This window comes from Archocentrus centrarchus, chromosome 15 (assembly GCF_007364275.1).
Source record: "Archocentrus centrarchus isolate MPI-CPG fArcCen1 chromosome 15, fArcCen1, whole genome shotgun sequence".
NCBI lineage: Eukaryota > Metazoa > Chordata > Actinopteri > Cichliformes > Cichlidae > Archocentrus > Archocentrus centrarchus.
Window position 1 is genome coordinate 4,824,920 of NC_044360.1, and position 288,358 is coordinate 5,113,277.

A 288,358-nucleotide genomic window follows, 5' to 3' on the forward strand; every position below is an offset into this window, starting at 1 on the left:
GATCATCTTTAGCTTATGCTCCCATCACAGGACTTAAGGGGTCACTGAAAGGTTGTTAAAATTATATGAATTGTTTTCCTCACCAGATCTCTCCCTTAAGAACAGAGTGAGGAGGGTCAGTTGAGGTAATTCAGGTATCTGACTAGGATGCCCGAGGCATCTCCCAGGCACCTCCTAGGCTGGGTATTTTGAGTATGTCGGACTGAATGGAGGTCCCAGGGCAGACTCGGGTCATGCTGGAGAGATAGTTTGGCTTGGGAATGCCTCTGTGTCTCACATGAATAACTGGAGGAAGTTTTTGGACAGAAGGAGATAAACAGCAGAAAATTGATGGAATTATATACTGAGTGTCTAATATATGAATTATATAATATGCCCTTCACAGTCACCAGATGTAAACCCAAAAGGAGATTTTGGACTTACACATACTATGTGGACAAAAGTGCTGGCCCCACACTTCTTAATATCTGAATTCAGGTGTTTTCAGTCCCTTTGCCAGAGGTCTATAAAATCAAGCACCTGGCCATGCAGTCTGTCCTAACAAGCATTTGTTTGGGGGGGGGGGGGGGGGGGGGGGGGGGGGGGGTGACACTCTGAAGAGCTTACTGAATTCAAGCATGGTGCTCTAATTGGATGTCATCGTTGCAACAAGTCAGTTTGTAAAAATTCTTCCCTCCTAGATATTCCATGATCAACTGGAAGTGGTATTATTGCAGAGTGGAAGCATTTAGGACCCTCAGCCATGACGTGGCAGACCACATGAAGCTACAGAGCGAGGTCAGCGAGTGCTTAAAGTCACCAATGCTCTGCGGACTCAAAACCTCCTCCGGCATTACAATCAGCACAAAAACTGAATGACACAATGCCATGGGTTTCCATGGCCAAGCAGCTCGTCTGGGTGTAATGTGCTGGTATCCAGGTACTTTTGTCCATATAATGTACAAAACTGTGCTCTGCACCACCATCAAAACTATGACGATAAGAGTCAATATCTACCAGAAGGATGAACATCATTCTTTTAAATGAGCTCCAGATACTTGAGAAATTATTTAATTAATTAGCCTCTCTGTTTTGTTTCCATTTCTGTTTATTTTTTAAAACTGCTGACTCTCCCTGTGTGTTTGCATAGAAATGTTAGTTATTAATATTTCTAGAAAGATTTCTTTTATATTTTGATATCTTACCATAAACTAACTATCTGGCTTTGTTGCATCTGACTTTAAATGCAACATCAAGACACCCTTTTTCCACCACCACAGTTACTAAGAGCCTTTTGATGACAGTCTGGTCTACTTTCCTGTTATATGGAAAGCTTCTTTCAAAGCTTTAGCTACACCTTTGTTGTTGTGCTTGATGTTGTTGTGTTGCACTGTGACGCATATCCTCTATTTCACTTGGAGAGACTAAGAGAGCAAAACAAACAGGCCAAAACTGGCACAGAAAGGCAATTATAGACTTAGTGTCTCCCCACATTATGGCTTCCCAGGTGAGAGCGATTCTGTCACTTTCAGGTTTTGATGAAATCACAAAACTTTCTCTTCTTCTTCTTGGGTCAGAAGAGACAAGTGCAACAGAAAAGTCTGTTCAGCTTCCATTAAGAGATATAAGAGCTAAACTTATATAGCAATGACTGCAGTAGCTGGTGGTTATATATACACTATTGCACTTATGAAAATAAATCAGCAGGCTGTACTCAAAATGCTTGGAGTATAAACTTTGTTTTGCACTTCACTGTCTGCCGTTGGTGCACATGTAAGATAAACCAGCCATCAAGAGTGAGGCGCAGATCTAACAATGCAACCAGCAAACTCTCAGACTTCCATACAACTCTAGCTGACCACTACAAAGAAAGCAGGTTTGGGAGCTTCCATATCGCCCTCATCTTTTCCATAAAGTCTATGGGACAATCTGATTGACAAGCTGAATATGTACTTAAACAACTATTACCAAACACAAATGCACGGCGTATTTCTGTTGCATTTATTTAGCTCAGTGTTTTTCCATATTCCAAATCACTAATGATAATAGAATTGGTCCCAGTCAGTCATTAAAGCAATGGAAGCTGATGGCAGAGGCAAGTGTTATGCCAGCACATCCTGATGGCTTATCAGTCAAAATGCATTCGACTTTTAATGTTTTTTACGTCTTCCTTCCTTTGAATGAAGACAGGAACCCAAACTTTTTGGCCACACAAATGCATACATGTGGGTGATTCAGAAAGGACTGCAGGTAAACAACACACACACACACACACACACACACACACACACACACACACACACACACACACACACACACACACACACACACACACACACGTCTTGGATCCCTTTGTTCCATGCTGATTCAGAGTGTTTTGTTTCCTTCAGGTAGGGAGCCAGGAAAACATGGTGGAGGTAAAAATGGGAGGAACCGGCGACGCACACCGACCAGCTTCCTTTTGTTTCAGGTTTCTGAAGAAAGTCTTTATTCAAGGTCTTCTGCGGAACAATTCATATGGCACCAAATCTTTCCAGAATCATACAAACCTCCATACTTAGAGGCAACCATCTACAACTGCCTAACATATTGGAATTAATCTTGCTTTTGTTTTGTTTTTTTAATTATTATACTGTTGTTACAAGTCAGCTGAATAGAATTTGGAGCCTGTGAAATACACAGGATTTATTCTAATTACTTATAATACAGGAAATATCAGTCTATTTATCCATCATGATGTACTTTGTAGCTGTACGTTTATGTTATTCAATGCAAAATGATTTTCTTTTTTTTTTTAGATTTTGGTAGTGTACTCTGTCTCCATAAACTTACATGTAAAATTTTTCCACTTTCCAGCAGAAAGCCTGTTACCAAAAATTGTTTCTGTCTCTGGAGCCAAATGTCCCCTTCAAATATGCATAACGTTACAGGGGTTGCATTTTTCTTTATAACTCACCCACGTAAACTGTACTGCTGATTAAAGTTGCATTACTACGTTATTGCAGATGTGGTTGTTTTAACTAACAGCTGGATGCTAACACAAGCAGTGTGGCCAACAGGTGTTTTGAAGACTTTAAATCAGCTGATTTAGGTCAGTGACTTAAAGAGTGTTTGTGGCATCTTTGGGAGCATTTCTTAAGGAACCATCCAATTTGATGTAATGATAGGCTACAAAGCCGTGATGATTACTGGTGAAGCAAATGGAAATTTCATGCTGCTTCACAATAACAGTTTTCATTATCTAACCCGGATGAGGCTTTTATTTTGAAGAACCTGTGCAGGATATTTATCACCACATTAGCAGAATGTAACTACCTTTCAACAAAAATAGGTATACAATAAAGACATGGCGATGTCTCAGTAATTAGTTTGTAAATCTATTTTCAAATACCGTTGTAGCACAAGTAGAAACAAGTGAGCAGCAGATGAGAGACACATGAGGAAGCACAAATGACAGGCACTTGTTCTGACAAACCACATTTCCAACACAATCAACAAGGCCCTTTATCTACGCCACCGCACCTTTGAGGGCTGCAGCTTTTCCTGCACGCATCAAAAACAGCTTCAGTAAAAGCTGCATGCCATGCTTTTTTTGGCAGTGAACATGCCTGGATCACCATGGGAAATGAAAAACACCAACCAACTTGACTCCGAGGCTGCGGAAAGGTGTGATCTGAAGAGGTGAATCACCACCTGCCAGGTTTGCTGAAAGCCAGGAGAATGCTCCTTGAAAAGCTACTACTGGCTGTTCATCAGTTCCAGTGAAGTGAGGATTTACTCCAGTACCAAATTACTGAAATGATCCTATTTTCCCGAGCAAGGTTACCAACTATGGGCCACTGAAGGCCAGCTCACCTAAGCTTTCCATTGTGTATAATTATTTTCCTTGGGTGTTAACTTCATGGCACCTTACAAAAGCCTAAACCTCAACTCCAAATAATTTTGGTTAATTACACTTGGAGATAAAGTTGTATCCTTTTTGCAGCTGTTTAGATTTTTTTCCTGGACTGGGTTGAAAATTGTGCTGAACATAAAGAGAAAAGAAAGCTTCAGATTACCCTCAAAAAACACGTTTTACTAATAAGTAGTACCACCAGAACAGCTGACAGAAAAAGCCTCTCTCATATTAGCCCCTACAGTGGAGATTCAGCATGTTTAAGGACAGTTTTCCAACAAGCTGATCCGGTGAGAGTTTGTTTATTGCGATCCAATCCCAAGACACTGCGCTGCTTCAACTGGGACCGACCCCCAAGAGCAGCTCAAGTCACACAGTAAACAAACAGGCAGTTTCCCATGTTAGAATCAGAGAGTGCTTACATTTAGATTATAATATGAGAGACAGAAAGAGATCCTTTTCAATCTCGGTACACGGTACATGTCGCTTTGACGCCCAAGTCACTGGATCATGACAGCAGTTAAAATTAATCTTCTCATTAAATATTCCTCTCAAAGATGCTAAAAGTAAACAAAACAAAAACAACTTTTGCCACATTTAGCTCAGCATTCCCCTGGTAACAATGTAATGGCAGGAATTACAGATGATCTACTGCTTTAAGACAGTCAGTACTTGGGAATTGCTCTCTGCCAATTCCCAAGTAAAAATTCTCAAAGATGGCAAAAAGTACTTAAAAAGCACTTAGTGCCTTCAGGAGAAGTTGGGTGTGCAAAGGTTCTGATTCACCTTCTGCTTGAATCACAAACAGCCCACGTTCCAACAGGCTGAACTTAATATTGCATTACTAACATACAATGAGGTGATTTCTGTGGGAAGAAAGTCATAGCAGGTAGAATATGTAGGCCACTGATGCCCACAGTTCCTTTGGCTTTTGGCCCAGACATTATTGGTGCCTGGCCAGTGACAGTTTTTTTTCGCCCCCATCAGCATCAGTCTGTGTGGTGGGAAAAATAAGGAATCTAGATTGAGTACAGTGTTATTGGAAAAAAGTGGTATAAGTGAGAATCCCCATTATAAGCAGTGACTTAACTACTAGGCTAAAATTCCAGACAATTGTGTCGCAGCACAGAAACGCTGGCCAAAGACTGCAGACCGAGAATCCTGGCTGCGCACAAGAACAGCCGAGCAATAACACAATCAAGAACAACTGGACTTCCCAAAGTTTCCAGTGTTTATCTCAAGTTTATAATCTGCAAATATCTCTCAAAACAGTCTGAAAAATAGTTTATTGAACACTTTCTCATACATAAACTTCCACTAAACATTTATTTTACCCCAAATCCTAATCCAACAAACCTCTCAGCTATGAGGGGGAAAACCCCCCTCCTCAGCGCAGCCACACACACCTGGGGGGAAACCTGGCCGGTCAGCCAGCGAAATTTGACCCCCTTAGTGATGCTGGCCTGTGGTGATAACGTTGTGTGGACTGTCATCAACTGGCTGTCATTTGCAAAGCTAAGGTTTAATCATTTACAAATACACTGTGCTGCTTTAGCTTTTATTTAGGTTAGTTTTTACAAGTTTCTGTGATAGAGTAAATAATCATCACTGGCATTTCATGAGTTTCAGAGACTTATTGGCAAATAAAAGTGAGCATTTACATTGTTGCAGTTCTCTGCAGCATGCTCGCTATCAGCTGCTCGATGGTTATCCATTCCTGCCTCATCAGTGCTCACAGTTGATCTGCTTGTCCACATGTTTTTTTAAAAGGCCTGACCACACTAAAAACAATCTGAATTTTTCAGCAGGATAAAGCCTCGCGTCACAAGGCTACAGTGATAACCAAATGGCTCGAAGATCACCAGATTCTGTGGTCAATCCTGACTCTATGCATTCATTTGATTTATTTGCTAATGAACGTCTTTGAAACCACATAAAAAAATAAATAAATAAAAACTGAAGCAGCAAAGTGAAACAAAATTTGTGACATGGCCAAAACCTTTTGTCTGGTGAGTAAAAACAACAGAAAACAGGGCAACAGCGGATATGTGATGACTAAGAAGCTCTTTATGCATCTGTCAGTGAAAATTAGCAATGTGGGCTACACTGGAACCCGACTGTTTTAACAGTGACACAGTAACACAATAGCTATCTGACATCGCATAAGTACTGACAATCTTATTGTCCTGTGTCTGGGTTCACTCTTTGTTTTCTGTGGGAATACAATCACTCAGCATTCATACAATGCTTGGCCAAATCAAACCATTTCCACTTTAGAATTGTGTTTTCAGGAACTGTTCTGATCTGGGAAGCACAAAGACAAAGCACTTACGCAATGATTATTTAATCATTCTACTGTTTGACCCCTTCGGAGCCCAGTTTGGCCTGATCAGGAAAGGGGCCAAAAATAAGTCTTTTGATGGGACAGGGTGGCGAAACGGTCAGTGATTATTCACCATTATTAAATATAAAAACAGTGCATTTATAACACGTCCTTCACACATTGTAAACATACAAATTCCTTCCAAATAATAAAAACACAGCAGAGGAACAAAAAAAAATGTTTTTCTTCTGTTTCTTAGTTATGCAAGGACCTCAGACGTAGGAAACAACAGGGTTGAGCTGTGATTTTACAGGGACATGACTGTAAAATGAGACTGCTGTTGAAATGCACGATGTGTTCCATGAAATCTGTTCCATTCACTGAATAATTACAATCAACAAGCTTTAGCCTGTCGCCTTTTCTTTCCCCTCTAATCCTCAAATTTAGCTCATGCTCTTACCACACTTAAGACACCTATATGTTCAACCTGCTGTAAAAGGCTCCAAATGTGATTTATTCTGCTTTTCCTCATTTTTCTGTCACCTGTATCCTTCATATTAGACCTCATCAAAGTTTTAAATACTGAGGTTAGTGCATGCAAAAGTAATCCCAGCAAGCCAGAAGCTCAGGCTTCACTCAGTTTCAGGTGTTATTAATAGCGTTTTCATTTATGGCACACAGCTCTGGCTTTGAGCACAGAAGCCCCACCCACCTGCTATTTAACCCTTCTGTTTGTGAGGGGCAGCCAATCAGAAGAAAGTTGATTTAACGGTATGGAAGCAAAAATGGTTTCTTTCAGGCAGGATGAACTGAGGGGCTACACCATGGCTAAGATAAATAATGATTCATTTTAAAACTGTGACTCATTCAAAACTGCTCTAGTGGAGTCCAAGAATAAAAATATTAAGCTGAGAACTAGTCCGTTTACCATTAAAACGTGATTCGACCTACAGACGCGTGGCTATAAATAAAAGGAAGCCTTGACATTGGAAGTTAATACAAAGTTGTTATGAGTGACCACCTTTATCTTATGATACTTTTCTAACCTGATAGGCAGAAAGGTCACTGAACGGTTTAAAAAAAATGATGTGAATCATATGCAAAAAACCTCAGTGACCACATCTCAAGCAAATTCTACATATATGGGAGATTTTGGAACCACTTGTTAGCAAATGCTCTCCACCACCACTGAAACTCTGTTAGAAGAATGACGTTCATTTTTCCAGCAGAGATCAGCGCCTTCCAGAGACAAACAGTTTCTACCTGTTCCTCATAGAAACGGCTTGTTTTTTAACTGCTGAGTGGTTTATGCTCACCAGTTTTTATAGAACCACATCTGTCTGCTGTTTGCTGCTGGGTTTGAGCAATGAAAACAACTGCCTTTGGATAAAAATGACACCATGACAGCAGACAGTGAAGCAGAATCACAAAGCTGTGGTTTCAATGGCTGAACGAGGAACTCAAACTCACAAAGACAAAGTAAATTGTCACAATTCTAATGCTGATCTCCATCTATACTCAATGTTAATTAAACATCTATTTTCTTTATATTCAGAAATTAAAATTTCCAAGCAAAAAGCCATATATTCCTGCATCATGTCTGACATTCAGTGCATCTATACTTGGATGTAAACAAAACAAAACAAAAAAGTGCAACAATGTAACAAAGTAACAATTATGATCTTCAAGTTATTTTATTGCTTTAAATTTTTACCATATTTGTCTCTTTGACACACTCCAGTGGAAACAAAAATGCAAAAATAAATAAACTGCATTTTAAGACACCGTCTTGCGTTGGGCTACATTTTTTGATTTCTAAGAAATCTTTTGACCTTGTGTCAGTGCGGCTTCATTAACCTCTCAGCGCCCTCGAGGGCACTTCCTGTGTGCAGGGGAAGCACACAGGCGGGGAAACGTTTCATCCTTCAGCACACGTGTTTCAGTGAAAGCCACAGACAGCGCCGGCTGTATAGCTTCCGGAAGGTAAACATCAGCTTTCTCATGAGAACGCGTTTCTCTTTGACTGCTCAGAGCCTTTTCAGGCGTGTATATGTATGCACAATATTTAAAGTTATAAGTAAGTAAGAAATTAATTGCATCCTACATGCAGTTTTTAAATGATAATTTTATTTATTATGAGAAAAAACCCACCTGACCATGAGAAATAAGTAATTTTGGGACAACGAACCACAGTGAGAACTATTATCCACAAATAGAGAAAATCTGGAACTGTGGTGAACCCCCCCAGGAATGACCAGAAATAAGTCATGTAATAATTTCTGTGTCACACTCCAGTACTTTTTACTTCGTGTTTAGTCTGTGATCAGCTGATTTGTGCAGGTACATTTTACTGTACAGACATGCTTGCTCAGTTTTTAACAAACACACATTCAGTGATGCTCACTGGATCTCCAGAGATTTTACCAGTTGAGACTAATGCCCTGCTATTGTATTTTATGTTGCCTTTCTCAGCCTCATCACACACAGCTAAGCTAAGCTTAGATTATTTTGTCACTTGCTGTCCAGAATGAACTGTTGATTTTTCCCCAATGTGGCACTGTGCCGAACCTTTAACTCTACCAATGTTGTCCTTTTGCATGAGTCTTCTTGAGCACTTTTACAATATTGCAGAAACTGTTTACTTTCTTGCAGGTCTCACTGCTGTGTATCAGTCATGCTCATTGCTTTTGGTGTGGGTAGCTGCTTTACACTATTTTCTGCTGAAGTTAACAAAATAATCAAAGTTCATCAGGAGTTTTATCCATTTTCGGCCTTCTTAAGTCTTGTGCTGGTACTTTGACATATGCACAACTTTTCCAGGCTTCCTGATCTTAGTGTGCAGCCTTACTGCGATTTCACTGTGTTAAAACATAAAAACAAATCTGAATAGTGCACAGGGTACTCCGCCATTATGAGATGATAATGATAAATATGGGAAACAAGCACTCTTCCTCATTACTGTTTCAGACTGTGAATCCTGCTGTCACACGCTGAGCTGAATTTGCATTTGTAAGACGAGGCTACACCACCATCTAGAGGCCATCCATGTGACTGCAGTAATGAACACCCAGCATACAAACAAACAACAACAACAACAAAACAGAACTAGTTCAGTCATTAAACACAGACTGTAAATTCAGCTAAAATCTGTGTGAGATTATGGATGATCTTCACAATTTATGCACTTATACATATTTAGGTGCTCTAATATTTAAGGCAAAACACCTTCCACATAGTCGCGGAGCTCAACCTCAAACAGCTCCAGCAGTTAAAAACTATACTACTACTACTACTACTGCTACTACTACTACTACTAATAATAATAATAATAATGTTGGACCTTTTAATGAATACAAGAATAAACATACATTTAAACATCATCCAACTGAAATTTTTGATTTCTAATACTTTTAACTATTTTTTTCAGTTTGGTGGGTCACACTTACATCCCATGTTTTTGAAGTTTACGGGAGTTTTTCTGTCAGTAAAAGCGTGGGCTGATGGCGTTTTGCACGTCAGTCTCAATTTGCACGATAATCAGCAATTACATTTCTCTGTGGTGTGATGGTCTGAAGGAGACGATACAAATTTTGCATTATGGATATGCATGAGCCATTTTCTTGCGTTTTAATTTTTTTTTAATTATTATTATTATTATTATTTTATTGGGCTTTTCTGCTTTATTTAAGCGCATTTTGTTGTAGATTGCGTTTAACGTTGTGGCTACTTTAATTTGGGTATAAACAATATATATCTTATCTGATTCGTCAATGACTTGGTCAAATATGAATGATAATTTAGATTGTTGGGAAATATCTAACGGCATCTATTTGCTCCATGTGACTTGTCAGCAGGGGCGGGCTGGGGTTAAAATTCAGCCCGGGAGTTTGGTTTGGAGAGGCCTTTTATCCGATCTTACAACGGACGAACCATAATTTTAAGAGAAGAGAACTTTATTTGCAGGTGCGGACTGCACCTGTGGCCGCGAGATCTGCAGCGGCGGGTGCTGCTGTGCTTAATTGGGTAAAAAAAAAAAAAATTCTCATCACCGGCCGTTCGGGAAACCTCTCGAACTTCCCGATGGCCACCACGCCCCTGCTTGTCAGTTATCTTTTCCCGGAACAATTAGCCCCTTTTCTCCTCTTTTTTTTTTAAGTAATAAAATGTTTTATGAACTCTATAGAACAGGGTTGTGAGACAACTGACAAACGAAAATTTCTCAGCGGTGAATCATGTGAGGATGCTTCCGTTTGACTCACCTGCGGCTGAAGGATGGACTCTGTCACCCTGCGACGCTCTCCTCCGGTCCCTCCAGGTTTCTCTTCACCGCTATAAAAAAAATGTCTGGACGAGCTCCAAAACGGCCACGGTCCAAACAACGGCGAACCACTCTGGGTAGCACCTCTAAACACCCCCTCTCCCAGGTGTGTTGCACTGATGTCACTTCCGCTTCAAATTAACCAATCTTAAAACGTCTCATAAAACAAAGCCACTGGGGTCACTTTTATTCCTGTGAAAAGAAAACATGCATATAACCTGTGTGGAGTCTTTATTTGCTCTGCTGTCCTTTGCCTCTTTTTTCCCCTCATATGATTATCCTTCAAAGAATATGTGCAAATTTCATGAGGGGCCAAAATATGATTTTAATGTAGGGCAGTTAAGTAAGATATGAACTTTAGCTTACAGTACTGTGCAAAAGTCATGAGCCACCCCTCATTTCTTCAAATTTTGCTATGAAAATGGGAAATTGCAAACATAAAACAATTTTAACGAGTCTGAAAATCAATTTTTGGTGTGACCACAGTCTGAACTCGCTTAGGCAGCTTTCTTGTCATTTGGATGCTGGCTGCCTTATGTTCCATTTTCTGTCATGAAAATAACAATGTGGAGGTGCAGGCTCTGGGGAGGCCAATTCATGACTGAAAGTGTTCCACTGTGTGTTTTCACTGCGTTGGCAGTGTGTTTGGAATCACTGTCATGCAGAAAATGAAGTTGTTGCCAGTCAGATGCTTTCCAGATGGTATTGCATCGTGGATGAAAATGTGATTGTACTTTTCTGCATTCATGATTCCATCAATTTTGCCAAGATCTCCAACACCACCGGCTGAAGTGGAGCTCCACACCATGACAGAGCTTCCACCATGTTTTACAGATCCAGGCTGTAGACACCCACTGTTGTACCTCTCTCCCTGACCGCCGACATATTGACAATGATTTGAAACCAAAATATCAAATTTGGATCCATCACTCTATTCGACTTGTTGCCACAGACTTTCAGTCCAGTTCTTGTGTAATTTGGCATACCTCAGCCTTTTCTCCCTGTTTCCATTCCGTAAGAATGGCTTCTTGACCGCCAGCCTTCCAATGAAGCCATTTCTGATGAGGCTTCAGTGAACCATAGATGGATCAACTGAAGGGTTAGATGCATCTCTCAGGTCCTGTGCCAGGTTTTTGCTTCTGCAGATAGGTTTCTTTTTTTTTTTTTTTAGATCTTCCACTTTGTCCTCCACTTGTTTATTTTTTAAATAACACACTGCACACCATACTGAGATGTGCCAAATTTTCAGCTCAAATTTGGAAGTGTTGCAGTGCTGTACATTGAACAGTTTTGTTGTTTCATCAGTGTGTTTCAGCTTGTGGCCTTTATTTGGGTCATAAACACACACACACACACACACACACACACACAATCTTGTGATCTCAGTGAGCAGCTGGCTGGGAAGCCAGAATGAAAAAGGAGGTCCAATATTAGGATTTTTTATCCTTAAATGGAAACTAGAAGACATTTTTATTCCAGAGGTTTGGATGGTTGCTGCTGGGGAAATGTTGCCCAACCTGACCGATTAAAATCACAGATGTGTGTGACATGTTTTGAACATGAGCAGAACTCTTGCTGACACAAATGTGATCTTCTAAAATACAGTTTTAACGTGCACATTTGGACAGGTTACCTTCCCTCCCAAAAAAGACATGAACATATGTAGCCAAGTGATGAAAACACCATGTATACATGTTGTAATATTCTGGGTAATGATTTTCCCTGTCACAACATCCTGCCTAGACACATGTTGACCTGGCCTGGCAAACTGTGCTCTAAATACATTTAGGTAATGTTTCTTAAGTCTTTTCTATAAAGATATTTTTTCTGATGTTTTACATTGTTTAATACTGAAGAAATGCGAAATATTATCACATGAAGTCACCAGAAACAGATGAAAAGACAAAAGTTTACAATTCATGATTAAAACTTATCTAAACAATGTATAAAGGTGTAAAATGGAAAATGGAACCAAATATCTTGGAAGTGGTAGCAAATCAGCTACTGTAATTGCTACTTCAGCTTGTTGACCAGTGATACCTATGAGCCTTACTGCATTATATTACAGTCATTTTGGCCCTAAACTCATGCAGAAAATATTTAAATTGGTGCAAAAAAAAAAATCTCCAGAATGGATCGAGTGTGTCTGAAGCTCAAAGGTTCCCGGAGGGAGGACTAAGATTAGGAGGTTAAAATGCAACAAACCTTAAAAGGATTATCAGTTGATTGGGTTATCAGTCAGTCTGAGGAATTTACTGTGAATTCTGCATTTTTTTTTTTTGGTTTGAACTGTGAATTTTCTAGACTGGACCCACAAAGAGACCACGAGAAACTGAGATCAGGTAAGAACTCACCATTTCCCAGAGTCGTACTGTTTGTTTTAAGGAGCAGAATGGGAAAACATTACCATGCAAATAAGAAGCAACACGGTCTGGATCATTTTAAGCTGAAATTATTCACATTAGGTACACCTCCCCTCTTCAAAAAGCTCTCATCTACATGCCTACTTACAGGTGACTTTACACAGCTACTCTAATTTTGTTAATTTTGCTTATGAGTAATTATTAATTATTTTTATTTTCTTGCAGGCTGCATCAGTGTGTCCTGTTGATGGTATTTCAGAGCATGTGCAAGTGGCTGGTTAACACATTTCTGAGATAGCAAAACATGTTCATGATATGGGGTATACTGATTTTTATGAATGGAAATGTTACAAACTTATATTCAGATCATTTGTTTGCTCAGTTCTGCAGTTTGCATTAAATCCATGTAGGAGAACAGTTAGGGGGCCAATTGAATACATACTAGCTTCTTCAATACATAACCTATTCAGAAGCTTGCACCTTGAAATATCTTACAACTTTACGATGTCCAAAGGTGAAGCTTAAGTTAATGATCAGGTCTATTTTGAAGACCCACAGCTTAAATCCAGCCCTATAATGTAAAAGGTAACAGGGAACTCAGACTAGAGCAGTGCAGCTTCAGTGCATGCACTCTATGCAGTTTTGCGTGCAGGTGAGTAATCTCAGCCATTGTACTGATTAATATTCATATATTTTACCTCTGACATTTTAAATCAAATCTGAACCTGTTACTTTTAGGGTTACAAGCAGAGTGAAGATGAAGTTTGAGACCATCCTGGAGGAAATAAATGGCTTTGGGCCTTTTCAAATTACCATCCTCGTCCTGCTGTGCACTTCACGGATGGTTCTCCCCTGTCATTTCTTACTAAATAACTTCATTGCTGCTGTGCCCCCTCACCGCTGTGACATTAGCGTGCTGGATGATGGAGAACTCTTCAGAAATTTAACTCAGGAGCAGAAACTGACTGTCAGCATTCCTGTAGGAGAAGATGGGGCTCTGAAATCCTGTGAAATGTTTGCAGAGCCTCAGTTTCAGCTCTTAGCCAACAACTCCAGCAGCACTGAGCTGCCCACAGTTTGGTGTCAGAGGGGATGGGTTTATGACAATTCCACCTTCACTTCCACACTGGCAACAGAGGTACCATAACTGGCTTTTAAAAATAATGTGTGTACTAGAGCTTCATGGCATTTGTGGCATTGGATTTTAGTGAGCAAGAACCTTCTTTTTAGAGTGACTGCTTGATTCAGCTCTTATAGCATTAATGATGACTTTAAAATATGAAAGGAATGAAGATGCAGTGAAGAAAGGATGCAGGAGAATAAAGAGAAATAAGAAAGTTGTAAGTGTAACATAACTGGATCAGAATTTAAAACACAAAATAATGTTTCTTCATCCAATGTTTTCTTTAATAAAGGTAATGAAGAATATAAAATTAAAGTCTTATTATTCTAAAGATAAGTGCGTGCAATAGAAAAAAAAAATATAGATTGTAAGAATTTTCATGTATTACTGAACTGCAATTTTGCAGCACACTTGTGCGTTTCTGGGGCGTTGTGCATGTTTAAAAGAAAGCAATTGTTTAAACAGTGTTTTACCCACCGAGCAAGGAAATTATATAATCTGCAAAACATTTACTTCTTGTTTAATATGTTTCTTATTAGAATGAGTAACCAGTGATGATGATAGTGCACTAACTGTTACACACACACAGACACACACACACACACATATATATATATATATATATATATATATATATATATATATATATATATATATATATATATATATATATATATATATATATATATATATATCTGTGTATGTATGCATGTGGATGACACGCATGTGTTCTCCATCTTCCAACCACAGTCCAAAGACATGCTAGGTTAATCGGTGATCCTAAATTGGTTGTAAGTGAATGTGAGAGTGTGTGGGTGCCTGACTCTCCGTGATGGACTGATGAACAACGCAGGGTGTATCATGCCTCTTTTTTAAAAAGAGAACATCTAAATCTTTTCTCATAAATTCACAACTTTATTTTTTTATTACTTTGTTCAATGCTTTACTGAAATTCTAAATTTATTCTAATAATAATAGCCCTTACATTGGCCCAGATACACTGTTTTTCCACCATATAGGAGAACCAGGTGCAAACAGATCAAATCAAATGGCATTTTCTCTGTGGGTTTCTTTTCCAGTGGGACCTTGTCTGTGATCACAAGAAGCTGACAAAAACCACAGGCACAATATTCTTCTGTGGAGTTATGACGGGGGCCCTGGTTTTTGGATACCTCTGCGATAAGTATAGAAATCCAGCAGTTCACGTTATATTAATTTTAGAAAACTTAGTTTTTCCATGTTTCACTGTGTCTTATAATACATTAATCAAAGCCGTCCTATAAAAAATAACTGTACTTTTACATTTTAAATGTAAAAATGAGAACCCTCTGAGGCCTTTGCAGGAGTCTTCAGCATCACAGATGTACTTCCTGTGCTGTTTCCAGGTACGGGAGGAAAAATCTTCTTTTGGTCTCCTACATCTCATCGTGTGTGCTCGGCTTCTCCAGCGCGTTTGCAAACTCCTACACGCTGTTTGCAGTGCTGCGGTTTTTCACTGGACTTGGACTGACAGGAATCAGCATCATCTCAATAGTTCTCTGTAAACTAATCTTTCCCTCAAAAAAGTGTTGCTATATCACATGTTGTGTTCAGTTTGTTTCAACAAATTCAGTTAAAGCAGGTTTATGATATAAAGAAAATGACTCTTAATTATTTTTGCTACTTTTCACACCTTTCAGCCGTTGAGTGGGTCGACGTAAGTCACAGGTCAGCTATCGGGGTGATTGGCAGCCTGGCCTGGTCTGCAGGTTACATGCTGCTGGCTGGGGTTGCATTTCTGATCAATGACTGGCGGACATTGACTATGGTAGTTACAGCCCCACTAGGATTTGCAGTTTTGACCTGGTGGTAAGTAAAGGACAACAGTGTGACCAAAAAAAAAATGGTTTTCACTCATTACCAGGTTAATTTATAACTTTTTTGGAAGTGTTGTATTTCTCGCATTAAGCTCAAAAATCGTGCAATTAATGGTTAATTATTTTGTATGATTACAATTGCAGGTGGGTTCCTGAATCTGCTCGATGGCTTTTAGCAAATGGTAAAGTGGAAAGGGCTCAGTTTTACCTCGACAAATGTGCAAAGTTCAACAAAAAAGAAAAATTGTCCAAAGAAAAACTAGTGGTAAGTCTATTTTCAGTGTCTAGCAGACACACATAAAGATGAAATATTTTAAGCCTTTTTTGTTTTAATTTTCATGATTATGGCTTTTGGGTTGGGGCTCCTTTGCTATAAATTACTTCTTCCATGTGGCGTGGCATGGAGGTGATCAGCTTGTGGCACTGCTGAGGTGTTATTGGAGCCCTGGCTGCTTGATAGCAGCCTTCAGCTTGTCTGGGGTCAGTGCTCCACAGATTCTCATGTTATTCAGATCAGGTGAGCACAGTGACAAGTAGTTTTGGCACTGTGAGCAGGTGCTAAGTCATGCTGGAAAAGGACTGCAGCATCTCTACAAAGCTTGTGAGGAGACTAAAGCATGAAGTGCTCTAAAATCTCTTGGTAGATAGCTGTGTTAACTTTGGACATGATAAAACACATTGGACCAACCATTTGTTTCATCAGTAGATGAAATAGTACCCCAAATCATCACAGACTGCAGAAGCTTCACACTGGACCTGAAACATCTTGGATTCTGTGCCACGCCACTCTTCCTCTAGACTCTGGAACCTTCATGTCCAAGTGAAATTCAAAATTTACTTACAGTATATAGTGCAGTTGGGGTGCTGCTGACTTCAACTGAGGCTATAGTCGGGTGGTGGAAAGAATACTGCGAGTACCTCCTTAATCCCACTGATGCACCTTCTGTAGTGGAAGCAGAGTCTGGAAACGAGGGGGGCAACTCGCTCATCACTGGGGGTGAGGTCACTGAGGTGCTTAAACATCTCATTGGGAAACTGGAATGGATGAGATTTGTCCTGAGTTCCTGAAGGCTCTGGATGTTGTAGAACTGTCTTTGTTGACACGCCTCTGCAATGTCACATAGAGATCTGGGGCGGTGCCACTGCATTGGCAGACTGGGGTGGTGGTCCCCATCTTCAAGAAGGGGGACCGGAGGGTGTGGTCCAACTATTGGAGGATCACACTCCTCAGCCTCCCTGGTATGGTCTATGCCAGGGTGCTGGAAAGGAGGGTCTGTCTGTTAGTCAAACCTCGGATTCCAGAGGAACAGTGCAGTTTCCATCCTGGTCGCGGGAATGCTGGACCAGCTCTTCATCCTTTCGAGGGTATTCGAGTATGTGTGGGAGTCTGTCCATCCAGTCTACATGTGTGTTGTGGACTTGGAGGAGGCATTCGACCACATTCCTCAGGGGAGGTCCTGCGGGAGTATGGGGTGTCTGGCCCAATTTTAGCCATTCAGTCCCTGTAAAACTGCTGCGTGAGTTTGCAGCAGGGCTGCCCTTTGTCACCAATTCTGTTCATAATTTTTAACGAACAGAATTTCTAAGCGTAGCCATGTGGCGGAAGGCTTCCACCTTGGTGGCATCAGAATCTCATCTCTACTTTTGACTTCATCTTGTGGTGGCCTCCAGCTCGCACTAAAACAGTTCTTAGCCGAGTGTGAAGCCGCTGGTACGAGAATTAGCACCTCAAAGTCTGAGGCCATGGTTCTCAGCTGGAAAAGGATGAGTTGCTGCCCCAAGTGGAAGAGTTTAAGTATCTCAGGGTCTTGTTCACGAGTGAGGGGAGATGGGAGTGGGAGATTAACAGACGGATTGGGACTGTGTCTGCAGTGATGTGAACGCTGCATGACATCTTGGTCGTGGTAAAGAGAGATCTGAGTGTAAAAGCAAAGCTGTCCCTACCATCATCTATTGTCATGAGCTTTGGGTAGTGATCAAAAGAACGAGATTGGAAATTAGCTTGCTCTGAAGGGTGGCTGGCCTCTGCCTTAGAGATAGGGTGAGGAGTGGAGTCATTCGTGAGGGGCCCAGAGTACAGCCGCAACTCTTCCACATGGAAAGAAGCCAGCTGAGGTGGTTCAGGCATCTGACTGGGATGTCTCTTGGGTGCCTCTAGGGCGCCTCTAGGGCGAGGTGTTCCAGGCAAAAGTAGATCATTTCTAGATGCACAGCATCAACACAAATTGTAACCTGATTTTAGCCTTGAACACTATCCACAGTTTTAGCTTTTATTCCTCCAAGCAACAGTAACTTGGTCAGTGGGACATTGGTGAATGATCGAAGTTAGGTTAATTCAAGTCTTTGCCTAAAAAGACAACTTTTCACGTTTCATTCTTTCAACCAAATTTAGACATAAAGGGGAAATCTTTTTAAAGACAGCTGGATTTAACCCAGAAAACAAGATCCATGGATGCCTGGAGCTCAGTAGCGATTAGGAAAGTTGTTTTTAATGAACTACATTGAATCTCTTTCCATGAAATACTTAACTTTATTTCTCTGCTTTTCTACAGACTTTTTCTAAAATAGAAGTCCAGGAAAACCAGGCCAAAAACTACACATACTTCCACCTAATCAAAACCCAGAGGATGAGATGTTTAACTTTATTACTTGGAATTGTGTGGTGGGTATAGGCATGCAAAAAAGAATAAACAAAAGATTACCTTAATCACTAGTTGTATTTTCTCTGTAGCATATACTATAGATTTTATAAATGTATGTTTTGTATTCTGCAGGTATGGAGTTGCCACAACATATTATGGAATCAGCTTAAACATCACTGGATTTGGTTTAAATATGTACCTCACACACTTCATCTATGGAGCCATCGAAGTTCCTGCCAAGCTGACGATTTACTGTTTTCTCAACATCTTTGGACGAAGGAAATGCCAAGCAGTCACGCTCTTACTGACAGGACTCTGCATCGGGATAAACATCTTTATTTCCAAAGGTCAGTGAGAGCTTCATTTAAAAAATCTAACTACACATACTTCATTTAAAAAAAAAACAAACAAAAAAAACATATATATATATATATATATATATATATATATATATATATATATATATATATATATATATATATATATATATATATATATATATATATATACTGTAATATTAATTTAGATGCTAGTTTTGGCATCCAAATTAAAGCTAAATGTACATTGCTTTTTAAGGAGTCAGTGGTTCAAAAATTGAACCACTGACTCCTTAAAATTAGAAGATCAGAAGGTGGTACAAGTGCACACTGATGCTGTAGACCCGTTAATTCCAATGTATTACATACATTATTGTCAGTTTTACTCTAAGTGAGACCTTTAGTTACTAAACATCAGGTGTACTGAAGAAGACTTTAGTGACTGAAACCAGTGTTCAGCAAATTAATAAATCACAAGAAAATTATTTCACAGTCTTCAGTACTACCTGACTTCTTTTTGAAGGCGTAGCCCCCTGCTGACCATTGGAAAGAATGCAGGTTTAAGGCACTTTTTCCTTCAGACGTGAAGCTATTTCCATTTTTTATTTACAGTCTAATATTATATCCTTAAAATACCAGGCCAGGACTTTAAATTCTTAAGTTTTCCTTTTTTGTTTTAGAATAATTGAATGTTTTACAATATAATTTCTTTCTTTCTTTTTTTTTAGATCTGTGGCATGTTCGTGTTGTAGTTGCCGCTCTCGGAAAAGGCCTTTCAGAAGCTTCATTTACAACTGTCTTCCTCTACACGACTGAGCTTTACCCTACAGTGATCAGGTCTGTGATTCACTTACTGAGCAGTAACAGTTACTTTTTGTTTTGATGTGATTATTGTGCAGTGTCCCAACACCGGATGTTAATTATTATTTGAGTAAAAATGACTAAAGGTCCGTAAACCTGCCTTCCTTCTGCAGAGTGAGGGAGATTTCAGTTCCCCTGATTTATGTTATGTCTCACCAGGCAAAACGGTTTGGGCTACACCAGCTTCATAAGTCGTCTGGGAGTGTCAGTGGCTCCGCTCATCCTGCTGCTGGAGGATGTGTGGACTCTTCTTCCTCAGATCATCCTTTGCTCTGTAGCCATTATTTCTGGCCTGGTGGCTCTGATGCTTCCAGAAACACTCAATGTGAGGCTGCCGGAGACAATTGATGACATAGAAAAGCCAAGGTTGGTGAATTTACACATTAAATACATTAAATTAATAAATGTGTAAAATTTGATTGAATCACTTTGGCTCCATCTAATGGTTTTTGTGAGAATGAGGACTGGGACTTAGCAACAAATTCATCTTCTGCTTCTTTATTTATAAGTGAAAAATTGTCTTGACTTTGTCTGGAAACACATGCTGGAAACACCATATACCGCTATATATGCAAATAACAGTATTAGTCGCATGACATACTTACTGTAGCCTAGTATTTCCATTGGGTATTGGATGTAAATAAAAATCAAGGAAATCTCCAATAAATATATTCAATTACATAAAATAAAACCATGTCTGATTTAAACAAAACAAATTAAAGCAAAACATGGACACTTAATTTCTGTACCTCTGGGCTTTTGTTTTGTTTAATATGAGCTACTGATGAGTTGAATGAATTTTTTTTTTATATAAACATAGACTGGGGTATCACATTGGATTGTGTTGTATTGGAAATATTTGAATAATTTCTATATTATTTTCTTTAATTTCAGAAGGAAAGACATCTCCAAGGAATCTTCATCTGTTTTCCTGGAATTAAAGACACAAACTGCTGATTAGGAGAGAAAATCGGGAATGAAACAAGACCACAGATCACTCAGCTTCCTCTTGTTCTTCTTGTTCTTCTAATGCAGACTGCATAACTGAGTACACTATTATCATGCATGGAGCAGCTTATCTTTTATGTAATCTATATAATAAAAACTTAAATGAATAAACTATAAAAAGAAAGAATAAAAGTAATTTATTTATGGGATAAAAAATAAATAAATTACACCAAGACAACTGATGACATAGAACTGATCAACTAAAGTTGGAACTGACACTATTCAGTTACAATTGTATTTGATCTAAAAGATAAAAATATTTTTTGTTGCTATGTAATACAAAATCAACCAACATTGTTATCTACCCTTATAGAGTTTGCATATATGTGGACTTTTCCACCAAGAAAGTTCCTCACAGTCAATCCAGCCAAACCCGATATTTACACAATTTCCGGTGTAAGAACTTGGACAACTTCAACTAAACATCTACCACATGATTACCTGTCACAGCTAAAATAAAGAAGCATTTCCCCTGCATTCCAGGATAACTGTGATAAAACACACACAAACAAAATCACAGTGAAAAAAAAGAAACATTTAGACGCACAAGTGCATTAAAATCTAAGTACAATGAAATTGATCTGTTCAGTAATGTGCATGCTTCATTGAGTTCCGGTTGTTTAGTTATGAATTAGGATTTTAGTTATCGTAGTTTTCTGTTTAGTTGTTTGCGGTTAGTTCCTGTTTCCCTCATGCTGTCTTTCAGGTGTTTGTGTTATCCCTCTGGTGTCAAGTCTGGGTTACGTTTTGCTTCCTGTGTCCTCCTGTTCTGTCATTGTTCCTATGTAAGTTTTGTTCTCATGTCTTAGTCCCATGTCTCATGTCTTGTGTTTAGTTTGACATCCCGGTGTTTCCCTGTGTGTTGTATTTAGGTTTCTGTTGGTCATGTTTAGGTTTCCTCTGTGTCAAGTCTGCGTGTACCTGGTTTGGTTACTTCCTGTTTTATTTTGATAGTCCTTTGTCCTGTGTGCTTGTGTTTAGTTTTGCTTCCCCTTGTCTCCTCAATGTATTTATGGCCAGCTGTGCTCCTCACCTGTTTCCACTCCCCTGGTTATCCCTTTGTGTATTTACTGTCTGCAGTTTCTCTTGGTCAGTGTTGTGTCGTCGTTTGATTTCCTGCTGTGTGCTTTATGCCATGTTCATAGTTATGCTGTTGCCAAGTTTTGCTATTAAAGCTTTGAGTTATAATTAAGGTCCTCGCCTTATGAGTCCTGCGTTGGGGTCCTCTGCCTTGCTTGCCACAGCACCAAACCTGACACAAATATGCTTAAAGATTAACTTATGAACAAAGGGTGTCTAAAAAAACAAATACAAAGCATTTCAGATTTAGAGAGGACACTAGCATCAGCCTCAAGCTGGCACGGATGGGAAGACTTTGTTGGATGTTTTGCCATTAAAATGGATGATGGCGAGTTCACTTTTATGTCCTGGTTTATCATCATCCTTTTTTTGATTGTGCATATGAAGCACATGTGCTGGATGGGGCAGGCATATCCAGGGAGGATTCCAGAGCCAGATTTCTCCATATCCTGTCTTTTAGTGTTGGATTAAAGCCTTTCATTCTGCTCATTACCTGCTTGGCTACCAGCTGACCCACAGCATCCAGTCATATTCAGCCTGACACTTCCCATATTGACACTGCTTGTCACTGCCATTTGCCACCAAATTTCTCTTCCCCTTGCCTCTGATGTGCTTACAGCAGCTTTTAGTGTTGCAGATTTAAAGTAACAGAATCCTTCCTGTGTAAAATGCTGCAGACCGAACATTTGTTTTTGCATCTCTTCCAGAAATCTAACAGGGCCATGAGTTGTCCCACACTAGCCTTGTGAATGTGTCTGTAAATCTGAACTTCCTCCTCAAAGTCTAGTTTCTACCGTTTCAGCCACAGTGTCCACAGTGGGTCTCATGTTCTCTTTCTGACTATACTTTTGACAGCAGGGCAGTGCCTGCAGCACTTCTTTGGGACCTTTACTAATGAATGTATAGAGGAAAGGGTCCACCAGAGGGCTGAGGTACAGCAGGAGGTGAGACACCAGCCCCAGATAGCGCACTGCGTCACTTAAGTGCAGAGTACCTAGAAGGAGGCTGAGGATGAAGGGGACATAGAGGATTGTGTAGTTGGCCCAGATTGCACCAATCCCCACCACTGTCCTTCTCCTCTCTGGTGTTGAAGGATTAGATCTGGAGCAATTCAGGGCCCTCCATGAGTCCACAGCAAAGAAGAGGAGAAAGGGGAAAGGAGCGAGCAGAGCCACAGCAAACCAGAAGGTGTACTGCAGCACAGCGAGAGCCAGGATAGCGAATGGAGCAGCCCACGCCAACAAGGCCACTACAGGATGCCTCCTGATACTGCTGCAGCAGGTTTGACACTGTGGGTAGGCCACCAGGAGATGGTGCTCCTGAGCTATGAACAGCATGAGGGTGATATTGGAGACGACACCAAAATAGAAGATGAAGCTGGTGGCATCGGAGGACAACAGGGTGCTACTCTCTGTTCCCTGAGTCACAGTGGGACGACCAAAGAAAGCGATGATGTCAGAAACCAGGAGGAATGTGACATGTATGGGAACTTTATTCTCACCTGGAAAAAGAACAGACAACTAAAAATTACTGATACTGAACTATTGCCATTTTATCCTACTACACAGGTAATGCTGCAACTCATTATGATGATGACCTGTTGTTACTAACAGGTGCTACTCCTTCATCTGATACTGTAGAAGTGCTGAAGCTACATGCAGAAGTCCCTCCTAATATAGTGCTAATACTGACAATACTACTGACACTTGGACAACCTACACACAAGACAAGTTTATTTTTGATGGACAATTTGTACAAATTTGCAATTCAAAGAGTTTTACAAGCAGATAACAGACACTGAAAAGGGTGAGTAAGCTTAAGTGAACAGAGAGCAAACAAAAACTATGGTTTTGGTCCTAAATTTGCCACAGTTGGAGGATCGTTGATGTAATCAAAAAGTACCAGCACTAAGAAGCATAAAGCTCCTTCACTGTGTTTAGTACCAACAGCAGGTATTATCTACAGATTTCCAGGGAGGTCTCTCAGGTGTGTACTGTACTCCAGAAGCTTATCTGAGCCAGATTCAGGCATTTACAGACAAGCATCAGTGCTTTAAAGTAAATTCTGTGGGATGCAAGATGCATGTGCATGTGTACCTGTGCAACCAATTAAGATGTCAAGGTCTCAAAGTTTACCTAAAGTGTGCTTTAGGTCCTTTTATGTCAAGAAGTATATTTGAGGTTTTGTTCCTATTTAACTAAAGGAAAGGCATCCAGATATTAATTTGATAAATGCAATGAAAAGGAGATTCAGGAGTCATTAAGTGAGAGGGTTAATTAAATGTAAGTGTCTTTAGCATAGTTATAACACTTTTAATGACACAAAGTTAGGAATTTTATTGTGACTCTATTTTTAGAGTCATAGGTCTGTTGTGAATGTTTGGAAGCATGTTAAAGACAAACCATAAAACAAGGCCCTGAAAGGTGGTTTGGGTGTTGGACTTTTGGGATTGGGTCTCAGGCTTGGGAAAAAAAAAAGCAGCCTGCTAACCTCAAGGGGAGTAGGGGTGGTTATAAAAACCCAAAGGAGTTGAGCGTGGATGTTTGTGCGTCTCCCCTAGGTTCAGTACCTGAGAAACTGTCATCAGTCATGGAAGGTGATGATGACAGCTGCAGTGCTACAGAGATAACCGTGTACTCCCCATCTCAGTTTGACTGCTAAGATCCGGGGGAGTTTGACTGGCTTTGCATCTTTTCAGATATGATTTTGTTGTCGTGCTATTGCATGATTTCAAGTGAAGTGTCTGAACACACACCTCTGTTTGACTTTATATTGGTGGTGATTTCTTTGTTTAAAAGGGTTATTTTGTTTCTTTCACTCTGTATAGCTGCAGATTACTTATCAGACAAGGTAACGAAGGGAGAAAAGATTGTTGTCACTTTGATCCTTATGTAGTTGAGATCTTTGCTGTTCTAAGCATGGAGTTTTGAGACATAACTTTCTCTGCAATTTCAGAATATATTCTAATAGTCCATCAAATTTATCCCAATGAAAAAACATGGTCATGTGAAACAAATGCATAAGCTGAGCAGCCTAAACAAAACTGTACCTGTCTGGGAGTGGACATCTGATAACAGTTTACATTCCTGGATGATTCAGTTAACCCTCTGAGGTCTAAGTCAACATCAGCGATGACCCCAGCCCTCACCATAACTTTAATTCTAACACTTGGCAATGAGAATATGCAATTTTTTAAATTTAATTTTTATTGCCCCTTTACAGAACAGATAAAATAACGATTCTGAAATCATCAAAAATTATACACATATTTTCTCCAAATTCAGTTTTGACCGTCTATAAAATTTAGAGTTAGAGCAGGGTTATGATTACCACCTATGAAGACTTATGAAGGTTAACTCTTCCTCTCTAAATGTGTTTTGTGGCATCAATCCATTCTCTTATCCTGTTCAGCGTCGCGGGTGGGGCTTGGAGCCTATCCTAGCTGTCATGGGGTGAGAGGCAGGGTACACCCTGTACGGGTTACCAGCCTGTCGCAGGGCCAACACAGAGAGACAGACAACCATCCACACCTATGGGCAATTTAGAGTGACCAATTAACCTAACCCCAGTAACTGCATGCCTTTAGACTGTGCGAGTAAGTTGGAGTACCCAGAGGAAACCCACGCAGACACAGGGAGAACATGCAAACTTCACACAGAGAGGCCCAGGCCAAGGTGGAATCAAACCCAGGCCTTCTAGATGTTATTCCAGCTGTGTGGCAGCAGTGCTAACCACCATGCCACCGTGCTTCCCTGTCTTGTGCAAAATTTTACAATCATTGGATTTATGTTTTAGCACCACGTCTGAAAGTCTGTTGTCTTCTGCAAAGATGGCAGAACATACTCTGCGTTTCTGAAGACAAATGTCACCATATTCACTTTCCTCATCCCCCTTTGATGAAATGGCACCTTCACCTGTCATGTATGGTTATCCTTCTGCTCAGTGGATTTACAATATTGCCTAAAATACAGATCTGTATCTTCAACATCATCTGGACTTTTCATTGAAATAAGTGTTCAATGGTGAGGAGCGGTTAGAAATAGGGAGCTAAAATGATGCATAGGGACAAAATCCCAACAATGAAAAATAAGAGGCCACACATTGCTACTGCCAAGAAAAAAAAATGCCTTGAAAATGCTTGTTAGAAACATCACCATGAGCTAAGCTAATAATTTGGAGACCAATAGATGTTCCCATGTCTATGTACATTTGATCAGCCAGCTTTACCCCAGCTTTACCCTGAATATTGAACTCAAACCTCTTTAGCTCTGAAATACTGTAGCCTAATCACAATACATTTATCTATATTTAACAATATTGCTTTGTCTTTGACCCCCCAAACAGAGTGAAGACAAACCTTTGGAGAGATTCTTGAGGGTATAGAGAGCGAGTCCGATGGCGGGCAGCCCAAGGCCGAGGGTCAACCAACTGAACACTTTGGCTACCTGGACAGAGGCAGGTGTGGTGGTGTTGCCAGTGACATTGTCAGTGACACTAAAGAGGGCGCTGTCAGCCATAAGAGGCCACGCAGCTGCTGTTCATATGTTTAGATTATCACAGAAGTCCTTGGAGTTTTTCCCTCAGCTGATGCTGTGACTGCTGTAGCGACCATCTCAGCCTAGTATCCAAAAAGCAAGGGCAAAATTATTTTTTTTGTGTGCAAAATAAGCACACCACATTTTTTTTTTTTTAAATAAAATTTTTTTTAATTTTTTTTAAATATTTTTTTTTTTAAATTAAAAAAAATAGATCTATTTTTTGGTTAAGACGTTGAAGCAAAAAAGTTATGTTTCATAGGTTTATTTCTAAATACATGAAATAGAAATGATTGAATTCTTACTATATGTTCATTCGTCAAAATAGTGGAAGCAAAACTCCATTAAGCTTTTGTTAGCCATGCAACATGTGCTGCATTTATATGTTGATGGTCAGAATGTCTGAACATACCAACATGGCAGCAGCAGAAAAGGGAATAAAGTTTAAAGCGACACTTCATCCCATAATCAAATTTGCATCCTTCCGACATGTCTGAGTGTGAGTTGCCCAGTTTGGGAGATATCAGATGACTTTTGGTTATAATGGAACTAAATGGTGCTTTCTTCCTTAATACTTAAATAATGCTGCCAATAATTACATTTGAAAAAGTCAGCTGCAAACGTGTTTACATCCTATCAAGCTGTGACAAGAACAAGCCTGTGGTCATGGGTAGCTGCTTCCCTCTGCACAGTGAAATGACTGACAGCATCCTTCATGTCCTACCTGTGAGAAATGCCAAGTCGACTTCCATCCATCAAAACCACTTCAGTGGTGATCCCAGCTTGTATTCCAGCTTGGATCCAAAAACTGTTCAAATATCTCAGTTCCCTCCAAGAATGCCGGAGGTCATGTGTCTGAGTATCGTCTCTGGTGTGTGTATCTATGGATCATGGTGGATCTATGTATCATTGGAAGTCATTTATTGCTGCAGTGCTGAGCCTCCTTATCTCCACAGAGCTTTGAAAGCTCATTTGAATGAGGTGTGCATGTGCTCAGTGTCCTCTACTGGTGTTTGTGTCCGTGAGGCTGCAGGGTGAGAAAATTTGCATTAAAAACTGATATCAGTATAACCTAACAGCCTTTATGTGAACTTTATTTCTGTATGTTTGTGTGACTGTAAAGTTGATTGCCTTATTTGTTTTTTAAGGGGAGGAACCTGGATTTTATTTTTACCCAGGAAGATTATTTATTTGTTTTGAAGTTCCACTTTGGCCTGTGAGGTGGAAGTCATTGTCAGGCTGGAGGGGTTTAACTGAAACTTCCTGTGAAATGTAGTTTAGGACATTTTTGGAGTTTGACTTTTGCAAAGAAAGTGCAGCTTTTCAAATGTTCTGTTTTAGACACGGCTCATTCGTTAGGCCTCAGGCACATCTGCGATGTATCGGTTGAGGGATGCTGGATGTAGAGAGAGCCGGTTTGTTTGAAATCTCCACAGACTGCCTTTTTCTATCATCTGTGTTGATGGAAACGAACCATAAATTATAAATTATGATCAAATTCTCTGTTTTATCCCAAGTCAACTTATCCCAGGTTGACAAGCTGAGGACATAATTTCTTCATGCAGTATTGAATTAGGTCATATATCACAGTTCAGAAAAGCCATTTTTCCATACATTTATGAAGCCAGAGGAGTCGTCCCCTGTTGGCCATTAGATAGAATGCAGGTTAACCGCACTTTAGCTTCACTTTTCAGATCCTGATGCTACAACCTTTTATCATTTTTTTTGTTTCTCCAACACTGTTTCTGAGAAACATTCATCATGTGTTTATTTTAATTGCAGAAATATCATATAACAATAACTGGTTGATGCTAAATGACAGGACAGCTTCCATATGCTCCATAAAATGTGTTTAAATTCGCCTTAAGCTGCTATTCGTTCAGACTAGTAGTAGAAAGGGATGTCGTTCATGCAGAAGTCGGGCTGCAGGCTCTCAAAGGTGCAGTCGGACGTGTCCATGGCACATCGACCGCAGTGGCAGCTCAGAGCCACGGGGTAGGTGACGGTCGGGTCTACGCCAGGTGGACAGTCGGGAAGCTCAAATGTTTTATAGGACAGGTCCCGGTACGTGCACACATGCTGGTACACGTTACTGAACGGTATCTTGATGACGGGGTCCTGGAGGGAGGAAAAAAACAAAACAATGTGCTCATTACCAAAACATTATGACACTAGACCATGAAATGGATGCAAATCATTCCACAATCAATTGTTTGTTTATTTGTTTGCACAAGAACTTCACATATTGGTGATTTCACAACATTAATCCATAAAATATTAACAACTTTATTGATGCTGCATCAGTTTCATTCTGTTGCAAAAAGCACTGAAAACTTTTCACAGAATCTGATTTTGGTGGTTCTGCCTTCAAGGATTTATGCTGTTTCGTCACTCTGCTGTCTCTCATGCTGTGCTACAGGTTTTATACTTTCTGGGGTAACTAATGCAGAGGTTGCTGCCCGCTTTTCAGAATTTTGAAAAAGAAAAATAGGACACGCTCTCCTGCTTACAGAAATACTGACTACTGAATTAATCTACAGCTGGAAATAATCCCAAACACATGCACTATATTTACATGTTTGTCTTACTTTTACTACAAACAGCAACTGGCAGCATGTTTCTGACTTTATAAAAACTTATTCTTCCTCTTTCTTAGCTTGAAGGGGCAGCAAACGCATTCTTAATAACACATTTTTCCAAACCTCAGACAGGATGTGAAAGCCTGAAAGTTATGCAGGTTACCTTGGTGATGCAGTGTCCACTGCAGATGGTTGTCTCCACTGGGTGACAGCTGGGGCAGCCCTCTTTCTCCAGAGACACTGTCTGGTTGATGAGCTGGCAGGGTGGCAGCTGGAAGGCTGCTGCTGGTGGAATGAGTTTTTAATTTAGTTACAGTAATTACAAACATAAATACTCTGCTTGTTCCTAATTTTAGTATTTGTGATGATTCAGGATGTAATGTAGTCAGATTGACTATCACCAGCCTTTTTCATCAACTCTCCAATTAATATACTGTAAGCTTCTCATAAACTGTAATGATCATACGCTGCTCTCTTACCCGCAGGAGTCAGAATGAAAGTTGAGGCTCCAAGAAACAAACTCAGCATCAGGGAAAACATCATTCTGCTAATCTGTGCCATCATTCTGTGGGGAAAAGTTCTATTAGTTAGTTAATTAAAATTATAATTAGGATTTTCAGCTCAGAAGCACACTAGCTAATGATAGAGGACACTGTGTAAAATGGTTTTCCAAATATATTGGCTGCAATTAAAAGAAATAAAACAGACTGTCCTCTACTTGTGTTCACTTTTCAGATGAAATAAAGAACAAGCCTTTAATGGACAGTTTAACTACTACTTTCTGGAAATTCTGGGTCACTAATACACCTATACATAAGTAAAACACAATATTTGCACACAAATAATTGATAACTCATCTATTAACCATTGATTAAGTCAGCACTCAGACAACCTCGGATTCAGCCTGACTTACCTCTCTGTTGGCTGCAGGCAGTGTGTGAAGGTAAGCTGTCCGGCTTTAAATAGCCACAGGAGTCAGGTATCCAGGATGTCAGTCTTAATCCCGACTACCTGTTTTTGTTTGTTTGTTTTTTCTATCAAACGGATGGAACATTTTACAGTTTGAAACCTTTATTTGCCAAGGATATTTGTGTGTCTGTTACACTCAATTCAAATGTCGACTGTGTGTGCCACAGTGTGTCCCATATGGTCTAGCAGTGAGGATTCCTAGTTTTGACTCCCAGTATGGGAACATGAAACATTTTTCTGTCAGCACTTATGCACAGAGGCTGTTGTCTAGTCTTTAAAAAAAAGTGTATCACCCTTACCTTTAGGAACTCATGAGTGAATCTCTAATGCTTCTATATGAAGGCTACATCTGTAAATAGAAATCATATGATGACATTAAAACTCTGTTCCAAATAGTGTGTCCTATATAGGTGGGTGGGGTCCTGGGAGTTTGGAGGTTCATATCTTCTAGTTCTGACCTACATAACACTGGAGGGTGTATTTAGTCTGCACCAATGGTGGCTGAAAGGTGCTAAAGTAACTCACATTACAAAAGAGAGACATGGCACTCAAAGAATCCACAAACTGAAATCAGAGGCATAACACTCCATACGCCATACTGGTAGAAGTATGAATTTCAGTTTCCATCAGATTTTAGTGGTGATTCTATAACTGCAGTTTTTTTTTTTTCACTTTAACCATTAAAAACTAAAGTCAGTTCAGATAACGCTTCAAATATTGTGCTGACATAACTGGGCCGAGGCAAAAGTCCCCTTCAGTCCCTTTGACAACCGACAACTTTTATAACTTTATATAACTTTTATATTTGAAACTAGTTTTAAGCAAAGCTTTATATTGTTTATCAGACTCCACTTACAAGCTACACTACTCATTTCTTTAATCTTTTTAATTTTTGCAATGCACACTCCGACTCCTGAAGTGATATGATGATATAAAAATAATTTCCACCAAAACAGGATGAAGATTGTCCAGTAATCTACTGTGGATGCAGTGAAATAATCTTGTTTTTAAATGGGGGATCACTGTGACATGCAGACTTCCTGTCTGACATTGTTTGTTGGAAACCTTTATCCACCACATAATTCCTGTGAGGATTAATTTTTGGGGTAGGTTAGGATGACACAGCAGTATGAGTCAGGTTTCCTTGAGTTTTATTTAATTAACTGAATTAACTGATTTTCTTCATCCATTTTCTGTAACATAAAATGGCTCAAATACAGTCTATATTTAGAATATGCTTTTATAACCAAAAGAAAAAAGGATACAAATTGTTTGTCATTGTTATGTTGTCTCAAAATTACTCAGACAGTCGTATGCAGTTGTGGTCAAAAGTTTTGAGAGTTGGTTTTCACAGAGTTTGCTGCTTCACTTGGTGGTTCAGTTGATGATGGCAATTTGCATATACTGCAGAATGTTATGAAGAGTAATCAGATGAGCTGCAAATAATTGCAAACTCCGTTTTTACCATGTACCCCCCCCCCCCCCCCCAAAAAAAACAAACAAAAACAAACAAAAAACTTTTTCCACTTCCCTGCCACAAAAGTACCTGTTGACATCATTTCAGTGATACTCTCATTAACACTGGTTGAGAGTGTTAACGGGGACAATGCTAGAGATCACTCTGTCATGATGATTGAGTTCATATATATATCAGATTGGATGATTTAAAAGGGGGGTTCTTGAAATCATTGTTCTTCCTCTTTTTAACATGGTTAACCTGCAAGGAAACACGTGCAGTCATCACTGCTTTGCATAAAAAGGCTTCACAAATAAATCAACTGTATAATTAGATCATCAAGAACTTCAAGATGAGAGGTTCAATTGTTGTGAAGAAGGCTTCAGAGTAGAATTGGGGCACCACTAGTGCAGAGCTTGCTCAGGAATGGCAGCAGGCATGTGTGAATGCATCAACGTGCACAGTGAGGCAAAGACTTTTGGAGGATGGCGTAATAACAAGAAGGACAGCAAAGAAGCCACTTCTGTCCAGGAAAAGCATCGAGGACAGACTGATATTCTGAAAAAATACAGGGATTTGGACTGCTGAGGACTGGGGTAAAGTCATTTTCTCTGATGAAGCCGCTTTCCGATAGTTTGGGGCATCTGGAAAAACGATCATCTGGAGAGCAAAAGGTGAGTGCTACCATTAGTCCCGTGTCATGCATCCTGACACCCTTCATGGGTGGGGTTGCTTCTCATCCAAGGAGCGGGCCTACTCACAATTTTGCCTAAGAACACGGTCATGAATAAAGAATGGTACCAAAACATCCTCCAAGAGCAACTTCTCCCAACTGTCCAAGAACAGTTTGGTGAAGAACGATGCCTTTTCCAGCTTGGTGGAGCATCGTGTCATAAGGCAAAAGTGATACTTAAGTGGCTCAGGGAACAAAACATTGAAAATTTGGGTCCATGGCCAGGAAAGTCCTCAGACCTTAATCTCATCAAGAACTTGTGGTCCATCCTCAAGAGACGGATTGACAAACAAAAATCCACAAATTTCTACAAACTCCAAGCACTGATTATGCAACAATGGGTTGCTATGAGGCAGAATTTGGCCCAGAAGTGATCGCCAGGGCAAATTGTATAGGTTTTGAACAGGAAGGGCCAACACTGCAAATATTGCCTATTTGCATAAACTTAATGTGATTGCCAATAAAAGCCTTTGAAACTTGTGAAATGCGTGTCATTATACTTCAGTACACTATAGAAACATTTAGCAAAAAGATCTAAAAACACTGAAGCAGCGAACTTTGTGAGAACCAGTACTTCCGCCATCCTCACAACATCTGGCCACAATTTAAATGAAATCATTGTATATAATAGTTCAGTTACATTTTGCATTTTACTTTCATTTTCAATTGTGCATGGGCCTCCAGGGCCAAGGTCCACCCTTTTCAACAAGATAAGATAAGATAAGATAGTGTTTATTTGTCACATGCACAGTTATACACAGTACAATGCACAGTGAAATGTATTTTGTACCTGCAACCATATATACACACACATATAAATAAGAAGAATAAAAATTAAAAAAAAGTAATTCACACTATACACTATACTCTATATACTATACACTATACACACTTTTATAAATTATAATATTTACATTGTGCAATAATGGTCCAGTTAGGGCTCAGAGTTGAGCAGACGGATGGCTTGTGGGTAAAAACTCTGGACAAAACAATGGACCCGTCCTGACTGAGAAGTGGTTCAGAGGTTGTTCAGCAGAAGATAGTTTCCTTAACTTTTTTTTGCATTGTATACTCATTTATTTTCAGTCTCTGTGTGTTTATACATCACCACTGTATTTAATCATTAATGATGATTAAACTGAGACTCTTTCTCACATGTTGTGCCTTTTGTCTTGTTTTTCTCTGCTCTCTTCTCTTCCCCAACCAGTCGCAGCAGACTGCTTTCTCTCACTCTCACTCATCGATGCGACGGTTTATTAATTTATTTATTACACTTTCGCTCTCGGTATTTAAGTGAATGGACAGCCTATATTGGTCTTCACAATCCACAGTAAAAAAATAAATAAGAATGATAGATCAGGTATTGTTTCCTTAGTTTATATACGTACGTGTATTAAACAGATTTATAGTAGTATAAAAGTACTTTAACTTCTATAATTACAGGACCCAGCCTACATTATTCTGGCCCGTCCAAAAGCGGAATCGGAGCGGCGTCTACAAGATCCGGAACCATCCATTTTCCCTACGTTCTAGTCGGCGACTCAGTGGACGGACCATTTCGGCACGCACAGCGCATGCGCACAGATGCAATGGCGTTATGAAAGAGATTGTACAAGATGCTTTTAATATAAATTGAAATTGAACTTTAAAGAAGGAAACACGGTGGCAAAATGGCAGGAGAAGATGAGGAGAGTCAGACCAAGGTGAGAGTTTGAAGTAACTTGACGCTGTTATGGAAAAGCGGTGGAAAAGTGTCGCTGTTTGCAGGTCAATAAGAACATCAACGTTTGATTAAACTTAAGAAAACTCTAAATCAACAGCAAGCTAAATCAGAGTAATGACAACAGATAACCTAATTTAATTAAAGTAATTTCTTTTTAGCTAAACATAATCACGGCATTTCTATGCAGGGGAAACAAATGTTGTAGTTGTACAACATGAACATCTGATTTTTTCCTTACTGACAGTGTTCACACAACATGTGTGAAGAAGTGTTTGGAATGAATTAAGCCTGTTTGTGTGTCTTTTCTGTCGGTTCTCCAGGGTTTGAGGCTGTTGGGGATCCTGGATGTTAAGAACACTCCGTGTGCCAGGGAGGCCATCCTGCACGGAGCTGGAGGCTCAGTAGCTGCCGGCCTGCTTTACTTTCTGGCTACCAGTGAGTCTGACCTGTGTCTGCACTTATTGCGTGATTGTTTTTATGACTGCCACCCAACCATTAAAGTACAGCTCTCTAACAATATCAGACCATTTACTAAAATTTTCTTGTGCACTTCATCATGCAAAACCAAAATCTCTTAGTCTATCTCAGTGTACATTTTTATTACAGTCCCTTTAAACAGAAATACAAGCAAACAGAAGTTTTTTCCAGTTGCTCTTATATTTATGTGCCATGTGTGTCCTCTGAGCTTTCAGCAGCAGTTTTTCTTGTTGTCCGCAGGTCGGGTGAAGAGGTCTTTTGATGTGGGATTTGCAGGGTTTATGTTGACCACACTTGGGTCCTGGTAGGTCTTAAAGACATTTTCCTAGTTCTTGTCTCATTTTTATTTTTAGTATACTCTGAGAAGGCCATGAAATCTCCCACCTTTCCAGCTTGTTTGTTGTTCTCCGCTGTGTAAAAGAAGTATTCGTGTTTCTTCCCACTGTCCAGGTTTTACTGCAGGATGAACAATGCTAAGCTACGTGTGCAGCAGAGGATGATACAAGAAGGCATCAAAAACAAGGTTGTGTATGAAGGAACTGTTCTGGATCCCACAAAAAAAGCCAAAGCAGAAGCACCTTCAGGCCCCTCGTGACCTCTGGCACTGAAACTCCTCTCGGAGGACAAAAAAGAACCCTGTCAGGGTACAAGACTGAACTGACTTCGTCTTTGAAATGATGGAAAAAAAAAAATGTTTTATGGGTGTTTTTTTTTTTTTGTGAGTTGCTGTTTTGTGTTGTTGTTCAGTGGTTCCTATTGTAAAATGAAAACTACTGGTGTGAATCTGAACTGTTGTTTTATTAAACTAACAGTTTCAAAAGGTGGATCACCGATGAAAGTGTGTACTGAAGTCCTTTAGCGGTACTTAAAACAGACTGCAGGTGTTTGTCTGGATTAGGGCTGCAACTGATGATTGAAACGATTAGTCGACTAATCACATGTTTATGAAATGGCACTTATTTAGCTATCAGCTTTTACATTTAGCATTAGGTTATTTAAAAAGTGGTAGTAAACATATGGAAGATGGATACTTCATTCAAACATTTTAATCAGATTTGCTGCTGATATAAATTTAACGGTCCATTTTTCCCAAAAAAAAATAGTACTTTTTCTTCCCTGTAAAACAAAGTTGGCACAGTTTCACCAGTAGCCGCCATGACTGAATATGCCGCTGAATGCTATTGCGCATGTGTGAAGCTCGCCAGAGATAGACGGACAGGAAGACGTCTCACTCTGTTAAAAAAAAAAAAAAATCAATAATAAAAAACGACTATTAACAATTAAATTCGTCATCAACTATTTTTATTGTCGACAATGTCGACTAATCGTTGCAGCCCTAGTCTGGATGTACTGAAAACTTGAAGGTTTTCTCCCACAGACTGCAGAGCAGCAGGATTTGATTCAACCTTTAAATTCACTGTAACCCATAATGTTTGAATTACATGTAACAGTTATATTCTTGGGAAATCAAATGATTAAAATTAAATTTAAAAAAAAGCTTGAAGTAGTTCTAACTTTAATGTTTTGTACTTTAATGAAAGAGCATTGGCTATCCCAGCTGTAGCAGGGTGAGAGGTGGGTACACGTTGCCAGACTGTTCCAGATCCCGTTTTTTGTTCCAAAATATCCACATATAGGGACCAAAATGGTATACTGTTAAGATAGAACTTACAGGTAAAATTGATATCAACTAAATATGATCAGGTGTGTTTTATATAATATAAGCTCCGTTAGTTACAATGAGCCATTATGTATTTACACAGCTCACATCCACAGTAACACTCCCGATATTCAACTAATTTCATTTAGACATTTTAGGGGGGGGTGCACCGTTCCTGGAAATACTGCAATACCAGGTCGATGCGTGGAGTGGACGGAGCAAGCCCCTATTCCATCTCCCTGTTCCAAAAATCAATTTAATATATGGTCCCCGGGTAGGGGACGTATCAGATATTAAACTGATAAGAACAGATACTACACTTGATCTTAGCCAAAAGGCCGAGAAGCGATACTCCAAACTGCTCGGAGGCAACAGGGTGGTTCTCAGCGTTGTGCCTCTGACTCACGGTTGGGAGCTGAACTGCTGAACTTGTCCTCACACATACACATACGCGTAAAATATGTTACTCACACATCATGTACCGTTGGGTTTGTGTTGTTGTGGTAAATAAAACCTACGAGCGTTTTCAACATAAAAGTCATTGTGGCTTCCTGCACACGTGACGGGCTTCGATCCAATAGGAAGGCGAGTACGAACGTCACAAATATTTCCATTATATACACGTTAAACTATATATACTACGTTTATTCGTGCATTTATATAGTCTTTAGACTTAACTTAATGAAGCGAAGTGAAACTGCGGTTGAATAAGATGTTTTTAACCATAGATACGTACGCATGTCTATGGTTTTTACGGTACCGACTCATGATAAATAAATGTCTTGTAGCGCACCCTAGTGGACGGGAGGGGAACTGCACACTTCCAAACCTCACCTAAAAACACTCTTAGCAGCCGGTGTGACTGAATGAAGCCTCACGGCCCGGGCTCCAGTCCTTCGTTATACAGATGCAAATAAAAGCAGGGTGCAAATGATTACAATGAGCCCAGAGACTCTACATGACCGAAGGTGTCAAACAGGAATGCCAAAACACAGCCGCACTGAATTAAAGTGTGTGCAATAAGTTTTGAATTAGCCGGAAATTAACTTATATTTTATAGTCATTTATTACAAGTGTGATATTAAATATGGGGTTTATGATTTTTTTTGTTTGTTTTTTGTCTCTAAAATCTACTCTTTATCTTGTATAAGAACAATTGAAGTCAAAATTAAGTTTTATTATTTCCTATATTAATTATTATTTGAAATTATTATTCAGTCACACCGGCTGCTAAGAGTGTTTTTAGGTGAGGTTTGGAAGTGTGCAGTTCCCCTCCCGTCCACTAGGGTGCGCTACAAGACATTTATTTATCATGAGTCGGTACCGTAAAAACCATAGACATGCGTACGTATCTATGGTTAAAAACATCTTATTCAACAGCAGTTTCACTTCGCTTCATTAAGTTAAGTCTAAAGACTATATAAATGCACGAATAAACGTAGTATATATAGTTTAACGTGTATATAATGGAAATATTTGTGACGTTCGTACTCGCCTTCCTATTGGATCGAAGCCCGTCACGTGTGCAGGAAGCCACAATGACTTTTATGTTGAAAACGCTCGTAGGTTTTATTTACCACAACAACACAAACCCAACGGTACATGATGTGTGAGTAACATGTTTTACGCGTATGTGTATGTGTGAGGACAAGTTCAGCAGTTCAGCTCCCAACCGTGAGTCAGAGGCACAGCGCTGAGAACCACCCTGTTGCCTCCGAGCAGTTTGGAGTATCGCTTCTCGGCCTTTTGGCTAAGATCAAGTGTAGTATCTGTTCTTATCAGTTTAATATCTGATACGTCCCCTACCCGGGGACCATATATTAAATTGATTTTTGGAACAGGGAGATGGAATAGGGGCTTGCTCCGTCCACTCCACGCATCGACCTGGTATTGCAGTATTTCCAGGAACGGTGCACCCCCCCCTAACATGTCTAAATGAAATTAGTTGAATATCGGGAGTGTTACTGTGGATGTGAGCTGTGTAAATACATAATGGCTCATTGTAACTAACGGAGCTTATATTATATAAAACACACCTGATCATATTTAGTTGATATCAATTTTACCTGTAAGTTCTATCTTAACAGTATACCATTTTGGTCCCTATATGTGGATATTTTGGAACAAAAAACGGGATCTGGAACAGTCTGGCAACGTGTACCCACCTCTCACCCTGCTACAGCTGGGATAGCCAATGCTCTTTCATTAAAGTACAAAACATTAAAGTTAGAACTACTTCAAGCTTTTTTTTTAAATTTAATTTTAATCATTTGATTTCCCAAGAATATAACTGTTACATGTAATTCAAACATTATGGGTTACAGTGAATTTAAAGGTTGAATCAAATCCTGCTGCTCTGCAGTCTGTGGGAGAAAACCTTCAAGTTTTCAGTACATCCAGACTAGGGCTGCAACGATTAGTCGACATTGTCCCTGACCTCTACTTGACGTTGGGAAGCTGCTACGTTGCAACTCACTTAAATATCTTGACACAAGAAAAAGGAGATTCAAAGACGAAATTTTTAACTTATGATTTGGGAATGTATCTGAGACAACTGAAAATTTTGCCAAGAGATTTGAAGCGACCAGTAGCGTTTATCATGTCGCCTGCTTATGAAACTATAAAAAGTTTTTAAGGGTTTTTGATTTGGAACAAGAATCAGTTGGAACTTTAAGTAATCATAAAAGTATCATGTCATATGTTAAAACACAGGAAGAAACATGTAAAATAAAGAAACTTGTTAGTAACGATTCGAAAAGTACATGGTCATATATAAATTCTCCGATCCTCTCAAATAGATTAAAGGATTTCATGTGGATGGTTGCCCATGAGATCCTCCCGGTTCGTGCTGTTATGCATGCGAGAGGAATGGCAAAAAGAGATACCTGTCCAAGACCGGGTTGTAATCAACCAGAAACGGCAAGCCATCTGTTATGGGCATGCGAGGCAGCAGCTGACCTGTGGGCTATTGCAGACTCCCAAAAGTTTCCGCACTTACCAGCAAAAGTATTCTTAACCGAACAAATGGTGCTATATGGTTCAGGACTGGAGAAATTCAGTAGAGAAGCACAGAAACAAATATGGCTCACCATTGTAGCTATAAATAGTGCGATATGGACCACAAGAAACCTTTTGGTAAGGTTACAAAGGCAGATCCCCCCCGTGGCATCACTCCAAATTGCCCTAGGCACCAGGCAACGGACGAGTGGATGCCAAAAAGAAGAATCGCCTGGCGTGACTGCGGAGGGAGCAGAACAATGCCACACAGAAAAGGTCACTGATGCTGCAGCCGAGCTCTCCGGGTGAGGAAGGAGGGAAGGAGCGGGAGGGGAGGATCTCAACCCCACGGGCATAATTCATGTAAATAAATAGATAAATAGATAATTGGCCTATGGAAAAATAGTGAAGATTCTTTTTTTTGAGTTTCTTTTTTTTGAGTGCCTTCCTGGGTTTTATCGTTCGTGTGCAATATTTAGTCTCATGTTTAAGAATGTGTAAAAAAAACAAACAAACTATGTTTCTCTTCTCTTTTTTTATTTTATTGGTGTAAATATCTGTATATAAAATGAACAAATAAAAAAAAAAAAAAATCTGTTCTTATCAGTTTAATATCTGATACGTCCCCTATCCGGGGACCATATATTAAATTGATTTTTGGAACAGGGAGATGGAATAGGGGCTTGCTCCGTCCACTCCACGCATCGACCTGGTATTGCAGTATTTCCAGGAACGGTGCACCCCCCCCTAAAATGTCTAAATGAAATTAGTTGAATATCGGGAGTGTTACTGTGGTTGTGAGCTGTGTAAATACATAATGGCTCATTGTAACTAACGGAGCTTATATTATATAAAACACACCTGATCATATTTAGTTTATATTATCAATTTTACCTGTGAGTTAGTTCTATCTAACAGAGTCCATCTTTTATTTACAGGCTATGATCACGACAGCTCATCACAAGCTTCTCTTTAAAACTGTTTGAAACTTCATGATAAAGATTGGAGTTATCTGAAAGCAGCCACTAAGGGCTAAGTTTACTTGTGGTGCTAAATGCATGGGAACAGGGTCTTACTGCCAATGCTATCAAAATGAATATCATTATAAGTGCTTAAAAATGGAACACATGAATAACTTGATTTTTTTGATGACATCATTGGCATGAAATACAAGAAAAGTTTTCTTTCAGGAAGTTCATTTTTTCTTCCTGTTTTGTTTAGTTTCATCTAGCTGCTTGTTATATTTAGGCAACAAAATTGCTCATGAATGCCATCATAGTGGGGATTAAAATTTACAGAAATGCTAAATATATCTTAGAGGGCCTGTCTGACTGAAAACACAGAGGAAAACTTCACCCAAAAGCCCCCAATGGGTGGATGTGTTCAGCCCTGTAAGAAAGATTTGAACTCTTTGGAGGCTGCTGTTCGATTGGGTTTGTGTGTGTGTGTGTGTGTGTGTGTGTGTGTGTGTGTGTGTGTGTGTGTGTGTGTGTGTGTGTGTGGGTATCTATATTTGAGAGCCAGGGGTGGGGTGTAACTTAGTCTGCCACAACTTCCTGCTTCATGACAAACTGAAAAATGTTACATCGCAAATTTTACTGAGTAGATCCAGCCTGAGACAAGTAAGTACAATATTTACACTCATTCACATTATTTCTCGATGAGTAGCCATTTAAGTGTAAACTGCCTCATAATGAGGCCCACTGAAGTCCTGGCACTACCTGCTTTTCATTTGACCTTGTTTTTGAATAAACACAGTGAATGTAAATGTGTGTACTGATAATACACTAACTCTGCTGGATTATGCTGCTTAATAGAGACCTGATGATTAACCACTAATGTGACATTAGAGTTTTAATGTCATTTTTTCCATTAAAAATAGTTGCTATTAAAATAATTATGGACTGTTCTGTTCACTTGCTCGACAGCACGTAAATCTGACCAGAATGAACTGCTATTTCCAATAATGGTTCTTTTTCTGAAGGAAAGAGTGGACACTTCTTCTACTGTAACTCTATCAGAGAACGACAGCGAGAGATGGATCCTGTGGCTTTGTTGATGTGGAACAGCATCTGTGTCTGCCTTTCTTTGACCAGTCTTATCTTCTGTTGGGTGTGTTGTTTGGTACGTAAATCAGTAATCTCTTTGTGCCCATCTGTGTATGTGAACAAGTTCAAGATTCACCCCCCACCCCCAAAGAAAGTGTTAAAAGAACAATCATCAAAATTGAGTTCCCGTTTAAACGAGACTGTTTTCAGTGGAAACGCTGTCATTTTGCAGTTTTAGTTTTCAAAACAATCTCTGTTTACATGGAAACGCAAGATGTTAAAAATGCTGCAGTTCCCATTGCCAGGTCAGAAGTTGGAGGCGTGGATATAGGAGCCGCAGCCATAGTGCGCATGTGCAAGTGTCCCCCCGTTTTCAAAAAGTAGCCTTTTCGCCCATTTACAAGGAAACGGAGACCGGCGTGTTCTCATGAACGGGGGCCTCACACATAATTCAAAGAAACTGGAAAAAAAAGCCATTCCTGTTTCTTTTTTATCTGTACTAAATCATCCAGACATTCTCTTCCACTTATCCTGTTCAGAGGTCACGTGGGGCTGGAGCCTATCCCAGCTGTCATAGGGCGGGAGGCAGGGTACAGTCTGTACAGGTCACCAGTCTGTTGCAGACACAGACAGACAACCATTCACACTCACATTCACACCTATGGGCAATTTAGAATCACCAATTAACTATCTGCATGTCTTTGGACTGTGGGAGGAAACCAGTGGCGGCGCCAGGGGGGCGCTAGAGGGTGCTATGACTTTTCCAGGGGGTGCTATAGCTCCCCCTGGAAAAGTCATAGCAGCAGGGGGGCACTAGGGGGCGTAGCACCCCCAAGGAAATAGCTTGTGTCCTGTGTGTGTTGAGAACTGAAAGAACAAATGATCCTTCAGTAAAATGCTTAGCCCCCCCTTAGCACCTGCAGAAAAATATTTCTGGAGCCGCCACTGGAGGAAACCAGAGTATCACCATGCTGCCCCCTGTGCTAAACCTAAAGTGTAGAAAATAACTTCCATCAAGCGAGTCAACAGGCAACATGGGGGTTACAAAGGAGGTTGAAACCCACGACACACTGTTAATACACAGCTCTGAACACAACATCCTCCATCTTCTGTTCAGAAGTAAAGTCCTTGAAGGTAAGTAGTTCATCTCGACACACAGTACAAGGGCCGCTTCAGGTGAAAATGGATCAGCTTTGAAAAGTACTTTGAAAAAAGTAAAATGTCCATGATTTAAATAAATAGTATGTAAACAAGTAATTCTGCATGTCATCACTGCACTTTTTTGTGATGTGCTTTTTACTCCCCTACACTTGATTCCACTGTGGTAAAGAATGTGAAAGCAAAGCTGTTGATTTACTGGTTGATCTACATTCCTACCCTCACCTGTGGTCACAAGCTTTGGGTAATGACTGAAAGAAGGGGTCTGAGTAGAATTGCTACTCTGTCACAGCAAACGGAGCCAGTTGAGGTGGTTAGGGGATCTGACTAGGATGTCTCCTGGGTGCCTCTTGGGTGAGGTGTTCCAGGCATGTCGTACCAGGATGAGGCCTTGGAGCACACCCAGGACATGCTTTAGAGATTATATCTCTCAGCTGGCCTGGGAATACCTCAGTGTTCTGCCGGATACGTTGGAGGAGGTGGCTGGGGAGATGGATGGATGGATGGATGGATGGATGGGTTTTAGTCTTACTGTTTTTTCTAATGTTTAGAGTTTTTAAATTTATTGTGTAGCCTGGTGTGGTAGGTTGAATTTTGGATTCCTTTTTTGATGTTGTATCACTCTAGTAATGTTGATTGTGATTTTTTATTTTTTCTGGATTATTTAGGTTGTGGTTCATGTTCAGTCTTCTTTAAAGTTGGCTTTACTTTTCTAGTTCTTGGCCCCAGTTCAGCTGCAGGTCGTATTTTCAGTTTTAATTTTTGGGTGGTTTTGGTTTTTACTTCCTGTCTGTCTGACTGTCTTGATTACTTTCACCGGTCACCGTGGACTTTAAATTAAATTAGTTACAGCATTAAAGTTCCCTTTAGTTTAGGTCATTTTGCCTCCATCCTGCTTAATTTTGGTCCACACTTCTACCTTCCAATTTCTAACACAGAAAGTGTTAGAAAATCCAATTTCTAATGGATTAGATTTTAGGAACTTGCAGGGTTAGAGGTAACTTTTTTTTCAAGTAAAGCAAATTGAGTCCTCTGCATGGTCTACTTCTGGTCTGCAGGTTTAGGGCAGGGACATGGAGAGATGTCATGAGACAGTTTAGAAATAATACAGGTACCATTATGAAAACTAAATTTTCCAGTCACTAATGTCTATGCTCACAGCCTATGCCACAGGCAATTCAATACTTAAGTCATGCTCAAAAATATCCTCATTAAAGTAACAGCAGTGAGAGTAAAATTAAACTGATTAGCACATCCCTAAACACTTTAAAAAAGTTTATGATGTGTGTTTCCTTTCATTAATGTGACTTTAACGGTTTATTTGTTGTTGATGGTTTTTTTTCTCTGCAGGTGCAAAGGGGTCAAGCTCCCATCATCTACTACGCAAACCTTCTCTTCTCCAATCTAATCCAGCCCTGCGCCGTCATCGTTATAATGGCAAAAGGAGATGGCCACACAACCTTCACTACTGCTGCTGCTATTAACTACACTGGTGTGCTGGCCAGTCTTTACTTCAAGATGTGGATTGTTCTGGACAGGTACCTGTCTGTCTGTCAGTGTGTGCACTTGCATGTATCTGACCATTACACTGCGCTGTGATGCATCCTTACTATCAGAAATATACCACTGTGTACTGTGATAAACAGAATACCTGTCTGTCTTGTGTTGCAGGTATTTTTATATTGCCTATCCACTGGTGGACTGTATCAGACAAACTAAGGGTTCTGTGCTGGTCTGTGTTCTGGTCTGGGTCCTTTGTGTTATTACTGCCCCTCTTGCCATATTTCTGGATCAGTTTTTATGTATCCTTATTTCTGCCCTCCTCCCTGCCCCCCTGTTCATCTTCAGTCTAGCTGGGACTATCAAAATCCTGCCTGCGGCCACCTCAGTGCCCATTGAGGAAAAACGAAGAATTTTAGGAATGTCGGTTCTGTTGCTGCTGAATTACTTTCTGATGACCCTTCCTGTAATCGTCTGTTACATTTTACATTTTCGTCTCTTTGACACGTTATGGTTTCTGTTTCTGACCTGTCCTCTTATGGACTTAAGTCTGTTTTTTCTCATGGGAAAAGGAGTTTTTGACAAGCTGCTAGCATGTCTGTGTTACCGCGGTATGGACGACGCTGCGGCAGATCATCCTTTTGACTGAAGCTGGCTTCATATCAGCAGAGAAAAAAAAAAAAGGACAGTAAATGGGAGACATACAGAGGAGCTAAAAAGAGTCGGGGGGGAAAGTGAACACCCTCCAACAGCAGATTAGCTTCAGGTATTTTTGAAGTGCTGCTCTCAGCTGGAGCATCTCTGGCTGTCGACCACCTGAAATCCAGTTCACAGTCAGTTTGCATCCAGGAAGCATTATTTTGTTTATCAACCTGATGAAATGTTACATTTTTTTCATATATTCATCTCTGAATACCTCATATATTTAGATAATAAACACAGAAAGAGCATCTTTACTTTCTTTTGACCTTTTAATAGTTTAGCAAGTTTCCCGCTTATATATAATTATTAACAACACTTCATTATATTGCTTTATTTTTGTGTTCAGATAATATAGTCAGTTATATTGAAGTTAAACTCTAAAAATGAATTCTCTGTTTACTCTTGGTCAGTTTAAAGCCATAATTAGACAATTAGAAACCAGGTAGCTTCTGCTGACTCTGTGGACACTGGGTTTGGTCACAGTGAACAGAACATTAAGTCCATTTATTGAATTATGGTCATTCTGCAGGTCAGAAAGGCGAAGAATCCAGGATATGATTATTGGCTAACCTGTCAATTACAACTAATCAATCACCCACCAATTGCTCATCATATTAGGTTTCAAAACACCAGGATGGCGACAGTGAAAACGCTCAGCACAAGGCTTCACAGCTGTACGAACCAGTGAGTGATGTCATGATGGCTACGCCCATCTTTTACACTGTCTATGGTTAATCCTTGCAAGCTCCCATGTTAAAAGGCATTAAAATAATGCAGGCCTTTTTGGATAGTTTCCCCTGCACAATTACCCTACAGGGGGTGAGTTCTTAATATAATGTCTCCACCTGGATACTGGAGTTACAGGCAGCTGAAGCCACAGACTGTATGAATATAATTAGATGTAGCTGACTGCTGTTTTCTAGGCCTCCCATAGGCTAACTGGAGTCACTGAACTGGACCTCTTCACTGTGTTTATATTACTGGTGCTGTCATGGTCCTGGGCCATGTGCCCAGCATTTTGTGTTTAGTTCATTTAGGTTCTGTTTTCATTGAGTTTTTTTTATGTTTCCCAGTTTGCATTTGGTTTTGATTCTTTGTTCGTTACAGTTTCTTGTCCTGTTATTACTTATTATTTGCATATTATTCCTGTTTCCTTGTGTACTTTTCATCCCCGTGTCTCTGTGCTCCAGTGTCTGTGCCGTTGCTCTTTTTTCGTGTGTTTTGTTCCCAATGTTGTGACGAGTCTGCGTCTCTGTCCCTCTGCTTATGTGTTTCCTGTTTTACTTTGTCAGTCTTCGTCACTTATGCTGTGTTTAGTTTTACTTCCTGTCTCTTGTGCTTCCCACCTGTTCCCTGTTCCCTTGTTAATCTTTGTGTATATATATTGTTTGTGTTTTTCCCTGGTCCCTTGTTGTGTCGTTGTCAGTGTTTCCTCGCTGTGTGTAACCCTGCTCCTTTGTTTAGTATTTAGTTCTGGCACCCGTCCACCCCCAGTTTTACTCTTATTGTTTCCTTGTCATTATTTCAATAAATCACTCTAAGATCAGTCCTCGAGAGTCTTGCATTCTGGGTCCAACTTTACCTGCCACACAGCTCACCATGACAGGCGCCTTCTGGAGCATTTTTAATATCTGACAAACAATAAGACCTCCTGTGCGGTACAGACCATCCAAGAGATCTGTGCTACATTAAATGTTTGTATGATTTTATCAGTCTATAAAATTTTAACTCTTACTTAATTCATCAGCTAAAAGAGAGTTTTTTTCTTCAGATCTTAAGCAGAAAAGCAGTTCATATTATGAGTATGTTTTATGCTCTGCATACTACATAGATTTGGCCATTGCGGGCAACCACACAGTTTCCATAGGTGTGATCAACACTCACTGGTTAGTGTCAGGGTTGTAGTTCTCAGCAGATGACAGAAGTTCATTCCCAGTAAAACCACCAAAAATGCTGACCTAGGGGAAAAAATTCATGTGTAAACATTATTTCACCAGCTGGGACCACATCGTCATTTAGATTTGAGAGCAGTTCTAGTAGATAATGGTGTAAACATGAACTGAGGCTGTGTTTTGGGTAACATCTCAGAGGGAACCTGCAGTGGCTCCCAGGAAGGGCAGACACTAATGGGGGGATGAATGAACTGATGTCTTAGTTCTGTAACACTAAAAATAAAATAAACACTAAAAATATTTTCATCAGATTTATCTGCAGTTACTTTGCATGATAATAAGCCAAATGGGGGACATTACAATAAATATCATGATACTGCCATCACCATTTATTTTTTACGCTCTAAAACTTTGGTTTAGGATTACTTCTCATCATCAGTGATGACCTTTTATCACTTGCACAACTGCCCAAGAAGTAACCCTACGAGCTGAAAAGTACATTTACATATTAGTGTGATTTTAGGCAAATGGAAAAAAAATAAAAATAAAAATGAAAATTGCCAAGCCAGGGGAGAGAGGTAATATTCTTAGAAAAAACTCCTGAGATTAAATTAAGAAAAGAAACAGACCCTTTGCTGATGTAAAGTTATAATTTTACACGGAAAAAAAAAGGGTACCAACCAAGAAAAGGATGTCTTTCTCATAAATTTGTGACATTAATCTCAGAAAAATAGCATTTTTAATTAACCCCATTGCCCAGCTCCATAACATTATAAGAAAAAAAAATTTTTTTATTTTTGTCCAATTAGCCCAACAGAGGCACACAGAAAAACAATTTTTCACTGCTCTTCCGTGTTCCAGTGTTTAAATCTGTCACTCCTCTGGGTAAAACTGAAATAGCATCTTCTTTGACTGAAAAAAAAAACTGCACTTGTTCCTCCAGTGGCCACTTGAGGCTGGTTCCCAAAGTGAATCAATCCCCATAGGCTGTATATCCAACCATACAGCATTAAAAACTACGCTTACATATTTACAGCCAGATACAAAACACAAGTTTTAATTTCTATGATTTCTTTGATTTCCCCTTTGATAACTTTATGGTTGGTGAATTTTTATAACTCGTTGTAGCACCAGGACACAATGTTGCTGTTCACTGCACATTTATTCCACACAGCTCTCACACTGTTCACTGTTTTATACACAGTCAGCCCATCCAGCTTTAGTCCACTGCAGCTGCTTCTCTGCTGCCAGCTCCAGTCTCCTTCTCACTCTCTCGTCCCAGTACGCTACTGCACATATACAGGGAGAGACGTAATTAGGTTATGCTGGCCAGCTGAGTCAGCCAGCCTCCCCTGAATCTGCCTCCTGAACCCAATGCACCACCCCATCCCTAGCAACTGTGCCACCAACCCCACCCTGCCACCACACTCATCCATATGGATGGCATCAAGACTTAAAATTGGGGGCACAGACTGAATAGATGCAGGTATAGATGGCAGCTGTGTGCTCCACTCATGGAATCACCCCAAACAATCATGGCATCACTTCCAACCAGCTTTGGCATCACCCTCAAAGGCCCTGGCATTACCTCTAAATATCACCAGCATCACCTGCCAAACTGCCATGGCAGGTGATGACATTACCTCCAAACAACCATGGCATCACCAGGGGTGCCACAATGAATTGCCAATGCCTTGATTTGAGTTAATCCCTGTTGTAGAATCAGGTGCCATCAGGTGGGCATTTTTATCTGGAAGCAAGTGTAAATAATTATCTGACAATTTATTAATGACTAACTGACATGTACCTCCTGCTGCACCCCCACAAGTGAATTACAAACACTTTTTGTATAATGGGATTAACAGGAAGAGGAATGACCCTCCTAGATTAACTCTGTTGTGAACCCTTGAGTTTCACAACAGAGTTGTTCTAGATCCTCATTGCAGTTTTAGCTTTTTGAAGCCAGACATCACAGGTCCAGTGCAGATCTGACTGTGAAACTAAGGGATATAGCCCCCTCGTGATCTAATGCCCTTTCAGGATACTATGGCTCTAAAGTGGTGTCCACAGACAGAAGAGTCTAGCACTGATGTAGCATTCAGGAAAAATGGAAAGTCTTGTAGCCACAACAAGTGAAATAACAATTGGCAACACAAAATGGGTGGGTTTCAAATTAAACTTTGCTCAATTTTGAGGCTAGTGGCTGAAGCAACTACCCATTTGGAGCAAAAGAAGCCCCTGAATAACATATGGCAGTGTGGTAAAGATATTTACTGTTATCTATGAAGCCTTGAATGTCTGTGGGTGACCAACTATCAGCTACAAAGCAAGGTAAGACATGTATGGGGCCTAATGGGGGCCATAATTTATAAAATTAACTTAATGCTATATTTCGCATGACTGGAAAGCAGCAAATGACCTCATAAACTCATCAGGAAAGTATTTATTCAGGTTATAGAGTATGGTCATTTTCCCACAGAATTTTATATAATCAGACTTCTTTTTGCGTCAGACAAGTCACCCCACAGCTGACTATTAGAACACATGGCCATCACCAAGAAGAAACAGTAACTTTATTCCTACACATGTTGGGGTCAACTTGAAAGAAAGGCAGATGTGAAATGCAAGAGTGAGCTCAGAGGTCAAATGTGACATGATATTCAGATGCAAACTATAATGTGAAATTTAGAATCCCCATGTACCATCATTTCCTATTGTTTGCCAATACAAATAAAGGCAGCAGAATTTTAAGCATAGTTTTAACAATAAAAGACATTTTATAACAGTTTGACCTAATTTGACCTTGAAGGAGAGGTCAGAGGTCAAATGTGACATGATGCTTTGTTAGAATCATAGTTTCTAAGTTATGATACTGTAACAGACTGAGTTATAAGTTCTTGATGTGTTAACGTTATAGTGTTCAGAATTCCTATTTAGTTAAGGCAGAGGCACTCTTACACTGCAGCAATAGGATTAACTGAGTGTCCTTAAATGTGTAATGACTTAGAGGCTGCAAAGCTTGTCAATCATTCTAGTTACCTATGATAGAGAGTCTACAAGAGAACATGCTGGTGATTGGCTGAGTGCATGGGGGGTGGGAGTGTGGGCTGGGGCCCGCGTGCGAGAGAGAGAGAGAGAGACGGCTGATGAGCATTGCAGTAGTTCCTAGGAACAGTTCTGTTGTTTTGGCGTTGGCTACGGCCTACAGTAGCCTGTGTTTGGTTCCAAATAAACAGCAAGTAAACTGGCACAAGCTTTCGCTGTGGTCTGTTTGAGGGACGCTACAACTGGTGTCAGAAGTAAACGGAAAGCTCGCCTTTGGATTTTTTTTTCCCTTTTCCCGCCTTTTTCTTACTGTGTGGGCTGCAGAGCTTGGTGGCTAGTAACAACAATGCTTCCAGTAGACTGCTCCAAGATTAAGCGGGAAACTGACACAGATGCACGCAGACATTCCAGCTCAGCTGGGGACTGGATGTTTGCAGAGCACAGAGAGCAGGTGAGGCAAATGACTGCCAATATGGCTAATGAAGCTGGCTTTTCATGCTCTAATCGCTCGGGTGTCCAACGTGCCGCCTGTGGGACAGCTGTTGGGAGTACTGAGAGTGACATGCATGCGCGTGGGAACCCCTTCTGCGCCTCTATGAAGACCCCTAGGTATGATGGCAAGGCCGACTGGGAAGCCTTTCATGCACAGTTTGAATTGTTGGCGCGGGCTGGGAGGTGGTCCACTGAAGAGAAAGCCCTCCAGTTAGCTATGTGCCTTACTGGTGATGCCCTGTCAAGCCTGTTGCTGTTGAGCCCAGAGGATAGGAGTGATTACGAGGCTCTGGTCGGGGCTTTGAAGAGGCGGTTTGGTTCGTGCTCCACTCCAAGCTTGCTCCGCTCTGAACTGTGCAGCCGGCGACGGCAGCCAGGAGAGCAAATTCGAGACCTGGCTAATGATATCGAGGGACTGGTTCACCGGACCTATGCCCATATGCCCCCTGCCATTCAGTGCGAACTAGCCCGGGACCACTTCCTCCAAGCTCTGCAGCCGGACCACCTGCGAACCCAGACACTGTTGGCTCATCCCAGGTCTCTCCAAGAGGCCCTGGAACTAGCCATGGAGAGGGAGCTGTTGTGTGCTGGGAGCAATAATTCCCTAACCGAACTGGGAAGACCATCACCTGCGGGAACCACGAGCGGGATGGGGCCAGGCACTGCTAAACCTGCGTGGGCAGAGGAACTGACCCAGCTGGTGAGGGCTGTCACACTACAGAAAGAACAACGGTCGAGGAGGCGGCCTGGGGTCTGCTGGGGATGCGGACAGCCGGGCCACCTAGCCCGAGACTGCCCCCGCACCCCCAGGGACCAGGGAAATGGGGAAGGGTCCGCATAACCGGGACAATGCGGGACCCTGGAGCTGTGTCCCGGTCCTCCGTGCATGGAGGAACAGCTCAGTATGTGGACTACGGGCGACAATCCGCTGGGGCTAGCGATGGGCTGTCAGAGCAGCTTGTTTCATTAGGCCGGACTTGGGTTGGGAACTGCTGGTATGCCCCAGTTGAGGTTGATGGACTATGCTGCTCAGCCCTAGTGGACACAGGGTCTTCAGCGACCCTGGTGAGACCTGATGTTGTCAGAAATGGAACAACTGTCCTTCCTACTACAGTGAAGCTCCAGACAGTAACAGGGGAGCGGGCCCCCATGTTGGGGGAGGCATTGTTAACCCTGGGTGTTGGGAGGAAGTCAGTCCGCTGCTCGGTGTGGGTAGCAAACCTTGAGGACTGTATTCTGGGACTGGACATTCTTGGGGCACTGGACTGTGTTATTGATACCAATAGAGGAACGCTCTCCTTCCCGGACGGACACATTATCCAGATGTCACGGCGGCCACCTCAACCAGACTGCCCAGCAGCCCATACCATTACTGTGCTGACAGCCAAATCATCACCGGACGCGACCCCCAGCCTTGCCTTCCCCAGCGATCCAGCTGCTCCAACTTCACCTGTAGCCGACATTAATCTCTGCTCATTTTTCCCCCCTGCTAAACAACCTGATCAGGAAGTGAGAGTTTCAGTTGTGAGGGAGGTGTGGAGGAAGAACTGTGATGGACTGACTGCCAGTGAACAGGGCGCTCTATGGCAGCTTTTACTGGACTTTAAAGACTGCTTCTCCCTCTCAGAAGGTGATGTGGGCCGAACTGACCTCATTCAACATGACATCAACACTGGAGATGCACAACCCATTCGGATGAGGCCTAGACGCCTCCCCTTGGCTAGACAGGCTGCAGCAGACAAGGCCCTGCAAGAGATGCAACGGGCTGGGCTCATTGAACCATCCACCAGCTCTTGGGCCTCCCCAGTTGTTATGGTTCCGAAGAAGTCTAAGGATGATTGGCGGTTCTGCATAGATTTCCGACCACTGAATAAAGTGACTAAAAAAGACCCATATCCCCTTCCACGTATTGATGAAACCCTGGACACGGTGGCAGGATCTTCATGGTTCTCATCCTTGGACCTGCGCAGTGGATATTGGCAGGTACCCCTTGCCCTTGAGGCCAAACCAAAGACTGCGTTCATCACCAGTGGGGGCTTATGGCAGTTTAAAGTCCTTCCTTTTGGCCTCTGCAATGCCCCTGCCACATTTGAGAGACTCATGGACAAGGTGCTTACTGGTATCCCACGCAGAGAGTGTGTGGTGTACCTTGACGACATTCTTGTCCACAGTACCTCCTTTCATGGTGCCCTGGGGGCCCTTAGGCAGGTTTTGGAGAGGGTAGCAGCAGCAGGGTTAAAACTCCACCCACAGAAATGCTGCTTCGTGCGTCGTGAAGTCACGTTCCTGGGCCACAAACTGGGAGCCGGGGGGGTTGGCACCATGGACGATAAGATCCAAGCTGTGAGGGACTGGCCCACCCCCAGATCCGTGCAGGACTTAAAGAGCTTCCTGGGCTTGGCATCCTACTATAGAAGGTTTGTGAGGGGCTTCTCCTGCATAGCCGCACCACTGTTCCGCCTGCTCCAAAAAGGTGTGGCTTTCCAGTGGACAGCGGAATGCCAGGCAGCTTTCACCTCACTGCAGAAAGCTCTGGTTGAGGCCCCGGTGCTTTCTCCCCCTGACCCCACGCTGCCTTTTGTCCTCGATACTGATGCCAGCAGTGTTGGATTAGGTGCTGTGCTGGCCCAGGTGACACCAGATGGAGAGAGAGTGGTTGCCTACCACAGCAGGATTTTCAGTAAGGCTGAACGCCGCTACTGCGTCACCAGGAGGGAGTTGCTTGCAGTGGTCTGCGCCATACGGCACTTTAAGTACTACCTCGGGGGCCTCAATTTCACCATCAGGACCGACCATGCTGCCTTGCAGTGGCTTATGTCTTTTAAAGAGCCAGAAGGACAGCTAGCACGCTGGATCGAGGAACTGCAGGCTTATGATTTCGAGGTGGTACACAGACCTGGGGGCCGCCACGGAAATGCAGATGCACTATCCCGCAGACCCTGTGACCCAGATGGATGCCACTACTGTGAGAGAAAGGAGGTTCAGGAGAGGGACCAATCGCAGCCTGACGTAAGGTGTGCAGTGGCAGGTTTGGGGGAACAGTCTTACAGTTGGGGGCTGGTTGCTGTGGATGCAGAAGAGTGGAAGCGCCAACAGGAGGAGGATGCTGACATCAGCCCGGTACTCCAGTGGGTTGAGGAGCAGAAAAAACCCCAGTGGGAGAAGATTGCCATGTTATCACGGGCCACAAAAGGACTCTGGTCCATGTTTGACGCTTTACGGCGGAACGATGGGATGCTGCAAAGGGGCTGGATAGAGCCGGCCACAGGAGAAACGAGGTGGCAATTGGTAGTGCCACGAACACTGCGGGGGACAGTGCTTCAGGCGATGCATGGGGCCCCAGGGTCTGGCCACTTTGGGGTCACCAAGACGCTTCGCCGCCTCCAGCAGGGTTTCTATTGGGGCCAGCATAGGCGTGATGTGGAGGACTACTGCCGCCGCTGCGACAGCTGTACAGCACGAAAAGGCCCAGTGGCCAGGTCTCATGCCCAACTCCAGCAGTTTCCGGCGGGATACCCCATGGAGAGGGTGGGAATTGATGTCCTGGGTCCTTTTCCCCGTACAGAGAGCGGAAACCGCTATGTCCTCACAGCCATGGACTACTTCACAAAGTGGCCAGAGGCATACAGCCTGCCTGACCAGGAAGCTGAGACCATTGTGGATGCACTGGTGGAGGGGATGTTTAGCAGGTTCGGGGCACCAGAAGCAATCCATACGGACCAGGGCAGGAACTTTGAGTCCCGTGTGTTTGCGGCCATGTGTGAGAAATTGGGCTCTCATAAGACGCGTACAACACCCCTCCATCCACAGAGTGATGGACTCGTTGAAAGATTTAACCGCACACTGGCTGAGCAGCTAGCGATAGTAACGGCTAAACACCAGCGTGACTGGGATGCTCACATTCCCCTGGTCCTCATGGCTTATCGCTCAGCAGCCCAAGACTCCACTTCTTGTTCCCCTGCCCTACTGATGTTGGGCAGGGAGATTCGGACTCCTGCAGATATGATGATGGGCAGACCCCCTGACACTGCTGGGGTCCCACCAGGACCCGAGTATGCAAGGAAGCTTCAGGATCGCATGGAGTCTGCACATGACTTTGCAAGGGGGAAACTGTTGAGTGCAGGGGCAAGGCAAAAGAGGAACTATGACATACACGCCAGGGGCCGACATTTCAATGTTAGAGAATTGGTCTGGGTGTATAGTCCCCAGAGGAAGAAGGGTAGGTGCCCCAAACTGGACAGTGATTGGATTGGGCCCTGTAAGATTCTGGAGCGCTTAGGGGAGGTGGTGTACAGGGTCCAATTACCCCCAAGGGGACGGAAGGTTGCCCTACACCGTGACAGACTGGCTCCCTATCAGGGCACAGCTACTTTCCTGGGGCAACTTAGTGGATCACAGGCAGACCCGGAGTCTACAGGTCCTCCCACCAACAATGTGGCCTCGCCTGATTCCCCTGTTTCAAACCCACATTCCGTGAGCCCTGTGTCTCCTGGGCCAGTGGCCCCCTCTGATGCAGCCCTGTTGCCTCGTTGCCTGGGCCCTTCTCCATCCCTGCCTGCTCCTTCCTCTGGATGCTCTCGCCCTAGGAGACTTCACAGTAGGGTTTAATCCCGGGATCCGGGATTCCCGGGAAATGCGATCAGAACCATTTCCCGTTTCCCGGGAAACGTTAGACGGGAAACCGGGAAAAAAGTCGCGCGCGTCGATTTGACTTTCAGAAAGAAAAGAAAGCTTCAGAATGTTAAATTTAAGGAAATATTGAGAGAAGGGTTCGTTTAATGCGAAAAGCATTACTCTTCATTTCAGGCACGTTCAGCCTCCGTTTAAGGCTTCAGCCTTCATCGCAAGCGTTTTAATAGAGGTATTACACAGTTGTACTTTTTTCCTCTTTAATTTGTTAAAATCGTAGGCAATGTGTTTACCCTAAGGTATTTTGTATTATATAATTTTATATTATTATATATTGTTATATTGCATTATATAGCCTATAAAATATGCCTGCCCTGAACAATAAAGAAATATCTGTTTAACTTCGAGTGTTTCTTTTCCTCGTTTGCAGCCGCTTACTAACAACCATGAATTAGGATACGGGCCTAATGGGTGAAGAAATTATCATGAAATAGATTGCTTTAACATATTTCGCTTTTAAAATGGAGTTGAGTAAAATGTATATTTTTTAGGCTATAAGGACTGGCCAGTTTTTCAAAAGACGATTCACAGCGAACCTACTTTAACCCTCAGACACGGTGTTGTAAATTTGCTGTTGCCAGAATGGCAATGACCAAGTCGTAGTGCATTACTCAAGGCCCTGTGTTATGCCATATTATAGTGTAGTACGGTAGTTAACTTTTCAATGACTATTACAGCGTTCCACTGGTGGAGATACAGTGTAACAGATGTCGCCACGACAGCGTGGCTGAGCCATTATCAATGCTGTGGAGATGAACCGTGTTGTTTTGCACCAGCAGTTGTAAAATATCTTGGTATAATTCCATGTACAATGGAGGAATATTTGAATTATATTTGTTAAGGGAGTGTTGAGGAACGATACAACACCGCATAGCTCGAGCACTCAAATGCCGAGATGTAGGTTTTATTGCGTTAATCAAGCCAACGTTGCCCCCTACTGGGCATAACAGGACATAGCTGGAAAGCTACCTCTACAATATCACAATAGGTTAAGGCCGACACAGGCTACAGAAGGCCTAATTAAAATAAATAAATAAATAAACTTTTTCCCGGGATTCCCGGGAAATGGCTCGTCATTTCCCGGGATTTGATTCATGTCATTTTCGGGAAAAATATTAAACCCTACTTCACAGGCTGCCTGGTCATCTGAGAGACTTTATCTGCCCCTCGTGGGCGAGGGACTTTGAGGGGCCGGGGTAGTGTAACAGACTGAGTTATAAGTTCTTGATGTGTTAACGTTATAGTGTTCAGAATTCCTATTTAGTTAAGGCAGAGGCACTCTTACACTGCAGCAATAGGATTAACTGAGTGTCCTTAAATGTGTAATGACTTAGAGGCTGCAAAGCTTGTCAATCATTCTAGTTACCTATGATAGAGAGTCTACAAGAGAACATGCTGGTGATTGGCTGAGTGCATGGGGGGTGGGAGTGTGGGCTGGGGCCCGCGTGCGAGAGAGAGAGAGAGAGACGGCTGATGAGCATTGCAGTAGTTCCTAGGAACAGTTCTGTTGTTTTGGCGTTGGCTACGGCCTACAGTAGCCTGTGTTTGGTTCCAAATAAACAGCAAGTAAACTGGCACAAGCTTTCGCTGTGGTCTGTTTGAGGGACGCTACAATACTTTTTGTCAGTTTCCAACCAACAAATCTTAATTTTAATCTTGGTGGATATAAGGCAAATTTGTTAACATGACTCCACTCTACACCCCTACAAAATTTTATCAAAATTCATTCAAAATTTTTTGAGCTATGTGTTTACAGACAGAATGACACGCACAGCAATGCTACCAAAAACATTACCTCCTTGGTAACAATAAGATTCTCAACAGAAAGCCTGATAAAACAGAAAGGAGTCCACAGACAGCTAAACCTACAACCCCAAAGGCAAAAAACTGACGCTGTTTAAAATGTTAATTAAAAAAAAAGAAAAACAAAGAAAACAGAATGCAGAGATTTGCAAAGATATCAAATGTTCAATGAGCAAATGTACAATTTGAAGAATATTAGCCCATTTTGAATTTGATGGCAGCAACACGTTTTTAAAAAAGTTAGGATGTGGCCGTGTTTGCCACTGTTTTGCACCCCCTCTTCTTTTAACAACAGTCCACAAACGTCCTGAGAGCAGCTGCTGAGGAATGCTGTCCCATCCTTTTCTAGCATTGGATTATAGCTGCTCAACAATGTGGCAAAAAGGGCGAACTCACTATAGATGCGGACCTTGTATGTATGAGATGATGGATATGATGAAAAATGTTAATTAAAAATAGCAAATAACTGTCATTAAACAAATGTAGCAGAGAAAAAAATGATATAATTTCAACTGAAACAGTCATAAAATTGAAATATTTTAGCAAAAACATTTTAAAATTAGAAGTATTTGCACAAAACCAAAGAACATGTTTTTGTATTTTTCTCGCTCGTATCGATTGGGCGCTGCGGGCCTCCGTAGGGAAGCCGCTGGTTTGTTGATATTTTTCTTCATCAGCTGAGTGGCCAGAAGTTAGCTGTCGAGTTTCCGAGCAGCTCGGAACAGATCAACACCGCGGCTTTATTTTTACCCGCTGACGCTGCTATTCAGCACACACAAACCACAAACACTTCACTCATGTTTTACAGAAGCAGCAGCGCCACAGAGATAGCGACAGGTCACGGCCAACGTTAGCTACAAAGCTAGTATTCTGTTCCAGCTAGCCTGGCAAACGAGAAGGCTAGCGACGTTAGCCGATGTGAAGCGAAGACATGGAGGGGATACTTTACAAATGGACGAACTACATGACAGGTGACTCTTCCTAAGAACCGATTTAACCTAACCGTGTTAGTATTGAATAATGACAGCTAATGCTACATATGGTAAAAGCGTCTAAATTAGCAGGTTAGCTAACAGGCTAATATTAAAATCAAATGTACGTGTTACTGTGTGGCTGCTGTTTTTGGTTGTAAGTTGATGTAATATTGGATTTAGTCAGTCAGAATTATACCACTGGTTAGTGTCATGTCAATACTGAAGTAATGTCAGTACTTAAGTACTTCTGGCAAAATGTACTTGAAGCAATCAAAGTCAGGAAAGACTTCTTTGACATCTGTAAGACACCACTGGATTGTAAATACTGGAAAATACTAAAAGTAATTAGACGTGGACAAACACTTAAAAACCTGTTTTTCTAAGTTTTAAAATTTCCAGTTTCCACAATTTTGCAGACATGTGGGCCTTTAGCTGCATGGCAGGTTTATTGGCAAAGATTACAATAATTCAGCTGTTTGTAATCATCAGATTACACATGTGTTTTGAATGTCTTTATTAAACTAATTTCAGATAAGTGGAAGAAGATGGATGGATGGATTTCAAAAGTTTTTGCTGGTGGTGTGTGTGTGTGTTTCCAAATCAAACAAAAGATAATTTTTCAGTACTGACATTCAGTACTTAAGTAGAAGTACAAGTACTTGTGTTAAAAACTACTCTGGTTGGTAAAAGTTGAAGTACTGGTTCAACTTCTGTACTGAAGTAAAAGTAAAAAAGTACAGGCTCTGAAATCTACTCAAAGTAAGAAAGTAAAAGTAGCTCCTCGGAGGACGTTTCTACCTCTTTCTTACATCTTTCTCCATCTGAGTGAAGTTATCACTCATTCTTTGCTCTCCCTTAAAATACAGCAGCTGTTCTTTTAGCTAGCAGACACACTGTGTGACAAACTGCACACACTTTTTTTTTTGTCCTTTACGTTTTCTGTCATTTATTTTCCTCACCGTTCCGGCGTGCAGCCTCTATGTAAAGCGCAACTTCCTCTAGCTTTTTCCGGTCTTTCGAGCGCTGCAGGAGCCTCTCCCTCAACCGTGTGGGTCTGTCTATCAAGAAAAAACCGCTCACAATCAGGAGTCGCCTCCCGCACTGACCGGAAATGCAAACGTTTCTCAGATGCATTAAAAATAAAGTAACGAGCTTGTTTTGAAAATGTAATAAGTAGAAAGTACAGATACTTGTGTAAAAATGTAGGGAGTAAAAGTAAAAAGTTGTCAGAAAAATAAATACTCAAGTAAAGTACAGATACCTGAAAAATCTACTTAAGTACAGTAACGACGTATTTGTACTTCGTTACTGTCCACCACTGTAATTTTAGCACCAGTCTTGGTTCTTTGTAGAGCACCAACCTGCTTCTGGCAGCATTCTTTAGGAAACTCGGCCCGTTCCTCAGAGGCAAAGGTTTGGTTAATATTTCTGAGTTTAGCTTCTGCAGCTTCCTTCTTCAACTGCCACCAGAGATTTTTAAGGGGATTTAAGCAAGCTGACTCTGATGGCCACTCTGGACTTTTTAATGAAACCAAGCATTGGTAGATTTTGGTGTTTGCTTGGGGTCATTGTCCTGTTGGAGGGTTCATCAATGCCCAAGCTTCCTACTGATGGTATGATGTTTTCTTCCAGGACACCATGTAGGTTTCCAGTATCTGTTGAAATGGCCTTAAAGTAACACCATACTTCACTGTGGAATAGACAGGTTATAGGAAAGGTGGGCACATACCCAGGGTCCTGGCACCAATTGCGGCCCTTTAACAACTTGATCAATGATTTTTTTTCTTGAAAGAAAGCTGTCACGACAAAAACAGAGATGCATATAAGTGCCAGTGAGGAGAGCCACACAGCAACTAAGCTCTAAGGGCTTTTGTAGAAGACTGACACACCTGCTCCAGGTGTTGCCAGGGTTGCTGATTAGAAATGTGCCACACAGACAGACTGAAAGGAAGTTAGGGTGGAGTGGGCATCACAAAGCCAGGAGAAAGCTGGTGCTTTGTTCTTAAGATGTTAGAGAGGCAAATCTGAGATGGTTTGGACATGTGGACAGAGACATGTTAGATATGGAGCTGCCAGTTTAGAAGAAAAGAGGGAGGCCACAGAGGAGGTTTGTGGAAGTAGTGAGGGCTGGTGTAACAGAAGCCGATGGTAGGAATAGGGCGATATGGAGACAGATGATCTGCTGTGATGACCCCTAAAGGGAGCAGCCAGAAGAATGAGAACAACAACTTCTTCACATGTTTAATTTAACATTTCAAAATAATGAAAATAAATTCACAGAAAAATATGCTATAGTTGTAAGTTGCCTTGCATTATTGTGCAACCAAACTGTGTGTTTAGGAAGTGCACGTGCACTTTTTGCATGAGTAGGTAGGAAAACCGTGGCAAGCTTGCGTCCAGGGCCCATGGCTGTGATAATCAATCCATTACAGTAGAGGCTGTGTTCTTTTTAGCATAAGCTTCCTTCTTCCTCCTCTAGATATACAGCTCATCCACAGGCAAAACAAAAAAAATGTTCTACGTGGTTCTGCGTGTACTAAAGGTCAGTTTTCTTGCACTTTTGGTTTAGCAGTTGTGTCTATCTAGGACACACCTGGAGCCTTTCAATGTGTATATCAGTTTGTTTATTTTTTTGGTCACCCTTGCTTTCAGGAGTCTGTTGGCAGCCTCCAATAATTTCCTCTCTCTGACACACCCTTTGACTTTTACCCTGCAAAATAGGCTTTAATAGGCTTTGTGTATAGTTTTTTGCTATTTTATTTTATTCTATTGAATTTTAGTTTTAGTTTTTAGTTTAGTTATTTGTTCTTACTCATCCTTTTCATTTTTTTTCTCTGTATTGAGCTGCTGTAATGCACAAATTTCCCCGTCGTGGGATCATTAAAGTTTTATCTTATCTTATCTTATCTTATCTTATCTTATCTTATCTTATCTTATCTTATCTTATCTTATCTTATCTTATCTTAACTGTACCTCTTATGTATCTGTTAATAGAATAATTTTGCCTCCAAGTGTAAATGTAGTGAATGTTTAAAGTAGCAAATAACCTGTACAGGACTTGAGAAAATTTATTGCGCTGACTTATATGTTTCTCAGAGGAGAACTGACGGCCACATACAAGGCACATTATCTGTGATGGAAACCAGCTGCATGGTAACAGGAACTGAAATGATGTTTGACTATAATGATGTCAGCATATCATGTCTATTAACAATAGTGGTAGAGGACAAACTATACACGGCTCATGACCTCAAACACTCCCACTGTCATCTGCTTTCTGTCAGCGGGAAAGTGAATGTCATCAGAACAACATGAAGGGACATTTCCTGAGGATTGAAATTTCTTTTTTCTACATTATTATATGATCCCTTGGCCAAAACAGTTAGTCAAGCTAAGAGGTTAAATCAGTTCATTTTTCAAGTCCAAACTCTTAAATGTTTTCTGCTTCCAGTGTCTGAACGCTGAGCATGTGCTCATATATTTGTTATATTTACTGATAAATTGAATATCTTTTTTTTTTTTTTTTTTTTTTAAGGCTTTAGGAAGCTTTCATGGGTTGTTCAGTATCTTCTAATGTTTTATTTTTTTTTTAGAGGCAAATTAAGGAATTAAAAATAAGAATATCTCCTGCTGGACAATAACTAATTAAAACAAATCATTAGGGATATGCCAGTTATCAAATTCCAATGTTTAAAATAAGAATTTGGCTCATAGCAGATGGAAATACCATTGTTTGTCAGTCTTTTCTTTTCCTTTTTAATTTTTAAATAAAAATAACTGACCTGTTTTTAAGCAGTTTAGCTCATCGTGACACACTTTATAAAAAACCTGCACAAAATTGATACGACACATAAGTAAATGCAGACATCAGCCAGCAGGACCAGTACCGGGTAATATTGAGGTTTCTTGTGTGATGTAATGCACACATTGCTCGAAAGTTGTCTACCATACTGGACATGATAAAACCACCAGTAAGTTAATTACAGCAGGAAAAGGAAGCACATGGGCAAATAGGTACCTCCTTTTTAAAAAGCCAGAATAACAAGTCACATCTTCAAATTGCTTATTTTACTAGAGCAACAGGCTGCTGATTTTTGCATTAATCATGTACGTTTTTTGTCATCAGGGTGGCAGCCTCGCTGGTTCGTCTTAGAGAACGGAGTCATCTCTTATTACGACAGTGAGGATGATGTTGGCAAAGGAAGCAAAGGATCCATCAAGATGTCTGTGTGTGACATTAAAGGTTAGCGTTACTACGCCCTAACCTACATAAGTGGCCGACATCGTTGTCATTTATGCTCGTGCTGGTGCATTATGTGCTAATTACCACGTGGTCGTGTCCCTGTGTTTTATATACAGTGCCAGCTGATAGAAACAAATAGAATGATGGGACTTTTTTCCCTGCTGGGTCCCCACTCTTCTTTGTGGTCAGTTTTTTCTGATGGGCAAACACATTTGTCTTTATACTTTTCTCACTTCTTTGTACATTCTCTCACTTCCATTTCGATAGTTTCAGCAATCTCCTTCCAGAAATTTTGTGACAATTATTGTGTATTGATGCTACGATTATTATTCCTTATACTGAAATGACAGTTGTTATTCTCTCACTGATAAATTTCAAAACTGAGGTGAAAACGTAGCCATAAATGAACAGGAGGAATCACAGTAGTCGCGGGCTCTGTTGACCCAACATGTACTTACGTTTCTAGGGAGGTGCACGTCGGGTTACGCCGTAGGTTATGGCGTAAGGTTCAGAGGGGTTTGCAGTCATGCCGTAGGTCACGGTGCAAATTTGCTGCTGAAGCATAAATCCCCAGAAACACTCCTCATATTTTATGTCTCAGTTCATCCGACAGATGCGACGCGTCTGGAGCTGATAATCCCCGGCGAGCAGCATTTCTACGTGCGAGCTGTGAATGCTGCAGAGAGGCAGCGGTGGCTCGTGGCTTTGGGGTCATCCAAAGCTGGAACGCTGGACAGTCACAAACATAAAGGTAAGTCTGCGATGTGTGCGTCTGCTCGTTTTTCCTCAGAATTGACCTGTGGGAGCCACGGTGACAGTTTAGATGGAATGCCAAAGTAAAAGGATTTTCTCATTCATGTTGGTATAGTAGAGTTGAGTTGATGGTGGACAATGATCTTGGGGATCAGCGATGGTCAGATAGATTTTCAGTAGTCAGTTTTTTACTTTGTTATCCCATTAATGGCTTAAATCAATTTGATTAGATTTGTGTTAACTTCCCTCTGCCAGAGCTGAAAAATATAAACAGGGTATCATGACCGTGTGCCAACGAGCAGCCCAGTCTGTTTAGCCCTATGATATTCTGTGTTTACTTCACCAGCAGCGGGAAAGCTAATTTAGTGTGGAGGAACCTGAGAGGAAATGGTCAGCAGTTTGTAAATATTTCACAGCTGCAATAAAGTGGAAGCTGGTTGGGAAATTTTTATTCCACTTACAGTAAAAACACCCTATAATCAGCTTGTTTAAATATCATTTCAGTTTCGCTGTCTGCCGTCAGCTCTGCAGGTGATGTGTGCGCTTAATGAGGAGGTTCAGAAAAAAGAGAAACTGCAACTGCAGATGACAGCAGGATGCAGAAGCCTAATGACTGACTGACTGACTGACTGAGGACCTCTCATGCCTATGTGGCATATTGGGCGGCAAAAGATCACCACAGGGCTCGGTCTTGTGCCCGTGTTTCAGCTTCTTCCAATGGAAGCCTAATGAGACTAGTGCAAATAAATGAGATTAATAACCCCAGCACATTTTTTATATTTATCTTGGATCTGTCTTTATAAAGTGCCACTGGTAAAAGTAGATGTTACAATGAGGGAATGAAAATATGAAATGGGCATAGTAAAAGCTCCAGAATTTTATCACTATTTAATCAGCATTCCCCAAAAACCTCTGTGAACAAACTGCGAATGTTTTTGCAAAATTATGAAATGCAAGATCTGCCGTTCTGCATCTGAATGCTCTGGAATGGCCTCACATTTCTTTGTAAGACCAGACTCTTTCTAGCTCTTTGCTCATGCTGAGCCACCTGACAGCTGTGTGGTAAGGGCGGATGAGTCCCAGGGGCCGTACAACGCCCAGGTCTGCCTTAAGGCATCTCCTGGGTGAGATGTTCTGGGCATGTCCTTCCAAGAGGAGGCCCTGTGGTAAACCCAGGACACCCTGGAGAGATTACATCTCTCACTGGGAATGCCTCAGCGTTCTCCCAGTTGAACTGGAGAAGGTGGCTGCCCCGTGATCCGGCCAGGGACAGAAGATGGATGGATGGACCTTAACACTGGCATCAGAATGGTACTGATACTGGCAGATACCAGATTCTGAGGTATCAGTACAGAATCCATCCATCCATCCATTTTCTTCCGCTTATCCGGAGCTGGGTCACGGGGGCAGTATGGAATCAGAAATGGAAAAAGTTGCATTGGTGCATCCCCAGTTATGACTTATTATTATAACCATTTAGATGATATATGTTGACTTACGGTCATTAATTACAGGCTTAATCATTTGTTCTTGTATGGTTCTCCTGCTGGTACAGCTTGCATTACTTTTTCTTTATGCTGGATTTGGAAAATAAACTTAACGTTAACATTAAACAGTTAACAGTGCCCGGCTGCGATGGCATTGGCTATTTGTTATCTCACAATGGGATGAGATGGAGAAGCTCGCCCAACTCTGCTGTACATAATCATGGAAATCTAGTTACTATACAGTATTTTAACCTAAAACAGAAGTGATGCAGTTTGTGTTGTGTGAAAAGTGAACATTGGCATTGTTTAGTAGTTTCATACACACGATTTTTCAGACTTAACTGAATGCAACACTTCGTCTGTCAGGTCCGGACTGTTTGAAGACAAAAATGTCTGAACTACGTCTGTACTGCGACCTCCTCGTCCAGCAGGTCCAAACGATCCAATCACAGTACAGTGCTGACTCGGAGACCACGCCCACTTCTGAGGTAAAATTCACATCTTTTTTAGATTTCTTTATTCCTTCAAAGTTAGACTCACAACTATAAGGGTTTTCCTTTCTTTAATTAAGAGATGCACTTAAATGACATTATCCTGCTGTAAAACAGCAGATATGTCAGTGTGTGAAATTAAACAATATGTAAAAAGGAGGAATTTTACCATTTAAAAAAAAAAAAGTAACCTTTAGTACGACCAAAATGCTGTCAGGCAGAAAGAGTACATCTCAAATTGAATAAAAAAAATTTTCTGTTTGCAATTTGAGGCTTTTGTAAACACTTTCCAGTAAGTGATGCAGGTAAAACTTCAGGTGACTGGTAATCTGTCTGTCTGTCTTCAGGCCTCGCTCCTCAGTGCCACATGTGCCACTTTCATCAGGACTTTGGAGGAGTGTATGACCCTGGCCAACCACAGTTTGACTCCTGACCTCCGACCTCCTGAAAGGGTAATTTCACCTTTTGCAGCTAATCAAAATACTGAATGTTAGGTTGTTGATCTGGGACGCTTCAAGGCTGACATGTCGGATTATTTTTCAATTACTTTACTCTGGGTTGTGTGATAACATTCACAGAGTGCTCTGCTGCATAAAAACATGTCAGAGTGAGACGGACAGCCCATACTGCCCTCTTTGTACAGCTAACAGATGCCTCACAGTCATTAGGGCCGCTGTCTGTGATTGGATAGAAATATTGTGTAGTTTCAACTTGGCAAATAACAGCATCCTCTCAGTGTGACATAATTGGTTTACTGTCAATTTTATTTTGTATGTATACACGACGAGAAAACAGTGAAGCAGATGTGACAGGAGATTGAGAATAAAAAAAAAATAAAGTGCTGGTTAAAGGGAATTAACATTAAAATAAAATTAACAGCAAAATTTTATGTTCACTGATTAGTTTACTGTAGATTTATAGTCAAAGAAATCCAACAGAAGAAAACAAAAACGTAACCTGGATCTAGTTTAAACGCTTTCTCATTTAACAGGTCAGCGAGTGGTCAGACATATTTAAGGTCTTGAAATCTTCATCATAGTTTAAAAGAATTTTTTTTTTAACATAAATGTCTGAATGTCTCATTCTGTTCAGATGAAGCGGTCAATCAGTCACCCAGGAACGTACAGCTTTGACAGGTGAGCAAAACACACACAAACCATCACAGAGACGCATCAAGATATGCCACTGATATTTATTATTGTGCCACTGTTATTTGTTATTTGCTGATATTGATTTATCAGCAAATAACCGGAATTTATCTGTTATATCACATCAATTTTGGAAGCTAAATGCTTAAAAACTGTGTTATAAAGAGCTGAAAGGCTTTAAAAACAGGTCAGTTATACTCAGTTATATTCAGTTAAACATCAGTGTTAGCCAACTGGCAAATACAAAAGAAGGCTGGTGACCTGTACAGGATGTACCCTGCCTCTCGCATGACAGCTGGGATAGGCTCCAGCCCCCCTGAACAGGATAAGCAGAAGAGGATGGATGGATGGAATATTGTTCAGAAATTACAGAAATAAAGTCAGTAACAGCAGATATATGCTATAGTGTTAGTATTAAATATTACTCCATACTGTCAGGTTAAATACATAGGTATTTAATTCCTTTTTTTAAAATAAAACATTCACCATTCTGATAATAAAAGCCTGATTCATCCGTTTTTCAGTTGAATGCGTGACTGAATCCCTGCTGAGTTTGGCCTCTAGGAGGCAGCAGTGCAGCATCCTAAATGCTTCAGTCTGAACTGGTGTAAATCAGTTTAGGCTTCACGGCGGTGGGTAATGAAGAGAGCCCACAGTGTGCTGTAGGTTGGAGACTTCACAAAGTGACTGAGAAATTTCTTTCTGATTGTATTACTGTCACATACTGGCAGTTGATTGTCCTTGTGCAGCGCTTTGCACACAGTTCACCTCGCCGCGACAGCGTGTGATTTGAGAGCAGAGAGTAAGCATGTCCGCCTGAGATCTCATTCGCTATAACAAGCTGTTATTTTTAAGTATCACGTCTCCTTGTTGGATTATGAGAACAAGTGACGTCTTGTTTTAATGGTGAAGAGTGCGAGGGGCACGGCGGGACACTTTTTAAGATAAGGGGCTGCGTGTATCTGTTACAGATGTTACACAGATGTTAAAATTGCTGATAACTGCTGCAACCCAGGAGGGTCAGTATGGAAGATTCATCCTTAAACTGTCACATAAAAATGAAATCCATGTTAGAATATATATTGGATTCAACTTTATTTGTTCACTTGAGTAATTTAAAATGCGCAGATGTTAATGGTGAGCATAGACAGCAGGTGTTATTAAAACCTGTTAAACCCTCAAGTGACTTTTAGCTACTAAAATGATATGAATGACTCCATTATATTTTAAACAGGGATCTTTTGATTTTTTCCTAACAGCTTTATGTGAGTTTATCATAACTATACTGTCTACGTTTTCCCCTTACAGACATTCTGAACCCTTCTAATATCATTAATTATTGTTTATCAATAATGTTGTTTGTGCATGAAGGTGTTAACCCCACTAAATGTCAGTTGAGCTGTTTTCATCATGACTTTGGGCCTTAAGTATCTGCTACAAATAAATATTGCTACTCCAGGCCTGTGAGTGACAGTTCACTACAAAACATTACTTCAGATGTGGAAAATTACAATAAAAATCAAAGTCTGCGATTTTAAAAACATGCATAAATGACCCTCACAACTTTCCATGATCACTGCTACACCAATGGGCCAATTCCTGTAAAGACAACTATGAAAACTCCACTCGGTGTTCGTACCGTCACCCTGCTTTAAGACACGTTTGTGAACTAAAAGTGTCTTTCAGTAGCTTTGGTTACATTATGTTTGTAACATTTTGTATTGAGATCATTTGTCCTGACTGCCTCTCAGACCTTTCGACCCTGACGTTGGATTTAAGAGTTGTTACTGTTTCTGCTCCTTTTGTACTCGTGTGTTGGATTTTTTTTGGGAAGCTGTTCACACAACTTGCTCAGCACCAGCTTCGGGCACACCAAACTATTTCTGTGACTTGTCGACCTCCGAATGTTTTCTTTATCTCAAATGTGCTGAATAAAAAGGACGGGGAGGATTTAAAGGTCCTTTCATTTTCGTTGCCGGTACGTTTAACTTTCAGAGGACGTCGTTCTCTGGAGAGAAGACAGAGAGGCAAATGGTGACTTTAACCACCTGATCCTGCAAAAAAACATTTTCTCTAAGGTTTGATGTGCAAATTAGCACACACACGACATCAGGTACTCACTAAATATTTATAGCAAGATGTGCAGGGTGATAACTGATGTGCTGAGTCACATGACTGACAGATTAATGAGAGCGCCTAGTGCAGTAATATTTACAGCAGTAAATATTTACAGCAGCCTGGTTGTCAGAGTGGAACATATACAGTGTTACAAAGATTAAGCATTGCAGTTATTGAATGAGTAACAACAGCATGTTTATGTTCTGGAGTCTCATTGCGTGATCACAGAGACATCCCTGAACCTGTTAGTTGATGAGGAAACGCTCCTGCATCATCACAGATGGAAGCAGGACTCCAGGAGCAGGTTTAGTGGTCAGCGTAAACCCCGGGTCACCTAACCTGCTCACCGTCAGCTTTTCTTAAACAAGCCCTGAATTTTTCTGAGACTCCTCCCTTCATGCTGCACCTGAAGCTGTTGGCCGACTCTCAGCTTCCTTTTCTCATTCATACGCTCGAAATGAAACCTGCAGGAGTTAATGCATTTAAAAAGAGCTTGATGAAGAGTTTGGGTTCTCTCATTGGCTCTCAGGGGCAAATATCTGTAGGCTGAACAGTCAAAAACTCTTGTAACATCTTTGATTGTTGTGTATTATATTACTGTTAAGATATAGCTGAAGTAAGCTCGTGACAGATGTTAGAAAGTTTACTGTTTTTCTCATTCTTTTTTTATTCCTCCTCCTCAGGTCAGGTGTACTAAAGGAGTACGTGAGTGGAGGTCAAAGGTCAACACAGCGCCGAAACCGGACATGCTCTGACAGCTCCGTTTATGATACAGAACGTAAGAGAGAATAACTTTTTATAGTGTTCATAAGTAACACCATCTGCATTTTAAAGAAATATATAATTAGTATAATTAGTTATAGTTACATTCAATATCAATTCTGTAAATATTGGAAAAGTCTTACCAGTATGAGCTGAAAGCTTGTACTCAATACTGAGTATTAAAACTAGGGATGCGCCGATCCGATATTCAGTATCGATATCGGTCCGATACTGGCCTAAATTACTGGATCGGATATCGGAAAGAAATAAAAAATGTAATCCGATACATTATATAATGTTTGGCGCACATTAGCTGCATTACAGTGCTCCGTCGTCTTCTTCTTGTGGATTTGGGGTTGACCAAACCAGCTTAGAGCTGCATTACCACCACCTACTGGAATGGAGTGGATCAGCAAATAACCCCCTCAGTTCTCCGTCGCCCTTTGACACTGAGCGATCATCGCTGACATGTTTTTCCGCCTCCACTGCTCTCTGCCTTGTTTGTGTGTTGTGCTCGCTGTGCTGAGAATCAGCTGTTATTTTTTTTTTTTCTACTTCAGCTCCCGGACATACTGCTAGCGAGCACAGCTATTAGCACTGGTGACCGTCTGGTACCAGAAGAACCCCTTCCCCGTCAAAATATTTTTGATACTTTAATCCCTGATTTGTGACTAAATATAGACCTGCAGTAGAAACGTATTTAGGAGAATTCTTGTGAATATAAAGCATTACAAGATTGCGCTCACACAGCCCCCAGTTTTTCAACATAAACACTGATGATGCAACAGCAGCTATCAGCTGATTTACGTGCAGTCTGTCTGCACAAGCGGAAAGAGGCGGAGCCGGTGAGCTCAGATGGAGCAGAAGGAAATGTTTTTCTAGTGTCTAAAAAAAAAGCCTTTTCGTCCCTGTAACCTCCATTAAACCTTTACTGGGAAACAGCTGGAGGTCCTTCATCAACCACCTGATCAGTAAGTGAAGAAAAGAGAACTTTGTAGCTGCTCCATCCACCCTGTTTGTTTCACACAGGGAAAAACGGCAGTATGGAAGTTAATATATGCAGATGAACTGTTAATATGAAAAAAGTATTTCTTATCCAGTTACTTGGGTAATCAATATAAGTAGAATACACTATTGCTAAAATAATCGATAGTTGCAGCCCTAATGAAATTTGCAACATGCCATAAGCATCACCTTCTCACACAGAAGCAACAGGATTCAGGTGATAGTTATTGTTGTAAGTAAAGTTTATTTATATAGCGTTTTTCACAGACAGAAAGTCACTGTACAATAATTAAAACACAATATCACACCCCCCACCCCACCCCACCCCCAGGAAAACACTATGTTAAAAACATAATAACATTACCATATTAAAAATAAAAAAAAATAAAAATAAAGTCAGAAACCAGAAAGCCTGGTTAAACAGAAAGGTTTTCAACTATTTTTTAAATGATGCCACAGAGACAGCTAAATGGAGCTGAGCTGAGCTGAGTGAAGCTGACACCCCACCCACATGAAAAATTCCAGCAAATAGACTGAGCGGTTAGTGTTTGTTTGTGCCGTTAAAACTAGCGTTTGTGCTGCTTTCGTTTCGGAGATATTAAAAATTATTTTTTAGGTCATCCAAAGGTCACCATCCCCCCATCATGCTCCAAAACAAACCAGAGTGGTTTAATTTTTTAGTGCTTCGTTTGTGCCGTTAAAACTAGCGTTTGTGCTGCTTTCGTTTCGGAGATATGAATTATTTTTTTGGCCGATAATGTCACCCCGACCCCCGGGCAAGGAAATTGGTGCATTACCGTCACCGACTGGTATGGAGTGTGGACCAGAATGTCGCTCAAGGGTTATGTGTTAATGCACCAATTTCCTTGTCCGGGGGTCGGGGTGCACCAGTGGCGGATGCTGGTCTTTCAAGGAGGGGAAGCTCAATTTCGGCCTACATCATAAAATGTGTCAGTTTATTTATACAGCAGCACCCGCTGGACAGAAACTGCGATAGAAGTCAGAAAGAGTGATAGAAGTCAGTCTCCAAACACAAGCAGCTACAAAAAAACCACCAGAAATAGAAGCTCGATTTGTCTCTAGTCATTTTTAACAAAGAAAATGCTGCTAAGCCGATTAGGGAAGTCTCCGGTTCAACTCAGAACAGAATGAAAATTTAAAAATCCTCCCACGGATGTTTACACCAAAAGATCGCTGATTCGCTCATTTCGCTGTCAATCAAAAAGGGATTCAGCCTCAGACAGATCATCCAATCATCATGCAGAAGCTGAGCGTCCGGGCCGGCCGAGGCCAGCCCACTGCCCCATAGACCCCCAGAGACGCTGAGCGTCCGATGGGCGGGACAAAGCCCAGCATTTATCCAATGACTCGTCTTGTTTCGTTTCACTCTTTGCTTTGCTATTGAACTCTGTAGACGCTCAGCGTCCACACTGTTTAAAGCACTGGGAAGCTGCGGGAATGAGTGAGAGGAAAGCCGCGTCGTTACCAGTGATAAGAAGCTGGTTCTGAACAAAAGTTGAGCGCGTTGTAGCGCACATTTAGTCAATGACATGTACACACAACAGTATATGTTTGATCACTTATTTTTTGACATTTTAGGGGAAGCTGAGCTTCCCTTGCAGTCTTAGAGCAATCGCCTCTGGGGTGCACAAACCAGCACAAACGAAGCACTAAAAAAGTAGACCACTCTGGTTTGTTTTGGAGCATGATGGGGGGATGGTGACCTTTGGATGACCTAAAAAATAATTTTTAATATCTCAGAAACGAAAGCAGCACAAACGCTAGTTTTAACGGCACAAACCAGCACAAACGAAGCACTAAAAAAGTAGATCACTCTGGTTTGTTTTGGAGCATGATGGGGGGATGATGACGTCATCGGCCAAAATTATAATTTTTAATAACTCAAAAACAAAAGCAGCACAAACGCTAGTTTTAACGGCACAAACGAAGCACTAAAAAAGTAAACCACTCTAGTTTGTTTTGGAGCATGATGGGGGGATGGTGACCTTTGGATGACCTAAAAAATCATTTTTAATAACTCAACGAAAGCAGCACAAACGCTAGTTTTAACGGCACAAACCAGCACAAACAAAGCACTAACCACTCAGTCTATTTGCTGGAATTTTTCACGTGGGTGGGGTGTCAGCTTCACTCAGCTATGGAGCTGGAGTGGTAAACAGTTCCAGAGCTTTGGTGCCACTGCCTAAAAAAGCTCTGTCCGCCCTGGTCCTTAGTCTTGTATGTGGGACAACTAAAAGACTTTGATTTTGTTGTGTGAGAGACTGTTGACTTTTTTTTTTATTTTAATGTTTTTAAATGCCTGGATCAATTTTAAGTATCGGATTTATATCGGTATCGGCCGATATCCAAATATAAAATATCGGTATCGGACATAAAAAAGTGGTATCGTGCCATCCCTAATTAAAACGCATCAGTGTGAGCCAAAGGGAATTTCAGTCAGTGGTTGAATGTAATTAATTACATTTACTTGAGTGCCTACACGTTAAAGTTTATTTCAGCCTGACATTTTTCCTGTAGTGTTGCTACAGTGTCTCTTTGTAACTTTGCACTCTCCGCAGCATAACTTGATTTTGGGGATCCTGAATGAAAGCCACTCACCTGTGAATGCTGCTTTTTGTTGTGTCTCAGGTTTGCTGCCCACTCTCAACGGTGACTCGTCCTCCATTCCCGAGGAGAGAGCAGGCAGCGTGAGCCCAAAGACCACGCCCACTGACACAGACACCGACCTGTCCATCTGAAGACCCCAAACCCGGATAAACTATGGAGGATGTCAGAAACACAACAAGATCATTATTTGATGAGATACTGACACCATTTCACCAAGGATGAACATTTTCCCTGTAGGAACGTCCTTCATGAGCTTTTTCTCAGCTGATTGCCAAACACGAGCACTTTGGAGTCATTAATCGTTCATTTCTTTAAGTCTTTCAGTTGCATGGTACACACTGGAGAGATGGCATTTCAGTCCTAAGCTCAACTTAAGTTTGAGACATTGTGAGTATATATGAAGCTTTAACGTGATGGGATGAGAGCACTCGATGCTGTTAACCTTTCAGATTTACCCTTGGTTACTTTTATAGTTAAAAGGTAGCTTTTGGGACAGAAGACTGACTTGAAGTCCACAACCTGGAATGAAGGAAAAGTGTCAGTAACCTAAGTTGATCCAGCGAATTTCCTCAGCCGGAACCCGATGATTGTATCAGGCAGCTCCATGACGCAGTGTGAACATAATGAACTGTGAATTCCTGGTTTCTGGAAAGATGAGATGCCAGGGCTGCTTTAAACAGAATGTACTGAGAGTTTGTTGTGTTCTGAGGTTTGTTCGTGCATCCAAAAACTGGCTGCAGAGCCAAAAGTTTTGTTCAGTGGCACTTTGACAGGATGCTGAAATCCAGCAACTGTGACGCAAAAGCATCTATTTTTCTGGCTTTTCCTAAAGAACTCCAGATTGCTTCTTTCCTCCCTTGTCTGCTGTGTTCTTCCTCCAGGCCTCCAGCTGAGCTCATTTGCTGAAAGTAAAGGCAAAGGAAGGGGAAAAAAAAGAAAAAGAAAGGTCTCCATCCTGCTCCCTGCCTGCTTTGAGGGAGTCTGCTTGTGTCTTCAGATGTTTGCCAAAACGTAGTCATCCACATTAAAGCAGCCACCTTTCTTTTTCCAGGCAGCTGAAAGTGGCACTTCTTTGCATTTTCTCCTCATTTTTAGCTGACTTTCACCTGCACTCCTAAGACAGGTGAACAGAAATGCTAAATTACAGCTAAATTAGGCGGGAATGTTGCAAGTTGCTACCTTATAATGTTTCTGAAGTATTTCCTTGCAGATGTGACCCTGACACCACTACCGTCCATATTAAAACACTTTTCATGTCAGACTGAATATGAGAAACAGCTTTTTTTTTTTTTTAAAACCAATCACTGGCATAACTAAACCAGCTCTATAAAGAAATGTCGTGCTGAGCTCAGACCTCACCATATTTGTGTCTGTTATGTGTCAGATTAGGAGATTATAGTTATACATGGTACAAAAGATGGATTAAGCTTCTGGATTTAATGAGGCAGAAGTGCCTTCAACCTGCATTTCTATTATTTGCCAGGAGGGGGTGACACTTTTGGTTGTATAGAAGTCTTTTTGAAACCATTAAGGTCGTTTGAAATTATGGTCGTTACTAAAGACAGAAAGGAGGACCATCCAGGTGTGCTCGTAGGCTGATGACTTCTCAGTTATTCGTCCTCGTTTTCTCAGTCAAATCCATCCTCGCTCATAAAAACCGGTTTCAAAACAACAAAATGGTGGCGATGAAAACACTCAGCTCGAGGGTCTTCACTAACTGGCAACATCACTGTAGCCATCTCCTTATACTCTCATCAAATCTCATCTTTTTGTGACTGAGTCACGACAGAAGTCACACTTGTCATCCAGCCATTTCCAATAAGAGAAATAAAGTGTATGAAAATGGCTTTTCACAGCTCCACGTTTCCTACGCCGGCGACATCGTTTCTGTTTTTCTTCGTCGTGTTCACAGTTGTGCACAGCTGAGTGGCAAAAAGCAAATCAATGGCCGGCATTTGGCACTGTGCTCATTCCAACCAGCCTCGTAGAAGCTGGCGAAGCTTCATGGAAAACCCCGAAAAGGTTCTGGAAACTGAAGGGTAAAAATCAGAAACCTTATCTGAACCTCACTGTGGCCCATCTCCTCTTTAAGGTCATCTTCTTTGGCATGTCTAGCTTCCAATGCAGCTTTTTAAAATTTTTTTTAATTTATTGCTTTTGTTCTGATCACTTTCACCTTTGGACCTCTAACTTGTGCAAAGAGTAAACATCAACTTTTGTTTTAAACTGATCTGAATTTTTTGGATGAGCATCGCCGGTGATGAAAGCTGAGTCACGGAGTCTTCAGCATTTATCAGGTTGTGCATCGTGGATTCGTTCCCCAGTGTGAGACCGTCGATGCAGCGTTCTGCTGTAACATCCTGGGGTGTCAGAGGGAGAACGTTCGGATGCAACGATCTGAGCCAGATTTGCCTCCCTGTGACTGTGCTCACTTCCTGAAAATATAAAATCATGTGACGTATAACTGTTTAGAAACACTGGAGACGATCACGCAGAGGAGCAAGTGAAAGGGGACACAATGAGACTTATGTGGAGTTATATTAAAACTGCAGCCACGCTGCAAATGGGGTAGGAAAAAAAAGTTTAAATTAGGTAATTTTTTTTTATTTCACATGCTGATTCCAAAACTTTAACACCTTAAAAATATAAAAAACCATAATGTATAAAGCAGTGCTATCAGGAGATGATGGATGGTTTGAAAATTGCCGCCTTTGTGAATTTCTTTGTGAGGAGCTGCAGGGGGAAAAAGTGTATTTGTGCCATTTCTAAGTCTGCCTGCAGGAAGTGTCCACAGTGGGTTAAACAGTGTTCATTATCAAATAAATCAAACATAAAATAACAGTATAATTTTCTGGAACAGTCTGAAGGTCAAAGCGACTCAGTGAGAGGACTTTCAAATTTCTGTTCTGTGCTTTGCGTGACAAACGAGCTTGACCCAAATTTGTGTATCTAATTTCCCCCTTCATAAAACACCTTTGAAGCCTGCGTGCTGCTGTGTCATGCCACTCTTGTGTTGCTGTTCAAATAGTGTCATGTGAACACAGAGTAAACAATGACTAATGCTCAATGACTTTCTGTTAAGAATATTAAATTGAGCATTGGCCAAAAAAAAAAAAAAAACCCCACATGCACACATTTGATGCCAGGGTGCGTTTGTGTTTACCTTAACGTCACTCGTGCCTGTGGAATTTTAGATGGACCACATCTGTTGTATCCTAAGCTTCGTGAATTCTGTGGAAACAGGACAGTTTTGTCAGTAGCTCCGTAGTACTTCCCCCTGACATGCAGTTTGTAGATGTGGTGGTTGTGCACTCCAAAGTGTTTTTTGAAAATCTTTGTGCACTATTATAAATGGATTATAGTGGCAAATATACTGTGTGTAGGACACAGTGATGGCTGTGGAAGGAGCTGCAGCAGCCTTAAATGTATGAAATTTTGCTCCTGTGTGTTATTCTACCCAAATGTCTGTTCAGTATCTGTGACAAACGCCCAGAGATGTATTTCCTTCACTTCTTTTGAAATGCTGTGAAGAGTTTTTTAAGTATGTAATCGGAGCTGCACAGAGTTCAAACTTTGGATGTTGGTTTCACGTCTGGCAGATCTATATTTAATCATTACACGTGGGAACATTTTTGTTTTTTTCAGGAGACTTTATTGATGTAGATAAAGTAGGTGAGTTTAGTTAGCCTGCATCTTGCCAAATTTCAGACTTGATAGGAAAATTCTGCCACGTAGGAGGAGTACAATTGCCAATAGAAGCAGCAGAATGATCTTCCAACAAAGGGTGTCCGAGCTAAGCTTCAGGGATGGGGTGAGATTGGTCATTGGGGGGGTGTCAGATTAGACACACTGCTCCTCTGAATTGAAAGCAGCCAGTTGTAGTTCAGGAATCCAGGGGCAGATTCAGTGAGCTGGTGAATGCAGCAGAGAGAACAGAATCCAGTTAAGCTATGTAGAAGGAAGCTTTGTTGTCACTCCACATACATTATCTCTACAATAAATACAGGAAATGTTTAAGTTCATGAATGTTTTCTTGCTGTTCTGGCAGTGTTATGATTTTGAAAAAGCATCATCTGTACACGCACTGCTGTTTCTCCTCCAGATATTAAGATGCCTCCCATATGTTAATAATCTTTGAAGGCCTGGTTATGTGCAGACAGCCCTAAACTAAGCTGATCATCTCCTGGCAGTTTGCAGACATCTTCTCACTTGATTCTTTGCAAAAAAAAAAAAAGTCATTCACATATATTTCCAAAAAAGTTTGCCCTGTCCCTGAGGGCTTCAGTCGACACACAGCTCTGGTGTGGGAGGGACGGGAGCTCAAATATGATATTGCTGAATTATTGTGGAATCTCATTTTCTCTCTCGTGCATTATTTTCTGTTTATTGTGGCCAAACCAGCGGAGAGATTTTCATGCCTTAACCGTATCTGCACAGAGTGACGTAAGTGGTTGTATCAGATCAGATTTTCATTGTCTAAATAAAGAATTCGTTGAAACTGGGTGTGTGTGTGTGTTTCATATTTAATGGGTTATACAGACCTTATCTAACCTGTGTTGATTCAGCTGGTGGGAGGCTGTGGGGGTTCCTGTAGGACGAGCCTGCTGCGTGTTTACAGAAGGTGTGTATACGTGTGTATACGTGTGTGTTTGTGTGTCGGCTCTTTATTGCATTAATTCCTGACAGTGACGAGCTCGGTGGATCCCCTGAACTCAAACAGCATACATTAAGACTCACTCACCTGACGCTCATTTCCACGAACGCACGCAGGTGCGTGAAGCAGAAGTCGGCCGTCGGTCCGCATCCTGGCCCTGAGGGCGAGAACGGGGAAGTATGGGTAAGAGTACTTTCTGATAAATGAATAACTTCTCGGTGTTACGGAGTCTGACAGTGATGCAAACGTTATGTAGAGTTAAGACTGGAAGTTTGATAGGACTGTTTGCCTCATCGATTAATCCGCTCAACCTGTACTGCCAAAAATGGGCAGAACATATTTTATGTGACAAAAAAAAAGCCTAAAACGATTCGGTAATTATCAAAATACTAAAAGATTATTTGTCTCCCGATAGACTGATTAATTTCTTTAATTATCCACCTGTCAGACTCCACCAAACCGGTGTTGTTTGGATGGTGTTCTGGTCCTGGTTTACTTCATATTTAGATCAACATGGCCTCATAAAGCAGGTGTAAATTAAATTTAATCTCAAAGCACTTTAACCCAGATTCACTGCAACTACATTTAATATTTCTCTGGTATACTCTCCGTCTGTGCTCAAATCTGCTGATTTTTAAGAGATTATTAATAGGCTGAGGCTGTAATTTTGAGTGCCTGGATAGGAAAATCTTACCGTGTTACCTGCTGCAAGTGTGTTGAAGGAGTTGATGTGGAATGAGAAACCAGAGGTGGTGCTTTGAACAGATTTCCTCCTGCATCCTGCTGCAGAAATAACCTCCTGTCTTTCTTTTTTGTTATTTATATATTTGTCACTTCATGTTTTCTTCTCTACCTGATTTTTAGACCAGTCTGGAGGACGTCAGTCTGATTCTGGAGGAAACACTGAGGAACAACATGAACGTCGTCCAAAACAGTCAAAGGTGCTGATTTATGTTTTATATGATGACTTGTTTGTATAGATTTATTTTTTTTAAAAGGAACAGTCAAGGGAAGCCTAGATGTTTCTGTAAACCTGCACTTTAATATACAAGGTCTGAAAAGAAGTGGATCTATTTGTGCTGCATATTTTAATTCTTAGATCATACCAGAATAGCTCTGCATGACTTGCAGCTCTAGATAATCCATGTTTATGTCAGATGGGGCCTTGCCGCAGCCCCATCAGTTCATCCTTTGTCCGAACCAACAATTTCAGCCTGTCTGGCATCAAAGTGCCAAAAACTGCTGCTCCTCTAGTGGCCGCCTGAGGCTGGCTCCAAAAGTGAGTCACTCCTCACAGACTCCCATATTAAAATTACAACTTTAAAGCATTATGAAGCAAATTTTACAACCTATAGTTCCCCCTTTAAAGCAATGGTAGCTAATCACTCTGCTAAGCACAGCCTTCACTAATTGGAGTCATCAAATTGGCCCTTTCCACTTTGTTGGTGGTTTTCGTGCTATTTGGAGCATTTTTAATGGAATTATCTGATTGAATAATATGGCCGGCTGTATGAATGCAGCTTGCTAACCAAGCTTGCTAGAGGTTAGCTGGCAGTAATATATAAATATGGTAGCTTCTGGCTAAAAAACAACATGGTTGTAGCCAAAACACTAAAGTGCTTCAAAATACAGTGTCCAACATCATCCATCTTTTATATACAGGCTTCTGTTGATGCACCTGTTAATCAAAGCAACCACTCACCTTACTTTAGGCCTCATCAGTATTCAGTTGGATGAGCCATTAAAAAATATCACCAGGAAAGCTTTTATGAAGTGGAAAACCAAAACTGTTGAAAACTAAAAGTCTTTGGTACCTACCTGTACTGTTAATGTTTTTCAGTCTCATAAAGTTGGGCCTATAAACGTTTGTGGGGATTGACTCACTTTTGGGGCCACTAGAGGAAATGCAGTTTTCTGATTATTTTTAATTCCTGGATGTTTCCACTTGGTCTAAACATGGTCACAAACAAATAGCATGGCAGTAACCAAAATTTCAGTATTGAGGCTAACAGTCCAGGAACCAGTGGATCAACAGTGTGACTGAAAGCCACGTCAAGTCTTTTCTTTTTTCTTCTCTGTAATCTTTGTGTAAATGTGAGGAACTGACAGCAGCCGTATTGTGTCGGTTTTGTAGGAGGATTTGTGGCGTAACATGCCCTCCTGGGCCTGACCTCTTTGTATGTCTTTATCTCCTGATGATTCCAGTCCAAATTGAACCAAGAATTCCCGAATCTCTCTCGCTGCCCTGACTGCTACAACCACAAGGCAAACTTCAGGTCACGGTGGGGGAGCGAGTCCAGCTCATCAGACGGAGACTCTGGACCAGAGGTCAACTTAGATTCAGAAGCAGAGTCCGTTTCCAGCAGCAGCAGCAGTACTGGGCGCCCTGCAGAAGAGACACCTGTGAGGCACTCACCTGTACGTGATGACACTGCTGGAGGACAAGATGGTGACAGGCGACAGGAGGCATCTGAGAGTCCGGGGGATGAGGGAAGGATGAAGGTGATGGTTCAAAGAGCTCAGCTAACCAACTCTCTCTCTTTGCCTGCCTTTGTAACTCCTCAACTCACCCCTCTCTCTCTCCTGCCCCGCCCTCCTCAAGTCACCTCCACCCTTCACCTCCAGGTGTTGCCCCAAAAACACAACAATGACACCTTCTACACCATCCGCCCCCCAGAGCGGCGAGGAGCAGTAATCAACAATCTGCTTCCCTTTGTACCATTTCCATGGCAGCAACAGCCACCATATCATCAACCCGACTATATTCCTCCTCTGTCACCTCAGGGTCAAAGGTTACCACCACCTCTGCACACACTTCCTATGTTACACGCACCTCTTCAGGCTCCAAGTGCACCCTACACACATCTGCATACACTTACTGCACAACCATGCTGGTGTCGTTACTGTATGTACTCACCTTACACACACTGGAGTCATTACAGTAGTACACAGCTGTCCTGATAATAAAGTGCCCTGCAGTATTCTATACAGCCCTTAGACATGTGAAAAATCCAATAAAGTGAATATAAGGCATTGACTTGAATGAATGTTTGTGATTGGAAATAATAAATAATGCACATCCAGTCTGGGGAGAGTGTACTTCATTTCTTAGTAGCAGGAAGTCATCGACTGGTCTCTAGGTCTGTGTGAGTGGGGCCTTTCACCTGTGTTCATCTTGTAGGAGGGGCTTAGAAACAAGAGGGTAGAGTCTCATGAGGATTATTGAATCTTCAGATTCTGATTTTTATTAAATATCACTGTTCTCTTCTGATAAGTCTTATGTCCTTGAGTGAAGATTCAGTCACTAGCAACAAATGGGAGATGAAACAGTATTTCTGTTTCTGTCCTCCTGATGTCATATCTGAGGGGAGGTCACTCAAAGGGCCCTGTGGGATACTTTATTATGAAAGGAAAAAAGAGCTCCTTCTCTCGTCTAAGTGCCACTTTGTATCAGTTGTAGCTGACGGGCCTTTACAAACATCAGGGTTCAGAAAGTACCAGCATGTAACAAAATGGTTCTTTCTTGAGAAGATTCTGGAAGCTACAGTGAGTACCTCTGCATGTTTCACTTGGCAGATGACCTTCAAGATGCAGCCCCCAAGAGATTTGTGTCTCCTCCAGGAATCCTGCAAAGATTTTTGTTAAATATGTCATCAAACACCAAGAATTGAGGGTGGGGCTGCATGCAGCGGTATTTTCTCATGTCTGCTATCGCCACAGTGATACCCTCAGGAAATGCCAAATATTAATTTTTGAGGTCCAAATTTTGTTCTCAGATGTTCATCTTTTGTTGTTGGATTCTAAGAAACCAATAATGTCAACATCAATCAAAGGCATCGTTTTTATTATCCTTGATTCAGATTTTTATGTTGTATTTACATCTACAGTGATCTTGGATATTTATTTGTATTTTATAGCTTGGATATTATTTTGTCTGCCCAGTGACTGCAGATTGAAATTAGTGAATAGCTAAATATGGCATGAGACACTTTTTTTCTTATTAAATTAAATTTTATTTCATTTATATAGCGCCAAATCACAACAGCAGCCACCTCAAGGTGTTTTATATTGTAAAGACCCTACAATAATACAGCAAAAACCCCAACTCTCAGACGCCCCCGTATGAGCAACACTTGGTGACAGTGGGAAGAAAAACCTCCAGTCAAACCAGGCCAGAATATTGAATATTTTTTATTCAGTTTAACTCCATCCAGCACGGTGGCATGGTGGTAAGCACTACTGCCTCAGTTACAATGACATCTAGAAGGTCTAGGTTCGATTTCGCCTGGGCCTCTGTGTGGAGTTTCCTCTGGGTACTCCAGTTTCCTCCCACAGTCCAAAGACATGCAGTTACAGGGGTTGGGTTAATTGGTCACTCTAGATTGCTCGTGAGTGTGAATGGCCCTATGTCAGCCCCCCACGACCCTGAACAAGATAAAAGGATGGATGAATCCATCCAATGGTAATTTAAATATTTCATTGTATACCAAAGGGGGTTAACTGATGGATACTGTATTGCTTAAATGGCTAAAAAGACCAAGATAAGATCAGCTCTTAGCGAACTGTCAGAATTTCTTTCCTTTTGCCTTAATGTATTCCATTATGTTCTCAAGTACTCACTGCAAATCTGGGAGAACGTGTTACCCACAATCTCAAGTCGTGCCCGGCACAGAGGAAGTCGACCATTATGTGGGTAAAATGTAGGTGCTTGTCCTTTTCTCTCACCTTCACAGAGCAGCGATGGATGGGATCCAAGTGCATGAAGAAAAAAAAAAAACAAGAGGCTCTTTGTATGATGTGTGTGTGGTTAGTTCCACCTACAGAAGCCACTAAGTTTCCAGATGTCTTCACTGGGACACATTGTTTCCACTACAGCTGCCAGCACACACGCAAACATGCGCTGATGTCACTGGTGGCGAAGGATGCATGTTTTTCTGAGTTGGGGGTAGAACATGTAAATTAGCCAGATCTGCAGAGAGCCAAAGAGAAATAGGGTGGAAGATGAGGACGATCATTTTCCTTCATCCCTCCCCCCTCTTTCTTCACTCTGTTAATACTTCTACAAAAATTGTTGCATTATGTTTACTGAGTGCTTATTTTTAAATGTATCAAAAAAAAAAAAGAAAAAAGAAAAAGTGATTTCAGTGGAAATTTTTTCAGTTCCTCCTTTGGCCACATGAGGCTGGCTCCAAAAGTGAGTCAAATAAACACATTTCCAGCCTGCTACTAACAACTGTTACGATCTCTATTGCTAATCTCCCGCTTTCTGACAACTGCGTGGGTTGAATTTTCTTTAATCATTTAAACTGTACTAAGGCTCAAAGTTGTACACTGCTACTCTGACTGAGAGCAGTAACTAAAGGGTGGCTACATCCATCCTTTATACAATCAGGGTTTCTCCGGGCTCAGAGTTGGTCTGTGTTGTCTTACTTAAAAATCAGTGCATTTTCCTGCTATTAACCATTTAATTAACTAAACTACTTTAAAAAAAAATTCTGTTGTTGGTGCCAGAATTCTTTGCATGCAGGCAAGTCTTGTTTGCCATGTAAGGCTTCTTTCCTAATTTTTCATGCAGACAGGTGACAAAGAGAAGGAATAATTAGCAAATTTATGGTGCTGTCCAACCACGTGCCACCAGAACAGTATCAGTGCAGCTTGGCACAATTCAACAACTCTATGAAACTCTGTGTAGGGATGAAGCACTGCTCCTCATGGAGATACTGCCTCATTTTGTTTCAGCAATGGTGGCGGTCTAAAATACTGGTTAAAAATCTCCTGTGGAAATTCAGCGGGGTTGTGATCTTGTGACTGTGAAGGCCACGACATATGATTCACACCATTTTCATCCTCATCCTTGTGCCCCATGGATGCCATCCTGGAAGAGACAACTCCCATCAGAGTAGAAATATTTAATTACGGAATAAATGTGATCACTCAGAACAACTTTGTATTGATTTCCAGTGAACGGTCATCCCAGGGCACCCAAACCAAATGCAGCACAGCAGATCCAGCAGATGTCCTCACTGCAGGGGTCAGGCTTTCTGTATCTGTCTGTATAAACATGATAAACAAATACAAACGTTACGGTAAATATTGTACCTGCTTAACCTCCACCATGCCTGAACAGCCTCTCAGAGCACGGCTGCTGACTCTTTACTCATGTTTCTAAATTGAGAAAAAGTCACGATGGAGGGTTGTTGTTGTTGTTGTTGTTGTCATCTTTGGCCACGTGGTCTCTTTCCATCATAAAAATCAATGACATACTCTTATAACGTCCACGCGTAACAGACCTCAAATAGCATTGATCCGGGGCTAAATATGGCTGCTAGTGGTGAAGTGAAAGCTGTAAATTGAAGCAGTTCAAGTGAACATGCGGCATCAGACTGAGCACATCTGCACTCTATGAACAGAGTAATGTCCCCAAATTGAAAGTAATTGAGTAAAAATACTATTTCAGTAAATATCAGATGGTGTTCAGAAAACACTACACTGACTTGGCTACTATTCCCTCTCTCCGCATCTGTCAATTAGTGATAATGGACCCCATCGGCCAAGAGGAGACCACTCCCTCCCTCTCTACGCCCTCCCTTCTTGACAGACACACACACATACACACACACACACACATCTACTGTCTCTCTCTCTTTCTGTCTGTCCTTCTTTCTATTTCTCAGTCAGTAATAATGGAGCCCAGCAGTCCAAAGAAGATCCAGTTCGCTGTGCCTCCGCTGCAGGGACAGCTTGACCCACAGGCCGCCGAACATGTGAGTGTATCTGAGCATGTGTGGACCACAGAGTTCGGTCCACGCGTGTGAGGGCTGAATGGGGCTTTTCTGTCCTGCGAGTGTTGTCGGGAATTTTCGGCGTGTGGGTGCAGAGCAGCATGTGCACGCAAGTCGGCATTATGAAAACCGCTGTTTGTGTATTTGGGCGACAGCGTGTGTATTTAATGGGAACGACGTGTTTGAGCTGCAGTGCATGTGACACTTTCAAGTGTTTTGCATCTGTTGGTGAAGCGTTCATGTGCGTGATATTTATGAGATTGTGAATAAATAATAGCGAGGATTAAAACAAAAACAGACTGAAATACCGTTTAAATAATTTAACACTAAAAAGACACCCCCACGAGAAGCCCATGAGTCATTTATTGTAGTTTCTACAAACATTTATACAGCATATTTACTCCATCTCTTCCAGGAATCAGAAATGTTTTTCCTTGTTTACTTTACAAGTAACTGATGACGGAAATCCAGAGTGGCTAAGTGACATAATTTAAATGTACTCCTGTAATAGGCAGTCATGTTCCCTTCTGAGTTATTCAGGTTCAAAAAGCATTCATGGCAAACCAGGATACCTCTAACTAACTGACCTTAATGTGGAGAAGGCTGACAGAGGGACAGCTGATCCTGAGAAAGCAAGAGCTGCTTTTACATAAAAGCTTAAACATCATATATCAGGGAGTTGCTGCTCTTTGCTTTTTTGCTGACGTCTTTATGGACTGTTTAAGGAAGTTGGTAATGAACAGCGACTGATTAGGGCCCCTCTGTGGCCGCTGGTGGGGGAGTCAGTGCGTTGGAAAAACGTCAGCATTCCCACAAATCACAGATAAATTTCAGAGATGGACGCTGTCGCACCAACCCTTCCCTACAAGATGACAATGACCATGTTCATTCCTATAGTGTGTATTTTTACTGCTGGTTAACAACATTATTCACAGTTTGTTTCCCCTTGCAAAGGCAACTCTCAGTAAGGTTTGTGTAAGTTTTTTTTGGTTTGTTCCATGTGCAGTTGTACAACTGCAGGCTCATTCTGAGCCGGGAAAATCCTGCGATTACCACTCTAAGGGTTAAGATTGTCGCCAAAGTGTCTGCACATTAAATCATTGGGAATATAGGTTAAGAGTTTGATTTTAAAATTAATAATATTTATTTGAAATGTCTCTAATATTGGACACTTTCAAAGAATGAGGTAGAAAAATAAAAAAGAAGTAGCTGGTAGTTTCTGAATTTTTTAGTTTGTCCTTGTTCTTTGTCACAGTGGGGTATGTGGGATCACTCACTGCACTAATAATGGTACACTCCATTAAGTTTACACAACTGCACAGCGGTGTGTTTAATTATGGTGTGATAATTAGGGTCGTTAGTGCCAGCTGCTATTTTTAATGAAGGATTATTTGGACTGAAGTTGGTGTTCCTAAAGCCAAAGAAAGATTTCAAGGGTTAACAATGAAAATGTGTGTGTTTACCTCAGATCCGCCGCAGAAGACCAACTCCTGCCACGCTGCAGATCTACAGACAACCTGGCACAGGTGAGACAGAGGGAAAGAGGAACCAAGAGAGGGCCTCACAGTGAGAGGCAGAGAGGGAGACAGAGTGCTGAAAAGCAGCAGCTGTAATGGAACCTTTATTAGATTACTTTTGGTAAGTGATCTGAGCGTTTAGAGCGGGCTGATGGATGCCTACGGAGCGTGTATTTGTGCTCTAAGCTGTTATAAATCCTTCTACACGGAACCAACTGATTGAATAATCGGCCTGATTCATTCTGTGAGCTCAGCTCGGTGAGGCTGGTTCCAGCACAGCTTTGTTTTTAAGCTGACAGTTTTTCCGTTTCTATAAGAAAACACAAAAATAGAAAAGAAGACAAAACAGAAACAACTTCAGTTTAGAGACAGAAATCTCCTCAGAACAGAAATGAATGCGCAGTAACCGTAATATCAGAATCTCTTCACTATGCTGTCCCAGGACACTCACAAAAATCTCAAGATTTTCTCTGCAGGGTTAAAGAAAGGAACGGTATTTTTTAAACCATGGTTATTGTTCACTTTTTATTTTCCTGGCAAATGACGCTCAAAAGACAAGAGTAAGAAGAAGGACAGAGAATCTGTAACCATAACTGCACAAAAGAGTCCAAAAACCAAAAAATATCATTCTAAATTATTTTATCACGTGTGCTACTAACATGACATAAATTTCATTTAAATTTAAATTTAAATCTCAACATCATCATCATCCAATTCTGACCTAAAAGTGGGTAAAATTAGTAGTTCTTTGTTTTGATTTCTCTCCCATTTTCAGGCAGTGTGCCACTGACAGTCTGTAGGAGGAGAAGCAGCTGGCAGCTGTGAAAGCAAGAAGTGATCTCATGCTCTCAAGTTTGAAACAAATAAGGTCACCAGGGCAGGAACTGCAGACCTCATGTTCTAAATTGGTTAATTATTCTCAATATTTTGCTAGTCTTTGTTTCTGTTTCTGATGTTGACAGACATTTTTACAGTAAGTAAACAGACCTTTACTGACTTCTGTTAGGAAAGTCCTCTTTGATCTTTTTCAAAGTTACATCTTTAATGTAACATCCACACTGAGCTGGGAGGATTTTGGTTTTGAATCTAAGGATGTATTTTGGTTGTGAGATTTTTATCTGATTTAGTGCTCAGTTCAGATAAAATAATTATAGTGGGTGATTTTAACATCCATGTAGACGCTGAAAATGACAGCCTCAACACTATTATTTAATCTATTATTAGATTCAATTGGCTTCTCTCAAAATGTAAATGAACCCACCTACCACTTGAATCATACTCTGGATCTTGGCATAGAAACTGAAGACTTAATATTTCCTGAACCCTCTTTTGTGTGATCACTTCTTAATGTTTAAATTTATAATAATGGATTACATGGCAGTGGAGAGTAAAGATCATTACAATAGAAGTCTTTCTGAAAGTGCTGTAACTAAGTTTAAGGATCTAATTCCTTCATTGTTATGCTCTTCAGTGCCATATGCCAACACAGTGCAGAGCAGCTACTTAAACTCTGCTCCCAGTGAGGTTGATTATCTCATCAATAGTTTTACATCCTCACTGTGTACGACTTTGGATACTGTGGCTCCTCTGAAAAAGAAAGGCTCAAATCAGAAGTGCTTGACTCCGTGGTATAATTCACAAATGAGCCTGGAAAAAGAGTTTGTTGCTCTATAAAAAAGCCCTCCTTAAAGCTAGGACATCTTACTGCTCATCATTAATTGAAGAAAATAAGAACAACCCCAGGTTTGTTTTCAGTGCTGTAGCCAGGCTGACAAAGAGTCAGAGCTCTGTAGAGCCGAGTATGCCTTAAACTTTAACCAGTAGTGACTTCATGGATTTCTTCACAAATAAAATTTTAACCATTATTCATAACCATCTCAAGCTTATAGTTTGGGCTGGATCAGGTGACCCTGAACCACCCTTTAGTTATGCTGCAACAGGCCTAGGCTGCTGGGGTGTTCCCACGATAGTGTTCTTTCTTCACTCACCTCTTTTCACTCTTCGTGTGTTTATACCCCACTCTGCATTTAATCATTAGTTATTATTCATCTCTGTCTCTCTTCCACAGCAGGTCTTTTGTCCTGTCTCTCTCCCCTCACCCCCAACTGGTCGTGGCAGATGACTGCCCCTCCCTGCGCCTGGTTCTGCTGGAGTCCCCCCCCCCTGTTAAAAGGGGAGTTTTTTCCTTCCCACTGTCGCTAAATGCTTGCTCATAGGGGGCTGCTTTAATTGTTGGGGTTTTCTCTGTATTATTGTAGGGTCTTTACCTTACAATATAAAACACCTTGAGGTGACTGTTGTTGTGATTTGGCGTGAATTGAACTGAATTTCAATCCATTGCATTCCTCAGCGCTGGGTCACAAGACCCTTCTTTATCACTAATATACACAAGCACTATAGTTCATGCTGACTTAAACTTACTGACGCTCCAAATGTGTATTAATCCAAAGATTAAAAACATCCCTGACAAATGCACTAGTAACCTGTGTTATTTGCCAAAGATAAAAAGTTTAAATCTCAAAGAAGAGGGAAGTCACAGTTCTGATGTAGATATAAATCTCTTATCTTGCTGACAGAGTTAAAGATATTTGATCCTTTTTCCTCAGCACTGGGCCAAGCAGCTGGTGAGGCACTGGCCAATTGTTCTTTTGTTTAAGATAAGATAATCACCTGCAGGTGTTGACATCAGAGAAAATTTACTGCATGGGTCTATTAAACATGGGCCTGGGGCCCCGAGCCCCTGTTCCAGAGCATCCATTTTAAAAACCTTGTTAAGGCTCCAGCAAGGGTCAGGCTTCAAGCCAAAATGCATTGGTCAAGCCAATAAAGCTGTGCTTTAAGTGTTGCTGGAGTTTCAGCCTCTTCAGACTTTAGGTTCTTCTCCATGCACCTTGGAAGTAGGTGAAGTAGGTGTGCCAGAAACCTCTGCTCTTTTTTTAAAATCACTTTGCTGACTTTCTAACAAATGTTACAGAAACAAACATTCAAAGCAAAAAGACTCCGAGGACTACAAAATGAGACATAAACTTCAAAAACTAGGTAAATGACTAGCACGAGACTCAAAACAGATGAGCAGAAATAAGCCACTTTTCAGAAACCCAAGAAGCTTTGGAAGGAGTCAGTGCATTTCCATCATAGGGACTGGGCTCAAAATTAAATTCTGGAGGAATTATTTAATCCATAAAAAAGGTCTCTGCTCAGGAAGTGTCATTAATACTTTATGAAATTTTAGGAACATTAGGTGTGGCAATGGCAGCACTAAAAATATCTGATTGCTCAAGTAACCTACTTGCACCATTTAAAGTGCAAATAGGCTACCTGAGCCTACTTGCACTTGAACTTAAATTATTACATTACTGCATTCAGTTTTCTGTGTGAATCTAACAGAAGAGGCAGGCGCACAGCCCTGCAGCCCTGCAGCCCTGACAGAGAGCTGAGGAGTGATGGAGACACATGAGATGAAATCCACATGTAAAAACAGCCATCACCGTTTAAGCAGACTAATTTGCACAAACCTTCACAGGCTTTAAGACTGCAGTCGAAACACAAGCAAAGAGTGGTATAAGAACCTTTTGTCTTATCGTAAAAAGGTTCCTGGGCCTAAAAGCTTTTGGTGCTTTGAGTGGAAATATGGCTATTAAAGTAAAACAGACCCAGAAATACAAAAAGCTGTAAAGAGATGCAAAACCACCAAGAAATGCAAATCAACTAAAACAAGATGCACAACATAAAAATAAACACAACAAAAAGACAGCAGAAACAAACAAAAGACCTAAAAAGATGGGAAAAAATGATTAGAGCAAGATTCAAACCAACTGCAGATTTATCCAGAAAGACATACAAACAGATACAAAATGAAAATACCTGCAAAATGCACAATTACTTCAAAAACATGCAAAATAAGGGTTTTACTATATGCCATTATTAACAAATGAAATATATTAGCTGTGGTCTTTTTGTTAAGCTGTTGTACAGCTGTGGTTACAGAGGTTTGCTACTCTTATTTTCAGTTTTGTTTGCCAAAAAAAAGTAAAAAAGTTTTACTGATCTCATAATTAATTAGTTAAAATTTTCTCTACATCGATCATAATGATGTCAACTGTGTAGTGAAAATCTGACACTGTGACAGCTCTGGATACAAACATCCACAAGCAGGTGCAAAAATTACAGAAAAGATATGAAACAAAAACAAAATTAAAAAAATAAATAAATAAAGGCAGAAGGGGACCAAACTGCATTGTTTTGCACCTCCTTCCATGTGGGTGTATTGCTACTGTATAAACAGTGGGTGAGGGGCCTTTTACATGACCAGGGGCCCATTTTCCATTTTCTCATAATCCCTTCATGCCTGTAAGCGTGATCAATACCACAACCAGTGTCAGTGAATGCTGCACTGGGAACTTCATTTTGAACTTACAAACTGAAGCTGGTCTGTTTCGTCTGAAATCTGTTGGATCACAGCGTGGCTTCAGGGCCGAAGAAACCAGATTATTAAACCCCCCCCCCCGACACCTTTAAATGCCAGCACTCTCTCTTCAGGGGCTGGAAACATCTTTACAAAGAGGTGAGCTTATGACAAATCGATTTCAGGATAAAGCGCTCACTTGCTGCTCTTTTATCTCTCCTGCAGATGTTGGAGATCAACACAATGCCAGTGGAGACTCTCAGGTTTGTATACATGGTTGTAAATACACACGGATACAGGGAAAAGAGAAACACATCAACAGGTAGAGTCAGTTTCAACACATGTTTTTGGATCTCTGGAAATAACCTTCACACTACCATCAATTTGTAGCAACATCTTCTCTATAAAAGCAAACCAAATGCTAAAATACTTAAAAACATAGCCCAGATCTAAATGTATGCTCACTCCTGAGAACTGATACACGATAACTCTGCATCTGACATCTAAATGGAGCTGTTCAGCATACACATTGTTAGAGATATGTTTCATTATAAATTGATCAGGTACAGTAGGACACCACAGTTTATCCAGTGGCCCTTTTTTAAATTCAAAAAGCAACAAAACGTCCACTTTATTGCTTTATGTTTTAACCCTGACTAAGCTCAGTCAGTGAGTTTATATATGTTTATCATATCTACAGTCTACATATCTGCAGGACTCTGTGCAGCCCTGTGAAAAAGTAAATACACCCTTACTGCTTCCATAGCAATTAGGAGGGTAAGCAGCAGTGCTACTCAAATCATCAGCAAGTGTGACCACCTCTGTGAACGCAGAGATTTTGGCAGGTTGTTGGTCTGCAGCATTCAGCTGTGCGTTAACATAACACAACAATCTTCCTGAAATGGACATCCCAGCAAATTCACTCCAAGGTCAGGCCGTGCAGCGCTCAGAGAAACTGCCAAAAGAACCACCAGAGCTCCATCTCAGACTCTTTGTTTGGAGCTACGGGACCTGGGCCCCTCACAGTCATTGAGTCATCAGCTCCTCTGGATACCAAAGTATCCTCGAGTCAAATTGAGAGCTACAGCTTGGCTGAAACTGGGCTATGCAACAGGAAAATGATCCCAAGCACAGCCGCAAATCTACAACAGAATGGCTGCAAAAGAAAAGAATCAAGGTGCTGCAACAACCCAGGCAAAGTCCAGATCTCAACCTGACTGAAATCTTGTGTAAGTGTATAAATGAATGCCGGCAAACCTCGAAAAACTGAAGCTGCATCATAAAGGCCCCAAATTCCTCCACAACAATGTTAGTGATGCATAAAGTACTACGAAAACTGATTACTAAGGTATTGCTACTAAAGGTGTTTCTACTAGCTACTGAATCTTGGGGTGTACTTACTTTTTCACGGGGCAACAGAGTCCCATTAAAACTGTCTTTTTACTGTATACTGTTTATGATAGAAATGCTAAAATCTTCTGATTCAAGTTTTCAGTCATTTTTATGCAAAAAGGAATCTAAAAACATTAACTGTACAACTTTGCATTTATTTAGACAATCCTTATTTTCTTTGTTTTGATACATTTAGAAAAAAAAAAATTTGATTGAATTCTGTATTATTTTAACAACACAATATAGACAAACTAGTGACAAATTCTGTATGTTTTTTCATCCTTTGAAACAGAAGCATGGAAGAAAAACTAAATCTGAACAAATATCTTATTTGTAGATATTTGAAATATCTGAACAGAAGTACTAAAAACCAAACGCATACCCCAAAAAACATGTTTCTGACTTCTTTTTGTTAGCCATGGTTCACTGGAAAAATTATAATTTAGTGATTATTAGACGTAAAACATGTGAAATAAAGTCAAAGTCTATAATGGTTAAACAAACCCCCCAAACATACATTTCCACCCAACTTTTTGCTATGCTCACTTCACCAATGAGCCCATTTTTATGATTAAAGATGCACAACAGCACATAAATACATGGTCGGACCCCACATGGTCACTTGAAGAGGGGAGAATTTTTGGGAGTTTTGAACATTTGTCACGATGATGATCATCTTTCCTTTTCATCTGCAGGCTTCAGATTCCTCTCAGAGGAAGCAGAGCACCTATGCCCCGCCCACCATGAAAGGTAAATACACAGCTGGTTTCAGCCTCGTCTCCACTGAGTTTGCAAAAATGCGCACATCTATAAAAAGGCATGAAAACCAAATTTTCCCTTGAGGAGGGGATTATGAGGATTTATGTGGGCCATCACAGTTTTACTCTAATCAAACGCCATTAAGATACAACTAAAATTCCACCAGAAACAACAAAGACACCAGCCTGTGCATCAAAAATACTAACTAAAAACATGGCATCGCTGATAGAAACGTAAAGATGCTGCAGTGTTTGTAGTCACAGAAGCAGAAGAGAAGCCCTGTTCTGTTGATGTCTTCTGAAAATCAGCTTAACATCTTTCACGCTGAAGAACTTGAAGTTCTGGATAATTAGCAACAGACCACTTCTTGTATCTCTTTGGCAACATCAGAATCAATTCAGGACAAGACGAGGACAACAATCAGCGTGTTGTTGGAAAATGTTATCCAGTAAGCAACATGCAATATCAAATACATATTTTCTAGTCATAATAAAAACTAGTAACTTGTCCTTGGCATGTGCTTTTCCTTCGGTTTGTCTACTTTATTTTCTATAAAATTCCAAGATATTTAATCATGACAGCCTATAATGCCTGCGATCTCATTACTTGCAGCTGTGTACACAACAGTCTACTCCCCCCTCTCTCAGGTTTCTTGGTATCTATATGTTCCGCCTTTAGGATGCAAGTTCTGTTTGTTTTGTTTCACATGTCTGCCTCAGTTTTGGTCTTGGGTTTTTCTTTAGCCTCTGGCCCGGGTTTTCCCGGCCTGATTTCCAGCTGGCAGTGTGACAGAGAAAAGACAGTCAGGGTTACTTTTAGGAGCTTGCTTTCTTATATGGAGATTATGCTTGTGCTTTTCCCCATTTGCTCTCATATATCCTGCCATGGTGGTGGATCATGTTAAACATGGACAAAATTTGAAATGAAGAAGTCAGTGTATGTTCATGTATGTGAGGCTTCAGATTGCTCCTAAGGCTTGTTTTCAGACAGCCTTTTCTACTGAATCCTTATTCATCTTGTCATGAACTATTTTGAATCATGGGAGCTGGTTGTACAGGGACCAAATATCTTGTAGCAACAGGCCAGACACCTCATACTGCCAAAGTACCTCCCCCCAGGATCTCCCAGGGGACATGGTCAAATGCCTTCTCCATCCACAAAGCACATGTAGGCTCAAGTGTACCCTCCTCAATAAGATAAAGAGCTGGTCCTCCTCCCCACGACCAGGACAAAAACCACATTGTCCCTTCCTGAGTCTGAAGATCGATTAACAGACAGACTCGCTTCCTCAAAACCCTGGCATAGACTTTGCTGGGAAGCCTGATCAGTGTGATCCCCTTCTAATTACACCCCACCCTTCAGTTCCCCTTCTCAATGATGGGAACCCCCACCCCAATCTGCCAATCCAGAAGCACTGCCCCAGACCTCCACACGACGTTGCAGCAGCATGCCAACCAAGACAGCCCCACAAGAGCCTTCAGGAACTCAGGATGAATTTCATCCATCCCGGGGGCCCTGCCACCAAGGAGTTTTTTTTTAACTGCCTCAGTGACCTCACCCCCAGTGATGGGTGAGCCGCCCCGGTCACACCTGGAGTGCGCTTCTTTTACAAAAGACGTGTCAGTGAGATTGAGGAGATCCTTGAAGCACTCCTTCCACTTCCCGACTAGATCCTCAGTTAAAGCCAGCAGTACTTCACTCCCAATGTACACCATGTGCGTACAACACTGCTTTCTCCTCCTGAGTCACCCGACAGCTTATCAGAATCGCTTTGAGGCTGGCTGAAAGTCTTGTTCCGTGTTTGCTGTGAACAAACTGTAGTTTGAACAGAAGTCCAGCACCACCACTTGGGTTCAGAAGAGGCAGGAGGTTTCCCCCCCAGTCACACTGTTGTTGTCCATGTGAGCAGTGAAGTCCCTATGGGGGGATACTCTCAGCATCCCACCCAATGATTCCAAGAAGGCTGAGTACCCTGAACTGTACCCTGAACAACGGTCAGCTCAACCTTGCACGGCACCTCAGACTCCTTCCCCACCAGAGAGGTGATGTTCCATGTCCCAAAAGCTGGTTTCAATAGTCGGGGATCAGGCCGCCAGGGCTGTTACCCAATAATGTTAATGACCTGTTGCCAATTAACCAAATTAGATACAAAATATTCCTCCAGCTTTTCTTTTTCACCACTTACTTTTCCAGCATTTTGTTCTCCCTTCCCAACTTTTGACACATGTTGCTGCCATCAAATTTAAAATATCAAAAAATTTTCATGAAATTGCCAAATGCCTCAGTTTAAACATTTGATGCACATTTTATGTTCTGTTGTGAAGAAAATATGGGGTTGCAGTCTGTTTTGACTCCCACTTTACACAGTGTCCCAACTTTTTTAGAATGAGGTTACAGTTAGAAGACTTTCAGCTGTTTTTAAACAAGATTTTACAATAAATACCTTTTTAAGAAGACTAAATCCATCAGCCCACTTCTGATTGCCACAGGAGGCGACATACATATTTTGTCAAAGTAGAGTATGGTAAACATTTGCAAAGTGTTGATAATCTAACAATTAGAATGTTCCCCATGTTCAAATATATTTTTATACACGACATGTGAATGTGATCTGATTGGCGCTTTGATCAGAAGCACCAATTAGCAGTGGCTTGTAGTGATTGTCTGAGCAGCTTCATTTGGGAAAAGTTGTCAACTCAGGCAGCATCTCATCTCAGAGCACCTGTGTGATGTCTTATCGCTGCGTGACTTTCCTGCTGCAGCTGTCGTCATTTTGTTATCATCCCTGGAGCTGAATAATTTATGAAACTATTATAGAGCTACTTGGAAAGTAGAAATCAGAGGAAGTGATGCAGCTGCTGCAGAACAGGAGAGGCTGGTTGAGAAAAAACTTTGTATTTTCTATGGTGATTTTTTTTTTTTTTTTTTTGGTATCCAGGTAAGACTGGCCGCTCTGCTTTGAGTATGCAGAAAAAGGTGCAGGTTTTATGATGGAAAGTTGTAAAGAGGGGAAAAAAACCAGCACATATGAGTCTGTGTGCAGAGAGTGCAGCACTGACTTGATTCCGGGAAGTGGAGACCATAAAAGCTTTTCTTTTATTGATCCCGGCTGAGCGTGTGTGTGTGTGTGTGTGTGTGTGTGTGTGTGTGGCTAATAGCCTCTTGAGTAACCCATAGCAAGCATTTCCATTCTGTTGGATAAGGAAAAAAGTTTTATTTAGAATATTTCACAGTGTGCTGTTGCATGTGCTTTTTTCACTCTGTCTTTCTTTTAAAATAATTCATTAAAGCCTCGTCATTTTCACCCGTCCAAGGTATACTTGGAAAAACAATGAAAACTATCCAATATAATAACATTATTTCCAGTTAACTACACATTTTTCCCACACATATTAACCTTGGTTTGTGTGGGTTTATGATGCAGAATTTTGACAAACCTACAAACTAATTAAAGCAGACAAAGCGGCCTTCAGGTGACTGTTGTGATTTGGTGCTATACAATGTTCCTTTTTTATGTTGGTGCAATGTTCTTCTTCTTCTTCATTAAGAGGGTAAGTTTGTACAGTAAAATCAGCAATTTTCCACAAAAACATGCAGCTATGTATCTACAAGTGATATAAATCCACATGGTTTAAACCTGATGTGAGTGAAAGCCCAAACTGTTTTTTCTAGTTTTCTAATCTGCTCAGTTTCTATTTTCAAACTATTATTATAGCTTTGGTTCTACTAATTAATTTTACATTTGTCACCGTGGGCTGTTTCTGCTCTTAAGTGATGTGCCTGTAGTTGGTGTCCCCCCACTAGAGGTGCTCTTCTCTCCTCAGAGCTTCAGCTGGGGGTGGAGCAACACCTTCTGGGGGCGGGGCTCTGTGAGACTGACACCGAGCTGAGCCCAATCACAGCACAGCTCTATGCTACCGCTTCCATGTGGGCTAATCACAATGGGCCAGAGGAAGCCAATGGGAATGAAGCGAGTCTGCTGTTAGCCAATGAGGAGAGAGGAGTGGCAGAGAGCAAAAGTTCAGGGGGTAAAATATATTTAGCTAGAAATGCGTACACGCACACTGGCCTGCAATATACTCCAAAAAACAAACAAACAAACAAAAACAAATCACTTTTTTCTAGAAGTAACACAAATAAAGACTTTACTTACTTTGGTTTTAAGGCCAGTTAGTTTATTGGCTTCCACATCAGCTAAATGTTGGTAAATGCTCCTAAAGAAAAAAATACAATTAAAGACAGAAATCATCAAACATAAATCTAAAAGTTCATTTGTTTAATAAGTGCCACATTATAACCAAAATTTTTGGAGTAAACTGTTGGCCTTACACACACACACACACACACACACACACACACACACACACACACACACACACACACACACACACACTAGTGTTACTTTCAGAGGACTGAATTATGACATAGTGGAGTTATCAGCAGCAAAAGCAAGATTAAGTTGCTCAAGTACTGCAGCTAAAGTGTCAGTTTATACGAAAATATAAATATAAATGAATATAAAGGAAATAAATAAATACAAAGTAGGCGGGGTTATGCTGCAGATACAGTGACAGCCGTAGGCGCCACATATGAGATGTTATTACTGTCATCACCTTTTGGACTACAGGTACGCAACCAACGCAGATGTGCTTCTGTGCAGTCTTTCAAAAAACACTAAATAGCTTAACAACAATGATGCAATGCGAAGGTAGGATGCTAAATGGATGAAAAGTGGGCTCAAACAGAAAAGCAGTAGACAGAAGAAAAAGACGGGCAAGAAGAAATCAAAGATCCAAAGGGCAAATGAGGAGCACTGAGAAACGGCTGCACTGGACAGTTTCCATTGCTAACACTCTGTTTCCCTTCTCTACGAAGAAGTTCTGTGTCTGTTATGACTTCTGTACTTTCAGTAGCAGGTGCTAAGCTAAAGCACCAACAACAGCACAAACATGAGCTCATGTGTAGCCCGCATGGTGACAGAACAGAGCATCACAGTGTGTAGATGATGGTGTGCAACGTTCTGTGTAGGACCAAAGTCCAGCCCTGAAGGTCCTTTGAGTCCACGCGGCCGGATGAAGAAAGTTATATCACTTAAACCCAAGCGGATCTTGCCGTACTTGTACATACAGAAACTATAACATTGGTGTAATGCTTGATTTATAGTAGAGCCAAGCCCCATGTATTCAGGCCTGGCCACCAGACACTTGCAAACAAGCTCCCCTACCAGGTCAGGCTCCAGGAGGGGGTTTTCCGCTTCTGGGCAAAGTTTTTTCTGTTTCATTGAAGTCTTTCCAAATCACCCTTAGTGTGGCCCCTCCACTGAGTAATTATCCTCAGGAGACCCTGCCGGGGGCTTCTGCCACAGACAGCAGGATCACCTCCACCATAAAACGGTGGTTGATTCATGCTGAAAGGAGACATTTGAGGTGGTTTAGCATTTAATAAGAACAGCTCCTGGGTGCCTTCTCTTGGAGGCTTTCTGGTCACATGCAGATGAGTTGACTCAGGTGCAGACCGAGAACCTGCTGGAGAGATTATCTGTCCTGGGAATGCCATGGAATGTCACCATGAGAAAAGTGTTGCTGGTGAGTGAGACATCTAGAGCACAGTGATCAGCCTGCCGCCACAGCAGCCCAACTTTAGATAAGCAGAAGATAATGGATGTATAAATGCAGTGCAAACACAGTCAGCTGATTAGCCCAAGGACAATACCGCCGTGAAACTAATGTAGTAGGATGTAGTTAATAACATAGCTCACATTTTTAGCAGTGCAAAAATACGCCCTTTAGCTTTAATAGAATCTGTTTTGACTCGGTCAGTTCTGTCTTCTCTCCCTCCTGCATATCAGGAAAAGTAGCTGTTCAAGATTTATTAGCTCATTTTCACATCTGATGGCAGAGTTATGCAGACACCCCAGTGTATAAATTCAAACGGCATCGATCACCACAGCGGAGAGCCAGTGCAGTGCCATAAATTAAGCTTTAGCCTGTCAGCTGTTATTGCCTGCGCTGCTCTTATCAGCCACTGCAGGCTAGACCTGATAAAACCACCTGCCAGTAACACACAGCAAACGGAAAGTCAGCGACCAGCTGGTGAGGAAAGCAGAACGTCTACCAGCTTAAGAAGCAGATATTTTTCTCAGCTGACAAAAAGACCCAAACGGAGAGTATTAGAAAAGAACTATGATTGTAAACAGCTGCTGCTTTGACTCCAAACATTTAAGTTTAAAACCCACAATTTCTGTAAAATAATCACTGATACACACACACACGCACTTATCTGCACTCTGTGCTCAAATCATCACACTAATAGTATGTTTTGAAATTTCTTGACCACTAACATCACTCCTGTCTCTCCCTGTCTTATTCTCCTGTGGCTTTGCATGATATTCCACTTTTCCCACTTTCTCCTGCCCTCTTCTCTTCCCGTTTCTCAGATTTGTCGCACGACCACAAAAAGGAAGCGTCCAGTCCCGACTCTGTCTCCCGATAGCTGCCTTTCATCTCTTCGCCCCTCAGTAACCAACTTTCCTCCCCTCATCTTTCTCACTGGTGTTCACCACATTTCACTAACACTCTGCTTCACTCTGCTACACCTGTATGCTGAATGTTTTGAGCAGCTCTCACTCGCTTTCATGCGCGCACACACGCACAGAAAGATTTTAGCTGAATGTACCAACTTTAAAAACTTTGGCTGTAAAAATAAAGATGCATTATATTCCAGCTCTCCTTTGTCCTGCTTCTTCAAAACAGTTTTCAAACATATATTTTAGGCTACAATTTTGTAGTATTTGGGGGTTTGGCTTCATGTCGAGTGTGGTTTGAACACGTTTATGCAAAAGCACGTTTTTATCCTTCCCTGATGTCTTAGTCCTCCTTTAAATGTGAAAGCACACGGGGATAGGGCAGAGCAGAGCGCTGGGAATCCATTAAGAGATTAAAGCATTTAGATCTGCTGTGACCCGACTATTTGGAGATCAACATCTGCGTGTCACTGCATTAACATCTGAAATGTCTCTGTGGGGTTGTGAAGGAGTGTTTGGTTTATGCAACAGGAGTCCTGGTGTTTTAAAATCCCTCGGCCCCGAGAGGGGAAAAAAAAAAAAATCCACAGACAGGATGTGCTGCGAGAAGAAGTGGATTTCCCATTATAAATATTATAAATGGTAAAGTGTTTTCTGGTGTATTTTTGAATCCAGCTTAAAACTATGTTTTCAGATAATAACCTGACGACATCATAATATTTGACATGGACAAGAACCTTCAGAGGCCCTGAGATGTACCTGTGTGTCAACTTCAGTTGCTCAACTCTGTCATAAGATTTTTAGACTACTGGATTAGCTTTTTAAAAAAAAGAAAAGGTGTTAATCACTACGGTGACTACGTTTTAAAAAAAAGTTTTCTTGGTTGATGTTGTGATGCTTTGTCTGGAAAAAGTACTTGCCACAGGTATTTCCGATTCCTTCCAGTTGTAACACATTATCTACAAACTCGTGCTGGCTGTGAGGAAAAATATTATAAATTCATGTCCATGAACACAAAAAATATATATATTTTTTCCCCACTAATTCACATTTTGCTCTGACGGGGGCTGCTTTATTATACACCCCTATTGCAGTGTCATTAACGTTTGCCTGTTCTCTCCTGTAGTTTAGGTTTTATCTCTCTATGCTCAACTTTTCCTCTCTTTCTCCTCACCCTCCAGTCGCAACCGACAGCTGTCCCTCCCTGGTACAGCCAGAGGTCTCCTCCTCTTCTGGAGAAACATTTTAACGTCAGCCATCAGCTGACCAGCTTTTCTCAAAGTTTAGTCTTTGCTGAAAAATAGTTCCAAAATGAAAGTTGTGCTGATGCCAGAGACGTAACCTTACAGCCTGCTGGATAAAACATCGTCCTGTTGGACTTTCTAGCAAGAAGCTGATGTTATTGTTATATCATTATTCTATTGATATTAACGAAATATCCCTAAATGAGAGACGCGTGATAAAGTCAAGAAATAAATATGCCCCAAAAGTGAGAGTGGGGCACCTGGCTTCCTGTTCTGATGTCTCTTTCTAATCTCACTGATCTGACTGAGCCAGACAATGAAACGCTTGCTTCACAGGTCCATAATGCTGACACTGGGGGTGGGGGCGCACTAGTCCAGGCATTTATGCTCATTATATAATAAATGAGCAAGAACCCCACTGAGACCAGAGGAGGAGACACAATGAGGAAACTACTACTATTTGGCTTCGTTATTTGACAATTTTGTTCTCATTTCATTTCTAGCCATCTTTAGCAAAGATGGTGTATAGGTGGGGCTGAGAGAAAGTGTCAGAACAGAAGGTACAAGTAAATATCATGAAACACTTGGACACCCTTGCCTTTTTGACACACTAAAATACAATAATTATTACATCTGAGTATTTGGTCATTAAATTTGTGCTATGTTTTAGTAGCCAGATGCCAGTAAGTTCAAAATTACCCAAAGACATTTGATGGACAATATTAATATTGTCTAGTTGGTTTAATGTGACCACAAATTATTGAGAATAAGTGTTTAGTTACTGTTTGACAAACATAACTGTTCAGTGTTTTGTACTAGTTTTAATAAATACCTTGTGCCATCTCCCTCCCCTCACCCCCAACCGGTCAAAGCAGATGACTGCCCCTCCCTGAGCTTGGTTCTGCTCAAAGTTTCTTCCTGCTAAAAGGGAGTTTTTCCTTCCCACTGTCACCAAGTGCTTCTCATAGGGGTTGTTTTGATTATTGGGTTCTCTCTCTGTGGGTGTGGGAGGAGTTTGGGGAGGTCATGTTATAAGACTTTCAGACGGCCTCGAAGCAATTCTGGCAAACCGTCAGGCGACTCAGGAGGGGTCAGGCACTGCTGACTTCAACTGAGGCTACAGTCGGGCGGTGGAGGGAATGCTTTGAGGGCCTCCTGAATCCCACTGACAAGCCTTCTGTAGTGGATTCAGAGTCTGGGGATGAGGGGGATGACTCGCCCATCACTGGGGGTGAGGTCACTGAGGTGCTTAAACTCTTGGTGGCAGGGCCCCTGGGGTGGATGAGATTCGTCCTGAGTTCCTGAAGGCTCTGGATGCTGTCTAGGTTGACACGCCTCTGCAACATCGCGTGGAGATCTGGGGCGGTGCCGCTGGATTTGCAAACTGGGGGGTGGTCCCCATCTTTAAGAAAGGTGTGCTCCAACTATCGGGGGTCGCACTCCTCAGCCTCCCCGGTAAGGTCTATGCCAGGGTGCTGGAAAGGAGGGTCTATTAGTCAAACCTCGGATTCAAGAGGTTTTCGTCCTGGTCTCAGAACGCTGGACCAGCTCTTTATCCTCTTGAGGATATTCAAGTATGTGTGGGAGTTTGCATGCATTTTGTGGACTTAGAGAAGGTATTTAACCACGTCCCTTGGGGTATCCTGTGGGAGGTGCTGTGGGAGTATGGGGTATCTGGCCAGTTATTGCCAGCCATTCAGTCCTGTACAACCACAGTGAGCGCTTGGTCCGTATTGGTGGCAATAAGTCGGACTCGTTTCCTGTGGGTGTTGGACTTCGCCAGGGCTGCCCTTTGTCACCGATTCTGTTCATAATTTTTATGGACAGAATTTCTAGGCGTAGCCAAGTGGCGGAAGGCTTCCAGCTTGGTGGCCTCAGAGTCTCATCTCTGCTTTTTGCAGATGATGCGGTCCTGTTGGCTTCATTAGATGGTGACCAGCTCTATATTCTCTCTTCTCTGTATTATTGTATCGTCTTTACCTTACAGTATACAGCGCCTTGAGGTGACCAATTTGGCATGTTGTAAATAAAATGGAATTCTTTCAATTACATATAATTTTTTTTTATAATAAAGTGCTACGCCCAGGTTGAATATACAACTTCCATAATGGGTTTGGTACATGTGTGTAAAAACAATGGGTTTTTCTTCTCTTTGTAGGTAACTAAGCGCAAGCTCATGTGCTCAGGTCACATTACACTCATTACACTTGTGTACATTTGTTGTGTGTGTTTTTCCAGGTAAGCTGGAAAGCTCTGTACCAGAGGAAGAGGAGGAGGAGGATGGCAGTGCTCGGGATGACTAATCCAGCAGAGAAACCTAAGCACAAAACAGGCAGCCAATTTATCGTGGATATTCTGGACAAACCCCAGGACGGACTCCAACTCAAGTCTAGCATCTACTGTCCATGTCAGGGCATCGGCTGGTGGGAGTGCTGACCTGTGTCCAGGCTTTATAAAGAGCAGTTAAGGTTTTAATCACAGTAGGTAAAGAAACGTGTTAAACCAGCATCTCCTGCTTCCCTTTAAATAAACTGGAAACGACCAAGCTGACAGTCACCTCACCACAGCTGAAGACAAACTTAGGACTAACATTTGAGTACGATATTATACATATATCCCAGCACAATTAGAATTACCTCAGTTTCAGTTCATAAATAAGGTTGGAAACATTTTTCCCTTAAACAGAAGCAACAAAGTGACAAATAACCTCAAACTGTCACAGCTGACTTTTACACACTTTTGGTGGGAAACTAAACATATCAGGATGAAGGAAATTTGTTCAAAATTTTTATATTTTAAAGTTGTACACTTAAATATTAAGAACAAAGAAATCTAGATACATTGGATTTTATATACAGTCTGCTAGTTTGGCTACTGTAATGTAGCCAAGAAAGCTAGATAGCTAAAGTTAGCAACACTGAGCAGCTAGATAAAACTTAGTGGACACATTTATTCCCCATAATGTAAAAACAAATATGGAATAAAAATGTAAAAAACAGCTAAAATGTTGCTGTCCAACTTCACTTCTACACGACTGATATCAATTTCATTTGTATTTGTAATACTTTCTCACCACAAGTTTTCAAAATGTCCACTGTGTGACTGTTTGCAGGTGTTTGCAAAGCATCCATGAAACACACAGCTACAAACAACCTTCAGAATTTAGCCCAAAGTTGGGCTGATTGTCAGCTCGACCCTGAAGGAACAGATTCTTCAAACCTTTTATTGAACTGGAAAAGCACAAAAAACAGAATAATAATGGCTACACTCAGCTGCAAAGGTCGTTGGTTTTTTCCTTTTCCTGTCTTATTAAATTGCATGCCATGATAAAGATCTGTTGTGTTACACTTTAATTTCTTGTTATTCCTTTGCCGCAGTTTTTGCTGAAATGTCAACTTGTAACTTATCATTTTCAGTTGCTTAACTCAATGAATGGTTTAAAAGAAATCTGCAGTCAAGCACTGAAAATTCTCAATTTAATTTGCTGTAATTATGCATCATCAGACAATCTACAGTTTAAAACTCTTTTTTTAATAAACTGCATTTTTGATGAGAACTATTATACTATTATATTACAATGGGCTGTTTTCCTGAGTCCTGTTTTGCTTTAATTTGTATTTTTGGTTATATGCAATATGTATCATTGACACTTATATGTCAAAATTGACATTATATAGTCTGCACCCTTAGACACCAGGAAATGGTCTTCCCCTTAATAAGCTTTAATGGGATGCCTCCTGGTGGCTTTGCTATGGCACAGCAAGGAAGGATTTAAGTAGAACCTAATTTCTAAAAGCTGTTCTCCAATTGGCTTTTATCCAAAAGCAACATCTTGTTAACACTTCCATTTACATATTTATATCAGTTCAGTTTGCTGTAGAAGCAGGAACAGCCATGATCAGCGTTCGGAGTGATTACCTGTTTAAGGTCCGTACTTACTGGCTTTCAGCTCATTCCAACGCAGGCAGCGGCACACACACGAGTTCAGGTCTGACACAGCCCTAAAGTTTATTTTATTCATGTCATTTAAGTTACAAGTTGGAATCAGAAACACAAAAAGAAAAAAAGAAAAGAAAAAAAAAAAGAAAATGTTAGAAAGTAAAACAGCAACCATTCCACATCAAATGGCAGAATGTGTCCACGGGTCTGTCCTTACATGCTCAGAATGCAAACTACCCACTCACCACAGTCCAGACAAAATACTTTTACTTTTTTTTTTTTTAAACTGTGTTCCTGTAAATATGACTACTTTTCAGCCGCTTCCAGATTTAACTCCAGCTGTGGGTAATAGTGCCAAGCAGTATGCAGAGTGAACTTTCAGACAGACAGAGCCCTGGGGTTAGTATTACATTAGCGAAGGGCTAGCATAAGGTGAGTATGGTTTGTGTCTCATTATGAAGCCCTTGCCATGTTTGAGGAGAAAAAAAAAATATAATATATATATCAGACTGCACTTTGTAAAAGTTGTCCATCTGTCCTTTAAGGTCCTGCACAACCATCGCAAATACTGGTGGATGCCCCTTCAAGCAGTGAATGTCTCACTGATGGTGTATAATAATTTATTTTTAATGTCTTATTGCAGCTCCAGTTTATTATTTTCTCATTAGCGTTATGATTTAATTGCCTTCTGATGGGGAACTAGTTAAAATTACCTTAGTATTAAAGTTAAATATTTATATAACCTGGGATTAGAGGGTCAGCCATCAGCTGCTGCTGCTGCTAAGGTGCCGTTGAAACAAGGTGCCCCCCCCCAGCTGCTTCAGCAGGGCTTCAAAAGAATGCAGAAGAAATGTTCACACCTCAGGCTTTTTCCAGGAGCCACAAGTCGGCTTATTCTGATTAGATCTAATTTTTTAGCTTTACTCCACCGCAGACAATACGCAGCACCCACTGAAGCTGCAGCAGGGGATGTGAGGGTGGGGCTATCTGCAGGTGTACCAAGTGTTTCGTCTGTTCCCGCAGTAAAAGTTTAAGAGAGCTGCCGCAGAGTCGGCGTCGACCACACACACGCCTGAAATGGCATTTCTCACCCAAACACTCCAACACTTCCAAGCCCTGGTACACAATTTTTTTTTTTTAGTGTCAACACATTTGGCAAATCATCATTGTCATCATCATAAAAATAACAAAAAATAAACATTAAAAACAGACAGCTTCACATCAAAGTAGAATACAGATATTATATCTTTACCCACAAAATGCTCATGTTACGACTAGCTAGAAAAAAAGAAAGAAAACATCACCATGTTATACAAGAGTGAGAGTGTGTGTGTGTGTGTCTGTGTGTGTGTATGACATGGTCAAAGATTAGTGTTTGTAACCGTAGATCTGCTCGGGATGTTTGTGTATGCGTGTGTAAACTTACATTAACGAGCAACATGTCTTTCAGTATCAACACAGGAATCCTCACCCTGCCCCCCCCCCCTCGATAAAAGAAATAAAATTATAATAACCCCACGAAAACATCAGAATCATTTGCATTCTCAAAGTAAGCATCCAAAAAATCCGTCACCACATAGTAGTAATCAGCCGGCCACTAAAAATCTCAAAACTTTCATTGCAAAAACAAAAAAAAGAAAGAAAAAAAAAAAAAAAAAAGAATATTTTAGTGTCAACTATATATATACTATATATTTATATTTTTGTTCTTTTATACTAACCAAACATGTATTTTATGTGTTGCTGTGGTCATGGTCCCTGGCAACATCTGGAAAAGGTACAGTGATTAAAATAAAGACACTGATCCCCCAACTTCATCCAGCTCGTGTGTTTGTGTTTCTGTTCACATGTTTTGTGTATGTGTGTTTTAATCTGAGCACTTGTGTTTCATATGCTCTTCTTACATTTTGTGTACCTCTTGTGTATTTTGAACGGACTTGTTTTTAAATGCTACGTGTTTACATGTCGACAGTGTCGCTTTTTTTTTTTTTGTCTGAATATGCTGAGGCTTTGTAGGCATAGATTAGTGTGTTTAGTCTGGATTTAGTGTACTCTGGTAGTGTGTATTTGTTTTGTCTGTGTCCCCATTCAATGGCACACTGTAAGGTATGCCTTCGCTGTGTGGTTAGTGTGCGTCTTTATGCATTAGCGCTGATGCTCTGTTTATAGACGGCGTGGTAGGCGTTTCGCAACAGGACATAAGGGAAACAGGACTCGAGCAGGTCCATGGTCAGGAAGGGAGACTCCTGCACAATCTGAAGCACAAAAGAAATACACAACAACTCTTATTGGAAATACACGTTAATATACTGAAATGTACTGCAATTTAAAAACCAGTTACACACCTCAACTTGACCCCATATTCATAATTTTGTGGGTTTTTTTGTAATTAAACTAATTTAAATCTCACCACCTGGTGGCAGCATGTCACCAGTGGGTGCATTGAGAGGTTTTCCAATCAGTTTACTTTTTGATATTTGTTTTTAGCCACACCCCCAAGAGGCTTCACTGCGTGAAGTTTTCTCACCATGTCCAGCAGCAGGTAGACTGATTCTCTGTTGCGCGTCGTCATCTTGTCCGTTTCCTGACCGATCTTCAGCAGGCTGGATGAGGCCAGCTACACAGAAACGTGTTACAGACCGACATTAAGAGTCTCACTAGTCAAGCATCAATTCATTTAATTAAATTTCAGATTTTTTTTTTTTTTTTTTTTTTTGACAAAAACTGTGACTTAGACGCCATTTTTATCAAAGAAAATGTGACTTGATTACATAATTACTGGAGCAGAACCTCCAATGCATCTAAATGTTTCATGCCTGCTTTGCCACCTTTATGCTTCTTCCCCAAGTTGCTGTAACTGGAGGAAAACTATTTGATATTTGACCCAAAAATCTCCCCGCAGACATTCAGCTGGGCTCACAGCGAATGACTGTCAAGGTCATTTCACAGACATCAAACTGTTCAGTGAGTCCCCATGTCCTAAGGACTGCAGAACTGTCATCCTCAAAGATTCCCAGATGGATAAAAAGGTTTCATCATAGGATAAAGCTGGACCACTTTTAAAGGGGACAAGGGAACCCAAATAATACCCCTAAGCCATACGGTAGTCACCAGACACCTCTATTGTAGGTTTTTCCTTTAATTTTTCTACATCATCCAGACCACAGGATGAAAACACAGTGCCCTGCAGAGGTGCCAAGATAGTTTTTTCTACTTTAGTGTTGTCCTAACTCCAGTCATAATGTAAATTTCTATCAAACATGAAGAAAAGTAAGTCTTACAGCCAGGAACTCTTTGAGGCGGTCCTCTATGCTTCCCTTGTGGATGGTGAAGAGAGCAGCAGCGATCTGGTTGATAGCTTTGGCCAGGCAGTGGATGTTGTTACAGTGGCCTGTAGGAGGCAGCAAACGCACACCGTTAGCTGAAGAACGAGCGGTCGTTAACTGTGGTTTCATTTCTCACATGTGACTTTCACACCAGAGAAAATCTCAGGCATATAAAACCTGGATCTGTCAGTCCTCGGCTTTATTTCCGCATTTCAACCAGACACACATTATGTGAGCATGTGATATGCATGAGAAGTATGTGAATATAAAATGTGCATGTAATGATGAGGTTAGAGAACTGTTAGCGCGGCTGCACCGGTGCCACGTCTTAGGACGTGCTCCTGGAAAAACCAATTGCTGGTTAAGACGCAGTCTGCATACTAACAATGGTGGAGCCCATTACAACTCATTATCCTTTTCAAATGTCCCTTATTAACAATGGCGCCTTTCATTTCAAGGTTGTTATGCGGCAGCGTCTTGATAATTCAAGACCTTGAGTGACGACTCTCTTTGATACCTTATCGAAAAGCCTCGTGTATCTGCAGCAGAGTCCCTCCGTGGAACTAAATATCAAGTCTGTAAAACTGAATAAATCTTTTAAGCAAAATAAATAAAAACACACACACACAGGTCACATGGGGGTAAACAGACATTTAAAACTGATTAATTATTTAAAAAGTACACATAATGAAGATGATAATATGTCTCTGGTGCACACAAATGAATCAATCTCAGGGCACAGGGTCAACATCATTTGCATGCAGAACAGTCCTGCGCCTTGAACGCAGTAAATTATGTTTCCTACAAAGAGGAGTTTTTTTTTTTTTCTCCAGCAATGAGTCATTACTTATTATCCCCTTTATTAACAAATATTAGAGCTAAAACTGAAGGGACAAAATGAGGGAGGGGAAATAATTTGTGTCACAAATATACTTAAAGTACACCATGTATTATCATTTCTGTCTGTAATGACTTGAGTCACAACAAATTTTCCTGCATAGAGTTTTAGCCGGCTCCAAACCAAAATCAATCATCACCAAATGATTAAAAAAAAAAAAAAATGTAAAAACTAGATGAAATCCTTTGGAAACACCTGGAGGGCAGCAGAAAGTACATAAGACATCTTTGACTTCCAGCACATGTTTGGTGATTTTTAGGCTTATAGCAAAGTGAACATGACAAAGATTTGTAATGAAGTTTGAACAAAAAACTCTCTAAAATCCTTTTTTCTGTCACACCAACCCTCTGCATGTCCTCCTTCACTACATCCATGAACTTTCTGTGTGATCTTCTGCTTTTCCTCCTGCCTGGCAGCCCCATATTCAACCACCTTTGTCCAGTATATCCAGTATCTAAACCATCTCAGCGTTTCTCTCCAAACCCCTCAGCCCGAGCTGCCTCTCTGAAACTCATTTCTAATCCTGGTCACTACCAACAAAAGAAAAAAAAATCTGAAATCTTCATCTCTGCTGCTTCCAGCTCAGCCTCCTGTCTTTTTGTCGGCACCACCATCTCCAAACCATACACTATAGCAGGTCTCAGTACCATCTAGTAAACCCTCCCTTTCACTTTTGCTGCTATCCTTCTGTCATAAATCACTCCTGAAACTTGTCTCTACCCACTCTACCCTGCCTGCACTCTCCTCTTGACCTCTGGCCTATGATGCTTTTAGAATAAATAAATAATGAAAGCAAGAGCACCGCTGAGCGGGTGCCAACACTCAGCTGTATGGGATTGGTAACAGCCCCCAAACATAAAATCTGTGTGAGAGTCACTACCTTCTATGGCGGGGCTGTACTGTGACATCACGTTGCTGGCGAGCGTTGGCAAAGAAACAGCCACGAAGACCATGAGCAGACAGGCGATCTTATACTCCTCCTCTGGGCTGATGTTCTCTGCAGACAAACATCAGGACGGTCATGCAGACAAGCTGCGCGGCTCCTGGACCGTGTTCGCGTGTGGCTGTGTTTGTGACTCACCGCTCTTTTGAGAGGAAAGGGCCACCACCAGAGCCGGGTCGATCTCACAGGGCAAACCTGCTGCTGAGGACAGCTCGTAAACGTTCATGGCCACCTGGAAACAGACAAAACGTCCACATAACACAAGGCGGGGGGCACATCCGGAAGCTGATCCGCTTTGACGAGTCTGTCGGTGTGTTTTACCTTCATGTCCGTCTCTCGGGGAATGTGGTCCTTGAAATCCTCCACTGAGCTGACCAGGAAAGGAATGTGACAGGACAAAACCTGGAAAGAGGAAAGCAGAGACAGATCACTAAGAGAGAAGGTGGAGAATCAGTGCTGAAGAGGAAGTATTCCAAAATATTTACAAGTGTGCTTTCCAGCAGTATTCATCTATCAGGGGTTCGGAAAGTTTCAATGACTAAGAGTCAACAAAAGAGAGACGCACACATCAACACCTGTCTTAACAAGTGTCTTAATGTAAAGTATGATTACATTTACTGATATTTTTAGATGTCATTTTGTATTGTTTTGAACTGGTGGCATATCTAAACCAGTGTTAGGAGGGTTAGGTCTGTTAGGAGAGGAGTCAGTTCTCCCTAATAGATTTAGCCGGAATCCTAGAAAATTTTATATTGGATATTTATTTATAATAATTCACCTGTAAACTGAAAGGGACATAATGCAAACTAAAGTGACTGCAGATAGAGTTTAACTGGACTTTTGATGTTGGACCCACAAAAGATGTTGAGGCTCAGAGTTTAATTCTTTTTTTCTTTTTTTTGTACCTTTCAAAATGACAGCTTTTTATGAATGTATGTCCATGTGTGAAAAGATTTCAGTGCAATCAGGACGCATTGAGACTGCCTGCAGCCTGGATTCAAAAACTCACTTTAAACTAAATAATAATAAAGAATTAAATTTAGTCCAGTTTTGCTTTCTGGAACAGGGTCTGCAGCTGCTTTGCCATAAATATAACCCAAAGCTGAATATTAGTACAATTTTATGGATGTGTGTGTGTGTGTGTGTGTCTTACATCTCTCAGAGCCTCCTGAGCGAGCGAGCGGAAGGACAAAATGACCCCAATAATGGTCATTCTCTTCAAAACACTGTCCACAGCTACAAAGATACAAAATAGAGTAAGTCAGTGCACTATGGCAGATGTTATAGTGATAAACGTTCATTCAGAAGTTCAACCAAAAATCAATGAAGAGAAGAAAATACAGACTTTTTTTTTTTTAAATCAACATTAGCATGAAACAAATCCAGACTGCTGATTACAAACACAGTTAAATATCAACTACTGAACACACAAAAAAGGCAGAAACACTCAGATCATGTTTGGATAATCACTTATAACCGCGACTCCTAAATATTTGGCATCAAGTTGAAACTGTAGCTGCCAAAAACTGTGCCAAGTAAGTGTGAGTACATGCATTCATGTGTGTGTTAATGATTACAGGTGAGTTTCTTGAAGAGTGCAGCCATGTGGTCTGGTTTGTCAAAGCTCGTCCTCATCTGAGTCAACACCTCCATGTTTTCTACCACCAGTTTCTGCACAGAGAAAAGCGCACAGACATACAAAGGAACATTTGTAAAAAAATGTATTTAACCCCTGAAAAACGATGTTTGCAATAGATGTGTATTGGTCATAAGCTGAATGTCCAGCCCTCTTCTGACAGAATGTGATGCTTTTACAAAAGCCTGGTTCCAAAAATGGGACCACGGACCAAAAAAGTCAAACGTTCAGGCTTCTAACGGCTCTAAATACTCAATATCAGTCAGTTTTTCCTAATTCCACCACTCTGTGATGTAAGGAGGAAGGGATATCCCCACTATGGTCACCTCGAGTGCACACATCTGACCATGAGCATAGCCCCACCCACCTACTATTGCAAGGGGCAGCCAATCAGAAGCTAAACTCGGCATTAAAGAAGGAGGAGCTCATAATATCAGCCGTCAGAGTGGGTATAATAGTTTCTGTGATGGCATCTTTTTTTCTTTTTTTAATGTGATCTCTGTGATTGTGGGTATGTGGATACCTTCAGCTCAGCAACCTGAGACGAGATGTGCCACATCAGGCTCTCACTGAGAAACTTCATACCGTACGGGCCCAAGAGCTCTGACAGAGAGCGCATCTCTGTGGAAGCAGCAACAAACAAACACTCAGACAAGTGCAGGTCCATTTCTCAACAAGCAAAAGAACACAAAACACAGGTGGGTTCTGTCTCACCTGCATTTCTATGTATGACTATGAATGAGTATTATTTTATGTTGACACACATAACAGCAAGATTAAGATTTCTCTTCCATAGCGGATGTGTTGTTTGTCATCATAAATACTGTGTGAATGAAACTGTTAGCGACTACGTGTTCGCATGAGTAATCTTTGTGTTTGTACCGGAAATATCAGAGTATTCTTCAGCATTGAAAGTCAGTTCGTTCTCGGTGGGCAGGTTGACGAAGGCCTTCATGGCGGGGAAATAGGCGATGTGTCCGTTACTGACCTGGCGCAGCAACGTTTCCAAGTACCTACAAACACACACAGGATGCTTTCTCAGTATGGGTTACATGCTTGGTCCTCAACAGAAAATCAGACCACCTCTGAGGTCTTTGGGGTGTAATAAATAAATTCAACTGTAGCCACTGGGTGTGCAAACCATTAAATGTTTTGTTCTGTTGTGTGCTTGTTTTCGGTCCAGGATTTGCCCTTTATTGGTGTGGATGTGCTCACTCGGCCCTCCATTTAAACAGTGGACCTTCCTGAATTTTAAAACCATAGATTTTACTGCTGATAGGATTTCAGCAACCTTTAGCAACCTATCACAAATAAGCGGAAGCGAAAGGCAGGGCATCCTTAAAAGAAGATAAATTACAATCATTTTTTTTTACTGTGAATTATGCAAAGCTACTCTAGAAGAGCCCAAGAATAAAGATATGGAGCTGGAAATGAGAACAGTAGCTCTGATTTAACACTGTTTATTTTCTTCTGCACACAGTAAAACAACTGTTTTATTAGATGTTGTAAAAAGTTTCTGATAACTGCTAATGTGCCCAATGTCTTTTATGCTTTTATGAAATTTAATGGCCTCACCTAAGTGGGAATTACACTTATGCTCCCCTTTACTATCCCATTTTTTTGGTCATTTCAATAATAATGTTTTTAGCGAATGGAGGACGTGCTAAACATCAACGCACCAGTTTGTGTATAAACTGGTGATGGTGGGCTCCCCGTGGCTGTCCAGGTGTTGCGTCTGCTGCAGGAGGACATTGTTGAAAACTCGTGTGATGTCGATGGTGACGTAATTCTCTATGGACTGCAACACCGTCATGTAGGCTCGGACGCTCGTCAGCAGCTCGCTGGGCTTGGCTATCTCCTGAGTAGCCTGGTTGTACATGGTCATCCCCACTATGGACCTGGACACAGTTAGAGGTCGAGAAAACATACGGTAAGTGGAGGGAAACTCAGTAAGTGCACGGCTATTGTAACGTGTGAAATACAGAAGGAAAGCTACACATTTTCTTGTCACTGGCTGGCTGTACTGCACAGACTAATAAGAATTAACATTCACTGAGTGACAAATGTGACTTTGACCTTGAGGACAATTTCGGTGAAGACTCATTATTTAAATCACTGTGTTTAAGTTTGATTAAATTCTAACCAATAATGTAGGAGGAGAGATTTTTGTGAATCGTAGACAAACTTCAGACACCTCTCCATGAAACGAGCTTATCGGTCCTTCAGCCAAATGAGCTAGAACTCAAAACTTTATGCGTTTTTGAAACACTACTTCCCCTAAAAGTATATTTATACCACCCATTTTTGCCATTTCAAAATTCCCCCATAGATTCCAATTAGGGATTGGTGTCTATTGGCATTTTATTATACATTTCTGGGAAAATTTATCTCTAAAATTTTTTTATCACTCTTGATGTCTAAATCTAAATACTTTCTCACAGAGACACTTAGCCAAGTATTTAATCTTACTGATTTCTTGTCTCTGGCTTCCTGTAACAAATGAATCCTTACCGCTGTACCCTTTCCATAAACGTAATCTTATGATGCATTTGGGGGATGTCTGTAAATTGTAGTTACAAAAAAAAATATATCATGGGTTACACTTCCCCAGCTGACACTGCTTTAATACACAAAAAACAACAAGACTAAAGTATCACAGTGCTGACCCAAAAGCAACTCACTCCCCTGACATCAAAAACCCTCTCCTTTATGGTGGTGCACCTTTCTGCTGTTTTACTCCATTATTTCCTTTCCAGCTATTTACATCTAACACAGTTCAATTAATCTACTTCTAAAAAAACGCTTAAAGCACCACTTCTGATCTGTGCGCTGCTTAATGATTACTGTCTGTGATGACAAGGTGGTAATTTGTCCTTTTTCCTATTCACTGAAAGCTGCATGTGTAGTATTTAATTAACACAGAGGTAGAGAAAAGCTGCATTTGTCGGGCTGCAGGGTCAACAGGGGCAACACTAAATTGGACTAAATTAATCTGCAATCATTCACGGTCTCCGTGTGTGTGTGTGTGTGTGTGTGTGTGTGTGTGCTTATTTACTTGGTAAATCTGATCTCCAGGTGCGAAGTGAGGTACTCCCTCGGTGTGAACGTGTGCTCCCACACAATCAGGTTGGGAACATAGTTGATGGAGAAGCAGAGTTCAGATAAGGCTGTGTGGAGTTTATCCAGACTGGGAGGGAAGGAAAGAAAAAAACAGCACAAAAACAACAGATATGATTAAAACAAACAATCTGAGAAAACAATCAGCAAAAACACCAATGAAACCAATAAAGGGGAGCAAAACTATGATACGTAAAATGAAGGCGGTATAGATACATGTAGGTGAAAATATGAAAAATCAACTGGAAAGCACGGACACATCTGGGAACTGTGATAATAACTTGGTGGAGGGTACAAAATAATAACAGCCAGATTTGATGTGTACAAAATAATATTTCAGCTGTTTATAGCAGAAAGAAACAACTAAATATTACTTATTGTTTTTATTACGTGAACAAAGATGGATACTTTAGGAGTGTCAAACTAATAACAAGGTTATTAATCTAAAAAGAATTATAGATTGCTATAATTATGACAGAATCAATAGTAATGACAGACTGCTGCTCTGTAGATTCTTCAAAAGCAAACAATCAGATCTTCAAATGTTTCTTCTTTTGGAACTAACTTGGTGACCAGCAGTCTGTTCTTCCTCATGCTCTCCACGCCCGGTTTCTCCCTCTCCGGCTCGCCTTTCTTCCCCGTCGCCTTCTTGCTCTTCTTGTTCACGGCTTGGCTGATGGTTTTTGCGCAGTGCTTGGGAAGCAGCTACAAGTAAAAAAAAAAAGATACAATCCATTTAGTAACATATTGTTACCCATTTTACTTTGCTCTACTGGTAAGAGAAACTTTATTGTATTATACTCAGCTTTCTGCATTGTTTCTTTTTTTTAATTAAAATTTTTATTTAATTGAGGTCCTTTACGTATTTCCGTTTTACTGAAATTGTTTCTATTACTTAATTTTTACCTTATAGAGTTATTTTGTTTTGCCTTGGTCTTTTTTATTGAGCTATTCCACGTTAAGCACATTTGTTAAAGGCTGTGGAATATCAGAACTTTTGGGATGAATCAAGTATATTTCATCTTATCTTACAGCTATGGAAAAAAAAAAAAAAAGACAACAAATAAAGAGATGGAGAGAATAACAGAGTGAGGCGTGGTAATCTTCCTTAGCACAGTTCATTAGGACAGTAGTTGATTTCTTATTGTCCGAAAAAGGGATTATTTATGGGTGAACTGAAACGTCGGGGCAAGCAGCAGCTGTTCAAAATCTCAAAACTCGACGTTTTGATGTTAATATTTCAGGTCAGACTTAAAAGAAGAGGTTAACAAAAAAACAAACAAGCTGGGGAAATATTTTACATAGATTGAGACCACTTTGAGATAATATCTCAGATAGGAGCAGCAGCTGTCTGATCCTAGAAGCCTGTAAAACTACAAAATGATGTTTTTACACTTTACAGGGTTTCAGTTGTATATTACAAACCCAGCCAGTGCACCAAAACAACTGTTATTATTATTTTATTTATTTTTTGATTTTAAACTTCTTTAAAAAAAAAAAAAAAAAAAAAAAGAGAGAACAACAAAACTATCAAGATATTAGAAAAAGATGAAAGAACCAGTCAAATGTTATAACTTAACATCTAAAGAGGTATAAAAAGTATTATTCATCCACTTAGAACCACAATGCAAAGCAGGCTAAATCATTTACTCATTCTTGGATAGAATTAATCAAAAGCAACACACACACACACACACACACACACACACACACACACACACACACACACACACACACACACACACACACACACTTTCTTCATACTGGAAGAAGGAAATAAACTCCCGGGTGTGTTTCTCTGTCTCTCCTCTTGTGCACAAATGTAGCCACGCTGTTCTTTCTGAGCCATCTGGCGCACTTTTCTAGTGGAAGTCCTGATTTTAGCTCAAGAACAGATTAAATATGATGAACCAGTCAGTTTATCATTGAACCGACGTTCTTTCCCAATAAACCCTGTCAGAACCCAACCAGCATTCAACAGGAGGAAGCTGAACAGGGGGTGGCTGATGCAGGCTGGTGACCTGCATCAGTGTTTATTTTACTTGTTTATCTTGTAGCCACTGTTCTTCCTGTGTCCAGTCTATGCAGCTCGTCTTACAGTCTCCTGGCTTTACATTGAAGATACAAGTGTCAAACTAGCCCTTTAAATGGCTGGGTTTGTGTTCCTACCTGGTCACTTAGTGTACACTGCTCAGTGCAGATGTCGGTAATCAGGTTTCTGGCCTGTTTGGCCATTTCGTCCAAAAACATGTTGCACAATGACAGGCTTCGATCCCCTATGTGGTGACGCTGAGGAGGAAGGTGGAAAGAGACAAAATGACCCAACGGCAGGCAGAATTCACAATGCTGTTTGATATGACTGACATATTTCCTGTCACAGATATATCACGTCTGATGTCCGGGCTCAGAGGGTAAAGCGGGCTGTCAGTTTGATCCACGGCTCCAGTTCCCAACAGGCCGGCGTGAGTGAGCGAATGAGGAAAAACTATAGTGAAATTTGCAGAACATTTTCCAAAAAGGCCAAAATGTTTACCGTGGGGTGATTGTTGAGACACATCTTAGATGGGTGTACAACCCAAATGTCTGCTGCGTCCAGTAACAACTTTTAGTATTTATTATTTATAGTGTCCTTCTAGTAAGAGAGTTGAGTTAATGAGTCCATTTCCACTGCATGCAAAATGGAATTATTCCTTTTCTTTGTTCTTCACTTTTCTACCAGCTGAACATCCTTGTACTATAAAGCAAATATCTGAGTTTTTCCACATGAAGTGTGGCTTGTCCTTCAATGCCCCACTTTTTTTTTTTTTTTTTTTTTTTTTTAAACTTAAAGCATCTTTGTGTGAAACTGGGAAGTCAAAGATGCTTCTAGTAATCTCTAAAGAAGCAAACTCCATATTTGGGTGAAAATAAGAGACGCAGGAGTTTGTAATCTGATTAAATGGGCATGTGTGAGGTTAGCTACAGCTACATTTTTCTAACCTATATTTGTTTCTGACATTTTGACCAACTGATACCATTAAAATCACACAGAATGAGCTATTAGCTATTTGAAGTGCATCCATGGATGTACAGGAAACTATCCCTAGCTTACTTTTAAACAGAAGAAAACGAGTCTAAGTGGATTTCTGGACTTTTTCCACCTCCTTTCATTACGCCCACCCCCGCGTCTAAGACTTATATATTTCCCTGTCCCCCTATTGTTGACTCTCCCTCTGTGCCTTGTGTTCAACCCACTGACATCCATGCTTGGGAAACTTTCAAATATCCTCATCCCCTACAGGCCACATATTCTAATTTCCCTTTGTTAAAAAGAATATCTTACTGTGTTTTTGTTTGCATGTGTGTATTTACCTCCTCAGGACAGAGTTCATGTGTGCAGGACATGAAATGCGTACAAAGCAGAGGGAAGCAGATGGAGTGCCGGCTCTGGGAGGGAAGCTCCAAGCACTGCTGAAACATCTTTTCAAATGCACGGCTGTAGAAGCTGCACACAAAAACACAGAAGGAGCACAGAGATATTTCAAATCATATCTGAATTATGCACAGGACTTCTCTGAGTTTCACATGAGTGCCTCACCAGAAAATAGACAGGTCTGATGTCTCCACAAGCATCTCCACCAGAGAGTCCACCATCTTGGTGTGGAAGATGATGGTGTTCATCATTTTACCGAGCTCCTTGTGATCGGCTAAACCAAGACTGGCTTTAGAGACACTGGTGTAGGCCTAGAGAGAGGAATAAGAGCACAAGCAGGACATAAAAGACAAATTCAAGTTCTTCACTGTTCCATTTTGCACTGCCCCGAATGACTGAACAGCTGTATTAATATTTAACGGACTGTAATACATTTTGGTAGTCAGGGAAACCACGTTAAGCTCGAAGAACTTATTTCAAAAGAATTTAAGCACTAAAGTTATGGTTATACCTGCAGTCTGAACCAGTCCAGTCTCATGCCTCTGAAGTCAAACACTTCTCCATCCTCCACTGGAACACACAAACCAAAAGTGTACTCAAAAAAATCACACTCAGTATCTTAATAACTTTGGTTCCTCCTAAAATCCACAGCATCTTTACCATAATCAATACTGCCGTGACCTAGTACTACTGCAAAAATTACTCCTTATTCTGTTACTGCTCCCAATCTTCCATTTAGTAAAGACTCACCTTGTTTCACACTGAGAGAAGTCATTGTGTTGACAAATGAAGACATGATTATAGATTCATCCTCTGGACACACAGACAGGTTCTTTGAAATGAAACACAAAGAGGAGGCTGATTAAACAAGTGAGGCAAAATGTCCAAAAAAAAAAAAAAAAAAAAAAAAAAAAAGACTGTATAGATTCTGCTTTTAAATATGACAAAAAAAATTAGAGGCAGGGAGTCATGTATCCTGAAACTGAAGCGGTCTCAGAGGGATGTTGGATGGTGACACCAACTCAGTAACACCACGTTTGTCTTTTCCTGCGTGTTCCCACCTGAACCAGTTCATTCAGCACCACAGCGTCAAACCCAGACAGGTACTGGACATAGTATCGCTGCATCACAGGACCATACTTCCTGACGTGAGCTCGAAGCTCCTCCATGTAGAAGATCAACTCTGCTATGTGTCTGCAAAACACACACACACACACACACACACACACCAGAAACGAAAGAAACATGAGCGGCCGAGTGCACAACAAGCAGGTGTGTTTATACTGACATGTGGCTTGTATACACAAACACACAAAAGACTTGTGCTTACTTATCTATGAAATCATCTGTGCTTTTCTTCTGGATGTTGTCTGCGTGTCGAAGCAGCCAGATGATCTCATCACGGGCGAATGACAGCGCCATGAACACAAAGAGCGCCTAGCAGAACAGAAATTTGGAGGGAAATGGAGAGAGTTTAAGAACAAAAAAAAAAAAACTGTGAAAAACATTCATTACAAAAAGCAGCTACCAGCATCTACTTCTTCACAATCTGAATACAATTTGAATTTCAGCACAGCTATAATGCTACAATGAGAAACTAAAAGCAACTAAACAGGTGATATTTTAATACTTTAGGCAGCTTTTTATGATTAATTAGGTTACAAGAATCCAAGTTTTTCAGCCCCTTTCTTTTGAGATACACTTGTTTTTATGTCATGTTAGCTGCTGCGGCGTAAACCACTGCTGTGCAAAGAACCGCTTCTGAAACCCTGAGCCAAATATGTTCACCATCACAGGGTTTCTGAAACTTCACGAACACCTGGCCAGATGTGACCGAATGCAAATCACAAGGCAGGGCTGCCTTTAATCATGCCCTGTGTTATAATCAGTCATGACAGTAATATGGACCATGAGTTACAACATAAAGATCATGTTATATTCAATAAAACAAGGGATTGAGACCATAAACACATTAGGAATAAGGTCACAGATCAAAGAAATTAGAGGCTATCCCGTGCTGAAAGAAGGTTTAAGGCACTTCTGCACTGGCTTTACTTTATGTTTACAGCTGATTATAGGGTTATTTGTACTGGTATTCTAGATTACCTTTGGACCTAGCAGTCCAGGCTGGTCAGCTAAAACAGTGGCCAACTCTTTCAGAGCTGATCTGAGGAATTTGCGTCTCTCTCTGTGCATGGAGCCTCTGTAGAGAACCAGACAGACGAAGAAATTCAGAACAGTACATCAAAACACCCAAAGCATCACGATTAAATGGTATTCTGACACTTTTAGGACAATCCTGCAGAAGGACAAAAAGTAAGTAGATGATAGTGACAGCAGAAGAATAAGAATGAAGATGAAAGGGGAAGACGGAATAAGTAATGAGGATAAAAGCAGAGATGAGACATGGGGGGGGGGGGGGGGGGGGGCAAGTTGAGGATAAAACTGGGGGAAAAAAATGAAAAAGGATGCAGAGAAAAAAAGGTGATGCTTCACAGTGAGGCTTCCCGGGAGAGGGTAGAAGCAAAAGCTAAGGCGACAGTTAAAATCTTAAAAAGACCAGGAATATAAAATTAATAATACAGAAAATGGGGGCGTTGGCAAAAAAGCAAATCATAAAATTGGAGTATTTTTTACGTTTGTGAGAAGAAAAAGTAAAGAGGATTTGATGAGGGGATATGAAACAAGGTTATACATACGCATGAGACAGAGCCTGTTCTTTGCACTCCCTGATGTCATTGATGCGTTTGTTGTACCTGGAAAACACATAAGAGGAAAAGATGCTTAAAAGAAAAAGAAAGAAAAAGAGCAAAATGGGAACATTAAGAGAAAATGTCCATCAAATCATCAAATTCCTCAATAACCATCCAATCCACTAAGATATTCAACAATCATATGAAAGTGAAAAAAAAAACCTAACGATCACAGTCTGTGTGTTTGTGCATCTGTGTCCACATATAACAATCCTCATACCCTCTGATGTTCACAAACAGGTCCTCGGCAGCCTTGTGGATGTGGAAGACTTCATCTCTGAACAGACAGAGACAGGTGGAGCTCTGCAGAGCCAGCTTCCACAAAGACAGCGCTGCTGCGTCACTGTTGAGCGCCGCGTGGCACAGGATGAAGCCAACTGCAAAGAGAACAGAGACAGATACAGAACGAAGCGCAGACAGGAACCTTTTGATCGGCTGGCACCCGGTTCACATGATCAGACCATCGGGTTTGATGCTGTTTCTACAGTACTTACAAACAATCCACTTTTCCATTGTGTCCAGTGACAGGTATTCACAGGGCATCTAAAGACAGACACACAGTTGAATTTTTTTTTTTTTTTTTTAATTTTCCAGTTGAATCATTTGCACAAAGGAGCTTTGACATGAAAAGCCTGCACAGAACAGGTTAATGGACTCTTGGCAAGCTTTAAATGATCATTTAGATTATACAAAAAAAAAAAAAAAAAGAATCAATTATTTTAAGCCAATTATCATGATACTAACAGTGTCAGACTGAGCAGGATTGAGCATTGTGGAAGGAGCAGAGATGAGAGAGAGTAGCTGGGCGTTCCTCCACTGGTCAGCTGACAGATTCCTCCTGGGATAGACCATCTGAAGGCTGACCAACGCGTCTGACAGGGACTGCAGGAGAGGAGCAGCAGGAAGAAACATTTTCAGTAAAAACTGAGTTTTGAAACGGAATGAGTAGAAGCGTCAGAGCTACTTTACATGAATGTGGACCATCATCCGTCGCTGTGTTGCTTCACTCTGTTATTAAAGTTTATAAAACTGCCTTCTCTTTGTTTTCAATTAAATTGGTATTTCAACTCTCAATTAAAAACTGCTTCTTTGTGGACTGACTAAGGTCTATGTGGCACATGAGATGCAATGGCAACTAAACATTTAAAAAGAATTAAAAAAAATGAATAAATCAAAATAGTGATTATTTTGATCAGTACTGAGATCACAGTTATTTTACAGTCATGATTTGTTATGGATACACTGATTTGTTATGGTGGGGGTGGGAGGGGACAGGAATTAGGCTTAGACTGGACTGCATTTTTGACCATAAAGCCCGCCTTGTTCCTGCTCAGAGGTCCTGTCCGCCACAGACACAGGTGTAAACATATACAGGTATAAACGAGAGCGGAGCAAGACTGAGGTGGTGGTAGAATGCACTGGACACAACCTACATGAATCAGTGGGTTCCCTTACAAAAATGTTCTCCCAACTTTTAGTATAGATCTTGTTGACCAAGGAGGCCTTTTCCCCTCACTTTGGCTTGAGGTGAACTACATTAAACCACAGGTGTAAAGAAATGTGGTGAGCTAAAAAGCATCACTGCAGCAGCACCATAACTGTTTCATCTCAGTCTCATGGCTGTTGGAAGCCACCCACTGGTGGTTCCATGTTTAACTAAACTACCATTTTAATAACACCAGCAAGTTTGCAAAGGAAGAGGAAAATAACTAAAAGCATGCAAACAAACAAACAAAAAAGTAACAACACTGCACAACATTAAAAAGTGAAACCATAAAATGCACAAACAATTCTCTCACCTTTCCATGTGGAACAAACTCCTCCATCATCTTCTTCAAAGGGTTCTCGTAATCCACAATCATCTGGCCCAACCTGGGGTACTCCCGGTCACTGCAGCAACACAGTACCACGCTTACTTACACACCACGGTCACTACGTCTAACAGCTGGAATTTATGATGTGTTGGAATGCCTGCACTCGTGTGCAAGACCTCTCCCATCCATCTAACTGGACTTCTGCACGTCTCTCTCAGTTACCTGGCTCCATGTGTCATCTCGTGGGCATAGTTGTAAAGTCCTATGATGGCTTTCCTCTCCTCTATGCGAGACAGTATTATCATCAGAGTAGTGTATGTTACCACCAGATCCAAGTAGTTTCTAGTCAGGTCAAAGTTCACCGTCTGACAGGAGGGAGAAGAGAAAAAAAAAGAAAACAAAAAAACCCCCACAAGGGTGTCATTACATGAAGCAAAGATCAAGAAAAGCAAAGATTAGACAGAAATAAGAGACTATACACCTCCAATCAAGGCTGAAAATTCCCTCTGAAGCGGGGGAGGCAATTCATTTTCCCAAGAGACTACATGAGAAATCGAACTGTTGTGGAGAGCCGCACCAATAAGCTTATAAAGAGATCAAATTAAATATTGAGCAGAACTGAATTCAGTTTGCTGGAGCGGCTCTCCACATCAGTCCGATTTTCTCACGTGGTCTCTTGGCAAAATGAATTGCTACAACCGCAGTAAAGCATGTGAAAGTTTCTGTTCAATTCGCAAGTGTAAAGAATTCTCCCGAAAATTCCTAAATCCAGATCCGGATCGATTGGTCCAAACCCAACCTGCGGTAAAATTTTCGTGCAAACAGACAAATCATTTAACCTACTTGCTGGAGGTAAAACATTCAAAAATACTTTTGTGGCTCTATAATTATCAAAGAAAGAGGAAGAATGGAAAGAAAAAAAAAAAAAACAGCGGAGACAAAGGAGAGGAGAAAATAGGAATCTTAGGATTCTTCCTGTTGGAAACAATTTCAGAGGGAAATATGAAGCATATTTTAAAGCCATTTATAGTTCTAACAAAAGAAAGCACTAAACTCTACAATACGTTTTTGAAGTCATTAGGAAAAAAATTTAAATCCACAATAACCTTTCAGCCTATTGTTTCAGTCCTCTGAGTGGGAACTAGACTCCCGCTCCTCCTCAGGGCCCACTGTTCAGGCTCTAGCCTGTGAAGGGAGACTTTGGCCCATCACAAAACTTTTCATGAGCAAAAATGGGTTCAGCAGAAGAGCAGGGGACTTTCATCTGTGAGAACTGGGCCTGAATTATATGTGAAGCTGAAAAGTCCGCAGCGAATTAGTTTTTGCTCATGATCACCTGGATGGAGGTGCTCAGAACAGACAGGAGGAGGGCTATTCATTTGCAGGTTCTGGCAGGATATTTTTCCCCTTTTTCTAGGCTTGTTTCTTTGCTTGCTGAAGTTTAAAAAAAAAAAAAGTCCTATTAAAGGTGACATCCTTAAAAAAAGAGTAAGAAAAAATAAAAACACATTTGCTTACAATGTCAAAGAAGACCTGGCAGGCATCAATGGTGTTCAGCAGCTCACACACATGATCCTATTGATGGAGTGAAGAGAAAAGCTTTCATTAGAGTCACCAAAGTAAAATCTGTCTGTATGCTTCACATATGTGCCGCGATGCATTTTTTTCCCCCCACCTTGAATTCCATGACGTCTACAAAGGTAAAATAATAGAGAGCCAGGTTCTTCAGGATCTCTGACTTCTCCTTCTGCAGCTGAGCGAGCTGTTGCTGTAAAACCACATAGAGAACACAAAGTTTATAAGTGCTGCATGAACCTGAGACTCCTGCTGCTTTAATGCTGACGGCCCTTTCCTCTCAGTAGTAGCAGAGACACTCGTGTAGCAACTCGGGGCTTTTTACTCTTTTAAAGTTGGTTTGACATAAGATGAGACTGATGTCCAAAGTCTGAAATCATCTTTTTAAATAAAGTATAACCTCTGGATGGGTTCTATTTAATTCTAGAAATATGATTTTTTTTTTTAAACATTTTTTTTCTTAACTCAGAAGAGAAATATCAGCATATTCCTGTTAAAAAGATGCAATTATCAAGTTTCCCTTCAGAGATCCACAGAGATCATCAGGTCTCGAGTTTCTTCATTTTGAAGTTAATTAATTGAAACTTAATCAACAGCAAAGCGGCAGAAATCACACACTTTCTAAATAATTCAGTTAGTGGAGCTAAACTATTTTTAAAACTATTCTTAAAATGATTTAAAAAAAATAAATTAAATTCCATGTGCATAGATGAGGCTATTTTACTTTGGTGGAAAACTTACTGCATTTAAAGATTTTCTGGCACACTTGGCATACATATACATTCTTCTTCTGCAACTTCTTTGCTGAATAAAGTTCTGAATAACATGTTTTTTGGCATGAAAGTTTCACCAAAGTAAAATCTTACTATCGAAGCAAAGCAAGAACAGTTCACCCAATAGCATTTTAATTATATTTTAATAACAGAAGTGAGATGGAAGACTGAGCCAAAGCATAGAAAGACAAAACCTCTTCCTGTGTTTGTCGATATCCGTCTTAGTTGTGGGTGCAAAGTGTTTTCAAATCCCAGTTCAGCTTTAAAAGATTGTTGAATCAATCTTTTACATCTAAAAATCAATGTGAAGACTTCATCTTTAGCAAGTAAGAAGCAGTTTGTATTTACATGACAGAAGTGACTGAAGCATCCTGTATGTAAATGATTCCAGCTCCAAAGCAACTGGAGGTCGGAACTGCAGCCTAAACCAGAACTGGTCTAATAGGTAGAAGTGGAAAAATGACAAGTGTAGGAAATGTGAAACACTGCTGCTGCACCAAGGAGTTAAAATATGTTATTTGACTCAAAATTAAGTAAAAGTGGAACAATCATTTTCATTTTTAAATCCTAAAACAGTAGGTGATCAGTGGGTTTTTGCTTTTCTTCCATAATTTAGATTATCCACTGTGTAATACTCCTTATTGCAGGCAGTCAGATACTCATTCAAACACCAGCCAATCAGTCTTCAAGCAAATCTAACCAACTAGTGGTGAGCCAGCCGGCAAACCAGGTGGGTAACCAGCCACACAGTCATTCAGAGGATGAAGGAGAGAAAATAAAAATGCTTCCAGAGAAAGCTCAGCAAAGCAAAACACACTCCAAAAAGAGCTTTAAAAATAATAAAAATAAAAAGGTACAAATAAAAATACATTATTACAAAACTTAAATGCTTAAATTAAACTCAAAGTTACAGAAACTTAGATACAAAAACTTACCAAAAAGCACAAGTCCGGATTAAGCCAAGTTTAGCATGCAGAACACAAACAAACACAGAAACAAAGCAGAAAAACAACGTAAGAGACACATTTTTTAAGCACAGTTATACTGAATAAAGCAATTAGCTACACACGCACACACAACACAAACACACACTCACACAAACACAGCTGTTTGCTAAATGGTGCTCTCACATAAACACAAAGGCCATAAGCTAACAAGTAAAGCTAAAAAGAAACATCTGATGAGCAATGGTTTAGTTCACTTGACTGACACACACACACACACACACACACACACACACACACACACACACACACACACACACACACACACACACACACACACACACCTGAAACGGTGGTAAGAGACGCTGGATATTTGATGCTACCATTACAATAGCGCAGATTTCACCTGGGCCAGCCACCAATGAATGTTAACACACACTCATTTATATTCACTAACTAATTTTAGCACTTTTTTAATCAATTTCTTTTTCTTTTAATTAGTCTGAGAAAACAATGCCCACAGTGATCAGTTCATTGGTGGTCAGCCCCCCATGCCCTTATTTTGAAAGGTCAGTTACTGCTAACCAGTTAGCCCTGGCCCTTCCTGTTTCCTGTCTGATTCTTTGGCTGGATCGCTGTAGCGGCCGTCTTTAATTTAACTCAGCTGCTTCTCTAGAAAGGATCTCATCCTGCACTCTACTTTGCTAAATATGGTTCCATTTAGGCAGATATCTCAATGTGGACAAAATATGACTTAGACAATTATACTGTGAGGCTAATGATATGAAACAAACCCAGGTGGTGATGGCGGTGGTTCATTCATAAGGTAAACAAATTTACTTCACGTTTTGCCGAACCCCAGTTTGCTCCACTTAAGTTCACTGAACAGGAAAAACCCTACGTCAGGTTTTCCGGTGGAATCAAATTAAGGACGTTCGGCTGGCATTTCCACAAAAGAAACACAAAGTTTACAACAGTGAGGAAACAAACGAAGGCGGGTAGTCAAGCAGATCAACCAGCTGGATAGACGGCCCAGCCAATTCCCAGATTAATCTCCAATCCGGGAGTCTTGTTTGCCCAGCCGAGCAATCCGACACCAGATTAAACTACACACAGACTGAACGAGGAGAGTAATTTCCCAGGGACAGGCTGTCAGAGAGGACAACTTCAGTCTTGTATTGTACCAGCATCTGGCTGCAGAGTGTGGAGGTAAGCTCAATGGAAAAAACTCACAAACAATATAATTTGGCAATCGCCAGAGTTTATATAAATAAGTTTAGCAAACTACATAAATATATTAATGTGCTTGTCAGAGATGCACACGAATATCTCGCTAAACATTTTATATTTTATCCAGAACTGATTTGGCAAAAGTGCACATGTCAGTTGAGTGTGTAAACTAATGGTTAAATATTTTATTCTGAGGATAATCAATGGGAAAAATAAATAAACTCCAATACAGCTTCCATTGTTTCTGTCAAAGTAAAGCAATAGCAGGGCCGTACTGTGGGCCCTGTGACTGTGATTCTTTGTTACATTAAAACGTTTGATGACTTTATTGAACCATTTTATTTTTTTAATATTACTATTGATTAGCAGCAGCTTTTACATGGTGTACAAATGATTGGAAACACTGTAGCCAATATTTTAACATTTTCTTTTATATTACAATGTAATGTGCCCTTTAATAAGATAAAAATCTATTTTACAAAATGACTGTGAATACATGTCTGATCTCATCACCCCATAACATCCAGACTTTTCTCCAAAGTTACATGATTTGCTAGCTTGACGCCCCATATTTGTAGTGCTGGATGATTCTTTTCCCCCCATATGTTTGATGAACAAAAAAATTTAGGTATAAATGCAACAATAAGAAGATAGGGGGAGCATAAAAATAAAGCTGCAGCCTAGAATATCAATGTGCAGTAACACAAAGTCAAATCAAAATCATCCACACCGTTAAAAGGACACCTTTCATTCCACGTCTCTTTACGTCACAAACATACATGTAGGAATACTTACATTGTTATTCCGCGTTTCCACTGCAGGGAACTTCCTGACGATAAATTTAACCGCAGATTCCAAGTTCTTATCAACGAGATAGGAGGGCTTAGCCTTGGGATCGCCACATGCCTGTTGAGGAAAAGAGAAGAGGACGTGAGGAGAGAGAGAAAAAAAAAAATGCCAATTACAATGCTGATACTGAAACACCCGGCTCTTTACCCTTTTCTTGTTTTCTCATAGCATGGCATGTTAGATTTGTTGTATTCACCGGGATTTAATGCTCATAGTGAAACCTGGTTTATCCCAGGCCTGATATCTGAAGAGGAGTTTGGGTGAATGAAATATCAACACTGCATATTTTCAGTGGTGTTTCCAGACCAGAGGCATATTCAAGACATGAAAACGAACACACACACAAACTTGATGCAGTGGCATGTGCAGTCTAATTTTTCATTTAGATGCACATGCCAACGAGGGGTTGACAGGGTAGATTTCCACCAGGCTGAACAAAGTTTGGAAGTCTGCAGTTTTCGTGTTGGGATAAACCAGGTTCAACTGAGCAAGAGCCTGAACTTATCAGTGGTTCTCAGCTGCTGAGCTGTGCGGAGACATTAACCTTAGTTAATAGTTAATCAAACTTTGGTAATATAATTGATATTATTAACTAATTGGTAATATTTCATATGTTTTAAAGCACATAAGTAGGCAGATGGAGTGATGGTAGCATAATTTGTCTCGTTTTTCCCTTACTGAGAAGTCTGTTTGCGGTTTGGTTATTTTTAGAAAGAAAAAAAAAATCTGTTTTGGGTTAATTACGCCAACTTATGACTGAAACCTGTTTTGCTATTGGTGAGATATGCCTCATGGGACAATGCCAAAGGACAATACTAAAAAATAAATGTCCATTTACCATTTCTTTAAAACTGTTACCAAATAATAATTTTCCGTCACATTTCAACTACACACAACTAGAGCTGCAGTGAGTAGTCACTTAAAAGGGTCCTAGTTTGCTCATTTCCAGTTCCACATTTTTATCCTTGGATTCTGCCGCAGTAGCTTTTCATGATTCACAGATAAAAATAATCTTTACCCTACACTGGGCCTTAGAGCAAACCCTCAGTTTTTCCTGTCTGAAACAAGTCCTTTTAGCTTCCCACCTTTTAAGCAAACTTCATTCTGATTGGCTGCCCCTCGTAAACGAAAAGTTTACATAACAGGTGGGTGGAGCTTCTGTGCTCACAGCCAGAGCTGTGTGCCTGACATGACCGTGTTCCACACTGACACCATACAGAGCCAGGAGTATGGGGAAAAGAATACTAAGAACTAAGTTTTTAGAAAGATATGAAGCATATGCATATTTTTTTGGTCACTACTGAGACCATGAATACTCATGAACACAACTACTCAGATTTTGAAGAAAACAGATGTCCTGAACTTCCTTCCAAGTGGATTTCCTTGAATTTTAATTGTAATTCTACTGAAAATAAATAAAAGGGAAAGACCTGAACTAAATGTGCCTGGCAGGGAGTGAACCTGGGCTTTTTGGAGTGACAAAAGTAAATTTGGTAGGGCTGAAACACAAAACGAGAGCATCAATGCGAAACAGAATGTGGCACAAAAATAATTTTACCTTAATTATCTTAATAATTGTTTGAAGCTAAAACTGTAACTGAAATTAATATTTGATAAATTAAACATCCCTAAAAAGGTCCCCTTTAAGACAGAAAATCAAATAGCAATTTTAATGAGAGAAACAATTTCAGAAAGCGTTTGATGGCAATTTGGCCAGAATGGCACATTACCAGCAGATATTTTATTCACTGTTTTGTGATGGTTTACAAACAATTAATCATGAAAGTTTAGCTTTGACAAAAGTTGTCAACAACAGGAATGAGGCTGAGAACCACTGAGAGTCCCAGGTGACAATGATTTCAGTTTCAAACTGTGTCTCTGAGTGGTTAGTACCACTACATGACAGGCAGAGCAATGAGCAGGTAGAGGGAATGAAACAGGAGAGAGGAATGAAAAGAGGTAGAGAAAGGGAAGGAGGGAGAACTTAAAGGCACATGGAGGCTTCAAGTGAAATTATGGTAGAGTGGGGCATAGAGAGAGAGAGAGAGAGAGAGAGAGATATAAGTGGTCAGAGAGAAAGCCCTTTCTCAGTTGAGTGTTTTCTATCCTAAATGAGCAGAATTAATTCACTGCACCTGCAAAGCTGCATTTTTTTTTCTTATTATTAATATTCTCATCTTTTCCTCTACATGTGTTGAAGTGTCTGCCCTGACTGCCTGGCAGGAAGCAAGAGCACTCATGCATTATGGGTAGTGTAGTAGCAAATGGTGAGGAAGATGTGGTCCATGCATGTGCCATAAACAGAGTGAATGTGTAAAGTTTATTGGCTGCCAACACCGAGGAACGATCCTAGAAGAGGTCAGACCCGTTGACTGTTCTGAGGATTCACTTCCTCACGGTTAATGTTCAAGTTTAGAAGGTGGAAGTGCACATTCAGAGAGGCCATAAAAAGTAACACAAAGTTACCAAAATGAGAACTGCACCACTTAGATATACTATAAAATGCGCTGTTTTCTACACCTGCAGGAACAAATCACAGCTGTTGGCCCATCAGGCTTGCAAACAGCAACACAAGCATAAAACCTGGATTTCAGTTTGCATGGCGCTGAAAGGTTTCCAGCATGAGCCAGTACAAAATGAACCCACAACACAGCAACACATGCTAGTTCACACTGACAACCTCGGTATCAAAACATGATGAAATGCAGGCTGGAGATTTGGGTTTTGTTGACACACCCACAGCACAGTGAGCAGTTGTCCCATTTTAAGCTGGGTTGCGATATACCGCATCACTGACGATGGGTTTGGCCTTAAGACTTTGAAGCCTTTAAAACCATGACAATTAGTGCTCTCTCTCTTTTAGGAATTAAAGTTTAATCACACTTTAAATTTAAAATCTGGCTACAGCTAATACAGAATCACAGCAAAGCTGGTGGCTGGTTTAAGCACAAGTTAAAGAGGAAACACTGATAAGCAGCTGCTGCCACTTTGCATCTGCTACAATTCAACTTAGGATGCAAAATGGTGCAGCTTCAAATAAATTTAATTCCCTACAAATATGACATGAAAAATAAAGTAAAGCCTACCCAGCGAGCATAATCTACTAAAGTCTATGCATTATGCTAGATACAAAGCCAAAACCCAGTTCTGCTCTGCATGCTCAGCTCTTAGTTCTACGTCTGAAACACACTCACTACTGCAGGATCTCAAACACAGAAACACGTGGACACTGTGGAGGGACTGGTCACAGAGAAACACACAACACCAACATGGTTTTAATAGCCATCAATGACAGACTGGACCTCGAGTCTCAGCTTGTTTCCTTATCCTGCTTCTTTCACACCGGGTCAGACAGCAGCCATCAACGCTTAAAGGCTAGATGAAAATCTGCTCAGGTGTGCGAGAGGCAGGCTGGATTTTAATTATGTTAATGACAAGGAATCAAGATGTGACTGTCAAATCCATGCAACTGCAAAAAGCGCAAGCCTGGTTTCGCTAACACAGCACTCCTCTGGTGACAACACCACTAGCTTCACCCAACAGACTAGTCGCTACATCTGCAACCAAAATGTAGTTACCCTCTGACTCACGCCGGGCAACTGCAGAAAAGACATTGTTCAGTTACTATATTGCATTGATACGTCACGTGTAGTGTTTTGTCATGTTTTAGCCCAAATTCAAAACTTAAGTTGATTCATTTTTAGCTGCTGTTGTCGCATTATCTGCAACAAGTCTCTCTCAAATATTAATGTGGTTCACAACTTTAACTGTATCTAAAAACACCACTTATAGATTAACTATGTTTTTTACTACTTTATACATTAATAATATGCTGCTTTTTAAAATTGTATCGAGGTACTCTATGGGTCTGATCATAAAGTTTCAGGATTCAGCCGATTAAAAACAAAAATTCAACACTCATACACAGTATATAAATTTAGCAAACCTCCCCTTCAAGGTTATCTTTTTCTGCAACTCTGGACTGCTTCCACAGGTGCCTTTAAAAATCATCCTGTGGAGGTCTCATTTCTGTCCCCTTGCACTTGTGGCTATACAACGCTCTCTGAATATCCACCATTGGGGGAAAAGCATAAAGAAGGAAAATCTGGAGATTGAGCAAAGATTTCTTTTTGGTGTGGTCTAAAAGCTCTTAACTTTTGGTTCAGGTCATTTCTGTCCAATGTTCTTCCTCACTGACCTCACAAGGTTAGAGTAGAAATGATATTTACAGTCAGACTCTGGGGGCTGATTTCATAGTTATGTTTCTGATCTGATGCACTGTTTTGTGGCTTGGAAACTTAGACCACAGTCTCTGCATTTTATCTGAAGCTCCAGCTGTAATTACAAGAGATGTTTCTCAACATGAAAGTTGGGTCAATTTGACACAGAAGCTGAGATTAAAGCTTTCTGCACAGGTTTGAGGTCTGTGGTGAAACTGTAGACACACAAGTGCAAGTGGGACTTCCTTGAAGTGATCTGAAAATGGCAGCTGTACTGAGAGTGGTCAAGAAGTGTATGGGGAGATGATCTTGAAGAGAAGATTGGCCTAAATTTAAATCAGGTATGATTTTTTTTTTTTTTTTTTAAATAGAGCATACCTCACATAAACTGCATTTACATAAAAGCCAGTGCTGATTCTTTTTGGATTGTTTTGTGCTGTTTGATTGTTTTTAGATGGTCCAGGAAAAGTTATCTTTTTATTATTTAAAAAAAAAAAAAAAACTGACCTACTTTTAAAGTCTTTCACCTCCTCATCACACAATTTTTGAACATTTAGTACATAAAAATTTAATCTGACACAACAGACATCAGTCCCTGATATTGGTAAATGCCACCTTATCACTCAACAGGACTGATATCAGCTGATATTGATATTTGGCCAATCAATCTGCTCTGACCTACTGCTAAGTTCTTGTAATATAGTAACAATTTACCAAAATCGAATTATTTTGTGTTTCTAGTCTGACTTTCCAACTTTAGAGCTGATGAATATGACGCTAAACAGGATTTATACAAAGTTAGATAATAAAAATATTCAAGCCTTTAAAAGCTACAAAAAGGAAAGTTTTTATCAGGAGCCTATTCTCAGAACTGTTTTACCAGTGACAGTGACATAACTTTTACAGAGAGCTAAAGGCAAAAAAAATAAACACACCTAATCTTTTAATATAAATTCCTATTCTTTGAATGATAGTTTGCCATATAGGCAGTTGTAATTAATGGGCTAAAACATGCAAAACCCCCAAAGTAATTATTTTCCAAATTCTATTATACTACATTAAAAAGGTTTCTTTGTAGCTAGTCTCATCATTACAGTGTGTAACCAGCTGATTTGTCTTCAGTTAGGTTAACTCACCAGGTATTACTGACTTCATTTTATATTCAGAAGAACATAATTAGCTAACTAGCAGCTTAGCATCATTGAACAAAGACATGAATACTAGTTAAAATATTTTACAGAGTTTATATGTCATGGCATTGTCTGTTAGTGCTGGTGGTGGCTAGTGCAATAAGCTGGCTGGCTGGGTTTGGGTGGGGTGGGGGCTGATGGTGGTATGGATGGAAGGAGGGGCGCAGTGAATGAAGGGACGGGGCATGGGAATAAGCTGGGAATAAGCTGAGAATCAGCAGTGGTCAGGAAGGAGTAAGGGAGCCGTTGCCTGGATACCAGAACAGACCTCAGTCTCGCCTCCACCATCGTTTCTCCACTCCGGGCAGCAATTAAACAGCTGAGTTTCTCAAAGGGTCCCCACACTGACTGGCATATGGCAGGGGACCCTGGGATACATAGCAGCGGGCCAAGGAAGCACACATCTGAGGACTAATTATGGCTGCTAATTACTGGATGCAATATTTGAACTCTGCTTGGCACCTTCTGAGTGACCCTTCAGAGTCTCTGAAAACCACCTCCTCCCTGAGATGATTTCATTTGTGTCTGTCATTTATCTCAGTGTGAGCTCCTTCATTTTCACAAGAAGGGATTAATTGCTGGGAAAAAGAGACGGAAAAAAAAGTACTCCAAAGAATGGATGGACGGTCTCATGTGATGTGAAACCACTAAAGGAGCACTCCAACCTGCTGTGAGCTGGCTGCCTGCCTGGGCTGCCTGCTGGCACGACTGTTAATCTTTTTCCATTAATGTTGCATTTGTTAACATGATTTCACTTGTTCTCTATCAAAATGCAAATGCAATTCTCTAGCAAAAACAAAAACAAAAAACCCTGATGGGATGGTGCAATTGCAAACTACGCTGCTAAATCAACAAATATATGAAAAGTTAACACTGAATTACACACATTAACAGGTGTAATTAAGGCCTTAGTCACAAAATTCTAGCAAGTGGCCGGCAGCCCACTGGCAAGCACTGGTTGCCATTCCCTGACTGGTTGGCAAGCGGTTTCTGGGAATTGCTGGCTGTTGCTAGGTGAAATCCGTCACAAAGAGGGTGCTGCACCAAAAACCACCTTGTGATTGCTTTGGTTGCTGGCAGATTTCCATGGTAGCTGGTAATTTGCATATGAGATGCCGACTTGTCTGAGAACACTTTGAGAACATTCAGCTTCAGAGTAAAAGCTGTGCCTTACAACTTCAACCAACACATTTCAATAGGTGCAACTTTTACTTTGGAGTCGAACAATCTCCATTTCCAGTTTGCACTGCACTTTTTCCAAGTTTCACGACCGCTCAATGAGTACTTGGAGAATGTTTTCAGTGCAGCACCATATACCACTTTGCAACCGCCAGCAACAAATTGCCATGAGCTTGGGGAATGCAAATTTTTCCTTAGCAACTAAGGGTTGCCAGGTGGTTGCCAACTGATCTCTATGGCTCTGTGACTGGAGCAGGTGGGTTGTGACTACAGATGCACTGATTTACTTTGCCAATTTCAATTTTTATTATTTTTTAAGCATCTGACCTGTAAACCTGGGAGCCACCAGGGTAGAAAAAGTTCTAAAACACTCCTCTTTCTGTCAAACCGATACAAGAGATGCTGTACTGAGGTCATGCATTGCAGTGCACTGCCCAAACAGGCCTCCAGATGGCACTTTGTACTGGTGAGCAGTCTGCTGAACTCAATGAACTGAATTAGATAGCACCTTTAAGCTGTTGCCCTCTACCATTATACCACATAAACAGAAGAAGGCACTCCTAACTACTGGCATTCATCTCTATTTGCAGCTACTAATAAGCAAATATATACGAATTATTATAATATTTAATCTACACAGCTAATATTGAGCATGAAAAATATCCATGACCCACCACAATGTACATTTTAAGCCATTTTTTAAGAAATGCTTCCAGCACGTTGGACTAAACTCTTTTCAAAGTGACTAATTTGGACACCATAGGTGAGGATTAACCACCTGTTAACTATTTTTCCAGCGACAAAAAAAAAAAAAAAAAAAGTGTCAAATCTTGTATTGGCATTGCTTTAAAGTTGATCTATGTGGACAAAAATTAAAAGGCTTTATTTTATGGAAAACAAATGTAGTGGATGTCTGGATGCTTTATCATAAGCAAATGAATAACACACCAAATTAACATTGTGGGTTGGTAAAACTGAGAGGGAATGGAGCCCAGCCTTACTCTCAGCACTACAGATTCAAACATGAAGAGGAGTGAGGCACAAAGGAGAGGACCAACAGATCAGTACAGGTAGCCAGGAGGAAGACGAGGAAAAGGGGAAGAGGAGGAGGAAGAGGAGGGAGCTGAGGAAGGGTGACAGGGGAGGGATTTCATCAGTGGAAGGTGATAAATTTTGCAAACCTTCCAAACTTGTCCTTGCTGCATAGGAGAGGGGGGAAGCATTGGAACGGAGAGAAGAAGAGAAGAAATCAAAACAAAGAGCCCACCCAGACAAACTGCTGGATCACTAATCCATACACTCATAAGCACACACACTCACTCATACACACAGACAGACACACACGTTTTAAAAAAACAAAACAAAACAAAACAAAAAAAACAGCTGAGGTGTTTCCTGCATGTCAGAGACTTTTGTTAAGATAGTCCTTCTGGCATTTCTTTTCAAAACAACACATGAAAACACACAAGTCATGCCGCGCTAACATGTTATCACATTAACACTTGTTTTAACACACTGTCTTGAAAGTAACAGAAAGTGTAGCATCCCTGCCTACGCTCTTCGACACATTGAAAATAGCACGTCCATTTGAAGAGCGTGGAAAGCCTTTCTGTCTCGCACAGAGAAGTGTGAAGTCAAAGTTTGGGCCCTGCTTTTTTATAACGTCGCTCCACATTTCTGCTCCATGGCTGTTGCTTAGTAACTGACGATGCAGTGTTTCCTGACTGCTGAAGCACCGTGCATCTGTGATGCTCCGATACATGTGAGACAATCCACTTATTTCTGGACACCGCTGGCTCTCATATGGTTTTAGCTATAAAAAAAAAAAAAATTCCCTCACCGCAAACTGTGAGGTCATTCATGTTAAAAACCTGACACTGGGTTTAGATACGTTAATGTAAGGATAACATATTGGTTGGTTGTCTGTGTTACCTGTGTATGTTTAATTTTTATATATAATTAAAAAAAAAAAAAAAAAAAACACTACATCTTTGGTGAATTTACCTTTCCACTATCCAACAGTGACATGATTAAGCAGTTCTGAGGTTGACCAGATGTGACAAATACACATTAAATGCAATTTATGTTTAACCAAATGTTTTTTCCAACAATACAAAACAGCTAATCCATGACAACAGGGTGCTAACCCAACTTTTAAAGCCACAAATCTCTGGTACATAGCATTTCCACATATAATACGTTTTTGTTAAATCAAATTACAGGTAAATGAATAGATTTTGTTAAATGCTATGCTAAATAAGGTAAACACACAAAGGCCAGTTCTGATCCAGGAAAAACTGCATTGACCTGTTTGGTATTGTCTGGAAGATAATGTGCAACTAATAAATATCACTAAGTTCAGATGTGAAATCTGTATCATGTCCGTCCATCTTTTCATCATGCTGTCATGTTGTCTTGAGTAGTTATTCACAGGAAAGCAGGGCTGTCACGTACATTAGCCCATAATCGTTTGGTTTGCAGTACGCACCGTGAGCCAAACCTTTAGAGCTCCAGCTCCAAACATTGTTCCAATTTTACACTGCACACGGAGTTTCAGTTTTGACTGGCCTTCCTGCAGCTATACTCTATGACATAGCTAACAACACTGTACAGATCAATCAGCAGGCCACCATGCAGAACTCATGCCAAGACTCCGGGTCTCATTTGTCAATTACAATTTCAATAAAGTTTTGACAAACATGTTTGCCATTTACTCAGTGTTGCCAAGAAGTAAGAGACAGCATTACTCCATGCAACCTTTTAAGCTTAAAGTAATTATTTAAAAAAAAAAACAAAAAAAACAAAAAAAAAAACTCTTAAAACAGAGAGCAAAGAAATCACTATAATTACACGTAATTTTTTTTTCTTTTTATTTTTTTGGCAAGCATGAAATAGAAATTACTTTTATTTGAACCCTTTTCCAATTAATACCCGGCTCTGTTTTTAGCAAATTCAGAGTGCATTTCCAGTAGCCTGTACTACATAAAAGAAATTCCTATATATTCACGGGTGGTCACACTACTTAACTGAGCATGGATTAGGAAAAAGGAATCCCCCCAGCAGACATCTGAGGTCTGCTGCAACAGATATGAAGTTAATGACATGAAGGGGTGAAAGTCAGCAGGTTTTCATCCAAAGCAAACAGGTTGTTTCATTGATTGAGCATAAGTCACCAAAAAGGAGCACCTGAAAACCTGCCGACTCTTCCCTTAATGGCTAACTCACCCTAACCTAATTTAATTCCATTTGATTTGAAGACATAATTTAAAAATATTAAACCTGCCAGCAGTCTGATGAAATTCAGTTTGCACTGCATTTTCTTCAGAGCAACACGCCATTAAAACCATGCAAAATTTATTGAGGTCTTGGGCCTTATCCATCTCATAAAATAGCCTTGAAATTAAAAATGAGTAAAAAATGCCCCCGGTAATCATGTGTGCCCTTCGTTAAATGTCAACCTGCAACTTTTTGCCCCAGTAGTTACTCATTAATGTGTAACTGTCCCCTCTGGGCCACCATACAATAGGTAAGCTAATGGTCAGGCTATTTTCTGTGCTACAAAAGGAAAGCAACCACATTCGGTGAAACCATATGAGTGCAGAGTGTGCAGGAGAAAAAGGGTTTGCACCTCACTGCCAGAACTAGAAAAAAAAATTTAAAATTGATTTCACACAAACCTGTGGATCATTAAAATAAAAGCCAGTCATGTAAGGAAAATAAAAACACTTAGCTATCAACAGTAGGGGAGAGGCTGGTGGGAAAAGACAGGAAGGGGCATTAAGGTTCTGTAAGGCCTACTGATGGTGTCCAGCAGTTGGGGAGAGAAGCGATAAACTGAATTGCACTTTTAAATTAATACAAGCGGTATAAATATTAGATATTTTACCAATATATAATGCAAATATGACTATTTTAATTTAAACAAATTAAGATTCAGGAATCTAGAATGCCTCTCCCCAAAAATTTAACAAAAAAAAAATCTGGATAAGGAATTATGATCGTGGATTTTCTCCCCAAAAACTGCTTAATTTCAGAGAACATTAACTCTACTAAAATAAAATGCAGTGATGCAAAAGCAGTCCAAGAATCACCAAATTAATAAAGTTTTAAAGATGCCGCTTAGCTGGGACTGTCTCACTGATGTGTCGATAACTTACAAGATCGAATTTAAACCAGGGATGCACCGATCCAACTTTTTCCACTTCCAACACAATACAGACACGTTGGTTTTAGGAGCTCTGACAATACCAAGTACCAATCTGATCCCAGTGTTAACCTGTACTCCTCACTGTAGGGAAGTGACTGGGAATCACTCTTTTATGAGCAAGTCTCAACTTAAACAGCTTTCCTGACTTGGTAAAATAAAGAATATAAATTTACTGTACTGGTGTTTATTAGTGACAAGACACACAACATTCCCAAGATAAATTCAATTAAAAATTTAAATGTCTTGGCATTATTTACCTAATTATTTGCACTACTCTGATGTCAGCTCATAGTGAGAGCCATTAGGCTGATCCATACTACTGTTATTTACAGCTGTGCTAGTTTCTCCTTGCACCTCCTCACATACACAGGAGTCAGCTGAAATGAAGGATTAATCAAACTGATGACAACACCTTCCTGTGTTATTAAATCTTTCCAACACGTGGTACACCAAACCAACATCCTTCTAGCTCCTACCTTACATAATATCTCTGAATGAACATAATCAAAAGAAAAGAAAATGAGCAAGTGAGAGAGAAGCCAAAGCATCAATCCTGTCCACGAAGAACAGTGATGAACAGGTCGGCCCACGAGTCAGCCGATCCAGATATCACATTGGTGCATCCCTAATTTAAACCTGACATCTGAAAAGCAGAATGAAAATTAAAGTTTAATCAAAAGAACGCTCCAGAAATGTAAAGACTTTTCTATATATTTTTAGCAGTTAGCCCAGTATTAACTGTAGTCACAATTAATTTAAGGGGCTTCAACTCAGTTTCTCAGACATGGATTAAGTCTAGTCTTGAACTAAAAACATTTTTCCCAAAGGCATGCTTCATTGACTTTTGGGACTAGGCTTAATCCATGGCTGGGAAACTGGCTGAATATGTTTGACACTAGCTTGGGGGTGGGGGAGGGCAGGAGGGGTTAGCTGAGTGTGAGCGGGGTTAAGAAGAAGATACCCTGAAGGTGTAATATGATGTTAGGAGGTCCACTGGCTGAAAGATAAGCACAGCAAAGAAAATCTTTAATGCCAGCTCAGCCAAGAATAATTAAGATTAATTAAGGAAGAGATTTTCAGGTTTTCTGCAGATAGGCAATGGTGTGTGACGTGTGAATGTGCTTAAAATGGATAGGAACATTTCTGTGATCTTAGATGATAACATTCTAACGCTGGTGTGTATGAATTACTCTCTCCCAAAGGTAGAAACCAAACAACAAAACACAAAGACAATTAAGCCTCTCAGCTGATTAAATGTTATAGAAACATTTGATGGGGTTTGCAAGATTAAAGAGCCGAATCAAAAGAAGGAGTCCACAGGTTCTGGGACAGATTTCTGCCCCCTTTCATTTCTAGCTTTGGGATGCAGCTGATATTGGATGCTAGGACGTTTTCTAATATTACGAGGTAAAATAAAGAATTAAAATAACACATGAACGGGAGCTCAGAGTGGATATGTTCAGAGGATTTATGGCAGGGCAGGTTTGGATATAGATAGATATGAAGATGATGGGACAGAAAGACAGAAAAAGGAAGGAAGGAAGAAGGGAGGGAGGAAAGGAAGGGCGTATTAAGAAAAGCAATCAGCAACAAAATCTTAGTGTCTGACTGCTCATACTGTGTTATAATTCCCACAGATGTGCGTTTTAGTTGTGTTACACAGTGAGAGTGCTTTCACTCCAAAATAATACTTTAGAAATTAAATGCTGTCGAAAGTCACCTCAAAACTACACAAGGGAAACAGTATGGGCTTTCAGACAGTTTATCGCTCTACTCTTCACTCATTAAAACTTACTAAGATATGACTGACCTCTTTCACTCTCTCCCTCTTACTCTATTCATCATACATACTCAAGCAACACAGCCTCATCCCACACAAACAGACCCACTACTCTTTCTCCTCCCACACACACACACACACACACACACACACACACACACACACACACACACACACACACACACACACACACACACACACACACACAAAGCATTGGTGTAAAACTTGAGCAAGAGTCAGTTAACAATAGTAAATGTGTCTTATATAACTGTGCCAATTGCAAGAAGCAGATGTATCAATGTGGACACTGTAGTCATTTTTTTCCCCCAATTCAGTTCAGCTTCAGTTAGATTGCGGATGGATTGCTAGTTTTATTTTATTTTTACTGCATAAATATGTTTATTCATCAGCTTGCTAATGGCTCACAATCCTATAGACATTCCAGTCTAAACTTTCCACATACTTTCCTGTACATTTGATTTCTATTTTTTATAGATCATTTAACTAACATGTGGGGGGTTATTTTAGTCTTTTTTTTTTTTTGCTCCAGTCCTAGCTTACTTTTTGGTTTACTTCTAGTCAACTGTAATAACATTAGGGCACAACACACATCACCGAAAGTGTCTTAAAGACATTTTTTGTAATTATCCTCTGCAGAACTTTCACCACAAAGAGGGCAATATTATACCAGCAGGTTGTCTTTTGGATGCTTCTGGATGTGTTCTGCTGTTTAACCTTTAAGCTATGGTCAAATAGGCAAGTTTGCTTAGGCAAGTTTGCAACTGAGTGAAGTGAGCAGGAAGCACCTGCATGGCAGCCATAGAAAAAGCTGGTGAAATTCTCTAAATACTAAGGAAAGGTGCATCAGGGTTTCCTTCATTACCTCCTTTAGCAGAGGATACAGTGGAACATCCTGTATCAAAGGAAAAGAGATGATCCCATGCCATAATTCATAGCAACACACTATCCAAAAATCAGTCAAAAGGACTGACAAGCGACACAGATCATGTAAATGTTAATTAGCAGTTTGTTTTCCTTTTCATTTCATACTTTGGATATTTTCTGAACCTGTAATGAAAGGTTGTGTTACACCGACAGGTAAACTATGAACAGCAGATAAAATCTGCTTCTGAGGAAGCTGTTGCACTGCCTCAAGAAGCTCTATAAATAAAGACTATGAGCATATTCAAATCTTTAAAGTTAATTTAAGGTTTGCATGTGTCATTTTTCACTGCTGTGTTTTCAGCCTCTAGGCTTATCTTTCATTAATATGCATTCAGTAAGATAAAGCTTTAATAAATGCAGGAGTTATACTGGACATTGGATCATCTCTCCAGCAGTGAGAGATAATATGAGTGAACTTTATAAACTATTTATTCCTATATATTGAAAATTACAAAGCAAAGGGGGGAAAAGTATCTCAGATATGCTTCTTGTAATGCCTCTTGTGTCCATCTGATGCACATTTTACTTTCACTTCAGCAGACCACATTATTAAGGAGCGTTTGTAAGTCCAGTCAAATTCTCTCTGCACCACACACGCCTCCTGACATCTTTCAGTTGGGCTCAAGCTAAAGTGATCAGGAAAAGCACATATTTTTGGATTATTTGGCCACTGCTCTGAAATCTCTTCTGAGCTACCCCAGTTTCCCCAAGAGACTGCCTTTTCCCAGGCTGCCATTGTGAAGAAGAATGTTTTTACGACAACTTGCCTGGTTAAATAAAGGTTAGGTGCAAACTGATGGTAAGTCTAAGTCACATCATTACATTATGCATCCGTTTTAGATGTGTTTATTGTTTCTCAATACTCTGTTGATAGCTTTAGTTAACCCCTTCAAACATTAACATTAATCATTGATTGATAATCTCTATAAATATATGAAAACTTGATTTACAGATAAATATATTTAAATAAATTTTTAATCAATGACCAGTAAATGTATATAAATCATACTGAATTCTGATGGTATGATAATACCATAATATAATTATTTACTCGATTACATCTCTAACCAGTTGAAAATAATCGAACGACTGGCTAACCGACCATAAACAGCATTTACTCGTTACTTTCACTTCATTTTCTTGCAATTTAGTGTAGCCAGCTAAATGTAGCTACCAGCCAGCCTGGTCTTAATAAAAGCACCGAGCTCGGCTGTGTACAGATCGGTGAGTGGTGTAAACTAACAGGCTGCCTGCAGCTGGAGTTTGGGGTTTCAGTGCTTCGTGTTTTGGCTCTTGGTGGAGCAGAGACGACGCCCGACTCCTAGCTTCAATAGCGGTGATTAGCTTAGCTAGCAAACGCCGCCATTATAGCAGCCGACGACGGCAGCTAGCTTTCAACACTAACCCAGGCCCGGATGTTTAAGGGGCTCGTTTGGCTGTTTCGCTTCTTTTCTTTTATCGCCCTCCCCATTACAGTCGTCTCCATTTGTGGATAATATAACCGAAAATCAGTTTACGTCGTAAATCCAATGGGCAGCTTTACCGCAAGCTAACGCGACAGCTAGTGGCTAGCTGTGCCCACAACCTGCTTCCACGGATGCCAAAAGGACATATTTAGGATAACGTAAGTGTCGTTTGACGCACATAAACACACACTTTATAAATTAATAATGGCTAATGTCTAAAATAAGAGGTAAAATAATCTAGCTACTCTTGCCGTGACAGTAACAATCAGTGCTAGCTAATCCCACACATCTCCCTGATGTTAATTTGGGATGTCCGCAAAAATAAACCTGTTCACAGCCTTATGCGATCAGTGGGGGGCACAGCTTTGCGTGTGCGTGTGCGAACCTTTTTTATATTGTAAACACGGGTCAGCATCCCGATGCCTCTGTCGTTGAGGATGGTGAGTTTTTCTGCCAGTTTCTGCTGGCTGGGCTGGATCACTCCCCGAGACATCTTCTCCTCGCTGTTCGCCTAAATTTCCAAACCAATCCAGAAAAAAAAAATCCACAAATCGCCGCCGATTCTGGTCCGTAAAAACAAGCAGGGAAAGGAAGCTGTGATTTATGTCGATATTAGATTAAATTTCGCCCATGTTCAACCAGCTTCCTGTACTCCACCCCACCGTCTCCCTGCCTGTTTTTCCTTTTTTTTCGGTCCCTGGATGAGGAGTTGTCCTGGTTTTCACAACGAGGCTGGCAAATGCTGCCTTCACGGTTCCTCGTTAATTCCAAATTCAAACATATTCCACGTATTTAATTTATTCCAGAAGTTGATACATTATTTTGTTAGAACAGTTAGTGTTAAACACAACCTATAACAAAAAGTAAGTAGAATAGGGGTCGCCACAGCGGCTCATCTGCCTCCATTTCTGTTACACCAACCCTCTGCATGTCCTCCTTCACTACATTCATGAACCTCCTCTGAGGTTTTCCCCCTTTCCTCCTGTTTGGCAGCTCCATGTTCAGCATCCTTTGTCTATTATATCGACTATCCCTACTTTTATCTCCAAACCACTCAACTTGAGCTGTCCCTCTGATGTACTCGTTTCCATTCCTGTCTATCCTGTTCACTAACAATGAAAATCTAAGGATCTTCAACTCTGCCACCTCCAACTTAGCCTCCTGTCTTTTTCATCAGCGCCACCAACTCCAAACCATACATCGCATCAGGTCTCACAAGTAAATCTTCCCTTTCACTCCTGTGACAAATCACCCCGACACTCATCTCCTGCCTGCACTCCCGTCCTCACAGCTCTTGTGCACTGTCCCTCGTTTCGGGTGGTTGACCCCAGGTATTTAAACACATCGGCCTGCACTATCTCTGGTCCTTGCAGCTTCATTGTTACATACAAGTAGACTAGTATATGGCTTAATAAAATAAAATAGAATATGACAAATGAAGCAGCTTAATACGATTAAAAATATTTTGAAAAAATTAAATACAGTAAATTAAACTACAAATATTAAGTAGCAATCTAATATATTATTAAGTGAAATACCTCAAGTTCAAATGGAAAAACAGACATTTAAATTATTTCCTGGTAAAAACAGCAATATCATGCCTATTTTTTTTTATTATTATTATAATGTGAGCTAGAGGTTCAGAATAGGTATTAAAAATAACACTTTATGTTTTATACATAATTACACATTCTCACACCACTTCATCACACTATCTATAAACATTTGATACATCAGCTTCCCCACTGTGTTTCTTGTATGAAAAATGGGTCAGGGAATGCATTCAAAACCATACAATGGCAAGAATGCTTAATCCATCAAACTGGACATTTTTCTGAACCGTTTCTGCACTGCTTTTAGCCATCATTACAAAATATGAGAACAGATTGCATGCCGACAAAGCTACACATTTCCTTTTGTTGTGGAATTACTTTGTTGACTTTGTTGTTAACATTTGCAACAAATATTGGCTTAAAATTTGAAGGAAGTGTGGTGATGCTCAAAAGACCAACAACTCCCTGAATTATTGTCAAATTTCCTGATTTAAATTTTTTGAATAACAGTCACAGAGACCCCGTAATCTCCCGGAATTAACTATTTTACTCTGAGTACTTGAACGCATCACATTGCTGACGTAGCTTCCGACTCAGCTGTCAGTTGCAGGAGCTTTCTTTTCTCAAAGATTTCTTTTTCTTTAAATCTTGTATTTAAAAAACAGAGCTGTAATAATGGAATATTCTATTGCAGTGACGATCTAAAGCCTTTTTATTAAAGCAGCAATGATCTAATTCTTTGCGAAATTTTGCTTCAATCCAGAATATTTGGACCAGGTAGGTGCAAAAAGTGAGAAACTAACGTCAGACATTTTCATTTGTTATAGAGCTTATTACCTTCCCCCTTTTAGTTTAAGATTTCGTGTGGCATACACAGTTTAGGCCCGGTTTGTGTAACTGAGCATTACTAATACTTAACAAATGAATTGCAAGCCTAATGCTTCATTTAAATATATTTTCTTTGTTTCAGGTGAGTCCTGTAAACTCTGCTGTGATGCATTCTCTGGCTCAGGAGATCCATGGCTTCTCAAAAGACCGCCTGAAGAAACAGTGCACGCGTGTTACCACAGTGACAGGCAAAAAGCTGCTGGAGAAGAGGACTGATGGAGGAGAGGGCGATGTGGAGCAGATTGAAGACCTGGAAGAGGGAAATGGATGTGGATTTGTTGAAGATAACAGCCTGGACCTCCAACTTGGTGTCATCAGATCGTTCCTCCTGCTGGGTAATCTTTTTTTTTTTTTTTTTTAGTGCTTATGCCACCACAAGAAGCTTACTCCATTCCAGAACCAGACGGATTATATCTGTTGGGCACTGTTTTCAGCTGACATTGGCCTATCAGAGATATATCTGTATCAGCATTATAGATTGTCTGATATGCACCAATATTTTCTCAAACCATAATACAGAAATCCCTGCAGAGTACACATCACAGCTACGTAGCGTAGACAGAGTGAAAACAGTGTCAGCAGCAACGTCTTTCAAATATTAAAACATGCAAACCTATTTTAGTAACCCTCATCACAAAACAGTGAATCTGGAAATATGCACTACACATAGATTTAGATGAAAAAAATGGACATAGCATCCAGGTCTAACAAATGAAACTTGTATTCTCTCTAATGGCCACAGGGGGCAAAAGGAAGTCTTTGGAAAAACAGCCCTACTTTTCACTTATTCTGTCAACTCAGTAAACACTTTCCTGATGGGTTTATGGTCTCAGTGGCTCGTGTCACATCTTACTGATACAACACATAAATAATAGTGTAAATCATGCTCATAATTGGAGTAAAATAAATGTCATGTTATTGTATGAGCATGGAGCATCCCTCAGTTTTCACACATGAACCTCAAACAGGAAAGGAATTTCAGGAAAATAAGAGTTTTCCTTTATCACTTCTAGGATACAGCAGAAAAACAGTCCACTTCAGACACATATGCACTTCTGGAAGTGCTCTGTGTGGTTTATATGAGGAAGCTGCCTGAATTGAGCATCCAGAATGCAGCACACATGTCACCCACTCTCTAATGGTAAATTTACTGGAATATCAGCCATGCTTTTCACACAGTGGTACAACTGGACATCACACAGGCTTATCTAAAAGATCAGCTAATGGCATTTGCATTCTTACAGTCACCTCTGTTGGGTTTCGTTTTTTTTCTAGAAAGATTCAGGTCTGTAGTGCATGTGTGGAAACAGCCTTGCCCCAAAATGAGATTTTAAAAAGCTTTTTTTTACCCCATGGAACTTATACCTCCACAAACATCAGCACTGTTGCTGAATGCTCCCATAGATTTCAATTCTGGATTCTTATATCTCTGTATAAATCCAGTTATTGTGGTAATGACCTAGTGGTGAGCGTGAAGTTAACATATTAATTCCTAGTAATGGATAAATCAATGTTGCTAATTTTTAATTTGTCCAAAGGCAAATGCTCTACCTGGAGGATGCAGCTTTCCACAAGTCGGCATGTATCCATCCTGCTGAAGCGTCCTTGAGCTTGACATTGAATTCCCACCCAGCTCTGAGGTGCTGTTCACATGTGTAACTAACGCTATCGAAGAAAGAGTTTCTCAGCAGGGATCAATAAAACATTACAGCTGTCCGGTTCAACAGAGGTGACTCTCTTCCAAACAGTTTCCGTGTGCTAAAAAGATGAAACTGCTATTCATTCCCCAAAGTATCTCAGTGGTCACATCAACCTGTTATCACACTGTACAGGATGACAGGACACCATACTTCTCTGATATTTTTCTAACTGCCTGTGTAGTTGTGATTGTGAGGTCTCTCTGTTTTTTCATTGGTGCTCTTGTGACAGTTTTTCATAGTATTTTCAGTAAATGCAGTGCAGTATAGCAGTACAGGCTGGAGGCGATTTCCTCTCTGAAGGCTCTGTGCAGACTCCCGCAGTTGTCTTTGGCATGATGCTGTGATATTGCTAATATTTATAATGTGTTGCCATCCTTTGGCTAGAGTCCAGTGACAGTTATATTTTGGCATACACATAAGTACTGCATCTCTACACTGTCTGCTTAAAAAAATGCTTTCTATATTTTGGGTTGTGGAATTGGTAACCCCTCTTAGATGCATTAAATATAACGCTAAAGCCAGGAAAGGGTCAGCTTGATTTACCATGAAGTAAAAGGGGCAGTGTGGCTGGCTCTGTGCTGAAAGGAAAAATAATCTACCTACTAAAAGCCTTTCAAAGCTTTCCAACTTACAAGTGATATCTTTTTAAATTTAATCCACATGTCTGTAGCACTGTAGAAAGTTCTCTTTTTAACGTGGCTAACTGCATCCCTCTGTTTCCAGTCTTTAAGTTAAGCTAAGCTAACTAGCAGGCATGATTTGTGGGTCCACAGTAAAGCCAAAGGTTCTGTGAAGTCTTTGCAGTTTCCTTTTATTTCTGACCAGTTTATAAACAGAAATATACATCAGACTCGGGCTGGCTTAAAACCAACAATCTTTCATATTGCTAGGGAGGAAATTTGGCTCAATCTTCTTTGCAGAATTGTTTTAATTCACCCACATTGGAGGGTGTGAATGAGGCTTTAGCAATTGATTTCAGTGGCAGCCAGCAACCACCTGCCAGCGGGTCAGGGATTACACAGGCCAACTGGCCTCCAGGGCTGTGTGGCTGGGATCTAACTTAAATTTGTCTACATCCCCAGTGCAGTATCTGTTACTTCCTTCTGCAACAGAAATAATTTCAATTAAATTTTATTTATATACCACCAAATCACAACAAACAGTTGCCTCGGGGTGCTTTATATTGTAGGTAAAGAAAATAATTACAGAGAAAACCCAACAGTCAAAACAACCCCTATGAGCAGCACCTGGTGACTGTGAGAAGGAAAAACTCCCTTTTAACAGGAAGAAACCTCCATCAGAACCAGGCTCAGGGAGGGGCAGTCCTCTGCTCTGTTGGGGTGATACAGTACTATGTGGTCTTTAGGATAAGATGGGGCCTGATTATTCAAGATCTTGTATGTGAGGAGAAGGATTTTAAATTAAATTCTGGATTTAACAGGGAGCCAATGAAGAGAAGCCAATATGGGAGAAATCTGCTCTCTCTTTCTAGTCCCTGTCAGTACTCTAGCTGCAGCATTTTGGATCAGCTGAAGGCTTTTCAGGAAGCTGAATTACAATAATCCAGCCTAGAAGTAATAAATGCACCAATTAGCTTTTCAGCATCACTCTGAGATGGGATGTTTCTAATTTTAGAAATAGGCCAAGGTAATGTCATTCAAAGTATCTGGTTAGACACCATATTTCTAAGATTTATGGGGGCAGAGCACAAGAACTTCATGTCTTTAAGGCATTCCTGCAGTTTAACTAATTGGTCTGTGTCATGGGTAGATAAAGTTGGGTATCATCTGCATAACAATGAAAATATATGCAATGTTTTCTAATAATACTGCCTAAGGGAAGCATGTATAGTGTAAATAAAATTGGTCCTATAGCACAGAACCCAGTGGAACGCCATAATTAACCTTAGTGTGTGAAGAAGACTCTCCATTTACATTAATAAATTGTCTAATAGATAAATTTGATTCTAACCACTGCAGCACAGTACCTTTAATATCTATAGCATGCTCTAATCTCTGTAATAAAATGTTATGGTCAACAGTGTCAAAGCTGCACTGAAGTCCAACAGGACAAGAACAGAGATGAGTCCACTGTCAGAGGCTCTAAGAAGATCATTTGTAACCTTCACTAATGCTGTTTCTGTACTGTGATGAATTCTGAAACCTGACTGAAACTCTTCAAATAAACCGTTCCTCTGCAGATGATCAGTTAGCTGTTTTACAACTACTCTTTCAAGAATCTTTGAGAGAAAAGGAAGGTTGGAGATTGGCCTATAATTAGCTAAGACAGCTGGGTCAAGTGATGGCTTTTTAAGCAGAGGTTTAATTACAGCCACCTAAAAGGCCTGTGGTACATAGCCAACTAATAAAGATAGACTGATCATATTTAAGAAGAAGAAAGAAGAAAGAGCTTTATTTGTCACATACATTTACATGCAGTGAAATTCATTCTCTGCATTTAACCCATCACACACATGGAGTATGTAGTACACACAGCACAGCATGGAGCAGGGGGCAGCCAAAGGGCGCCCGGGGAGCAACCTGGGGGGGTGGGCTTGCTCAGGGACCCACAGTGATGCCAGCCCGAGGATTTGAACCAGGGTCCTCTCAGTGACGAACCCTCTTCTTCTCCCCTAGGCCATCACTCCAGATTGAAGCATTAATTATTAAATATAAATATAATATAAATATAAAAAATAATTTTAAAAAAAATCTAAAAATAACAACTGAACACTGTTTTTACTGTTGTTATTTGAAGAGTTTCAGTCAGGTCAGTCAGTTATGCTGCTATAGGCCTAGGCTGCTGGGGGGTTCCCATAATGCACTGTTTCTTTTCATTCACTTTTTTTATACTCCACTCTGCATTTAATCATTAATTGTTATTAATCTCTGGCTCTCTTCCACAGCATCTCTTTTTTTCTCTCCCCTCAGCCCAGCCGGTCACAGCAGATGACCCCCCCTCCCTGAGCCTGGTTCTGCTGGAGGTTTCTTCCTGTTAAAAGGGAGTTTTTCCTTCCCACTGCCACCAAGTGCTGCTCATAGGGGGTCGTTTTGACTGTTGGGTTTTCTCTGTAATTATTGTAGGGTCTTTACCCATAATACAAAGCGCCTTGAGACGACTGCTAGTTGTGATTTGGCGCTATATAAATAAAACTGAATTGAATTGAATTGTTTTTGAACTCTGTCATGTTGGGGAGCTCTCTCCATTACCTTGATGCCCAGTCTTATTTTACTCTCCCACTTCCTGATTCCTTCCCTTTTGACAATCGAACTCTTTTTCTTTTTTTGTCACATTGTGTCCACATTTACTTTGTTGCCACTTTCCACCATTTCAGCTATGTGGGGAAAACTACTGGAAACAAACGTGTTATCCTGTTTTTGGTGGGACAACTGAGTCTTTATTTCTCTGCAATGTTCTGTACTCAGTGACAGACAGAAGTATTAATGAAAGTGAGGGAGACCATGTTAATATTCAATAGCTATTACACTATGCAATAACAATATTTCATAATAAATTAATGCCAAAACATGTCTCCTGCCACTTAAATAACACCAGCACATTGAGCCTATTGATTTTCTAATAACATCTGCCACACGCCACTAAAATATGATGGACATCTGTCTTCTGTTCTTTAACAGACTTGCTGAGCGAGGTCCTCTGTCAGACTCTTATTTAAAAACCACTCTAAAATTCCTGGCATCCTTTCACAGATGTGTCACTCTAAATCTTCTCCTTCTATACTGATGAGACATATGGGCTGGAGGAGGCTTATTTCCAAACACACACTCAACTTTGGCTTTATGTGTGTGTCTCAACACCATGAGTTTGATATTATGTAAAAGTGGATTGGCTAATGCAGAGAGTGCAAATTTTGCTGCTTTGAAGACAATAAGCAGCTGCAGAGAATCCACCCTGGAAAGTCTGGAGCAAGTCCTTCCGTCATATTCTGTTTCCTGCCCATATGTCTCCAGCACGTAATTACCCAGCTCCTGCTACTCAAAACTTCCACTCATTGGATCATTGCTCCCTTAGTGATTTCTTTCTCAGATGAAAAAGGCATTCAGTTTGGCTTGCTGTTGTCCTTTTTTTTTTTTTTTTTTTTTAAACTTTATTTCCTGCAAAATACCAAACATGGTCAAGGACACTGAGGAGAAACAAAACAAATACAAGACTGAATCATTACATGTATATAAGCTTGTGTCCCTCTTGTTTGAGGGGGGTTGCATCAGAAAGAAAAAATGTCAAAACTAATCATTCTTAACACCTCCTTCATGGCTACAAGTAATGATAATCAGCTGGGGGAAGTAGTGTGTTGGTCCCTGCCACTGGCAGAGCGGCAGGGACAGAGCACCGCCTGGGGCTCTTCAACGGCACAGGCGGCAGAATATCTTTTTTAATTAAAGATTATCTTTATTAAAATCATCCCGGTGTGGTTAACACCATATTTTGCACTGCTGTTATTTGTGTGAAGATATTTTAATTTATTCTGTCTGATTTTGGTCCTTTTTTGAATCGACCTCAGAGGTCCGCAGGAAGAGCCCGGCCCAGTGGGTTTGTTCTCTTTCAAAACCAGACTCTGAGGAAGAAGCCAGTTTATTAGGGACAGAATTCTTTTACTGCATTTCAATCCAACTGCTTTTGTTCCCGTAAAGGTTTCTCCCCTGCTGCTGACTGTCTGATTTCTGTTTGCCTTTAGGTTTTATTAGGTAGCGCTACCTTTTAGAAAGACAGCTGTGATTTGTTTCTTGCTTTGGTCTTAGTTCACCCTGGAGTAATTTGCTTTCAGTTATTGTCACATTCTTCTTATCCAAGCCTGATTGAATGATCAATCCCCCTTCCTTAATAATAGACTCTGGTTGGGGACTAGGATGGGGACTCCCTTTTTACTTTTGTTTTGCACTTCTTTATCTCTGGGCGGGGATGTAACACCACATTTGTGTCCATTTCTGTAAGTCTCCAACTGCAACCAAAATCAGTCATGCTTGTGTTCAGAGTTTCAAAAAACCCAACAGCATGCAGTAAGATGGTGCAATGTTGTCGGTCAAATGCTCATTGGTTAAAAGGTTGGCTTGGACTACAAAGGCCAGAACCACTGTAGTGATCACTGCCCCTTTCTCAGCCACAGTTCTGTGTAGTGGGCTGATATCCCACCTTTCCCATCTCCTACTGTTGCTCTGAGAATGGTGAAAAATACCTGCATGGTGATCTGTGACACTCAGGAAACTGCACTGTAAAAATGTGAATGTCTGTATTTCCTCTGGCAGACACAAAGTTGCAACAGCACCGCAAACACAAACAAAGTAGCCCAAATTTCCGGTTGTATCACACACATACGTGCAATTTACAAAGACATGTAAAATAAAAATACTGTACTTTGGGCTTCATACCATTATTTTAAAGCTTTAGGTAATTACTATTTTCCTTATTTTAAACTATAAATCGACTGATATATGATGCTGTATTATTATAGTTGAAGGTTTCCGACAGTATACAAGCAATTTAAATCATCTCCAGCTGCAGCATTAAAGTGATATCCACATTAATGAATCAGTTACTATGATTTATAAATAAAATAATGCATATGGTCAGTTCTTTAATTATATTTGACTGCCAAAACTTTTGTAGTATTCCTTACGTAAAGCATCTAAATATTCATTTTGCCAATTAGCAAAACAGTTTTTCTAAGCTTTTCAATTTTCAGGCTCACTTGTTGTGCTGTTTTGCATGTAATTCCATATGCATGAGGCCACTGGGCTGCTCATAAGCCTACAAATATGCAGCGTTTTCTTAACTAATTTTCTATTTCTGATTTCCTGCGGTCCACCGTGCCTCGTTCTCGGTCCCTCTCTGTGCTGCTCGATTCAAGGACAAGTCCCGGCACCACCTGACCACTTTTATTCATTTTAGACATAATAAGGTGATGTAGGTGGTGACGGCAACAGCAACTATAGTAAAGTAACAATTAAGAAGTGTTGGGAGCAGGAGAGTGAGGGTGAAGGTATCTACTAATTTATGTATATGTGTATCCTCTGCTACATTAGTCTTTCCAAATTTTGCTGTTAGAAGGTTTATTGTCATGAAAATGTCTCTTCTCAAGAAAAAAAAACAATAAAAAAAATCATACACTTCCTTCTCTGCTGTGACAGATAACACTGAATATCTACTGTATTTCAGCAGTTTTTAAGCCTAGTCGAGCGACTGCATACACAAATCATCTGATTCCTCTTAGATTTTTTTCTGTAGCTTTAAGCTGTTTTACTTTTGGTTTCTGCTGACTGATACCTTCCCTGCTCAGTATTGCAGTTGTTCAAAAAGGGTTTTGTATCTGAATGTTTTCCTACCAAGCGATATTGTTGCTGATATCCTTCAGCTTTTGCTTTTCACTGCAAAACTTGGCACCACTTGACTTAAAAAAAAAAAAATCCTCGGTAGGGTCAAAGGTATTCTTTTTATGAGACACTGGCTGTTTCCTGGTCTATTTGAGTCACTTCTGTAGCTCATTCAATCCTAATGTCTGAAAATTCAAGTTTTATCACAAACAGTAGTATCTGCTGTACCGCTGCTGGTGTTATAAATCTGACTTAAATCACACAGGTAGAAATAACAAGGTGTGCTGATATGGATTTAAGCAGTATTTAATCATTTTATGCCTGAGGAATTATCATTGTCCTACAGGAAGCTTCATTTAAACAGACTTGGTAAGCAGAAGCATGCCCATCTGTCTGTCTTCTTATTGAGCTGTTTCTGTCTTTTTAGGCTCTCAGGATACAGCCCACGACATAGACACCCTGCAGAGATATAAGGTCAGTACAGAGGGATCAATGGAGCGGGCATGCCCTTGCTTTGTTGTGATAGCATGTGTAGTGACATGAGATTAGAGGCAGGCGTGTAGCTGAGCTTTGCTGCGGGTCAGCAGCAGCCAGTGAAGAGCACAGAGGAGCTTCATGACTCATGCAGTGACAGTTTAGCACAGTAGAGGGAGTAAATGATTACAGTAAGCCTCAGCGCTGCTCCTCCACATCAGTGAAATGTGACTACTCCTTCTCTGCAGTGGCTGCTCCCAGGCATGAGCATATTGCTGCCTGTGCAGTCTCAGGATGATGAATTGGAGAGATTACGAATACCTTCACTTCCTGTTTCTGGGATGAAATCTTGGGTGTCTAAATTCAGGTTTTCTCAGATAGCTAATAAACTGAGGAGATTTGACAGCCAGCCCGAAGGCACTTTATAAAAAACCTGCTCTTACCAGTGGAACAGTGCCTTTAAACACTGCAGTAGAAGCAGCATTGTGTTGGTAAATCTCACATTGAGACTGGCAGAATGTCAGGTCTACTCAATGTAAACCTGACATATTACAGATATGATGTTTGCAGTGAGTAAAATGTTAATTTCCCCACCTGGCAAAAAAATACTGGGAAGCAGATTTGGTTAAGAAGTGAAAGGTGAAAAGCTGTCTTTTCAGGACATCTCTGCACTGCAGATTCAAACCCAGACCCTTTCAGCTATGAGGCAGCGTCGTAAACCCGCTGCACACGGGTGAGCTTACCATGAGCATCCGGTCAGAAACTTAACTTACATGTTGATTATGTAAATAAATTTTTTTTAAAAAGCCATCTGATAATAGTTTGTCTGGATGCATAAAAAAAACAGTTAAAACCAGAGACACATTCTAAAAGCACAACTTTTCTCTTTTCAACCACATTTTGACATAATGTATTTTTAAAGGTCACGATGCTCCCGGCAGATTTAGCCACAGAAACAGCGTCCAGTGGACGTCTGGTGCTTGCTTGGTTTCCTGTAGTCGTGGTTTTGATAGCGATCAAGTTTCTGGTTGTCTGGATTAGTGCAGGCACTTTTTCTGCTCCTTGAACTCTGCTGCGTTTCCCTCTCTTTTCACTTTAGCTTCTCCATCTACAGAAACTCCCATGACACTCGGCATGCAGACATCATTATATTACTTATTGTCAGTGTGCCATTTATTTTCTATTCCACTGTTAACAGCCACAGTAGCCAGTAACAACAGGAAACAGTTAGCCTTCTGGCTTCTGTCATAAATGCCTTTTGTGTTACATATATGATGAATTAACAAAAGCATTATTATGTACTCTAATCGGGTGTCAGTGACATACAGGGATATTTTAAAAACCTAGTCATAAACAGACTTAATTAGTGATGAATAAAATTGAAAGATGGGAGTTTTTCTATTCTTTTACTGGTTTTGGTTATTTTATTGGATAAAATAATCAAAACCAATTAACATGTGTTGGTATGTTCCTTATTACTTGATGTGGCTTCCTGTCTCCAGCCAGCTGTCTCCCACTGATGATGGGAATCTTTCAAAAGGACTCATTTTGAAATGAAGCTGGCTTTCATTTTTAGCAAACTTTACTTAAACTGGAGGGATGAGTAGCTACACCTATTGGGACTATTTTCAGCTGCAGATTTATACATATTTCCTGTGGAAGTATTTACTCTAGCAGCAGGACAGAAAATAAACCACACCGCTTGTGTGTGCTTGATATGTTTTTAATACTTTTTAGGCAATAAAATATCTTTGTGGCATACCGGAATAAGATTTATCAGACTTTGATACATACACAATACTTCCTAGCAGGATCATTTCACTGTTGGATTTGGCCTTTAATGGGATTTGTTGTCAATAATAAAAAATATAGTGTAACGCCTAACTTGTCTCTTAACGCGGAAGAGGATGTTAGACGATACACGTAGTCTAAAAGCAGAGCACATTAGTGTGACGCTGAGATGTAACGGAGGAGAGAATTTAGCCCTCTGAGGTAAGCTAAATTTAAGTGAGAGTAGACAGATACTGCAAAATGAATTGGAGCCATCTGTCTTCTTCCCTGCCTACACTCTCTCCCTCTCGCTTCCCTCACCCTTTCCTCTCCTTCCCTTCTTTCTTTCTGTGCCTCTGCCCTCTCTCAGTCACATTCAGCTTGTGTCATGTCATCAATATGGCTGACAGAATATCTCTCTTACTCTTCTGTCACGGCAAAAAGAGCTTTTAAAGCAAGTCGGTGCTCAGGGGTCATTTGCTCAAGGTTTTTCATGTCTCTGCACCCTCTCCCTCTGCTCCATCTCCCCTCTGTCAGGTGTCTCATGTGCTAAATGTGGCATATGGAGTTACTAACCTGTTCCCAGATCAGTTGGTCTATAAGACACTCCAGATCCTGGATCTCCCAGACACCAAGATCACTTCATACTTCGAGGAGTGCAGCTTCTTCATAGATCAGGCCAGAGAACAGGTACAAACACACACACACACACACACACACACACACACACACACACACACACACACACACACACACACTGATGGTAGAGTTTAAATTTAAATAAAATAGCAACATGTTTTTGGTAGGCCATCCCAGAGGCTGACATTGCTCCGGTTCAACTGACAAAAAGCTAGTGGAAGTTGTCAATAAACTTTTGGACTATTACAGAAAATAAGCTCTATGAGATATAAAGGTTTTTGACACTTAGACTTTATGTCCAACAAGATAATCTTCACAAATTGACACAACTTTTGATTTTTGAAGCATCAAACGTGATTGCAAGAAGTAAAAGGCCGATGTTAGACTAAAAGCATGACTTTAACGTCACCCCTGCCAAGCTCCTGTGTTCAGTGTGATGATTTTTGACTATCCCCGACAACTTGAGCAGTCTAATTTAGCCAGATGACAGCAAACGCCTCGCTGGGGACATGTAATACCTTGAAAATTTGCATGGGGGGGTATTTACTTATATATTTTCTGCTGTAGAACAAAATGAGAAAATGTCTATAGCATTTATGATCCACAGACCTTATTTCAGACATCTAACCAAAGATTCATTTAGAAAACCACCATAAAGCTGTTTTTTTAATGCAAAATTGTGTTTTTTTCCTTATAAGCATGCACATTTTATTTCTCATAAATGTTCGACTTCAATTTATAAAAATCTGAGTTATTCTTGGAATATTACCCATACTCTTAATTATTGTACTCAGCAGTAGTGGTCCAAGGAGGGATAACTGGTGAACTGGCAACAGGGTCATAGACACAGATACCTGTAGCCAAGTATGACTGCAGACTGGTCTCAGTGCCCATGTTGCTCTTTGTCCATCAGCAAAAATGCCTACAGAGAACAGAAGAGCATCAGAACTGGGACATAGAGTAAAGGAAGAAGGCCCAGTTTTCTTTTAAATTGTAATTTTACCAAACCTCTAACCCACACTGCTCCCTTTAGTGGTCGTCACAGCGGATCATGTGCCTCCATGTCACCCTCTCCCTAGCACCCTCTTCTGTCACACCAACCCTCTGTGTGACCTCCTTCACTACATCCATGAATCTCCCCTCTGGTCTTCCTCTTTTCCTCCTGCTTTGCAGCTCCATGTTTAAAATCCTTTGTCCAATATATCCACTATCCCTCCTCTCCTCCTCCCAATTAGAATATCACAACTCGTTATACACGTGCCTTAATGATGCAGCAGTTCGCCCTTTATAGTTAGTACAAAACACTGCAGCAAAGCTTTCTGCAAACCCATCAAGCCATTCCTCACAGAATTACCTTGGTTTCCCATTCCTACAGAATCCAATTTAGGATTTTATTGATTGCTTTTAAATCACTACATGGTATGGCTCCATTTTATATCTCAGGACTCTTAACCCCCTGTTTCTGCGCCCCAGCCCCTCAGATCAGAGAATCAATTGCTGCTTCAGGTTCCATTGTCCAGGCTTAAAACGAAGGTGGAGCGTGCTGTTTATAGCTCCTCCACTGTGGAACAAGCTTCCTCTTATTATTAGATCAGCTCACTCACTTAAAATCTGGTGTACAAAAGCCTGTCAGTGGATTACAGTGTATTTTGTAATGTTCTAATGCTGCTATTCTTTTGTAAAATCTGTTAAGCACTTTGTAACTTTGGTTTAAAAAGGAGCTACAGAAATAAGGTTAATTATTTTAGTATTATTATTGTCATATGGATGGTCAGTGCATGGGTGTTACTTACCTTACCACCTGCCTGAACAGTGATGCCTGTGTACACCCCTCTCATCACTGCAGCGGCCTCTCTGAGCTTGCTAATGCAGCTATTCTGCAAACCTAATTCAGGAATGATTTGAGGAAAATGACAAGAAGGCCAAGGTGTCGACTTGGCATCCCAATTCCCCAGGTCTCAACCCCGATTGAGGCCCCACCTCGCAACCTAGAGGACTCAAAGGATCTGCTGCTAATGTCTTGATGCTTGACAGCTTCAGAGGTCTGTGGAGTTCATCCTTGACAGGTCAGAGCTGATTTGGCAGGCAGAGGGAGACATGCACAGTATTAAGCAGGTGGTTTTAATATTGTGGCTGATCGGTGCACAAAGAGGACACAGACAAACACACTAGAGCTGTTATGGTTTTCCCAGAATAAATGAAAATGAAAACAACAACAACAAAAAAAAAAAAAGAAAATCAGATCTATTTAAAAACTTCTGTGCCTTCCTTCCCTCAGGAAATTCACACAGCCTGAAAATGCCTTATTTCATATCTGCCTGCTAATTTAACATGTCAGTGTGCACACACAGCTATTCTGCTGCCGCACTGTGATGCATTTGCACTCATCTACAGGAGGCAGTTATCTGCAACTCAGCACAAAGGTGAGGTAGCTGGTGTGATTACCTTTTAAAAGCCTGTGCTGGGGTCATTTAATGTAGCCTACAGAGTAAAAATTTCTGTGCTTTAACTCAATTTTCCCCTCAGTGATTTTACATGTTGTATGAAATACATTTTAAGGGATTATTTCCTGGCACAGGCTAGCATCTCTTTCTGTGTGTGTGTGTGTGTGTGTGTGTGTGTGTGTGTGTGTGTGTGTGTGTGTGTGTGTGTGTGTGTGTGTCTGGAGATTGACCGTAAGCAGAACATAATGTGATGTGAGCACTGATATGAAAACACTCAACTGGAGCGCAATGAAATAACAGCAAAACAAGAAAGTCTGACAAAACCAAATTAAGTCTCTGTGTTTGCAGTGATGGATTATGTAGCTCAGGCAATTTTCAGTCTGCAGAAGTTTTCTGTAGTTTTCTTTTGTAAAGAAGGAAACAAGAGCTAATATGTAACAATGCTGACTGTAGACACCAGCACAGATATTATAAAAGGGCAGATCAACCATTTTGGAAGATGGAAACTTATAAAAGAGTCCCATACAGCACAATACAGATATTGTTCTGCGTGCACTTCAATAAGTTGTATTTTTCCCAGTGGAACTGCTTGATATTGTTAGATTTTAGAAAAGAAAGCACTCTGATAGCATGCCACTTGCAGCAAGATCATTTAAATGTCTTCTCTTTTCTGGGTACTGATGGACAGTAAAATCAAAAACACACTCACACTTTCAGTTCCGCTTAATTTCAGCCTGAAGAGAGACTTCATTCTGCGACGGGAGGCTCCGCGGTGAATAAAAGAGACAAATGTGTCGATACGCTGAGATTCAGAAGTCAGCCATGGGCCTGCATGCATTGTCTAAAGATGTGGCTAGAATTAAAAAATAATAATAATAAAATATTCCCAGCCAGGCACTCTGGGCAATAAAATAATTACATCAACATTAATATTAATCATAGTGCAAATTTTTTGACACACTCTCTCACCATCTCAGACACGGATTTATTCTCTCTCAGCTTGCTCTACATGCTCATCTAATCCTGCTTTCAGAAACATTAAAGAAGTAGAAAATAACAGGTTTTCTTGAAGGAACAAAAATGCTGTGATATTTATATTCACACTGTTAATACATAACGTAAAAACATATTTATTCACTTAACAGGACTGGTATCGAGGAGAAATAACTCACTTCATATGCTAACATTTTGAGAAATCATGAAATTACTTTCACAACTTTTAAGAAAAACTGATGTGAATGGAAGTTTTATTTAAACCAGACAAATTCTGTTTCAAAATCAGGTTTAATAGACAAATTTATTCTTTAGAGAGTTGTCTGTATCAAAACAGGTTGTGAACTTAACCCTGGCACCTGTTCTGGTACATGCTGTTTACTTACCTCCATTTAACTGAAGTGAGCAGAAATCTCAGCCAAAAAAGAAAGTACACCCTCTTTTACTTCTAAGCTTTTACATATCAGGACATAATAAAAAATAATTTGGTTTTAAAATGAGGTAAATACAACCTCAGATGATCAAAACATGTCATATTACACCGTAATGATGAGCTGTAATCACATGCAGAGAGAACGCAATGCTCTGCAGACGTCCGTCGTGTCCACAGAACGAGTTTTCAAAAATTAGGTGCTGCATTATTTTGTCCTGTGGACACAGTGGACAGGAGCGCATGTGATGAGCACTTGTTAATACAGAGAAAACCCAACAGTCAAAACGACCCCCTATGAGCAGCACTTGGTGACAGTGGGAAGGAAAAACTCCCTTTTAAGAGGAAGAAACCTCCAGCAGAACCAGGCTCAGGGAGGGGGGGTCATCTGCTGTGACCGGTTGGGCTGAGGGGAGAGAAAGACATGCTGTGGAAGAGAGCCAGAGATTAATAACAATTAATGATTAAATGCAGAGTGGAGTATAAACAAAGTAAATAAGGTGAATGAAAAGAAACAGTGCATTATGGGACCCCCCAGCAGCCTAGGCCTATAGCAGCATAACTAAGGGAGGGTTCAGGGTCACCTGATCCAGCCCTAACTATAGGCTTGATCAAAAAGGAAAGTTTTAAGCCTAATCTTAAAAATAGAGAGGGTGTCTGTCTCCTGAATCCAAACTGGGAGCTGGTTCCACAGAAGAGGGGCCTGAAAGCTGAAGGCTCTGCCTCCCATTCTACTCTTAAGTATCCTAGGAACCACAAGTAAGCCAGCAGTCTGAGAGCGAAGTGCTCTGTTGGGGTGATATGGTACTATGAGGTCTTTGAGATAAGATGGTGCCTGATTATTCAAGACCTTGTATGTGAGGAGAAGGATTTTAAATTCTATTCTAGATTTAACAGGGAGCCAATGAAGAGAAGCCAATATGGGAGAAATCTGCTCTCTCTTTCTAGTCCCTGTCAGTACTCTAGCTGCAGCATTTTGGATCAGCTGAAGGCTGAAGGCTAAAGGTCTGCTAACAGTCTGCAGTCAGGCTGAAGGTGGTGGATAATTGGTACAGGCATAGGCGTAGGAACCGGGGGGGATGGAGGGGACGTGTCACCCTCAATATTGGAGACAGGCGCATTTGTCCCAACCAAAAATTACACAGCAGAGGAGAAAAATGCTTGATTTTGAAATCTTTAACTCACGTGCTTTTATTTTGAAGGCACTCTGAACGGCTCTGAGTGTTTGGGAGGTGGGGGACAGCGGCAGGAGTCAGAAACTCTTGAATGAAGTAAAACAGTCTGTCGGGATCGTTGCCATGAACAGAGCCAGACTGAGGCATAGGCGACATATGCGGCTACCACCACCAGGGGGCCCCCAAGCTCACATACATTTGTAATGAAACTTTATGCTAGTGCACTGGTAACATTTGTCTATGCACTGGTAACATTTGTCTATGCACTGGTAACAATTATCTGTGCATTGGTAACATTTATCTGTGCACTGGTAACATTTATCTGTGCATTGGTAACATTTATCTGTGCATTGGTAACATTTATCTGTGCACTGGTAACATTTATCTGTGCATTGGTAACATTTATCTGTGCATTGGTAACATTTATCTGTGCACTGGTAACATTTATCTGTGCATTGGTAACAATTATCTGTGCACTGGTAACATTTGTCTGTGCACTGGTAACATTTATCTGTGCATTGGTAACATTTCTCTGTGCACTGGTAACATTTATCTGTGCATTGGTAACAATTATCTGTGCACTGGTAACATTTATCTGTGCATTGGTAACAATTATCTGTGCATTGGTAACATTTATCTGTGAATTGTTAACATTTATCTGTGAATTGGTAACATTTATCTGTGAATTGGTAACATTTATCTGTGCACTGGTAATATTTTGTCCCCTTAGAATTATAAGGTTCTATCTACGTTCTGACCACTTTTGAGATATTGAGCTTTAAAGTTTTTGCACTCTGTATAGCAAAAATTACTCATGGAATAAGTCTTGTTCACACATGATTATGAAACACACCCTTTATGTATTCTAAATCAGTAATATCAAAATCCTATTAAATGTGCAAATGGGGTTTTTTTTATTTTGTTTTTTTTTTTTGAACAAGTATAATGCAGATAGAACCTTCTAATTCTTAAAACTCCTTTTTTGTTTGGAATTATAAGGTTCTATCTGCAAAATGTGATAACTACTACTGATTTTCAAGGAATGAAAAATAGTTAACTTATAGTAAGTTTTAAACCATAAAATTATAGATATAATAGTGTCCACAAGTATGGTTAAATCAAATTGAATGAATTCTGTGACATTTTAAAAAATTTCTTCTTTCATGGCAAACTGTTTTTACGGACACATTTCCCTTCCCTTTACTAGAAGATGATGCTTGACAAAGTTTTATCTTTGAATGTTTCAATGCTACAACATCTCCATCCATCCATTCTCTTCCGCTTATTCTGTTCAGGGTCGTGGGGGGGGGCATGGAGCCTATCACAGCTGACATAGGGTGAGAAGCACAGTACACCCTGTATAGGTCGCCAGCCTGTCGCAGGGCTAACACAGAGAGACAGAAAACCATTCACACCTATGGGCAGTTTAGAGTGACCAATTAACCTAACCCCAGTAACTGCGTGGCTTTGGACTGTGGGAGGAAACCCACACAGACACGGGGAAAACATGCAAACTCCACACAGAGAGACCTGGGCCAAGGTGGAATTGAACCCAGACCTAGATGTCAATCTAGCTGTGAGGCAGTAGTGTTAACCACCATGCTGCCTTGCTGCACAACATCTGTTACACAATTTTTAAATTGTACAATTAAAAAAAAAAAATCAACCTTTTCATTAAACTCATGTTGGCAGACTGAGCCCTCTTTTTTCACATCCTTTATTTTTCCAAAGTTTTCTTAAGATAACTCAACATATAACGATATGAAAACCAACAAGTAAAAATAAAATTTATAATAAATAAATAGAACAAAATAAACATTTGATATAAATTTAGGAGGTGTATACTTTGACATATAAACAAATTCAAATTTCAATAAAATTTTTACACAGAGTCAAATAAATTCTGGATAATTTATCACAATGTTTTTTTTTTCCCATTTAGCCTAGATCTTTTTAAATTTTACAAGCTGCAATCTACCTGAAAAAGCATTCTTTAAAATTCTGGATAAACATTTAGATTCTGAGTCCATGTCCACTGAGTACAAAAATCCAAATAAAAACTCATCCCACTTAAAAGGTATATTTTTTAAACTTGGATCTTTAATTAAAATCATTCTGCTATAAAAATGTCACTGACAATGAACTATTTTCTTTCGGTTGTATTTATTCAGGAAAAATGTAACAGTTTCTTTGCCGTCCCTTTTCTGGTGTTTTTTCTTTTACTTGCTCTTCTGGAGTTTGATGACAGAAATAAAAATAGACAGAGCTCATTAGCATGGTACCACTGCTAGGTCATAGAATATATTAAAATCTGAAGTCATTCTTCAATCAATAATATTTTATACGTGAGGTAACTTATATTATGACCTTACTATTCTCAATATTACCAACTACATTGTTTGTTTTTTTATGTTAGCACTGACCACAGACAAACAATACAAAACTAGTGTTAGCTCACTAGCTTCGTAGCTAACAGTGCAAAGAAACAGCTCAGTGCAATCTAAAAAAAAAGAAATCAAAAGTTAAGAATTTTCCTGCCATTAGTATTTCTGTCTGTTGTCAACTCATTTTTGAAATCCTCAAGCTTTAGATGTCTTGTAAACAGCCCCAGCTTACCATCAAACATTTTCTCTAGCATCTCCTCTGCTCCTTTGCTTGACATTGGGCACCAACATTACAAAAAAAAAGCAGCCTGATTGGCTCTCTTGTGAACATTTCAAGTGCCTATTGGTTCACAGATAGAACCTTATAGTACCAAGTTAAAGCTTGATTTTGCAGATAGAACCTTATTATTTTGTGAATAAAACATCCAAAAAAATATATATATAAAAAAAAAACTCTTACATATTGTTCATAAGTGGTCATCAAATAAGTATATGACAATAACTCAGTTTCGTCAAAAATGTCACAGCCTTATAATTCTAAGGGGACGATTTATCTGTGTATTGGTAACATTTCTCTGTGCACTGGTAACATTTATCTGTGCATTGTTAGCATTTATCTGTGCACTGGTAACATTTATCTGTGCATTGTTAGCATTTATCTGTGCACTGTGCACTGGTAACATTTCTCTGTGCACTGGTAACATTTATCTGTGCATTGTTAGCATTTATCTGTGCACTGGTAACATTTATCTGTGCACTGGTAACATTTATCTGGGCACTGGTAACATTTGTGTGTGCGCTGGTAACATTTATCTGTGCATTGGTAACATTTATCTGTGCATTGGTAACATTTATCTGTGCATTGGTAACATTTATCTGTGCATTGGTAAGTATGCACTGGTAACATTTATCTGTGCATTGGTAACATTTGTGCATTGGTAAGTATGCACTGGTAACATTTATCTGGGCACTGGTAACATTTATCTGTGCATTGGTAACATTTATCTGTGCATTGGTAACATTTGTGCATTGGTAAGTATGCACTGGTAACATTTATCTGGGCACTGGTAACATTTATCTGTGCATTGGTAGCATTTATCTGGGCACTGGTAACATTTGTGTGTGCATTGGTAACATTTATCTGTGCACTGGTAACATTTATGTGTGCATTGGTAACATTTATGTGTGCATTGGTAACATTTATCTGTGCATTGGTAACATTTATGTGTGCGTTGGTAACATTTGTGTGTGCACTGGTAACATTTATCTGTGCATTGGTAACATTTATCTGTGATCAAGCCAGTTTGCCCATGTCCTACGATTATAAAACATATAAATATGTAAATTATACATGCAATCATATAAGTGTACACAACACTATTTTTCCAAGAAACAGTTGAAAAATAAGAAAGTAAAAGATCAAATAGCATTTTTTAATGCTTTTCTCAGAGTATTTATGGATCTGTCAGGTTTCCGATATGTGTCCCCCCAATAGGAAACTCATTCCTACGCCCCTGGGTACAGGCCTTTTTATATCCGTTCCACGATGATCTGTGATGATTTTTGGTGCGGATGAGCAGCGGATGCCATGGTCACTCTGCCACATTCGCTGTCAGTACGTCCTACCAATGCCCACAGTCTGCATTCGCATGTCAACCACCTCTCCGCAGGATTTTCCACGACGTGCACACGACCTGCAGGCATCACACGCCATCTGGTTGCACGTGTACGCGCATTGCACGCTTGCGGTCGCTTGTCCGCAGCCCTCCGCAGGATTCTTTGCATCAGTGTGACAGGGGTCATAGCACCATGTTTGGTGAGACCCAAAGGAGATCGTTGCAGAAGTCTTTGTGTTTGTTCAGATGCAACGTTGCAAACCTACAACATGCTGCCACATTCTTTATAGAGAGAAGAGGCTTCTTCTGGCAAACCTGTCGAATCATATTTGTTCACTCTTTCTCTAATTGTAGTCATGAACTTTAACCTTTAATATGCTAACTGATGCCTGTAGATTATCAGCAGCTGGCTGCTATTTATGCTCTTAATTCCTCTGGAAGCAGTAAAACCAAAGTCTTGAATTGAATTGCTGTGGCGGGACTATAAGAGAGCTGTGCATAATGCCTCCAAACATCAATGAATTGATGAAACGTTGAAAAGAAGAATGGGCCAAAACTCCTCCACAATGATGTGAGAATCTGATAAAGTCATACAGAAAACGACTCATTCTTGCTAAAGATGTTCTTAGTTTTTCACACACTGCTTCTGCATTTTGGCTTCATGTTATATGTTGTTGTTCTTGTTGTATTTATCTACTTTTGAGACATACGTACTTTTTCACATGACTTTAAATGTCTCAGAACTTCAAGAGATAAAAAAATCTATCAAGCAAATATCCTGTAAATGGTTATTATAAAGTGTGACCAGTTTTATTTTTGCAGTGTTATTTTTTCTTGGTAATTTAAGGGCTATCATGAGGAGATTGTGATGAAAGCTGAGACTTTTCTTTATGTTTGACGTGTCTGTTTCTGCTCTTACAGTCTGGTTCTCTTTCCATAGGGCGGTGTGGTGCTGGTTCACTGTAACGCTGGCGTGTCCCGGTCTTCCTCCATCGTGATTGGATATCTGATGCTGAGGGAGGGGCTTTCATTTGATGACGCGTACAGCCAGGTGAAACAGGCGAGGCCATCAATTCGGCCGAACCCCGGCTTTTATCAGCAGTTACAGAACTACAAATCCTAAGAGACTAAAAATCGTTTTTCTGCTTTTAAATCTATAACAACCTAAATCCAAACCATAACTGGAGTACTATGGGGAAGCTTTTGCCCTGTGATTAAATGAGTTCATTAAATTCTTAATAATAAATTGTAATATTAACCAGGACGACATTTCTGGAAAGAGAGCTTGCTGCTGAGTGTTTTAAATCTGTATTTTTGGTGCTTTGAGCACCACATGGTGAGTGCCATTTACTTCCATTATAGTCAAAGAATGCAGACATTTCTACTGGTTGGCTCACACTAAAGCAGCCTGAATGGGGAAATATGTCTACAGGGCAGTTGGAAAACATGTGAATTTGATTTTAGGGTTTGCCTTGAAACTGCAGTTTTGATTCTTATGTAAATTAATTTGCCAATAAATAATCCGCATTTGCATACCTGATGCTAGTAAGTGTATCACTTTTAAAATTCAGCATTCACTCTTTGTAATACAGTTGAAAAAAATATCATTAAATTGCTGCTAAGAAACTGACGTCTTATTTGATTTGTTAATGTTAGACACAACTATTTGCTTTGCAGTATAGATCGTCTCTAATTAAAGACGCACCGGTTTTCCTGAGGTACTACTTGATACCTTTCCCAACTACACAAACAAGTACACCATCAATTATAATGATTGCCCTCACTGCTGCGTTGTCTCTATCAATTTCACAACTTTGCAAAGTTGATGCGCTAACCCCGCTCTCCTGAAATAATTAGCTTGTAATTAGCTTGTTAGATAATGAGGGAGAATCCAGTTGGCTCGCATGCTAATCGACAAATACCGCTGGGGCGAGCTCCTAACACTGCAAACACACAGCACACAAAGGTATTATATCCTAATGTTCACTGAATAGATATAAAGGCCAGATGTGTGTTTGTTGTTCAGCTGGCTGGGAACATTTATTCCTGATTACTGTCACTGATTTATGTCCAGAGTTTTGAAGTTTAAATAGACTCATCAAAGCTTCTGATTTGTAAGACAAAAAATACACAATTTAATCTGCAATGTAACAGTGCGTTTAAAATAGCACAAAAGCAAATGGGCATGCCCAAGTGACTGTTTATCTAGTTAAAAATGACTTTTTGAAGCTGTATTATTAAATTCAGAGGACTGAGGTGGATTGTAGTTCTGAGGATCCTCGGAACGCAGCGTGGTCCAGACTGAAATATTGGATGGATGAGAATGAGACTGCACCCAGAGGAGGAATCCTAATTACCTGAATGCCTCCTTGACTTATTCTCTAGCATCACACTGAGCTTTGCATTTATGGTTTTTTACATAAAATGTTGACAGCTGTTAAGAGTTACAAGTAAAGCCAGTACAACTGTTAGTACGCTCTCTTATCTTTTAATCCAGCACCATCATCAGGTCACAATTTTAATCTGTAAGAGTTAAGATATAATTTATTGATCCCCACAAGGAAACTCATTCACTGCATTTAGCCCTATTAAATTAGGAGCAGTGGGCAGCCATTGTGCAGTGCCTGGGGACCGACTCTGGCTCTAAGTCAGTGCCTTGATCAGGAGCACAGTGACAGAAGAATTAACCTAGCATGTTTTTTATGGTGGGAGAAACCAGAGCTCATGAGAAAAAACCCACACAAGCACGGACAAAAGATGCCAACTCCAAATTGAAGGGCTCCAAATAGGTTTTGTACAGACTCCTAAGATCACTGATCTTGTAACATTTTAACATTTCCTCCAGCAGATCAAAGTCTACACTTTTTATGTGAAACATTTCTACTGGAGGGGTGCAGGTCTTCTTTTTAATTATTATTATTGATTTTGTTTACTGGGGATGATGCAGTTTAACATAGTTCCAGTACAGAACATGAAACTGGTGTGTTGCACAGATTTTATGGTTATTGCTAATTCCCAACACTTTTATATCCACAATACACAAATAAAGGTTTGTGTTTCTAATCTAGAAAATTAATGACTAAAGATGTTCTTGTACTATCGCACCACCACAAGGTCAATCATTCTGTTTTCTAGTGAATGATGTATGGACTACCATATTTTTTTTCTCAAGATAAATTGTAATCATAAATTGTGTATAAAACATGGGTGGAGGTCTTAGAAGTGAAATCAGTGCAGAAATGCCTTAAACCTGCATTCTTTATAATGGTCAGTGGAAATTGTCCCTTGAATTCCTTAATCTGTGATCTCAGTAAACATGATGTGTTTATGGTCTGATATTTTCTGTTCTTAAAGAATTAAATTAAATTCTGTTTTATTTATATAGCACCAAATCACAACAACAGTCACTTCAAGCCATTTTGTGTTGTAGGTAAAGACCCTACAATAGTACAGAGAAAACCCAACAGTCAAACGACTCCTCCATTAGGAGGCACATAGTGACAGTAGGAAGGAAAAACTCCCTTTTAACAGGAAGAAACCTCCAGCAGAACCAGGCTCAGGGAGGGGGGGTCATCTGCTGAGACCGGCTGGGGATGAGCGAAAGGAGACAAGACAAAAGGGAGCCAGATATTATTAAATGCAGAGTGGTGTATAAACACATACAGCATAAAGAGGTGAGTGAAGAAGAAACACTCGGTGCATCATGCCCCCCCTGGATCAGGGTCACCTGATCCAGCCCTAACTATAAGCTTGATCAAAAAGGAAAGTTTTAAGCCTAATCTTAAAAATAGAGAGGGTGTCTGTCTCCTGAATCCAAGCTGGGAGCTGGTTCCACAGAAGAGGGGCCTGAAAGCTGAAGGCTCTGCCTCCCATTCTACTCTTAAGTATCCTAGGAACCACAAGTAAGCCAGCAGGCTGAGAGCGAAGTGCGGGGTGATTGGGGTGATATAGTACTATGAGGTCTTTAAGATAAGATGAGGCCTGATTATTCAAGACCTTGTATGAATGAATGAATGAATGAATGAAGTTTATTGCCATGTGGGTGAACAAGTTCACACATTGGAAATTGCAGTTACAGAACACCATCCAAATACACAAACACAACACACATAGGGGGATATGTGTCCTCGGGTCATGCAGCCGTTAACTTGCAGCGCTACCTTTGGCAGGAGGAGAAAACAACACATCATGGGGAAGTTAGGTTAAAAAAAAAAGTCATCTGGTACAGTGCTCAAAAGAGCACTATGCCAGGGTCCAAAAAAAAAAACACCTTAGCAAAGCATTTGCACATGTAAAGCAAGGACAGCGGCGGTAGGTGAGGTCAGGTCAGGAGGGGATGCAGACGGAGACGAGAGGTGGGGGCATTGTGGAGCCAGATGCCATGATCCAGCCAAAACAGTTTGCTGATAGTGGTGGAATTTCATCAGCGGCCGTGATACACGGCTTGTATGTGATGAGAAGGATTTTAAATTCTATTCTAGATTTAACAGGGAGCCAATGAAGAGAAGCCAATATGGGAGAAATCTGCTCTCTCTTTCTAGTCCCTGTCAGTACTCTAGCTGCAGCATTTTGGATCAGCTGAAGGCTTTTCAGGGAGCTTTTAGGACAGCCTGATAATAACGAATTACAATAGTCCACCCTAGAAGTAATAAATGCATAAATTAGCTTTTTTGAGACATGATGTTTCTAATTTTAGAAATATTGCACAAATGCAAGAAATCAGTCCTACATATTTGTTTAATATGTGCATTGAAGGACAAATCCTGGTCAAATATGACTCCAAGATTCCTCACAGTGGAGGCCAAGGTAATGCCATCCAGAGTAAGTATCTGGTTAGATGCCATGTTTCTAAGGTTTATGCGGCCGAGCACAAGAACTTCAGTTTTATCTGAATTTAGAAGCAGGAAATTAGAGGTCATCCAGTCCTTTATGTCTTTAAGACATTCCTGCAGTTTAACTAATTGATGTGTGTCATCTGGCTTCATGAATAGATAAAGCTGAGTATCATCTGCATAACAATGAAAATGTATGCAATGCTGTCTAATAATACTGCCTAATGGAAATGTGTATAGTGTAAATAGAATTTGCATTAACAAATTGGAGCCTATTAGATAGATATGATTCTAACCATTGCAGTGCAGTACCTTTAATATCTATGGCATGCTATAATCTCTGTAATAAAATGTTATGGTCAACAGTATCAAAACTGCACTGAGGTCCAAGAGTCCACTGTCAGAGGCTGTAAGAAGATCATTGGTAACCTTCACTAATGCTGTTTCTGTACTGTGATGAATTCTGAAACCTGACTGAAACTCTTCAAATACTCCGTTCCTCTGCAGATGATCAGTTAGCTGTTTTACAACTACTCTTTCAAGAATCTTTGAGAGAAAAGGAAGGTTGGAGATTGGCCTATAATTAGCTAAGACAGCTGGGTCAGTGATGGCTTTTTAAGTACTGATTTAATTACTGCCACCTTAAAGGTCCGTGGTATATAACCCATTAATAGAGTAAGATTGATCATATTTAAAATTGAAGCATTAATTAATGCTGAATAATGAATAAAACATAGTCATTTTGTGAATTATGGTCACCAGTGGAGTCAAAAAGGAGGATAAACAAGGGTATGCCTACAATGTGAATAACAAATCTGCTCCAAAATCACCAAAACACTCAATGGCCCTACTATCAGGTCAACATTTGGCTGTTCAAGTTTTTTCTAAAAGTAAAAGTGTGTTTGCACTGTCACGCTGTGCCTATGCTAATATAGTTTTAATTTTAAACTTGGTTATAAAACATCAGTCTCTGTCCACACAAGCATTTAAGCCGCATGTTAAAGTGACCATTTATTTATCTAAAGTGGGCTTGCTGGTATACAGAGGAAGCAGAAGGTTGCTTGCTTATTTGCAGATTCACTGGATATAATGGATCAGTGAAGGACACGTAATGACTGTTAAGTCCCAATATGGACGTGAAACCTTGATGTCTGCGTCAGCATTTCCAGAGGTCTTTTTCTCTTTGTGCACAACTCAGCACTACAGAGTTTCTGTGTATCTTTACAATGAAAGGAGTTTTCCAAAATATCAGTTTTTTTTAATGACCTGAGGTTGTGTTTGTGCTTGGAAAAAGGGGGAATCATACAGAAAAAAGCGTGTGGTGGTGAAGACCTTCAGAAAGATCTGCAGGAGCAAAAAGAAAGAGATGAAATAGTTTATGTATTAAAGTTTCTGTTTGTTATTAGCAGTGTCATTTCAAACTCTGTCAGTTTGATATTTAATGGTGCAAGTATTGATTACTGACAGTCCAAAATGGTAAAACATATAATTTCTTTGCATACTAAAAACAGTGTACTGTCATTAGGATCTAGTTTATTCAATGCTGTTTAGAAAATATCGAGCAAACATGAAGAACACAACTAGTTTTGCCAGTATTTTTCATCCTGACATGATTACTTCTTCAGGGGAAACATCTGCATCAGATTTTTGCTCTCATTAGAAAGTTTATTTGACCCGTTTTCGAGAACACAGCTTGTAGTTTTTGTCAGTTGCAGGCTGCTCAGGGGAAGAGGAGGGGTGGAGGTTGGTTCTGCGCCAGAGACTTGGAGGAGGAGATAAGTTCTGCCAAATTGGTTGCAATTCCTACTGGTCCTATAAAGGTCATAGATTATTTAACACCCCTTTAAAGCTGTGGACTGATTGGAAAGAGCAAGCCCCTGTCACAGTTAATAACTAAATATTTGGTTCTTATGGCTTTGTTGCTCCCAATAAATCCACACATCTGTCCAATAAATACACCATTCTGCTTTTTACAATCTTAAGCTGAAAAGCAGGAGAATAAGATATTGAACCAAAGCCTGACTAATGGCAACAGTGCCAATATGCAGTCTGTGACAGTACTTGAGTGTAGGGCAGTTTGGCCTTTTCTTTGGTGTTGTTCAATGGTGTATCACTGAGGAGTATCAGCTATGAAGCCAACTGGGTTTCCCCTGACATTTTTGTGACATTTTACCGTCTGGATGTGGCGGCCCACAGTATGGCACAAGCTGTCCCATCTGCAGGGTCTCACGGGGTCCAACCACCATCTCAGTCTGTGCAGGCCCAAATATGAGAATATTAGCAGCCAGGCAGAGGTAGCTTACATGCAGGCTGTGGAATAATTTCTCCCGAAGCAGTACAATGTTATCAGGCCTGCAGGCCTGATTAGATTTGATGAAGTGCAGAAGTGAACAATGGTGAATCCTGGTTTGCTTTTTTTCCTTAGTTTCCATGTGCATCTGTCATATGCGTGAAAAACAAATACAGTTAAAAGCAAGGCATAAGCAGGGCAAGAAATTCTAATTATTTTTCATTATTTATAAGAAAGTAATCATGCATGTAAGATTTACTGCATGTGTGCCATCTGCATTTAGTGCATATTATCACATGTAAATCATATGCAGTATGTAAATGTTTAATCCACTTAATTGGAGTGTTTATTATAATTTAGGACCTTTCTTATTTTCTATACTAACTTAAAGTGAAAGATAAAAGTAAAAATTAATAATTTTACTTTTATTTACACTTAGTTTAGCTGTACATAACATTTTGAACAAGTTTCAGTCTAGTTACCACCAGTTGCACTCTGCTGAAACAGCTTCAATTGGTATTTTAGTGCACAGAGATGCAGGTGAACCTTTGGTTCATGTACTGTTGGATCTTTCTGCTGCCTGTGACCCATTTAATCATAGTATTCTGATTGAGGGTCTAAGAATGTGGGTGGGCATGTCTGGGTTAGCTCTGGATTGGCTCTCTACCTGTCTTTCTCACAGGAGTGTGTCCTCTTCTGCTGTTCTATTCTGTGGTGTGCTCCAAGGTTTTGTCCTAAAACCAATCTAGTTTGCTTTATATCTGCTTCCATTACTTCTGAAGACATCAGTCCCATTGTTACACAGATGATATCCAGTTGTACATGTCATTCATACTAGTCTGAAGCCAACTGGGTTTCCCCTGACATTGCAAAAAATTGCAAAGCAAAGGCCCAGTGTTGTGTGACCTGATGCACGTTGTAGTCCCCCCCCCACAGTGGTCACTAAATTAACTTGAAACTGACTAATAAATAAAAAGTTACTAAAACTAACTAACTAACTAATGAAAATCGGACATTGCTTTTGAATTGTGGTTCAACAGAATTATTAAAAAAAAACAAACAAACAAACTGATGAAACTGGCCTGGACAAAAATTATGGTACCCCTAGAAAAGACTGATAATAAGTTGATCACAGGGACATATTAAACTAAGATGTGTCCTGTAATTAGCATCAGAGGTGCCTTCTAACGTTTAATCAGTGAATCTGCCTATTTAAAGGGTGAAAAGTAGTCACTGTGCTGTTTGGTAGCATGGTGTGTACCCAGAGGTGGCAAAAGTACTCACATTCTGTACTTAAGTAGAAGTACAAGTACTTGTGTTAAAAAATACTTTGGTAAAAGTCGAAGTACTGGTTCAACTTCTTTACTTAAGTAAAAGTAAAAAAGTACAGGCTCTGAAATTTACTCAAAGTAAGAAAGTAAAAGTAGCTCTTTGGAGGACGTTTCTACCTGCTATTTTTGTGTAAAGCTAACTGAACCTTATTATATATTATTGTAATAAATAATACATGAGAACACAAACGTTATTCCATCTAAATTTTAATTCTAATGAATGTACTCAGCTTGAATCACAAACTGTGATAGGGAATTTAAACACAGCTCTATTCTGTGTCCTCCATAGCAGAGGGTGACTGTGTCTCCACCTAAACACAAACATGAGGATACTCAGGGGTTACAGTGGGATTCAGAAGCTGGAGGAACCCTAAGATCAGCTGTAGTGGCTCTGCATGGGGAGAAGAATCACAGCTTTCTGTTGTGAGCTGCAGTAAATGATGTTGGTGTGCAGGCTGTGATCAGCTGACTTGCTGCTGCTGCTCTGAGGTTTACTGCTCTGTGTGGATGAACTGAACTCACAAAGATGTAACCCAGTATTTCACAGCTCTCTGAGCTGATCTCCATCCCCTACACTGACAGCATACAGGCTGTAGAAATGTTGGATTCAGTGAATGAACCTCAGCATCAGCAGCTTTGATTCAAACTCATCTCTGCTGCACTGATGTAACCCATAACTCTGACCATGAACACAAAGTGCACCAACACAGAGCTTTACTGTAAATACAGTACAAGATAACCTGTTTATTACGTACTAAACTGCAGTATTTTCATACAATCTTTGAATAACACAAAGTCAGCATACTTCAGTTTATTTTCCACTCCTTACCTTTAATTCTAGCCTCTCTTCTTCCTCTCCTGTCCTTTTTCTCCATTTCTGAGTGAACTTCTCTCTCTTTGCTCTCCCTGAAATACAGCAGCTCTGCTTTTAGCTAGCAGACACACTGTGTGACAAACTGCACACACTTTGTGTGTTTGCTGATATTTGTTGAGCATTTAAAAACGTTGCATTTACCTGCCACACGTTACTCCCTTCATGCTCGCTCCTCTTCAGTAGCGCTAGCTAAGCTGTTTATGTGCCGCGAGCATAACTTACGGACTCGGTCCGGCCCGCTGTGACCCCTGATTATAGCGCTATAAATGAGACATTAATTACATGGGTTTGTGTATTTAATCCCTTTGTACCCGATAAGCCCCGGTGATGGAGGATACGCCAGTACGATTGTCTCTTATATGTTAATATTCCTCCGGCTCAGATCGCTTGATGACTGACGGCGCACTGACCGAAAACGCAAACTTCTCCCTGACGTGTTAAAAAGTAACGAGTCTGTTTTGAAAATGTAAGAAGTAGAAAGTACCGATACGTGTGTAAAAAAGTAGGGAGTAAAAGTAAAAAGTACTCAGAAAAATAAATACTCAAGTAAAGTACAGATACCTAAAAAAATCTAAAGTACAGTAACGAAGTATTTGTACTTCGTTACTTCCCACCTCTGTGTGTACCACACTGAAGGTGGACCACAGAAAGCTGAGGAGAGAGCTGTCTCAGGAGATGAGAAAGACAATTATTGACAAGCATGTCAAAGTTAAAGGCTATAAGAACATCTCCAAGCAGCTTGATGTTCCTGTGATTACAACTGCACATATTATTTGGAAGTTTACGGTCGACAGGACTGTAGCTAACCTCCCTGGATGTGGCCACAAGAGGAAAATTGATGGCAGATTGAAGATACTGATAATATGACTGAGTATGAATCAAAGAGCCCAGAACTTCCAAAGAGATTAGAGGTGAACTCCAAGGCCAAAGTGCATCAGTGTCAAACTGCACCGTTCATCGCTGTTTGAGCCAAAGTGGACTTAATGGAACACGACCGAGGAGGACATTGCTGTTGGATGTAAATCATAAAGAACCGAGGCTGGAATTTGCCAAAATGCATACTGACAAGTCGCAAAGCTTCTGGGAGAACGTCCTTTGGACAGATGAGACAAAACTGGAGCTTTTTGGCAAAACATCAGCTCTGTGTTCACAGATTCAAAAATGAAGCATGTGAAGAAAAGAACACTGTCTTTCTGGACTGACGCTATGCTGTAGTAACGCATCAGTATTGTACATGGCGGCGCGCCTCCAGCTTCCTCCTTGTATTTCCTTAGCTTCAACCTTAGGTTGTGTTGCACCCTCCTCAGTTTGTCGCAATGACAAACAAACAAACAAACAAACAAACAAACAAACATGATTTAAAATTTTGCTGATACCCCCCTTCAAGGTTGTCTCCTTGTGGACCTCTTGTCCACTCCCAGTGCTGCTGCTACGTTTAGATCACTTGAGTGAGTCAAAACAGTGGAGGATTACCCAATCTTGGTCATAGCTGAAAAAAAAAATGGTAAAAAAAAATGGCAAACAAATAAATTCAGGTTTTCTGAACTGCAGAGATTGCCCTCAGTTCAATGTGAGCTTTTTTTGAAATGATAAACATCACAAATGCCCACAAAATTAACCTTTATTATCATAATCTAGAAAGTGCAGACTTGACCCACTTGAGAAAGACTAACGCAGGGCTCTATGGGGCAACAGTCTGTAAGACAAGTTGCTTAAATACGGTGGACATTGCTTTCACAATATGCAACAGTGCACCTGCTATATATTTATGTGACTTTATATTGGCTCTCCATTTAACTTTCCCCTCATCTGCATGCACTGCACACCTCCTCAAACATTACTAATACACTTCCAGAATCATTCACTTTTAAATGTTGCATTTAATCTGCGCCACCAAGAAATATTTTTTCCTTTCTTTTTATTTTGTCTTCTCCCTCTAAAATGTACATATAGCAGAAATTAATTGCCCCACATTAGAGTTTATTTCCTCCTGTGGGTGTGAAAGTGACATATTGTGAAATAAACCAGGCGTGCATTTAATGCACAATATTATTACTGTAAACGTTTTAATGATTTTCTTTTTATTTCCCGAACCCCCAAACAGGCAACCAGCAACCCCCATTATCTCACCACTGAAAAACAAGGAAAAAAATATATATATAATACAGACATAAAACATAATGTGATACAAGGGGAAAATATAAATGTATACATTTATACAAATAAAAGCAAAATGATATGTATATACAAAATAAATCACTGCCCAAACCACAATAAGAATCAGACAGGGAGTTAAAAACTCTGTTTTATTTTTGTATTTGTGTAAAATTAATCTAGTGAAGCCGATGGGAGGATTTTAAGCTTATTTCAGCAATGGATCATGGGACCCAAGGAAGAAGGAAATTTATCAGATAAGCCTCTTACTGTGTACTTTATTTTCTCAAAGCTCAACGACAATATTCGAGGAGAGGGACTCTGGGGGACTTGACAATTTCCTGTTGAGGAAAATCCTTCTGCGAGCCGACACCAATGCAAATGTAGCAATTCAGAGTCATTCAGTAAGAAACAAAAAGAAGGATTTGTTTTTGTTTCTTGTTGAATACAAACTAAGTGAGACACCGAAAACAGGAAATCTCAGCAATGAGTTTCAGTTCAACATGTAGGAGCAGATTAAGATGAGGTTTAAAGAATGCTGTTGTCTATCAGCTTCATTCTAGAAAAAAACACCAAAATAATACTTAAGTTTCTGTCCACAGCGATATTCTGGTATGATAAATCTACAGTATATGATTGTACACTTTAACAGAAAGCTGCAAATTTGTTTCCTGAGGATGTGCAGTGAAGTGCTGCAGGTTAGCGTACTTGCCAAAGGTCGTTAGGTGCACTTTTACTTAATTAGGTCCAGCTGGGATGTGCAATCACCAGGAGGCACATCACTTCAAATATTTTGTGGGGGTTTTTTTGTGTGTGTGTTTTTTTTTTTGCAGGTGCAGGCTGCAGGCTGCAGATTATTCTTCCACTCACACATATGCACACAAGCACACCTTTTTTCACCCACAAACGTAAGCACGTTTAATGTATATTCAAATACACTGTATTATTCTGGTGTACAAATGGCTAAAAATGGGAATGGTTGTTCATTTTTGAATGCCTTTAAGACTAAAAAATCACCTGAAGATGGATTTCTTTATCTTTAGAGTATTTTTTATTTTATTTTTTTTTTAAATATGGCTCATACAGTATAAACCTAAAGAAAGTGACTTAAAAAACTCTGTTGACTGGGCATAGCTTTTGCATGATATGCTAGTAAGCAGTTCACTCCTTTTATGAAAGTGCAAAATATATTGTTTTTAACTGCCCTCCAGGAGGGCAGTTAAAAACATGCTTTGCAATGCAATGCAGCAAATGACAGAAAAAAAACTGTTCTGTATGTTTAATATTGAATTCCTAACATGAATTAAACAAAACTTTACACTGGGATGAAACTGCACAATTTCAAACCCCTTTTGCTGGTTCTGGGAACGTTTTGCAAACATAAAACCTACATGGACTCCGAATCAAACACAAGGTAATAATTGACAGAAAGGTTCTCTGTTCACTGTGCGCTGTACAACACGCAGCTGAGTTAGGAGCTTTTAAGATTTATACAGAAAAGAGGGAAACAGTGGAACACATTGATTGATTTGCAGCCTTCAGTAGTAGAAACAGTCTAATGCTATGAGCAAGCAGCAAGAGCTTGAAATGCAGGATAATGCAGGAGTATCTTCAAGTCAGCTATAACTGAAGGTTACTAAAAATATCTCCAGTCATCTTTCCTCGTTAGGTCAATCATTGCAATAAAGTTAGGTTCACTCCTTCTGATCATTGCTTTAGTGGTCAATTAATTAAGCGGATTAACCCTTAAAAAAAGAGACATTTTGGGGTGGGGTGGGGGTTTAGTAGTGGGAGGGCTGTGACAAGGGGAGGCAGGGCAGGAGGTTCTGATTCAGTTATAATCAATCAACCAATCAGGATTTTTTTTTCAGTGGTAAAAACAAGCTTACTGCTTTTACCTTTGTGGTCTGTCTGGTGTGGCTGGCATGACCGGATGAAAGTGTGTTTATATCACTACAGGAGTTAAGAGATTAAAAAATTATACAGAGAGTGATGCTGCAACAATGTGAAAAGATAAGGCTTTCTGGTGAAAACGTTTTGATTTCTGTGCTTTTTCAACTCCTGTGGTGACTTCACAGTCGGTGCACAACACGACTAATGCAGTGACCATAAATTAGGCTTTACTCCTTGTTATTTGTCAGTGTGGAAGGTAGTGCATTATCCACAAAGAGTTTGTTCTTTGTAAACTTGTTTTAATTAGTGTTCAAATATGGCTTTGTGCTCCAGTTAACTGTGTAAAAATAACGTTTGTAGATTGGTATTCATTTTTTGATAAGAAAATATTTAAAAAGAGAAAAAAAAAAAAAAAAAAGTTAAGATGGTGACCATTTAGAGTGCCACACACAGCTTTTTCACTGTCATGAACATCCAGGTACTTGTAGTGCGATCTTAATGAGTTCTATCACTAGGGTCCCTGAAAAATATGATAAAAATATTGACAACAACAACGATAATAAAAATACATTTCTATTGCATTTATCACATTTATCAAAACCAGCATTACAAATCGCATCCCAGAAACACAGAAGAAAAGAACCAACCAGAAAGAAATTATATAAAACAAACAACAAATCAAGGCCATGCAAGACTAAAATGCAATGTCAAAATTTAAATGTGATTCCAATTGTACTGAATAGCTTAAAATTCACTGAAAAAATGTAAAAGTTAAAACAGTAAGATGAAGTTAAACAAAGAATGTCAAAAGATACAAAATCTATAATTAAAAAAAGCCTTATGATATAAATGAGTCTTTAACAGTGATTCAAAAGAAGACACTGATGAGGTCAGCTGGATTTCCTCAGGCAGGTTATCCCACAACTGAGGAGCCATAACAGCAAACGCCTGATTACCTTTTGTCTTTAAGTGTGAGGTGGGAACAGTTAGCAAGTTTTTTTCTGAGGATCTGAGGCTGTGCACCGGTTGGTACAGGAACAACAGTTCAAGTATTTACGCTGGGGCAAAGAGCTTTGAAGAGCTTTAAAAGTAATAAGTAAAATCTTAAAATCAATTCTAAAAGTAGCAGGCAGTCAGTGTAGAGTCATTAAGACTGGTGTAATATAGTCAGTTTTCTTGGTTCTTGTAAGAAGGCTTGCTGCAACATTTTGCACAATCTGAAGTCAATTTAATGCTTTCTGATTGATACCCATTAAAGACCCATTACAATAATCCAACCGAGAATAAATAAAAGCATGAATAATAGTCTGAATGTCACTAAAGGTTAGTACTGATCATATCCTCATGATATTCCTTAGGTGGTAGTTTCAGGACTGGGTAACCTTGTTCATATGTTTCTCAAAGGTGAGACTAGTATCAGAAATCACACTCAGGATTCTGACAGCTGATTTCATATGAACTGATAAGGGACCAAGGGAGGACTTAATGCTTGAATGCAGCTTTTCTGAACCAATTCTAAAAAAATTCTGTTTTATTTGAGTGTACTTTCAAAAAACTTGCACACATCCATTTCTTAGTACCAATAGACCATCTGTAAGGTTGGAGAGGTTAGGTGAATCAGTGGATTTTACTGGGACTTAGAGCTGTGTGTCATTGGCACAGCAGTGGAATAAAATGCTGTATTTCTGTATAATGTGGCCAAGAGGTTGCATTTATTAACAAAAAAGGATAGGTCCCAGTATAGACCCCTGAGGGACTCCATAATTAAGTGCAGAGTGGGGAGAACTGTGATCACCAATGACCTAAAGCACTGCAGAGGTATCCCAGGTATACCAACCCAGTGCTGCAGTCTCTAATGGTCTACTGTATCAAATGCAGCACTTCAGTCAAGTCTCACAAGAACATTCACCGTTATCAACAGTTCTTAAAATATATATAGTTGTTACCCTAATAAGCGCAGTCTCAGTACTGTGATGCTTTCAAAAACCTGACAGAAATGTTTCAGAGATGTTCTGAATTAATCATAGAAGAAGCTGTAGAGCATCTTCTCCAAAAGTTTTGCTATAAAAGGTAGCGATGCAGCTAAAGGTAGCATAGCAGAAACCTCCATATATGGAACCGAATAGCTGAAGCAAAACTTGTTCCAGGGGTACAAATGTCATTCTCAGGACAATAACCACTCGCCAATGTGTGGTTGAAGGTCCACATCCACAAAAAGCAGTGGATACAAACAAGAATACACATCAACACAATGTACACAGAAGCAAAAAAAAAGGGTACATTTTTTATCATGAACTCTGGAAGCATGAGCTGACTCAGCTCTTCATTCATGCCAGCAGATTCGACTGCACTGAAAGTATAAATCCAATATTCCTCTCTGAGGGAGACTTTTTCTTTCATTCCTCAGCCCTTTAATAAAGCTGCAGCGCCATAGTTCACTTGTGCATAACTTTGTGCCACAGCCTATTCCATATTTTGAGGCAGCAGCAGACTCAAAATGTGCCCTATACTGAGGCCTTTGTGTTTATCCAATATACACCAAACCACAAGAGCATCTCTGCAGTGTGCTGTATGTGTGCTGCTGTAGTTTATGGAAAATTTGACAGCTTTAGATTGGACAAGTGGCCACTGGGGCAAACTGGCAGTGAGAGAGTGTGGCAGCACCATCTCCGGCTCTTTTTAAGTTTGCGTTGGAGTTCCTTTATATGCACACTTTGTAGCTCTGTGATAATTTCACTTAACTTTCTTAACCGTTTTCCTTTGCTGCTGTCACAACAGCTACAAGATGGCTTTATCACTTGAAAATAAAAAAAAAGGTAATTTGATCCTATTTCTCCAACCTAGTCTAAACTTACCCAGTTGTGCTGCGGAAGACCAGAAAAAAAGACGAATCATTTTAGAAGGGAAATCACTTTTGTTGCTGTTAAGATTCAAGGGCATGCTTCATTTATCATTATCAAGTTTTTTTGCTTATTTTTTTCATCAGCAAGTTTAAATTTTGAGAAGTCAGTAAGCCTAATTTTTTTTTATTAAAGTAGCACATGAAGTGTTTTATTTGATTCTATAGAAGGCACAAATCCATAATTCATCTGTATTGCTTTTCATGAATTTTTTCCCCCTGGGGGAAGCTTAAAGTGAGAAAAGTGAGGAATTTGGAAATAGATAAAGGTCCTCAGTGCTTGGAAACACTCCATTAAGATTCAGTGTATGTAATTTCAATTTGAAACCAGTCAGTGATGCTATAAATGAAAGTTTAATCGAGTTATGCTGGGATAAAATTATACGATTGTTCTATTTAACAACACGAGCTTAGAATCAACATTTTCAGAAGAAAAAAAATGCCAACTAAAGTATGAAAAGTATGAAGTATAAAGTATAAAGCATAGAATTAAAGGTGGGATCGATAAGGCAAAGACACAGATTTGATACTGAAAGAGGGACAAGGGATTAAATAAAGACACTGCCTATCTGGTGCTTTATTTTAGTTTATAATAAATGGAATATCTGCAGCCTAAAACTATAATGACCCAACTTTCTTTCTAGACTTCTTATGTAAAATTTGTTTCTTAGTTTTTCTGATTTTCCTTTGATAACTGAATGAAAAAGAAGAGTTTACATTTAGATTAAAAATAACTCACTGGAGGGCAGGGAAATAATAAATAAAGACACTTTCTCTCTCAAAGCCTTTGCAGATCAGAGATTACTGTAGTCTCTCTAACTAACAATAAGAAGAAGAATAAAACTTAATCATTTATTATGAATAAGACACTGACCCATTTCAGCTTCTGAGCTAAACAGTAGGCTATCTGGACAGCTTGAGAAGAAAATACTTCAGGGACATGAAGACTGCTTTACATGCCTTTAATTCGTACCATCTTGATTTTTTTGTGAGACACTGTGTGACTCAGCTCTGTCTCGCCTGTCTGCCCAGCTTTTTTTTTTTTTTGGCACAAAGAAGACACACAATATCTTCCTTCCACTGGCTTCTAAAACATTATTGATGGTAAGTTTCAGGCCCTTTTTTGTTTGTAAAGTCTTACCTTAAATCTCTGTCTTACATCTGCTTTGCAGCCACTGAGTTGTTTTCATCTGTTCCAAGCCCATGATTACTGATGTCATGAGAATGTGACCAAACACTATCAGGAAAACTTAACCCTTCTCCACTACTGTGTATACCCCATTAAGGCAACATATCAACCAGCTTTATATCAGTCATTCTGGCCTAGAGACTGGTCAGCAAACCCCTAGCAACCAGAGGTTGCTGCATATCCCCCTGCTGGTTGGTGAGCAGTTGCTGGAGGTTGCTGGCTAGATGATTTCAGTCACAAAGAGGGTGAAGGACCAAAACCCTCCTTGTGACTGCTTTGGTTGCTTGGAGATTGCTGCCATCACCGACAGTTTGCATGAAAGATTCTGTCTGCAAATACTCACTGAAATGGAAAATCAAAAACCAGAAAACTGAGAATGTTCATCCAAATTAAAAGTTGTGCCTTACCGCTGCAACCAACACATTTGAAAAGGTGCAACCTGTTAGGTTGCCAGGGGGCTGGTGACCGGTTACTACACCTGCATCACCAGGGCTTTAGCAATCAATTTCACAGCTAGTGGCCTCCAGCACCCACTCACCAACTGGAATACACATTTTCCCCCAGCAGTTACCAAGGGGTTGCCAACCGCTCTCTAGGCCTGTGTGACTGGAACCTTACTATAACAGAATCCATAAGTAAAACAATACAGTGGAACATTTAGTAGAAAATAACTCAAACATGTCTACCTAGATGGAGTTAAAAAGACCTCTATATCTGGTTCTTGTCTCTGCTATAGGCTGTGCATAAAGAGATGGACTTAGCTTTCAGATCTGAAAGATGAAATCAATGTGGAAGTGACTTAAATGTGCATTCTTTATAATGGCCAACAGGGGGCACATGCCACTGTTGCAAAGCCACTTCTGGTTGTATAGAAGTCTATGGAAAATTGGCCCTGGGCTCCCTTGCACTATGACCTCAGAAGAAGCCATTTCCTGGTGGATTTGTGGGCTCACAGTCAGAAACACAACACAGTGATAATATCTATTTTTAAAAATGCCACCAAGGGTGAAAATGCAGAGTTCAAGGCTTCACAACTTCTGTAACCAACTATGTCCATGTTTTATATATTGTCTATGGTCTCTGCATGAGGCTACAAGCTTGAGGCTATAAGCATGAGGCTACATTAGTATAAGAAACCCTCATCTCCAACTAAACTGTTGGCATCTGCATAGTAGGAGGCAGGTTTTGACACCTTAGATCATTTTAAACTACCCTTTTATGCTACCAAACTGACTGCCAGCCTTATAAATAAAAGTATTTCAACTTTAAATAGTGCTACAAAATCAAAGTGTGTGAAAAGAAAATGGCTTCAAGCTATGCAGATTGTGAGTGACTGAATGAGGTTTTCCCATCGGCGCTTATCTTAGCTGTGCCACTGTTCAGTACAAACCCATATAATCTTGTGTGCTTGACTGAACCCTTCCAAACAATGACTAATTTTATTGATTATTACTTGATAATGTTAAAGATTTGCGGCGTACCAATCAGAAAATGTATTGCTGGTTGGTGGAACCTCTACGGTCTATAGTCTGTGGCTAGCAGCTATAACACCTGTTACTTTGTTACATTAAAGACTGATGTATAGCCAACATCTGTAATTCACTGTGATATTTAATAGAAGGCTAATTTTGAATAATAAAAACTGACTCAAAAAAAAAATGTACTGTCTAGAGAAACTAACTCTTCCTTCAGTCCAGTTCACATATAAAATGATTCACTTTGTAGTTGACTGGCTGCTAGTGGACATTCTAGGGTCTGGTTACGTAGCCAAGTAATATATTCCCCTGTCAGGTGACAGTATACTTTGCTCTCATTGGCTTCAATTGCTTTCCTCAAAGCCGACATTATAACTCTGCCCACTTGGGGGTTATTTCAGATTTAATTGACATACCAATGTCTCTGGCAGCCAAATGACTGCTAGTCTCTTGTGTATGCCCCTTTAGAGTGTTGAATAAGACTGAACAGCACCCACTGGCTATGCCCTTAATTATGCATAAATTTAAGCCTTAATTAACCCTTCTACAGCTGTTGTGAATGGGAAAATTAGCTAAAGACACCATATTTACCAGGCTGTAAAGATGCTCATTTTGGCATTCATGGAAATTAACTTAATTGTCAAGTGATCCTAAACTGGCCGGCACTAACTTTGGCACTAACTATTTAACTAATTATTAACTATTATTTAACAATTTAATTAACTATTTAAAGCCAAAAATGGCAGCCAAAGCAGGAAAATATAAACCAAATATAGTGTAACATTGACAGTTGAGCAGATGTGGCGTTTGGCATACAGATTACAAGCACTCAGTCAATTACAGCTACTCCTGATCTCAACCTGTTATGTGTATAAAGCACACTTATGCACAGAATCAGTGTCTTCCATTCCAACCTCTCCACCACCATGAGCAAGCCCAAAGAGCTGTCAAAGGATGTCAGGGACAAAATTGTAGACCTGCACAAGGCCACAAAACCTATCACCAAGAAGCTTGGGGATAAGGTGACAAACGGTGTGATTATTCGGAAATGGAAGAAATATAAATTAATCATCAATCAACCTCAATCTGGAGCTCCACGCAAGATCTTGCCTCATGGGGTGAGGATGATCATGAGAAAGGTGGTGGATCGGGCCAAAACTACACGGGAGCAGCTTGTTAATGATCTGACACACCATACAAACTGTGTGTACATTTTCCTGATGTTTTTGACTGGCCATTAAATAGGAATCTTCCAGAAATGCAGTTTTTCTTTTTTTTTTGGATTGAAATTTTGCACCACCCACAAGGTCCCCGTGTTCAAGAAGGCACATGTACAGGCCAATCTAAAGTTTGCCAATGAGCATCTAAATGATTCAGTGAAGGCCTGGGAGAAAGGGCTGTGGTCAGTTGAAATCAAAATCGAGCTGTTTGGCATTAACTCAAGCTAACATGTTTGGAGGAAAAGAAATGCTGAGTATGACCCAAAGAACACCATCCCCACAGTCAAGCATGGAAGTGGAAACATTATGCTTTGGGGCTATTTTTCTGCTAAGCATACAGGACGACTTCACTCCACTGAGGAGTCAATGGACGGGGCCATGTGTCCTAAAACCTCTTCCCCTCAGCCAGAAAACTGAAGATGGGTCGTGGATGGCTCTTCCAGCATCACAATGACCAAAAATATATCACCAAGACAGCAAAGGAGTGGCTAAAAAACAAGCACATTACACAGAATGTAGAGAATGCGGATTTTCACCTTTATGCTGATGACTGTGTCTTATACAGCTGTGCACCTACTCAAGCACAAACACTGTCTCAATTACAGCTGGCTTTTGACACTGTACAACAAAATCTTTACAATTTAAAACTTGTTTTTAATGTGGACAAAACAAAAGTCATGTTGTTTTCTAACACCAATTCCAAATCTAAATCTGTGAGCCTGCCCCGGATATCTACATCTCAGGGTACCCAAATAGAATGTGTATCAGAGTACGGATATCTTGGGATCTTAATAGATACGTCTCTTTCGTTTACTCCTCATATTCAACAGTTAATCAAAAGACTAAAGTTGAAGCTGGGTTTTTATTTTAGAATAAAATCATGTCTTTCAGTTGAGGCAAGAAAAAAATTGGTCGCTGCAACATTTCTTCCTGTGCTTGACTATGGGGATGTTCTGTACGTGCACGCTTCATCAGAGGGTCTACATGCTCTTGATACTGTGTATACCAAGTACTAAGTCATGTTTTTGCTTGGTGATCAAATGCTTATTTCAATCAATGGCATGCAAGTCAATTTATAACTTTTATATAATGTGTTTTTTTTCTGGAGTTTTGACTGATTTTCTGTCTCTCTCCATTAAAATGAAACCACCATAATAATTAAAGCCTGTTTGTTTCTTTGTAAGTGACCAAACTTTCAAATTCAGCAGGGGATCAAATAATTATTTCCCCCACTCTAATCTGGAGAGAAAGAATCATTTTAAATAATTTTTTGGGTCAAAAGTCATCAAAGCTTTTATCAGACGTGACTGGTTCTATCCATCTATTTTTTATGTCTCATGTCCCATCCACTGAAATTAAAATTCTGGCACTAGTCTCATTTAGGCAGGAGCTTGGTCTTTGTATCCCATAATAAGTTGAAAAAAAAAAAAAAAAGCAAGTGCATGCAGACACAAAAACAACGTGACAGACCAAAGGATCCACATCTTCCCAGAGGAGTTAACCCAGTGTCTGCAGAGCTTTTGTTTAAGGCAACTAAAACAGTTTGGTTCATTAAACTGAGAGAGATCATTAGATTAGATTAGATTAGATTTAAACTTTATTAATCCCTTGGGAGAGTTCCGTCAGGGAAATTAACATCGTTGGGACAGAAACAATTATTGGTTCTGTTGGTGCTCTCTAAACCCAACCATCCACCCCAACCTCCAACACAAGAGCGACAACAGTACCTGTGACATCTAGAGATTCTTTGCAGATATGCAAATATGCATTTCTGTACATGATTTGGAAACGTACTTGTGTCTTTGCTTTTTTCATAATGGTTAAATAAATAGTTTTACACATACATTAAGAAAGACAATAAATCACAGCCACCCACATGGTGCAGTTTTAACATCCAGATTTTACACGTCAACTTCAGGTTAATTTAAAAGACAAAGAAAATATCCATTTGTGTCACTTTCTTTTCACCACGATTCCTCCGTCTTTCCTGCCTGTGTGTTTCCAGCTCACCGGTAGGTGGAGCTTGTCTCCTTTGGCTTGAGAGAAAGCGAGAAGGAGGGAGAGAAGGAGATGATTAAAGAGAGAAGAAAGACAGCAAGAGGAGAGGCAGAGAGAGAGAGCGAGCGAGAGAGAGAGAGGGATGGAAGGAGGGAGGGATGGATGGATGGAGAGAGAGGGAGGGGAGAGCAAGCGTCAGCACTCCATGTGTTAAAAGGGCAGATGGTAACCGCGGGTAACTGAGGAGCAAACCACTCTGCTGGCCACAGAGCAAGAGATCAGCGGAGAGAGGGAGATAGAGGGAGGGAGGAGAGTGAACACATGCAGCGCAGCAGAGGAGAGGAGCATCTGAGAGGAAGCTGCACGCTTGCTCTGACAGAAAGAGAGAGAGAGGGAGGAGAAGACTGAGTACTTCTTCTCCACACTAACAAGGAGGCAGAGAGCAAAAAGAGGGGCAAAGACAGAGACAGAGGAGATGTTGAGATAGTAACAGGAGGGGGAAAAAAGTATCCCTCCCAGCCACTTAGAGAGATACAGAGACAAAGAGGGAGGGAAAACAAAAGGGGCTGGAGAGATTGTGGAGTGAGGAGAAGGAGGCAGCGGACGGGAGATAGTTAAAGGAACTGCAAGACTGATCAATGAGCGGCTGAGATTTCGGGAAGAAATTTAGACTCAGCGAGAAAAAGAGAGAAAGAGGGAGAGAGGGAGTCAATGACAGGGAAAGATAGATTAATGAAAGATGGGAACAAAACATCTGGAGAGAAAGAGACGTAAAGGGAAATATTTAACAGGAGACAGGGGCATCTAGCGGAAGGCAAATTTAGAAAAGAAAGGAAGAAGAATTAAAAAAACATTTAGAGAAGGACAGGAGGATAAGAGTGGAAAGAAAGGGGGAGCAGAGGGTGAAATATTTAAGAAGAGACAGAAGCTGAGAGGAAATGAGCAGGGAGAACGCAGAGTTAAAGAGTCACTGGCAAAAAACTTAGAGAAGTGAGAGAATAAATCAGAGCAGCAGAGGGAAACTGCGCTCTTCCTTTCTTTTTTTAATTTCCTCGGTCCCTCCTCTTCTCGACAAAACCTAGGAGGGGGGGTGAAGTGAGGAGAGAGTTGAGCAGTGTAACATCAGAAGAAGGAGAGCAGTTTTCAAGGCTTTTTCTGCAAAGTCCAGATAGATAAAGAAATATATAGGAAGATATTTAACTACATGAAAGCGAAGTATATCCAATGGCGTGTTACTACATTGTGATCAGTTCCACCCACCTGCGTGACGGACAGCTGAGGAGCATCAAGGGGGTGTTCAGAGGACCAATAGGAACCAATGGCCAAAGAAACACGGTAAGACCTGATAGTTACTTCTTTTATAGCTCCAGAGTTTGCAGACAGAAGGAAAAAAGCCAAACAAGTTTAACTGTATTTGACGTCCAGACTGTGGGAGTCACGTCAGACTGTCAGATATTTGAAATCAAGGCTTTTAGTGGGGGGATTAGTTAGATTCTAACTACATTTAACAGGCATAAATCTAGTTTAATCCAAAGTTAATGTGTGTGCCTATTAATGTTTTTATTTTCCTGCACCAAACACATGCCCAGGAAATCATTACCTCTAAATTATCATTACTTAAGCCACTCCCACTCAGTTGATCGTCAGGTCCTTAATCATAGTGTTTGTAGAGTTAATTAATTGCCACTTCCATTAGGTTAATTGACTCAATATTGGAGGCAGAAAGATGCAGATGGGGGTGGGGAGGCTGGTGAGGATCCCCGTCTGTTGCACTAAGAGCTCCTCTGGCTCCGAGTCCATACTTAAACATGCTCCGCATTAGATTTTTTTTTTCTCCCATTTTAACCTTTCAAGTGTTTACTGATTGAGTTCAGTAAAAAGTCAGGTGGGTGTTCTCTCTTAACATTTACATTTATCCTTAGTCTGACATGCCACTTGAGCTCTTTTACGACAGTACTCCGTCTCAAACACATGCACTCGGCTCATTTTCACAGTCTTCTGCACATCTCAGAGAGTAATTTCCACCTTTACTGTACCTTCTTATCTCAAGCCTTCTCGTAGTAATGAAAAGGGAAATATCTAAAACTAAAGTCGGATAATATTTAGACACAAATTAAAGCCCTTAGCTGCATTTAATTAAAACCTCAATGAAAATTAGATGTTCAGAATGACTGTGGTGTCGTGAAAGTGTGTGGGATGCTTCGACCCGGCCAGATGAGTCACACACTTCTTGACTTTTTTTTTCCAGTTCTCTAAACTCCAACTAAACCTTGTACTTCATTCGTGCTGAATGTTGCAGGCAAACATAATTACAGCGAGTCCTTGTAGAGAGGCACCAAAGATTCCAACAGGCTTCAAAGAGACACATCAGATGAGACGTCAAGAGGTTGTGTAAGGGCAGCACTACAGTAAGCTCATTAGGCATAAAACACTTGCTGCAAGGTTTAGAAGAAATAAAATTAGTCTGTCATTTTTAAATTAATCAAAAGTTTCACATTTAACCTTTGCAGAACATGGACTGATTTTATGTTTCAGCAGCAAAAGCGGCGATGGGAGTCGTGCATCGGTCATTACAAATCAATTAAGAGTGAGCGTTGTGCTGATAAAGCAGTCTGTTTTAAATCTCTGCTCCATCTCTATCAGTCCCACCGCTTTACCTCATATGATAGGACTGTTAGATCATATTTCACCGGTGTCAATACTTTTAATAACGGCCATAGTTCATAAATGACGATGGCATGTCATGGTGGAATGAAAGGGCTATAAGTCTTCTGGAGAGCTTGGCTGGACAACAGAAAATCAACAATGCATTTGACTTTGCCTGCAATTAACTAGAAAGCATACAACAGAGCCTGTGGCAGTGGTGAAGCGCTCTGCAGCCACGGCACTGAGGGCTGTGTTATTGTGTGTTTTACTGAAATAGCAAAAAATTCACAATGTTGTACTCAAATGACTACAACTTAAGTGGTTAAAATTATAGTGTTTTTAAGACCATGGCACACTGAACCTATATGTAATGAAGCATTAATAATAAAATCCTTGATTAAATTTTTGTGCCATCAGCTCCAAACACCCCCCCCCCCCCCCTTTTGTTTACACCCCTGTATTAACTGAACCTGAGTGATATAAAGAAGTGATTTCCTATCAAACACTTCTTTCAGCTCCACTGTATCTTCCATATTTCCTAAAAACAAAGTGAGGAAAAAAATAAAACCTTCTGCAGAAAAAAAAAAAATTCTTGTGTTGATCTTTTGGGGATTTCTGCTCGCTGAATCTGTCTGTGTTTCTTAAGAACTCGACAAGTCGTTTCTTAGCGTCCTAAAGAAACACAGCGACTGTGTTTTGTGATTTGGTTAAGTTAGAAAAAGATCACAGGTTTTTGAAATCAGGGGATTTTGATGATATGGTGTCTATAATAAACACTTGGCCGACTTCAGAGGGTAATCACGGTCATGGTTAAGAGACACCAGTGTTGGAAGCAATACGTCATTACTTTTTTCAGTTTTGACGAGTGACTGAAAGCAGAAAATCAATGAGTGCAATATCGAGATTATTACTGTAAGAATACTTGTTCACTGGGTTGCTGGGTCGCTCTCTGCATTCAGTGGATAGACTGATCCGAGACCTGTTCATTTGGCCAGGAACCAGAGGAAAGGAGAGGAGGAATGTTATTCCAGTTAGAAATGGTATCTCTAGTAAATGCTATTTATGTTCTGCTCTTAATTAACTGCCGTCTGGACATTTGAACCTTGCCTCACGTTAAGCTGTTGATGTTCAGTAAACTCCTCCAAAAAAAGAAAAAAAAATCATGCAGCAAACATGGTGTTTAGTTTGTGGTTTGTGGTTTCTTTGTGCTCATTTTGTCTCTTGTTTGCCCTCATAACACAATCATTTGCCCGGTGTAGCTGCCCCTCCCTGTCAGAGAGCTCTTCCCCTAAGTCCTTGCTCATAGGGGATCATCAGATTTTTAGGATTCTCACCCTATTGTAGTGTCTTTATCTTACATTTAAAAAGCAGAGTGAGGGATGAATAATAAATGGAATGAAACAAGTAGCTCTTTTTAACCCCTGCTGTGACTTTAGTCCTTATTAACCTCTTAACATCCAAGAGGTCTCTGGTGACCCATCTACTAACCCAGGGTTAGAGTTAGGGTTGGGTCTTATTTCTGCCTCATGCTAAATAAACCAATTTTAAGAACTTCTGCTAAATGCTTTATCTGTTTGGGTCCTCCAAATAGGCAAAAACTCTGGACTTTAATTGAACCCGAACTCTAACCTTAGATTGCCATTAACCTGGAGGATGTTGAGTTCAGTAGGTAGTGAAGTACTAGTCAGTTAGTTTTTAATGAGATGCATGTAATCAGTTTTTGATTTGTTAAGATTATAAGGTGCAAATTAAAATGCAGACTGATGCCAGCAGGGGATTAAACAAATATGACTTTTACTTCTCAATTATTACTGCACCGACATCAGAGAAGTAGTTTGAAATTTGAATATGTCCATCCTAAAAATAAACTGGGTTACAGAGGTGGCATCGGTCATGTGAATCTGATTTATTTAAATGTTATTTTCCCAAATGTTTTTAAGCTTAAATGGAAATTCAAACCATTTTTTGTGCATTCTTATATACTTGTCTTTGTGCACTTGTATACTCTTTCTTTTTTCCCCCTGTCCACTAACTGTTAAGGCTGTGTTGAATGTGTGGATAAGGGAGGACAAAGGATGAAAATAGTGTGCAGTCATAAACTGTGATACCTGTTCTCAAAGGGGAGATGGGGAGCATGCTTGGCGAGTGGTGTGTGCCACATGAATGTCAGGACCAAAGGTTTCCCAGGAGAAGATTGCATCGTAATGAGATGATCAATTTTATTCACTTCCTCTGTCGGTGCTTTTAATGTTTAATGAAGTTTGTTGAAATTAAGTTTCATACGTATATATGGAGTTGTCTTCTTGACAGGGCCGATTTCCAACTCTTTTCTAACAAACTTCATAGATGGAGCCACATTTCTCATTAAAGACTGTCATAAAAAAAAAAAAAGACTATCACTTACTTCTAACACATTAATTATTGTGCTTCATTAAATAGATGACAAACTAATGAAGCTGTTATAGCACCTTCAACAAGTTAGGGCTTTCAGACTTGTTAAATGATATCCAACTAAGAAAACATAAGGTAAAGTTTCTACTGCTAAAAGAGTACCATAAATAAAATGTTCTTTAATTACCCACACAAGCAAACTGTGGCATTTCAGAGGCACGCATTCAACTCTGTTCGTCACCTAATCCGGGAATAGAAAGCTATATCAAGACTTTTAATTGGCAAACAACCACACATGACTATCACCAGTCACCTCGGATCCTCATATATACCCGAGCTAATTTTATCCTCAAGTTCTTTAATGCAGCCATGTCTGATGAAATTGCGTGAAACGATCAGGTTTTAAAAATTCAAATAACATGGGCTGTGCACAGAAAATGAGGGCAATATGTTTGCGCCTGCACAAAAGAATTGCATGAGAGAGACATGGGGAGAAATAAGGAGCACAGTCTGAAGCCAGAACAGTGTTGGGATCAGTGGGATGGATGACTTTCCTTCAACTCACATGACTCAACTTGACTCCCATGAAACCTGTGATATTTTAATCTTTTTTTTTTGTAAGGCAGGATCAAAATCTTACCTCAAATAAACTGTTTGAATTCCATTCATCCATCCATCCATTTTCTTCCGCTTATCCGGGGCCGGGTCGCGGGGGCGGCAGCCTAAGCAGAGAAGCCCAGACCTCCCTCTCCCCAGCCACCTCCTCCAGCCCATCCGGAGGTGGTCCGTAATTCAACTGTTTGAATTACTCAACTTAAATACCCTTTTTTCAGTGTTAGGCGTTTCACCTTCTAAACTAAAAATCATGCATATTATACATTCTTCAAGAAAACCTGATGTTCGCTGTGCTGCACTACAGCTGTCCTGAGTTGGACCACACCTGTCTTTGAACTCAGTGTTCAATCTGATCACACTTATACACCTGTAAAGTTTTAAGACTGCATCTTGCACGGCTGCGATGCTGTTGTGTTGACTGCATCTGCCCACAGACACACGCATTTAAACATCTTCCAAAGTTCTCAGAACCACCTTTGTGACAGTTCCTAGTCGAGTAGGCGTCCTCAGGTCCTCATTAAAGTACATGATTGTAGCGGGGAAAATGGGCATGGCGTGGCAGTGCATTGGCTGTGTACTGTCACCAGGAGGCAGTGTCAAAAATGTGTCAAACCAACGTGAGACCATACATCCTGAAGGAGAGTACAGATCCAATCCTATAACAGGTTCTTCCTTTCCCTTTGGTGCACCTCTTTCTGGAGAACTGGCTAGCAGGCGGCTGCTGACAGACAAGCAAACCAAGAAATGGCAATAAAAACAGCAAACCTGAAACAACTGATACTAGACAAAATGATTTGAAGCAGAATGGAACAAATAATAGCTTGTATATCACCCAAATCCACCGGATTAGTCTAACATTTTGGAAAAATGTTCCTTTGAGAGCTAGGAGAAACAGCTAGCCTGAGTCTGCACCTCTAGAACTAACTAAATACCAACGTTTCTTTAGTTTTATCCATACTAAAACTGTAAAAAGTATTTTATGGGGAGGACCTGTGCCACAAAATATCTTTCTCTGATCATTAACTACTTTCTTCTTATTTTTGGGCATGTTTAGCTTTGATTTGCCAGGACAGTAGCGAGATGCAGAGTAGAAGGGGCCAAGATGCAGGAAATGGTTTAAGGAGCACTCAGACCCAGGCTCCTATGCGGCAAGGTGGACCTCAACAAAGTGAGCTACAGCAGTACCCCTCTGGATCGTTCTTTCAATCATTATCACCAGCAGATGGACTTTCTCACATGTCATGAAATTGCAAGATTTTAATTTAATTTTGTCCAGCCTCTTTACAGACATTGTGTCCATGCTGGCTTAAAATGAGGTTCAAAGTTCAATGGTGAGCATGGAAACAGCCGCCATGAAAACAATCTCACTATGAGGTCCATCTGGAGCTTTTAATTACATTTGACTTTTTGGTGAGATTATTTTATCAAGTCAAATGAATATTTAAAAATATTTTGAAACTGTTAGAAATATGGTACGATCTTCTGAAGCCCTAACAAAAAAAAAAAAAAAATGCCACAAGCTATCAGGCATCTAACTTTGCTTCTTTATTGCATAAAATCCCCTGATTACAGCCATCTATCATGTTAGCAACACCTGAAACTATTATGCACGATTATGTGCAATGCTCATAATAAACAGCATTTTAGTCTAATTTCCTCAAAGCTTTAACACCTTTTTGTCCGACAGGTGAGCGTTTCCCCTGCTGCACAGAGAAAACACACCTCACACTGCATGCTGATATCACCCACTTCGCTCCTCTTCAAAGCAAAACAAATCACTCAAACACCCTGACTCAAATGTTTTTCTGTACCTTAATTCCTTTAATGTGCCAGAGATATTCGGGCCCGCCGCCTGCCTTTCTCTCTGTGTTACTATTCATGCTGTGGACGCAGGTCCTGAAGCAACGTTTAAAATCATTCAACAGGTTCTGCGTGCACGTCGATTTTTCTGTCCTTCACCGCGCGTGTGTCTGCTTGTGTTTTAAATGTGTGCTTTTGCCGGTCTGACAGCGACACCACAGCGGCATTAATTTATGATTGCCCAGCTGTCGGGGAATTTTTCACACCTTTCCCAATATCAGTGAGGCTGGAGTTATGTTGCTATAGAAACATTGATTCCTGGAAGTTAAATAACGCTGCTTTTCTGCGCCCCACTTGGCACAAAAAGTTAACTTCCTTCTGAGCATTTCATTTTTGCCTCAGCAGTAATATTTTCATATCTGTTTTGGGGTCTTCCTGTGCCCGATGTGTGAGGTCGCTGCTGAGGATGTGACAGCATTTTGTCTCAGAGCTCTCAGAGCAGCACAGCGAGTTAACTCTGCACTCGTTTATGTTCTAAAGCAGAAGTCTGCATTTAGTGTTGAGTGTTTTCAGTTAAAACCGCAGGTGCTGCTGACTATCTTATAAAAGCAATAATGTCCTTGAGCCGCCGGGTTATTGTGCAATATACTCATTTGGTGCTATCGGCTATTTCACATCAGGCCTAACAACACCCAGGACAATACTACGCTATAACCCACCGCCTCTCAGCTGTTAACGCTTTAAATCTGTGTGTGTGTGTGTGTGTGTGTGTGTGTGTGTGTGTGCGCGCTATAAGGTTTGAGCTAATTCTCCAACAGTGTGACTCCACACTCCATAAATTATTACCGAGGAGGACGCGTCGTGCGTGATTTGTGTGTGTGAGTGCGACTGCCTGCGTGCATGTGTGTGTGTGTGTGTGTGTTTAACCGGTGTGAGTTCATCTGGGTTCGAAGGGTTACGCGTGTCTGCGTGTGCAAGCATGTTCCTCTGTGTGAGTGCGTTCAGCTGTTGTGACTTGCATGGCATGAGTGTGTGTGATGGAGTGAGTTTGTGTATTCAGTAGTTGTGAGTACATGGTGTGCTTCATTGATGTGTGAAACATCAGCTATGACTGTGGAGCCATCTGCTCCAAGAGAGAGATGGAGTGCAAGTGTGTGTGTGTGTGTGTGTGTGAGAGAGAGAGAGAACGTACTTTTGCTCTACATGCATGAGCAGGTTTATGTGACAGCTCAGTGTATGTATAAAGTGTGTATGTGTGTGTACATTTTTGAATACAGTCTGACTGTATACTTGCCTGAACCAACAAGTTGCTGCTTTTTTGTGCATGTGGGACTTCAAAGAAGTTTCCAAGCTGAGTCCCACTCAGCTAAAATATCTAATAATTATTTCAAATCCTCCTCAGGATTAAACTTTGTTTCTGTCTGCTTGTGTTAAAATTTACATGCCAGCTTTTTTTTTTTGTGTTGCCTCAGATGCAGTCTGTCGTCTTGAAATTGCATTCCTGTGTAACTAAATTCTTTTCAAATTTAGGCTGGATTATGTTCAGAGGCAACAATTATATTCTTTTTGAGTGAATGAATGATGCATCACATGTAGGAACCGCCAGAGGTTCCATGCGCGCAGTTTTTTCATTCTGATTGAAATCACTCCAGCTGAAGATTTCCCAACTGCTGACGTGCGATATGGTTTTCATACAGTCTACTGTTTACATGCACAGACTCATTTGGTCTGAACACTGTATGAGCCATGGGCTGTACAGAGATTTATAGTTTTAAATAAGCAAATGTCACCATTGTCAGATTGTCTCCATGAATATAATTTCTAAGACACACGGCTGGTATTTCAGAAAAAAAAAAAATGCAGATTCATTCAACACAGGCATTAGAGGCGCTAAATAATGAAGCAGACCTTGCATTTCTCGATTCTGAATTACGCCCTCTGATTACAGTGTTGAATTTACCAAAGGAATTTGGCAGACTAGAAGAACACAAGTTGAAAAAAAAGAAAACTAGTTGGAGCTTTGGGCACTAGTTTCTAGGGAGAGATTTAGGAATGACCTACTATTTAATACATCGCCTAAATATTATTGATCAAATGTGTATAAAATATGAACAAAACTTAAAATCCCACAAATTTTAAGTTCGTGAAAATGTGATTCTAAAGCATAAGTATTTGTGTGCACTTTGCCAGGCAGACTGTATATTGAAAAAAGCTTAAATATCATATTATGGAAATTATGACAGCTTAGAAATTATGCACTTTTATTCCATTCATTTGTTCTGGTTTTGCCAAGAATGATATGCAGTGAATCTTTCATAGTATGTATTTTATAGGATATCGTATCACAGGCAAGTCCACTGAAGTGTAGTTACACAACTCACTAAAGCTCAACAATTGCACTATTGCAGAGCAAGTTCTCCTCGTCCTGCTAAAAATAAATCGCAGTGTTTCACACAGAGTGAAAAACCATGTTTGGGGTGCATAAATGTGCATCTCTAAACAAGCAGCAACACCTGTGAATGCAGCATCCTTGCTTATCATGGTGACCCACCTGTGTTGGTAGTGTGCAGGAACACATAGAAAAGTACATAAAAATGAAGGAAACTTCTGGATTTTTGCGTGGGCTACAGGTGTAAAAACCCTTTTCTTGGCATTTTCCATTTTTAGGTTTTAATACACACTTTCACATCTTTTAGTTTACAATTCGAGCTGCTCTGCGACAGATCAACTTTGGAAATACGTGATTTGCAAAGTCCACAAACTTCAGCTCTTTGAAATGTTCATGGATCTAATCTCATCCCCAATAAATCCTTGAGCTACCACTCAAACTGAAGCCTCTCTGCATGTGGCCAGCTCCCATTAGGCTTTGACAGCAAGCCAACTGTAAAGATTCACGGCATCCGTGGCGTTGTTCCATCCTCACACTGTAATTGTGAACTTATCCTTCCAGTACAGAAGTAGATTTCCACTGAGCCATGAAGGCAAACTGAAGGAGCAGGCTTTGTCGAAAGACCGAGCAAAACATCTGTAGAAGTCTACTGAGATTGAAGAGGCAGTGGAACAGATGTGGGACCGGAGACGGGGTCCGTCTGCAGGTGTTGGTCGGTCGTGATGTTAGCTACTGTTTGTGGATCACATTTCTATTTACTTTCTGCTGTCAACTCGTAGGTTTTGCACACAGCTGAATCTGTAAATACAATGTTGGAGCTGATCTGCTTTATGAGTCATGAATTAGAAAATGTTCTCTTGTAGCCTACACATAAAATCCCCCTGGGTCATATTTACTAAAGTTGTCCCCTGAAAGTCGAAGGTTTGAAACACCAGATCTCAGATTCCACAATGATTCTTGGAGCATTTGTTTACAGCCTTGCATAACTTTTTAAATGATAAGACTTACTAATCTGTTGCATTAATATTAATAAGCACATGTTTGTGTAGCCTACTATACATTTATCTCTGGGTGTACTGAAGTTATCTCACTGTACAGTGAGTTGACAGTGGCAGCATTTCCTCCACCACATAACCAACAACAAGCTTATTAATTTCTTTCAGTGACAGTTTTTGCCAAATGTTTGCTGTTGCACTTTTGGAGCAGCAACACCGGCCTCACTGTCCCGGCCCCCCTACTTGCCGAGCTGTATTTAGCTTGTAGGTGCTGCTTCGAAATGTAAAGTAGAGCTTAGCAGCTGACAGAAACTTCCCAGGAAACATAACTGAAAGATTAAACATATCAAAACTGGTGATGGTATGCTGGCAAAAACGGCACCATAAACAGTCTAGTCAGACCTGAAAGGAAAATAAAGGAAGCATGGATGTGTTTTTGTTTCTTTCACATGATATTAGATTGGGAAATGCTAATGATCAGTCAGCCACATGATGTCCACCCCATCTACCAGATATATACCAGATATAAATGCACAATAATTTTGTGTATATCTACTTCACTGTACCCGGGACTGTCGCAGCCATGTCACTAGTTTGGGCCCCCCCCCCCCCCCATCATAGATTATATTTTTGTTAGTCTCTTATTGTTCTATAAACAAGAATATTTGTTTTTATTTAGTTAGAATCAATAAAAGGATGATGTAAAACAATTGTTGTGTACAGTCTTGCTGCGCTCCTTCCCCTGGTGTTGGTTCGACTTTTTGTATGCTGATTAGTATGTGTACTCGTAGACCCCTGCACCTGCTTGGTACCTACTGTTGCACCTCATCCCACCCTCCACCCTGACTGCTCCACCCTCATACCTTCCACCATCTCTGATTGGACCGGCGCCCCCATCCCGTGCGCCAACCAGGCTCCATCTTTTTGCAGCAGCTGGCTTAGACATGCTGCCAATTTGTGATTAGTGCTAGCTGTGATTTAGAGAGAGCAGTCTGCCCTGAGATCTCATTGCGCTGTGTTGCCTGCAAGAGGTTACTTGTTATGTGGTACTTGGGTTTAAATTGAATGTACCTCAAAGGACTTTCTGTTCTGCTTGAGAAGCACGTGCTTGCTTTTTGATTCGGACACTCAAGATTAGGCTCATAAAACGTGGAAATGTGGAAGATGCACTCTCTCTAGATTGCGCTAGATTTTAGGTTTAGGGGTGCTCTTACAAGTTGCACTTTTAACTGTGACCCAAACTTTTCCACCTGTTAATTAACGTTGCTCCCCTCCCCTCTAGCGTGCTGGGGTCGTAACAGCAATCTGATGATATCCTGAAGTTATATGTTGATGCAAATATTAGAATTGTGCCGATGGACTGCTGATAAAATACCTATTTGTGGGAAGTTCTGATATTTAGGAATTGTTCCCCTTTCTTAAGAATGGCTCCCTCACAAGAGGGGAAAGTTCATGTAGGAGCGTCATGTGTAAGAATGTAATGATCAGCATCATTCTGGAGGGCCTACAGAGCTCCTAGCTGAGAGTAACTTATAATGATGCCTGTGGATTACACATGTTTTCACATAAATGTTATCAAGGTGCATTTCAGAATAGAGGATTGCTTAACATGTGTCAACCTGTATTGCTGCACTTTGCTCTCCACCGTCATTAAATACCTCAGCGGAAGACACCTGAGTTAATTCTGCATGACTTGACCTGGTCACATCACTTTCCACTGACCTCACAGGTTTTTTGTGCTGTCAGTGCTTTTAATTTAGCGATGTAGCCCTTTAAGAAGAAAAACACCCTGAGAGATTAATTTTTCATCCGAAGATGTTCTTAATGAGTTGTGGAGTGCTGAATGTTAAAGTATATATTTATGTAGCATGGCCGTTACTCGATTACCATGGAAACTGAGGTAGCATGTTGGAGGTGAGTGGGCGTCAACGCGACTTGGATGAACCCTGCAAATGTCGTGGGAGGGACGGAGAGAGAGAGATAAAGTGACAGAGGAAATGAAAGCAGATGGAGAAAAGTAAGACCGAAGCACTGAAATGAGGTAATGTTTGGTTGCTATGAGAAGTTTGCAGGTCCTGTTTTTCACTTCTTTCCCTTGTCTCTTCTCATCTTTCAGTCCATTCCCCTTGTCTGAAAAAGATATTTGCACCTTAATTTTTTTGGCCTCACTCGTCTTTTTTCTTTCCTCTCATCTTCTCCGCTTATTTCTGAAACACATTTCTACTCAATATTTGTGTCCAGATCCCCCAATTATACATTAAAACATGCACTTCATCACTGCTGTAAAACTGCATGCAGCCCCCTTAATATCACTCATTGTTTTATGCCCCCTCCCCCGTCAGTTTTTACCATTTTTGCTGCCTTTATGTTGCTTCTCTAGATAGAGATAGAGATGACTATACTTGGAAAAAAGATGAACGCATTTCTGCACAAGTTAAAAATATTAAAACTTCAGCAAAAAAATGAACTTGATGGTGTGTTGTGAAAGCTTAGCAGCTGAGATGTGGATTCTCCAAGGACAAGCTTATTGTCACAGTTTGAGGGGAGCCAGAGGTGTGAAAGTAAGCAAAATCACGGGACTTCCTGGTAAGACTGGAAATCTGTTACTGTTTATTCCAGCTATTGGTTGTGGAAAGAATTTGTTCTTTCCCAAAAAACACTGCAGTGATGGAATATTTATGCAATATTTAGGCATGTCGGTGAGCTGCATTGTGACCCCAAAGTCCAGTTCGTTTGATTAGTGTGACTGCTGCGCTTGCAGAGGTGGGACAGAGCAAAGTTAAGGTGGACTTGGGCACAGAATTCCAGTGCATCCTTAACAACAGTTGCTTTTCGGAAGCTCAACTGAAAATTGCTACGTTGAGTGTATAATAAATCTGTAAACCATGCAATTAAGGCAAAAAAAAAAAAAATCACGAACCTTGACAGAAAGCATGTCTTTGTGTAAGATGTGGAAAATCAGAAAGAAAAGCAAAGTGATGGAGTAAAATATTCGGAGGAAACATTGACGCGTACTCAGGCCTGGAACGTTAACTGCAGCGTGAGCGTGGGCCAGTGGACGAGTGGGGATAGTCGTGTTTGGGTGGAGCACGAGGCAACCGTGTCCGGTGTGAGAGGTTCAGGCACCTGTTTATTTGTATGAGATGGGAATGAACTTTTAATGCTGTCATTTCTTCCTCCTCTTTTTAACCTGGACTTATACGTTACTCTTCCACCTTGTCCTCTCCCAGGCTCATCCCGCTTTCCCACATTTATATTCTCCCTTCTGCTTTTTCCTGCTCTCACCTTCTTTGCCTCTCTACTCTGTCTTGTTTTTCCAGCGTGTCTCTGCACTTTGCTTCCTCTCTTGGTTTTAACAGGGCTTTTGGGTTTTGTCATCCTCTTATCTGTCTCCTCCCTCTGTCATTTATACTTATGTACTAATCTTACACCCTTTTTTTTTTTCTCATTTTCTCCTCAGCTCTACTTTTCATTTCTTCCCTTCATCAATCTCCGCTCTCTTCTCCCTCATTTTGATCTTCCCTTCCTTTTTCTTCTGTTTTCACTCATCAGCACTCTTTGTTCTCCTGTTTAAACACAATCTTTGCAAATTTGCCTTCCGCTCATCTTTTTGTCCTTATATTTACCTACATTTAAGCTTATTCTCCTCTCCTCCCTTTGCCTCTTCTTCTCCTCTCCAATGAAGCATTTGCAGCCTTGCTTTCAGCTCATCTGTTTCTTCTCTCTGCTCACCTTTCATCATTATTTGCTGCTCCTCTTATCTGCCTTTTCTCTCCTCTTTCACCTGTTTTCTCTCCGCCTCTCCCATTGTTACCGTCACACTCCCATCCTTTATTTCCCTACCCTCCGCTCCTTCAGATTTTACTTCTTCTGTCACTTCTCCTGCATCCTCTCCTCCATATTCCTTTCCCCTCTCATCATCTTTTCCTGTTTATTCTCCTCTTCTCTCATTTTATTTCCTTTTCTTTTTTTAATCCTACTTTCTATTCATCCTTTCCTCCTGCACTCAGTCCTCTCCTCTCCTCTCCTCTGTGCTCTTCTCCCTGAGTTTAGTGAGCAGTAAAAACAACGATAAAATAATAATAAAAACAACAACTGTCCCGTGATTATAAACCCATCTCCATCTGGATCTCTCACACCGTCACACAGACTCACGCACACACCGAGCCGAGTAGGAAGTCAAACAGAAGGCCAATAAGACACGCTTGACTGGAGGCGACTCTACAATGTGCGTGTGTGAGATGGAGAGAGAGATAGAGCGAGAGTGTGTGCGTGAACAGAGAGGGTATTCACTCCTGTCATTGTGTGAACCTCATGTCCTCCCAGCCACAGGAAGATGAGATAAATCTTGAAACATTTTTGTCGATACTCAAGGGAACGTTTCAGACTAAAGACACCTGGAGGTCAGGGAGTGATGCTAAGTTAGTAGAAGCTGATAATCAAGTGGAAATCACTGCAGTGATGTCTGCTTGGACCGCTGAAATTGTAAATAGATGAATGAGTGAAATATTTGTCATACTGTAAAGGATTCTAGAAAACCTTTCTACATTTAATCACTGACTTTAAGTATTTATAAATACAGAAGTGTGTATGTTTTATGTGTCAGTGTATGGGACAGGTGTGTCTGGGGGATGGTGGCACCAGCCCCCAGGCACTTATTATTTTGCAGATTTTACAATATAATTGTCCTGATAAATGTTTTTTTTTATTATCGCTAATACCAGCAAAGTAAAATTATCTCCAGCTGCAACAACAAAGAGATATACACATTAATGAGTCGATATTCTAATTTAATCATATATTGGATATGATTCTGTATAATGAGTACTTTTACGTTTGCAGTTTTAAGTATATTTGGACGCTTAAGCTTTTGGACAATTTCTTAAGTGGGATTATTTAAGTAGGATTATGGCTTTTGCACTGCAGTACAAAACAGTGTTTGAACTCTTGTACAGCTTATTACTTTTCATGTAATACCATCTGCATTAGAGCACAGGGCTGCACATGGGCCTAAAATCTGTACTTAATGTTTTCTACACCAGTTTTTCCATTCATCCATCCATCCATCCATCCATCCATCCATCCATCCTCTTCTGCTTGTCATAGGGTGGGAGGCAGGGTACACCCTGTATTTATTTTGTGATCAAATATCCTGATTTCCTGTGGGCCCCTTCCTGCCTCAGTCTTCCACATATTAAAAGTGCACATATGCTAATATACATTCACACATACTAGCATTTGAGTTGGAGCCAGTTTGTTAGGTACACCTGTTCAATTGCTCATTAAAACAAAGACCTAATCAGCCAATTACATGGCAAGACATCAGTGCATTTAGGCAGGTAGACACGATCAAGATGACCTGCTGAAGTTTAAACCAAGCATCAGGATGGGTGAGGAAGGTGATTTAAGTGCCAGATGGGCTGGTCTGAGCATTTTGGGATTTTCAGACACAACCATCTCTAGGATTAGCAGAATGGTTAGAAAAAGAGAAAATATGCACTGAGCAGCAGTTCTCTGGGTGAAGATGCCTTGTTGTTATCAGAAGTGAGAGGACAATGGCCAAATTGCTTTGAGCTGTTATGAAGGCAACAGTAACCCAAATAACCACTCATTAAAGCCAAGGTATGCAGAAGAGCATCTCTGAATGCACAACACATCAAACCTTGAAACAGATGGGCTACAGCAGCAGAAGACCACACCAGGGACCACTCCTGTCAGCTGAGAACAGGAGGCTACAGGTCCCACAGGCTGACCAAAACTGGGCAATAGAAGATTAATTGCTGCCTGGTCTGATGTTTCTTGATTTTTTTCTGTCATTTGGATGGTAGGGCCAGAATTTGTCAGTGGTTCAGGCTGCTGGCGGTCTAATGGTATGGGGATATTTTCTTGGCACACTTTGGGCCCCTTAGTACCAACTGAGAATCATTTAAATGCAACAGCCTACCTGAGTAGTGTTACTGACCATGTCCATCCCTGTATGATTATCTTCTGCTTCCAGCAGGATAAAGCTCAGATCATTTCAAACTGGTTTTGTGAGCATGGCAATGGGTATATAATACCAATAAGGACCAAAACCTGTTTCCAGCAACTTCTTGAATCTATATTAGGGCAAAAGGGGCTCCAGTGCTGTACTAGCAATGTGTACCTAATAAAATGGCTGTTGAGAGAATAGAGCAAAATGTAGAGAATATATATAGAGAGAATAGACCGATAAATTAATAAAAATAAAACAAACCACTTGTTAAGCTGACCCGGTGAAAGTTTAAAGGCTGTTCCAAAGCTGAGATGCTACAACATCAACAGCAGGGTGGTGCTTGGATTTAAAGGAAGAACGGAGCCTTGATCAGATAATCACAGAGGGCGACCGCCAAAATACCATTTGATAAATAAGTAGGAGCAAGGCCACTGGAAGCAAATTAAAGAGAGGCAAGAATATATGTGGTTTGCTGTCACTAGCTAGTTTTGTTAGCAGCTAGCTACTGCTTCTTGGACTAACTGAATGCGTGTACTGTAAGGGAGGACTGAGGACAAAGGGAACTATAATAATCTAGATGGGCAAACATTATAGTGCATACAAAGTTTAAAGTTATTGGTTGATAGTATAAGTTTGACTTTTACGCTGATGGTCCTGGCGAGGGGTGGGCAATGTAATGATCGACCTCCTGAGTGAAACTGGGGCTCAGATTAAGTAGCACACAAAACAATGGTAAAAGGGACACATCTGGTCATAACAGCTCCAGGACACACACACACACACACAGAAGAAGGCTCCAGCTGTGGTACATCAAAATCTAAATTTAAACTTTAACCCTGGATGCAAGCTGTGATGGAAAATGCCCTTTTTTGATACAGAGTTTTGTAAAACTAAGTAAGCTGTTGGCAGACATCACCAATTACAGGAAATCTGCTTTTAGTTCCAGCAGAAGAGAAGAGCACTTTTCGTTTCCCATCATCCCAGTTTTCTGAGAAACCAGTGATAATGCACCATCGACAGCACATGTCACTGTGACCCAGCCAGAGACCTGATATCAGTCACGTCCTTTCCAGAAGTCTCCTGTCAACAACATCGTTCCACAAAAATAAGTCTGTCAGTGGACTAACACATGAAAAAAACACCAAGCTCTTTTAAACTGTGTTTATATATAATATTGGCCAACAAAATGTCTCACTTTGTGAGCAAATATAATCAACTTGCAACCATAGTGTATATTTTTTCCCCGTTTTCAGGGCAAAAATTAATGATCTGTGTGGTTTTATTTTGCAGAAACTAATAAGGGTAAGTCTATTTGGAGTCTGCTTTGGGAGAAGCACTTTCTTTTGTGTAATAAGATTCTGTATTTGATGATCTGTTTTTAACAACTTTTTTCAAAACTGGTTTTACACTTGGTATGAACACATTTAAAATAATGTAGGCAGCAAACAAACACCGAAGAAAGCAACGATGCTGTGATTGCTCTGATTATTTTTCCTATCTGGTCATCTGCAGCTTTTTGCATATTTAGTTTCACCTTCATCCAGTTAAGACACTGAGAAAAGGTAGATCTGCAAAGTGTTGCTGGCCTCCCAAAAACTCATTCAAAGTCACATTTGAGTTAAAAACATTTGATTCTTTGGATTTTGCTAATCTTAAGAGAACGTTTATTCCTTTGAATTCCAGTGAAACGTTACAAAGTAATAAAATGAAATAAGTCTTTTTACTGGACCGTGTTTATGTGTTTGAGATGCATTTCACAGTGTTATCGTCTGGCAGTTCGTTGCCACGTTTGGCTTCTTTTGTGTTATTCAGAAGTAGCTAAATAAGTAGATTAGAAATGAGAAAACAAATACAGTTTAACATTTTTAAGGCTTTTGGAAATGGAAAGCTCACTAACCCAAGTGCTTAAGAGTCTGCAGACATTAGTGCTGCAAGCTTCAGGATGTGGGGCTTGAACCATGGAGGCTGCCATTAGTGGCATCTGCCATTCTCCTGCCCACAGCTACTGGCAGCTTTAACCCCTTTGGTCTTTATGATGCTTGAAGATGCCTCAGAAATATGATTTCCACAGATGGACATTGATCATGATATTAAAACTGCATGTGTAATAATGGACTAAACACTGCTTTATGCAGTTTTGTTTTTTTATTTCTGGATGATGTCAGAGAGGGGCCCAAACACTTTGATCACAGAAGTCCTTTTACCTGCTCTTCAACCCTTCTGTTTGTGAGGGTCAGCCAATGACAAGAAAGTTGGAGCACAATGGACCATGGCTACACTGCAATTTCAGCCACTACGTCACTACAGAGGGAGAGAGATGTGCGCCTTTTTCAAAGATACATGTTCATGGATTTTTTTTTATTGCGTTTTTGAAAAAAAAAAGTTGCTAAATCAGGCAACAACATCACTAAAAATGTTACAGCAATGGGAACTGAAATGCGAAGCTCACCATTATGAGTGTGAAGGTTGTCATGTTCTCAAACAAGTACATTTTCAAATCATTTTAACTCAGCTCCATTCAGTGTTATTTTTATAGCACACAATCACAACAACAGTCACCTCAATGAGCTTTTCAAACTTAAAAAATGTATATTTCTGAATCCCAAAACTGGCAACCAAAAAGCTACCCAACTAACAAATATCAGAAAATTTGAATATTTGTCCAAATGTGTTTATTTCTCAGTCTTAATAAATAGAATATGGTATGCAACATACAGTATGGTATTTAATATATGAAAACATGAATTTGACATTTGCATTTCTGTGAAGGTATAACAAGCTGAAATTTATTGATTTTCCTCAGTAACCACAGAGAGGATATTTACCAGGTATAAATAATATTTTTCTTATCTGCAGTCCTTGAGCAGCGACTCTACCGCTACTAATATCACAAAAATACTTTCCATTTCATTTTCAGTCCTGAGCAGCAACTGAAATATTTAAAAAATGCTGGTTGAAGGTTTCTAAGTGTCCATTAAGAAGGGAAACTGTGTTATGAACCGCTCCACTTTTTTTTTTTATCACTGTTTACTAGCTGTTAGCCAATGTCCAGTACGGCTGCTTCCTAGCAGAGTGGATGGTGTAAACACAGATAAACACAGATGTCATATAGATGCCCTTGCTCTGGGGCACGTCGGCATTGTGAGCCGCTGTTGATACCTGAGATCAAACAAGTAATTTCTTCTTCTTTTCTAAGAGGAAAGGAAGATAGTCAGATATTCTGGCACTCAGGGTCTCCTCTAATGACACTGCAGATGAGCAGATAGCATTGATCAGAATGACCCCTCTTTCTAAATCAATAGGAATGATCCCATCTAGATAACGTTACAATCGATAACACTCTGTGTATGTCTGTCTGTGTGTGTCTGCGCTGATGACCTGACCTGTGTCTTTGTGATGCTACCTGTGTGTGTGTGTGTGTGTGTGTGTGAGGGTGTATTTGCCTGTGTGTTATGTGCATGTGTTGTAAGTCTGTGTGTGTGTGTTGGGGGGGGGGGGGGGGGGGGGGGGGGGGCAGCTTAAGGTCAGCCAAGGTGAGGCGTAATGGGACTCTGACCAGATCCAATCTGGGACCACTTGTGGCAAAATGAATTGGCCTCACATGCAGAGTCTATCCCTGAATGTGTGTGTGTGTGTATGTTTGTAGCTGTCCTTCTTTGTCTTCTTTGCGTGTGTGAATGAGCGCCCAGGTGTCTATGCGTTTCTCAGAGTGTGTTTGTATATGTGTAAAGGCCATGCTTGCAGTGGAAAACTAATCTAATTTTGACAGTTTCGCACAGACAAAAGGGCACATTTATTAAAAAAAAAAAAAAAAATCACAACACGGCACATTCGCTTTGCACTTCCACACGCTGTGCACACACTCGCAAGCTGAACTCGTCGAACGTTTCACACACCAGCCGCCACTTTGTGACCGTCTGTGACAAGTGTAAAATGCCACATGATTGGTGGTGTTGCGCAGTGGAAAAGCGTCTCCATTTCCTGCCTTCTGGTTCACTGCCTCGTGGTCCACTGTAGCAGTGAAAGCGAAACCTGGCTTTGTTGCTCCTTCAGTGTGTTGTTTCAAGCGCATTTCTGTGCCCTTTGGGAGGTTTTTGTGGTGTAGCTGGGCCTGAATCTTTCTGAAATACAGCCATTTAAATGCCCATGAAATTACAGTCAACAGGTGATCCAGCATGAGGAAGCGGTCACTCGTGAGCCGCTCGGTGCCCACTTCTAACCTGAATTTTAACTGACAAATCCAAAGACTGATAATTACATGGAGGTTACAGTTGCCCATTAATCTCCTTGCAGAGGGGAGCTCAGATAAACAGGCAGTGAAAGCTTCTGCACATTTGTATGCAACTAGGAACCGTGTGTGACTGTTTGTTTTTCAGGTCAGTTTGACTTTTTAGTTCACCTTTCTCGTTTCTGTCTCAGTGCACGAACAAACACATTTAATGAACAATGTAGAGCTCCCTCTTTCACGCCACCTTTACATGTTTGGACTCTCGGCTCTTTCGTGACAGGTTAACAGAGAAGCACAAAAATCGTCTCCAACAGTGTTAGCTTTTTAGGACAAATCATAAATCCAGGCTGCAAACGCATAGCTGAATTTATTATTTTGCACAAAATACATTCTTGATTAAAATAGGCTCCAGCAGCAGGTTGGCAGTTATTATACAACCCACAACACACACGGCACATCCCAGCACAGAAATAAATAGGCTCTGCACGGTCTGTGGTGTTTCTGTCCCCAGCTGTGCCAGATGAAATACCAAAATTGTCAAATACTGTCATAAATCAACAACATCTGCACATGAATATGTACAGTTCATAAATCTTTTTGGTTTCCATTCCTGTATAGGTCAGTCACACGTGGCTAGAAATGCTGCATTTTGCAAATTGGGCAACAACTGTGAGAAACTACACTTTGATTGACCCGTTTGTTCAACCTGAGCTTTTCTTCATGGTGATACGGAGGCTCGCCGTAGTCACACTTCTTCCATCTCTTTTCCCAAATGCCAAAGCCAAATTTGAGGTATCTGCTGAAGGACAGTGTCATTAAAACTGAAACTGTTCTAATGAACTGAAAATCTTTCACTTCTAAAACTTGCAGATGAACTGTGAAGAAGGCAGTCATATTAGTGCAATAGTTTGAGAATTTTCTGTTCTGTGACTGCTGTGAATCAAAGCTGCTCTGTCAGCTGCAGACATTCAAACCCACAGAGGATTAGCATTTGCTGTTCAGAAGATAGATTTCCAATTCCTTTTAACCTCCAAGCCACTGTGGTTAAAGGTGACTCTGACCACAAGATGATCATCTCAACAAATCAGATATCTCTGAAACATTTCCTCTTTGTCACTCTTTCACCACAGCTTGAAATTCACCTGTCTCAGATTTTCTAACGCCGCTATTTCCGGCTTCCCTTGGTTTACCTCTTTCCTCAGCACGCGCCCCCATGCAGCGTGGAATGTAAATAAACCAACATCGAGAATCCACAGCCAGCACGCACACTCATTCATGCAGAAACACACACACACACACACACACACACGCACACGCACACACACACACAGATCTGTATGCGGCAACGGGTTCCGCTGTGTTTCTATTTCGGGCCGGTTCGACTTCTTTGTAAGTCTGTCGCGCCGCCTTTGGAGTGTTTCTTGGTTGTAAAATAAAGGCTGCGGATACATGTACTTCTCCACAAAGATTTGTTAGCTCTCTCTATTACAAGATGTGCGTCTGTGTGCACATTTGAGTGTGTATCTGTGTGTGTGTGCGTGTGTGTGTGTGTGGAGAGGGAGACAGAGATAACATTGTTCTCCCAGAAATCTATCAGCGCCAACAGGATTGCTTTCCCCCCGCCTCGCTTTTTCTTGTGTTTCATTCCTGTTTCCATCTCCCCCGCCTCATCTCTCTCTTTCTATCCACCGTTCCCCCCCTCCTCTCCTCCCCTCCTTCTCTCCTCCTCTCCTCGTTCCCTCTTTCTCCTCACCCTCTCTTACCCTTACTCTCTACTCCCGAGCTCTCCCCAAACAGAGCACCAGTTGCACTTTATAACATCTAGTTTAGCAGCTGCCCAGCAAACACTAAGACGCGCTGGGAGACAATGGATAGCCGAGCTAACTTGTGTATGTGTGTGAGTGTGTGTGTTTGTGTGCGAGCGCATCGGTATGTCTGCCAAAGCTATCTTCTCTAAATGATACTCTGCCTCCTCTACCCCTGACAGAGAGCGAGATAGATATGAAGATGGCAGAGAAATGGGAGTAGAGGAGGGAAGCGGTGAGGTGGGAGACGGATGAGAAGACGGGAGAAAGAGAGAGAAACAGAGGGATGAGGGGGAAAGTGAGACGATGGAGGAAGATATAGAGGCAGGGAAATGAGTGATAGAAGGTGAGAAAAAAAAAAAAGATGTATAGGGATTAGACGAGAAGGGAAAAAATTAGTTATGGCTGATGCAGGCAAGAGACAAGAGGGATTGAGGCAGGGCGCACCAAGGTTGTACTCTGCATTTGTCAGTTCAACGCTGTTATACAGACAATATATAATTTCCACATTTAGGGGGTAAAGACATACAGAGAGGAACATATGAAAGAACAAGCAGCATGGGGAGAGTTGATGCATAAGCAAATAAGTGCCTTTCACAAATACATGTTATAGGCTGTTTTGAAGGTTATAGAACTCTGAAACCTGCAGCTTACAGCAGTTACAGCTATGTATACTAAGTTAAAAAGTAACCAAGGCCCAGTATTGAACTTTCTCACATGATGTCAATGCACACATTGCTGCCAGATTGGATGTGATACTATCACCGGTTGCTAGGAAAAAATATCCCCTGACTGATAAAGAGTGTTTCCTGGAGGTTGCTGGGTGGAATCAGTTGCACAGAAGGCACTGAACCAAAAACCTCCTATTGATTGCTTTGGTTGCTAGCCAGCTGCCTGTAGTTTTTCATGTTTGTCTGCAAATACTTGCTAACTACTAGCCGAGTGGTAGTAAAACTTGAAAGAGTGTGTGCAGCTTGTGACAGCGTTTGTAGACAAGTCCACCGCTTCTGTTCAAACTATGACCGCAGTGAGCAAAGCAATCAGACCGAGGTTTTTGCCACCCGGCTGAGGAATATACGTTTTTCCCCAGAAACGGGCTATCAACTGATTTCACACAGCGACACCAACATATATGTTGTCCTTGTGATGCACAACCAATAACTATTTTTCCTTTGACATTTTATCTTCTGTTCATGATTCCTTAGTAGAGATGAACAAATAAGTTTACTTTTTTGTTTTTTCACTTCTCCGGTGAGTGTCTAAATTTCACGTGATAACACAACTAATAACGTGTGATGCAAAAAATCCAGACATGAACTGCGGGTAGTGATGAGTAAGTATCAGTAACAGTCCAAACAGCACTTTACATCAGTCCTTTTAATTGATCTGTTTCTCACTAACTCTGTGTCATCCTGCTTCTCACAGTCAATATTCATAACAGTTTCAGCTGAAATCATAAATTCTTCATCCTCTCAAGCTAATAACCAACAACAGACTGTACGTTGTATTTGATAAATGTAGCTTAGCTCTCTCTGAAGTTAAAGAATACATCTCAGGCTCAGTAATTAACACGTTTCATGAACAGTTTGTGATTTTAGGCAAATTACAAACTGTAACTAACCAACAGCAAACATTTCCATCTGGCCAATATATCTCTGCGTCTCCAGCTATTACTGATGACAAGACTCTGAAAGTCACTGGCTGCTGTTAGCCAAGAAAGAATTAGAGCACTAACTCCCCCAATACACAATTACAAAATATCATTTTAACATGTTTGTTTACAGGCAAACATTTTCAGACACGTTTCATTTGAAGAAGTATGAAGACGTTTTCATTTAAATCTCAGAGAATATGGACAGTGAAACACTTTAAAACCTGCTCTGGACATCTTTTCAATCTTTGACCCAAAATTCTTTCATACAATGAAAAATAAATCCTTTAAATCCTCACCATAAACTCATTCTGTTATAGACGTTGCTGTTATAAATAGCTGGAAATGGACAAAATAACCAGAATTATGGAAAAAATGTGACCTCCAGCATTTCCATCTTTACTTCCGCTCCTCCAAAGTGTCAGCTTCTCTGTAACAAAAACAAGGACACCACATCTTCATAAGCCCAGGTGTATGTTCACCTTTTTCTTTTGCAGATAGAAACTGTAATTTAGACATCGCAGGATCAAACTGGTGATCACCATATTAAGTCACGTAGATACCTAAATTGATTGATCCTCGTGTTTTTGTTAAGGATCTACTGGAGAGAGGACCTAATTGCAGGACACTGAGACAGGTTAGATACAAAGGCTCAAAAAACACACCAAAAAGGAAGTTATGAAAAAAAAAATAGGGCAAACAGAGAGCTAAAAAAACAAACAAACTGACAAGAGACTCCAAAGGGGGCTGATTGGACACAGGTGAAGGCACCTGAAGACAAGTGAAACTAATGAGGACCAGGTAGATGGTCACAAAGAAGCAAAAATGCAGGAGACACACACAAAGAAAGACATTAGCAAAGCAAAACAGGTAGTGAGAACAAGGGACGACAGAAATTAATAGATAAAACAGAGGAAGACAAAGATATGGAGACACAGAAGGAATTAAAACGTCTGTGATTGGTTTCAGGTCTAATTTAGGAAAGTTTTTTCCTGGCTTATGAAGGTGTAGCTAGCAATGTCAGCAAGCGATTGCCTGTTTACACCACAGATTGTATATATAAAGTGCACAAGGTGTTTTATTTTAAGTCCATGGCTTGCGCATCCAGTGGTCATTTATTTCATGCATTTGTTTATTTGATATGATTCATATATGTAACCTAATCTTAGCAGTGTTTTCGCCTCCACCAGCTCTTATGAGAACAATTTGGCCTTTTAAATACTTTTAAATACTTTCAGTCACTAACTTTGCCTGTTTTGGCCTTTTGGTGCTTGTGCTGCGTGAAAACAAGAGCAACAAGACTGAACAACGCAGGGAAAGGGCCATCACATCAAAACAAGTGGATAAAAGAGGCTGAAAAGCTTTGCAAAGCTGCAGAGTTGAGAGTGATATTCATCTGTGGGGTCAGATGCACAAGTACTAAATGAGTTGCTCTTTTTTTTGTTGACTCAGCCCAAGTTAATGCAAGAAACAGTGCTGATTTACTGCCTGGCCCAAGTTGTATGTAAATGCAAAATTGCACCATACCGTATAGCATTTATTATTCACTACTGAAATGCTTGAATTATACAGCCTGAGCCAGCTCAGCTGACAGTGATTTATTGGATTAACTGCATTTTATTCCACACTGAAATTCATTACCTAAATCTATGATGAAAAAAAAAAGAAGAGGGGCAGGGGGGGGGGCTGTCTCTAAGTAATTATGTTGCAGGTATCTCATGCTAGATAGTTAGTAAACCTTTCTAATTGTGGTATTGGATCCCTCATGCTTTGCTGCAAACCATTAACTAAATGTGTGAGGAGCCAGATATACGCCATGAGGTAGTTAATTAGAATGGAGCAATGCCAGTGGTTAAGACATCCCATAATATAGCTATAATGCTTGAGAGATCTCGTCTGAACGACCCCTGTGACTGGAGGGGAGCGACTCAAGCTTCCAGCCGCATTATCTGACGTCGGAGAAGCTGGACGTCAGATATTAGAAGCTCCACGGTGAGATGAGCCGATAGTATTTCCCCCTCAGCTTCATCCATCAATCCTTTTCACTGGATTTTGTCACGGCTTCCCTATTTGCAGAATAACTTCTGATTTGGGCTGAAACCCTTCCTCCTCTCATCTTCTTAGGCATCTCTCTTTGTCATTTACCCACCTGCATTTTCTCTCTATCCTCCCCCTGTCTCTCGCCATCCCTCCTCCTATCTGTTCTTCTCTTTGTGCTCCTCCCTCGCCTCTCTTATCAATTCATCTCCTTCTGTCTTTTTATTTCTCTCTATTCCTCCTGTTCCCTCTAGTTGCCTCTTAGAAATTCCTTAACAGCACTTTTCCTTTTCCTTTTTTTTTTTTTCTAGGAAAGACAGAGATTGATGGAGTGAGCAGCAATAAAGAGACAGGGAGAAGGAGTAAGAGTGTGTATGTGGGGGGTATAATAGAGGGAAAGAGAAGGGAGGGAGGGATGAAAAAAGAGGAGAAGTGAAAAATCTCTGAGCCATAATCTTCACTCAGCCTGGAGAAGCTCTGCCAAGCTGACCACACACACATACACACACACACACATGTACACACACATGCACACACAAATGCACGCACACACACACACGCGCATTCTGTGTGGGCTAAGTTTAAGACAGAGTGGAAATCAATGCAGCCACTACCACTATGCATGATAATGAGAAACACTGTGTGTGTGTGTGTGTGTGTGTGTGTGTGTGTGTGTGTGTGTGTGTGTGTGTGTGTGTGTGTGTGTGTGTGAGAGAGAGAGAGAGAGAGAGAGAGCGAGTGAGAGAAAGACAGTATGACAGAGGATGTGTGTATAAATCGAGCATCTGTTTGTGTGTGTGGATGTGAGTGAATATCTGCAGAGTGTGTGTTTGTATGTGTGTGTGGTCTAATCCTAACTAAGCCTGTGGGATGTGTGTCTTGAGTCTGATACAGAGTCGTAGGCTGATTGGTGTATCTGCCCCGAGAATGTGTGAGTGTGTGTCCGTGTGTGTGCGTATGTGCGTACATGTCTACATAAGTGTGTATTTGCCTCACTGGAGGTAAACGCAGCTCCCAGAATGCAATGAGGGAAAGTTCAGGTTCAACAAAAAGTCACTTTATTAAATGTGCGGGGAAAGGGCATGGGTAGTAAGTGAAACTAAGCCTCCTCCTGGTCACGCTATCTTTGCTCAGCCGGCTCGAGCGGACGTCTGCTCTGCCAGCCCAGAGAGGCAGAAAACAGATGAACGGGAGGAAGCGGCGAGGTGGGGGTGGTTCCTGGGGGTTAAAGGCAGGGTCGTGTAACTACAAGCGGCACTAACCTGTCCAGATTCTACACGTGAAGCTGCGATCCAAAATCGTTATTCCCGGTCACGCTGCAGGTTCCAGGAAATCCATAACACCGCGGCAGAATCTTGGCATGTTGGGCAGTTCATCAACGGTTTATTGCTCAGATTACAGTGCTGCAAGTCAGAGATATACTGCAGCATGGCACAGATGTTTGGGCTCCATATGGTACAACATTAAGGTGTTTGAATATCTAAATGTGGAGTGTGTGCAGGTCTGTTTTTCTGTCAACTCTATCTCCTATGAATCACATTCTTTATAGCGCGTATGCAGTGATTTTGCTTTACCAAAATATGCTCTGTGTGAATTCTGAATGAATTATACTCCTTTTTTGGAAAGATCTGACAGAAGATCAATAGTGTATCTATTTGTCAAGTCTTATTCCTACAGTACAAGCATGTGGGGACATCCCACAGACACAGACACACTGGGGTAGGAGGGTTGTCACACATCTAAACAATACAAGTTTGTTTGCAGCTTCTGGAAATTTCTGTTTAAGTTTACTTCAGCTGCAAAATAAAAAGTAGAACATTTGGATCAATCTAGTGGGTGCTTTCTGGAAAACATAAAACAAATTAAAAAAAAAATGGATGTGCAAGAAAGCTCAACTAGATTAGAGTTTCAAACTTACAGCCAGAACGAGCCCATCACAGGGTCTAATCTGGCTCACTGGACGGCTTTGCAATATGTAAAAATCACTAAGATGCAAGGCAGAAATACTGACAATGACATCACCTCTGGTCTGCTATACTGCACCAAAATAAGTAATAGACACAAAACACAGACATTTAGGTGACTTTTCACCATAAATGAATCAGTAGATAATTTCCTGTTGTATTCACTGTGGGTCTGCAGTAAAAATAGGACATTTTCTTTGAATTAACTGGAAATTGCAGGTTTTTTTTTTTTTTTTTAACTGGAACAATTACATACAGAACATTTTCTGTAAATTTACACATTTATTTCTTAGACTGTCAGTGACATGTCTACGTGATACATTTTGGCTGCTCAAATGTGGAAACTGAGGCACTTTTATTTAAATACATCTCAGGCTGTTTATTATCAGTTTCAGAAATTTCAGAATGTACTTAAACTTCTTTACTCTAAAAAATGTTTTTCTTTATAGGTTATTATTAGAATGACCCACTTAAGCTCAAATGTAGCTTTACATGTAGGCTTGACACCCCTGAACTAGATGATTAAATGCTGCTACACTTGCTAGTCAGCACCAGAAATGATTGTACGTCGCAGGTCAACCATTAGGTCTAATGTTATTCAGCCACCTTCCACTTGCTGTACCTGGATACTGTAAACCAACTAGATGGAATATATTGTTGAGTATCTGACTGAAGTGGAATAACTGGTAAGCATGTTCTGCACAGGTGCAAGAAGAAGGCTTCTGTTGCTAGCAGAAGCATTAACCAACTATGATATGTACATGCAATGCTGAGCAAAATGCCACACATTTAAGCAGCGTTCAAAATATGATTTGGTTACTGGAGAACATAAATAATTATTTCAAATCTCTCTTAAATACACAGACAGCATTTGACTCAACAGTGTTTAAGTTTGTCCATTAAATTGTGCTCAAGTGCTTACTTCCCTTTAGACTAGTTAGTCTAAAAAATAATAGGCTTGGAAAATACTCTTCAATTTCACTTTTCAAATCACACTGAAAATGAAGGGCAGAACATGCCAAGGCTGAAGCACAAGAATGGATACGTGCTTCTACTCAGATGAACCAAAACATTATGACCATCTACCTCATATGCTGACTTTTTGTGTGCCATTAGTTGCCAAAGCATAGATTCTACAAGACCTCTGAAGGTGATCTAGTATCTACTATCAGAACTCCCCATGAGCCTTGCTATTTTGGAAATGCAGTTATCTGACCAATTTGGCCCTCGCCAAAGTTTTCGCTGACTGATCCTTCACCCACTGACTAATAAGACCCAGATCTCAGTTACGAGTTATGTAAGAGTCAATGACAATATTATTATAATCTGACATGACCTAAAGTTGGACTGAACTTGGATGATTAATATATATCTTCATACACTTTCTGTACTTTCACTTAACTTTGCTGCTGCTCTTACACACACATACATACATGACTTACTGCAGACTGCTCTAGAGCTCTGCACAGGCCTAAAAGGTGGTAAACTATTCAGACACCATGAGACGCCTTCTGCCTCGTTATGTCTTCAGGTCTCTTAAGTTAAGTATGGATGTATATACAGTATGTGTATAAAACGTGTGAGAAGGAGTGTGTAGTATAGCTGATGCAGCTTTGTGTTTCTGTTTTCTTTGCACGAGTGTGTGGATGTGGCTTTTGTGAGTGTGATTTGTGAGTGTGCCTCTGTGTTAATTGGAGAGCTGTTGTCTTGAAAGATCATCCATTTGTCTCCATCTGGCCCTCTGGCTGCAAATACCTCCCTGCTACATCACACACTCGCACAGTCTCACGCACACACAGGCATGCACACAATTACATTTACTCACAAGTGAACACTACATGCACTGGGTGTTTCTGCGCTTTAAAGATAATGCTTCCCATCAAAGCTGCCACTCAAATGCATTTTAATTTACATCTTAAATCAAATTTTGTTCTCTGTTTCAAAATATTTCTGTAGCCTTTTGGATGAAAGCCTTTAATATTGACTGTAAAGTGGAGGCGGTGGGTGTGCAGCAGGCCCACCGGCTCATTTCGAAGCAGACTCTCTTCTCATTTATTTAGCGGATGGAAAGGTGATGCTCAGCTTCTCCATTAAAAACAAAACAGAATTGGCTCTTTCTTTAATCCAGTGTGAGTAATAGAGTCTCAGCCTAACATGAAATAACTGCCATAAATGTGAGAGATGAGCCCTGCACTGAAGCCGTAGTGATGAGGACAATATACGGCGTTAGTGAGGGAGGGAGTGTGTGTCTTGTCTAATTTGAACAATGTTTATTCATAGGATTAGGCTGTTTGGCTAGAATGTAGGTCGTCATGTTCATGAAACAACATGGCAAACACTCTTGAAAGTGATGCAATATTAATGTCAATATGCCCGTCTCATTTTTCATCTCACTGGCACAGATTTGGTGGGTCTTCTTAAAGGCCCCCCCACACTCAGAAAGTGTGTAGGAGCCTTTACAGTATTAAGCATTTACTCTTAATAGTTTGACTGCAGAGTCAAGGAAACTTTAAATTACTTGATATCAGACTTTCAACAAGACAAATTTGAGATATGATTACATTAGTGTTACATGCAAGAGGGTATCAGACGGGCAGCGAGTCACGGGGAAAGCTGCTTTAAAATCGTTGAGTCTGGGAAACTAACCTTTGTAATGCCGTTTTATCTCAGCTTGGATTTGTGGCAAAACTTTCCTCAACCAGATAAAGATAAGAGTGCAATAATTCTTTTGGCAATAAAGAAGGAAGACTTACACTCACGCTGAGTAAAGAGCACTAAAAGCTAAAAACCCAAGGCAAGATTCTTGGTGTAATCATTGATGAAGATCTAAATTTTACTGTCCACTTCCAAGTTATGACTCAGGCTTTATCCTGGCATCTTAAATTAGCAAAGCTGAGAAACATAGTGTCTAAGGAAGATTTAGAAAAGCTCATTTGTGCTTTGAGCTCTTGCAGGGTGGACTACAGCAACACACTCTTCACTGGCCTTCCCAGGAGGAAAACTGCAGACACGCACGACTCATTAAAAACACTGCAGCTACAAAACTATAGCTGCAGTCCTACAACTAAACTGTTAGACCGGGCGGTGATTCCTACTGTCTGAAACATACCAAGCCAGTGTAAAATGACTGAATTTCAACCAAGAAAGCAGATTTTTGGGTCTTGCTTGGGACCATTATAGGCTTTAATTTCACTCACTTTGTTAGCTTAGGCTCAGGCATCACTGCAAACTCAATTTCCAGAGGTTACCGAGGTGGCGAGTTCCACAAAAGGTGACAGCACCAGCATTACATGTGCTTATTCATAAGGCGGCTGGAAGTTGTTCAACTTTAAACCATAACTGCAGTAATAACAGCTTGTACAAACAACCTATGGGGTTATTTTCTGGGGAAGGATAGTCTCAATAAACACCAAGCAGGGTGTTCAATTTTTAGATCCTTGCACTGGCCTCTTGTTAAATATATAACCATATTTAAAGCCCTACTTATTATCTATAAGGCTCTCAGTGGTCCGGGCCCAAAATAAATCAGAGATATTCTTGCTGAGCACAAGTCTGATTGTTCTTTCCGATCCTCAGGGGTTGGTTAGATAGTTGCATCCAGAGTTCAACCCAAACATCATCTTCACCTGGAACCTAGATTCAGGCATTTTATAAAACTAAGATACAGAACCAGTGTTTTCATTTACTGAATATGCCACTTTTACATATATTAACTCTGATTTACGCCTGTGTTATCTTTTTTAACATCTTCCTTCTTTTATTTTCAGTTTCAACTCTTTTAATTAGTATTGAATACTTTTATGCTGCTGTCCTTTTAAAATCCTCCATGTATTATAGAAAGAACTTTGGTTGCCTTTGTATATGAATTGTGTTATCCAGATAACCTTAAAACCTTTTTTTTAAAGTCTGTGTTATAAACAGGGAAGTGCAATATGAAAGAGGTTTGTATTCCTCAGCAGGGAAAGTTTAACAAAAAGATGCTATCAAGTTCAAGCTGCTGAGTCAAGCAGATCATCTATTTTAGGGAATAAAAGTCAGGACATCTCGACTTTTCAGGCTTCAGTTTCGACCATTCGTTTTAAAATCGGACTCTTGAGTGAGGACCCCGACTTTGTCACATAACAATACAAAATAATGACAAATAATTCAGCAATGGATGCATTTCGCCAGAGGTGGGAAGTAACGAAGTACAAATACTTCGTTACTGTACTTAAGTAGATTTTTTAGGTATCTGTACTTTACTTGAGTATTTATTCTTCTGAGTACTTTTTACTTTTACTCCCTACTTTTTTACACAAGTATCGGTACTTTCTACTTCTTACATTTTCAAACAGACTCGTTACTTTTTAACACGTCAGGGAGAAGTTTGCGTTTCCGGTCAGTGCGCCGTCAGTCATCAAGCGATCTGAGCCTAAACGGAGGAATATTAACATATAAGAGACAATCGTACTGGCGTATCCTCCATCACCGGGGCTGATCGGGTACAAAGGGATTAAATACACAAACCCATATAATTAACGTCTCATTTTTAGCGCTATAATCAGGGGTCACAGCGGGCCGGACCGAATCCGTAAGTTATGCTCGCAGGACAAACAGCTTAGCTAGCGCTACTGAAGAGGAGCGAGCATGAAGGGAGTAACGTGTGGCAGGTAAATGCAACGTTTCTAAATGCTCAACAAATATCAGCAAACACACAAAGTGTGTGCAGTTTGTCACACAGTGTGTCTGCTAGCTAAAAGAAGAGCTGCTGCATGTCAGGGAGAGCAAAGAGAGAGAAGTTCACTCAGAGATGGAGAAAGAGGACAGGAGAGGAAGAAGAGAGGTTAGATTTAAAGGTAAGGACTGGAAAATAAACAGAAGTATGCTGACTTTGTGTTATTCAAAGATTGGATGAAAATACTGCAGTTTAGTACGTAATAAACAGGTTATCTTGTTGTACTGTATTTACAGTAAAGCTCTGTGTTGGTGCACTTTGTGTTGATGGTCAGAGTTACAGGTTACATAAGTGCAGCAGAGATGAGTTTGAATCAAAGCTGCTGATGCTGAGATTCATTCACTGTATGCTGTCAGTGTAGGGGATGGAGATCAGCTCAGATACCTGTGAAATACTGGGTTACATCTTTGTGAGTTCACTTCATCCACACAGAGCAGTAAACCTCAGAGCAGCAGCAGCAGCAGCAGCAGGTCAGCTGATCACAGCCTGCACACCAACATCATTTACTGCAGCTACAATAGAAAGTTGTGATTCTTCTCCCCATGCAGAGCCACTACAGCTGATCTTAGTGTTCCTCCACCTTCTGAATCCCACTGTAACCCCTGAGGCACAGTCACCCTCTACTATGGAGGACACAGAGAACAGAGCTGTGTTTAAAATTCCCTTTCACAGTTTGTGATTCAAGCTGAGTACATTCATTAGAATTAAAATTTAGATTGGAATAACGTTTGTGTTCTCATGTATTATTTTATATTATTACAATAATATATAATAAGGTTCAGTTAGCTTTACACAAAAATAGCAGGTAGAAACGTCCTCCAAAGAGCTACTTTTACTTTCTTACTTTGAGTAAATTTCAGAGCCTGTACTTTTTTACTTTTACTTAAGTAAAGAAGTTGAACCAGTACTTCGACTTTTACCAAAGTATTTTTTAACACAAGTACTTGTACTTCTACTTAAGTACAGAATGTTAGTACTTTTGCCACCTCTGCATTTCGCTGGGTTTTAACAATGTGGCTTAGTAGCGCAACTAAATAAAACATGAGTAAAATTAATTTTACTTGTTTAATATTTATCATTTCTTGAAGAAATTATTAGGATTATATTATAAAATCTAAATAAAAACATGATGCAATGATTTGAAAATCTAATAAACCTACATTTAATTCACGATAGTACAAAGAAATTTTATCAGATATTTAAACTGATTTGCTGATTTGAAAATGTATCAAGAGTTTTATTTTCCTGACATCTAAATTTGATGGTAGCAACACATCTCAAAAAAAGTTGGGACGCGGTCAGCAAAACAGGCAGAGGTTCATCAATCTGCAAAGTGTGGTGTAAGTTCAGAATAACATGTAAAATTGTGAAGACTTTGAATATCTCGTCATCTACAGCAGTGGTCCCCAACCTTTTTTGAGCCGCGGACCGGTTTAGTGTTAGAAAATATTTCCACGGACCGGCTTTTAAGGTGTGGCGAATAAATACGTCAAAATAAATGATACGACCATAACCAAGTGTGATATTTTCTACGTATAATAATAAAAAACGGGAATCCACTTTGTATTCGTATGCAACTCTATCAGCAGCGTTCTCGTAACATCCCGCCTCAACATGAATAACAGGCTCTCTGCCCACAGCGCTCCCTGGTCAGCTGTTAGAGCCATGGTAAAACATGCCTTCAAAATAAGATACACCGCAAAAACAAATACAGTAGAAATCACCTCAGTCGGATTCAAATGGCCCAGTTTGGGGTCTATTATCGCATTTCGCTGCAATGGCTTCTGCTTCATCTATGAATTTGCTTCTGCAAATTTTATAATCTGAAATTTTACTCGTAAGTGCAAGTTTGTAGCTTACACTTGCCACGATTGTCCCCGGTGAAATGAACTGATATAAACACTAAAACAATTTCCAGGCGTTGTTAGTGTGTGTAGTTGTGCACGAACGAGCCGATGCATGGAAGTGGGCGGACATGAGCTGAGGAGGGTTTTAGCGCTAAACTCATCCAGTTTATGCGATCACATTTAACTGTAAATTTATTACAATGGGACCAGATTTTTCATCCGAGGTAGGTGAATATCCGACGGATTTATGTGATGATTTTATTTGAATTAATGTTAGGAAAAATCAGGACCTGCAGATGCCATCCAACTAGAGCAAAAACCCGATTTGTGCGACTTCGACTTAGGTGATTTTTACTGTATAAAGCGCATGAAAAATACAACTCACCATAACACTGAATCAGTGTAAGCCCCCTGAGCTTGTTTCTCTGATACTCATTTTTGCTGGCTTCTGGTTTGACTGGGTTCGGCCGATTTCACATGGAGCGTGGCTGCAGAGCCGCGGTGTCAAGCGCTGGAGAGTCAGTTTGATGGCTGGGTCTACCTCACTGCTATCCCCGGTGTTGATAAATAAAAATGGTAAATGGACTAGTTCTTACATAGCGCTTTTCTACTCTTGTTGAGCACTCAAAAATTTAAAGAAGCGTTATGTAGGTCAACCAACCGATTTCGTTAGACAGGCCTGAAGCTTCTGGGTTTAATTTTAGCGGTGACGTATCATGTGAGCAGAAACGTCTTGACACGTCAAGAGGAAGTCATGGAGGGAAGTAACGGAGCGAATCCGCCCATTTTTCAAAATAAAATATAGTTTAGGCGCAGATAATAAGTAAAACGGAAATAATTTAAGTTATTTATTCTTTATGTGCGGCCCGGTACCAAATGTCCCACGGCCCGGTACCGGTCCACGGCCCGGGGGTTGGAGACCTCTGATCTACAGTACATAATATCAAAAGATTCAAAGAATCTGGAGAAACAAGCCACAAGTGAAGATGATGAACAACACCACTGTCTTCTCTGGGACAAAGTTCATTTAAATTGGACTGAGGTATAGTGGAAAAGTGTTGTGTGGTTGGTTTTAGGCTAACATGCTCCCATCCAGAGGACATTTTTTGAGGGAAAGCCTTGCAAATTTCAGCAAGATGACAGTAAACTGCATCCTGTATCTGTTACAATAGCATGGCTTCATAGTAGAAGAGTCTGGGAGCTGAACTGGGCTTCCTGCAGTCCAGACCTTTCACATTTGGAGCATCATGAAATAATTAATACAACAAAGAAAACCCAGGACTGTTGAGCAGCTAGAATCCTCCATCAGACAAGAACGGGACAACGTTCTTCTCCCAAATTCTAAATGACCCCCTTTTTTTAAAAAAAAAAAAACTAAACAAAAAAAACCCATTTAATATGCTTTCTATATTCTACTGTGATTAAAATATGGGTTTATGAGATTTGCAACCATTTCATTCTGTTTTTATTTACATTTTAGACGGCGTTCCAACATTTTTTGGAATTGGGGTTGTACGTGTTATGGGAAAAATCTGTTGCCTTAGATTCCAAGCTGGGACTCTTAGATGCAAGATGCCTGAAAGACTGAAAATGAGAGTAAAAAATAAAAGCCAATAATTTTTCCTGTTAATTGTAAAGTACTGAATGGATGTTACTTCTTCAGGCCTCTGAAATCAATTATTTCTTTATGGAACTTCTACACATGTGGAAAAGGAGACCAATTTTGATTTGATTTAAAGAAACAAAATGTAAAATTTTAGCAGTCAGTGGTTAGCTGGTAGTATTTGTATGTGGGATTGTGTCCTTTGACCTGATCTACACAGAGTTAGTAGACAAAACTGGGTAGAAAAGGAAGGAAATCTATCAATGGATACTAAAGTGTAGGAATGTTAGCAGGATAATGGTGCGGTGAAAATAGAGAGAGAAAAAAAAGATCACTGAGCAGCCAAGAAGTCCAAATCCATCTTTGTGATTACTGTTGAAACAGAGTTGGCAGTGAATCAGCTTCATGTCTTATTCCCCATGTGAACATCACTGTCTGCAGGACAAAAAGGGAGCTAAACTTTTGCATACATATAAAAATACACCTTATCCGATGCAGGCAGCTGAGCATTAAAGCGACTTTTTACTTTTATGGAACAAAGTTGCTCTCCCGAATAGAAGTTCACACTGAGAACAAAATCACCATTAAAAAGTAGCTGGCATGAAGCACAGCTTGGCAATCTGGCCAGTATCTGTCCTGTGTGGGAGCACGCTGAGGAACAACAACAACACATACACAACGGAGTTGAACCCATATGGTTTCTAAAGGCTGAAACAAATAACTCTCAGACCAAAGTCACCGTTAGCAGATACGAGCTATTTTAAAAAGAGATTTGTTTTTATCAGACCTGAACTATCTAACCTGCTGGTTCTTTTTCTCTATTAACTGATTCATTATTTGGCCCATAATGTAGTGAGCCAATAAAATTTTCAATATTGCTTTTTCCTTTTCTTTTCTTTTCTTTTCTTTTCTTTTCTTTTCTTTTCTTTTCTTTTCTTTTCTTTTCTTTAATGGTAATGTGCAAGTAAGATTCATCTGGGAAATGTGGGGGCATAAAGAAAAATATTAAGACCTGCCTTTATATGATTGGACCAGGAGTTGAACCACTGAGCGTTCATCCATACTGTACATTTTCTTCTGCGTATCCATCTTTTCCAGTATCCATATCTATCACAGGGCTAACACATAGAGACAGATAACCACTAATGCTGACGTTCACACTTACGACCAATTTAGAATCGCTAATAATCAACCTAACACCCGTGTCTTTGGACCATGGGGGGAAGCTGGGGAAGACCAAGTCGGGAGTCAGGAGGAGAAACAGAACCCACACCATCACAGAGTTTACAGAGAAGTCCAGAAAGAAATTCCCAAACCACCCAGTGGATTCAAACACAGAACTTTCTTGTTGTGAGGCAATGGTGCTAACCATTGTTCCACCTACTACTGAATGTGCAACTGAGAAAGAAATGCTTAACCAACAGAGTCATTAAAAACTGCAACATGACCTCGCCTGTCCTCCACCATAAAGATGAGGGTGAAAAAAAAAAGAACCAGGCTTAACTAAAGAACTACAAAATATTCAAACAAACAAACAAACAAACAAACAAACAAACAAACAAACAAACATGTGAGCATTCTCCCTGTTTCAAGCATGTTGTAGCCTCAGGGGCTGAAAAATGAAGCCAGTGCTGAAGTTTCCAAAACTGCAGTTCCTCTAACGACCATTTGAGCCTGCCTACAAAAGTCAAAATGCCCGGCTGTTTACAGCAGAAGTGAACATGTTTGCAGTCTGGTACAGACTGTTCTTCATAGCAGCTTTACAGCAGATATGTTAAACTTTACAGGAGATATATTAATAACAATTCACTTGTTTGGATTTTGCTTAGGCTTAAAGTTAGGGTCATGGCTGCTTAACAGATATCTGATACCAGTTTCCTGAGCCTCAACTCTGCTAAGGCAGTCACTAAACTGGACCTCTCCTCTGTGTTTGTGAAGTTGCTACCTTTATGGGCATTTTAATGAAATTATCTGAGAAATAATATGGCTTGCAGTGTGGTACTGACGGTCCCAGAAGTTTGTGCTTTAGCTTTGATGAGTGAAATTCTAGCCAGATGCAGACGCAGTTAATAAACAAAGTGCTGGACAGCAAGCAATAAAAGAGTCAGGAAAAGGAATTACAAAACAATAAGGGAACAAATAAAAGTGACTTATAGTGTTCACAGAAAGACACAGCTGTAAGTTAGACCTTAACTGAAAAAGCTAATAACTGCATTTAGCTCAGCAGTTATGAACGCACCTTGCTAATAAAGCTTGCAAGCAATAGATGAGCACTTCATATTCTTGACCAAATATGGTCACACCTGGCTCTAAAAAAAAAAAATCCACAAGGTGTTGAGCCATGAAATTTGGCAAATGTGTTCTTTACCCTTCAAAGATGTGCAACTACATTTCTAGAGCCAGTCTATTTATAGTAACATCAGTTCTACGCTGCAGCCTGTGATGCCAACTTCTGATTGGCTGAGCATCGTCTAACACGTTGGTCAGGGATGGCTCAGGACTGTAAATAGTACAGAATATGACTCATCATGGAGCAATATTAAAGCCATACCTACTGCTCAGCAGTATTGCTCAAATGTAAACAACATGATTGGATTATGGTTTGAACACGGAAGCCTTGTGATAATGATGTTTTACATAGTGCACTGATATCAGCAGATTATGTAGTATGGGTGCATTATGTACTGTAATATTCTTGTACTCATATGAGTATAATATGTGAATATGCATTATGTCTGGCTAACTGTTATAGATGGTGGAGTATGTAGTTTCTGTACATACTCCACTCTGTTATCCTCTGTTAATGTTATCCTGACTTCTAGACTTATTTTATATCTTCATTAATTGAAGCTATGCCCATCAGTGTTGGGGTCTCTAGTCATCTAATATCAGTCAAGTAATGGCAAGGTAAGAAAAATAGAAACAAGTACAAAATATGTAGGTTTGTATTAAAAATTGAATTATCTTCCATTCTTAGCACTTTAGCAGACAGCGTGTCAAACTTATGCTTGTTGTCGGTTTTAGCCCAGCATCCTTCCATGCACTTATCACTTGACAACAGTAAAAAGTGAAAGAGAAGTGGGAGGGAAAAGCTGTGTAATTAACCCACAAAGTACACTGTCGACTTCAAAAACCCTCTTTACTTATTCCTTCCTCCATCCCTGCCTGTATCTCTCTATCTTCCTCTCTTGCTACCTCTCTGAAGTCCGGTTGCAATATCAGACAGCCTAATTAAAGCAGCACATAATGAGGCAACAGAGGGGAGGAAGAAGAGGAGGAGGAGGAGGAGAACAAGGAGGAAAGGGGTGGGTCAGAGGGAGAGGCTGAGAAGAAAGGAGTCATGATTCGGGGATGTCAAACTCCTATCAAAGGAAGTAGCTCTTCAGACACGTAACTCATTTCCTGGTCCTCTGAACCTCACTGTAAATCTGCATTTTGAAATTAAACAATTCAAAACATGCGGAACAGGAAAAAGAACTTTAAAACACTCATATTTAGATTTTTGTCAGTAAGAATAAGAGAAGAGGAGCCGGCGATGCCTGTGGGGTGCTAATTAAGACTGGCATTAAAGTCAGAGCAAAGTAACGTGCAGCCTAAGGACCTCCCTGGAGATGTCAAGCTGACGTCTGAAACATATGAAGCCACTCATTTTAAATTAGCTGTGAGAGAAAGGTGCCTGCAAGGGGGGGAAACCTATGTGCATTTTGCTCAGTTATATTTGAGAGTCATTATTAAACTGAAATGTGGATCCACCTGGAAATGATCTGTGGGTCAGTTCACGGTATAAAAAGAAGAATGTGCTTGTTGAAACAGTTGTGAGGATCAGATGTGGACGTGGGACCGCCGGTTTCTCCACATGACAGTCAGACACCACTAAACGAGACAAAATGTGTGTCTTTGTAGCCATGTTATGTTTCTCTGTTGTAGTTTTGAATGTTGTTTCAATTTTTTTATAGTTTATTATTATGGATCTCTTTGTAGCTGTTTGATATTTCTTTGTGGCTTATTTCAGTATCTTTGGGTCGATGCTGTGTCGTTGTGTAGTTATTTTAATTCTTGTGGTCATTTTGAGTCTCAATACTCATTTTTGACTTATTGTTGCCATTTTGTAGAGTTTTTGCAGTTATTTTTCATGTCATTGTACTAGTTTTTCATTCATTTTGTGTCTCTCCCTGACTGCTTTGTGTTGCTTTTTCCTGATATGTCGTTCCTTTGGTTGTTTCGTGTTGTTTTGCATCATATTGTGTTTCCCTTTAAGGCCATATGACCATCTCATTGCATACATTTTGTATCCATTTGTAGATATTTTGCTGCTTGTGGCCTCATTGTATCAGATTGTAGTTGTTTTGCATCTTTTTGGTCATTGCGAGTTTCTGTGCAGTCTTTTCATTTCATATCACTTTATGGACATTTTACGTCTCCTGTGGCATGTTTTGGACTTTTTGAGATAGATTTTTTGTCTCTTTGTAGTCATTTGACGTAACTTTATAGCCATTTTATGTCTGTTTGTATCAGATTTGCTGCCGTTTACTGTCACTTTAAGGTTTTATGGTTGCCATTCATCATATCTTTGTAGTGCTTTTGCATTCTTTGTGGCAATTTTATATCCATTTATGGCACTTTTGATTCTCCTTTCAGTCATCATAGTGTATAGACATTTGAGGTTTCTTTGTAGACATTTTGCAACTTGTGTCTATTTTGTTACTTTGCATCTCTTTACAGTCATTTTGTGTCTATTTATGGACCTCACGATTGTCTGTATATTCATTTTCAGTTTCACTGTGTCCATTTTTTGTTACTGTGCTATGAGCTCATGTTTCTTTATTACAATTTACTATCTCATCCCAGTCATTTTTGTCTAATTATACATATTTTGTGCCCATTCTTAATCTTTTTGAAACAATTTTTATTTCTTTGTGGTCATTTTATCTCTTCTTTTGCCAGTTACACATATAATTTTAGTTACAATGTGTTTATTCATGCACATTTAGTTTTTTGGTCATCATTTTGCAACTTATTGTGTTCATTTGATGTCATTTTATATAGTATTGCTGTCACTCATGACCATTTTTCATTTTGATGACCATTTTGTGCCAATTTGCATTGGTTTGATATAAATCCATGCCCTCCCTGGGCATTTTGCATATTTTCATTATGATTTCATGGACCATTATCGCAATTCTGCATCTGTTTTAAGACTTTTCTCTTTGTGCTCATATTTCATTTTGTGATTGATTTTGTGGTTATTTTGTGTATATTTATGGACTTTTTGTTCCCAGTGTGCAGTGTAATGCTGTCCTTTTTTTTTCTCTTCATGGTCATTTTCTATCTCTTTGTGCCAATTTTGAATCCCTTTATGGTCATTTCTGACTCCTTCTGGTTGTTTAATCTCTGTTTGGTTGTTATGCGTTTGTGTCAGGGATCATCTTCAGTAGGCTTGTTTAGTAAGCTATCCATTGATGTGAACCACAAAGAGGTCCTTTGCGGTCTTGGTTCAAGTGAAAATATGAAAAAAAAAATGTCTCTGAGTGATTTTTGACTCTGCCTTGTCTCTGCTGCATAGCTGATGATGAAATGACTTGAAAGATGAGAGACCGACAAAGAAAGACGGAGATATGGAGAGGCAAAGGGAAGAGACAGAATAAGACAAAGATAGGAGACACATAGAGACGCTGAGACAATAAGGAGGATGTTATTCCTGCATCATTACTTCAACACCCATTCTCCCTCTACTGTCTCATCTTCTCTTTTCATTATTATTCGCACTCCCTCTCATCTTTTCTTTCTATTATTCATCCTCTCTCTTCATGTCTCTATCATTAGTTTTTATCTCTCTGTCTCTTTCTGTTGTTCAGACACTCAGACAAATGAGCCATGAAATATTCGCCATCAAGACACAGAGAGAGTTTCTGAGTGTGTGTATCTGTGTGTGTGTGTGTGTGTGTGTGTGTGGGTGGGTGGCAGGCAGTGCACATGAGAGTGGGTGTATGTGTGCATTTTGACTTTGGCTTTGAAGTCTGTCAGGTCTACTAGCCACTCTGGAAGGTAGCCCACCTGCGTTCGATTTGAGTTTTGTGATCCAAAAAGCAATTTTGGCAGGCAGGAAATCAAACTGGCTGCTAAAATTTGTGAATCCAGTCGCGGGTGCACAGCTGACCAGCTAAGGAGTGAGGGGATATTTCATGGAGATCCCGGCCAGAAATCTCACAAGTAAATTCACAAACACACAAGGCAGAAAAAAAAACAGCCAATATACTTTTATTATTTAATAAATTTCCAGCTTCTTTAAATGCAACAAGTTCCTATGTGAAGATATTCTTGCAGGAATTATTATTGAACAGAATATGAAGTTTTGCTGAATCATCAAACAGCAGTAATTTCCTCTGAAGGTCCCTGAAGAAAACTACATATTGTGTTTTTAATAAAGGGATAAATGCTCATCTAATACTGAGCCAAAATTCAGCCATTTCTAATTTACCTTGGATACCCCCCCCCCCCCCCCCCCCATTGTACGTGTTAAACTGTATGCTGTTGAGTAGAATAATTTATCATTTTTGTATGTGCAGCAGCCTCCATATGTTACTGTAGAACATATTTATTAAGTACTACTGAAATATATAGAGCTTATCAGTGAGCTTTTTAGGAAATTTGTAACACAAGGGAAGCAAAACCAAACACAAAGCACAGGGAACACGGGACTGTCAAAATAAAACAGGATGTGACCAACCATAAGGGACCATAAGGGAGGTTGGCACAAAGAGGGAATCTAAATGGAAACCTAAACACAACACAGGGAAACACCAGGAAGTGAGACTAAACACAAGACGCAAGACAAGGGACATGAGAAACATAACAGACACAGGAACAGTGACAGAACAGGAGGACATGGGAAGACAAGAACAAAGGAAAGCTAGAATGAAATTCAATAACTAAAACCAAAAACAGAATACAAAACTACAACAAACCGAGAAGCTAAACTGTAAGAAAAACTAATAAACACAACCAGAGATGAGATATACCAAAAAACAGTCTAACCTCATAGAAAAAACACTGGGCAAATGGCCCAGGACCATGACACGAATAGCTAATTTTTTGGTCATTCTCTTCTATCACTTGTTTATACAGGGATGACTACCATATTGATGTGCACCATGAGGATGAAATCTTCAGTTAATGAGAAAATAAATCCAGAACAATTCCTAAAAGAAAAAAAAAAAAAAACTTTTTAAAGCTAAAATAACCAAAATGTAATAATTGCTGGTTGTGTTAGTAAAATGTGGCCTTGTTGAAACAGTAGCCTCAGGCCTCACACAAGCCTAGAGACTGAATACCAGTCTCTAGGCTTGTGTGACAAGACCTTAGAGGATAGAGCCTGCAAGAAAGGTCTACCAGATAAATAGTACAGGCGGTATCTCTGTTTCTATGAGCATTATAGCCCCCGATATGCTTCACCACTGGTTGTGTTGGGTGTTCAGACAGCTTTGTTTTATTATGCTAAACGTACCTGAGGCACAAATTCAAACAACTGCAGGGTGGGGCTATTCAGAGCAGGCTACAGGGATCAAGATTTAGCTAATATAACATTGGCAGCACATTATTAGCTGCTTGTTATGGCAGTTATTGATTATCATTCCACTTCTAAGATAAACACATAAAAGACATTGTACAGGCTTGTACGACTCACTCTTATTATTTTTTTCTATTGTTTGAACATGCGTGTTTAAAGTACTCCAGTGGTATAACTTTCCATTTCAAATGTTTTCTGCAGTCAGAGGTGAGCAGGTTTGCTCACGGTGGAGACAGGAACAAGAAACAATGTGCATATTCATAAAAGCAGAGATCTGCACATACTTAAGGGGGTGCAGAGGTACGTCGAAGCCACCTTAAAGCAGAAATTAATTATTTTGATTTAAAAGTGTGTAATTACCATGAAAAAGGTTTTAATGAACTAAACTCTCTTGATAAACACTGATTTGATTATCTGTTGGTAAAACGATATCAGGGTAGAAAAGAGAAAGGTGGTTACATTATTAATAACTGTTGTCTGAGCTGAGATAGAGTTATGGGATGGATTTCTGGATCGGAAGATAGAAAATATTAAATTATAAATGATAAGACTTTGTTTTCTATTTTCATATTAAAGAAACAACTCCACAATAGGACAACAGGACTTTTTTTTCTTCGAGTCAATCAAACAACTCTCAGTGGGCTCTGGAGCTCCCATATCTATATATATATTATTTATCATCCAACGTAAGAACAATTAGAAGGAAGCTGCTGCCAAAATTACAGCTATATATTTAGATTGTGCATAACTATGGCCCAGAACACTATGTTACCAAGCAAAGATCTTTGGTTGCACCAGCTGCAAACAGGAGTCCTGCTTTTTTCTTTGGCAGGTTTACAAATATATGGGAGGGCAACAGGTTATGTAAGTTCTGTCAGTTGGGAGAAGTTGAATATGAATCACATTTTCTTCTGCAGTGTCCTTATTATCCATCCATCCATTTTCTTATGCTTGGTTAAATATTATTTATTTAATGAAATGTCTGTTAAAAATTCAGAAATGATGACAGAATAAACCATATGTTTGTTAATTTGAATGCTTATAAGTTAGCTACCATTTATTCAGAACCTTTTAGATTTGTTTCATCCATCCATCCATCCATCCATCCATCCATCCATCCATCCATCCATCCCCTAAAATATTAAATTAAATCCTTCTGGAATATTTCTGTTGTGCATTAATGGCTGCTACAGATTATCCCAGAGACCTGATGATGTTGCAGCAATTACCTGGTTCCGACAGAGGTCAATCATTAGTTCTTTAACAAGGTAATGTCCCATTAAGATAATTGGGTTAATTTGTTGAAATTAACAAGGTACTGCAGGGACAAAACAGTGTGAGTCAACCAGAGGACAGCAGTTCAATAAATGTGCAAAAGATTTCAGAAAAACAGCCTGAAAATTCTGTAAAGTTTAAATCAAACAACTGATTTGCAAAATCGCTGTAACCACGTGGTGTATTCGGGTTCTCATCCCCAACTGGGATGTTCGAGTTGGATGGAGTATTTATCATCTACATTATATAAGCTGCTCAATTTAAATTTAAGTCAATTTAAATTTGTTTGCAGAACAGCCCCTTTCCAGATGTTACTCATCCTCACCCTGTACAACTTGTAAAATATGCATAAAATCCATTATGGACATGAAGCCAGCGGCGCTGCCATATGTTTGACATCTTTAGCAATGGCATATTTTCTTGGGTTTAAGACTCCATATCCAGTGTGGATCTAAAGAAGTTGTTGCCAGATTAAGACTTTATAAAGTCATGAACCACCACGTTTTAATACAGATCTGTTCCTGACTCTTGAGATGCCCCTTTTCATGTACTGTTGTGTTCTGTTTTTTTCCCCATTCGATCAAAGGCCCAAAACACGCTCTAAGTCCCAGCCAAGTCACATACTGATGCTCGGACTGGAGCTTTCTGATCACATTTAAAAACACCAAGTTACATGCATGGTAAGGCTCCTAAATATAATTTTTTCCAGATGAGTAAAATTTGCATAAAGATGTCATTGGCATAATTTCAGAAGACAGGGGTTCATATCTCCTCTGGGACCACTATTTTTCCACTTTTGTCCATCCATCCATATATTCATCCATTTTCTACCACTTATCAGTGTATGGATCATGGGGCCAGCAGTCTAAACAGGGATGCCCAGAACTCACTCCCCCCAGAAACCTCCTTTAGCTCATCTGGGAGGATAATGAAACCTTCCCAAGTCAGCCAAGAGACCTAATCTCTCCAGCACATCCTGGGCCTGCCCCAGGGTCCCCTCCCAGTTGATCATTCTTTAAAACTCCTCACGTAGAAAACGTCCAGGAGGCATCCTAGTTGATGCCACACTACTGTGTAGAGGAGCAGTGGTTCAGCCTATTCACTAAGGGGAGCCCAGACACCATTTGGAGGAAGCTAATTTCCTCCACTTGCATCTACAATCTTATTCTCATCTATGGGCTCAGTTTATACTCACAGATGACACTAAGTGGGGACAGAAACATAGATTGAACTGATTCAGTGACAAAACCAGCAGAACCCATTTATCCCAGGTCTCATGGCATCTGCTGAAGTTTATTAAAATCTACTGGAAGACATCAGAACCTGAAAGAAGTTCATTCTGAAGGGGTAGCCTACCCACTATGTGAAAATGGGACATCTATGTGTTCTCACCAAATATCAGCATGTCATGACTTGGAAATAAGAACAACTTTCACTTTCTGTGGTACACATTATGCTTAATCAAAACATTTCAGTATCATTTCCAGTCACCAAGTGTGCAAGTTTTACAAAAATGCCTTCCAGTGTCGTCGTGTTTTTGTTCTAATTAGGTGGATGTCAGTCTGTGCTGGTTGCACGAGTCGTTAATTCCGACTTCAGCATCCTTTATAAACTGAAACTCTCCTCTGCAGAGTACCTGCATGCACCATATTTCACAATGTTCACACTAGTTTGACACACAATAACAAAAATATACCCAAGGACGAGCATTCACACATTGTTCTCGAGAGGGTTACGCCTATTTCTAGACCCATCATCATTCCAGATATGCAAAAGTCTGAATTCTGTTGTTTTTAATAATGGACTACCAATTTCTAGCACATATAAATAAACTGTACAGGTCATACTGTGTATGTATCTTGTAATTAGTTGTACTATTGGATTTTACTTCTACTAAACTGCCAGCAATGGTGTCTTTGGAGCCATTTTGGCACTTATTTATTGGCACATCTTCACGCAGGAGAACTTGTCGCCATCTGATATTCACTAAATCTACTAGTTGTTATTTCAACCACGAAGCTGACAAATGTTTTTCCACTTGGCTGCCAGCATGAATGAAGCAAGCACTCAAACCGAAGTACATTTCCTTGGCTGCAGCCTTTAAAGTCTAACTGCAGAAAGCATTCTGTCCCACCAGCACAATAATAACTGCACTTGTAGCAGCGCATGTACGACCGAGTACTGTTAGCCACATACACCCAATAATATAATCTTGCATTTCTGTTAATGCAGCTAACATGATGAACTCATGACTGTTTTTTTATCATTTGAATGTCTCAGCCAAAATTCTTTTAATTAATGTAACCTAAAGAAAAAAATAACTTAGACAGTTTTCAGTGCTTCTAAAGGCACCTACAGAGATTTGAGCAATCTTACAAGCTCATTACAAGTCACACTGTGAGGCATGAATCTCTAAGTTTGGGTTTGACATTAAGTTTTATGCATGCAGACTATACAATGATAGTACCCACTGAACTGGGACCAAGATGCATGGCTGCAGCTCCTCAGTCCCAATAACAGCTGGAGGATACAAACAGGCATCTGCTGACACAGCTCAGATTTTATTCTTTGTTGGAAAAGATTATGACTCAAATGGCGGTTCTGTAAATGATCAGCTGGTTATTCCAGGGTGCATTCCACTCAGTTGGTTAGTAGATGCTGGTTGTAACAGCAGTCACACGGCCATCGCAACTTTCTGACAGAATTTTGTCTCATGTCTTCTTTGGGTGTAGCTTATGTTACTGTGATGTAGGGACACCAAAGACAGCATCATTCTTTCACATGAGTCATCTTTCATCTGGGATGCTCTGACAATTCAGTGAGGATGAGGACCCAAGCATGCAAAACTAAGAAGCAGAGCAAAATCTTATTTTCAAAAGCACCACTGGTCATACATAGGTAGTCAGTCAGTAAGGCAAATAATTCTGTCACACATGAGTAGAATAACACTGAGAACAACGCACAAGGAAAATCTGAAATAGGATGAAAAAAAAAAAAAAAACACAGGGGAGAAATACCAACAAAAAAACCCAAAACCAAGCAATCAAATCTAGCTGAAGGAATACCGACTTGGAAGCTCAACTGGACAGTGACAAGACAATCTGGCGAGTGACAGAGGGAAACAGGGGAGTGTATACACTGGGGAGAGCGATTAACTGATCAAGAACAGGTGGTGGAGAAAATTGGGGCAGAAAAAACCAACAAAGGGAGGATGTTAAACTGACAGCAACGAAAAGAGATCACAGAGAATCACCTGAGGCTAAACATGATCAAAATCGAAAACCACGACTGATGCACACCTTGTTTAAATCACTGTGCTAATGCCTGCTGCATGGGGCCAACTTACAGAAAGACTAAATAATTTATCTTTTTAGTGCCAAGTAAAGTTGCTGCTGTCCTATCTGCAGGGATACTTTCTTTCAGTTTGCCACTGAGGACGTCTTCGAGCCCCTGTATACTCCCCACACGCACTTTTGGTGCTGTTGTCAGCAACGGCATAAAAAGACAGAGTCCAGAGAAGACCTCATTGCAGCACGGTGAGCAGGTGAAGCACAGACACATCCAGTCGGCTGAGGGGGGCGACTCGGCCTTTATAGTCCCAGCTACTGCTGGTGCTTCCAGGCCAAAGCAGCAGCAGCAGCAGCGTCAGCCTCCCTTTGTTGCAGTCCCTCAGCGCAGAGACTCTGACTCTACCAGCATACTTTGACTCTGACAACATGTTATAAAATGTGTAGTAATCCCAGAGGTTCCCTGCATGTACAAAACAAGAAGTTGTTTTGGCTAACTGAAATGCAGCAGCTCCAACAGCTGAGTGAGCAGGAGTGCGTTCCCCAGAGCAAAGGCTTGAAAAGCAGCCAAACATTTCTGTGGAGCTCTTCTGACATAAATTCACATCAGTGGATACTGGAAGTAAAACACGTTACCTATAGGAATAAAGCAACAGAAAATGATTACCCTTATATACAGAATATTCAGACCTGTGCAAAAGTCTTGAGCTATTTTGCCTCCAAGGAGCCTTGGACTTTCTTGGATTTTTTTAAAGTGGTACCGAGTAACTGTTCTCCAGGCTTTCTGAAGGTCTTTCAAAGTATTTCTTTGGACATCAGCTGCTTTTTTCATTCATTTTCAGTCGAGTCCTTCTGCCTGACTTTTTCACAGGAATGTTTTGCTTGTTTGTTTGTTTGTTTGTTTCATCAAGCATAAAAAGGCACCCAACTCAAGAGGTGAATCAGTGTTGTGTCTACACATAACATAAAACTTAGCAAAGAACTGATTTTATATTGTATCTTTAGATACTTTATCAGCAGCCTGTCAAAAAAAACAAACAAAAACACATAATTTCTTCCCACTTCTTTAGTCGAATCCAAAAAAAAAACAGCACAAAGATAACACAGCTTAATGTGAATAAAGTAGTACGTTTGAAACAACGAGTCGATTCCCAAAGAGGTATTAGCAGAAATTCAATTCAGTTTTATTTATATAGCGCCAAATCACAACAGTCGCTTCAAGGCGTTTGGTTTCAGTGGAAGGCTGGCTGTCAAGAAAGCATTCTGAGGGAGGGGAGACGGGGAGGAAAGGCTGAGGTGTGCCAAATTACACAAGAATTTGGCTGAAAATCAGTGGCAACAGGTCTCAGGGAATGAATAATCCAAGTTTGAAACCTGTGGTTCAAAACAACATTAGTGTTTATGGTGGAGGTACAACTGTGAGTGCCTACAGGCCTCTGTAAAACACAGTGGAGGCTCTGTCATGGTTTGGGGCTGCATTTCAGCCGGTGGTGTTGAGGATACTGTCAGAATTGATGGAAGTGTGAACACTACTGTGAACAATACCATATGGAAAGCTTCTGATTGTCATGCTGAAAAATGAAGCCTTTGCCAATGATCCCAAACACACTGTCAATGCAGTAAAAACATACCTGGAGAGAAAAACACACAATGGAACTCCATCAGTCACGGATTGACTTCCCCGGAGCCCGGACCTCAACGTTATTGAAGCAGTGTGATGATTATGACAGAACAGAATGAAAAGCAGCCAAAGAAGAGCTTTGGAAAATCCTTCAAGAGAACTATTCCTGAAGACTACTTAAAGAAATTCGAGGAAGGCTTGTCTAAGAGAGTTCGGGCTGTTTTAAAGAATACAGCTGTTCATAGCAAATATCAACTTTCAAGGTCATTGGAATTTTACAAACTCTGTTATATACTGTATTCCTATATACAGCATGTTTTAATAAATCACCGCACCTTTCTCTTGCTATCTTAGCAAAACATAAAGCAGTGAAGGGTGACTCAAGACTTTTGCACAGTATTGTATATAGATGAGAGTATTTTTGTGTGCCCCCCCCCTCCTGAGCTTGTTGACATGCAAATCTAAGTTTGATTTTTAATTCAATATTTTAAAAAATAAATACATTTCTATGTATGATGATACCCTGTACACATTTCTGCTGTGCAGAAATAATTCATGCTGACTCTCTGATGAATCACATACCTGAAAGAATTGAAGCTGATATTCTTTTGGCTGGTTTGATTTTTGGGGTAATCACGGATTCAAACATAAGACTGACATCTCCGTTAGTCCTAATAACAGGATTATACTTCAGGTGTTGGGGCAGATTTATTTTAGAGAAATGTTTCCTGAGACTAGCTACAAACTGTTTCTTTTCAATGAGCCAAAAATGTCAGAAACATCCAGTTTGAGACGGTCTTTTTTTTTTTTTTTTTTTTTTACTCTTGACTCTGTATAATGTCAGGGAGAGCAGGGCTGTTTGCAAAGGTCACCCAAGCAGAAGAAAGTTGGCTTTAAGAGAGGGTGGAGGCTTGTTTCAGATGGTGAATGAACAAAGCTACTCTGTTAGAGTCCAGCAGTAGAAATAAGTACCTGAGATAATCAGAATAGGTCACCTGTACATGACAAACTATAATCAAGTCAATAAAAACAAGTTTATTGCAAATACTATATTTGCGTTCTGGTCAGCTTACATCAACTGACCAACACTGTTATTTTCAGAGATCAACCAATTCAGTTTTCAGTTATAGCTACATAACCTTGTCTGCAGTTCTTAGAGCAAGGCGGGTCATTCCAATTCTGAACCACATCCAATTTCCAGTAAATGAACAAGGGACAATATTTGCTGGGCTAATAGACCTTGCAAAGCACTCATCGACTGAAGACTCATGGAGAAAATAAAAGAACTGAAACTCTCTTTTCTCCCTTAAAATGGAAGCCTTTTTTATATTTAGCCCAATGAAGGCAAAGCGCACTCCTGCAGCTCTCAGAATTGAGTCTGTTAGTTTCTGAACTATAACAGAGCTGATCTGCTATAATGTGGAGGCCTGGATACTCTCACAGCAAATTAATAAACACATGTTTCCCCTCTAGACCAGAACCTACAGATAATATAATATAATATAATATAATATAATATAATATAATATAATATAATATAATATAATATAATAGCTCCTTCTCTCTGAGGTGAGTGATGCATTTGGTAAAGTGGTGAACCATGTTTTCTACTCTTGCAATTGGAATTCACTTATTCTGACTACACACACACACACACACACACACACACACACACACACACACACACACACACACACACACACACACACACACACACACACAGTATATGATATGTGATATGCTTGCATGCACATACTTTTTCATTGGAAGCCTAGAGGGAATGTTATGGTGAAAAACACATACATGAATAAAACTGATCAGATGCACAGAAAACTACAGCTGTTTAATATAAAGACACAAAATAACAACACATGAGTCAGAAGCCTCATATACTCCTGTGAAAAGATGATAACCAGGAAAAAATGTGGCATTCTTTTGCTTCTGAAAAACTGTACGTTTTTTCTGTAGTAATAAAGTAACCTCATATTTACTATATTACATATTTTATTGACTCAGCGCACTGAGATATTACATAGAGGCCTCAGACAGTGGTAGTCAGCAGTTTCTTCATCTTTCCTTGTTGCATGCTTTTTTTTTTTTTAAAAAGGTTGACTCAGTTTTTCTTGTTGGATGCCACTAACTTTCCGGGCTACTTATCAGCTGGTTGTCACATCAGTCTGTATTCATTATAAGCAGCGAAAGAACATTTAAGGAGCTCATTCAGTGTAAAGGGGAACAAGTACTGCAGCGCTTCCTACAGATCTTGTCATTTTCTTCATACACTGACAGAAATTTTTCAATAATTCATCTTTCCTTCCGTTTTTTTTTTTTTTTCCCCTGAAAAATGTTTTAACCTTGTCTCTAATTTTTAGTGCATCAAGGTGATGAATATGCCACACCACAGGCAGCATGAAATGATCAACATTCTCCTTTTTATTCCCTTAAACCTGATAAAAAACATCTATCTACACCCTGGCTGTGGTTTGTCATTAGTGTTAAGAAAGTACAAGCTTAGAGAAAGAACATAACCCTGAGGGAGACAGAGGAAGAGAGATCTGTCAGTAAGAAAGTCATTTATAGGAGCGGCTCAGCGAGCATGCGAGGCAGGGGAAAAAAAGGGAAAGCTGCAGAGGGCTTCACTTCAGACTTCAGACTTATGAAGCCAGTTACAAGACATTGAAAATCAAATTAGTTACAGCCGACAGCTTTGTTTCAGCAAAAGTAAAACATTTCAAGATATTGAGTTCAGCGAGGCAAAATGTAGACTATTTGATGCTTTTTATTCCCCATATTTTATATTTTTTTATTCAGTCTGAAATTTTAAAAAAGGCAGAGGAGTCAAGATGAAACACTCAGGTCTAATTGGGTGTTGACAATTAACAAGACATAACAGACAACTCTGCATCTCTGAACAGGTATGAGCCCTCTATTTCTGACTGTTTTGGTCTTTTAATATGAAAAAGGAAACAAAAAAATCAGATAAATGTATGCCAGCTGTCTGGAGGTCTGTGAAGAAAGTCTTCTTTTGTTCTCAGTCGCTTTATTCTAACTTACATTAGTGAAGTGCCCGGAAATGTGACATCAATAGGATGGTCCTGTGGCTCTGTGTCTAATGGGTGCATTTTGTTAAAATATTACTTGTTAATTTAACAGATATCCTCATATAAATATGCTGAATGAGAAGACCTTTGGTACCAGAAGCCTTCTGGTTTTTGCTTTAATTCTGCGCATCCAAGATCTACCAGTCAGTCATGTTTGAGTCTGGCTTTGGTTGCATGCAGGCAAAGGGGTGGGGGGTGGGGGGTGGGGGGGGGGACTATGTGTGCCAAAATACAATCTGGAAACTGTAAATTTTCATCTGAAAGATTTAAAAATGTATCCACATTTGTGAACAACAACATTGTACTGAACAAGAAGTCTTGAATTAGTTATTTATCATATGCTATAGAACAGGGATCCTCAAATCCAGACCTCAAGAGCCCCTGTCCTGCAGGTTTTAGATGTGTCCCTGATCCAACACACCTGAATCAAATGACCGAATTACCTCCTCAGTATGCAGTCAAGTTCTCCAGAGTCCTGCTGATGACTTCTGTATTTGACTCAGGTGTGTTGAAGCAGAGACACATCTAAAAGTTGCAGGACACTGGCTCTCGAGGCCTGGATTTGAGGATCCCTGCTATAGAATCTAAGATTATGGCTACATCAGAAGCTCTGGAAAATGAGCATTTTCCCCAGAAGCAAAGGCAGTCGACTGGCTGAAAGGTTCATGTCGGCTTCTTGGAAGATGATGGAACAGTAGAGTTACATTTTGTAAGTTTTGTAAGTTTAAGAAACAATTCAATAGTTCAATTCAGTTCAATTAAGAACATCCATCCATCCATCCATCCCAATGGCCAATTTAGAATGAACTAATCACTAGTTAGCCTAACATGCATGTCTTTGGACTGTGTGAGGAAGCCGGAGTACCTGGAAAGAAACCCTGCAGGAACAGGTAGAACATGCAAATGCCACACAGAAGTGTGGATTTGTGCAGGGTTTTTTTTTTTTTTTAATGCCAATAAAACTGTAATGGAGTCCTTTTGAACTGCCTGAAAACAGCTCCCCTGTTTCCTCTGCTGTGTTGCATGCTGGATTCATTAAACAGCAGAAAGCATCAGTGACAGTGCTACAGCAGTTACTTGTATCTTAGTCTCTTCAAACTCATCTGTGACTGAATGATGTTTGAGCAATGCTTGAACACCCATGGAGGTCACAAGGCAGAACAGTAAGATAAGAGCAATCTTAACAGTAAGATATTTTGTTCAGTCGCTCATCAACTAATCAGCTCAGCACTGAAATTAACTAGAAATGAAAGCGGGGAATGCAGCTGTCAGTATCACATCTGTGTTTTTAAATGCAGTTGTTTATCAGCTTTTGGAGATTGACTGACGTGTCATGAGTCACCTGCACTTCAGTCAGCTGAGATTCTTTTTTACACATGCGATCTGACTGAGGTGCTATTCAGAAATTGTTTTTCACACTGAAAACTGCTCTTGTGATTTGGGAGGTTACTTTTTCAACTGTGCATCTGAGAGTTTGTCTTAAGGGTTTTAAAAAATTCATTCACTTTGCAGGTCAGAACATTTCCTAAACCCTTCCATAAAACTCTTCCATAACTGAAGTTATAAAGAAGAAAATAAAAAGAATGAGATTTTCACAAAACAACAAGACAGCGTCTTTATTTTGTTGCACAGCAGTGCACCAAAAGCTTCTAAACTGTAACATATTTCCGAGCTATCCAGCGAGTCATGTGTAATGGACATGGAAACCCATCCTCGGCGGGCTTAATGCAACCCAACGACATCTTTAATGACATAATGCAAACCTATGCCGTCTTTGATTAAATAATGCAAATGTAATGTTTCGTTGTGTAATAGAATAATGCAACATAAATTCGTTAGTTAATGGAATTATGGTAGCTGCAGTAATCACTTCTGTGATGAGCTAATGCTGAGTAAAGGAGGAGATCCCTGCGGTAATGGCTGAGGATGGCGGCCGTTCTGGGATGTTGAGGGATTAAGGGAGGTTGTCTGTGTTTCCCCTCTGCTTTTGTCACTGTCTTTCTGTTTGTCTCCATCTGTCCTCCGTCACATTTTCCGTCTTTGTCTTTCTCTCTCCGGCCCCGGCCCCTCCTCTCCCACAGACTGTCTCACAGTGGTCACAGAGCTCAGGAAGCTTCTCGATTTTTAGAGACAAAAAGTTGAAAATTTCCAACTTATTCAAACTGTGACTCACACACACACACACACACACATACACACACACAGCTGAGTACCCAGACCTCCACTGAAGGTCGTGTCACAGATTGAATTTTCCCTACTTTTAAAGATAAATCAATCTTCCATTAATGGGAATGTGTGTGTGTGTGTGTGTGTGTGTGTGTGTGTGTGTGTGTGTGTGTGTGTGTGTGTGTGTGTGTGTGTGTGTGTGTGTGTGTGTGTTTGTGTGTGTGTGTAAATCTGGCATTACTGGCATTGTGAAGGTCCATAGGCTGCAGACACACTTGTCCATGAAAAGAAACGATTGTATGTAGGTTTGCAGAAAAGTGTGGGATTTTTTGGGGTTTATTTGTGTGTGTGTATGTTCAGGTGTGCATCAGCTTGTGTGTTTGTGTGTGTGTGTGTCTGTGTGTGTGTGTGCGTGTGTGTGTGTGTACTCACTCAGACACTCAAATTGCTGATCAATAATTGTGATTGAAGGGCCCATTAGCCATCGGAAGCAATAGAGACAGCATCACTCCAAATGACAAACTCTACACTACAATGAAAACACACACACACACACACACACACACACACACACACACACACACACACACACACACACACACACACACACACACAAAATATGACAGGTAACAAATTAAAAGCTTGAGTATGATGAATACACATCCCCATAAATGCATTTTACAACCTATACTGGCGACGGCTGTAATTTACTTCTCCAGGCAGCACAGAGGGATTTTCCAACAAACACATTTTGTTCTCATTTTGCTTTTATGGTCAACTTCCAGACAAAGTCATGATTTATAAATATGCAAACACACTTTGAAATGTACTTTTCAGTCTTTATCCGATGAGTCAAATTTTATTTTTCTTCGCTTAATCTAAATGACTGTGAACTGATTTCTTACATCTGCAGTTATTTATTTAATCAGCACCTGGTTTAATGCCTTTTTCTTTTGTTTTTGCTTCAGTAAGCAAAGAGGCACATTTGCTTCAGACGTGGTCATAAGTTACATTTACACTTCACATTTTTGGGGGGTGTTTTTACACTCAGTAATAACATGAGAATAAATGTTTTGAACTATAGTGTGTGTGTGTGTGTGGGGGGGGGGGGGGGGATACTGAGCTATTATCCTCTTAATTATACACTATTAAAATTGGGACATTCTCTTGTTAAACATGGCCAAATTCTCAAATCATGAGGTCACTCTATGTGCATTTGATCACTGAGAATCAACAGCTGAGAATCAACAGTTTCAGGCAGTTATTTGTGCACAGCTGTTTGAACTCTAAGAGGTCAGACAGGTGGGATATCCCTTATACAATCATCTCAGCCACACAGGTCTGGGGAGGGGCAAGTGGGAAGGATACCAAAAACGGTTACTCTGAACAATGAGTTACTCAGAGCTACTGTAATAGACCCCAAGAATACATAAAAGATCTGAAAATTATCATCATTGGTTCCCTCTTGTGTGTAAGTGGCAATATGAAGAAAATCTGTATTTTAAATTCTACTTGGCAGAAGTAAAAATTCCTCAAAGGTCTCAAAACTAAAAGTTTTCATCATGCAAACCTTCCCTTTTCAGAGTTAAATTATGTAGCCTGAAGGTCCCAAAAGTTGTATATATATATATATTTAATGCTGTGCAGTAAGATGAAAAAAAAAGCAGTCTGTGTAACTCTAAGGCCTTTTTCTTTCTTTGTTTGGTTTTGCATAACAATCTGCATCTTTGTAATCAGCTACATCTCTCAAAACACCTTCGGGGCCTTCACATACATTTATGCATTATATTTAATATCTTGATCAGATGCTTTGAATGCAAAATCACATTAGTTATTTAATATCTTTTCCGTGCTTTAGTATAAGTAATTTTTGTTTAAATATTTTTGAAATGGATCAATCTGAATCTAATTTAACAAACTATACATTTCTAAAGCAACAAGTCTTGTGATCCTAATAGTGTTGTCTATTTTAAGATATTATCAAGCTACAAAAACTACAAAGACTAAGTATAATATTCTAATTACATCTGTTTCATTGGGTTCTTTTTTTTTCTAGTTTTTGGAGTTGTGTGAAGATCTGCTGATGTTCAAGTCCTGATTGTTGCAGATACCATATGTAGAAAGGTTTACAAACCTTACAAACCTCATCCATACATCCACAAATTTTAAATTATTATGGTCAGCACACACAGTCTAATCTGAAAGAGAAATCGAAAGGGCCTTAACTCTGCATTGTTTCTAATGATCAGCAGTGGGACGACTTCTCTGGTTGTAAAAAAGAGGCAGGATAATGCTCCCTGCCACAAAGCAAAAATGGTTCAGGAATGGAACAAGTTTGAGGTGTTGCAAATCTCAAGCCAATCGAGGATCTGTGGGATGCGCTGGACAAACAAGTCCAATCCATGGAGCGCCCACCTCGCATCTTAGGATGTGTTGCTAACATCCTGGAGCCAGACACCACAGCACACCTTCAGGGCTCTAGTGGAGTCCATTCCTCGACAGGTCAGGGCTGTTTTGGCAGGAAAAGTGGGACCATGGTTACCTGATCCAAACCTAACCATAAGCTTTATCAGAAAATAGTCTAAACGTAAAATCTTAAGTCCACACGTTTCACTGGAAAAGTCCGCTGGAGAAAAAAAGGAGTGAATGTAAAGAGGAGGAAGCTACGGCCAAACATTTAAAAAGAGAAAACTGTGATAGTTTGTACAAAAATTATCTGGAAGGAAAACTCTTGGTCTGGTACAACAGATCCATTTTTCTCTTTTTTCTTACTTTTTATTAGCTGAAGATTTCCCACATTTTGTTCCTTTTTTAATGGCCAGAATCCTTCTGAGGATGAAATAAAGAAAACTTCTGGATCCTTGGGGACATGCTTCATCTTTGTTTAAAAAGTACTGCTTAAAAAATTGATATTTTTCCAGAAAAAAAAAATCATTATGAACTGAGGACAAAGAGCCATATGTCTCGTTAATAGCACAATAACTCCCAAGGTCACCACACAGACACAATGTAAGAAATGATAATCTTACATTAAGACCTTCACTCCTTTCTCCTTTTCTGATTTCCTCTCCACCTCTGTCTCTCGGTAGGAGGAGGGGGACTCGAGGTTTTACTGTGAGCTGTGCGATAAGCAGTACGTGAGACACCAACAGTATGACAACCACATCAACTCCTACGACCACCACCACAAGCAGGTGAGTCATACCACCTTAACAAGGCACCCAGAGGTCTGGTTTATCCTGTCGCACAACACCTTAAACCTTCCAGGCCAAGGTCATGGATTTATTACATCCCAGTGCAACAAGCACTCGAGTCTGGTTTCAGACGCATGGCACAACAATCACTGTGGGCTACAAAATCCCGCTAACACATTATGGTATCCATTCTCACGGCCACTATGACTAAAAAGTGCAGCACTTATGATTCATTTCATGGAAGAACTGACAGTTGAATTATCACAGGATTACTCTGTCACCGTGTCCACTCCGAGTGTGGACACAGTGACAGAGTAGCACTGGGCAAAGCACCTTGCTTGGCAATCCACTATTATAATGTGATTAATATGGATAATAATATTCTTAATATATGCAAATTGTCATGACCCCAGCTCAGAAGCCACGACAAGAGAGAGAGACACAGGGTGAAGGCCAATAAATACCAATTTATTTTAACAAAAACATGAAATTAACATAAAAATACAAACACAAAGATGACCGTGAGGTGTGGAAGCCAGTATTATCAGTCCTGAGAGTGTGTGAGTGGATTAGAGAACAGTGTAGTGTTGGGAATGTTGAGTGGCACGAAACAAAGATGCATGTGGAAGAAGAGCTCCCAAAGGTCCGATGAAGGGTTTGGTTTTATAGAGGAAACAAAGTATCTGCAGTTCACCTGATGGTCTGCTCAACCCACCCCCTGCTCATAGACGTAGAACTGATAGACAAATTATACAGGCCAGCAGACCATCAAACTATAATACTGTTTTTTTTTCATGTGATGAAGAGAGAAAATGTATTAAAGCTATTTTTGACCGGGATGGACGGATGGTGCTGAGTCCACAGTAATTAGCTCTCTGAGGTAGTGAGTGGCTGGAAAAGAAGAAACCAGAAGTTTGAACAATTTCCGTGTGTTGAAATATATTATTTTGATGTAGTTTTTAAATATATTCATACTGAAGATAATTGCACTCACTGGACACTTTATTAGGTACACCTCGCTAGTAGCAGGCCTTCAGGCCTACCTCAATTCTTTGTGGCATAGATTAAAAAAGATGCTGGAAAAATTCCTCTGAGATGTTGCTCCATATTGACATGATAGCATCACACAGATGTTGCAGATTTATCATCTGCACATCTGTGATGTGCATCTCCCACTCCGCCATGTCCCATAGGTGCTCTTTCAGATTGACTGTGGAGGCCATTTAAGTGCAGTGAACTCACTGTCACGTTCAAGAAACCAGGGTGAGATTACCTGAGCTTTGTGACATAGTGCATTATATCCTGCTGGGAGCAGCCATCAGAAGATGGCATACTGTGGTCATAAAGGGATGGAGAGGGTCAGTAATAATATTCAGGTAGCTGTGGAGTTTAAACGATGCTGAATAAGGGACCCAAAGTGAGGTGAGTGAAGAAAGTATCCCACACAGCATTACACCACCAGCAACCTGAACTGTTGATACAAGACAGGATGGATCCCTGTTTTCATGTGGTTTATACCAACTTCTCACCCCGTCAGCCAAATCTTACGGTAGAAATCAAGACTCATCAGGCCAGACAGAATTTTTCCAGTTTTCTACTGTCCAATTTTGGTGAGCCTGTGTGAACTGTAGCCTCAGCTTCCTGTTCCCAGCTGACATGAATGGCACCCAGTGTGGTCTTCAGCTGCTGTAGCCCGTCTGCTTTGAGGTTGTTCTGCGTTCAGAGATGCTCTTCTGCATTCACTGGTCGTGATTCAATTCAATTCAATTTTATTTATATAGCGCCAAATCACAACAAACAGTCGCCTCTAGGTGCTTTATATTGTAAGGTAAAGACCCTACAATAATTACAGAGAAACCCCAACAGTCAAAACGACCCCCCATGAGCAGCACTTGGTGACATTGGGAAAGAAAAACTCCCTTTTAACAGGAAGAAACCTCCAGCAGAACCAGGCTCAGGGAGGGGCAGTCATCCGCTGTGACCGGTTGGGGCTGAGGGGAGAGAGACAGGACAAAAACAGGTTGTAACAAGTGTTTGTTGGACTTACTGTTGCCTTTCTATCAGGCAAAATTCATTTTCCTCTGATATCTGACATCAGCTAGTTATTTTCACCAAGAGGACTCCAGCTCACTGGATATTTTCTCCTTTTGGATCATCCTCTGATGACACCTAAAGATGGTTGTGTGGGAAAATTCCTGTAGAAATACGACCTATGTCACTTAAATCACCTTCTTCCTCATTCTGATCCTCAGTCTGAACTTCAGCAGGTCGTCTTAATCATGTCATCAATCCTAAAGGTATTGAGTTGCTGCCATGTGATTGGCTGATTAGATATTTTTTGTTAATAAGCAGGTGAACAGGTGTACCTAGTAAAGTGTTAATTCCTTGCTTGTATGTGAATTTATATATTTTTATATATATGCCAAAAGTTTAGCCAGCTTATTTATGACTGCTATCCTTTTAACATACCTGTGTGTTAGATTATTGTGGGTGATGTCACTGATCAATAAGTACAACTGCTTTATGGCAGCATTAGATTTTTTTTTAATGATTTTTTGCAGCAATGTGATTAATAACCAGTCAGCTATTCGACTTACAAGGCTCACCAAAAACAAATATTCTTCTTCTTTTTTTAAATTCCATTAACAATTGATTTTTTCATGTGATGTATGAGGTTTTGTCTGATGACACAGCCCACTGTATATCAGTATTATGCCAAAAAAATTATGTATAATGTTATATTGGATTTTATACATATCATCCATGGGCCATTTGCACTTGAGAAAGAAAATGATTTAAAAAAAAAAAAAGAAAAGAAAGAATAAACACTGAAATAATCAATACTTAATATATACAAGTTATTTTGTTGAGGAAAACCAGTCATCAGTTTTACTTTTTATGTATACACAGTGGATGGCGGGGGGTTTTGTGCTGGTATGGTTCGGGTCTTCTTAGAGAGAAAGGTCACTATAAAGATGTTCTGAGTGATCACCTTTGTAATATGATTTAACATTTCTAACCTAATGGGAGTATGACAGTGATCATATCCACAGGCTTCGAGAGGCTCCCAGATTTGATGAGTATGAAAATTATATCAATCACATGTTACGGACGTATCAGCATTGAAGTCTTACGTAAGACTTTGAACTAAAGTGTTAGTTTTCCATCACTAACAAAACACCAAATGAGGGACTATCATTTGGTAAAACGGTTCATCGCTCCAGTAGAGTTTAAAGACTTCAATCAGTGCCAAAGAGCTCTGAATCTGTTCTCATGGCACCTGGTGGAGCACAGTCCCGTCTTCTAAACAGCTACCTTTTCATACATCTACACACTGCCTTCACAGGTGTGAAACTGCAGCAGTATGATGCAGTATAAAGACTGACAGCGTCTGCATTTACAAGAGTCAGATGTCAGATGCTGGACTTTTACCCAAGAGAGTAAGGGTTCCAGTCCTTTTATTCCCAAGATTTCCCAGCAGGGCATTGCATTGTAATGAGGTGATCAATGTTATTATCCTCCTGTCAGTGGTTTCAATCTTGTGGCTGATCAGTGTATGTATAGGACTAACCAGCATGAATACTAACATTGCTTATGAAGATTTTCTGAAGCTGTCTTTGTAGATTAAATTAAATCTACAAAGCCAATAATAAGCAATCAGGACATCATTTTAGGTTTAAATCAATGGTATGAATAGTGACATATAGATTATCAATAATGCTGCCTGCATACTTAAAAAAATATATACATATGGGGAATTACTGCACTGCTGCAACATTCCTTCTCTCATTATTTTTCTCTCTTTAGTTGAATGTAAAAAGAGAGATGTGGAGGAAGGCAGCTCTGAGAACTTGCAGCTGTTTGGGTGTTTACAAAATTATAGGTGCTGGGAGGAATGTATTTGCTGCAATTACCATTTGTTCACTTGCAAGTGATGAAAGAGGCATAATATTTTTCACAGTTAGCTGTGTGTCAGAGTTATTAGGTTTACTTGAGGATGCGGAGCATTTAGGGCATATTGTTCGAGACTGCAACACTTGCAGGAAATGGATTTTCCAGCACTAATATTCTCCAGCCTGCACACACTCGGCTAAGCTGCCCATCTTTTGGTTCACGGTCAGTCACGGTCCCATCTTCTTTTAGAAATGAAGTGGTTTGCAGAGGGGCTACGTCAGCAGCACTTGATGTGTTGCTGTGATGGATGGAATGAGACACAGAGAAAAACAACCATGCACAGTTTATCCTATATATGCTGCTTACAGAAAGGTATTTTCTCTTTCTTAAAGAATATATAAATTATACAGTGAGACTTGTCAGTAGTAGGAAGGTGACACATCATTTTTTGTGTGTGCTCTGCACTCCAGCGCTGTGAATCTAAAAGGAAGCAATAATGCTGGAGGTGAAACTACCGACTCTCAGCTCGATGCTTCACATCTGATGAACTCTGTAGATACAGTAGACCTTTGTATACAAACTGCACTGTTCAATGTGGATCTTTAACCTCAAATCTATTGTTCATGTTCTACACAGCGGAGTGTGATGAATCAATAACAATTGATATTATGTTTGGGGTAAGTTGAGTTCCTGCCCGTTTGGTATTGCCAGCAGTAATTACCTACAGTTCACCTGTTCCGCATCATTTCCACTATATAACAATATCAGCATAGAAGGAAAAAAGAAAACGCAACCTTGGATTTGTGGATGAATTCCAAGCACAAGGGCCGAAAGCATAAGGGGCCCTTGAACCAGGTCCCCCTTTTAGAAAGATGAACAAAAAATATATATATATCACAAAAAGGATTTGCACAAAAGAAGTTGTCTAATTTAAAAATGCTACAAATGTAGCAGAAGACTGATATATAAAGAAAAATAATTTGCTACATCATACTGGGAGCGGTTTCAGGTTGATTGGCTCTTCAGTATCCCAACCACACCACAACCACTTCTACAGGCTGTAGCTCATGGACAGCGCTGTGAAAAAATATTCCTCATTTCTTTTCTTTTTGCATACTTCTCACACTTCCCTGTTTCACCTCATCAAACAAATTTTAATATTAGACAAAGATAACCTGAGTAAATACAAAATGCAGCTTTTTAAATGATGATTTTATTTATTAAAGGAAACAAAGTAATTGTCCCCTAAGACTAATAAGTGGTCGTGCCACCCTTGGCAGCAAGAACTGCAAACGGATCTTGCAGTAACTGGCAATCTGAGACGTCACCATCACTCTAAGATCAAATGGATTTTTGTTTTTGTTTATTTATTTTTAGCCATTCAGAGGTGGACTTGCTGCATAACCCAAGCACACTTGGGTATCAGGGCACAATCTGATGGCTGGGCGTTCTCATTCAGGATTTTCTGGTGGAGAGAGAAAAAAAAAAATGAGTCCATCAATTCCAGCAAGTCATCCAGGTCCTGAAACAGCAAAGCAGCCCCAGACCATCACACTACCACCACCATGTTTGACTGTTGCTCTGAAGCTCTCTTTTTGAAAGGCTATGTTAGTTTTACACCAGATGTAACGGGACTCAAACCTTCCAAAAAAGTTCAGCTTTTGTCTCATCAGTCCACAGAATACTTTCCCAGAAGTCTCGGGGATCATTGAGATGCGTTTCTGTCAAATGTGAGATGAGCCTTTTTGTTGTTTTTGGTCAGCAGTGGTTTTCTCCTTGGAGCCCATGGATGCTATTTTTGCCCAGTCTCATTCTTATTGTTGATTCACGAACTCTGACCTTAACTGAGCCAAGTGAGGCCTGCAGTCCTTTAGATGTTGTTCTGGGCTCTTCTGTGACCTCCTGGATGAGTGGTTGAAGTTGGAGTAATTTTGGTTGGCCAGTCACCACATGTGTGAATAATGACTGTCACCCTGGTTCACTGGAATCCCAAAGCCTCAGAAATGGCTCTGTAACCCTATCCAGACTGATCGATGTTATTGACTTTGCTTCTCATCTGTTTCTTTAGCTTGTGGCATGATCACCCAAGTGTTACCAAAAAAAAAAAAAAAAAAAGGATTTGGATTAGTTTTCACAAAAGGGTATGCCATATCTTCTTGGAATAAGATACATCCGTTATCCTTTTATCCAATTAGAATATAATAAGTAACCCTTTTTAACTATTCTGTGAACAAACTATTACACTGTTATTAACACATTTTGCAGTTTAAGAAGTTTATAATGACCACTTTTACCTTTGAAGGTGCCTTAACACCTGAGCAGTGTGCTGCGAGGTTTCCTGTCATTCTGTCCACCCTTCACGCTGTGTGTACACCTTCCATGAAAAATCACAGACTACATAGCAAACTTTAACAAACCCCACAGCATCTGTCTTCCAACTCGTCTCTTTGTCCCTCTGTTTGTCCGTCCGTCTGCCTGCCTGCCTCTGTGTTTTATCTGTCTGTTTATGTCTGTTTATCTATTTGCTGCTGTCTCTGCCCGCCTCGCTGTCTGTCTGTCTGTTGTCATCTGTCTATTTGAGATGTGAACCCTCAGGTATATTATTATCATTGTTATTATTTGTGACGCACATGGATGCGCGTGCGCACGCGCGCACACACACACACACACACACACACACACACACACACAAACAGTACTTGCACACTGTATCAGTATCTCCGGTTTGCAGACAGCTTGCAGACAGTGCTCAATAAGTGAATTAAGCTGGTCTGGAGTCCACTAAAGCTGACACTGGCTGAGTTAGAAAGCACATATAGACACATGTGCGCGCACACACACACACACACACACACACACACACACACACACACACACACACACACACACACACACACACGCTTACAGGCAGAGCAGATAAACAGGACTGATAACCCCACTTACCTGCCTCCCCACCCGCATACACAAATTAAACATTTAGACTCATCTTTTTAATGTATCATCCACTTGACCTCTTACATCTGCCCGCTAATACAGCACTAATACTACTGCTACTACTTCTACTAATAGTAATCACTCTGCTTGTCCTCCAGCGACTGAAGGAGCTTAAACAGAGGGAGTTTTACAGAGCACTGGCCTGCAGGAGGCAGAGGAGGCGCAGGGAGGAGAGGAGAGAGGAGAGGGTGCTGAGGAGACTCAATCAGCATGAAGAAAGGAGGACGGAAGAGTGGTGAGCAACATCCATCACTTTTCTTTTTTTTTTCCAACCCATTTATTATATATGACGTGTAACACGCTCAGCTATATCCAACTGGAAAAGTAACTTTATTTATATTTTATTGAATATGTTTAAAAATAAACTTAGCATAAAAGAAAAGACTTTTTCTTTATCATTTATCATCTTTTTTTAAGCCTTAAAGTTTGAAGTTGTTTTTCTTAAATTTCAGACTAATGCTGACTATTCATAACGTGTCCCACATGAACAGGCTCTCTGCCCCACGCCGGTGGTAAAGGACAGTGAATGTTACACTCGCCTTCATCACGTGACCGGACACAGGACTCTAAATGAAAGCTAATGCTGCTTTGCATCAGCTGGAGGATTATATAGGCACAATCAAGTGTTTTCAATTAAAACTGCAGCAATCCCCATTCCAGAGCAGATTTTCTCTTATCACAGCAGGGATATTGACATATTTAAAAGTACCAATGTGAATTAATGATGGCCTTGCATTTAACAGTCTCACATTGTGTCCCAGTTTGACACCTCCAGTGGTATACTCAGTGTAATATGCCAAGTGTGAATTAGTACAGGATAATAATGTCTCTAATTGAACAGGATAACTTGTGCACTTACCAGGATTACTATGAGAGCAGCGCCACAATATATGTAAAGTCTGAAAACAGTCTGTGAATGTAGTGCTTGGAATCAAGCTGGTTTGCAATGCTTAGCTACTGTAGTAAGTTTTGGCTAGTCAGTGCTGGTTTTGCCCTCTCTGCTGCTGATGCGTCCATGTCCGTGTTTGCAGGTCCTTCCCTATTTCTTGTGTATTCTAGTTGGTGATCTTTGAGGGTGAGAAGCCTGCAGCGTTTCACATTCAACTCTTTAATGGTTCAATAGAGCACTTTATGTAGCTGCCCTTCTAAGTTTGAATGCACTCATCTGCTTAAAATAGCGAGTTTAAGTGACAATCTGAGACCCCAAAACAGTAGACCACATAATTACAGCACCTAAACAGAATTCAGCCCACATTAACTGTGATATTTATACCCTTGGGTGGCCTACAGGGCCTCAGATTGAAGAGCATGGTAACAAATAGTAACTAGTAGTGTCAGCAGTATAGTGTAAACTTCTAGTCCTAGTTTATTCATTTTAATTGTGTAATAACTATTTAGAATAATTTCTATAGTTTCTTTCTAGTTGCATTTGTCCAATAATATTGTAAAATCCAGACTGGGCATGTTTGAGATGTTCTGGGTTTACAGAAGCAAACTACTGCTTGCTTAGCGTTAAGTAAAATAATATGCATGCTCTGTCATTATGTTTGTTCCATTATGTTTACTTACCATTTACATACGATGGATCGGGGCTGCTTCTGCAGTGATGCAGACGCTGACTGTCGTGGTAAAGAGGTAGCTGAGTGTGAAAGTGAAGCTGTCGATTTACCGGTCGATCTACGTTCCTACCCTCACCTGATCACGAGCTTTGGGTAGTGACCGAAAGAATGAGATTGCAAATACAAGCGGCAGAAATGAGCTTCCTCTGACGGGTGGCTGGCCTCTCCCTTAGAGATAAGGTGAGGAGCGCAGTCATTCAGGAGGGGCTCAGAGTAGAGCCGCCGCTCCTCCACATCAAAAGGAGCCAGGTGAGGTAGTTCGGGCATCTGACTAGGATGCCTCCTGGTTGCTCTTGGGTGAGGTGTTCAAGATTATATCTCTCGGCTGGCCTGGGAACGCCTTGAGGTCCCCCTGGATGAGCTGGAGGAGGTAGCTGGGGAAAGAGAGGTCTGGGCTTCTCTGCTTAGGCTGCTGGCTGCACGACCCGGCACCGGATAAGCGGATGGATGGATGGATGGATGGATGGATGGATGATTTACCACGTTTTACCTACCAGTCCAGTTGCTCATGTTGTGTTTTACTTACCATTGTTAGATTAGCAAATCTAACCTACTAATCACTGTAGTAAAGCACTACATACAGCATGTAATAAAAAATATTTAAATCTTAAAAATCATTGACCAACAAATTAAGACCTTAATTTAAAAAAAAAGAAAAGAAAAGAAAAGAAACACATTTCTGTAACCTTTGTGTTTACAGCAGAATTACTGGGAAAAAAGTCTCCAAATTACCGCAATTACTGGAACAGAAGCTCACAAAATATTGGGGGTGGGATCTTTCTCACGCCCGACCGAACACGAATGACTTTTACTAAATCGGTTCTGTTGTTTTCATGTAGCTGCAGTGAATTACGATCATGAGATGGCAGAAATGATGAACTTGTGTGAGCTGGGTAATCCATTACGGGGAACACCCCGCCATGTTTATGTCTGTCAGAGCGGCTTTACAGCTGTGTGTCAGCGCTGCTGAAAAATCTACATATCAGTCTGTTTGTTCATGTGCTGGTGGGAAGCTCTGATATCTGGGAGCCTCGAGTGGGCTGCCGAACAGTGTTGTGCTCACGTGCTGTTTGTCTTAAAAACAAAACAAAGCGAAAAAAAAAAAAATCATAAAGGAACACAAAGAGGTCCAGAAACAGATGATGCAGATTTGGCTGCTTCTCGCACAAAACATGTCATGAAAGAGGTTCATCTGGCGAGCTACCAAGCACAGAAATTGATTTCTCAAAATGTATACGATTGCACATGAATGCACAATTTGAGCTCAAAGCTGCAAGTCACAACCTGAGCACGCCCACGCAAAGCGAACATTGATCTCTGCCAGAAAATAGCCTCTGAAGACATGATCCAACATCCAACTTTTGGGTCCGTGCATAAAAGTTTTCTTCGTATGTTCCTGAACTGACCCGCGCTTGTTTCACAGTGTTGCGTGTGAGTGCAAATGGAGCAGGAAGCAGAGCTCACTAAGAATCGCTTTGGTCACAATGCAATAAAATAGATTTTGTTGTGCTTAATGGGTATTTTCAGCACGGCTATGAAGTGTTTCTGGCCAATCACGTTGCACGGCTGAACCCACTCACTGTACATGTATCAGTATCGGCTGTCATTGCCATTTTCAGATTTGCAACAATGCAGTTTGGCTCCTGGCACAAAAGGAGAGAGAGGAGAAGCGTGGCCAAATTGATTTTCAGCTGGATTTCAGCTCTACTCTCCCTTTACCCTCCTCAATGCTCATCTTCTTGTTTCCTCTGCTCTTTTCATTTTTTCCTTTCATTTTCTCATCTTCATTTCTCCTGTCCTCTCTGCCTTTATTTCTTTTAATTTGTCCCTCCCATCTCCTTCTTTCCTCTCATTTTTGTTTCTGCTTCTCATTTTCTCCTCGCATCTCTTCTTCCTCATCATTTGATTATTTTTGCCCTCTCATTTTCTTTTCCTCACACTTTCTTCTGTCCTTTTCCTTTTCATCTTTGTTTCTTCATCTCCTTGCTTCGTCATCTCTTCAGTTTTTCAGCCTCACCTTCTTGCCTTCTCCTGTCCTCTTATTCTCTTCCTGTCTGTATTTCTTTACATCCTTTTGATCTGTCTTTCTTGTAATTTTTCATCCTCCTCTTCTCATGTTTATTTTTTTCTTTTAAATTATCTTCTACTTTTCTCGTCTCCTATTCTGTCTCATTCATTTCATCTTTTGTCTTCTTTTCCCATTTTTTCCCCTTGCTCTTGTCTCTTCTTTTTATCTATTCCATGTATTTCATTATCTGATCTATTGCTGTGCTTTGCTCATTTCTTTCCTTTTTATTCCTTCCTTTCTCACGATCTCTGTCTCCTCCTTTCCTCAGTGCTCCAGGTTCTGGTCCCATGTTCCGGTCCACCACCGTGGCGGTCGACTCAGCTGATCAGTCCAGACCAGACATTGTGCAGAACTGCAGTGATATCCATCCAAGCAGCACTACACTGGGAACAAGTAAGAGCTCTTACCACTTAAAAAGCCATGTTCTAGGCTTCTTAAATACTTTATGAGTATGTGTTTGGTTTGGATGATGAGGATATCACTCTTGATATTGAGGGATTCAACAGCGTGTGGTCTGCTGCAAAATCGCTGAAATATCTTTACTGACAGCAGATTCTGGAAAAGAAGTGAAAGCTCTGACATCACTGAATAAGATGCAAAATGCACACGTGTGTGAGGGTGTGGTTTGAGGGAATCTAGTCTGGACAGTTAGACACTCAATAAAATTATGCTTTAGGGATTCTGCAGTTGAAGATTTTTTTTACAGCAGGATTTTAAACCAAAAGCAGCTGATTTTGGGGAAAATTAATCTATCAGTGGAGTTGATATAATAAATCAACAAAGAAATTTTGCCCAGAGTTTAACCCTGATCAACTTTGATGCACAATTTCTCGCTGTTGACCAACTCTAAACCATCTCAGCAGTGCTGACCTTTGTGCAAATGGTAGGCTTAAGACTCCAGAATAAATCACATGAGTTGTGCCACACCACAGTACAGTAAATGTTTTATATAACCATGCTCTGAAAGACTCTGGGGCATTTTTCGTTATGCATTAAGGAGTTTGAGCATAAATGGTTGCATTTAAATAGCACCTATATCTCTGCTTTTGCAGTATCCTCTGATTTTCCTGTGCAAGGAAGTTGCATGACCATCACTGTTACCATTAAATACATATAAAAATCACTTTATCTTGGTGACAGCAACTTGCATAATGAAGATACCACACCTGAGCTTCAGTTTACCAGCAACATTTATTTTATTTAAACATAAAGTAAAATAAACTAAACATCTGGCAAAAAAGAAACATAAGTGTGTGAAGAGTCGGGGCCAGCCGCACAATGAGTCCCTGAGCCAGGACTCAGAACTTCCCACCCTAAACTAATGAGGTAGGAAAACTAAACTAACAAATAAATGGGCAAAGAAACCTAAACAGACTACCGATGCCTTCATCCTGAAAGGAAAGAAAATAAATCCTCTGACAGAGATTCAGGGATCTGAAAATGCTGGAGGGCTGCTTGGTCTGGGAGACAGTGAGACACATCTCCCAGCCTCCTTTAAGTATGGGCGGGGTAATAATCAATGACTACCTGGTGCACCTGAGAAAGAGGAAAGGGTGAAGCAGAAAAGAATAAATAAAGAAACAGGAAGTAACACAGGAGGAAGGTGCATAACTATCACAAGTAATTTGGGATTCAGTAACTTGTTCAAAAATACTTTTTTAGTTGAATTTATTTGAATTTACTCACATAGCACCAACAATAGTCATCTCAAGGTGCTTTATTTTGTAAGGTAAAAACCCTAAAATATTAGAGCCCGATCAGATGATCCCCAGATGATATGAACAAGTACCTGGTGAAGAAACGTTATGGGGAATCTCCCAGCACTCTGAGAGTCGAGTGGCCTGCTGTTTTTACTTCATTATTTCTCCTTTAGTTAATCAAAAGAAAACTGGACTTGATCGCTAGATTATTAGCTTAAACCAGTACAGTCAGTACTTTGTCCACCACATTCACAGTGGATTAGAAATTCCTGTGAGTATAACACAGTAAACACAAGACAGGACTAAAACCAACATCCTCCCAAACAACCTTAAGCTTAAAGCAACCCCTGTCTAAAAGATTAAATCCTGGGTCACGGGAGCAGGAGTATAGGCCGCGGCGGCCTTCCTCTCATCGTCCAGCTCTTTTGGGGATATACCGAGGAATTCACAGCCTAACAACAAACTCAAAACAGCGGTGGTGGTGGCACAGATCAATTATAAGAGTTTCAAATAGGAGACCTGACTTTACATGCCCTGCAATCAAGGGTCAAATGCACAAGTGTCACCTTGTCTTTTCAGTAGCATATTCAGTAAAGTTTCCTTTTCTCATTTTAAAGTTGAAACCTATGAAAAAGTTCAACTCAATTTAAATTCAACACTGCTACAAGTGTTCAATACATTTTTACTTTTAGAGTCAGAACGAGCCCTAATTCCCCTTCTAAAATCCAAACATTTAACAAAAAGCACATTGTAGATCACATTTAAAGTTATGATTCATCTTAAAACCTTCACTCCAGAAATAATTGGCTAAACCTAATGCCAAACTGAGGTATAGACAGATGAATGTCTGACAGCATCTTGAGCGCCATAATGGTTATACAAAGATGGATATTACACATATTACACAAGTCCTATTTTTTGCCATTTCTAAGTGAGATACATTCAAATCTGTGCTTATTTTTTTACCTAAGTCCATCCTACATCCATAAATCATATTCAAACGTGCTGAAAGCAACAAAAGAGTAATGGTGAGGTGCCAAAATGCTGAAAAAAGCCTAAGGAGCTTACTGTATGGGAAGCCTTAAAAATGAGTGGAATTCTTTGTAGGAAGGGTATTCAGTATCCCTTCCTACTCTTTTCTTTATAGTCAGGTTCGACAGATAATCCAGTTATGTTCTACATGTAAATGTAACCAGATTCAGCTGTTATAATCCTTTCTGCTCTCCCCTCCATCTAGAGCCTCAGACCCCACGGATGCGGCCCTTTCTTCCCCTGGACCCTGCTCTGGAAAGCACGCTACTGAGCAACACGCAGTGGGCCTATGAGCAAAGAGACGCTAAGAACACCACAACTACTGCTGCTTCTGAATCCTGCATGCTCGACAAGGCCAATCTGGATTACAGTCAACTGTCAACCATTACGCCCGGCATCAGCACCACCCTGACAAACAGTGATACCAACAAATCCACAGAAAACAGCCACTTTAACAAGATCCCTTGGGCTCATGATTATTTAAGCCATCCCATTACTCCCAATAACATCCCAACAACAGCCTCTGGCGCCACCCATAATGGATCCATTTTCAACAAAACCACAGCGACCAGCATCGGCAAGAACTCCACCACCCCCTCCATTACTAACACCACCAATGTCAGCATCAACAGCAGCAGAGAAGTATGCGGAGCATCTGACATGCAGTCCATCCTGAGCAGAGTCCGCCCTGTCTCTTTCTCACTGCCCAAAAGGAGCTGTGTCCTTCTGCACCAATCAGCTGCTGTCTTCATCCAAGCAGGGCAGGGCTCTGGTTTGTCAGGGAAACAAGAAGGTGTGACGGTGCAAGAAAGAGCCAAAAATCTGGGGGAGAAAGTCACAGATCAGCAGCTCAAATCTCCAGTATCTGCAGACATGGTTGCTGTTGGTGTAGATCACTGGGATACTGGAAACCAGTGCAGTGAGGAGAGTAAAACTGCAACCCAGCACTTTGAGGCTGGAGCCATTATGTCTACTGAGAAAAGAACTGTGGGACTCTCTGGGACTGGAGCCCAGGTTTCTTTATGTAATCGCAATGTGATCAGAGTCGAGGACTCGATTATCAGTGGGAATGGAGCCCAGCTCTCCTTATGTAAGGACAATGGGACTGGAGCCCAAGCCAGCAGTGAAAGTGGGACTGGAGCTCATTTTTATTTAAACAGTCAGATATCAGGACAGATTTGTGTAAGTGCAAGCACTAATTCAGTATGCAGAGACGGCAAAGTTGAAATCAAGGATGCGGTGGAAAATCAGACAGATTTGAACAAATCCCAAGAAGTAGAAGATCTGGCTTGTCCTGCAGCAAATGAGCTTAAAAAATCAGACGAGTCTTCAACTCAAGCACATCCCAATGAATCAAATTCCTCTCCATCAAAAGAGTCGGCTACTTTGCCGCTGAGTCGTCCCAAAGAGCCGTTTTACCGTGTCCTGAGCCGGGATGGGAGCAGGGTTCTTCTGTGGCCGACAGAGATGGTCAGCTACACCAAGACTTTGCACTCCATTTCCTACAGTGTCAATCCTCTACTTTATGACTTCAGAGCACATACCAGGACCAAGGATGGAGGTGAAAAAAAGAAAGGAGGGCTGGAGGAAGGGAGGGAGAGAATAAAGCCATCTGTGATCAAACAACCTGACTGCCAACAGAGGCAGGAAGATATGAAGGGAGGAAGCGAGGTGAAGATAGATGAAAGGGAAGAAGAGGATGAAGGAGGACAGGCAGGAAATCCTACGGAACTTGCAGCCCATTGTAGCGGCAGCAACGCAGTTCTGGATCGCTCCAGCTGCCATGATGAAAGTGCTTTAAAATTTGTTCCCATTTCTGCAGAAGGCCACCACGCTCCAGCGCTAGGTCTTCAAAAATCAGGGAGGAGGAGGAGGAGGAGGAAGAGGAGGGGTGGGGTAAGGAGAGGAATGAGAAAGAGGGGGAGGAGGAAAAGAGGAGAAGAAACAGACAGAAAAGAGTCAGAAAGGGGAAGAAGGATAATAAGCAGTCTTTGTGAGAATCAGATGTTTGAAGGAAAAGGAGACGAGAGGCTGCAAAGAGAGGGCACCATAAAAGAGGAGAAAAGAGAAAAAGAGCTATTAAGTAATCTTGCAGCACATCGGCTGGTAGGAGGGAGAAAAAAGACGAGGGGAGAAGAGAGAAGGATAAGACGAGATCAGACAGAGCAAGAGAGGGCATCTAGAAATGACGAGAAGAGAGGGGAGCTATTAAGTAATCTTCCTGTGAATCGGTGTAATCGGTGTAACCAGCTGTGTCTGCAGGTGAAAAGGGAGGCCAGCCAGCATCAATCTCAGCAATCAGCCTCCGGGTGGGGCCAGGGGCTCAGAAAGCTCCTCTGCAGGGGTGCAGCATGTAACTCAGTGATTAGCCCCGTCCCTGGGTCTGTTACAGAGATGACATGCTGTCCTGCAATTACACCCGACCCTGCTCAGAATGACAGAGAGACGGGGGTGATACACAAAAATACACAAGCAGGGAAGAAGGAAGGGCAGGGAGATGAGGAGCAAAGGAATTTGAGGAAGGGAGAGATAAGCGCTGCTCCGAATGCTGAGGAGAACGCGTGTAACCCAGCGATTAGCTGTGTTCCTTTTTCCTGTTGTGACACAGCACGCCAGCCAGAAATTTGTCTTGTTCCTAAACCTCACAGAGAAACAGCATGCAAACCAACGATTAGCCTTGTCCCCGCTCCTTTTAGAGAAACAGTGTGCAGTCAAAGACAAACAATACCTGCAGGACACAGCAATCCCACATCAAGCCCGACCCCATGCTGCTCTGCACAACAGACAGAAACGGAGCCGAGATTGAGGTCGGCCTGTGCAGACATAACCCTCCCCGCCGATGCGCTTTCAGAGGAAGCGATGTCTAAGAGAACGGCAGCAGCCAGCGAGAGGAAGAGGGGATTGCCAGAGGCTGAAGCAGCACCACGGAAGAAACGGAAAAGGGGAAGGAGACAGACGAGAAGAGTTGTAAGTGTTTTAAGGCAGGAAGGAGCTTGCGCTGATTTGACTTCTGATTTAAACGACGGCGAGGCCTGTTGCATTCAGGATGTTAAGGAGGCACTTGAACTCAATAGCAAGGACACCTGCAACACTTCAGAGGACAAAACTATTGACTGCCATTCCTTTTGCAGGGCAAAACGTTCTCTGTGTTCAAATACCAGGGAGGGTAACACCACTGACAAACTCAATAACTACCGGGGCTCTGATGACAGCAAATTCAGCAATGCTGACACTAATGACTACAGCCAGTTTAGCGTCGGTCCCTCTGGAGGCGAGGAAAAGGTGAAGTGTTCTGCAGAGAAACCTTTCAGTGACTGTCATACCTATAACAAACCCAATGACCACAGTCAGGATAATGAAAAGGGCACCGCGGACGATAAGTGTGGCAGTTCTGCCGTCTCTAGTGCGACTTTTGATAAAGACAAAAGTCTTTGTCATGGTCACATGGCTAAAAAAGCCAGTGAGAAAACTGCTGACACACCTGTGGATATCCTTTGTGAAGATTCTTTTACCTGTAGCACAAATAACACACCCACGGACCACTGTCAATGTAAAAACAAGCACACAGCGAATGAAAAAGAGTCCGACTGCAAAGCCAATGACGCATTTAGTCACAACTGCGATCACAGCCACAAAAATAAAAAAAGTGACCACAGTGAGGAGGAAAAAGCCAAACCGCAGTGCCACATTCGACACAAAAACAACCTCTCGGATTCAGTGATTGATTACAAAAGCTGCGGAGGGATTCATCAAAGTGTCGGAAGTGGCGGCGATGATATTGACGGTGGTCAGTGTGACGATTTTAAGAGTAATCATGTCACTGATTGTAATCACTGTGTTAATGCTGTGAATGAAAATGTTGCACCAGTTAGGGAGCAGACGGAGGACGAAAGAGGTGTGGAGAACGAGAGAAAGGAGGAGGAGGAGAAACAGATGGAGAGAAAAAAGTTAAAGGAGAGGCAGGAAGAGTGGGAGAAGGAGTGGGTGAGGAGGAAGGAGAAGGAAAGGGAGGAGAGAAATAAGGAGAGGGAGATAGAGTTTGAGCATCTCCTCCCAGAGAAAATGCACCGTTTCCCTCATCGCCTCCCTCCCTCGTGCGTGCCTCTCCACCCTCCTTTCCTCCTCCAGCCATCCCTTTCGTCATCCTCCTCTTCCTCCATCTCCTTCCATCACACCATCATCCAACATCACCTCTCCCTCCTACCACCCCCATCACACCTCCCTGTCCCTTCCTACCCTCACCTTATTCCCTCTTTCACCCCACATTTGTCTCCCATCCCTCCACCGCCACCACCACCACTGCCGCCTCCTCCTCCTCCGACTCTTACTCCTACTTTCTATGCATCTTCCCCCATCCCACTCCTGGATGCCCCTGGTCCATATCCTCTAGCAGCAGCATTTCATCCTGTGCAGAACCACCACCCATCTCTGTACGCCACTCCACATCCAGCAGTTTTGCCCTTACAGCTATTGTTCTGAAAAAAAAAAAAAACACGTATGAGGGGTACATGTTCACATTTTTTTATAAGAAAAAAAACTTGTGTCGGCTGGGTGCAAACAGCTTTTAGGTGTTATTGCCTGCATACTCTTACTGAGGATGAAATGCAAGGAATCATAATTTCAGGAACACTTTAGATAAAAACACAAAAAAACAATCTTTCTTAAAGCCAAATCCTCCGGAAAACCTCATCACCCCGTCCAAACACTCGAGCGCTGATTCACACATCTGAAAAAAATAAAGATGGCTAATTATCTTCATCAACCGCAATCCCACTTGAAATGAGCCTCAGGTGTGCAGCCAGCGGGATCGTGGTAGGGATACACAGCTGGGCTTGTTTCCCTCGGCAGAAATCAGTCAGCGCTGCTGTTTTGCATTTTAAGCTGGCGATTTGCTCATGAGGCGTGTTAGAAAATTTTGTAACTTTGAAGGATAAATTCACCCTCGTAGGCTCGCAGATTTCTTCAGTCTGTGGTCACAGATATACGGGACATTTTTCTTCATTTTTAATTTGTTGATTAAGAGCTGATGACCTTCGGGATTTGTACAGGTCAGGAAGTTTCTTTCTTTCCCAAACTGGGTCACAAAAAAGACTGAAACATAATCTTGATGTTTCCTGATTTTCTAATAATATTAAACACAATATTCTTTTGCTACTTCACTGTTTTGCATAGTTAGAAGGCTTTGTCATTAAACAAACATGAAAGAGTAAAAAGATTTTTTTGGTTAGATTTCACCAACAAAATATGAGTATTTTGCCACATTCACTTAATGGAAAACTGATATGCTCATTTTCAACTCCATATTTTTATTCATGAACTATATTGGAGGAGCTCTGCATGATTCACAGTAAAAAAAAAAAAAGATAGTTATCTTAACTTGGGCTTTAGTGCAGCCCTATAATTCATCTTCTTACTGAAACAAGTCATTCTAGCTCCCTTTGCCCTCTTTTTAAGACAACCTTTTTGATTGGTTACACCCTGCAAACATTAGATTCAAACACAGGGTGGTTGGGGCCTTCAGAGCTGTGTACCTGAGATGACCATATTAGGGATGTCCCGTCTCACTGACATCATATGGAGCCAAGAGTAGAAAAAAACTGTCTAAAACTGAGTGTTAAAAGTTGTTTGGGGCTTTGCTTGATTCTGAACATCCTCCATTATAAATGTATATGATGATAATAATAATAAAGCCAAAAACACTTCCACATCGTAATGAGACCCACTTGGAAAACTCAGAGATATTCCTGACAGAATCTCATACTTGTACAGAACTAATGGCGGCAAATCCTCTTTAACCTCAGAGCTAAATAAAATACAAAATTAAAGGAGAACTCCACCAATTTTACACATCAAAGACTGTTTACAGGTCTCGGGGAGCTGCCCTTGAGTCAACTGGCTGGGACTAAAGTTTGAAAGTGAATAAAATCTGGGGGTGTGGAACTGGAAAGAAGTGAGCTTACAGCAGGCGTATGTAACCCATTCCTCATCTCTGCCTAAAGCTGTAGGCTTGGGGCTAAAGGATCCAATACTAGTATAGCATACCCAAATTTCAAATTGTACCGTCTGCAGTCAAACAGGACTGTGGGTAATGTAGGCATCAGAGTAAGTCAAGGAAGAAAATGTATGGAATTAAAAAAGATCATATCTTTTTTGGCCTGCTTTAACAGTAAATTTGCCCATTGTGTCCAGCAGAGATAATATATGCTAAAATGGTGGAGTACTTCAAGACGAGCATAGTAATAGACAGATAATATGTTCATGGCGTGCAAGAATAAGTAGGCCGAGATAATGTGAACACTCGCCATTCAGAATAATAGGAAATTTTCAAGATTCAACATGATGTGAATGCAGCATGAGCCAAAAAAGGTCTCTAAGAGACTCTGTGTAACGAGGCTGTCTTTTAAAATTATGTTTTCATTTTACTGTCCAGTACAGCAATAAAATAAGTGAATAATGATTTTTCAGAAAGTGCAAAGAGGGAAGAAAAAAAAATCCATGAGAGGGGTTCTTAAAGTGGCAATTTAGGGAGCCAGCATATGACACATCTGTGTTTGCTCAAGGATACACAGACTTTCTGTTGTTAATTCTACACTTATTTGTTATTACCTACAGCTGCCTTGTTGTTACATAATGTTACCAAGGACTGCCACTGGCCTGTGGACCACCCTTTGAACACCCTGGCTCAATTTTGCAGAAGCAGTGAAAGACGTTGAAGCAGAAGTTGTAGTTTTCTACATGTACACCAATCAAAGCTTAACAACAGGTATCTCAGACCCGAGCATCGGGCAAGTTTGACCCAGTAGTGTGGGAAAGACACACAAGCGCTCAACAGCAACCTCGCACATAAATATGTTTACAAAGACCTCTGAAACAACAGAAAAGCACTGTCCTAACTCCTACATACCAATACAGTGATTAAATTTAATGCAATCAAAGATATAGCCCCCCCCCCCCCCCCCCCCCCAAAAAAAAACAATGATAAACAAATAGCTGAAAAATTAGAGGAAAAGAATAAAGTAACTTACAGTAACATGTAACCAGAAAGTTATCTGAAAGTTATTAACTCACAGTGACATATTTTTGGCAACTGCCATCATTCTTTATGACTGAATAGATGCTCATACAGTAGCAATATGTCTTTTATGACTGTATCTAAGGTAGCAACTGTGTGCCCCTCAGCTGAATTCTGTTGACATACTTTTACAACTATAAATGAAGTAAAATCCTAAAATCTGGTTATGAAAAAGTTAAACAGCCACTTTGCTGATAAGTTAGCAAAACTCATTTTAATTATTCAGTAAATAGTAAGAGTGTATCTGCAGCAATCATGGCAGCATGACTGCGGAGAACTGATGTTGGAACTAAAAGTATGCTTTCGCTCAAAAATCGGTAACAAATGGAAGCATGTTGAGAGTATCTCTCCTAGTGTGTGGTGACTTCATTAATCCACTTCTGCACCCCGAGAAAATGACTTTCATGTTTTGTACACCGTTCCATCAAAGACTGATATTTTTGCACCACTAAGCTGAACTTAATTGTGTTCAATATTAATTGTATCTCTTTATAAGCTTATTGGTGCAGCCTCAGTTTCTCATTTGGCCCTTTGGGAAAATGAATTGCCCACCCCTGCCCTGAAACATTCTCTGCTCTATGAGCCGTTTGACTCTGAATGCAACTGTAACTTACAAAATGAACAACATCTTGTATTCAATAAGACTTGAAAGTAGCTATTAAGATAATAAAATAATTAGGGAAGTGTTTACAGAGGTCATGAATCAGGTGAGTTGTACAAAAAGAGGCAGAGTAGGAGTCGCCCTCTGTGGACTGTTAGAAAGAATGCAGGTTTTAGACACCCCCACATTTGTTTCGCTTTCAGACCTGGAAACTGCATCCATCTTTTATATACTATACAGTCTGTGGTACAAGTTGTTGTGTGAGTCTCTACTGCAGTGTGTCTTCAAGCTGTGACGGCTGAATGTCAGAACAAAATGTTAAGTTCAGAAATAAGCCTTTGCTCTTTGTTTCTGATGAACTGGCTCCAGCGTCTGACCTTTACGCTTGACGTTTTAGACTGTTGATTTTCTCCCCTCACACTCCGCTGCAGCTGAACTGCAAACATCCTGAAGAAGTGGTTAACTTTACATTTAGTGACTCACCCATTTAAGCCAAAACACACACAGTGAGTGATTCAGCTCACAGTGGGACACAGCTGACTTCAACGGGGTTTTTCCCCGTGAGACGGAGCAGTGATGAAATGTAGGAAGATGTGAGGATTTGACTGACAGGTAATCAAAAAAATAGCCTTTTTTTTTTTTTTTTTTAAATTAACACTCTCACCCCTCTGTTGTCATTCACTGGTTGCTTGTTGCAGTTTGACAGGTGATTTTCCACTCTGTGTTATGTGACAAAATAACCCAAGTGCACTCACATCATCTCACTCAGACCCAGGATGTTCAAAGTGTTCTTTCTTTTTCTATCTGAACAACGCCTCAGGGTGGATTTTTCCTTTAAAGCTGAACGATACGACACAGCACATACAGAGAAGGCGTAGCTCTGCCCTTATTCTTTGTTTAAATCTATCTCATTTAAATGATCTCAGCCGAGGTGCAGAAAAAAATTCGTCACAAATAACAAAATGTGCCGCTTCTTCGTAAATCCAGAGAGCCGCTCCCGACTGCGTGACACTCAGACTTTCAGAGGCATGAATGGCAGGAGTAACGAGGAAGGAAGAGCAGAGAAACGCCCACACTTACTTACACATTGTTTTTCTCTCGCTCCTCTGAAGCTGAACATCTGGTTGCGATTGCTTTGGGGCATCACTGGCAGCACCTATCCATCTCAGAGAATATGGATTATTCTGGTGCAAGCGGCTATGACAAACAATAAAAACAAATAACAATATGCATTAAAATTCAACTACGGGAAGCAGTTTTTGTGGGCAGATTAGTATCCTTATTCTCACCAGAATCCTAAGGCAAGCTCTGTAAAATATATTGGTTTTATTGATCCCTGAAACTTGGACACACACACTCGCGTGCGCACACACATGCACACTTACACACACACTTTAATGGGAAAAATCTTTGCTTCCCTTGGCTGCTCTGCTGTTTTTCCCAGAGCTCATCATTAAGTAAATACTGCTTCCTCACCTTTGCTAGGTTAGGCGCCGCAGCGACACTATAGGTGCCCACGGTGATATAAAGTACATGCAGCTTATGAACGGTAGCAAACCTCACAACTACTTCTTCTTCTTGCAGCACTGAGCGCAAGAAATCATGAGAATCATAGCAGTGTGATGGTACTCACACAGCAACGTGTCCTCTCCTTGTAGCCGTGCACCACACGGGGTATGAAACCATATGTTCTCTATGAACATGGGTTTTCTGTATTATTGTGATAAACTGTGTACATTAGAAAAGGGGAAAAAAGCTGTTATTAGATGTATTTTTGTAGAGAACCCTCAGTTGAATGAGGCACAGTTTTTGTATCATGTACTCTGATGCTATTTTAGCTAGTAAACAAACCCCCACGCCCCCCTGATATGTCCTCTTGTTGAGCTGTTGTACACACTGTATGTTCTTTAAAGGTCTGGTCATCGATCAATGGGTTTAAAAGGCATTATTTCAGTTTCGTCAGAAAGCATTTTACCCTGTTTTGTCTTGAGATCTGATAAAACTAATATTTAGCTGATTTTTTTTGTGTAATCTAATTTCTGCAAACTCATATCCACAGATATTACCCCGCTAATATAATAGATCTAGCAAATCCATTGAGAAAAACAAATTACTCTGGAAATGGAAATAAATCAGTATACTTGATATCAGAGTGTCTTGTTGTCACTGGTTCTCTCTTCCTTTTGACTTGCTTTCATAAGAAGTCCATAATCGGTAAATGAAACTGTGAATCGATACCTTTTACCGCCGCATCCTTGTAATTCCCCCCTGCCTGTGAAACAATAAAGAAAGTGAAGACAAAAAGAGTGTGCAGCTCATTCTGCAAATATTTTAATCACTTTTCAATCTTGGATTACAAACTAGGTGCAAAAACATGCACGGGGATTCATATAATTCCCACAGATGATCAGATGCTGGCTTTGGGACTGAAACCTTATATGTGTGCCTGTGTGTGTGTGTGTGTGTGTGTCCAGAGGGCCCACCAACAGCTGCGACCATCATGTTCAAAGACTAAATAGCAGCAAACTTCAGTATGTTCAACAGCTGGGGCTACATGAGTGTGTGTGTGTGTGTGTGTGGTGTGTGTGTGTGTGGTGTGTGTGTGTGTGTGTGTGTGTGTGTGTGTGTGTGTGTGCTACATGCATACAGTATTTCTATCTGTGTGTGAGTGTGTTTAGGGTATGGAAGTAACAAATGCAGTAGGTGTGACGATTTAAGTTCACCTCATTACTGACTCAACGGTTCTCAGTAATTTGCTTCAGTGACCTTTAAAAAGAAACTTCTGACATTAAAACTCGACCGTATAGAATTAGTTTCAAAAAGAGTGTGTGTGATCTTTCGGCCCTGAACCCGGCTTCTTACAGTCTCGGTCCCACGCGCTTGCCAGAAAGGGTTGATGGATGTCTCGACTCGGGCTGGCACTTTATGGCGAATGAGTTAATAGACTCTGCGGTGCATCAGCAGCACTGCATTATGGTCCGCTTCCTTTGCTCCAACCACAGAAACTACTCAGCAATGTGTTAAGAAAACCTCAGCGGTGGCTTACTGTGCACTTCACTGGGAGCACAGAGAGGAGGTTTTAAAGAAGCACGTCCACTGCGGCTGCTTTCACTGTCTTTAGGTATAATGAGAAACAAAATGTTTTGGAGAAAATGTCTCAAAGACTGCAGATCGTGGCCTGTAGAAATATTCATATGTAAGAGATGGTTGAAAAATTATCAAGTGTAGAGCAGTGACATGTTTTTACCAGGAATACACAACAAATTGCCCGTTTTACCCAGTTATATTCAGATTCATTCATTTATAATGGCTTGTGTACACAATTTTGGGACGTGTATGAATGTGACCAAATGCTTCCCTCTTTTTGTCTGACACACCAGATGGCTGGTTACACAGAACCACTGGAGAAATCCTGCTTGGAAACTGTTTGAAAAAAAGGGCAGGCGCTTTCAAAAATATGACTTCCTGGTAATTGGACTAACTATTTTTCCATCATTGGCTGTCACAAGCTAACGTCATCAAATTAGGTCAAGAATGTGAAGAATGCCAATGAGGGAAAAACAAGCTGCCGTTTTGGTAGTTCTCATTAAGTTTCCCATCTTTGCACAGGAAAGGTGTTTGGATGTCCGCAGGATCGTGTGTGCTCAAAAGGAAAAACAAACTGCAGACTGAAGAGAAAATTGCAACAAGTTTGACTAGCTGTGTAGTTAGCATGTTTTCAGACAATTCTTGCTGCCTTTTAAGGAAAATGTGCCCATAAAGGGAGCCTTACAAAGAGCATTTTTGTAAAGCACATGAACGTGCCTGTGGAGGGTATAACTGTCTATTTTTGACTACTCTTGATTTGACCTTTATATTTCACCGTAAAATGTTCTCCTTGCCTTGTTTTGTATTATTTTTTTCAGCACATCACATGTGTGACTGTACAATAACTTTTTTCAAATTTCAAATTATTATTATTTTTTTTTTTTTTTCAAATCAAATTTAGCAAACAAAGTTATATACAGCTATTCAAATTAAAATGCAGGCAATGCCTCGGGCAACTCTTTACAGAACAGTCAGGTGTCACAATAAGATGCCACACAAATTATTTGTGCCACTCCTAAAAAACAGTTCCTGTCCACCACATGACAGAAAGGCCCCTCAAAGGCCAGACCCTCCCAGGTGTGTCCCTCCTCCTGTTGCACACCTGGAGACAGCGTTTACGTTTGAGTCTGCCTTTAGTGGCTTTTTGGTTAGCATGTGCCTTGCCCATGACTACACAAGCAAGCACATTCTGTTAGTGAAGATCCCACTTTTACCATTTCTTTCTGCACCAAGCGAGCATTGGACATGGGAATAATATACAGGAAAAAGCATGGCGTAAATTATTGATCATAAAGCTTTTACTTTTTCCATCACCACAATTTAAAAAGTGGTACATAGTTTGAAATCCGCTCTTGACACAAGTTGAAATGGAGACTCAGCGAGGCTGCGTCTTGCTGCCACATCATCTTAAATCGACAACGTGATTTGGACGTGTCAGCGTGTCAGATGGCTAGATAGGGATTTTTTTTTAACCTCTATCCAAAAAAAGCAAAATATGTAATCACGTGATCTAGGGTTTACTGGCCATCCTTCATGCAAATTCAGTATGAATAGGACGGGTAGATTTGCTGTAATATTGTTAACAAACAGACAAAAACATAACAAAAACAATACCCCATTCCCCCTCTGGGGGCGGGGTAATAAAATCACTCAGACACAATCACTTTTAGGTAACATTAACAGGTGTTTGGATGCACCATCTGTCTGCTGTAACATTTACACCCATACCTGAAAACTTTTTGTTAAGTACTTTAACAAAGAAAGCAGTTTGATCTGAGCCGCCCTGTTTTGGCCACAAGCGTAGAAAGATCCTCTGGTAATCTTACAGATCATGCAAGAATCCAGTTGCCTTACAAAGCAGCCGTTACTCCTGCAAAGTGTTGAAATCGCCTGAAGGTGTGAGAATAGCTTAATTCTTAATCAGCCGATTTTTGAGGTGGCAAAACAAACTGATTAGCTTAAGAAGCATTGATAGATACAGTAATGTGAAAAATAAAGTTTCCACTGTACTCTGTGCAGTCCTGTGAAAAACTAAATACACCCCATGACTTGGTAGCTTGTAGAACAACCTTTAGCAGCAAAAACTTGAATTAATAGTTTTCTGTATGACTCAGTCTCTCACATCATTGTGGAGGAACTTTGGCCCACTCTTCTTTACAACACTGCTTCAGTTCATTGAGGTTTGCAGGCATTCATTTAAGAAAAGCTCTCTTGTTGTTGTTGTTTGTAGCAGGGGTCATCAACAACATTTGTCCAAGGGCTGGAATTTTTCTCAGCAGAACGTCTGAGGGCCAGATGCTCTTGTAAAGTAAAATAAAAGTAATATGGTTTTCCTCTCAAATTTATACTATTTTTAATGATATGATGTGCAAGTCTTGCACTTACATGTTCTTCTCTGTTATGCTGACAGTTGTTATGGAGACACCGCAATTGTGTGCAGTTGTGCACATTATAAATATAATGGACACAGGAAACAATAAAATGTTACATGAGAGCAACAAGTTTATCTATGCACAACCTACTTTTCAGACGGCGTTTCTGTTGTAGATATTTTTTAAATGAATATAGAAACATGAAGAGTTCAGATGCAAAACCCTCCCAATCTACGTGACTCCTTTTTTTTTTTTTTAAACCTGGATCTTATGGTAAATTTTAGCAATTTCATTCCACAGGCAATGATGAGGTGCCTTTTTTCACAACTGTAAATATAGTAATTTATCTACTTTTTAATGAATAATACTTTGTTTTCAGGCAAAACCAGCAAAATCTTCAGTCTGTCTTCTGCCCAGTGTGAATAACAGCAAAAGGTGCAAATATCAGATGATGATAAAAAAAGATTTCGACATAGATTCACACAGTACAGCCGCAATAGCACAAAATGGCAGCACATTTATTTTAACAATAAGAGAATAGTAGATACTAAGTCGCAGGGTTCGTGACAACCGAGGGACTGACGTATACCTCAGTCCCTCGGTTGTCAGTCCGGTCCCCCGCAAGAGGACCGTGTGAAAAACCTCACAGCAAAGGAGAGCAAGCCCCGCGCAGGCTGGGGAGTACACATGGTAGCCAGTAACGATCCTTCCGCAGGTTCATCGATAGAAATCTCGTTATGAATTTTACTTCCTTTACTTAGACAAGTTTGACTGCCAAACATTTTTTCTACACAAAACAAGGTTAGACTCACCTTCAGCTGTGTTTACAATCTGATCACCACAAACAAAAACCGGCTCCTCAGTGTAGCCAGAAAAAAATGCTTGAAGTCACATGGTCCAAACTTGCATTCTGATTGGTTCTATGGACATGGAGGCATTTAAGGGCAATGGGCAATGGGAAATCGTGCTTCGAGGCTTTTGACAACTCAGAATGGTCAGAGACGCTATTTAACGGGTTATGATGATTGATTAGCGTATAGTACCCGTCGCAGTACTATTCAGGGGCCGGTTGGAAAGCTCTGGCGGGCCGGATGTGGCCCGCGGGCCGCCAGTTGACGTTCCCTGGTTTATAGTTTTCTGAATACCATATGCCAGAATTATGATTAAATGTGATTAAAAAATCAAATTGCATGTAAAGAAAACATTACGGCCAGGCATTTATATTCGTACTACTGAATCCATACAGTCATCTAAAAACTCACCTTTTTACCTTGGCTTTTAATTCAAGTTCAGTTTGAGTCCCATCAGGTTTTATGTTGTGGTGTCTCTGGTTTTAGTGTGTTAGTTTTAGTTTGTTTTATTGCATCGTATTTATTTTTATTTCACCTATGGAGTTATCTTGCTTATTTTTGTAGTTGATCTTGTAAAGCGCTTTGGTCAACAATGTTGTTTTTAAATGTGCTCTAGAAATAAAATTGACATTGACATCTCTACTTTGACCTCATCTGTGGAAAGGATATTGTGTTTTCTTCCAACACAAACCTAAACTATTCTTCAAAACAAGCCATAATTATTCAGTCTTTTTCCAACTGCACTGTCATGAATTTTAACATTTAACATGCTAACTGAGGCCTGCACACTCTCAGATGTAGTTCTTGGGGTTTTTTGCTATTTCTCTGAGCAGTCCACGGTCTGACCTTGGGGTGAATTTGCTGAAACATCGATTCCTGGGAGGATTGAGACACGTGTCAACACACACCTGAATGCTCCAGACCAGCAGACTGCCAAAACCTCTGCTTTTATATCCTCAATTGCAAAATGGGTTTCCCAGCCTTTTTAAATGGGGGGGAAAGTATCCAGTGCCACACTGCCATATACTAATCGTAGACAAATTAAAGGGGGGTGGCTGACTGAGGAGAGGAAAATAATCGACAAGCATGCTCGTGGTTAAGGCTACAAGTCACTGACCCACCAGACTGATGGAAGTGGGGTTTGAGTGGTGAAAAATAAATGAATTCTTCAAGGTACAGCAGCCTGTGATTGCACGCTATATGGCTTTCTGAAGGAAAGTGGGCTCCGTGGAAGAAGAATCCCCTGTTTGAAAGAGAAACATTAAAAAGCCCAATTGGAACTTCCTAAAATGCCTGACACAGGGCATCTGAGAAGATGTCATTGGAACAGATGAAACAAATTAGTGCTTTTTTTTTTTGTCACTTTAAGTCTCGTCAGCTTTTTGTTCACAGAGTTAAAAAAGAAAAAATCTGTCAAAGAAAAAAACAGCACCCGTACTGTCAAACACAGAGGAGGCTCAGCTGTGTTATCTGGTTTCTTTGGAGCATTTGACACAGGGCACAATGAAATCAGAAGATCATCAGCCCAGCGTTAGAGAATTTGCCACAGCTGTAGGTCATGTTTCTTGCATACATGGATGAAAAACAAAGATTAATTGTTATGACTTACTTGCTATGAGGCATGAGATTAATTTGATCGCTCCCGAATGAAACAAGCTGAAACTTGCAGCTAATAGAAGGGCATCCATCGAGCCTGGAAAAGGGTTTTGCTTAAATGGAGTGGGCCAAACCACCAGCTGAGAACTGCACAAGTCTCATTAACAGCTACAAAAAGCTATTTATCATGCGCAACAGCCTCCACTTTCTGTTTCAGTCCTTCTGTCAGATTTTGAGACCTGGCTTCTGGGATGTGCTTCATTCAGCGACAAGAGTATCTGAAGGCTGATAATTTTGGTGATAGATCAGGTTTGCAACCGGTGACCAGGTGATTGTAAAGCCTTGGATGGATGGTTAAAGGGTTGAGTAGGGCAAACGTGTTCTTTACCTGGCTTTGTGGCGCAAGAGGCATTGTGATATTGAAACAGGAAAAGACACTGAGAAAAAGTTTTTTGTTTTTTTTTTAATTGGAAATGCTCTCATGCCTTAATTGATATTTGATGCATAAAAATCTAATCAAATAAAACTAAAATTAAAACAGATCAAAGGCAGAAAAAGTACTGGTTAAGGAGTTTATTTTGTGTAAAATCTCTGTATGACTGCTATTGGATTTTAGATTAAACAGCTGCTAATCTGCTGCATATAAGCAGGACTGTTTGTATTTCTGATGCAAAATGGTTTTTGTTGTTAGTAAAGATGAACTTTAACCAACTGAGCCAACCGGGCAGTGCTGGAAAAGCACACACAAGAAGAATCTTGTGTTTGGAGGGCAGAGAGATGATTGTTATGCACAGCGACAGTACAGAGGCCTATAATTACCAAATGTATCAATTTATATTTGCAGAGGGGAAAAACATGTTTGCGCATCAGGGCCCTTTGGCAGTCACGGGCCCCTATGTGCATGCACCGTCTGGGTATATATCAACTAACAGCTCGGCATATGCATGTAAGAGAACAACACTTTAAAATCTGTTGACAGGTCAGAGGTCTACATATTTCAAAAAGATGTATAAAGCCTTTTGTTGCTCCGGAGGGAGTTGAGCCAGGTCTGATAAAATGCTGGTTGAGGCTAATGACTGCAAGCTTGAAAACAATCTGGAGGTGTGATGTCAGAAAGAAGTGAGCCTACCAGACATCTGTAGCCTGAGATCCTTGAGGCTACATCATCCACATGGAACATGGAATGTGTCAAATTTAGATAGCTGCCACCCTGAAGCTAGCATCTGATTCACATATTATGGCACTGATCAGTTGTTATTAGTAACAGGCTGTTATTAAGCAGTTTAATCAGCGATAAACAGAGAGCCACATGGGTTATGTAAAAACCTCTAGAGATAATGTGAAGAAATGCATGTAAAATCTGAGCAGTAAATGTGTCACTCTAGAGTAAAAATAGGACCGAAAACTCCTTGCAACTGGAAAAAAAATGAGCGATTGCCCGATGACTGCATTTATTGCAGTGGTCACCTGGTTGCCCAGAGACTAAGCATGCAACACCTTCAACCTCTGGGCAGCCACTTTCAATCGCAAGGGAATTCCACAGGTTGCCTGGTGGGAGGCAACCTGTCTCCAAACAATCGCAGTCCAACCCGGACTGACTGCAATCATTCACAGACAGATTGGCAAAGATTTGCAAATAATTACAGCCTGTTGCAATCAATCTGATTCCGTCTGCACCAATGCTTGCTCCTCATCCGTGACGTCTCTTTGCAATAGGGGACTCAGCTCAATTGGTTGCCAACTGGTTGTTTTCGGGTTTCTTCCTATGAAAAAGCAATGTTGTTGAGCGCCTATGTCATGTTGCAGTTAAACGGCCGTCCTGCAGCAACTACGTCCATTATGTGGGTGGATTTCTGAATTTCCATTTCAAATCTATGAGGTTCTCGCTGGACTTTAAATGTAAGCAATTAACATAAATTTCTGTTTAATGTGAATTTCTGTTCATGTCAGATTTGTCACAGTTAATCGCAGTACTATCACAAACTGATTGATGTAATTGTCAGCTTCACCCCAATCAATCGTAAACCAATCATAGACTGGTAGCAGACTGACTCTCTCGTAGCTGTTTTACATCTTGATGCATCAAAGTTGCTTTGAAGATGGTAATTGACCGCAAGTGGTCACACATCTGGTCCCTGTCTTTGTAAAGACCATTTCAAAGGCAACAAGAATGGACATTCATTGCACACAGTCACAATAATTGTGGTTGTTTGATGGTCTCCAACCACAGTTTTCTGTAGTGTGACTGTAGCATTGGTAATCTGGCAAATGTGGTTCTCTAAAATGTGCTTTAAATTCAAACAATGATCTTTTCCCAGTGCTAAGAAAGATTTGGGGTTTTTTTGGCTAAGACGAACTTTGATGCTCCACCTAACCAAACATCTTGTGAAAATGACACTTTAATGAAATTTAAGTCCAAATGACAAGATCAGAGGTAGTCAAGGTAGAGTTTAAATACCTGGGATCAACCATCCAAAGTAACAGAAAGTGCATAAAAGAGGTGAAGATAAGAGTGGAGTGGGTGGAGATGAGCGTCAAGGGTGATTTGTAACAGAAGCATAGCAGCAAGAGTGAAAGGGAAGGTTTACAAGATGGTAGTGAGACCTGCTATGATGTATGGTTTGGAGACGGTGGCACTGACAAAAAGACGGGAGGTTGAGCTGGAGGTGTTAAGATGTTAAGATTTTCATTGAGAGTGACAAGAATGGACAGGATTAGAAATGAGTACATCAGAGGGACAGCTCAGGTTGAGTGGTTTGGAGACAAAGTTAGAGAGGCAAGGCTGAGGAGGGATAGTGGATATACTAGAAATACTGGACAGAGAATTTGAATATGGAGCTGCCAGGCAGGAGGAAAAGAGGAAGACCACAAAGAAGGTTCACTGATGTAGTGAAGGAGGACATGCAGAGGGATGATGACACAGAAGATGATGCTAAGGATAGGAGACAGACTAACTGCTACAGTGACCCCTGAAAAGACCAGGTAAAAGAAGAAGAGGTTCAGAGAACTAAAAAAACGTCCGGCCCTCTGGACTCTAGACGTGGCCTCTTTTATTTTAACCTGGAAACACACCATCCATTCCTGCTTCTGTTCAGAAAAGCAAAATGATCTTACTGAATTATATGATAAGGGCCTTCTAATAGGCAGAGGAGGGTTCCCAATAGCAATATGGCACTGATCAAAGCCATTCAATGAGCCGATAACATTTTCAAATAGAGTGAAGCTGGTCACAGAAATTGTTTGACATATTAGCTGTTGATGCTGATGGGACTGCATTATATTGGAATAAAAATAAATACATATACAATACTGTAAGTAGGGCACCATAAGAAGGGTGCAGAAAAATGTACCCTAGCTCATAGCTTATCGAACGTCTTGTAAAAACTCTTCACCATTTTCAGCATAATAACACACAGAATTTAGTTATGAGTCTCTCTGTCTTTCGCATGATATAATCTAATACAGCATCTGAGAAATTTAAATAGAGCCATATGAAAAGTGGTTTTCATTTTTATAGAAGGGGATTTGGGACTCTTGATGATGGTGAAATGTCACTCAGAGGATAAATTTAGAGATAAACCTCAAGACAGAATGGTGGTTGGTGCTTTTTTTTGTGTATGTATTTTTCTTTGCTGGGCTGAAAGGCTGAATCACTCCAGGGAACACGAAACTCCACATCCGTTCTGTTTAGGACTTTAAGCTTATTAGCATCCTCGGATGGGGCTGTGGGTGGTAAATACAATTTATGAAATAGTGTGCTTTTTTTAAAGGAAAATAGAAAGTTATACTTTGTCTTTTATGGCTACATTTATCAGAGAAGTATCTCTTTGAGCTACTCTGCAGGTTCTGATTCGCTAGGGTCATAAAATATGCCCTTCCCTCAGTTCGATGAAAATTACTTTTAGACATTATCTTAAGAGTTTTAGAGACTTACCTCAGCCAGTGAAGGAGCATGTAATCCTTCCTCTGGTGGGTCTTAAACATTTTATCTGTAGCTCTGGAGATTTTTATGCTTTGCTGTTTTAATTTCTCCAATTCTGAGCATTAAAAATTGTGACAAAGACTGCTTGAATTAATTTTACTCCTGATGTTTACCAAGTAAATATGTCCTTAAAAGACTTCCACTTGTAATGAAGGCTTATACCATTGTGGCATTACTACATTAACGTCAAGGAAGCAGTGCATCAGTGGGATCCTCAAGGCATCACTCTGCCTGTGTGCGGTGCACCGACACGTGCCGCGATGGTTGGTAATGGCTAAGCAGGATGGGCGAATGTTTCCTCTCAGAGGAAGTCAAGACTCAGAAAGCCCCAAACCACAGGGAAGCAAGAGAAAGCAATAACATTTGTTCTAACATTTCTGATCACTCCTGTTACTGCAGAAATGGGTCATGGCTGCCAGAAACGCTTCAAACGTTTCGCAGTCGTCTGAGTCAGTGGAATCTCTGATGGGTCTTTTTCACCACGCTGTCAACACCGCTCTCCATTTTCAAAGCTGACAGTATTTTAGTGCTGAGAAACTAAAAAGTTTTTTTTAGCCTTCCCACTTTTCTGCTCATTTATGATGACTGATTGCATCTCATTTCTCGCCTGGTGCTTCGTTCTCATTCTTGCTCCTGTTTAGGCGAAACAAAAGGTTATTTTGGATTGAAAACTGTGCTTCGGTGCTAGCTATGCAAAGTGATTCATTATCTGTAATCAGCCCAACAACAGCGGCATTGTCTGTGAGCTTAAACAACTTTATGGACTCAGACTGATAAACACAACCAATTGTGTGCAGAAATTACAACAGGGGATGGGGGAGCAACCGTGAGTAGCGCCTGTGCTCAATAACCAAGTGTTTTAAAGCTTCCCTGACTACCTGTTTTCTTCTCCATGAGAAGTCTGAAACCCAGTCACACAACGTCTGGTGGAGATTCAAACTCAGACTGTCTGGGAGTGCGATTGATTTGACATTGAGCCGCTGTCCAAAAAAAGAGAAATCATTAGCAGGATCTTGATTTGGCTGCGATCGACCAAAGAAGCTGGATTGAGTTTTTTTTTTTTTTTCAGTTAAGTGATATATTTCCTTTAGAGAAAACATTTGGAGATAAAATTAAAGACAGAAAGGCAGTTTGGATTTCTCATTTAGTTCTGACCCAAACATGCAACCACATCTATTTTTGAAAATTGCATTTGTGGTCATATTATAAGTGAGGATGAGACACTAATCTATTAGATAAAGTTTTTCCAAATGTGGAGCGCACCAGTGTGACACTGCATTATGGGTCATTAGTAGCCTTAATGGTGCTAGGCTCACGATGTTCTTCAAGTCTCTTTATGGTGTGTCGTTTAGATTTAGCCAGCCCTTAAAGTTAATGGGAAGATCAGGTTAATGTTCAGTAGTTTCTGACTGGAGGAGGTAATGCATTTTGCTGCCAGAAAAAAAAAAAAAAAAAAGACGATGTTCTCTGAAAATAAATTCCTAAATGGCATGGAAAAAATGTCAGAAACATCCCTCAATATTTTTACTAGTGAAACAAACTGGGGACCAAATGATCTGTCAAGCAACCAAGAATTACTCCTGTCACTGAGTGTCATAATGAGGAGCTTAAAAAAAGACAAAAGGAAAAATGTCTGAACGGCTGAAAAATGTTCGGCGCCTGCGAGAACCAGACAGAAGACACTGATTGTGTGTGACAGACAGAGAAACTAGGCAACTATGGGATTTGTTTTTGGCTTTAATGCTATTTCATGTTTCACTTTCATGAGGGAAAAGGCTTGAAGAATGACTTTTTTGCAGGGGAACATTCCCAAATGAAAAAGTCTGAAGTCCCCCCCTTCAAAAAAGCCTTTCTCAAAGAAAAATCACATATTTGAGTTAATAACATATGAATCACTGCCTGATTTGATATTAAAGACCTACTATGTTTATTTTCAGGTCTAAATTTTTTTCTGGGACTTGGAAAGCTTTGCATGTTTCAAAATAAGTCTTATTTATCTAATATTGGGATTTGATGCAGCCCGTTAGTTTATGTTCTGTCTGAAATGAGCTGCCGCAGCTCTTTTGCCTTTAAGGCCACCCGTCCTGCATATATGCCTGCTTCCTTCTGCCTGGCTGCCCCTCACCTGGCTGCCAGAAGTTGGGCCACTTAACACCTCTGGTAAAAATTTTCATACAAATCTACAAACAAACAAACCAAGCTAATCACCTTGTTGATGGTCCTTCTGTTTGGTAAAATTTTAAGCTCATTTGCTGCTTACTGTGTCACACAAACTTCTACTTGTCTCGCTTAATTTATATAGCGCCAAATCACAAAAAATAGTCGCCCAATGGTGCTTTATATTGTAAGTTAAAGACCACACAATCAAAACAAAGCTACATGTAGCATTTTCAATGTATGCTTCATTAATAGGTTTAGATACTATTAAATGCCCTAAAATGCTGTTGGAAGTAGAAAACATCTGTTTTCAGGGAATACTGATGTTAACTGAACAGCCTGTGCTTGGAGTAAATGACCACATAGATTCAGAGCTGCCTGAGGCCTGAGCTTTTGGGTCAGAATGCTGGTAATGGTTAACTTTATGTGTATGACAGCAGATAAGGGAGCAGCATCTTGCTAAGCTATGATTGACGTGTGTCTGAAACAAGATGGCTGAGTGTTAGTGACTCTGTGTATTGAGAAAACCATTTGATGGAGTATGTTATTCTACAGTCTGATGTGCTTGGAACAAATAAGATTGCAAAGAAGTTAAAATATAATCTAACAGGTGTGACCCAAACTGGTAATAGGCTGCATCTTTTTTTTTTTTTTTTTATAATTGCCCTTCTAAGTAATCACTGTGTCACATTCAACATGCTGCATTAGTCCTGTTCCGTGAGTGTGCCGAGCAAAGCTGTGTGAAAACACCACCCGTTTAGCCTGGATTTCATTTTGAAGAATGAGGATGACTTTGCCGAGAGCCAAACCTGGTGAATAGGACAGGTGGGAAGCAACGTTTATGTTGCCAAAAAAAAACTTGTGCATTGCTATGATGGATCACCCAACTGCCGGTGTGTCATGGTTGGGACAGAGATTGTTGCAACAAAGGATTTCCCTCAGAGGCCTCGAGATGTTACAGAGCAATTCAGCATCGACAGTCTCGCCCTGCAGGAGGGATTCATTCTGCACAATGCTGAAGAAAATTCACCTTCTTCTGGTTTGGGGATTGTGAACTCTGCCTCTGCAAAGACTGCTTCTTGGTCTCCTGGTCACAGTTGTACATCCAGATTTTGAAAAGTGATCCATCATGTTTATCCACATATTTGTTAAACTTTATTTTATACAGAATTAATGTGTGGTGTCCTGTAGCAGACTTTAAAAACTATACATTCAAAATCTTGAGCACTTCTTTTAAAACCAATAAATCCCATGAAGTATCAGTCTGATAAGTCAAAGCTAACGATAACTTAGGGCCTTTACTTTTTCAATAAAATAGAGAATCAGGGGTATTGATATTGTAAATGCCAAAACTGTTTTAAAAATTAGAGCTACACTTTGCCAACAACAGTCAATTCTCACATTTTACCTCCAAAACTCACACTTTATTGTTTTTGCTGGTTTCTCACAGCTGTGGAACGGAAATCTGACAGACTGTTATGCCATGAAATGAATTACAAAGTGTGTGCTCTAATTGTGGTTCGGTGGTGAAATGCTGATGCACTTCCTGGCTGCGGCTGCTGTTCCCGTTGCCAGCACTGTCAGCACAGGTGGCGATCACACCGGCCAGCCGGGGAGGAACCAGCAGCGTAGTGATTATGGTTCAGCGGCAGAGAGGATGAGCAGGCCTCAGCTGCGATGTTATTTATGGTTCAGCGGCAGAGAGGATGAGCAGGCCTCAGCTGAGAACTGTACGTCGGCACAGTGACGTTCAGCATCGCCTTCAGTGCTTCAGCTGATGTGACATTAATGTGCCGACTGTCAGTCTCTTAATTACATTACAGGTGGTGGACAGGTCTGATTTGTCTTGAGTACTTTATAATGTGTTTTAAAGAAACTCAGTCACTGCTTTCATCTTGCAGTCAAAGTCTCTTGGTTGTTCCTCTTAAGTGCTGGCAGTGATTTTCCTGTCATAAAACTTACATCAGGAACTTAGTTTGTAGAACCTGACAGCGGAAGGAGCTGTGAAACAAGCACATTTTCTTTTCCCTGTAACAACCTAGGTCTTGGTTTAGTTTAGGGGGGTTGTTTTGTGGAGATTTGGCAAATAAAATAAGAAACTGTAAGATGTACTTTTTTTAATCTCACAAGAAATTCCTGTGTTGCAACAGTCAAAACACAACCAAAACCAAAAAAAGGAGAATGGCTCAGGTAAATTCTATATGAATAAAAAGAACATAAATAGAAAAAATAAAGTCCCAAATAAGTAAAAATTTAGAAAAAAAAAGAAAGTAGATGTTGCTGCATAAGAGAGAAAACAGATTTCATGTGTCTGTTCTTGTTGCAGTGGAGCTGAATTAATATGGCTACACTGTTACAGATTTACCACAGTAAAGAATCAGAAACACAACTACAAATGAGGAAAAACTAAATAGTTCTCTTAGTGAGTTCCTCTTGTTTACTTGTCTGATTCAGTAGCTGAACAGATTGCTCCAATAAATCATCTGTACATATGGCTGTTAAAAGCAGAGATCATGGTTAATGGAGCAGGATCTGCCATGCCATAATACAAAGGATTATGATAATAGTGAGAGGGGTTTTTAATACCAACATATCCCAGACAGATGAGTTTGGACACCTCTTGTGCCACAATTGAACAGACTAAAAAACTTAATTTTTGAAGGTGCAGGGTCAGTGTTGTCATATTAACCCAAGCTATGGTCCTTTCAGTCACCTAACCAGGTAGCTTTCAGTGCCTTAAACTTACTAGCAAGAAAAGTAACTAAGAAGTGTAAATAAACTGTGTGAGTAAAAACAGCAAAATAAACTCCAAAACATGACACAAAATGTCATCTCCTGGCTTATGGTCTTTTATCCCTCAGGGTCGAGTATTCCCATGCCAAAAGACATTTTGTGTGCATCTCTGTGATGCCAGCGGCAATATTTGCAACCCTGGGATAGGAATGTGTCAGGAAAACACAAGCTCCCAACCATTTCAAGGTGAGCACTGCATTGGAAGTGATCTTCAACACAAGTGAAGTGATCTACACAACAAAATAAGTTACTTTCACTGTAGCCAAATGTAAAATGATCTTTTTATATTTCTCTCAATCATAAGTTGGGTAACGACTGCTTATCTTGTCCTCCAATAAATGATCATTTCATTCATTTGGTACAACCTTCTGATACAACCAATGTAAGCATTCATGAAATGCGTCCAAAACACAAAACAGTCCGGGGTTTGGTCTGACCACGAGGCAAGTACAAGGAACATAGCAGGAGGCAGATGATAGCGAAGGCAATGGGACACCTCTAGTGGCTCAGCTGGAAACCAACAATGGCGATGGAGGCCGACAATGACAATCGAGACCCTCTGGTGGTTTGGCAGGAGGCTGATGATGGCAGAAGTGATGGGATGCTTCTGGTGACTTGGCTGGAGGCTCATGATGGCAAGAGACCCTTGGGTGACATTACTGGAAGCAAACATCAGCAGAGAAGACCTTCTGGGGGTTGGCGATGAAGGATACCCTCTAGAGGCCAGTGACACCCTCTGGAGATCAACATTGACAGAAGCAACGGGACATCTCTGGCTCAGGCAGCACCGGACTTTTGGTCTCAGGACTGAGCAGAGCCCACAGGCTCAGACTGAGCAGAGCCCACAGGCTCAGGCAGATCAGGATCCTTGGGCTCAGGACTCACAAGGTCTGAACTCACAGGATTAGGTTCAGGTAGCTCAGAACACATGGACATGGGACAAGGCTAGCTGTCTCTGCTGATGGCTGGAGCTGCTCAGCGGGACTCACAGCTGACTCCTCTGATGACTGGGGATGAAGCAGAGGCTTAGCTGCCCTCACCCTGGAAACAGGGATGGGTTCAGGGACAGGCCAAGCTTTGGCTGCCCTCACTCTGGGAACAGGTATGGGTGCAAGGTATACAGTCGCTGGGGAGGCCTCGGGTTGAGCAGCAGTCTCAGGGGCGGCCCTGGGTGGAGCTACACAACAAAGTCTCTGGAGGAGTTTGCACAGATACAACACAGTTTCAGAATGAGCTGGCCAGAAAACATTAACAGTCTCTGGGTGGACTGTCGCAGCAATACAAACAGTCTTTAAAGCTGGCAGAGGAACACAAACAGTCTATGGGGTGGATAGCTCAGCAACACAACAAAAAGGCTCTAAGGGAGATGGCTCATAAACAGAAAATACATTTCTTAAATCTGCCGCCACAAGACCACCTTACACAGTTCGATTTGCAGCTCAGAAACACAAACAGCTCATACTGGAGTCTGTTTTTGTTGGACACACAGTATGCGTCAACCTGGAAAAAGCAGGATGTGACAGGAAGAAATTAAATCCAACAGGAAGATTAACTGCAAAAGTCTTCTAAAGTGATCTTTTGGGTTGAATGCACACAGGGCATAATCCATCAGCTGGACAATGATCTCCTCGGAGATAGGTATTTGAGTCCGTGGGATCCATGTCGGGTTGAGTCTTACTGTCATGGAACAGCTGCGTGCCATGCAGGATTAGGATCCCAACGCAGAACTCGCAAAACAAGGACTGAACTTAAACTCAGGTTTGTTGCTGGTACTCATAGGGAAAAATACACTCAATACTAACAGGGCTGGACAGGAGCCACAGATACACAATCTGGGAAACAAGAAGGAAACTGAACACAGGGAGCATTTACTGTAGCATGAGGGCAGGATGCAACAAAGAACAGAGGAAGACTCAGACAACATATACACATTAGGGTAATTAGGTAATTAGGGAGAGAACACCAGGGAATACAGCTGAAACCCACTGGGGAAATTAGACTGGGAGGAGTAATACTGAACACCAAACACATGCGACACAGACTACCAAAATAAAATTAGAAATATAACTGACACCAAGGCATACAAACTTGACACTGAGACAGATGACAAAACTCCCTTGGAGACAAGACAGATGAAATAGAATGGGATTAGAAAAGGGGAAACCGGACAATCGGAGACAAGACACAGAGAGACCAAACAGGGACATGACTGCGGAAACAGAAAGGATCACAAAGATGATGACTTAATATTATCTAACCACCTTGAGGTGACTGTTGTGATTTGGCGCTATATAAATAAAAAATGAATTGAACTGAATTAACCAAGAAGAGATTCTCAAAGCCAAAAAGGAAACACAAAACCCATAGAGAACACAAAGATCCTTGTTCCAAGGCCCAAGGAGCATGACATAGTTCAAGTTACTGCTGTTATAGGTGGCTCTGTAACCTGCCGAATCATGGGCTGTACTTAGTTTCCCACACACTGCTTAATTGCTGAATTGCTTGATTGCTTCAGACAGTGTGTGAACTGTGGGGCTGCACCTCTGGCCAGTATAACACAAATAAGGATTAGTTTGAATTGTGAATCGCACAAAGTTACTCTAACACAGTCTGAGAATAAAGACACAGAACTGGGAACGGGCATAATAAGTTTACAAAAACTGGTAATTTACTGTTCTTTTACAGTTTTAGTTCTCACCAGAATTTTTCTGGGTTTTTTTGGAAAAAATAATAGATAATAAACAGAATAACAGATAATTGGTAGTTGCAGCCCTCGTCATCCTGCCATCATGACAGAACACCAAAATGTCAATGTACTTTTTATGCTGTCTATTTTTTCTCTTGTCACGTCTTAGATTTTAGCTTTCATTCATACTCTGAGATGCTCTTTCCACTTGACTTTCTCACCAGCTTAAACACACCTGAACATGTGAACAAACTTTTGTGATCTCAACTAATAGCTGCTCAAGGAGTGCAGGGATTTTTTAACTAATGTGTCCAGTCAGATCTGAACACAAAATAACCATATAGCTATTTATATGTAAAATTTTAATCTGTTATTTTTTTCAGAAAATCAATGAAGATGGTGCAGTTGAAGTAAAATTCAGAAAGAATTATTGAAAATTTCACCCAGAAAAGCACACAGAGGCTATTTTTGCTCCTTTTAAAGCCTTAATCCACAGTGACTGAAGTGTGACATCCAAGGTGAAGCTCTACAGATGACAGTTCATGGCTCGGTCTTTCGTTTAAGTGCTGTTTATTTTTTATTTTCCCCTTCAGATCACCACAACAATAATCAAGAAAAGATAGGAAGGTGATTTCAGTCTTGACGAAGTGTAAAAAAAAATATTGAGATTTGTGAACACAGACAGTGCTCCCTCAGAATCAGTGAGCGTGACATCTGTGCTGCTCGCTGATGTTAATGATGACTTATAAAATGGATACTTCTTGTCCTAAGCTCTGATTGGCTGAGCTGAAGCCATTTTTAAATACCCAATAACCGAACACCTGTGACCACATAAATGTTAATTTAAATGTTAATGTGCCAAAAGAAGATCAGCCTTCACACCATGACTGGAGCTAAACTGCTCGATGGAAGGATTCACTTATTCCAGGAGGAAAGGAAGCCCGTTCTGTTTATTGAGCATTTCTGTGTTACAGCCTTTTTAAAGAACTAACAGTCGGCGTGGTGTGAGGCTTCACATCTCCGGCTCAGCCTCTCGGGCTTTCATCACTTCAAGCCTCGTCATATTAAAGGGGAAAAGAGAGAGCAGGGCTGCATTAGCATTGGGGTTGGTATATAGAAGTGTTTACAGCTCCTGTATTGTAGCCTTGCTGAAATGAATATGATCTGGTTGTCAGGAGCTCAGACAATCATTATGAGTCCACAAAGTCAGTCTTTTTCTAGCATCTTTGCAGCGCTGTAAAGTGTCGGGTGTTGACATCACTGATTAGACGTTTCTGCTCGCTGGACCCTTGGCTGTGGGGGAGAACTGCACACCACCTCCTCCTCAATTACATCAAAACACAGAGCTGAGGAGGAGGAGGAGAGCAAGAGGGAGATGTAGGAGGAAGAAGAAAGGGATCGAGCTGAGAGGAGACCGGAGGAGGCAGAAAATTAAAGAATAAACCACGAGAGGCCAGGCTGATTTCAGAAGAGAAGTCTTTGTCTTTTAAAAATCCTGTTAGCTGATTTAACATCAGAGTAAAGAAAGCTGTCAAGTAGTTTATTGCTCTTTTTATTGCTTGCATAAACAGTCTAACACCAGTGTAATAAAAAGACTGCAGTATTATATATGACAGAGCTGGAAAGTAAGATGTGATTGTGCACAGTATACTTATGGAGGGGTCCCCCTTTATTTTGAAAATCATCCTATATGAAAGGAGGTGTGTTTCTAAATTTTGTCAGTGTATATGTACATACAATATGGCAGTTCTTCAACTGTTGACTAATAAAACAAGGGTGACAGACAGAGCTGTGGAACTGCAGCTTGGTGGGAAAGTACTGAATGCATGAAAAATGAGAGAAATGTGTTTCCCCTGACATGAAAAGCGTACATGAAGCAGGCAGCGGCACATGCAGTCAGAGGTCTGAGAGTGAAATTGCAAAGTGCAAAGTCAGAGTGTGGAGACTGAGCTGGTGGATCAAAGTGTGTATTTACCTTCAACTCCAGTGACCCAACTCAAATCCCATCGCATGCCAAGGTTTCCACTGTCAGGGAAGTTTTCATTTTAAATCAAAGGTTAAACTCATATGACTCTATACAGTCGGTCTCTTCTTCTTCCCCTTCCTCCGGATTTAGGAATCTAATTTTATCTAAGAATATTTTACTTGCTCAAAGTTATGTCAGGCAGGACCACAGCGGTCAAATAAAAACTGTTATTTCCATCTGAGGTCATTTATAATTGATGGAATGAATCTGAACAGCAGCAAGACCCCCATACAGAACAGATCTGACAGTAACAACACAAATGGCACTGATTAAGTCAGAGCTCAAAAGGAGGAGCTGGGGTTGGAACAGGTTGCAAAGCTGCTTGCAGATGCAGAATCAGATGCAGAGTATCTTTTGTCATACTTCTCTTATCTGGTAAAAGCTCATCTTGGTGTCTGTCAAATATTTTTTTCAGAACTGTTCAGGCTCTTTTAGATGTTTCCTGCTCTTTTAGATGTTTCCTGCCTTTATTGTTCTTGAGTGAAATCAGTGATTTGCACCTTGTTGTAAATCCTCTGAAGAAGGTGTCTCTTGATTGTAGACTTTGACAGTGATACGCCTGCCTTTTTGACAGGGTTCTCTACTTGAGCTAGTGTTGTGATGGGGGTTTTCTTAACCAAGGAAATAATTCTGCAAATAATTCATCCACTTTTGGTATTTCTGGCCTTTTTGTGTAGCTGAGTTTGCCAGTGCAACATTCTTTTTTCTTTTTTTTTTTTTAAATGTACCCCATTATTTGTTTGACCACCCCTAAAGTGTTTTGCTACCTCTCTGATAGGTTTATTTTGGTTTTCAGTCTGATGATGACCTCCATCAGTTGCGTCAGCATCTCTTTGGACCTGAGAATTCCAGTGAAAAAATATCAAATGCAAGCTCAACAATCCAGATCTTTCATCTGCACAATTTTCTAAAAATAATGAGGCAACAGTAACTGTATGTAAGTCATTTTTTAGATATTTTCTTTTCTCTGTGACAACTTGCTGCTTTTCACAGTGTCATAACATTGTAAACTGACCATCTTTGTGTTATTGACTGATGTTTGAATAAAACAAACGAGAGAGTCAATCTTGGGCTTTTGGAAACTGTAAAGGTCATTTAAAACAA

General features: G+C 40.5%; 9 protein-coding genes, 2 non-coding genes and 1 pseudogene across 17 annotated transcripts; 9 read left to right on the forward strand and 3 right to left on the reverse strand.

Annotated features, from left to right (window-relative positions):
- Positions 1 to 13,481: 13,481 nt before the first annotated feature.
- Positions 13,482 to 20,708, forward strand: LOC115793442 (solute carrier family 22 member 7-like). Its single transcript, XM_030748440.1, has 11 exons — positions 13,482 to 13,530; positions 13,617 to 14,016; positions 15,081 to 15,184; positions 15,387 to 15,541; positions 15,681 to 15,849; positions 16,002 to 16,122; positions 18,410 to 18,519; positions 18,632 to 18,846; positions 19,545 to 19,653; positions 19,837 to 20,043; positions 20,572 to 20,708. Exons 2-11 carry the CDS (start codon positions 13,636 to 13,638, stop codon positions 20,636 to 20,638), a joined length of 1,638 nt encoding a protein of 545 aa, XP_030604300.1. The 5' UTR covers positions 13,482 to 13,530; positions 13,617 to 13,635; the 3' UTR covers positions 20,639 to 20,708.
- Positions 20,709 to 28,184: 7,476 nt separating this feature from the next.
- Positions 28,185 to 46,254, reverse strand: lhb (luteinizing hormone subunit beta). The gene is made up of 4 exons (XM_030747880.1): positions 46,187 to 46,254; positions 29,359 to 29,444; positions 29,043 to 29,164; positions 28,185 to 28,418 (listed from the first exon to the last, which is right to left on the reverse strand). The coding sequence occupies exons 2-4, from the start codon at positions 29,441 to 29,443 to the stop codon at positions 28,185 to 28,187; spliced, it is 441 nt and encodes a 146-aa protein (XP_030603740.1). The 5' UTR covers position 29,444; positions 46,187 to 46,254.
- On the forward strand, positions 33,595 to 35,700 carry cox20 (cytochrome c oxidase assembly factor COX20). Its single transcript, XM_030747881.1, has 4 exons — positions 33,595 to 33,740; positions 34,081 to 34,195; positions 34,478 to 34,541; positions 34,688 to 35,700. The coding sequence occupies exons 1-4, from the start codon at positions 33,708 to 33,710 to the stop codon at positions 34,830 to 34,832; spliced, it is 357 nt and encodes a 118-aa protein (XP_030603741.1). The 5' UTR covers positions 33,595 to 33,707; the 3' UTR covers positions 34,833 to 35,700.
- On the reverse strand, positions 36,057 to 36,247 carry LOC115793728 (U2 spliceosomal RNA). Its single transcript, XR_004021126.1, has one exon. It is a non-coding gene; the product is annotated as a U2 spliceosomal RNA (small nuclear RNA).
- On the forward strand, positions 37,478 to 45,830 carry LOC115793108 (uncharacterized). Its single transcript, XM_030747879.1, has 4 exons — positions 37,478 to 37,495; positions 40,879 to 41,018; positions 43,451 to 43,638; positions 43,772 to 45,830. Exons 2-4 carry the CDS (start codon positions 40,932 to 40,934, stop codon positions 44,247 to 44,249), a joined length of 753 nt encoding a protein of 250 aa, XP_030603739.1. The 5' UTR covers positions 37,478 to 37,495; positions 40,879 to 40,931; the 3' UTR covers positions 44,250 to 45,830.
- Positions 37,628 to 37,818, forward strand: LOC115793729 (U2 spliceosomal RNA). The gene has a single exon (XR_004021127.1). It is a non-coding gene; the product is annotated as a U2 spliceosomal RNA (small nuclear RNA).
- On the forward strand, positions 39,421 to 39,640 carry LOC115793730 (uncharacterized; annotated as a pseudogene).
- A 10,611-nt stretch (positions 46,255 to 56,865) lies between the features above and the next one.
- plekha3 (pleckstrin homology domain containing, family A (phosphoinositide binding specific) member 3) lies at positions 56,866 to 75,488 on the forward strand. 2 transcript variants are annotated; one of them, XM_030748310.1, is made up of 9 exons: positions 56,866 to 57,194; positions 61,324 to 61,440; positions 62,042 to 62,191; positions 62,698 to 62,724; positions 64,047 to 64,168; positions 64,519 to 64,623; positions 65,264 to 65,307; positions 68,121 to 68,215; positions 71,854 to 75,488. In XM_030748310.1, exons 1-9 carry the CDS (start codon positions 57,155 to 57,157, stop codon positions 71,961 to 71,963), a joined length of 810 nt encoding a protein of 269 aa, XP_030604170.1. In that variant the 5' UTR covers positions 56,866 to 57,154; the 3' UTR covers positions 71,964 to 75,488. The 2 variants fall into 2 exon arrangements, with proteins under 2 accessions (XP_030604170.1, XP_030604171.1); XM_030748311.1 differs by lacking the exon at positions 62,698 to 62,724 and having other exon boundaries at positions 57,140 to 57,194.
- A 1,044-nt stretch (positions 75,489 to 76,532) lies between these two features.
- Positions 76,533 to 79,563, forward strand: LOC115793363 (uncharacterized). The gene is made up of 3 exons (XM_030748309.1): positions 76,533 to 76,669; positions 77,351 to 77,427; positions 78,692 to 79,563. The coding sequence occupies exons 1-3, from the start codon at positions 76,666 to 76,668 to the stop codon at positions 79,445 to 79,447; spliced, it is 837 nt and encodes a 278-aa protein (XP_030604169.1). The 5' UTR covers positions 76,533 to 76,665; the 3' UTR covers positions 79,448 to 79,563.
- Positions 79,564 to 83,085: 3,522 nt separating this feature from the next.
- LOC115793642 (protein phosphatase 1 regulatory subunit 1C) lies at positions 83,086 to 104,753 on the forward strand. Its single transcript, XM_030748702.1, has 5 exons — positions 83,086 to 83,250; positions 84,737 to 84,794; positions 89,416 to 89,453; positions 91,278 to 91,332; positions 101,347 to 104,753. Exons 1-5 carry the CDS (start codon positions 83,170 to 83,172, stop codon positions 101,409 to 101,411), a joined length of 297 nt encoding a protein of 98 aa, XP_030604562.1. The 5' UTR covers positions 83,086 to 83,169; the 3' UTR covers positions 101,412 to 104,753.
- Positions 104,754 to 105,014: 261 nt separating this feature from the next.
- nckap1 (NCK-associated protein 1) lies at positions 105,015 to 142,023 on the reverse strand. 2 transcript variants are annotated; one of them, XM_030748694.1, is made up of 32 exons: positions 141,690 to 142,023; positions 134,088 to 134,105; positions 126,264 to 126,374; positions 122,622 to 122,708; positions 122,465 to 122,521; positions 121,169 to 121,311; positions 120,932 to 121,022; positions 119,877 to 120,014; positions 119,627 to 119,675; positions 119,353 to 119,509; positions 119,079 to 119,135; positions 118,486 to 118,582; positions 117,710 to 117,816; positions 117,441 to 117,573; positions 117,130 to 117,211; positions 116,891 to 116,949; positions 116,545 to 116,690; positions 116,319 to 116,451; positions 115,137 to 115,256; positions 113,533 to 113,672; positions 112,906 to 113,037; positions 111,530 to 111,748; positions 110,733 to 110,863; positions 110,374 to 110,471; positions 109,792 to 109,885; positions 109,368 to 109,450; positions 108,536 to 108,616; positions 108,353 to 108,446; positions 108,152 to 108,268; positions 106,329 to 106,438; positions 105,575 to 105,664; positions 105,015 to 105,302 (listed from the first exon to the last, which is right to left on the reverse strand). In XM_030748694.1, exons 1-32 carry the CDS (start codon positions 141,795 to 141,797, stop codon positions 105,186 to 105,188), a joined length of 3,399 nt encoding a protein of 1,132 aa, XP_030604554.1. In that variant the 5' UTR covers positions 141,798 to 142,023; the 3' UTR covers positions 105,015 to 105,185. The 2 variants fall into 2 exon arrangements, with proteins under 2 accessions (XP_030604554.1, XP_030604556.1); XM_030748696.1 differs by lacking the exon at positions 134,088 to 134,105.
- On the forward strand, positions 140,469 to 165,288 carry LOC115793641 (dual specificity protein phosphatase 19-like). Of its 5 annotated transcripts, none has more exons than XM_030748697.1 (5): positions 140,469 to 140,637; positions 143,828 to 144,080; positions 152,202 to 152,248; positions 154,556 to 154,708; positions 164,640 to 165,288. In XM_030748697.1, the coding sequence occupies exons 1-5, from the start codon at positions 140,635 to 140,637 to the stop codon at positions 164,820 to 164,822; spliced, it is 639 nt and encodes a 212-aa protein (XP_030604557.1). In that variant the 5' UTR covers positions 140,469 to 140,634; the 3' UTR covers positions 164,823 to 165,288. The 5 variants fall into 5 exon arrangements, with proteins under 5 accessions (XP_030604557.1, XP_030604561.1, XP_030604560.1 ...); XM_030748701.1 differs by lacking the exon at positions 140,469 to 140,637 and adding an exon at positions 140,951 to 141,062; XM_030748700.1 differs by lacking the exon at positions 140,469 to 140,637 and adding an exon at positions 141,157 to 141,174.
- Positions 165,289 to 288,358: the final 123,070 nt, after the last annotated feature.

Excerpts from the sequence above, each read along its gene's own strand:
- LOC115793442 (XM_030748440.1), top strand. The coding sequence starts at position 13,636 with ATGAAGTTTGAGACCATCCTGGAGGAAATAAATGGCTTTGGGCCTTTT. Across the intron at positions 18,520-18,631 it reads TTATTACTTGGAATTGTGTG|GTATGGAGTTGCCACAACAT; the intron begins GTGGGTATAGGC and ends TGTATTCTGCAG. Across the intron at positions 18,847-19,544 it reads AAACATCTTTATTTCCAAAG|ATCTGTGGCATGTTCGTGTT; the intron begins GTCAGTGAGAGC and ends CTTTTTTTTTAG.
- lhb (XM_030747880.1), bottom strand. The coding sequence starts at position 29,443 with ATGATGGCACAGATTAGCAGAATGATGTTTTCCCTGATGCTGAGTTTG. Across the intron at positions 29,165-29,358 it reads TTTCATTCTGACTCCTGCGG|CAGCAGCCTTCCAGCTGCCA; the intron begins GTAAGAGAGCAG and ends TCATTCCACCAG. Across the intron at positions 28,419-29,042 it reads GTGGACACTGCATCACCAAG|GACCCCGTCATCAAGATACC; the intron begins GTAACCTGCATA and ends TCCTCCCTCCAG.
- cox20 (XM_030747881.1), top strand. The coding sequence starts at position 33,708 with ATGGCAGGAGAAGATGAGGAGAGTCAGACCAAG. Across the intron at positions 34,196-34,477 it reads GCTTTACTTTCTGGCTACCA|GTCGGGTGAAGAGGTCTTTT; the intron begins GTGAGTCTGACC and ends TGTTGTCCGCAG. Across the intron at positions 34,542-34,687 it reads TTGACCACACTTGGGTCCTG|GTTTTACTGCAGGATGAACA; the intron begins GTAGGTCTTAAA and ends CCCACTGTCCAG.
- LOC115793108 (XM_030747879.1), top strand. The coding sequence starts at position 40,932 with ATGGATCCTGTGGCTTTGTTGATGTGGAACAGCATCTGTGTCTGCCTT. Across the intron at positions 41,019-43,450 it reads TCTGTTGGGTGTGTTGTTTG|GTGCAAAGGGGTCAAGCTCC; the intron begins GTACGTAAATCA and ends TTTTCTCTGCAG. Across the intron at positions 43,639-43,771 it reads ATGTGGATTGTTCTGGACAG|GTATTTTTATATTGCCTATC; the intron begins GTACCTGTCTGT and ends CTTGTGTTGCAG.
- plekha3 (XM_030748310.1), top strand. The coding sequence starts at position 57,155 with ATGGAGGGGATACTTTACAAATGGACGAACTACATGACAG. Across the intron at positions 57,195-61,323 it reads ATGGACGAACTACATGACAG|GGTGGCAGCCTCGCTGGTTC; the intron begins GTGACTCTTCCT and ends TTTTGTCATCAG. Across the intron at positions 62,725-64,046 it reads GTCTGCCGTCAGCTCTGCAG|GTCCGGACTGTTTGAAGACA; the intron begins GTGATGTGTGCG and ends TTCGTCTGTCAG.
- LOC115793363 (XM_030748309.1), top strand. Across the intron at positions 77,428-78,691 it reads GTCGTCCAAAACAGTCAAAG|TCCAAATTGAACCAAGAATT; the intron begins GTGCTGATTTAT and ends TGATGATTCCAG.
- LOC115793642 (XM_030748702.1), top strand. The coding sequence starts at position 83,170 with ATGGAGCCCAGCAGTCCAAAGAAGATCCAGTTCGCTGTGCCTCCGCTG. Across the intron at positions 83,251-84,736 it reads ACCCACAGGCCGCCGAACAT|ATCCGCCGCAGAAGACCAAC; the intron begins GTGAGTGTATCT and ends TGTTTACCTCAG. Across the intron at positions 84,795-89,415 it reads CTACAGACAACCTGGCACAG|ATGTTGGAGATCAACACAAT; the intron begins GTGAGACAGAGG and ends TCTCTCCTGCAG.
- LOC115793641 (XM_030748697.1), top strand. Across the intron at positions 152,249-154,555 it reads ACACCCTGCAGAGATATAAG|GTGTCTCATGTGCTAAATGT; the intron begins GTCAGTACAGAG and ends CCCCTCTGTCAG. Across the intron at positions 154,709-164,639 it reads TAGATCAGGCCAGAGAACAG|GGCGGTGTGGTGCTGGTTCA; the intron begins GTACAAACACAC and ends CTCTTTCCATAG.
- nckap1 (XM_030748694.1), bottom strand. The coding sequence starts at position 141,797 with ATGTCTCGGGGAGTGATCCAGCCCAGCCAGCAGAAACTGGCAGAAAAA. Across the intron at positions 121,023-121,168 it reads GAGATGACACATGGAGCCAG|TGACCGGGAGTACCCCAGGT; the intron begins GTAACTGAGAGA and ends GTGTTGCTGCAG. Across the intron at positions 119,676-119,876 it reads ATCCTGCTCAGTCTGACACT|ATGCCCTGTGAATACCTGTC; the intron begins GTTAGTATCATG and ends GTCTGTCTTTAG.